A 277,188-nucleotide genomic window follows, 5' to 3' on the forward strand; every position below is an offset into this window, starting at 1 on the left:
CTATCAGCTTGAATCAGTCGGCCCATTCTCCTCTGACCTCTAGCATCAACAAGGCATTTTCGCCCACAGGACTGCCGCATACTGGATGTTTTTCCCTTTTCACACCATTCTTTGTAAACCCTAGAAATGGTTGTGTGTGAAAATCCCAGTAACTGAGCAGATTGTGAAATACTCAGACCGGCCCGTCTGGCACCAACAACCATGCCACGCTCAAAATTGCTTAAATCACCCTTCTTTCCCATTCAGACATTCAGTTTGGAGTTCAGGAGATTGTCTTGACCAGGACCACACCCCTAAATGCATTGAAGCAACTGCCATGTGATTGGTTGGTTAGATAATTGCATTAATGAGAAATTGAACAGGTGTTCCTAATAATCCTTTAGGTGAGTGTATATATATATATATATATATATATATATATATATATATATATATATCAGTGATTTGAAGATCTTATATATTAACTTAACATGGAAGGGTCTAATCCAGGCTCCTTGAACATTACAACAGTACAGTAGGCTATTTTTAATGTCAGACATCTCAGTGCTGTAGAGTTTGGTAAAAGAAGAGCAGGCCTGTATCTACACTGTGCATACTGTCACTGCAAAGACTGGCTGGGATCTTATCTCGACAGACATCGGGGAAGGAGACAGAATGAGAAATCTGATGTTGCACATCTATGTAGTCTCCAGCCCTGGATCTGGAGAGTCACAATTCAATTAGAGTTTAGGAGCCATCCTAAATCACCACTTTCTAAAGATGTGGAAACACATGTTAGTAAATATTGATCAATATCACAAGTGCTTCTTCAATCTCAATTAAGGCAGCTCTGGCCCTTGGAGGCTGAAGGGCATTCAGACACTTGGCCCCATTGATCTCAAAATTACTGAATCGAACAAAACGGTAGCTTAACTGATCAAAACCATTGGCATTCTAGTCTTCATAAATCAATGGTTTTAGTGCAGCCTGTAACAACTGCAGCAGAATAAGAGCTCTCCAATAGAAAGCATAAACAATAGATATTTTGGAAGCTAGTATACGGGAAGCTTGTAAGGCTGGGCTTAGTCAGGGCTGGGACACTTCTAATGAAATCAGATAGCTGCAGTGGTGTTAGCAGAACAATAGGTGGCACCTTTGCCTTTGAATTAGGTATTCAACAGCAAGAGCCTGGACCTGTTGTAAGGAGACACTGGCCAATATTCATCAAGGTTTTACACCAATTTGCAAACATCAAGATTTCAAAATTTAAAATAATAATAAATATAAAATTTAACCATTCAATTATCCAATAATATATATTTAATATATGTATTAAACCACACTGTCTGCAATCTGACTTATGTGCTTACTGTCATTGATATTGGTTATTCACCAACACTTTTCACTTTTCTTCCACTGCTATTTGCTTGGCTTATGCCAGGTCATCCGAATTGATAAGCGTAACACAATCCAAATGCCTCCGTTTTTTAATTTACATTTATTTATTACATTTATAACTAGAGCATACTTAGCTATGTAAGTAATGTAAAAGTTAGGCTATCAAACAGAGCAATTGTGTGGTGGTGTTCATGACACCCACCAGCTAACCTGCTAACACACAATGTTGTAGTAACGTAATAGCAACTAGTTGTTAAACAAATGTGCTTTTGGTGCTATTTCTTTTCAAATCCATAACACCCAGTATCATAAGGCTTTTGTTGAGCTCAGGCAAACGATCACACATATTGCCATGTGTTTTTGACTATTTGTACAGAAACATTTTGTTTACGCTGTGTAATTTACTGTGATGTGGCACAATGTCTTATGCAATAAAAGTCCTAAATTGAAAGTTCGACCAATGTTTAAAACCCCTTGTCAATGTATCATGCAATTATTCCGTTCAAACAATAGGAGAAGAGAATGATGACCTTCGGTCGACAGTCAGTGAGAATACCCTTTAAGTGGAGGGATTGGGACGCTAAAGTCATGCCATTCCTGAACTGCTATTCTAGGTAGGCCAACTTGGCTGTTTATTGCTTTTAATGTGGTATATGTCCTCATTGGTGCATTGCTGAGCATGTTAGTATAAATGCTATTGAAAGGGACTTGCTGTGTGTAATGGCCATGGGCGGCTTGGAAGCTTTGCAGTAAACGAAGCTTCTTACAGTCGACTATCACTTTAGCTGTGAAAATCAGTTAATTACATTTGTATTGTGGCCACTGAAAGAGGCGTTTTAATTAAATGATGGCGAGGTATTAATAATTAATCACTGCAAACCTGCAAGAAAGCAGAACTTTTGTTGTTTTTGTTGTTGCCAAGATTACATTTCAGTTCTTGGTTTACAGCGGTTAGATTGATTTCTTCCTGTAGAGCACAATAAGAAAACACTGCCCAAGAGACGTGTAACGAGGCAAAATGAAACCACCACCTGACGAGATAAATGAAAATACTGAACTTCTCAGAGCAAAATGTAGGTGATTTTTCTTCTCTTGTATGTAGTATGTAATCTTCTGGGTTGTCCAGGCCATCTGCTGGTCATCTTTAGCATTGAACGCCATAAATTAACTGGAGAATTCAATCTTGTTTCGACTCAGGAACTGGACTCAATACCCAAAGAGAAAAAGCAACATATCATTTATTTGAATGCAGTGCATGTCGCCATTATTCATGCTAAGCTGTTACATGGTCATAGGCAACATGCTTGTAACAGTAGAGCTGCAAGTTATTTCTCTGGACACCAGTGGACGGTCGTGGGTTCAATCCCAGGTTGGGGACATTGTTGGACATTTTGTACCATTGAGTGTGCATTACCTATATTGCTCCAGTATATATCTGTATAAATGGGTAAATGTATGTAAATATAATGTGCATTTTTGAAAGTTGCCCTGGATAATAATAATTGGATCGCACAACTGCTTGGATACTTTTAAAATATACCACTAATGACACTTGTTTTTATATACATCTACAAACCATTTTATTACAATTCAGTGAAATAATCCAGTCAATGATTCGTATTTTGAAAAGAACGAATGCCAGTACATTTCTAGTTACAAAATATGTGCTGTAAGCAAGTAGTAGGGTAGTTTGCGTGTCAATTAGCCATTTCGTAATGATGATTTGTATTAGTATGGGTTGCAGAGGCAGTGGTAGTCTTCATGAGGCACAGTTTGAGCAGGGGCTCCATGCATGCCCTCGGCGGGAACATGCCTTGGTGTGAAAGCGGTGAAGGGTTACACCACGCCTCGGACCTGGAGCCGGCGAGCAGCAGGGTGGGTAGAGTTGGGCAGGCTAACGGCTCTGAGGCGCTGTCTGCCCTCTTGCCCATGGTCAGGATGCCCGTGGCGTGGTTGCCCGAGCCGTGGAGAAGCCGGTACAGGCGGCTTTGGAAGCCCTGCTCTGGGTTTTTCCTCTTGCCCAGGGTCAAGATGCCCGCGGCGTGGTTGCCCGTGGCGTGTAGCAGGTCGTAAATGCGGCAGGAGCAGGTCTTCTGGCGGCAGCACTCTGGGAGGTCCTGACCATCACAGGCGTGGCAGAAGAGCAGCACCAGCAACAGGGAGATTTGGAGCTTCTGTAACAATAATACTATATATAAACGAACAACAGGGTGTGATGTTTGTAAGGCTATGTGAATTGTTCACAGTGAGGTCTTAATGTACATGGAACCAGTCTACCTGACCATTTTTCTTGGTCTAGGCAGTGATGGAGATGCCTGTATTGTCAGGCTGTGTGTGTGTAGAGCAGATATCCGCAGTTCTGTGCAGCTCTGCACTGCTCCACCAATGGCAGCAGTGGAATTCTGCAGAACTGCGGAAATCTGCGCTAAGAATGCGGCCTCAGTGTTGAGCTGAGCTGAGACTTCAAATGTTGTGTAGGGCCGTCTTAATATGCACCCCAGTCGGCAGTTAGTAATTCACTACATGTTAAATCCAATGTTAAAAAACTGTTTATATTGGTGCATTGTCTATTTCGGATGGAGAAATGATTTTCTGGTTGCAAATTTTGCATTGGAATGGTCCCGAGTGAAATCATATCTGAGTCCAAGGAGATTAGTAAATTGAGCCTTAATGAAATGTAAAGTCATTTCATTTTACAAATGTCGGGGGAATGGGGGTTTGAGTAAGAGATATAGGACAGTAAAAAATAACGAAAGAAGTGATGTATGTGTGAACGGAGGGCTTGCGACAGTGACAAATGGATGTCAATAGCCCCGTGGTTTTGCAGCGCCTGGGAAATTGCCCTTAATGCAGTGAAATAGCAGCTCAAACTGCTACAGCAGGCAGCGCCTGTACAGCCCCCTGGGTCTGACAGTGTAATGACGGTGCTTTGCTACTGAGGTTTAATGAAAACGCTTCAGCCGAGTCCTAGGGACAAACGTCATAGCTAATTAAAGTCGACCGACTGAAAAATAAGTTGGGAAAAGCTTAAGGCAAAGTGTTTTTAAACCAGAGGTATCAAAGGCCAGTCCTCATGGGCCGCAGGTCAGGCGTCTATTCTGTCTGAGCTCTCGTTACTTAAGGCAATTAATTGGGTTGTTAATTGGATCCTATGTAGGCTAGGTCTTCTGCAAACAACTATTTAAAAATGTCACGTTATTTAAAAAGAACAAACCTTGGAATACATTTTTTTTTTTAATAAAGTGAATCAGATAACAGAACTAAAAAACAAACAGAGGACACCGCGTTGCAACTCTTGCAGACTGGTCCCTTGCTGAAACCCTTACGCGGCATTTACGGAACTTGCACTGAAAAGTGACAAAATCCAACAGTACACTGTTTTTATCTCTGGCTATATTAGATTCTGTCACGAACAGTTTTAGATTGTATAGCACTGTTTCGTGCATTTCCCCCCCCCAAGTCTGCCTGTGCTACTGTATTTTGATCCCAGCTGCATAGAGGTCTGGTGTGTTGTGATAGGCTTGCTAGTTTTCTGCATATTTTTCTGCTGTCCTTACCTGTCTTTAAAGCTTTAATTAGCATTGTCCGTTTCTCAATTCTCACATTAAATAAGAGAGATCTGATAACAAATCAAACATTTATTAATACTTCCTTTCCATTAAATGGATTATCTTTTAAGTGTAATTAGACGATGCAATGCACCTGTTGGAGTAAATAGTCACTGTGATGTGGTTTAATTGCTTGCATGAAAATTAAGACGTGTGAGTAAAGCTAATTAAGTTAGATATTTTGTTTTAAAGATATCTGCATCCTTTAGCTGTTTTTCCCTTGCGGGGCTCAGCTCTCCTGTTAAATTGCACTTTATCTAGTTTTCAGTGTACAACTTTCTTTTACATTGCTAGTACTAGTTGTTTATATTGTTTACCCCTATGTCCCTTCCCCTGAGCTTTTGACTATGACTTCACATCTTGTCTGCAGTTATTAGCTCACAATCTGGGACTTGTATGAACTGTATATTTCTCATATGCACTAATGTAATTTTGAACTTGTAATTTGTAGTATGCTTTGATCTGTAATTCTAGACTGTATTGCACTTTTACAATGCTCTTATGTTTTGTAAGTCGACCTGGATAAGGGTGTCTGCTAAGAAATAAATAATAAAATATTATTATTATTAATTAATGGCTGGCATAGTAAAGGCAAGTAGTCTTGGATAAATAACTACTGGAAAGTGCCAAGCCTAGCTTTAGCGTTTATAACCCACTGGAGACACAGCACTTGCATGCATGTCACTTTTTGTTGGGGATCCATGGCCCCACAAGTCTTTCCTAGGGAAGAGTGTGTTCAAGTGAGAAAAAGCATCTTAAAGCACTGGTAGCAAAACCCAATGATAGACTTAGCACTCTGCAGAAGTTTGTAACTTAAAAGGGAGAGAATTAAAAGGATTTTTTTGAGCTTAGGTTTTAAAAGAATAAGAGTTGGGTTATTAATTCCTCTGGATAAGGAGAACCTGCTCTTGATGTTTTTTTTGTTTTGTTTTTTAAGAAAAACAAAACATGAAATGCTCTATAATTGGGACTCGCAGAATCCCCACAAAGAGATGTTAAAATACATAAAAGATTGGACTACTTGGACAATTTTTTTTTTATTTTTTTTCTGTCGAGCATTTGCTTTCTGTTGATACAAATCACTGCATTCTATCCTCCATTTATGTTGCTAATATATAATTGATTAATTGATCCCAAGTATTTAAAAAGAAAAGTACCTTCCAAAAACCTGTACTACACCACTAAGACAGACGTTCCCTGTACTGAGAAGAAAGATGTAGATTTTCAGTCTTACCTTTGCTGTAGCTGTTTCCATGTTAGGGTCTCTATTCAAAGCACTAGTGAAGCAACGTTCTTCCAACATCAAGTTCTGTCACCTTTGGGGCTCTGTCTTTCAAGTTGGTCTTTCAAGTTGATCTCTCTCTCTCTCTCTCTCTCTCTCTCTCTCTCTCTCTCTCTCTCTCTCTCTCTCCAGACTCCAGTCTGCGGTCTCTTTTTATACTCCCTGAACATCCCTCTAGTTGGTGGGCATGTTTTGTTTTTCCTTTACATCTTAGGTTCTAGTTTGTATATATATATATATATATATATATATATATATATATATATATTTCTGTTGTGTGTCAGTCTGAAAAGCAGCTTTTCACTCGGAAACGGGGACAGTCAATCGTTAAAAATAACGAGCAATGCTCATTTGCGGAATAATGGGACAGTGCTATCGGAGAGACTGTAATTATGCTTTCCTGCCCCTTTTTGGTGAAGTATCACCTGGATACTGTGCAGGACTTTGCTGTTTATGTGGGAAGGTCATTGTCTCGGCCTAAATTAGCGGTCGTTAGGAAAGATCTATTGGAGAAGGATGGAACTAATTAGAGACTAATTACCTAAGAAAACCCAAGGCCTACTTGGAGATGGGCAGAAGAGGATGAGAGAGAGCTTTCCTTTCATATTGTGTAAAATACCACTAGTGTATGTCACAGATACCCTTTACACTAAACAATGGGAGCCAGTAACTTTAATAAGGTGTCCATTATTAAGTTGCTCATTTCTTTCCGGACTCTGAGGAGTACCTTCGCCATTCAATAAACAAGGCTGAAGGCCAAACTATTCCTTTGTCTCTTTTTGAACACTGAATCCTACTTTTTTTCATAGTTGTGATTATGCATGCATTGTAGTTACACTCATGACCTGTTTGGTTTTGATACAAAAACCGAAGCACAGAGAGAGAGAGACGGTCCTCCAGGTTTAGTAGGTATTGCTACATTTTGAATAGATGGGAAATCTGAACCATTCAGCCACCCGGGATCCCTGCATAGTGTGAGGGGAGTAACAGGTTATAGCAATGGGATGGCCAAACTCCACTGTGAAATGAGACTCAAATGACACCCTTTGAAATGAAGATCATGTCTAAAAATAGGAGGTTTCACTTGACACAGATAGTTCCCTGGAACACGCTTGCAGCTGTTTCGAGTAAGCCTTGTAGTTCAAGTTGATTGTGCATTTCTCCAGGTAACCGCTGGATGGAATTCTGGGATTGATTAGCAGCTGGAAACTGAGCATGGTAGACTGAAGGGCTTTCCTTGAACAACCTGATTTGGATGTATTGCTCTTGTTCCAGGGACAAAAAAACACTCTTCATTTAAAGATGTACAAAAAACAATGTCTGCAGTTTTTAGACAAAGATGTGTTAGCCCTGCCATAGGAGCTAAATATATTTTATTTTGGTAATCTACTTATCAGCCTGTCTTTGGGATGTGGGAGAAAAGTGAAATACCCAGAGAAAACTCATTATCAAACCCAGGAGCTGTGAAGCAGCAGCGCTAACCACTCTATGCCTCCATACCCCTCCCCCCAGCAGCTATTTAAATTAATATTTACTTTGCATACCTGACATGTAATAAACAGAGAAACAATAAAAAAAGACCATTCAATTTAGTGTTCAAATTTTGGAGGATAAAGGTAAACATGTCAAATTTGTATTTTATATACATTATGAACAGGACATCAGCCACAAAATGCACACATTTAAAAGAAATGGGTAAATATAAAATGTCTCTTTTTGTATACTGACTCAGTGTTTTGTTTGCTGAAGAAATATCCAGTTACGTAGCAGTATTTGTATCTCAATAAGACCCAAAAAAACAAATCTAAAATCTAAAATCAATAATACTGGTACCAGCACCAACCTGTTCAGAACACAGAAAGTTTGCACATTTTTGTAACTGATGTGTGTATTAATTTAAGAGTTTTAACCAATCACTGTGAAGTAGAAACACCGAGAGTCAGATGGGAGTAATTTCACAGATCTTTTTTTAAATCTGCTTATGGATACTTAGTTGCTTTCAAAGTACTTTTTTATAGTTGCCAATATATTACATATGATCCTAAACACATGGTATGTAGATCCTGGAACAACATTTAGGGCCTATATTCTAAAAACGGTAATCTGTAGATGCCCTGGACAAACATGCAATATGTAGATCCTGGCACAAAAAAAATAAAAAACACAAAATATTAATCTTTAAAATAGCATTTTACCCTAGACACAAACCCACACACACCATAAATATGCATGATTTTCTAAGCTTATTTGTAACATCTGCACAGCATGCATATTAAGGGACAACAGAAATAAACCATGTTTAACAGGAATTATTAATTATTTCACAAGAAATGGATTTTAACCACAACAAAATAATGGGCTTGTATGTATTACATAACAGTTGTAGCAAATTAGGACATTATATATTGTATTCTCTGAAGAGTATATCAGGTTATGCAAACCTGGAGTGTATATTCAATATTGGACAATGTTAAAATTGCAGTATTATGGAATGATTTCTTGTTTAGTTTGTATGACTGCTTTATTGAATAAATATATCCCTGACTTGCTCCTTGGTCTTAATGGTTGAATGTTTGCTTAAAATTCACTAGCTGACAAAGGAACCTCACAGAGATGGGTGTTTTTATTCTGAAATCACGAGAACCACTATTATTGCACACAGATGGAGGCCATTCACCTAATTAGTTTAAAATGTAAAGGTTTCATAAACTTTAAATACAAAGTTTTTAAAGTTGTTTTTTTTCATTTGACAAAAATAAGATAGTTTAGCTCATTTTGTGGGGCTACACTAGGTGTTAGGATAACCTAATGTAGTGTACAGTACTTTGGATTTTTTATGTGATTAGGCTTAGGTTAATATTGATTTTAATATCAATAATACATCCTTTAACTCCAAAGCTGTAAAATATAACCTGAAATAAGCCTGTTGGCCAATACAAGACTTTATAAAATCAATTGGTACTCATCCATTAGTCATGGGAAACATGTCAATAAAGTGTCCTCAACATCACATCTCCACAGTAGCACAGCAATAAGAGGGTTACAGGGCTGTGAGATCTGAGTCACTCTTTATGTAATAAAAACACAACACAAGGGCTACAAACATGGGCTTGAAACCATATTGTGAGTTTTTAACCAGTAGCATGCATTTCCAATCTTTTATTAACTTGTCTTCATTATACACTTGGGCATAATAATGTTGTCACCTGTTTGAGGCCTTACAGGGCAAATCGGCCCACTGGTTAAATCGAGTATTCAGTGCATATCGTGTCATTGTTCATATGAAGCATGCTATTTTATGTGTTCCAGAGATTATTATTTTTGAAATGGAACTGAAATGATTCCTTAGTATATATTTCCCTGTCTTTACTTTATATAGTGATGTTGACAATGACATAGAATCTGTTTGTATATTTTAAGTAACACTTTATAATTAGGTGGTGTGATTCCTCATTAATTAATATATGAATTCCACAGAATTAAACCATCACTACCTCATGAACATCATCTGAGTTCTGATGGTGAGCACATGAACCCTAACCCTAACCCTAACCCCTTCCGACAACTTTAACCTAACTGTCTAAGCCTATCCCATGACCCAATTCTGAACCTAATCCCCCAACACCAACCACTGATTCCTTTTCCCCAATACATCCCTAACCCATCCCCTTACCCAAACCCTAACCTCAAAACCTCTTTCCACAAACCTAAACCCATGCCCCCAAACTCCCTATTTAACAATTCCAATTTGATACCCTAAACCCCAACCCCCATCCAAGATCTATTTTTTTATATCCTTTTTGTTTTCCTAAGAAAAAAGAAAATGCCAACCCTACCCCATAACCCAATCCTAACCCTATTCCACCAAATGTGACAACACTTGATATACAACAAGGAATATGCATATGCCAACATGACCTGGAAGAGCCATTGCATCTTGGGGAGTTGGATGGTCAATTTTTTTATTAATCCGACACCCCAAAATCTCTTTCCAAACCTAACCCTAACCCTACTTGTTATACATGTTATTGACATCAGAACTCATATGAAGTGCATGACATATTGATGTGTGTATCCTGTGGTATTCATATATTAATGAATGAGGAATCACATCACCTTATTATAAAGTGTGACCATTTTTTCTTAAGAACGGCCATGAAAGCTTTTGTGTTTCTCTTATCTTTGTGCAGGTCTCCCTCTTGTGGGTAGTTTTAGGAAATTGCACAATGTTTTCATGAGAGCACTAGTGCTTCATCAGAGTTTGGATCATATTTGGTGTATCAATGCAGAGCAGTGGTCTCCAACCCAGGTCCAGGAGAGCCCTAACAACACTATAGAGCAGGAGTGTCAAACTCATATTAGGTAGTGGGCCGGATTTGTTCAAATGAGACCTCAAGTGGGCCGGATAATTTTTTGCGAAAAATCTATTTGACTCTACACATGGATATTTAGGCTGCTTGCGGATTTATTATTTGAAATCATTCAAGAAGGCCTACAGATACCATTCAATGCATTGTTGGCACATGAAAAGAACACACAATGTATTAAAGCAAAAGAGAGAACTGCAACAAATACATGTTGAACCGAAAGCATTTTCCTATGCAACATTGACAAGAATACATTTCAAGTAGAAGAGAGAAGTGCAACAAATAGCCGATCATAAGTGCCATAGAAAGCATGTTTTCTATTAATGTTAACTATTAATAATTACATATTGTGTCTGAATATCTGTGTTATTCATTCATTATACATTTGAAAGAATGCAGGTTATAGTTATAAAACGCCAAATGTCTGTCCAGAACAGCTGTACCAATCAATCAGAAATTACATGTTGGCACATGAAAACACCAAAATGTAAAATTACAAAAAGTAGAAGAGAGAAGTGTAACAAAATTGCCTATTATAAATGCCACATAAAGCATTTCATACAACTATTAACAACAATAATTACATATTGTGTTTGAATATCTGAATAATTAATTAACTATACATTTGTCTAGAATAGCTGGTTCAGATACCATGGTTAATGCAGCTGCCCTGTGATCAGTAGATTTAGAATCCAGTGCGTTATAATAGGGCTGTGACATTTCCACTTGCTGGTTTGAGCTCAGATCGAGTGGATACAGTGATTAACCACAAATAAAAATGGATTGGAAACGGAGACTGAAGAGAGCTCATTTTGGAAATGCCGTGTATATGAACATGACTGATTCAGGGGCATCAGTGATACTGGGAATGACAGATCATTCGTGGGTTTGTGCCAGTGTTGTGAAAACACTGCGAGCGAAACGCCAGGTCCAAATGGCACCGAGTGCTTTTACTCTACTGATCAATACGTGATTGCTATTGCACATAGTACAGAGTGCAATAGCGCAGCACATCCACCAAAATAATGATTCACAGACATTATCAGTGGAGGAGCATTTACTGCGATGCTATATATTCGTGGAGCAAAAGTGTTCACCTGGAGAGGGCTGTCAAAATACAGTGTGAGGTATGAGTTCATGCAGGGAAAGTGGAGAAACATGTCCTGTGTGGACTGTACGAGCTGTAAGGTATGCAGGCTAAATATTATTGTTATTATTTATTATTATTTTTATTTCTTGGCAGATGCCATTATCCAGGGTGACTTACAACATAAGTGCAAAACAAAGTGCAAACATATAGTTAAGTAAAGGCATCAAACATTACAAATTCAATGTACATAAAACATAGCAATTCAAAATATAATACATTTTATAATACATTCCAGTTTACACAGGCAAGTACAGTAAGTGAGGTCATACATCCTGGACAGTAAAAGCTAAGTTCTGTCAAGATGTAGGGTCACAGTCAAGGGAGCAAGGAGGAAAAATAATCAAAAACACAAGAAGCGTAATAAAACTCTGTGAAGTGCTATCTAACGGGGATTAAAAGGACTAATATTACAAGTACTGTCTGAAAAGATGTGTTTTGAGTTAGTGCTGGAAGAAGGTCAAGGACTCTGCTGTTTGACTTCGGTGGGCAGGTCGTTCCACTTTTTAGGGGCCAGGGATGAGAAGGAGCGGCTCTGGAGGAAGGAGAGTGGAGAGGAGGTAGAGTTAGTCTTCTGGCACTGGAAGAGTGCAGTGGTCTGGAGGGGATGTATGCGCATTGGTGCAGCGTGGTCGAGACAGCGGTAGTTGTATCGGGATGCATGTATCGGGAGCCAGTGGAGGGAGCGGAGCAGTGGAGTAGCGTGTGCGAATCGGGGCAGAGAGAATGCCAGACGAGCCGCAGAGTTCTGGATGAGATGAAACGGGCGGGTAGTAGTTGCCGGCAGGCCGGCCAGGAGGGAGTTGCAGTAGTCCAGGCGGGAGAGGACCAGTGACTTGACGAGCAGCTGAGTCGAGTAGTTGGTGAGGAAGGGACGGATTCAGTGTATGTTGCTCAGGAAGAATCTACAGGTGCACGTCAGGGTGGTGATGTGCTGGGTGTTGGAGAGCGCAGGATCGAGGGTGACTCCTAGATTTTTAGTGGAAGAAGAAGGTGGTGGATTCCAAGGGGATCGATATGGAGAGATCAGCAGAAGGTGAGGAAGAGTGGGGAAAAACAGGAGATCCGATTTGGAGAGGTTGAGCTTGAGGTGGTGCGGAGATAGCAGACAAGCAGGAAGAGATATGAGAGGGAATGAGAGGGTCAGAAGAGGGAAAAGACAGGAAGATCTGGGCATCATCAGCATAGAAGTGGAAGGAGAAACCATGGGATGCGATGAGGGGGCCCAGGGAGCGAGTTTAGAGAGAGAACATGAGGGGGCCCAGGACAGAGCCTTGGGGTACGCCTGTGAGGAAGGATGAGGAACCTCGCCATGTTACTTGGTAGGACCGGTCGCTGAGGTAGGAGGAGAACCAGGTGAGAGCAGTCCCAGAGATTCCAAGCTCAGCGAGGCAGGAGAGGAGGATGGAGTGATTGACGGTGTCAAATGCTGCAGAGAGGTCAAGGAGGATGAGGACTGAGGAGAGGGAGGCCGCCCGAGCACAGCTGAGGGAGTCAGTGACTGCCAGGAGAGCCGTCTCAGTGGAGTGAGCTGTGCGGAAGCCGGATTGCAGAGGATCAAGGAGTGAGTGTTGGTACAGAAAGTCAGAGAGCTGACGGAGGACATCACGCTCGAGAGTCTTTGAGAGGAAGGGTAGTAGGGAGACAAGGCGGTAGTTGAGGTGGCGTCAGGGGTTGGTTTCTTGAGCAGTGGGATGACAGCAACTTGTTTAAATGCAGAGGGGAAACAGCCAGAGAGGAGTGAGGAGTTGAGGAGGGAGGAGATGAAGGGGAGAAGATCAGGAGCGGTCGCTTATAAATATATAGTAAATAGTTTATTGAAATACAAAGCTACATTGAATACAAGCACTGTATGTTGAAAACAAAGTTTACGTGCACGGTGTTGAAAATGTTTACTTTAGTGTACAATTATGTTTTGAGAAATAGTTTTTTTTGAAGTATAAAATATTGCTTTTGAGCATTATTCCAATATTTACATTTGCACTTTTTTCATTCCCTTATTGTATGACGGTTTTGAGCTTTTTGCTCATTGTAGGCTATATAGTTATTCATATTTTTACTGCAGTGTGTGCGTTTAGAAAAAAATGTGAATTGATGTTATTTATAGCAATAATATTAATGTTTTATGGCCATATTTCAATTTAAATACTCTATTTGTGCTTTGTAAATGTAAATGTTGGATTTGATATTCATGAATAAAACTTCTGAGTTTTTTATACGATGGTTTGCCTGTTATAGAGCTATTGGTTACAAAGCGCTTTGGCACTTGTAGGTAGTTCGAAATGTCGGCGCTTCTAGTGTTAATTAATGTATCATATAATAGAAACCTCTTACTTTGCTTATTACACTTAGTTGATAATAACTGTATGCAAACGTTTTTTTTTTTGTTTTTTTTAACCAAAACATCTTGTGCCGGATGAAACCTGCTGGTGGGCCATATCTTTGACATCCCTGAACTGAGTGATCCAAGGATCCTATCCAGTCTATTTTTAAATGTTTCCACATTTTCAGCTTCAACCATATTGCTGGGGAGTTTGTTCAGATTGTGACGACTCTCTGGGTGAAGAAGTGTCTCCTGTTTTCTGTCTTGAATGCCTTGAAGCCCAATTTCCATTTGTGTCCCCGGGTGCGTGTGTCCCTGCTGATCTGGAAAAGCTCTGGTTTGATGTGGTCGATGCTTTTCATGATTTTGAAGACTTGGATCAAGTCCCCACGTAGTCTCCTCTGTTCCAGGGTGAAAAGGTTCAGTTCCTCAGTCTCTCAGTAGGACATTCCCTTCAGACCTGGAATAAGTCTGGTTGCTCTCCTCTGAACTGCCTCATTCTGTTTGCCTTTTTTATTGCTTCCCCACATTGTTTGTATGTAGAAAGTGAGGAGTCCACATAGACTCCTAGGTCTCTCATGCGTTACTGACCCCAGCAGCACTGCCTGAAGCGGAACTGGTTCTGGGTGAAACATCCCAACACATGTTTGGAGCCTAGATTTAAATTCATGCTGTTTAGCAACATTCATCTGGTACATTTGAATACAAGGTATGTTATTAACTTAATAATAGGTGACGCACATCACGTACAGAACCATGTTCTTCGGCCCCACGCCTTCACCCTTGACCTCCACTATGAGGTGTTGAATCTTTGTAAGGAGCAGAAGCAATTTTGGAAAGAATGTGTAACTTATAAATTGAAGTTAGGTTAACATCAATTCAATTAAATAAATTCAATAAAAAGATATGTTCCTGGAAACACGACGATCCTCCTCACGGGAAGTGGATTCGAGCCTAAACATTCCCTGTGCCGGGCCGCTGTCCATTGCTCTATCCCCTTGGCCACTCCCACACACTACTGACAATACATGAGTTATTGAGAGTAATCAATCATTGGCTAAAAAGATCATGTCAACCTTTAAGAATGAAGCCAATAATAAGCAGAACTGAGTCAAATACTACGTGATGTATTGTCAATTACTTTTAAATACATATTTGAAAAGGTCTATTATTTTCCTTTTCCAATTAAAGTATTTGAAAGTAAAAAGTATTGTTGTTGAGGATGTCAGTGATTCTGAGTCCATCTTTAATTGTGACGAAGCACAGCTCAATCTGGGGGTCAACAAATCTCATACAAATCAGTGGAATTTACTGGATAGAGAGGAGGTTGGGGTGTGTTCTCTAAAACAAAAGAAAGAAATTAGAGGTTTTAATTAAGGTGTTTACACCGATTTATTCATCTACAGAATTAGAGTATTTGGATAGGCAAGAAGTTATGGAGTTACAATTCAAAAACTGTATGAGTTGTTTTTCCGAGTATGAATCCATTTGATTATACAGTCAATGTTACTGTAATCCTTAAAAAGAGATATTTTTTTGGTACATTTTATGGTATCATCAGCTAGCTTCATAGGCCTTCTGGATCACCAACAAAAAGATAACTTCAATCTTCATCCGTTCTCCAATGAAAAAGTCCTCCAGCTTTATTACGATTAATGCAGGACAATGATGTACAGTGAGGGAAAAAAGTATTTGATCCCCTGCTGATTTTGTACGTTTGCCCACTGACAAAGAAATGATCAGTCTATAATTTTAATGGTAGGTGTATTTTAACAGTGAGAGACAGAATAACAACAAAAAAATCCAGAAAAACGCATTTCAAAAAAGTTATACATTGATTTGCATGTTAATGAGGGAAATAAGTATTTGACCCCTTCGACTTAGTAATTGGTGGCAAAACCCTTGTTGGCAATCACAGAGGTCAGACGTTTCTTGTAGTTGGCCACCAGGTTTGCACACATCTCAGGAGGGATTTTCTACAGATCCTCTACAAGTCATTAAGGTTTTGAGGCTGACGTTTGGCAACTCGAACCTTCAGCTCCCTCCACAGATTTTCTATGGGATTAAGGTCTGGAGACTGGCTAGGCCACTTCAGGACCTTAATGTGCTTCTTCTTGAGCCACTCCTTTGTTGCCTTGGCTGTGTGTTTTGGGTCATTGTCATGCTGGAATACCCATCCACGACCCATTTTCAATGCCCTGGCTGAGGGAAGGAGGTTCTCAACCAAGATTTGAAGGTACATGGCCCCGTCCATCATCCCTTTGATGCGGTGCAGTTGTCCTGTCCCCTTAGCAGAAAAACACCCCCAAAGCATAATGTTTCCACCTCCATGTTTGACGGTGGGGATGGTGTTCTTGGGGTCATAGGCAGCATTCCTTGAGTTGATGCCAAAGAGCTCGATTTTAGTCTAATCTGACCACAACACTTTCATCCAGTTCTCCTCTGAATCATTCAGATGTTCATTGGCAAACTTCAGACAGGCCTGTACATGTGCTTTCTTGAGCAGGGGGACCTTGCGGGCGCTGCAGGATTTCAGTCCTTCACGGTGTAGTGTGTTACCAATTGTTTTCTTGGTGACTATGGTCCCAGCTGCCTTGAGATCATTAACAAGATCCTCCCGTGTAGTTCTGGGCTGATTCCTCACTGTTCTCATGATCATTGAAACTCCACGAGGTGAGATCTTGCATGGAGCCCCAGACCGAGGGAGACTCACAGTTATTTTGTGTTTCTTCCATTTGCGAATAATCGCACCAACTGTTGTCACCTTCTCACCAAGCTGCTTGGCGATGGTCTTGTAGCCCATTCCAGCCTTGTGTAGGTCTACAATCTTGTCCCTGACATCCTTGGACAGCTCTTTGGTCTTGGCCATGGTGGAGAGTTTGGAATCTGATTGATTGATTGCTTCTGTGGACAGGTGTCTTTTATACAGGTAACGAGCTGAGATTAGGAGCACTCCCTTTAAGAGAGTGCTCCTAATCTCAGCTCGTTATCTGTATAAAAGACACCTGGGAGCCAGAAATCTTGCTGATTGATAGGGGATCAAATACTTATTTCCCTCATTAACATGCAAATCAATTTATAACTTTTTTGAAATGCGTTTTCTGGATTTTTTTGTTGTTATTCTGTCTCTCACTGTTAAAATACACCTACCATTAAAATTATAGACTGATCATTTCTTTGTCAGTGGGCAAACGTACAAAATCAGCAGGGGATCAAATATTTTTTCCCTCACTGTATGTATAGTGACTTACCCTCATAGGTGTAAGCAGGTTGAAAAGAGCCCTCTTTAAACAGGACTTGTCCTTGCTGCAGTGTTTGCACAGAGCCTTGAAGTTTCCCTTAGTATCCTCTGGTAGGGTGTAATGATGCACAATCTTGGATTGAATGGGAGCCAGTCGGTGGGCATTCAGCAGAGGTCGTTGTCCACATATGTTTGGCCATGTAGTGCATGTCTACAGGACTGAGCACTGAGTGTTGTATAAAGGAGTAGCATTGAGGGTTATAACACAATTCTCCTACCATTCACTTCAATGGACTGTGTGACTTCATAGCTGCAGCAACTGAACCCAATGCCATGCAGACCAACATTTAATTATGGGTAAAGGCTTTTCTGCCCCACTCAAGATGTCAGAGCTAAAGTTATTCCAGAGTGAAAGCTCAGAACGAAATCTCCTCTGCCCTCAGGCTTATCCACTACTTACTCCTGAGTGTTGAAGATTAATGGTCATAATTATAAGCATATCAGTGTAAATAAAGCTACTTGTTGTAGGGAAGTGTTATGTTTAAATATCCTTAAATGTGAAAATGTGTAGTCTGCGCTCTGAGGTGTGTCTGGTATATCATCACCCTTTTTTCAAGTGGTTAAACACACCCAGCTGTGCCTGTATCATCGACACATCCTGTGGTGCCATACGAGCCGAGTGTGAGGAAAGCTGGGCAGTGACAGTTATCAGAGTTGCACAGGCTGCACGGTGCACTCTGATGGGCTTCAGAGCTGTGTGCAATGCGAACTTTCATCCCTACCAGACCCCCATGAAGTCTTTCCAGGAGTTTAATTAATTAATTAAAACTAGTATTAAAAAAACACACAGGCTAAACAAACTTTATTATTCTAGAAGAGAAAAATAAATTAACAGCACAGGGGTTGAATTCAGCCAGATTTTAATTGGCTATAATTTGATCATACAAGATTCACAATAGCCTTACAATGAAATAAAGTTAAGGTTATTTATAACTTTTGATTTTTTTAAACCCTAGTTTGTTTACACAGTAATCCACCTTGCCTGACCCCCCCACCCTCTCCCTCCCTCCCATCCCAAAACCTACTGAAGATGATGTCAGCAAGTTAAAAAAGTTATCATAAATCAACTGCAACAGCAATTCGAACTGTTGAAAATGATCCTTTATGTTGTCAGAGTCTTCAGTTTTTACACTTAAACTGAACATACCAGGAGCTTGTTGTGGTTCATTAGCTTTGTTTGTTTACTTCACACTAAAAATCACCACTCTTATTCCCAGCCAGCCTGCTTCACAGTCGACAAGAGCTTTGACTTCAATCAACTGGATTTCCCAATGAAATCGCAACTTGCCGTTTACAGTACTATGCACTCTAGAAAACAGTGTGACAGAGACAACCAGTGTAAAGCTCCCGCGAAATAAAAATGAGACCAAAAAAAGGCAACTTTTGTAAGCAAAAAAAACAAACTGTGACGGCATTACATAAATCTCAGAAATGTGGATGCATCAGCATACCTTTTGTTTTTTAACTTGACCTATGGTTAAAGTGTTGATTCTATCTGAAGCTACTGAAAGTCAAACATACAGCTGTGCTTTTACATAACTTATTTCCCTGCTCGTAACAGACAGTGAATTTTCAAAAATTATATACATATATTTATACATTATTTTAAATTCCTGGTTTATTACAGCCCAGCTCGTAGCATTAGCACCCTAACCTCCCAGGTAAAGATGGTTGGTTCCACATTGAAAATCTACAGAAGAACCCAAGGAAGATATGAATAGGACCTGCACAGAGACGGGGTTACAAAAGGCTCTGTATATATTAAAAGACCTATGCAGATGTCATAGTTAGGGGTTTGCGTTTATCTCGACCTGTTTTCAAGAACTGTAATTCGTGAATTTTCCTGCAGGTGTCCCTGTTGGCAATCCACTCTAGTGACTGTAGTCGAACGAACGGTTACAAAGATATTAACACATTAAGCTCTGACTAATTCCAAAAAGAAAAAAGAATGCCGAGTAGGTTGTGCTGATTCAATCAATTGACGTGTTTAAAAAAAGGTTGAGACTGTCCCTGCAGCTGTGGGGTCACAGAAGCAATTTAAGCAGTACTTTATTTTTGATACTGGTTATATAGCAAATAAAGCGAGCCAGACTAGGTGGCTTTAACACATTTTTACACTTTCATTGTGGCGAAAAGAACACATATTGTTTCCTTTATCTGTGACTTATTGTAAGTCTAAAATAAAGGTCACACAATAAATCATACTAATCATAATTATTAGTAATAATATTGGGGGGAAATCATCTACGCAGACCCGAGTGCTTCTTTCTAAAATCTGAAAATGTAATATGACCTGAACCGATTCAAGAAGAAATTGTTTTTGTTCAACCAGTTCACAACTTTCTAATGAGGATATTAGCCTCGTGTGCAATTGTTTTTAACAATTCTGTATATGGTTTCTTCATAAGAGCAAGCTTTCACACAGCACATTTAATCCATTTAAGAAGACCAGGTTACATGGTATTTATAAACTGTCCCGTTTAAATATTCTACTGCATAGATTTTCTGATTTCAGTATTTTTTCATCTCTTACAAAAAAAACATTCTGTTGACACATTATGTGAAGATTTTAATTTGACTCATTGTCTGTAATACTTTTGCATAAAACAGACGCATGATTTAATAAGTGTCAGTAGCGGAGCACAGTGCTCCATTTGTGCGATTGAGCATAATTGCAGTAATAAAATGACTAATTGAGATGACTGAAGTACCGCAATGGGATGATTATTAATGACTGCTCAATAAGTGGCTTTAAGAGGAGGTTAGATCGGCCTCTCGGTGCTGGAGGACTGAAATACAGGTAACAAAGCCAAGTCGAGATAAAGGCAATGGCCAAGTCATAGTGGTCTGGGGTTGGGGGGCACTATATATATTGCCAATTGACTGTGTAGGTAAGGCTTAGATCTGCATGTAACGCAGTGGTCACCACATGGTGTAGAAAAGGCTAATTGTTTCTGTGGAAAAGTGAGCATGGTGTCGTCCAAGATCCTTCCTCACGGTCCCACACACGACTGTGAAAGTCCATGCTGCACAACCACCATTTCATTTCTTCACCCCAAAGCCATAGCCGTGCTTTGTAGGTGTGCCAGTGGGTGTGTTACAGAGTGGCGTTCATGTGTCCTCCCCCCTCAATGCTAATCTGATCTGAAAGAGGGTGGAGGTGGCTGGGGGGAGGGTTTGTAGGTGGGCGGGTTGGGCGGGTGGAAGATCCACAGCCTGGGTCCATCTGTCAGAGAGCTGGCCTCCCTGAGCAAGCATGTGTCTGTGTGGGAGGACACTGTGTTACCAGCGAGCACTCTCTCCAGATCAGACATGGGAAGTTGTATCTGTGGCTGTCAGTCTCTCTCGTTCTCTCTGAGGCTGGCTGTCAACAGGAGCCCGTGTCACTGCCTGCCTCACTCTCGGGGATGGGCTCCAGGCTGGCGCGCGCTCGGGGCAGCTCTGGGGAGGCGGCACCGTTCTTGCTGAGGCCGCAGGACTGGGCAGCGTAGTGGATCTGCCGCAGGGTGTCCAGCGCCTCGCTCTTGGCGTGCTTCAGGAGGTCAGCCTGGCCCTGCAGACAAACACACGACACAAACACACGCTCTGAAACGCATGGAAACACTTGACACTCTCACAAGGTCAAATTAATGAATCAATCAGTGAAGAGATGAGTAGGACCCCACCCTGCTGGATTGACACTGTCCTGGGAAGGTTCCCGTGGATCCTAAAAAGATAAATTTGTTTTTCCATTTTTAAGGCCTAAATATGACAGTTGAAGGTGTTTTTTCTATTACAATATATATATTAATATATAAAGTATACATTTTAGTTCTGTTTGTTGTACTGCTGCTCTACCAGTTGAAAGAAGGATTGAACAATAAATCAGTTTTCTTCAGCTGTTAGCAGCACACAGAGAAACTGTACAACCACAAAAGGTTTGATTCTTATAAGATTTGTACAGCTTGAATAAATAATTGTTAGATGGTATTTGGACAAGAAACAATTTTACCATTTATGTTTGGAAGATTTCCTGTGAAAGTGGGTCTTAAAAAGGTCTTGCATTTGCTTAGCTGATAGCTGCCAGGAACCAGGCAAACAACAGCCAGTGCTCAATAAGTGAAGATAAATTAAACAAAAAAAACTAAAATGACAACCTGATCCTTAGTGTTCCACCTTGCACCTGTGATGTCACGCCTAAGGAGATTGTCAATGTTATATAACCATTTAAAATGGAAATGCAATAACATTGTTAATGTTGATCTATGTCTGGACACATGCATGTGGGAGGAATGGTGTGGGGTCTCCATATACAAAAGATCCAAAAAATAAATAAATACATTTGACCTCTTCTGCCAATTTGGCAGTAGTCACCAAAAGTATTTTTTAAATGTGCAATTCAGTATGACTAACAGCACTGATGTAATGTGAAAAATGTACATATTTATTAAATAAACAGAGCATGAGGGGACCACACAGAATGAAACGCATCTCAGCACGGTTAGGTGTTAGTGGGGGAGAAAGCACTTTAAATGTGAATAGCCAGTGTGTTCTGGGTAATATTTGCTCATTCAGTCCTATCACGATTTAACACAGTTCCAGGTGCAAGTCATAAAAAGGAATGCCAGAATAATCTGACCTTAAAAAGAGAACATTTGCTAATGTACATTATGCAGGGTTCTGAAAATACGTATTTCCCCACATGTAGCTACAGTTATGAATCTGCCACATCTGTAATCTGGTCCCACGGCAGTAGGAGCCAATCATGTCAGAGAGATCAGATAAGCCAGAGCACTTGTTTATTTAGTTTTGATCTTTATCCTGGAAGAACTCAATGGGCAAACCACAGAGAAGCACCACCCAACTCCCCCCACCCTGTAGCAAAACAATGTGTACAAACCAAAGCAGTGAACTGAAAACTCAAACACAAATTATAGAGTACAGAGTATAAATCAGATTTAATTCAATTTAAGACTAGGGAGCAAGAGAGGTTGTGACTGAAGTTTGGCAACAAGATAAAATAAACTGAAAAATTAAAACTATACCATTTGCTGTTTCCTGTATTCACTGGCAGATTTCTGCAGAAACTTGATAAGATCTCAATATACACTCACCTAAAGGATTATTAGGAACACCATACTAATACTGTGTTTGACCCCCTTTCGCCTTCAGAACTGCCTTAATTCTACGTGGCATTGATTCAACAAGGTGCTGAAAGCATTCTTTAGAAATGTTGGCCCATATTGATAGGATAGCATCTTGCAGTTGATGGAGATTTGTGGGATGCACATCCAGGGCACGAAGCTCCCGTTCCACCACATCCCAAAGATGCTCTATTGGGTTGAGATCTGGTGACTGTGGGGGCCAGTTTAGTACAGTGAACTCATTGTCATGTTCAAGAAACCAATTTGAAATGATTCGACCTTTGTGACATGGTGCATTATCCTGCTGGAAGTAGCCATCAGAGGATGGGTACATGGTGGTCATAAAGGGATGGACATGGTCAGAAACAATGCTCAGGTAGGCCGTGGCATTTAAACGATGCCCAATTGGCACTAAGGGGCCTAAAGTGTGCCAAGAAAACATCCCCCACACCATTACACCACCACCACCAGCCTGCACAGTGGTAACAAGGCATGATGGATCCATGTTCTCATTCTGTTTACGCCAAATTCTGACTCTACCATCTGAATGTCTCAACAGAAATCGAGACTCATCAGACCAGGCAACATTTTTCCAGTCTTCAACTGTCCAATTTTGGTGAGCTTGTGCAAATTGTAGCCTCTTTTTCCTATTTGTAGTGGAGATGAGTGGTACCCGGTGGGGTCTTCTGCTGTTGTAGCCCATCCGCCTCAAGGTTGTACGTGTTGTGGCTTCACAAATGCTTTGCTGCATACCTCGGTTGTAACGAGTGGTTATTTCAGTCAAAGTTGCTCTTCTATCAGCTTGAATCAGTCGGCCCATTCTCCTCTGACCTCTAGCATCAACAAGGCATTTTCGCCCACAGGACTGCCGCATACTGGATGTTTTTCCCTTTTCACACCATTCTTTGTAAACCCTAGAAATGGTTGTGCGTGAAAATCCCAGTAATTGAGCAGATTGTGAAATACTCAGACCGGCCCGTCTGGCACCAACAACCATGCCACGCTCAAAATTGCTTAAATCACCTTTCTTTCCCATTCAGACATTCAGTTTGGAGTTCAGGAGATTGTCTTGACCAGGACCACACCCCTACATGCATTGAAGCAACTGCCATGTGATTGGTTGGTTAGATAATTGCATTAATGAGAAATTGAACAGGTGTTCCTAATAATCCTTTAGGTGAGTGTAAGTCACAATAAGTGTCTAACTAGTTGGACCTGGTTCAACCACTAGGTGGCAGCATAGCACCTTGCTGACTAGAGCAGGGCCACAATGATGGGATTTATTTAAAGCAGCCAATAAATGATCCCACAAGCTGTGGCGGATAATATGCAGTGATAAAGGAAAGGCAGAAGGGAAGGAAGTGGTTATCTGTAGGTGTTTTGCTTTATAGCTCTATAAAGTCAAAATGGACTGCGTAGGGTCTGAGAGAGTATTAAGTTTGGTTTTGAAAATGCTGCCATCTGCTTTGGTTGTAGCACTACTGAGAGAGTCAAAGCTTTAAACTCTTATACTAAAGCAAATCAAATCTCACAGTGCTCATAAATATACAGACAGCCTATTACAAAATGCTGAACACCATATTTGGTTGGTTGATTGGTTGTGGAAGACTCAACAGTAGCAACAGTGACCTAGGAGATTCTGCTACTTTTACTTCAGCATTCGGTCAAAATTGTTTGTTTTTTGTCATCATTATTCCACACATTTATAATAGAATATCTAAGTCACATTTACCATATACTCTCGATACACAACTTATACACAACCTGGCGAGACCCTGGCACTAATCAACAGAGCAGAGCTGCAGCAGCCCCCTCCCCGATTCAGCAACCTGAGAGCAGACTGGATCCAGTGTGAGGGGGAGCCCAGAGGACCCCCTCCTGCCAAAGATCTTCTGGGTAAGCTACACTGTAAAAACTGTTGGGTTCTGACCTTTCCTGCACACATTATGCACACTCCATGGTCAAGTAGAAAGCTTAGAAAAACTGGTTTGCTGAAAATAGTTTTCTTACAACTTCCTCTTGCTTTGCCATCATAAGAGACTGCTCAAACGGGGTGCTTGTTGTTTCCAAATGCGATAGTTTCTTCTATGAATTGAAGAACAGATTCGACAGAAGGCAGCAAGAAACGTGATTTGAGACTCTCCTAAAGGCCGAGGCTGAGGGAGTTGTGCTCACAGGCATCACTGCTCATATCTCAGTGGATCCGCCCTGAAAGCGTTCCATATTGCAATATTAGAAAATAAGGTGGCAAGAAATGCATGCGATCCTTACATCCTGCAGACAGCACCCACTTTAGGAAACCGGCAGCAGTGTGGAGTAGCGGATGGGCACTGTCTACCCCTAGGTGGGGACACTGCCGTTGTACCCTTGAGCAAGGTATTGTACCTGGATTGCTCCTGTAACAATCCAGCTGTATACATGGGTAATTGTATGTAAAACTAATGTGATATTAAAAGAATTTTAAGTCAATATGGAAAAGGGCATCTGCTAAGAAATGTACTAATAAACCTAGCCAGCCTCTGCACTTCCATGATTCCTGCGCCCTCCTCATGCGGGCACATCACGTGGGAAACTTACTGCCAGTAAACAACTCTTCCAAAAACGTGAAGGATGCTCAGGGCGCATGGGCGTGTTCAGTTCATTGTCGTTGGGGGAACGTTTCGCTCAGGCAGCTGTAGGCAACTTCACAAAGGTCCCGACAACAGTTACTGAGTTGCACACTCCCAATCCACACAGCATCCTCCCCACCACCTGAAGCAGTGCTGGGTTTAGCTTACGTGGGGAAACACCCAAGTCTCAACAAAGCAAGAGCAAAGTAAACGGGCACCCTAACAGTTTCAGAAGTGCTTAGATTCCATGGTCTTTTGCGTTGCCTGGGTTTTATTTCAGCCGAGCTCTTAATAACATAAGCTCATCAAGTTCTATATTGATGTATTTGCTCAAACAGACTACGACTTGGACCAAATCCAATCTGACCTACCCACAATCTTTTACCCAGTGGTGGATCACTCTGCTGTCTACTTAAAAATAAAAACATGATTTTGTACAAGTTTCTGATTAGTAATTATCTGGTCTCAGCCTACCTCTATTTTTTATTTTACTATTTTCAGCAAATAAGCTGAATGAGGTTAGAAATCCACATTAGCGCTGGACTTTGGGCAGTTGACTGGGCAACCATATGTTGGACTGTAAGAAGCTGGAACCATGCAGAATTACAAATGCTCATTAAGGGAGCGTTTGATACAGTGTAACTCCCAGGTGCATCTCCATATCTCTAATTGGCAACCTGTTGGGAGCTGGTGAGGGTGTCGATATTTGATTAGTTGGGAGGAAAAGACCAAACAGATTTCAGCTGGCTAGGTTTCTTGGAAATCATAAACCGCAAGCCGAGTTTTCCTGGAACCAAGGTGAGATAAACAAGAGCTTGAAGGTAAAACAACAACTAGTTATGTTCAAATAAAGGTTTAATAGGCCTCTGTAATTTAGAGCTGGAACCAGAAACCGAAGACGGGTGCACTGTGCAGGATTGGAAAGCCCCCCACGCAGGACAAAGTGATTCAGCAGTTGGAGTTTGGCTGCTCTGTAATCTCCCCTCGCAGACACTGTGTCTGATTAGCATCAGTCTATTTGCCGCTCACAATAGGATTTTACGCTCCATCTGCAGTGTTGATCGTGGCACTGACAACATGGGCCTCTTGCTCTCAGCTGAGCCAGGGCATCTCCCTGGCCTACACATTGCTGGGCTTTGGGTGCGGGAGAGGGCAACAGAATCTCTTATCCCCCTGGACAAGTAATAAAGACAAAGCTGAGGCGGCAACAACAACAACAGAAACACAAAAAGAAAAATGTCCCATGTCTTCTCCCATTACCCCTTTCATAAATCTGAAGTACACTGTGTGTGTGGGGTGGGGGGGCGGGGAGTGGAAAGAATGCTTCAGCTGGATTACAAAATTATGTTCTGTTCAGTTTTTCTTCTTATTTTTTTATTTTTTGTATCCCAAATTCCAATCATTTTTGTTGGACCTGGTTTTACTCATTGCTCTGCCTCGTTCAGCAGATCCTAAGTGTATGAAAATAACACACCAATTACAAATGACACTCGTGGAACAGTCCACCCCACAGGAGTCTGTTACAGGGAGGAGAGCAGAGCTATTTGCACAGGGTAACAAACAGAATCCAGAACTGCGGGTCTCACTGCTCTGCCAGCATGTGAGACAGAGCTGGACTAGTATCTTTGAGCCCCCCGGCCAGATTCTCCAATTAGCAGCCCCAGGCATTCGATTATTCCAACTGCGTTCTCACTTCCATCCACTTACATTTCAAAGAGGACTTTCCACGCTACATTGCTCTGCAGATTTTCTTTCAGCGTTAACCTAATTTTCATAGCTCCCCTCGGCGCAGCCCACAGTTGGCCACATTCGTTCTGAACAAGTGCCCCCTTGTGTGGAGCACTGAGGGGGCGTTTTGAAACACAACACAGCAGAACAACCAAAACAAAGTTATATAAAAGTATTGAACCTCACTCCTCCCTCCATATTCTATTTTTATTTTTTTTATATTGCATTTTCTGTCGCATAATGAACTGTTCTGCATAACTGTTACAGGACTCCTTGTGTATTATAAGGTTGTTATGCTGATGTCATTCCCTTGGTTTCTCTAGAGTGTACAATCCCCCACAATCAGGGACTGGTCATTCAGTAGAGTGAGTTTTGCTGCTCATTTGGCTAATGAATAAATTGCTTACAAGCAACTCATCACTATAAATCAGAAATATAAAAAACTATTGTGATGTGTTTTGTTTTTGGGTTAAATGATCTGTGAAAAGCAGGTTTGGCAGTCTAGTAGCTCTGATATTACTGCAGGAAATGATTCAGATGTGTCTTTGCTCCAGGCCATGTGAGCAGTCAAGGCAAGGATCTTTAGCAGGCAGGAGGATCTAATAGCCTTTGTTTAATAAACCCAGGCTGAGCTGGAAAACTAGAAAACATTTTGACTTATATTGACTGAGGATGTTGGTTTCTTCTTCCTTGTATGTGCTCCTCATGTAGGATTTCACAAGTAAAGCTGAATCCTAATACTGTATTCCAAAAGAGGATTTAGGAATGCTAGGTGTCACCTGTTTCCTTGCCAGTGTTTCTCTCTGTCCACTCACTGCAATGCCTGAGTGGCTGCTGCACCCGAGCTGAGGCCAGTTCTTATTCATTTTGCAATTGGAATTGCACCGTATGGGGATTGCGATTACAGACGACTCCAATGAACTGAGGCGGAGTTGGGCTTGGACAAACAGAACCGACCCCCAACCCCAGGGTAGATTGGACACTATAATTTTCACTATCTATGATTCAATTTGAGTCATTGGCCAGCTGTGAATGGACTTCCTCAAGGGGCTCAACATCAAGGCCAACGTGCCACACCACACAGCTGTAATAATAACCTGTACAAAGCAAGGATTATTATTATTATATCTGAATCTAAACATCCCCCTTTTTACTTCTGAGAAATACTTCAAAAGAATTGACATGGATCATTAAACTCCAATAATCAGCTGTTGTTGCTTTTTTTAACCTTACGAAAAAACTGTGTTGGCTTATGTCTAATGAATATCACAGCTCTGTCTCCAGCCTCACCTTCAGCACAGTGATGTTCCAGGCGTAGCTCTCCATCGCCTTCTGCAGCTTCCTGCCCTTAAGCCCCTCCTTGGCCCCGATCCTGTGCAGGTCTTCATGGAAGTCCAGCCCTGGAATTGAGAGAGAGAGAGAGCACACTGCTGACATGTGTAATGCAATCCAAGCTGAGCCCTTGGTGCAGGCAGGTACTTAGACCAGTGATTCTCAACCCTGTCCCCTTGGGTGCCCATCTCTCTTTTGCTCTTTGTTGGAACTGATCTGTAAACTAGTAGATTGAACACTGAACTAAAATCCCTTGATTGGACTTTAAATGATTGTCAGCATTTAACCCTTAGGAGCCCAGCGTGATGTAGTCACGTGATGTATGACGCAAACGGAGGGCTGGCAAATTTACATAGATTTTTGACAAGCCTGTTAAATGTTTGAGAACAATGCTTCACACCCAAGTGATTCATAAGGGGTAAACAGTTGAAATCTTTCAGTTAGTGATTGATGTAAAAAACTGTGAACTGTAAGAATAACCAGAAGAATCATATAGTTTATATTTCAGATTGACCTGTTCTATTTGTATCCTAATAAAAGCAAAAAACACCATGCATAGAAACCTTGCCACTGCCATGTTGAATATTACACCCAATCAATGTGACCATAGTCTTTCCTGATTGGTTGATTCAGGCCTTAGGCATTGGCATGACAAGGTAATCCGGCATGCAACACAAGTATCAGAGGGGTCGCGAGGGTGGTGATTGCAAGCTCGACTCGGGCTCTGTTAAGGGCCCACAGTGAAGCAAAATTACGAAATCACACCTTTTGCTGGTAGTAATATTTGGAATGGAGGTGGGGGGATTTGACATTTTTGCCACCAGACCCACTGACTGTTGGTGCTGGCAACCACTGCTTTAGACAGACAGAGATGGGCTTCTGCTTTTCATTTCCATTAAAGCTCTCACGTACCTAAATGACCTAATAAACATTAACTTTAAAGCCCCCACACCTCCGTCTCCCCAAGGGACTTTTACAATCAATCATTCTTTGAGATGCTCTTGTTCTCTGGTACAACACCTAAGAATTCCCTACAAGTTTGACAGGAAACCATAAAACGCATAACACAGATTAAAAATTAAAATAAAAAGAATACTATATTTTAAATTAGCAATATTAAATATTTACCTGTAGAGTTGACCCTACTAATACATCTCTCTGCTTTACAGCCGATAATCTGTTATCACCAGCACTGTACTACTTTACACCGCCCACAACAGAAGATCTGATCACAGGCACCTTTGTGTAATTTTGTATTACCTTATCAATATTCTGTCCTATTGTAACCCACCTCATTTGTATGTACTGCATTTTACTTCACTACGTAACTTGCTGTACTATTTTTTGGTTCTTTTTCTTATAACATGACCCTCATATGTTGCCAGTTTTCCCTCCTGAAAGGTTGTGCTCCAGTGAACAGTATAGTCATCTATGTGTATACACCCACCCAGTGCCAGCCCCACTTACTGCCCATTTCAATGCCTGTCCGACAATTGGTTCTGCAAGGGAGGACTGTGCTTCTTGTATGTTATAAATGTAGCTATCTTTTTGACTGAGAGTCAACTGGATAGAGCTATAAATATTAATAAGCATAAAGTAGTAATATTATAATTTATTTGAACACTTCAAAGCGATGGTTTTCTTATTAGGAGACATGGTGATAGCGATGGATGGATTATTAATAGGGCCCCTGTGGAGGTCCATATACTCAAATAATTACAGCAATTAAATAATTCATAGCTCAAACTGAAGGAAAGCTCAGAAACACTGTAGGCCTCCAGACTCGCAGTCTGAGACCCCGGCCTCCGGCTTTGCTGTTGGAATTCACCTGGGACTGGCGGACTGGCCGGGTTACAGATAAAAGCATATGGGCACGTAGGAGATTGAACAGGGCCACAGACCTGTCTTTATCTGCTGGATCGGGTCAAAGGTTGTTAATCAGTCTATGAAGGGCCACAGTGCTCAGCTACCTGCTAGCAATTCTTGCCCTGAAGCAGTATGTGGAGGGCTAATGCAGGAAAGAAATCCAGTTCGGCAGCAGCAGCCCCCCCCACCACACACATTTTTTATACACACACGCACAATTAAACACGCAAGGACTATAGAATGTGAATGTCCAGGCTGCCTATTGTTGGCAGGCCATGCCGTGCTCAGAGTGAGGCTGCAGTCCAGCACTGCACCCTGATGTACATCTGCTCCTGCTCCCTGGGCCCACAGCCCACTCCTGCTCACCCCCTGTGTTTTTCCAACCTGTCCAGCACAGCACCATCCCCATGCGTCCCCTAAAATAGATTATGGGCTGGGCTCCAAACAAACCCCCTGCCCCCGCCCTCCTTCTGTGTCCTGTGTGCGATGGCTGGTCTGGACTGGCAAGGTCTTAACGTAAGACACACAACATTGCAATAGGATTTCAAATGTTGCAGAGTCATCAAGGCTCATGTCTCGTTTTTCAGTCTGTAATGTTGTTGGATCACAAATGTACCAAGAATTAAAAAATAGTAACACACATATACACATAAACACAGAGCCGCTGTATAATTAAAATTCATATCTTGGTCATGCATCTGTGAAAAAATACCAAGCACAAAACAGAGCAGACAAACATCAGTATGAGACGGCTTGCTCACTCAGACTTTCACAGAGATGGATGACAGTTACTCTATGGGGGTGTGACTGTACTGTTAAAAAACTGGATCCCTTTATTTTTTTGTGGTTGGGGGTGGGGGGAGCGTCCTCACTTTAACACGACTGGAGTTGTAGTCTTTGATACGGGATCCAAAACCAAATACATATTTAATTAGTAATGAACAACTTGCTGTAAGACAAGCCACTTTTACATACCCCATCAAAGGTACAAATAACGGATTCGCATGAATGGTTGTTTTGATGGTTAGGCACTGGAGTGGGGGTGAATTTTAATCTTATGCTTGTAATTCTAGCTGCTGACACAGACCAAAAGAAAAACAAACCCTGGAGAAAAGCAGTGGGCAATTCATGCTATCCCTAGGTCAGGCAGGTATATGATTCAAGACACACACACACACAAAATGTACTTAATATTTAGTAAATACAATTGTACAACTTCAATGAATCACTGCACTCCCTCCATCAAGTGGACTTATCCGACCCATATTTATATAGCCATTAGTGTGTGATATGGTCCGTCTGATATATTAGAAAAACTGTAATCTTCATAACTTGCTACGTGGCAGATTTGTACTGTAAGTACAATAGGCATCAAGACTGAAAAACAAGCAGAATGTGTAACAAAAGTGAATGTTATTGCTTGTGTTTGTTGTTTATACCCTGTGCTCTGCCAGGCCTTGTAGCAGTAAAGTCAGTGGAGAAAAGGACATCACTTAGGAGAAAATGTCTTTGATCTCCAGCATCTCCTTAGTAACAGCATTCATGTGAGAGCCCACATTAGCACTGACAAAAAAGAGTGACAACAGAGGGGGGGACCCCAGTTCACGTCACTCCCTCACCCACCTACTCCCACCAATGTGAGATTTCTATTTATACAGCTCTGCTTTCATCTCCTCCTCTTGTTCCTTGAGGGCACTGCAATTCATCACAGCCACATGAATGTGTGGTTTTAAGTGTAAAAAATGGCACGTCTGTCTCACTCGTTCACATCATTCAACACACAGACACAAATGCAACAGAATAGATTGGGCTGTATATACATTAAAAAAAAAATGCTCATAACTTCAAAAGCACAGATTTGTTTGGTTACTTCACATAATCAGAGAAAGTGGCCCCCTGCTGAATTTTCCACAGAGCTCAGACTGAATGGCATACTGAAAGACTCGACTCAAGCTAAAGGCAGCGCTGCTATAACTGTCATAGTGCCAAATATCAGCTCACATAGAAACAAAATGTGTCATGGTTTCAGAACAACTGTCATAGGTCAGGAGCCACAACTGGAATACAAAACCAAAACCAAAAACAGTTCAAACAAAGGGAAACTAAGATCAATTTCATCCAATCATCACTACCCACTTTGTTTTGATCAACTGAAAGCTAACGGGGGTAAAAGTCACTGAAATCGTTTAGCCTAATTGCGTGGAGCACCTGCATCCTCCACTCTACACCCTATAATGTTCCATCACACCAGGATGGAAAAACACAAAGTAATGGTGGTCACTTAAACGCCTCACTGCGACTGAAAAACATGCTTATTATATTATTTACCTCCTCACAGCCCTACCCGAGTCATCTTATCTTCCCTGATGCAAATGCAGACTAAAAAGCCATTAATGTAACTTGCCAGGAGAGTCAGGAGGCAAAGTGGCAAATTGCCAGTGAGGTGAAATAGTCCACTTTGATTCTATTATTATCTTTTACATTGTTGTTCCTTGCAAGAGTGTATATATGTGTGTGTGTGATTAAGCCAGTGCTGGCGCTGGGCCACACAAATCTCATCTATTCCCATGGCTCCCTCGGTCACCCCCCTCTCCTCGCCGCAGCGTTTCTCCAGTTACAATGCGTCAGCCTTTCTCTCAGGTGTGCAGACATATGCCTGAGTGAATACCAAACCGGGCCCTGCACTGCTGAAGACACAGATTGGAGAGTAAATGAGAGAAGAAAGCAACGAGATGAAATCCGACCAGCAATCGCGGAAGAAAGGATGGAGGGAATCTGGGCCTGATCGTCAATCCCACAGGAGGCTTACAGTCTCAGGCCTTGGCAGGAATTAACAGCTTGTTCTCATTGGAAGACCTTTATCAGAAAACAAAGCTACACAGGACACAATAGTTTCGCAAAATCAGCTATAACACCCAAGCCATATACTACAGCTTTTCAATAATATCACACAGCTTTCTGTGTTTCACGGGTGTGTTGAGATCAACGCTCTGCAATTGTGTCAGCGACTCTCTTTCCTGATCCCACAGCGAAAAGCGGGTCTGTCCGTTTTCACTGCTTGAACACTTGATCACTTTACTGAATGCATCATTGACTTAGATGGGCTTAATTAGCACTCTCCACAGGTCAGAGTATTACTGCAATACCCACTGAACTGGCCAAGTGCTGGGGTTGGGTGGGCCAGAGGCAGGCTTTCATCAGCTTGTAGCAAAAACAGTGACCCCCCGAAGATCACCACGTGCCTGTGAGCTGTGCAGTGTCATCAGACAGAGCTGCAGTGCCCGCCCCTACCCCCCAAATTTGCTAGAGCTCTGTTGTCTGCGCCGGGGGACTCACTGTGTGGAAAGGAGCAGATGGCTTGGCAGAGCGCCTTCTCGGAAGTGTGTGCGTGTGTCCCTCCACCGTTAGAGCAGCGAGCAGAGTGTTAACCACTGGGAATTACAGACTGGAAGGGTGTAAAAACAATATATATATTGCGGAATTATTAATAATAATAACAATAACAATGCTGCCAAGAGAAACAGGAAGGTTCTGCTGCCACCCCACACGCCACAATCTCTGCTTTGTTTAGCGTGCCACATTCTCAGCGCCCCCCCTAGCTGGACAGTAGGTCAGGATGAAGCTCCTTGGTGCAGAGCCTGCGGCAGTTCAATAAGTGAGTTCTCTTCACAGGTCTCTCCAGTTGATCCCTTAAGTGCCCTTCACACCTTAAGTGTGGCTGGAATGTGTCTAGAAAAATCTGAATAACAGGCTCAGCTGCTCCACACACCCCTCCCCCTGCCCACCCCCCCCCTCGCTGTGGACTCGTAATCCACACATTTGTCCACGCCTTCAGTGTGTGCTCTCTTCTGCACCATCCCTGTCAAACCACTTCCACTATAGCCAGGGCCCTGCGTTTCTGCGACCCGCTTTCTAACTGGCTTCATTCCTCTGTGTGCAAGGTGGACATGTAGCCTGCTTAATGAAACCACTTATTGATTAATAAATCTCATGATTCCTTAAATCTTCCTAATTAGTCTTGCTATTAAGGTGGCTTGGCACACTGATTAAGTGGCATCAGCTACAGACATTTATTTAAAGGAACATGCATCCCTTTATTAGTATCAATACTTATTATTCAATGTTAAGGGTTAGAATTTGATATTTGATATTAGATATTTGAATTTACTAGTAGCAGCACACAATTTGTCAACAAACTACTACAAAAACAGCACTGATAGAAAAAATATATATTATAATGTACATCTACTCAACATTGCCGTAGGATGTGCATATAGTATAGCTATATGTCATAAGGTCATTTCCTATGTATGTGAAAAGTATGTGGACACTGGCTCGTCAAACATCTTATTCCAAAATCATGGGCATTAAATTAGAGTTGGTCGCCCCTTTGCTGCTTTAACAGCAAAACATTGCTTCCATTCAACCACAAGAGCATTAGTGAGGTCGGGCACTGATGTTGGGCAATAAGGCCTGGCTCACAGTCAGCTCTCCAATTAATCCCAAAGGTGTTGGATGGGGTTGAGGTCAGGACTCTGTGCAGGCCAGTCAAGTTCTTCCACACTGATCTCGACAAACCATTTCTGTATGGACCTCGCTTTTTGCACGGGGGCATTGTCATGCTGCAACAGGAAAGGGCCGTCCTCAAACTGTTGCCACAAAATTGGAAGTGCAAAATCATCCAGAATGTAATTGTATGCTGTAAAGTTAAGATTTCCCTTCAGTGGAACTAAGGGGCCGAGCCTGAACCATGAAAGAACACCCCAGATCATTATTCCTCCTCCACCAAATTTTTCAGTTTTTCAGTTCACTCTGCATTTGGGCAGGTAGCGTTCTGCTGGCATCCGCCAAACCTAAATTTGTTTGTTAGACTGCCAGATGATGAAGCTTGATTCATCACTCAAGAGAACGCATTTCCACTGCGTTCAGTGAACACTGAGTTCAATGGTGGTGAGCTATACACCACTCCAGCCGACACTTGCTATTGCACATGGTGAGCTTAGGCTTGTGTGCGGATACTCGGCCAAGGTAACCCATTTCATGAAGCTCCCGATGAACAGTTTTTGTGCTGACGCTGCTTCCAGAGGCAGTTTGGAACTCAGTTACTGACATCTTCAGTACGGCCCATTCTACTGTGTTTGTCTAAGGAGATTGCATGGCTGTGTGCTTGATTTTATACACCTGTCAGCAATGGGTGTTACTGAAATAGCCGAATTTACTAACTAGAAGGGGTGTCCACATACTTTTGACCATGTCATGTATTTTGTCCTTTTGGGAAAAGCAAGACTCAAAAGGTGCATGTTTACATTTGTAAATGGTTTAAATCGATCACATCATATTCAATCATTTTGGGGTTCTGCCACGTAAACCAAGGTATTCAATATTACATTCGTAAGTGTACAGGGACCCTTGATGATGGCTGTGGGTTATCTGTTTATCAATCAATCAATCAATCAATCAATCAATCAATCAATCAATCAATTCATTAATTAATTGTGTCCAGCATTGTCACCTTCTAACCTAAGAATTGTGTCTGTACTACAGCAGTAACATCTATTCAAATGCCAAGCGTTCCCCACACACAATTGCAATAACTCACAGTGACACCGCTGCAGGGAACACCTCACAGCAGCTTCCCCAGGACACAGGGAAGGTGAGGGGAATACTTTCCATATAATTACAACGCTGAACACAAGCGATAATAGAGTAGAGATGCTCTAATTTCCAGGCACGCTCTCGCCCAGTCCAGCTCTATGATCAGAGAGTACAGAGGCATTCACCCTATTTGTTTGGGCTGTCTATTTGTTTGTATAATCTGCTTATCAGTTTTATGGTGCTACAAGCCACTATATTACAGCAGGACTGATCTTATCCATCAAACAGCAATGAGTGGCCAGACGTGGTCTGATAAAGAGGCCAACCTTCTCTCATTCCCCTAAAAAGTATGACAAATATTTCCATGGAAAATAGAAGAATCCGGGGACGGGGGGGGAATAAAACTAAAGATATGCAGGGTAGGGGGGAAGCAAAAAAATAAATAATGAACTGAGTGCAGTTTGTGCTTCCATACTAATGTGAATTGTGGATAAAGAACTGCAAATACACAGCCATCAATGGTTCTTTTTTTGTTTTTCTTCATGTGGCCCATACCATGTTTTAAGTGTGCTCTTTCACCTCTCAGAACAAATGTAAAGTTTGAAATATTAGACTGTAAACTTGTGCTAAAAGCAACAGGACTAAGAGGACCCAAGAAGAAACGGAAGCTATGTTAACGTGGGAAAAAGTCAAATAAAATAAAAATCGCAAACATATGCACTCACTGGCAATCACCCAGGGGGCAGTGCGTGTTGTCAAGTGACTTCAGACCCTTTCCAAAAGAACAGCATAGATGCCAGCAAAACTGAGCTCACGGAAATGCTGAGGTGAGCCAACAACATGAACAAAGTCCTCTTTCAAGAGATTGTAGATCTTTTGCACTAAGGGGCAGAGTTAATTTCCATGTGAACCGAGTTTGGTTTGCCAAAATCAAACTATGCGAAAAGACCATTAAAGTAGTGCAGTCTTCCTGTGATCCTCTGTCTCACAGAGCCCGGATCTGAAATACAAACACATATAATCTTCTGGCCTCTATTAGACATTTCAATTGTTTAGCTATAACCCTACTAAATTCACTCTTGATTATTTAGCAAAGGCAGGGTCTTAGCAAAAATAGGCAAAGCAACCATATTTAATTACTTTGATGCCAGGGGCTACCGCTGTCATGTCCAATACGGACACAGATCATCTACTCAAAGCTAAAAAAGGCAGTCACACAAACTGGACATGCTCTGGTTGAGAGTCCCAGACACAGCAATTCAGCCGCAGTTAACAGTGTGAGGTGGGTTAGGTGTATTGTGCTACAGATTGCTGTTTTCTTTAACACACACTTAACAATTGTTCTCCGAAGGGTCCTTGATTGATTTATTTCTGCTGCTCTGCTCCTCCTCACAATCAGATTACATAAACCACAGACAGTCCAGAACGGCACTTGCTTATGCAGTATGATTCCATTACAGATTTCACTTGATGGCTGGGTTTCTTTATTAAAATGCACACACATCAGCAATCGTTCTTTACAGCACTGCAATCCTCATGGCTGTATTACCATGACCTCATCACCTAGTTGCCAGTTAAAAAAAAAAAATCAATCAAACAAAAAAATATATATGCACACACATTTATTTATTGATTTGTTCTTCGCTTTAAAAAAATAATAAAGTCAATGTTATGACACAGATAAAAGACAATTAAGCAACAATCACATAAACTACAAGCAGAGATTTAATAATTGCCCAACCCCCCCCCCAAAAAAAACAAAACAAGTTGGGGTTGGATTTAAGGATGAGAGGACTAATAGGACTAGTGGAATTCTTTGTGGTGAAAAGTACTATAAATGAATTTAATTAGTATTATTACTACTACTGAGAGTAAATTAAGGAGAGCCTTATTACACCCAGTTTCTGTATGTATTGTACATGTTCTCCTGTTCCCAGCTGTCTGAAAAAACATTCACTCAGAAGGAGCTTATAGAATGCATGACTGCAGGCTACCATTAACAACAGTGCTATTAATGGCCAAATCTATCAATCATCAGAAATTACAACAACAAAAAAACACAACTTTAATTTGCTTTTGTTTTAAAGGAGCGCAGCAGCAGGCAGGACTGTCTGTGTGCTTGTAGCATTCGCACCACGGCTGCGGTTCAGGAAAGTCTTAGACATTCTCCATTTGTTAGTATACCGCATATGAAGGTAACTCAATAAACTGTCAACACCCTGAACAGGGCGCTATAATCAGGCCCAGCACTAGGATCCCTCTGTGTGCATGTAGAAAATAGAAACTCATGTAGAACCATTCTCAATAAATGGAGTCCAGGGCTACACTGTTTAAACTAGACTTTAAAAAATAAATTAGGCCCTTGGAACCCTGGAATGAACAGCCAGCCCTGGCTGGAGCTTGTGAGGATTTCTTCACAATTTGATATTCCAGCTAATCCCAGAGGTGTTCTACAGGACCAAGTTGAGGACTCTGAGCCAGGCAGGCTAATGTTTACAACCCTCTTGTACTTGCAACATTGTGTTACACTTCCAGCTGTACAACATGGCCTCCTGCTTTGGCCGTGTCTTTATAATCAGCATAGAATTACACCGAAGCCAGAAGGACACCATTGTTGGAAAGACTAAAACCAACACACAAAAAAATATATAAATTGTCAATCAAGTTGCTCTTCACAAATCCCGACCTCGGCACAGCGCAGGACACCAGGGACAGTGGTAGAGGCCATCTCGTCCCATTGCTATTTGTTTATGTGCTCAATCTCTTGTCAGTGGAGGGGTTGCCTCAAATATGTTAAGCAACAGTGCACAGACTGTGTTTTTCAGTACACTCTCAAATCCCAAAGCACCTCACAAAACAGCTCAGCAGCAACAGCAGCAGGACACAGTGGCCCTGGGAGTGAAAGTCACATCCACTCTGGACCTCCTACCTCCATTTTATTAATAACCAAGGTATAGGCACCGGGCTCCCCAGTGCGGTGTGCTAGTATTCGTCAGGCGTGTCGGGATTAGTCTGGCAAAACACGGCCTGCTTCTCACCTCCTTTCCTCAGCGCTGGCACACACAGCAGGAGCCCACGCTCTCTCTGCACATGGGAACAGACGGTCAGCACTTACGGGCAGCAGATTAATTTCTTCAGTGACACATTTTAATCCAATGATAATGCTGTCAAGGGGGCTGTCTGATGAGGCGGCAGCATGTAATCCCCCACCCCCCCCTCCGGTGGACGGGGTGACAATTTCCAACATGCCCGACATTGTGAGGAGTTCTTAACACAGGCGTCACCAGCCAGGGCACTATCAGGACAGATGCTCTCTCTCTCTGGCACCACAGGCATGCCCCTTCTCAGAAACAAGGCCATTCCCTGGATGTCTGGTCAGTGCACCAGCCTCACTGCTACTTACCCAAACTGACCAGTGAAAGGACAACTAGTTTAATTGTTTCTTCATTTGCAGATGGAGATTTTCAATATGTTCTATCCCATATACAGTGGCTATAGGAATTGTTCACCCCCCTTGGACATAAATATATATATATATATATATATACGCACGCATGCATGCACACACGCACACACGGACCATATACAGGCAGCAGTGTGGAGTACTGCAGAGGAAATTATCATCTTATTAAGGAACCAACTTTTTATCAGTTACACAATTTAAAGATTCAAATGTAATCAAATTACTTCAATTAAGGGGTCAATTAAGTAATTGAGAGCTCAGTTGGAACAAAAACCAGCAGGGTCAGTATTCAGCCAGGACCAGGAATGAGAACCACTGATCTAGTCCAACTGAAACTACCGGCAGTGTTTGAGAATGATGCTGTGGACCAAGAGCAGATGAGTAAATGTGTATATGCCGACACGCCTCTGTGGCATCCCAGATTGTCAGCGCTAACAGGATTGCTGTGGGATCCATGGATACACCTCTGAAGGTAAAAAGCCTGAGAAGCAAAAGACCCCCCTTGTGAACGCTTGTTTTAGTAAACCGGCACTGAACATGTTCAGTATGTTGTGACAGTAACATGCTAATTAGCAACAGGAGAGTAAAAAACAGACCAACTGACTGACTGATGGAATATCTGACAGATTGATACACCAACTGATTGATGGACTGTTTGGCTGACTGGAGCGACACACACACAGATTGAATCCCAGCAGAGCAGCTCCGGGAGCAACTCACATTGCCCTCCTGGGCAGGTGGAGTCAACTGAACTCAACACACAGACACACAGTTAGCTACAATATGGCCACAGAAAAACAGATGCACACACTCACATGGCAACCCACTAAGCCCATCTAAACTACACTGTTTGTTTTTTGTTTTTTTATCTTTATTGCTTTTATTTGTTTGCCATCTTTGGAGATACCTTGCATGCTTCTGTACAAACAGAAATATCAGGGATGAGAGAGCAGGGCAGCACACACAGTGTAATTAGAGCTCAGTACAGTGCAGTGAGAAGGAAGAGACTCGCCGAGCTCCAATTTGTCGCAGTTTCGTCCAATTTAACTTGTTATATTCAATTACCATCACAAGGCCTGGAGAGAGGAGGAGGGAAAAAATACTTTTGTCTGGCTGCCTTTTTAACACCACCGTGGTCCATTTAGATCGTCAGGCACTTCAGTAACTGACAGCTAATGAAGATCTTTTTTTTTTATCTTTTTCATTTGCAGTTAATGGAATTAATTTTTGCTTTTATTTCTTGCCATATTTTCCTTTTTTTCTTTTTTTAATCAAGACAGCTTTCATTTTTTTATCCATTGTCGGCCTGTTTTTCAGATGCCCACTAACTCAATTACCTTCACAGACGTCTCTCTGCACAGATCCAGGCCGGAGGAGACGCAAAGCTATTTTCTGCTGCCTTTCAGATTTGTGCTGTGGAGCTATAAAACAGGTCTGCCGAGCCCCCTGAATTATAGCTGGAGTCCCAGCGGTTCTGGCAGCTGGCATGGTTTATAAGCATTTAGCATCGACAATACGAGTCCTCCCAGCTGCTACGAATTGCCTTGTTTTACTGCATGGCCCCAGTGACACTGGCTGGGCCATAACTATATCCATCACTCACTCTCCCTGCACTTTTATGTATCTATGTCTTTAAACACTCATAGTTATATTGCAAAAATAAATCAATTAAATGCCTGGCCAATCCTTATTACCTTTTGAATCTATCTAATCATCTCTTTGTGAGCTGGTTTTACATTCTTCAATTCACACATGCCAACGACTAACCTATCTAAGATTGGGTCGACCAAGACTAGTGCAATTCTGTGTCTATAAAACTCGACCTATATGTGTGTATATAACATATACTACAATATGTTACCTAAGCATTATGTAACTTTTCTACAGTTCATCATTGAATGTGAAATGCCTTTGTCAAAGGCCAAAGAGCACATCTGTATTGAACCGAGTGAAGACCAGGGGGAGTAACATTTTCACTGACACTCCATATAAATCAATACAATCTTAAAAGATTTCTCTAGGCTGAATCAGTGTTCACCATCTCTGAAAATATATAATTGATAAGAATAGTTTAATGGACAATATTAATTAAAACTAAATACATTAAAGAATAACACTTTCATATATATACAGTTAGGTACAGTGAAAATGCCCCAAGAACAAGCAGGAACTAAAAACAGCTGCAGTGCAGGCCTGGCAGAGCATCACCAGGGAAGAAACCCAGCATCTGGTGATGTCTATGGGTTCCAGACTTCAGACAGTCATTGACTGCAAAGGATTTGCAACCAAGTAGTCAAACTCACAATTCATGATGATGTTAGTTTGTCCAAATACTTTTGAGCCCTTAAAATCGGAGGGACCACATATAAAAATGGGTGCAATTCCTACACTGTTCACCCAATTTGGATGTAACTACCCTCAACTTAAAGATGAAAGTCTGCACATTCTGCTTAAACTAATATCATACAAATCATTGTATTTTTCTTGTCTATATTGAATACATCATTTAAACATTCACAGTGCAGGGTGGAATAAGTATGTGAACCCCTAGGCTAATTACTTCTTCAAAAGTTAATTGGAGTCAGGAGTCAGCTAATCTGGAGTCCAAATCAATGAGATGAGATTGGAGGTGTTGGTTAGAGCTGCCCTGTCCTATAAAAAACACTCACAAGAATCCTAGTGTGTCATCTAAAGACTTACAGAAATCTCTGGAACATGCTAACATCTCTGTTGACAAGTCTACGATACGTAAAACACTAAACAAGAATGGAGTTCATGGGAGGACACTACAGAGGAAGCCACTGCTGTCCAAAAAACACATTGCTGCACATCTAAAGTTTGCAAAAGAGCACCTGGATGTTCCACAGCGCTACTGGCAAAATATTCCTTGCACAGATGAAACCAATGTTGAGTTGTTTGGAAGGAACACACAACATTATGTGTGGAGAAAAAAAGGCACAGCACACCAACGTCAAAACCTCATCCCAACTATGAAGTATGGTGGAGGGGGCATCTTGGTTTGGGGCTGCTTTGCTGCCTCAGGACCTGGACAGGTTACCATCATCAACAGAAAAATGAATTCCCGAGTTTTTTGCAGGAGAATGTAAGGCCATCTGTGTGCCAATTGAAGCTCACTAGAAGTTGGATGATGCAACAGAGTCCTGACCTCAACCCGATTGAGATGTTGTGGCATGACCTCAAGAGCGATTCACAACAGACATCCAAAGAACATTGCTGAACTGAAAGAGTTTTGTAAGGAGGAATGGTCCAAAATTCCTCCTAACCGTTGTGCAGGTCTGATCTGCAACTACAGGAAATGTTTGTTTGAGGTTATTGCTGCCAAAGGAGTGTCAACCAGTTATTAAATCCAAGGGTTCACATACTTTTTCCACCCTGCACTGTGGATGTTTACACTGTGTTCAATAAAGACATGAAAACATATAATTGTTTGTGTGTTATTAGTTTAAGCAGACTGTGTTTGTCTATTGTTGTGACTTAGATGAAGATCAGATCATATTTTATGACCAATTTATGCAGAAAGTCAGGTAATTCCAAAGGGTTCACTTACTTTTCCTGCCACTGTATATACACATATACATACACACGCACACACACACAGATCACACACTCTCTTGGAAGCCTTTATGCTGAACTGTGCACATTTCAATAAGCCCACAGACACCACGAGCAGCGGGACCACACAGGAAACTGAATAACTGCAATGGTGGGAAACAATTGCTGATGCTTAAAGCAGCACAGACGAGCTGCTCCCCAGTCCCTGGATGATGGGCAGATGTTCATTGTGTTGACTGCATATTCTGTAGCAGCCCCTATCCCAGACAACACACATGGTTGATCCACTCACAAGTTTTTGTTTTTTTTCAACAAGAACTTTCAAAATAAAAACGCAAAAAAGATTTAACAGGACATAACTGGGTTGGATCAAGACTTAATTTAAGTTTGGCTATGACAACAGCTTGTATTTGCCTTTGTAGAAAAGCCTGCCCAAAAACACCCCAGTGTGAAGTTTGGTGAATACACAGGATATTGTCTGACGGAATCTGCTTTTGCTTCTACTCTGTTCAAGGCATTCAGCACTTCAGAAACCTGTTTATATCTCCTCCAAGGTTTTTGCCAGCTTAAGCTTCCCAAGGTAATTTTGGGAGGAGATGAGCAATAGTACACCTTTGCAAAAGACTCTCTGTTTATTTAAACTATCACACATAGATAGAAGGTTAGCAAACTTATTAAAACAACAACAACAACAAAGCAGGACAATGGGTGACAGAGATTAATAGGATCCGTAGGCTGGTGATGTTGAGAATAACAAAACTGTTGAAGGTGAGATGATATTTTGGGAGTAAAACATCTTGAAGGCAATAATCTTTCCTCTGTGAGAGTTTTTTTTATGTTGTTGTTCTTGTGTGGTAATACAGTATGAAAAGTACAGCTCTGCTAGTAACTGTGTGGGCCCACTGTGGAGGTGGAGGTGGGGAGATGTTTGCCAAGGACAGAAAGAGAGAGTGAGGGAGCGAGAGAGCAATCAATGTTTACTCTCTCGGCTTGCTGTTTTGCAGAATTTACTTCCAAGGAACTGGAAAAGCACTCATTGTTCTGGACTGCTTACTGGGAGGTGTGCTCCAAATTGAACTCCTGCTGGAATTTTCCACATTGTTTTCAACATGGATCAGACACAGTATTTGGTGTTTGCCCCTACACTGGTAACAACTCAGTAATAATATTAAAAACAATAATGAGAGTGATCTATTTTATCCACAATCGGCACATTTTAAGATTACTGCACAAATACCAAAAACACATTAAAATAAAAAACCTTTTGCATGAAAGCGGACAAAGTTTCATATAGGCTTTGCTTCTTTGGTGGTTCTTAGGATTTATATTCTTGTTAGCAAATAACATACATGGAATTAACAACTGAGACATTGAATTGCATCTTTTGATTAGAATGGGCAATATTTCACTACAATGGATAGCAATAACAACCCACAGGTGATCAATATGTCGTGGGGACATATTTATTTTGGTATCTGGACACTTGGCTTCACTTGCTCATAATTACCGCCAATGTGTTTACAATTTAGCAGGGATTTCAAACACCAGGGCCATCTTAGGCTATAAGCCGGGGTGAGAGCAGCACACAGAACAGCACACAGGGGCAACAAGGCAGAAATCACAAAGGGTGGCAGAGAAATTTCCTCCCTGGGTCTTTCTTTCATACACAGACCTCTGACATTAAACTCAGCAATCCCTTTCCAAAGGCTCGTACCGGTATTTTTGTGGGCTCTCTTTAGAAATATTTACCACAATTTGTTTAAATAACACTACATAATTAATGAACGGACAAGTGTCAACCACAATTGCAGATTTAAAACAACAGTCAATGTACATGTTTTGAAAGCAGTTCTTGTTAGTATTCCCGGTAATTGTGATACTATCAACTATGGGCAAAAAAAATTAAAGTGCTTTCCTTGGTAGGTAAATGATAATTGTTCACAACAATCTACTGCACACAAAATATATAGTGTATGTTCTATAGTTTGTCTACAGTACCTCTAATAATATTTTGGCAAAATCCAAAACCAGCACCGACTCCTGGAAGTGACCAAAAACAAAAACAAAGGTGCAACAACAACCACACATACCACAACTATTTGACCTCAGCTACACCAAAATGTAAATGTTGAAACATTTCTAATTGAAATGGAGACCCAAAGCAGCCCATTTTGCTTTGCCAGAAAGAGTATCAAACATTTTAAGCCCACCCTCCAACCCAAAACAAAATGGATATACACCACATGACCACATGGTGGCAATGTGTGTCATTGAGAAACCCCATTGCACTCACCTGCGCGTTGTGCTTGTATGAGTTTGGCGTAAACAGCGTCGGCGGATTCGATCAGCGTGCGGCTCGTCTGGATCATCTATTGGAAATGCAACAAGCCCCTTGTCAGAAAGTACAATCCACACACATATAGTATCTACTTCCAGATATAGAGGGCCGTATTATTTTTAATTAAGAATGGAAATTTGATATTTTGGGATCTAATAAGCATTTGTTTTGTATGTTCAAAGCAGGTCCGGTCCATTACGAGAGATTTTTTTTCCTCTCTATATATCCCCCCTACTTTATTCTACGTTGCCTGGTTTGTCTTTTATTCACATTCACACAAGACGGCCTGTGCGGATGATTAGAGAGTGTCACAAGGAAAGTGCTTTCACCGGAAACTGTCCCCCTCACACCCCCCCAACCCCCCTGACGTCACAAGGCTGGTCTTAAATGTCCTATTTTTAATTTATTTTATTTTTTTCAGGCTTGTCAGTCTTGGATGGGATCGCAGCCTTCATCAGAGAGAACAGGAACCTGGCCTATATTTAGACAGCTGAGAGCTCTGATATTGCTAGGAGGATGAACTCATCAGTGGCAGGAACAGGAGACTGAAATAAACCCATAGCATTGCTTCCGAAGACGTGACTCAGACAGGGAGTAAGCACGGAGGGCCTTCACTATAGGCTGTAGCCTTTGTCAGTCACCCAACAGGGGCCGCCCCACCCCCAGGCTTGGGCTCCAATTTTAACACCAGGGCACCCAAAAAGGTAGGGGTGGAGGCTCCTGCGATTGAGGATCTTGTGTTGGGAACTGCTTTGACTGACTGAAAACTATACCTGGGTTCATCCAATATTTGAATCGATCAATTGATCAATCAATTAATAAATCATAATTTTTAGAAGAGAGCTTTTGATGTTGAGCATTTAAATGGTCTCCCTAGATGCTGTGGAAAACAAGTAACAACCGAATGTAAACAAATACAGATTTACTGGAAATGTTAGGATGACACAAATAATATGGTGCATGTGCAGGATATAGGAGAAACAAAATACAGCTCAGAGAAGTATGGCAAGCAAAGGCAAGAAAGAATATTAGACAAAACAATGACAAATAGTGTGTTCTCCACATATTGAGGTAAACTGTAAGTAAGCTGTCAGCCTGTGACCACAGTGCTTGTCAAGAATTTAATGATCACTTTATCAGGAGGGAACCAGGCAATATATTAACATAGAAGTTTAAAATACCCTAATACTCTCATATCAGCCAAAACAACCTGCATTTTTATAATGGGGTTAACTGATCCTGTTCCCATTAGAAACTCTGGGTGCACAATTCTATAGTTTATGAAACAAAGAGATAAATCACATTTTAATTAATGATTTGAATGAGGTCACTATAAGCTCAGGAAAAAACAAAACAACACAGCTCCAAGATCCTTAAAGAAAGGAACTGAATAGCTTTCTCTTCATCTTTTGATCTCCCTCTCAGAAAGGCACTGATGGGGGAAAAAATAAAAGAAATAAAAGAGAGTGGCAGCATGACAGAGAGAAAGGGGAGAGAAAGAGAAAGGAGGGAGAATAGGGGGGAGTGAGAGGGAGAAAGAACAAGGATATGGAGAGAGAAAAACTGACAGAAAGCGAGTCAGAAAAGTGTCTGCTCTTGTACCCTGGTGTAACTGTAGACTCCCTAATACTCTGACCGGAGAGCTCCCTCTGGCTTTGTCTGCTCTCCCTCATAATGGAGAGCAGGAGGCCAGTGGTGGCCTTAAATCTCAGTTGAACTACAGGTCAGTCCCAGGGCAGAGGGGTGAGAGGGAGAGAGGGTTACCTGGAGCACAACATGGTGCCTGACCACTTCCTAACCAAACACAGGTCATCACCACAGACCATCACCACAAATGGCGCTGTCTCATGCCACCCAGACTGACCTTTCAACCATCTGGCACATCCCATGCCACTTCTTAAACAAATAAACTGTCTGTGCTCTTTCTTACCATCTCTACTCTCCCCTGTCCTCTTCATTCTCTGTTATTGTTATTACTGGGTTACATTGTTGTGTTTAAATAGAAAGAAGTGGGTAATACACAATGGAACCATTGTTTCTCTTAAGATACAAGAAAGTGATGCTTTTTTGACCAACTTTCTACTTTCGGTCTCAGTTTGTTTTTTGTTTTTTCTGACTCTATTGTGGATGACCTTTACTAAGCGGCAAAAACCCTGCATGACTCAAACCCTTTTTAATCAAGTGTCTTTATCTGGTCAGGAAATGCATTTAATACACAGAATGTAGTGGTGTACAAATTTGATCAAGAGATTTTAAAAGGTCCTTAAAATGACTGGCTCTTGAGTGGCAAAACTGGCAAAAGAGAGTGCAGGACCGGCTCTATAGTCAGAGCTGCTTCCAGTCTAGACTGTGTCATAACGGACTCCATTTTCTGAAAATTAATAATCATTCGACTCTCAAATAACAGAAATCAATGTGGAAAAAGCCAATTTAATCAATCTTCGTCTGTACTTTCAGGCTGTGAACATAACTCAGGCAGGCTCCAGCACTGTGCCTTTATGAGAATATGCTCCATGAGGAGCTGCCCAATAGCATACGTCGCTCTTTTAATGAAAGCAGAAATACACGCGTCTGCAGTGTCTTTGGCGTAGTAAAAGCTCCCAGGCAAACGCATACGCTGACCAATTCAAAATGGGTCAGCAAAGTAGGGGAACTTTAATGATGCACAAATGCTGTGTTCTCTGCTTCGGCGGAGCCAGAAATAACCCTAGCCCCCACCCTGGCAGTGCTATGCCTCAGCGCTAGTCTACATCACCACTCAATGACACGTCTACGTTGAGATATGTACCATTATGGGACAGAGAAAATAAAATAAATACATTCAAGAGTACTGGATAAAAACATTGGGGAGATGCTTATTGCTGGTGCTCACAATCAAATAAGAAAAACAAACAAAGAAACACCTGTATGATTCAAAATTGTCTGTTCATTTTAGCAAGCAATAACAGACAGCTTTTTAATAGCACCCTGCACAGCCAGTGTTTCAAGCCCGGGGACCCGAGAGACAGAGAGACCAGAAAAGCTTAGAGTGAGCTTAGTGTTTTATTTACAAAATTTTGTTTCCACATTGCTTATTTTCTCTCATTTATATGCCTATGAAATAATTTGGCATCAACCCCGAGTGCCCCATGGACCCCGGGGTTTGTGAATTTTAAACTCTTTTAAAATCTGGGCCTGGAACTTTTTCCCAGGTTTGGAAATGCTATGCGCAGCACAAACATAATTAAACATAATTTAACAGTGGCGAACAAATCCTTTATAAATAGGAAGCTGCAGTCATTGCCATGCAGTTCCAATTAGAGATTAATGAAACTGACTAATTAAAAGAAGCAGCTCAATGAAAATGGTGCGTTTTTAAATGAGATTTGAAAGTCCCTGCAGATGCTGAATCTCCAATAACTTGAGGCAGGGAGTTTATTACAAATGTAAACAGGACTGGCCATTTGAAAGACAATTACAGGTTGTCACAAAAATAAAGATCTTAGAGTATTTTTAAACCATTTAATTTTGGGAGAGCATGACTGGAGATTCAATTCCAAGTAGGTGAATCACATTATATGCATGCAGCAGCTCAAACAACAGACAGTAGAACACCTTCTCATGCTGAAGAGCCCTGGGGCTGCTTCCTGCAACGTGTCACCCTCTCCTATTTTCAATCTTTCCCCTCACTTTTCATCTAATTTAGAATTGATAATGAGTCACCTCGGCATCTTCAAGACAGAGAAGTTCTCTGCAAAGCATGTAGTAAAAGCCACTTCCTATTGTTCACACTGTAAGCCTAGAATACCCAGTGCGCCGGCTATTATTAACCATGCTGCACATAGGCAGATACCCAAGGTTGACGTTGAATTAGGGTCCCAAGGGCTGTGAAGCAGCAGTGTGAACCACTGCAGCGCCCTGCCATCCCTCAATGGGGTCCTTCCATCTTTGTAAACACACATGTGGTTGAGTGCAGTGTGTGCGGTGGCAGCAGGGCGTACCGTGTCGTAGGCCATCAGCACTTTGCGCAGCAGCTCGGGCACCGGGCCCCGGGCCTCCATGGCAGGGTAGGGCTCACTCAGGTCCACCGTCACACGCAGTGCCCGGTCACTGTTCAGAAGCCAGGTGGACACCGTCAGGATGCACTGCTTCATGTTGGCGGCCGGTGTCAGCCCACACAGCTCCTTAAAGGACACCATGGCATTCTGGGGGAAGAAAAGAGCAGAGAGGATGAGTACACACAGTCGCCAGCTCTAGGTTCATACATTCACATGCCAGACTGTTTCAGGTGTTTCAAACATATAAAGAAACTAGACCACACCACTACTTCAAGGGCATAATTTTTGTTTTCTTTGTTTTATTAGATAAAAGAGAAATGCGTCCTGGAACAAACTAGCTAAGCATGTCGAGCAAGACGATTCACTGGTTATCATGAAAGCAATCTTGATGAGGTCTCTGGGTCCATAAAGTACTATTCCAACCAATTCATATGGGACAAATAGTGACCAGAACCAGAACAACAACTGAGGTTGCAAATTGAATCACCGATGCATAGGAAGTCACTTCATTATACAGTGATCTGGAACAAAATGTGTAGTGTAAGATATGCTGGTGTCCTGGTGATCGAGTAGCTACTAGCATCCCAACAAACAAGATGGGCTGACTGACTCCATATCAACTCTATTGTTCTTACTAGGCACCGTAGGTAACATCAGAAACCTTGCCTCCAGCCCTGTGACCGCAGCTCTGTGCTCCACTCAGTGAGTGATCGCAGTTCACTCTGAAGGGAGTCGAGTTTCTTATTTTCGAGGGAGAAAAGGCCCTTGAAGACAATGAGGACTGAGGACTGCCTGGTGTGAACATTTTGAAAATCTTTTAGGAAGAGATTCAAGTCCATGTTTTTTTGGTACTAGGGAGGTGTGCCTCTGCCCTTTGACCCTATTCAAAACAATGACAAAATTTTTTTCTTACATCCCTGAACAGGTGACACAGCAGTCATGCGAGGCAGCATTTTAGCAAGAGTGAAAAGGGTTCCAAGTTACAGAGAAGGTTGTGTCCTACAGCCTAGATGGAGATGGTCACCAGTCCTGGCTATGCTATTGCCAATTTTAGCCTTAAGTTTCCAGTTGGTCAGGTGGGTCGAAGTCAGATCACCACACATCAGTGACCCCCAGTGGCTTTTTGGGAGCCTGCAGCAGAACAGCATCAAATCCTCTGATTGGTATATGAGCTGGGTTGTGGGCATTCGAGGCTTACAGTGTGAAAAACAGCAACAGGACTAGTCTCTGAGGTTTACTTTCAAAATTGGCGACCCGAGTTCAATTATTGGCAATTCCAAATTGGGTGGAAGAGAGGAAAATAATAGGAGATTCACACATATTTAAAAAAAAAGTGACAGATATGACCCTTGTCCCGAAAAGGCGGGTATGTTCCTGAAACAGCTGTAGCCAAACATGGAGCAGTTCTAGGCCATTTTATTCCCACCACTTGCACTTTAAACAAAAATAAAAACATAAAAACAAAAACAATAAAAAAATACGGAGCCCTTGCAGACATGCACTACCAGAGCATGCAGCACTGTACCTTCAATCTGCTACTGATCCAAAGGGTTGTCAAAGCATACACAATAAACCAAAGCAAAAGCAAGTCCCTGAGAATGCCCTCTCACACAGCGTGGGAAACTGACATCTCTCAACAGGAGCTGCCTGGAGAGAAAGGCCCTATTATGTTTGACAGGATGTAGTTTTCCCAAGGTTTTGACCTATGGAGAAAAAGAGAGCCAGAGGGGCAAAAGAGTCTACATACAGAGCAGTCAGGTGGCTGTGCTGGAACACCTACCCATACTGTTACATCCTCAGATTCCTCCCCTGCCATTGTTATTGGTTTTAAATGGTAGAATCAAAATCCAATCTCGCCTTTATTTTCTAGTGCAGGGAGATTAAGATGCGAGCGGCGTGTTATTTAATCACACTCCCATCTCCATCTTTGGAAACCACGATCTGAAAAATGATTTTGTCATTTAGAAATGTCATCTGGTTGGGAGGGGGGGTAGGGGTTAAAAAAAATACCACGAGGTCAAGCTTGATATGATAGTGAGAGGACTGCATACGCAGAGTGATCAGGACCAAGGAATTAGGATGATGTTAAAAATGTAGCCCTTCAGTCAGAATGGCCTGAGCTCTTTACTACCTGCAGCCCCCTGTGAAAGGACAAAGAAATGCTTCAAACCTCATGATTTTCTGACCTTATGATGACCTTATACTCCTAACAGGACTACCATCAGGGCAAGATAGAGCATTTCATTTTGTCACCCAAACTGCTAGCGAGATCACAGTATAAAGTCAGCTGTGGATATTGTGATGCATTGGATACATGCCTTTGTGTTTTGTTTGTATTCCCCCCATGCTACACAAACCAGATCTGTTTGCCACTCGGGTTATTGTCATCACAATAATGCTGGAAAGGATGAAGACACTGCAATGATACTCAAGGTCAAAGATGATGTTTCTTCCAATGATTTTCCAGTCCTTAATGACTCCTAATGCCACTTTATGCAACCTGAGACAGCAGAATTGCAGCATTCAGGAGCAGCCAAGAGCCACTGTAACATGCAGAGTGTGGCAGAGAGAGAGAGAAAGAGAGAGAGCAAGCCACAGAGAATGCCAAGGAACCCGCGAGCCACGTATCGCAATCCCTGGAGGATCCAAACATTTTGAAGCAGCAGAAGAGAGTCCCGTTCTACCAGGACTGCCAGGAGCCCGGTCTCCCCCAGGCTTCAGCTGCAAGGGCTGGAGGGAAGAGTTGTGATTTATTTATAACTGGGGGACAGCTTGATCTGCACTTAACAAGAGAGGCCTAGAAATAAAACCGATTCACATGCAAAACAACAGCTTTCAGGCCTTCCCATTACATTTAATGTCAGTTTGCTCCTTGGGTTTCTAGCTTATGCATCTGTTAAAATCCTGTTTCTCTAACTCCCCCACCACAAGTTAACGGACTTGGGAATTAATTCCACACACATATCACTCTGTTGGAAGTGGTTCCCCCCCGGCCTCTTTACTGTATCTGCAGCTTCCCTTTTCAATCCATTCCTGCTTTTACTGTCGGATTTGAAGTGGGTTGAGGCACAATTTCAATAGAACAAAAAGAGAGACAATGACAGGGAAAAAAGCAAACCCTCTGGCGAACAATTTAATTAGGGCCTACTTAGTAACAGGGCAGTCTTCCATTCCTGGTCCTGTTAATAAAACGTGTTGTTCAGAAACGAGCCTTCTAAAAAATCTGCCTTATGCAAAGCAACACAGAACTGGTGTTGGATCTGCGATTGCAGGTTTCATTTTAAAGCTACTTACCCATAAGCGGACTAGAAGTGTTTACCTGAACTGTGCAATCTCTGACAGAAATATAAGCCACAATAATGTCTAGTGCAAAACCTTTATTACAACCCCATAATAATAATAAATAAATGAAAGAATGATTATGGGTTATTCCATTATGAAAAGCACAGAACAAAAAAAACATAAAAGATGTATTTGGATTTATTTTTGGAACGCAGAAATCAATTGATTTTGTTGATCAAGCTTTCATTGCATGTGTAATTATTTGAGCAATGTAATCTATTACAGTTACTAATGGCACTTTTGCAGGGTACGGCAATTAAATCATGAAAGCAAAAACTAAAAAATCCAATTACATTATAGCCATTAACTCATTATAATACTGTTGTACTCTGGCTACTATAAGCAGTGGTTGGTTAAGTAACCATTAATGATATGAAAGGTCAATCTACTACATTAAACTGCTGGTTAATGTATATTTCAAAATAAATATTTATGAAAAAAAATGCAATTACTCCCCTTCCCCCAGCACTAAACATTTTCAGTATGCCATATTACTAATAAGCTCAATCTCCTTATTTCAAAAGCCTGCTCAGATGCACTGCACAAATAGAGCTTTTTTGTTTATGAAGCGCTTGTTGCTATAGAGAAATGTAGAAAAAATAGAAGAACACAAAAACTACTCATGTCCATCTATCCATTACACTTGTATAAAAACCTCTGGTTATATTTGTATCAAATACATTAATGAACAATTCAGTATCATTTATTTATGTTTTTATAAAACTTATTTTATTTACACACAGTCCAGATCAGGCATCGAGTTGACAGTGTTTGCATTATGAAGGTGGGGGGGCAGAGGGACAGATACACACTAGTGCAATACTGATTGAGAGGGTAAACTTGATCAGGAAGGATGAGGTTTTAAAGAAACTGGGTTGATTAAAGGCTGTCAAGAAGCACATGGCTTGACAATGTGTGATTTAGTGCACAGACGTGTGTGTGAGTGTGAGTGTGAGTGTGTATGCATGTTAGTGTGTGGGTTTGTGTGTGTTAGCATGTGTGTGCATGCATATGTGAGTGAGCGTATGAATTGTCTGCATCACTCCAATGTTAGACTGGGAGTGGTAGTAGTGAACCGAGACAATCAACAAGTTTAACAAGATCTTAAAAGGAAAATAACGGATTATTCCTGTATCTCATGTTGTATACTTTGCTTTTTGTTTTGTCCTTCTGTTCCACTTCGTAACTGCACACCAAGCAAAACTCAATCTGCAGGACATCATGTAAAATAGAAGAATCTGTGCACTTTTGTTTGTGGGTTAATACATATGATGTAAAGCAGTATTTTGCGTGTCCAAATTAGGACTGAATGCCTGTGAGCTCCTAGGATGTAGGCTAACCCTTCAGACTCTCTGCGCTACATCATATGACATCATGCACTGAATACTGCCTAATTACACCCTTAGATTTATTTATCTCGATTTTCCTGAATGGGGTTTGAGCCAGCATACAATGTACTGGACTGAGACCATATCCTGGCAAAGACTCTGCTATTGTCCTAACTCGGTGCCCAGATTACCTCATCAATGGAGACTGCCGTCTGTGATATTGTTTTGGGGTTTGCTTGAAATTTTGCTTTTCAGAGCTGTGCATTGTTGAAACCTGGCTGCACTCTCCCAAATCACAGGGATTTCAGGGCTTCCGAATTGCTCAACCCAGTAAGAGCCTCACAGTCCAGCCAGCACTGGTTCCAATCTGGATTGTGTTGTAGCCGACTGTAAATGGGATTTCCCAGGAGTTGACACACAACTGAGTGCTGCTGGGATTGTGTAGACTTAAGTGAGACAGCGTTTCATTGGCTTGTGCACAATAGTGACCCCTATGGCATACTGGGCCCCTGTGAGCTCTGCAGCGTTCCCAGTGAGGGCCACATCAGTCCACCCAACCATGCTGGAGCTCTGCTGCTTGTGCTGTGTGGACTTGCACTATGCAAAGAAGTGGGTAGCTTGACGGTGTGCAAATTCACAGGATGCACATGTGCATGCAAGTGGACAATTGGCAATCCCAAATTGAAAGCATTTAAAAATAGAAATACATAAATCAAAGTTAATATGTTTCATTTGTGCATTTCTTTCAGCTTTAGAATGCCAAAACAGTGTTTCAGCCATGAGGTTTTCATCAAAGAATTTCCAGCAACAAGGACATAATTTAAAAAAACAACAACTACCGACCAACTTGTACTAATGGGAAGACCGCTCCTAAGCAAACAAGATATTGTATTATTTAATGGCCTTTTGAAGTAATTCCATACTACTGAGCTTTCATTTTTAGATTAGTTTGTGCAGAGTAACTTGTTGCTTGTTCTTCTAATCTAATATTTTTTACAATCAAATTTGATTATTCAAGTTAGGCTAATTAGTAAGCACTATTACAAAACTGTGTCATAGATATGGGTTTAGGTACATAAATATGCAAAAGCACAGACATTATTATGGGCCTACTATAAAAAAAAAAAAAAACATTCACAGGTAATGCATAATTTTGTGCACAAAATATCAAGGTTCGTTTAAGTCAATTGTGTTCATTTATATTGATTATTCCTGATTCATGACCACAAACAAAATTACACGGTGAGAGTGCATCCAATATTGAAGCCAGGTTGGCAAGCAGACTAATGTATATCATCCCAGTGCTGAAACAAAAAAGAGTGGAAAGTAATAATAATAAAAACATTTATTTTATGACACTAATTCAAAGTTAACATTCTCACTCTTAACTTGGGGGAAAGACATATATTAAAAATGGGAAAGAATAGTGCTCAGGCAGCTACTTCCATTGCGAAATTATGGTGCCTTGAGAGAGAAATCTATTTTTAACAGCTCCTTTCTTTTTGAATACACTTCAGCCTTCGGGAAGAAAATATTCAGAATGATTAATAATTCATTCATGGGTATCTAAGGAAAAGAAGCGTATAAAAAATAAACCTAGGGTTGGAAGGAGGAAGATAAATTCTGAAAAATAAAAAATAAACTGAATTGAAAGAAATAAGAGTTTTAATCCTCTACTTGTGTGAGGAGCTCTGTGTGACTCATCGGTACCATTAAATTAACTGCAAAATTTGAGGATTCTTTTAAGGATCTGATATGGGGTCTTTTAGGATATGACCCCTGTTTCTCAAGATACATCTCTCCATCTCTGTCTCCCCTCAACATGGAGGTTTCGTTGTGTCAAAAAACGTAAAAAGTTTTATTTTTTTTACAAGATCAGGATCAGAAGATCAGAAGCAAAACAATCAATAGTATTCCATTATCATAGCAACACAGTCACATATGTCTGCATGGGTGTATGTATTGTTTTAGATTTAGGTGTAAGCTTATGCTATTTGAGTACATGTATGTGTGGGATGTGTTTTCATATGCTGTAATTTTGGAGGGCTTACAAATGTGTTAAATTTTATATATTTTTATACCATATCATCTATATCATATTTTCAAAACTGTGATCGAGGTTTATTAATTTGGTTCATCTTGTACACATAACTGAATGTGTGTAGGTGGTACAGAGGATGGAAAATTTACCGTTTTTGTGCCATGTAATGTGTGCAGGACTGTGCTCAGCACGTTCTTTTAATGTCGTTTGAAAAAAACCTAGTTGAGAAAATGTCTGAATGCATACATGCTATGTAAAATATCAGCCCCCTCTATAAAGGTCAAATGTACTTGAAAAGGAGAGAGAAAAACAAAACCTTAAAACCAAATGTATTTTTCCATCCTTGAAAATTCAACTGTATCTAGGTGTATACACTCTTTCAGGCATTCTAGCATTAAAATGATCTTTAAATCCTTTTTTTAAAAAACAGCTGTCCTTTAATGAAGCCTTACAACAGATTGTGCCAATACAATATGAACTTTCCCACACACCCTTAATCAGGTGGCTTGAATAGACCATCCTCCTGCTCTTGGAGGGGTCTCCGGTGCCATTATTTGAACCATAGCCATTCCCATTGGAATTGCCAAGTCAGCTCCTGGAAGGAAGAGCATTGTTTTGCAGCACACAAGCCTTCTTAGTGTAGGTCCAAAGCTAGAGGGATTTAATCTAACAAGGAGCAAAGACTGAAGGAGCTACCCACACTCTCTCACGCACCTGCCTGCAGAATCACAACGTGGGTACGGGCAAGCTTTGTAATTCTGAAGACAACGTGATCCCTGTTCAAGTGCACTGTATGGTAGTCTTTCCTTGCCTTCACTGCAGTTGCTGTATCTTGTACTGCCTCGTGCTTAAAGGTGAATTCCTTATTTTTGGGACAACCCTCCACTACACTTCAATTTTGCACTATGCAACTCTGTAAGTGTAGGCTAATTGAGGTTTTGTACATGGGTCATCTTGGAAAAATGTATCAGCCCAATAGTATTAGAAGTAGTTATAATAATAGTAATACAAAAATGTATGTTTTTATTTCTGTCAGTGAAGCACTTTCTGATTATGTGTAATGTATACTACTACTACTACTACTACTACTACTACTAATTATCAATCATGTTTTAAGCTTCACACAATTACAAACCACTGCCTTCCTTTAACTGTGTACACTGCAAGGTTGGGACAACCATAAATCAGACAATAAAGTGAACATCCATTATTTTTTCCTCACTGTGCTTCTTCAATTTACAATCCAACAATCATATTTGGGAAATTTGCAATGGAGTTCGGAAAGAGTCTGGCAACACAACCGTGAAAGTATCAGGCAGACAGCGCTGACAATTATCCTTTTGATACACCTGTAATTGTCCCCCCCCCATTTCTACAGCCTGCTGCTTTTGTTACATGTAAATATAAAGCAATTAGCAATTAAGTACCATTCTTTTCAGAGGCTGCTTCAGAATCTGTAAACAGAAAATTAAAAGTTCAGAATCATGCTGAAACCACCCCCTTCCAGTTTATTTGAGTGCACACTTAAAAGCCACCCCTCACCTATACTTTCACTGCCTCATCCAGTTCTCGCTCACGTTCCGATTGTGTTTTTATTTTCCAGGAGAAGCAGTGCTTTACAATACAGCACTGTGATTTCAACAGCGTGATGTTCCAGGCCCGACTCCGTTTAGAAGTAAACCCAAGACACATTTGAAACCTGATATGATTTTAGTGTAGCAGTTTTAAACCAAAATCAAAACACCAAGGAATGGGTGATTTTTAGATATGGTGAGCAAAAAGCACGGAAACAATGTTTTGAGCAGTTATTTTAAACCATATTTGTAAAAGTATTTCTGCTGTCAAGAGCCAGATTCCTGATCATTGTATGCTGAAGATATAGGTCTTAAGGAAGGCTGACCTGATTCAGACAGTAAAGGTTATAGGTTTATGGTTGCTTGGTAACTATATGGGAGTGTTTAAATTGAAATGGGATCTTTACTCTTATTGGTGTCCTGCATGCTGGGAAACCTGAGTGTGCATTTTTGCAGTTCAATTCATTTATTTATGGGGAATTGAACTGATGGAAACTGACTGTAGTGTCATGTTAAGCCATGCTGACACCATAGAGCAGATCTGAGCTCAAATGCATGATTGTCGGCTTTTTTGCAGTATGCTTGATCTCAAAGCTAAAGCACAGAGTGGCATACCTGTACATTTTCCCTGAGATCCGTTGCCTCTCGGAGTGGCTGGGTGGCGGCCCTGAAGAGCTCGTCAACGGCCTTGATCCCTGTGGTTTTGGTGGAGGTGTACTCTCTCGCCTTCCTCCCCTTGCGCACCGACAATCCCCGCTTGTGCGCCTTGCCCCCGCCGCGCCGGTTGGTGATGGCTATGTGTACGAACAAGGTGGTGTTGGTCAGGAACTCCCCAGTCAGCGACTGCAGTGGGACGTGCCTGTACCCCGGCTGCAGGCACTCGAAGGGGATGGTGTACTGGGCGATGAACTCATCCCCAATGTAGTCGTCATCCAGCACCACAAAGCGCAGCACTGCCAGCTCGGGCAGGTTGATCTGAAACTCAAAGCTCTCATCGAAGATGGGGTTGTCTCCATTCTGAGAGACCGTCTTTGTCCTTTGCTCAGCGCAGTCTGCTGGGATGCCATGGATCTCCACGTAGATGTAGGGCTCTACCACATCCCCCTTGGCTGCAGACCCTTTGGGCTTGGGCAGGTTCTGGCCACTGATGATCTTAATGTGCAGAAGCTGCGCCGACACCCCTGGTAATGAGTCCTTGGCATTGGCGCTGAAGTATGACACCTCCTCTCTCATGATGGCAGGCCGCAACACGTAGCCACAGTTCCCGTTTTGCCGGAACCAGCCCAAGTTGAGGTCCATCATCAGGCCGGGAGTCTGATAGTTCATGGCCACTATCTGGCAGCCGCACTTCCAGAAGTCCTGAGGGTTCATGTTACTGGCATCTATCCGCATAGGACTGGGGAACACCCGGGAGAGGAACCTTTTATTGTAGCTCACGAAGTCCTCAGGGTATTCGTTGGCAAACCTGTTGGCGTCCACTTCGTTGAAGGAGCACGTCTCCCAGTACTTCTGGTATCTCCTAGACACCTCAAAGTCTCTGAATTGAACAGATTTGCACAGGGACACCAGGTCTGACAGCTCCTTGCACAGCCGGAGCCTTTTGCAGACAAGCCCGTTGAGATGCTCCTTGTCCTCCTCCCCGAGCCTTCTCGAAAGCTCCATCCCTTCATCTTCGTCCGTGACTTCCCCTTCTGAATCTGGGTAGTTTGGTGGCAGCTTCTTCCCCTTTAGAAGGATCTTGCCTTTGAGCTTCTCCGGCGAAGGCAGGTAGTGCTCCTCTGCATCAGGAGGATCTAGGTACAGCTTGTCCCCCAAGATCTTCTTAATGTGCTGGGCCATGACCTTTTGCTGGTGCACAGAGCAGTGGGTCACCAGGCAGAGGATCAAAGGGTACTCTGAGATCTCGAAGGCGTACTGGTTGATCACGTCAACAACCTTGCAGAAGGCGACGTGAGGTTCAGCCGAATTCCCAACGTAGATCAAGGGCTCGTTGTCGGGGCCATCCCAGACCACCACCTCCAGGCTCCGGCACCCCATCTTCAGTGTCCGGATGTAGCCGCTGATGTCTGAGGAGCCCCAGAAGTGATCTTCTAGGAGAGAAGCGTTGTGCGAGGAGTTGATGTAGTAGTGCGACAAAGGCTGGGTCATGTCCTGGCAGACCTTCTTGTGCTGCGGGTCGAAGATGTGGCACTCAAGGGAGAGGAGGTAGCGTGTGAAGCCATCAATGGAGAGGTAGCCCCGTTCCTTGCCTTCCGCTGATGACTCGTACTTGTGGATGATCTCCATGCACATATCTTCCGTAACCCCTTCCATGCCTTGCTCCACCTCCACGAAGAGCATCAGGTCCTTGCAGTCCAGATACTCCTTGTTGCTGGAGAACTGTACTAGAAGGAAGAAGATCTCTGGGCGGGTGCAGAGCTCGCAGTAAGCCTCAGTGAAGACGTCCAGGGTTATTCCTACCCCATACTGATCCCTGGCCTTCTGCAGCTCCTTGAACTTCAGCTCGATCCTGGATGCCTTCATGCCTGGGTTGAGGCTTTTGATGATCTGGGTGGCCATTCCGAGGTCGATCTGTCTTTCTTTTTCCACGTCGGCCACCTCAAACACAGAGCCGATCCACGATGTCCTCAACCCCGGCTGGTTGGCCTCAATGACGTCGACCGTGTGCCTCCCGTAGGACACCAGGTACCTCAGTCCCATAACCCAGGTGTTGACAATGTCCGCTGTGCTTGCCACCAAGTCCAGGGACTCATAGTTCTCCCCGTAGATAATGGAAAAGGCACACTCTTCGGGGAACTGGTCTGAGAGGCCGTTGCTGCGCAGCACAGGGGTCTTCTTCCCCAGGCGCACCTCTTTGATGCTCTTGATCTCCAGCTTGGCCTTCTCCGAGTCCTTCTTGGAAGGTTCCCAGCGCAGGTAGCGCATGTCGGAGTCCAGGATGAAGTAACGGTTGTACATGCGCGAGTTGGAGCGCACTTTCTTCATCTCGCAGCCCTCCATCATGAAGGCCATGCAGGCGGCTGTGCTGTTGATCTTACGGTCATTTGGCATGCTGCTGAAGGACACGGTCTTCTTGCGCACCTGCTTCTGCTTGGAACCATCCTGCAGGAGAGAGAGGAAGGTTGTTAATAAGTACATCGCCATGGCAGAAAGGAGGTATGCAGAGATGGTACAAAAATACAAATGTACATAGTGCATTGAAATATATGACAGATACATGACATACAAACATAGTACACACATTGAAGTTTATATTCTTTCTACACAGTAAATCATCAGACCCTTACAGTATCAACATATACATAAAATACAGACAGAAAAACTACAGACAGATCTATTAAATCCAAAAAGCATTTTAACAGACCTGTCATATTAAAACAAGCAACCTTGACATAATAGATGCAACAAATAATCGTATACTAAATGGAGAAGACAGAGACAGAAAGAGGATATTTATATTGGACAGTTCTCCTATACTGGGCAGGACTGCACATCTAACACTGGCTGGGCTTACATGCTGGTAAAAGGTCATGACAGTAGACTCGTGAATTATTTCGAGGTGGTATTTCTGGATTACGATTTCAGAGTGTATTGTTTCATACTGTATTAATTTAACAATTTATGCTGTGGACCTTTTTATGCTGATTTTGTTTTAATTTGTATTCAAATAAAAATCATAACTGCGCTTCAGGAAGAAGCAATGACAACAGTCTTCTGTTATATAGCACACACAAATACGGCACCATCATGTGGCACAATAAAGTGGCGATACATTTTTTAAATTGCCACATTTTGTTTTTCTATGCCCCAATTTTTTTAAATGAAATAAATATAAAGCAATATAAATAACATTCAATATGCTAGGTTTTGTCATTTTGCCATGGTTTTAATTATATATTTTTACAGAACAGTACATAGAGAACATAGAGAAAGCTGAATCCTGTTTTTGCTTAGACAGTGACAACAGGCCATTTTTATTTTCCTTGTGCACCTTCTGTTATCCTCTCTTCTGGAGTGCTTCCTGACAATTATTAATTCAATTCAGGTTTAATTGCATAAACACCCTGTCTTGCAGTAAGCACTTTTGTTTATTCTTCTATGTAGCACGATATCAAACAGCTGACATACAGAATGACATATTCTCTGCCAGATTTGAAGACAGCTCTTCATTAGAATCTGTGAAGGAACATAAAATATATTTTTGTATTTGGCATATAACCTTATACAATGACAAACATAATTCTGCAACAAAGGAAAAAAGTGTTATTCTGAGAAACAAGGCCAAAATAAATATATAATCCTTTGTCAATTACATTTAATTAAAATTGTTTTAATAAAATTATTTTGAAGTTTCACCTTCACCTGATGATCCTTATTGAGGCAGATTTTATGTTCTTGCTTTCCCATTAGAGAAGCACAACCATTCAGATAAGGTTATGCAATGTACCCATAATAAACTGAAACTGCAATAAACCCACGAGCTACTAGATACGGATATTACATTTACAGTGGAAAAAAGAATCATCAACTATGTATTTTATAAAATCTCCTATTAAACATTAAAAAATATTAAAAAATTGAAAGTGAAATGCCTTATAGGATATATTTCCAGGCACCCCCCCCTCCCCAATCTGTATCCTGATTGTTGCACATTGAAGAAAATGGTTTAACATGAATCCACTGGCAAGCCATGGGGATGGAGGCAGGACGGCCATTGCTTTACTTTTGAAGAGAATGGGGGAAACAGCATTTATGATTTCTGTGGCATTAAGTATTTTTTAAGACAGCAGGAGTGCAGACTTGCTCCAATCTGGTCACACCTAGAGTACGTTTTTTAAAAATATTTTTTAAATTATAAGGTTTCAAAATAAAAATGTATCAGCCTTTTGGCAAACCACATCCGTTTAGGTTGCGAATGTTCAAGTTTCCCTTCCTGTGCTGTTTTCAAAAGTACAAAAATTTGAAGTACAAAAGTCATTCAAATTCTGCTATCAAGTTGTTGTTTTTTTTCCCCCATCTTTCCTTACTTTATTTTTTGCATTCGGATTTGTCTTGGGTGATCACTCCAGCCTTATTCTCTAAGGAAAAGCTAAATCCAACTATTTATTTATTTATTTCCCCCCCCATTGCAGTTAAAGACTGTTCTGGAGAACCAGCTGGTGGCTTATCTGAAGGTGACAAAAGTGGGTCAGACATTTTGCTGCATTTCTCCAGCCTGGAATTAGCCAACAGACTTAAATGTAAACAGATCAAATACATACAATCATAAATAAATAAAATCAAAACTACCCAGTCCCATCAGTGACGGATGTGTTGATGAGCTATTTGAGCTATCCTCGTCCTCACCAGGCTGCTGGGCTGAGATAGGAGATGACAGCCTGGTGCCCGGCCCGTGGGTGAGCATTGACATGCCTATCACACCGGACTTTGGGACAGCACAGCACAGCACAGCACAGCAGGAACTCCCAAAACACAAGATCCATCCCCTGAAAAAGGAGGCCACTATCTTCCACTCCTCAATGCCTTTGAGAACAGGCCAACCCAATCTTATTAAGTCAGTACACAGATAACATTTGCACCCTACTACAGTCACAGACAGACAATCTCTCGTCTGCAGATTTCTCAGAAAAATGTGCACATCAAACAGCAGTGTTCATCACCATCAACACCAACATGATCATCATTTGTCATTGAACAGATCCAAAGAGATTCAAGCGGCTGTGAACCATACAAGCTTACATACAGGCAATGTAGTAAGAATCATTCATAAGAGTTCAGAGCTCAGTTGTACATCTCTTCTGAAGGACAGTGTTGGTATTCTGGATACGTTATGTCTTTAGGAATGATTTCAACTCATCCATAAAGCAGTTTTTGCGGCCAATTAAAATCAGCCTGCCAAAAATAGATTCATCTTATTGCGTGCATCTTGTATTTCTGGTTTCTTTACATATCCTGTAGCTGGAGCTTGAGTTTTAATGATTCCCTATGGGAATACCCGTGCCTCTACCCAGCATGCACTTGTATTGGTCAGTGATATATGCACCTAATAGCTTTTACCCTATTATGAAAATAATGTAAAAAAATATATAACAAAGCAAAGCATTAACAATCATATTTATTTATTCTGTCGAGAAACAAGCCTGTGTAAACCCTCTCTTTCAGCCAGAAGCTACCCTTCTGCAAAATGCACATAGGAAGCAGCTTGAAACAAAAACAAGAAAACAAAAAAAAGGCTGCTTTTACTGCGCCAAACAAAGCAGCAATTGGGAGACTTTATTGAAAAACGTGGGAATTATGGTGGGAAGCAGTAAAAACGATCATAGTTATGAGTCGGGTTAGTGAGTCAAAGGTACATCCTATGTAAAGTGAGAAGACAACGTCTTGCCATTTCAGGGCTCACCAGAGTCAGTACATTTTGTACCATTTAAATTGAAAGCGTCACTGGCACAAGCATTGTGAATGGCAGGATTTGGTTGTTTGTTTGATTTACATTTTTGAGACATTGTGTCACATTCCTGAAGCATGAAACTAAATAAAACCACTTTCAGGGACTACAGAGTCTTGGACTCAAATAAAGACTAATAAAAAAAGATCCAAGGTCCAAAACCAACACTGATCGAATCTGAATCCTGACAGCCTTTGAAGATTGGAAAAAAACTTTAAAAAATCTGTTTTACTGGCAATGATGGAGAAAGAGAGTTTTATATGTTATAGGTTAATATGTTGGTTTTATTTCAGTGATGCATGTAGGGTATTTTAAGCATTTCTGATCTCCAAGTTTTAATATTGTTAGTTCAGCTGCAAAAGGTCTGATAACAACCCCCCACTTCCACCAAGCTCCAACAACCACATTAAACCTGCCTCTTTCTGTATCCAAAATCTCATTAAAGCCACATGTGGTTCAGGGAGGTCAGTACCCTTTCCCCTTAACATGATCCAGTTACCTCCACTGGAGAACTGGGGACAGATCACATCACACTGTCTCCATTAAAACACAGTCCAGAGCACCTTCCCTCTCTCTCTCTCTCTCTCTCTCTCCCTCTCTCCCTTCATACAAATTAAGGCAGGCAAGGACCAATCGCTTCTTAAAAGAGTAAATAACATCATTATATACAGTGCTCACAACTGGTTCAGCTGGGAGAGTGCAGATTAAGGCCTATGATCCAGGCAGTGCTGGTTTCAGTATAGACCGGGTCATAGCCCACTGACGCAACCGGTCAAGATCGGCAGGGGTTGGATTGGCTTGTGTTGGCCAGGGGTTTCCCCAGGTTCTTTGCACAGCCGTGACTCCTTTGGTGTACTGCACTGCTGTGAGCTCTGCCATGCGAGAGCTGCATCAGTCCTCTCCACGATGTTATAGCTCTGCTGCTTGTACTCGCAATGCAAAACGTGACTGGCTGGGTAGTGTACATTACATTACATTACATTACAAAAACACTCAAAAACAACAATAACCACATTACCTAATACTATTACTACTAATAATAATAATTTAAAATGTTTAATGTTATTTGTAAAAATTCAGTGTAATGCTAAAGGTATGCAATCGAGTTGGAACAACTGGAGTTTGACTAACAAAGTAATTCAAGGTTTCAAATTTCAATGACTTTTGCACCTAAAGCAATACAATCTATACATTTTTTGAATTCTCAAATTTTCTTAAGCTTTAAAGATGAGTAAGAAGCAGAGTAACAATGGTCTTAGTTTTGCCAAGCTCCAAATTGGCAGCATCTTTGCAACCGTGATTTCAGTGCTGCAAGAAAAAGCTCAGTGCACTTTGTGGGTACAAAAGAGAGGGGGGGGTGGGGGGACACAGAAAAAGCTGGTGGTATGATGCAGCAATCAAAACTTCAAAGATCAAAGTGTATTGGCTTGTTTGTATTCAATTTCTGCTGAAGTGCAATCAGTGTTCAGTGTTTGCTGCTTCTAGTGCCAATAGATTTGTTTACTGTGTTCTGTCACATTCTCAGTGACTGCTTAAAAAATAAAAACCAAACAAAACCAATCTAGAGCAGTTATCGAGCTTTGCTTTCAGTGCCACTGTAATGCAGTGGCTTTAACAGACCAGGCATGTTGGGCTTTGACACACTGCCGATGTAGGTGCCAGTTTGTGCATGTTACTAAATCTAAACCTTGTTTTCGTCCCCCCGCACAACAACAGCTCCCCTTTTGTGCAGGAACAATGTTTAGATATATGTGTGAGATGGCAGATGGATTGGTTTCCATTGTGTGTGACATTCTTTGATTGAATGAAGCTACCACTTCAGAAAATCAAAACCAGCAGACTCAGTGTTTCAAGAAAAAAAAAAAAAATTATAAGGTGTCTAAAAATATATATGTTGCTTGATTTGTGACTCGTCTATGCTGTGACCACATTATGACCACATTATGACCACTGACAGGTGAAGTTAATAACACTGATAATCTCGTTATCATGCCACCTGTCAGTGGGTGGGATATATTAGGCAGCAAGTGAACATTTTGTCCTCAAAGTTGATGTGTTAGAAGCAGGAAAAATGGGCAAGCGTAAGGATCTGAGCGACTTTGACAAGGGCCAAATTGTGATGGCTAGACGACTGGGTCAGAGCATCTCCAAAACTGCAGCTCTTGTGGGGTGTTCCCGGTCTGCAGTGGTCAGTACCTATCAAAAGTGGTCCAAGGAAGGAAAAGCGGTGAACCGGCGACAGGGTCATGGGCGGCCAAGGCTCACTGATGCACGTGGGGAGCGAAGGCTGGCCCGTGTGTTCCGATCCAACAGACGAGCTACTGTAGCTCAAATTGCTGAAAAAGTTAATGCTGGTTCTGATAGAAAGGTGTCAGAACACACAGTGCATCGCAGTTTGTTGCGTATGGGGCTGCAAAGCCGCAGACCAGTCAGGGTGCCCATGCTGACCCCTGTCCACTGCCAAAAGCACCTACAATGGGCACGTGAGCATCAGAACTGGACCACGGAGCAATGGAAGGTGGTGGTCTGGTCTGATGAATCACGAGTTTAAGGTGATGACTTGGCCTCCAAATTCCCCAGATCTCAATCCAATCAAGCATCTGTGGGATGTGCTGGACAAACAAGTCCGATCCATGGTGGCCCCACCTTGCAACTTACAGGACTTAAAGGATCTGCTGGTGATGTCTTGGTGCCAGATACCACAGCACACCTTCAGAGGTCTAGTGGAGTCCATGCCTCGACGGGTCAGGGCTGTTTTGGTGGCAAAAGGGGGACCTACACAATATTAGGCAGGTGGTCATAATGTTATGGCTGATCGGTGTACATAGCTACATATACTGTATAGACACACACATTTAATTTTACTGTTAAGTGCTATTTTTCAATCTAACTTGGGAGTTAAAATCTGTCAACTAAAGAAAATACGTTTGCAGGAAAGAGTATAAAAATAGGAAGTGGTTTCAACACTGAGGTAAAGTTCAATTTGCATTTTTCATCAGTGAACATAGCAGGTGGTTAATAATAATGAAGACAATAATTATGGTAAGGGTGAGGTATAGAGGAAAGAAAAAATAAGCAATTATTACAACAAATTTGGGATTTTATCCTTTGCACATTAGAATAAATACAACAATTGCTTTTAGCCCTGAAAATAGGAATTGTGGGGGTCTTCAACACCTTGGCCTGTCAAGTAGTTAATGTGGACTGTGGCCCTTCAAAAAATGGCTGGCAGAGTGTGTGGATTTGAAAACCTGACAGAAACCAGCTGAGCTCAATGAGATGACTGCCCTCCTTAAGTAATTTATTATTCTCTGTCTACAGTGCTGGATGGCTCTAGTTGACCCGGCTACCTATAATAAGTCTCATTTATGTATTTGTAATGATCTTGGCTCCAGCTGCGCAAAGTGAACTTCCATTTCTTTCTTACTGCACAACATATAATATTCCACACAGGATCATAACTTGCACTGTCAGGAAACAGCACGGAAAAACACAATAATACTTTAAATAAATCTGAGCCATTAATCAAGCTCTTCGAACTGAAAATCTGACAGCTCCGGTTGAATGACTTCGGAACACTTTTCTCAAACACAGATGGTATTCAAACTGCCACCCCACTGCATATTGGTTTTAGTTTTTTTTCTTTCATTCTCTCTCTTTTTATTATCAGCACAGATATAACTAATGTAAGCCATCTATTTCGTTCCCAGACTGATGTTGAAAATGTACACGTCATCACAATGCAAATACACACATTCCCCCTTGTCTAATGATACTCCCAGAACTCAGGCATTAAGCAGTCAGTTTCCGAAACTATTTCTGGGCAAATCTTCTCTCAGCTGCTTCATTGCCGCCATACTGCTGCCACAGTGTTGGCACAGTGCGATTGTGACTGTGTCCAGTCCTCTGGTTTCCATGCTGTCTGTGTGGCCTGCATCCTGTGTGACGGCAAGAATGCAGAGAGGATGCGCTACACAGAAATAGTGGCAAAACACTTTGATCATGGACTCTGAAGGGACAGGCCACTGGTAAAAAAGCAGTGTGCTTCACAAAGACAGGGTTCAGAAAATGTGCTTTAATAAAGGTGCTCCCCTTCACTCATGTATGTGAACATTTTCCCCTTTGGATTGCCATTTATATGTTAATTATTTTTGTTGTTTTTGCAGGATGGCATTTGACAAGTAGTGGTTCTCAGATGCAGTGTTCAAACTTTATGGTTCGGAGAGGCACAGCCAGATAGAAACAGAGATACAAAGACCACAATATAAACAGAGCTAAGGGGCACTGAGTTAGAGGGACATGATGCCAAATCCATCTTCTGATCAAATTAAAGGAAGGAGCTGCCACAGAAAGGATGAGCATGCTATACTGGTCTGTGGTCACTCTGCTGACTTGAGCCACACTCTTGAACGGGGCCTAAGAGGTCAGGGGAGCCGCAATACTGTGCAGCAGGCACACAGCAAGAACCTCCACTTCCTACAAAGCTGCAGGCTTAGAGGATTTTTGCATTTCTTGTAGTGTCTGGATTGCATCCCCCCATGCCCCACATTGCCTTAACTGGCATGGCAATTAGCCCGGCTATTCCTATGGGTTAAGAGAGGGACGCCATCTGTCTTGCCGTGCCACGGGGACCGCTGAAGCAGAGGAGTTCTGGGAAGCCACCCTCCTGATGACAGTGAGCGCACCAGAGAAAGACTTTATATTAAAAAACCACACAAACAAAAACCAGAGATCGCTGTAGAACATAAGGACATCACTCAACTCTCATGGTGGCCCCAGCCTGAATTAAACTGCACTCAACTTTCATATTGGAGAGCAAAGGAGGCTGGAAAACAGAGATTATTTCCCAAGAGATTTTATGTATTTATTCACTTATTAATTGGTTTCAAAATTTATAAATCATAGAAAGCCAGGTCACGTAAAACAAACTAGAATTGGTTACTGATGCATCACTCCATGTTTTGCCCTAAGTGGAAATCCTGTTGCGAGACTGAATTCCCATCCCCCGCTTTACTCCTGCTGTAGTTATAGAAACAGTTGCCCGGCACTGGGGCTCTGGGACCCCCCGGTCTCCCGGCTCCTAACTCCACGCCAGCCATCAGAGCAAAATAGCCCAGATGTCTGGATGCCTCTTCCTGGAGCCTCTCCGACAAAAATCCAGGAAAAGAGATCAAGAGCAGAGCTTGAGACTTCCTGTGTTAGGGGTCAGGAGGGGTCAGGAGAGAGAGGAGGGCTCCAGGCACATCCAGCCAGCACTACTCTGGCCTTCTCGACTTCTGACCCACACTGCCAAGCCTGGTTCCTGAGTGAGCCAATCCTACTACCCCTTATAAATCACCCTACATAAACAATGTCTACAGCCTGGGAATGTGTTTTAGGTATTGATCAATCAAGCAAATGCAGTCAACGTTTCAGTCAAGGGGAAGACAAGGACTGGGAAACACTGCCTCAATCCAGATAGAAAGCTGCAATTAGCAAAAGTACAGCACAAGAGCAAGAGTCTTATAAATACTCCTTGAATTAACTGACAGAAAATATATTTGTAATTATTTATATTTTAAAAACCAAAGTATGTATGTCCAGATCTGCTGTAGTGGGGGCAGCAGTGGGAAGTCAGGCCTCTAGCTCCATAGTATAGTCTGTCGGGGGACCGAGAGGGCAAATTATTCTGCACATGATATCCAGTGAGCAACCTTCCCAGGCAGGACTGAGCTCCTCTGAAAGTCTGTGGACTTATGCTGCATATGCTTCAAAGACGTGCGTATGTGTGTGTGTGCCAGTGCTCTAATTATGCTGAACACAGTGCGGATGTTGGACTCTAACTCTCACATTAGTGTGCTGCAGTAATCTCTACATTTCACACCACCTCCTCAGCCAGGTCCCCCATCCCAAAAGGGAGTCTTATCTTTAAATCAATACATTCATCAGGAGCCGAAGAGATCCCAGTTCTGATAAAGGAGTGGCAGTGATAGCAAGACTTTGTGGTAGAATACTGGAACATAGCACCAGCCTTTCAAAGGTCATTATGACAGTGAACATCAGTCAATGCTTTTACTGGGTGACAAATATTTAAATGTTTTGCCAAAATCCTATATTCTGTCAGTGCAGCTAGAGAACTTCACCCATTATAAGGTCAACAATATCTTGTTTATACTGTGAAATCTGAAATATGATCAGTTCTGAAGAATATAACCTTGATATCCTGCACAGTTTACATATAAAGCCAAGAGGATTCAATTAAATGAGTCACACAGGGGGCTCCCCAGTGGCTCACACAGTAAAAGCCCCTGCTCACAGTGCAGGTTGAGCCCTGCAGTCCAGACAGTGCTGGTTCCCATCTGGACCATGTCATAGCTGACTACGTCCGGTGACTCCACACAACGAGGAAGGCAATTGGTGGAGAGCTGTCTGGGTCTGGTGAGAATGAGTCACAAAGGGTTTTCCTCGGCATGTTGGGCAGCTGTTCCTGTTGCTTACCAGTCATCTGTGATACATCAGGTGTTTAAAAGTGTGACCTGCATCACTCCTCCCATGATACAACTGCTCTGCGGACTCATCATGTGAAAAGAGGCAGATGCATTGGGGGGACCAGTTTCAGAAGATCCCTGTATGATGTCTACCTCTCTACAATGTTGGGACAAGATAAATAACACTGGACCGAGTTGATTAACAAATAATAATTTAAAAAAGCCTATGAAAATTTGAAATTAAATAGTTTTAGAGTGCACATTTCTAGCGACCCCCCATCCTTCCTGTGCCTCCTTGTCCAATGCAACTTCAGGAAAACAAAAACAAAGTAAAAGCTCTAAACACTCTTGCTTCCCTTTCTAAATTTGAATCAGAATGAGGAAAACAATTATATTTGTAAAATATTTTAATGAAATATGTAACTTTTGTGCCAACTGTAAATTGTAACAGTGTCTACTAAGAAATAATAATACACACAGACTGTTCATTAGAAAAAGCCACAAAAACAAACTCAAACCAAAATTTACACAGACACATAATGTGCTTTTCCATTCAAGGATGTACTAAATTGATTGCTTTGTGTTGTTTGCCACTTTTAAGTCAGGACACAGATAGTCCCGTTTTCCTAGTTTGATGGATGCCTAAGCACTTAATTGAGGCATATTAGTGCCTTGTAGGAAGACTTCAGCAGAACAATGAGTGGCTATATCTATATATACAAAATTGAAAAATACCAGCTGAAAGTAAAATAAGCGATTTCAGGAAAGATACAGAAGCCTTCACCACAATCAAAATCATGAGTTTACACTGATACAATCCAGTTATATGTGGTGTATAACGCTAGTAATAAATACCAAGTGGTGGAACTGGTAAAATGCCAGGTCCAGCCAGGGCAAAGTCTGTGACCGTGATCCGGAACACAATTGTCCGAGCTCTTCGTGGGGTTGGTTGGGCTTGTCTCAGCCAGGGTTTCTTTGGGTTTGTCAGGCAACAGCAACCCCTGTGCCTTATTGGGCTTCTGTGAGTGCGAAGTCAGTCCTCCATACACTGCCAGAGCTCTGCTGTTTGCGCTGTGGGCTCGCAGTGTGAAAATAAATGCCAGCACACATTTCGGAGGATTTCCACATGCTGTCTACATCTCCCCCATGTTGGTAAAGGGAGAAACAGGAGCCAAGCTGATTAACAACAAGTGATTCTAAATTAGTGAAGAACAGGAAAAATAATTGTTAATTCCCCCCAGACACTGAGGAAAGCATTTGAAACATCCAGAAACATCCCAGTTCAGCCACTGAATTAAATGAAGAAAATAAAAGAATTGATTAACATCTCTCCGCTACAGACAGAGCACAGTTCCATTCCCAAAGCGCCAGTTTCCACCGCTGAATTATTTTGGTTGTGGTTGTTATTTCACTCAGCCTGAAAAAAGCACTAACACCAGCTGCAATCTACATAGCCCACTGATTAGGTTTCTTGTTTCTTTTCACATGACTCAGCTGTTTATTTCCCCCAAGCTTTAATCACGCTAACTATTGAGAAAAATATGTTGCTAAAATGGCAATGGAAAAAACCTAAACAGAACAAAACAAAAACATGCAGGATGTTGTATCAGGTCACACAAACCGCCGCCACATCAAGGACTGTATGAATGGAGAGGCGGGCAGTGATTAAAAAGGGAGAGTGAATGACTGGGTATTGACGGTGTCAGTATTATAAAAAAGAAAAAGCTCTGAGCTCACTGTGTCCTCTGTCTATCTCTCAGCTGGCGAGGGCTCCTGTTTTGTCCCACTCCCCCGATTTGCCAGTCTGGTTGAGCTCCTTGCTCGCAGCCATGTTATTTTGGCCTGGTGGACCATTTCACAATTAGTCAGAGGTCACCTGAGGTTCCCCCTAGAAGTATTTATTTAATGCGATGGAAACCTGGCAAGCAACAGGTCCTTCTTAAATATTAAAAAGGTGCAGGGAACACAGAGTGTCTTTTTTCCTGAGAGTATTTTTGCCTTTTTGGGTGGGTTTTAAATTCTGTTATTCCCACCCTGATTGTTGCTGTACCTTCACAGTCTGGAAAGGGAAAGTGGGGAAAGTTTCAGGCTTCAGGGCACAATGCTTCAGCAATAGGGTTTTCAAACCATGTAGCAATGATTATTTGCTTTCCCGTGTCACTAGCAGGCAATCAGCAGTTGTTTTTTCCATGTACTGCACATATAACCCAAAAGGATATGCAGCTATTTAGAAAACCATTGTGAAAATGAATACATTCAAAATACACTCCTTCCAATTCATGACTAGAATATAATATTAATTTGGCATCAGGAAAAATGCAGCTGTCCAAATGTCCTGAAGCATTAACAGGTTAATTTTATTTCAATTAAATCACTTCTTTCAGAGTGTATCTTTTTCTGTTACTTTAATTGTTTTGCTTACATGGAATCCAGTAAAGAGAGACGCTGCATTTTCTGGAAAAAACTGTTTACTTATTTATTTACTTTTCCATTTAATGACTTATTTATTATTTGGTGGGAAGAATGGAAACCTTCAGGGCTCACATTCTTCTTGATTTAAGTGATCAGTGGTAATTTTTAATCCTTTGCATGATTTTTTATTTTTTTATTTTATTGCACCCCTAGCCCTATGTATGCAACAGAGAACAAACACATGAGATGCGGGCCAGAAACTGAAAAGGGCTTTATCCCTTTCAACCAAAGGAGCTGCATCACTTTGATGCACATCTTTTGATGGATCAAGTCCCACTGTCTGTCCACCCAAGGTCAAACTGTGTCAGAGATGACAGTCTAATTAACCACCAACAACTATATGAAATAAATAAATATTATTAATATCCATTTAACTATTTTTGAGCTGCTTTGCATTCTTAAACTTGAACAAATGTGTGATAATTACCAAACATTCACATCATCATCATTGAGCCTATTATTCTATTATTCCGGAGAACCAATAACATTAACCACTAACTGCTATGATCCTATTCTAACTGCCATTCAGACTTGCCTTTTGCTGGATTTAAGGTTATGTAGTCCGTTCTCGTGGGGTGTTGTTCCCAAACACAAATTAAACCGTTTGCTCATAAATGAGGTTGCAGATGCATCTATACAGCAAGTGATTAAGATTTCAAGGCAAGCAGTGATAAGCAGAACAAAGGCAGGCAATTTCTATCCCTAATAATAATAATAATAATAATAATAATAATAATTATTATTATTATTATTATTATTATTATTATAATAAATTCAATTAATCAATTTTATTCTTTAGTGGGACACATAGATTTTTTTTCCACTTCTCAATTCCCGATTTGAACCATTTTATTGCAAACTGAAGAACTAAGTTTAGCAGATGGACATATAAAAAGATCATAAAAAAACCTGCAGGACTGTGCCCCTCCCCCCTAGGACCAGAAGCTGGGCCACAACCACATTGGATAAATGAGCCCACAGTAGTAATGCACAGACATCATCTGATGGAGAGGTTCTCAGAAAATGGAAAGGTAAGGCCCATATGGCCCTAACATGTGAACAAGTCGCTACTGTGACAGCCAATCCAGCAGCAAGCTCACTACCTGCAGCTCCAGGTACATAGAGAGAGAGTTTCCTGAAAGATACGGTGCTCTGCAGTAGAATCACAGACTGGATGGATTGGAGATAGCATTTCGTCTTATTGGGTCAAATGCCACTGCCGTCCCAGCTGTATTCCCCCTTGTTAAGCAAAATCGGTTAATTCCAAAGTTAAAATGCATGGACTTAGTAACCACATCACACATCCTAGTGCTTTCTTTTATCACTGATGTGACTTCAGTTTTAGTTTTCTTTCATCCATGTTGATAGATTAAACCATCCTCACTGTACTATTGGCCAGTTTTTACTTTGCCCATAGTTATCACTTTCTTTATCCTCTATTAATAAAAGGCGAAAGGCCCAACATGACAAGAAACCATAAAATGTAATTCAAATCCCAACCCCATTATATTAAAAAGGAGATATAAGCATGTGGCTTACAGTTCATAGTGATTTCCCGGTGCTAATGTGATTATTCAATTCTACAGTTTTATTTAGCAAACTTGGAAAGCTCCCACAATTCAAGAGGACTGCAACCAAAAAAACAGAATTCCTTTGACTTTAGCCTACTTATGAATCCTGCCCTTCTTTACCATATGCTCCCTTTGAAAAGGACCATTAACCAGCTTCATTCCAATACAGACTTTCATCTTGCATTTGAAATCCTGGCATTGTTCTAGTTGTCAGCCCTAAATGCTCGCACTAATCGGTTTAAGGGCCGTTTCCCTCAATTCTTCACTTCCAGTCACTGTTTTGGTTTAGTATCAAGGTAAAGTACTGTAAAGCATTTGTAAGTACTGTATGCAGAGCTTTATAATGGTACACAGAATCCATTTAGATCCACTGATCTGGAGGGGGTTGAAAGAGTAGTACAAGGATACAAGGACTTATATAGAAATGCACTGAGCAACTATTATGAAATAGTGTTGTATGACATATTTGTCAATTAGGTGAGTCACACAGGCAGTACGCTGAAGTGCAGTCGTGGTAGGTTTCCATATGGACATGCAATCGTGTATCAAGCTAATCAGCAGCGCTCACCAACCCAGAGAAGACCTAGAGGACGTTGGTGGTGTAACTAAGGGAGGGCAGCACAACTCTTTACGTGCTGACAATGTGCCTGGTTTCGGATTTCCCCATGATTGAAACTTTAACCTTTAACTGAAAATGTTCTAGTCATTGATTGAGCTCGAGATTGTAACACCAAATCCACACAGAGTTGCAGATTATAATAAGACCGCGTGAATCAAAGATAGGGTGACTGTACAAACGGTCAGGGAAGCTTCTGGCTGTTTTGTTGTCAGTGTTGTAGGTGTTGATAGTTGGGTTTTGAACAGTTTCCAGGATGTCCCAGTGTTTATATATGCTGGTACAATGTTCTGCGATTAACAGTGCATGTAGGTCTGGGTGTAAACAACCAAACACCCTCAATCAGCATCCTTAAAGGATTTCCCTGATACAATGCAGGCTCTTTTCAGAAACACAATGGCACACAAAGTCAGTGCTTCCTCTACACACTTGGTTCAATTTGCAGAAACACAGAAGTGCAAGGCCAACTTGTTGTTTCAGGTCACTACTAGGCAAACCCAAATACATTAATGCTCAAAGGAAATAAAGTCCCTGTCTAGTAGGCAGTGTGGGGCACGTTTTGTACTGTATGTAGCCTAAATGTAAAGCAGATGGGGAAAAAAGGATCTTCACTACCCAAAGGCCTGTATATGGGGGTCTCAAGGGTCCATATCCTAGATTTGATTCATGGTAAGAGGGGTATATGATGTACATTACACATTCATGATTAATTCCTTCCTCTGCTCAAACGCCTGCCATAAATAACAGAATCGATTGTCGCCTTTATATCTCTAGGAAATTCTTAGGAAGGGTAACTGACATGCCATGGAAAAATAAACTTCCAAATTGTTAGTGGGTGACATTCAATGGTGTGATAAGGACCTCGTGTGTTGTGACGATTCAGTGCACGATCACTGACCGTTTAAGAATGAGTGGCGCCATAAAGGTTTTATCAGTACATTGCCACCAAACTTAAATATTATCCCTTCTGTAGCACTGTGACACACTCAGACACAGCAGGCCGGAGCAGAAGCAACACCAGGGAGTGACAGATCAGTGCTGACACTCCTGTGTTCACAGTTCTCAGAGAGAAAGGAGAAAGGGAGAAAGGATCAGATTTAGACCTAGAGTCATGACAGGAAAATCTTTTGATGGGATAATGGTATATCCTTGATCCTTATACATACAGATTATAACCATGCATAAATACCTACATACACATACTTGTTGAATACATACACACATATGTACATACTGGTGTGTACATTGTTAATGCATGCCTGACTCTCTCTGGTAGAAGAGAAACAAGAAATCTGGCAATGAAACAAGGAAAGTACCTTAAAACAATCCCCTTGTGACACATTGGTCATAATTAGTTACTAGTAGGAGGTCCGACGCAGATGTTAAATGCACTGCGTACATCTACAACATACTGTAGCAAGTGGAAAAGGCAGGGGTGCTAAACCATCTGTTGCTTTTGAACAGTTACAAGACTTGATTCCACAACCTGTAGCAAAATTCAGCTGCTATCTTTAACCCTGGTCTGCAGGGGAAAAGGAATCATTCCTTGGATAAGGGTGTCTGCTAAGAAATAAATCATAATTCCATGGGTTTTTCTCATGGAGGCAAAGTGCAAGGGGGAGTGACTTTGTACGAGTTCTCCAAACACAACACCCACTCCATACAGCTAAAGCACAGGGTCCATTAGCACCCATTAAATGGGAACTTCAAATTGGAAAGTCGATCAGAATGTGTCCCCAAAAATGCACACACCCAGCCGCACTATTCCACATGGTCATTAATAAAGTTTCAATTGACTTTCCTTGAGTGCTCTCATCAGCTGGGCTCCTCGCCTGCCCTCCAGTTACTCCCATAATGGGTAATCCGAGAGCACCAAAAGCCGTTAAATATCTGCGTACTTATACCACTGTCCGTGCCTTCTTTGGTGAGGCCGAATCCTCTACCAGTGAGCTGTACTGTTTTCAAGCATTGCTTTTTGGCTTTGTGTTTTCACAGAAGAATATCAGGCCTTCCAGTTCATTTTCCTACACATCCCCACAGCAGGGTGAATTTCGAAAGAACCCAGGGTGTTGGTTTCTACTATGAGACTGATCTACCACAACAATCACACTGTATAAAACAGTCTTCTAGTACTGGTATAGATTCTGCTTTCAACTTGTTGTTATTCAACACAGGAGACATATTATATATATATACACTCACCTAAAGGATTATTAGGAACACCATACTAATACTGTGTTTGACCCCCTTTCGCCTTCAGAACTGCCTTAATTCTACGTGGCATTGATTCAACAAGGTGCTGAAAGCATTCTTTAGAAATGTTGGCCCATATTGATAGGATAGCATCTTGCAGTTGATGGAGATTTGTGGGATGCACATCCAGGGCACGAAGCTCCCCTTCCACCACATCCCAAAGATGCTTTATTGGGTTGAGATCTGGTGACTGTGGGGGCCAGTTTAGTACAGTGAACTCATTGTCATGTTCAAGAAACCAATTTGAAATGATTCGACCTTTGTGACATGGTGCATTATCCTGCTGGAAGTAGCCATCAGAGGATGTGTACATGGTGGTCATAAAGGGATGGACATGGTCAGAAACAATGCTCAGGTAGGCCGTGGCATTTCAACGATGCCCAATTGGCACTAAGGGGCCTAAAGTGTGCCAAGAAAACATCCCCCACACCATTACACCACCACCACCAGCCTGCACAGTGGTAACAAGGCATGATGGATCCATGTTCTCATTCTGTTTACGCCAAATTCTGACTCTACCATCTGAATGTCTCAACAGAAATCGAGACTCATCAGACCAGGCAACATTTTTCCAGTCTTCAACTGTCCAATTTTGGTGAGCTTGTGCAAATTGTAGCCTCTTTTTCCTATTTGTAGTGGAGATGAGTGGTACCCGGTGGGGTCTTCTGCTGTTGTAGCCCATCCGCCTCAAGGTTGTACGTGTTGTGGCTTCACAAATGCTTTGCTGCATACCTCGGTTGTAACGAGTGGTTATTTCAGTGAAATACTCAGACCGGCCCGTCTGGCACCAACAACCATGCCACGCTCAAAATTGCTTAAATCACCTTTCTTTCCCATTCAGACATTCAGTTTGGAGTTCAGGAGATTGTCTTGACCAGGACCACACCCCTAAATGCATTGAAGCAACTGCCATGTGATTGGTTGGTTAGATAATTGCATTAATGAGAAATTGAAGAGGTGTTCCTAATAATCCTTTAGGTGAGTGTATATACACACACACACACAGTTAGGTCCATAAATATTTGGAAAGTTACACAATTGTAATCATTATGGCTCTGTACACCACCACAATGGATTTGAAAGGAAACATCAAGATGTTCTTTAAGTGCAGACTTTCATCTTTACTTTGAGGGAAGTTACATCTAGATTGGGTGAACGGTGTAGGAATTACACCCATTTTTATATGTGGTCCTCCCAATTGTAGGGCCTCAAAAGTATTTGGACAAACTAACATAATCATGAATTAAATTGTTTCAATACTTGGTTGCAAATCCCTTGCAGTCAATGACTGTCTGAAGTCTGGAACCCATAGACATCACCAGATGCTGGGTTTCTTCCCTGGTGATGCTCTGCCAGGCCTGCACTGCAGCTGTCTTTAGTTCCTGCTTGTTACTGGGGTGTTTTGCCTTCAGATTTGTCTTAGAAATCAAAACAAACCAATCAGAGAGACAGCAAAAACATTAGGTGTGGCCAAATCAACTATTAGGTACATTCTCAAAAAGATTGCACTGGTGAGCTCAGGAACACCAAAAGGCCCAGAAGACCACGGAAAACAACTGTGGTGGATGACAGAAGAATTCTTTCCCTGGTGAAGAAAAACCCCTTCACAACAGTTGGCCAGATCAAGAACACCCTCCAAGAGGTAGGCGTATCTGTGTCAAAGTCAACAATCAAGAGTAGACTTCACCAGAGTAAATACAGAGGGTTTATCACAAGATGTAGAACAGGAAGACCAGATTAGAGCCAAAAAACATCTAAAGAACCCTGTACAGTTCTGGAACAACATCCTATGGACAGATGAGACAAAGATCAACTTGTACCAGAATGATGGGAAGAGAAGAGTATGGAGAAGGGAAGGAACTGCTCATGATCCGAAGCATACCACCTCATCTGTCAAGCATGTTATGGCATGGGCATGCATGGCTGCATGCTGTATTTATTGATGATGTGACTGCTGACAAAAGCAGCAGGATGAATTCTGAAGTGTTTATGGCTATATTATCTGCTCAGATTCAGCTTCAAAACTCATTGGACAGCACTTCACAGTGTAGATGGACAATGACCCGAAGCATACTGCGAAAGCAACCCAAGACTTTAAGGTGAAGAAGTGGAATGTTCTGCTATGGTGAAGTCAATCACCTGACCTGAATCGAATTGAGCAGCATTTCACTTGCTGAAGGCAAAACTGAAGGCAAAACGCCCCAATAACAAGCAGGAACTAAAGACAGCTGCAGTACAGGCCTGGCAGAGCATCACCAGGGAAGAAACGATGTCTATGGGTTCCAGACTTCAGACAGTTATTGACTGCAAAGGATTTGCAACCAAGTATTGAAACTCACAATTTAATTCATGATTATGTTAGTTTGTCCAAATATTTTTGAACCACTACAATTGGGGGTCCACATATAAAAATGGGTGTGATTCCTACACCGTTCACCCAATATGGATGTAACTACCCTTAAATTAAAGATGAAAGTACTTAAAGATGATTTACCAAAGACGATTGTTTCCTTTCAAATTCAGTGTGGTGGCGTACAGAGCAAAAATGAGGACAATTGTGTCACTGTCCAAATATTTATAGACCTAACTGTATATATATTATTTATTTTTAAAGCATCTGTGTTAAGTCACATGAAAAACAGCAATCAAAACACTATCTGTAAGAGCAAAAATAAATAAATTCAACCCCATGTTGTAAAAACAGAACTTGGTTTGGGATGGGGAGTATGTAACAAAATACATGTATGCAAAATACAACATGATCAAATATCAAATCCCTGAGCAAAAAAGAAATACATGAAAATCTTCATCATTTCGAAATACTGGCGTGAGGAATCACAATCAAATGCATATGCTTTTCAGTAATCAGCCGGTGTGCTGGTGGGTGTTGCAACCCAGATCAAACACAGCAGAATTCACCTACAGCCTCTTCACAGCATCGCCTCAGATCTTTATCTACTCCTGGGAGAGAGAGACTGCAGCTTCCTGGGGTAATCTTTCCTGTACACATGACTGAGTTTCTCGGGGCTAGGGGATTAAAATACACAAATACATAACAGCATTAAAATAAATAAAACCTTTACCAACATATGGACATATGTATGCCAACACCTCTAAGTTCTCAATCTCTAAATGTCTATGATTATACCCATGTGCATATTTTAAAGACAGCACTGTTTGCGAAACAATGCCAGTGCACTGCTGCAGGTTCCCTCCCAAACTTAGAAAGGAAGACATAAAGGAAGAGAGAAAATACAGTTGGAAAGAATATGCAAGATTAATAAGATTCAGAGGTATGCGCAACCGTGATTAATGTCCCCCCCTCCCCAACCCACTAATATACATTTAAGCAAGGTTCCTACCAGCAGCTAGTATAGTTAATAATTATGTTACAACTAAATTGAAACTCAGAAATTTACACCAAACCCACTTGGTGTGATTCACAACAAAGAAAGGTGCTGAGCTGAGGGTTATCAGCTGTATCAACCAGGTCTTTAACTGTTGGCTGTTAGATGGGCAGAAGGGCAGAGGCTGCTGCTTCTCTTTGAACTTCCTGATCTCTAAATATCTGGGGAATAGACATTAAACAGGCACCTATTAGGTGACCGTTCCAATCAAAGGCTTCAAAACATTGTAAGCAGAATCCAACACAATCCCTCATTGTAACTGTCATGGGGAATCATGGAACACAAAGAAAAATAAAAACAACAAATTTATTCTTCAGACAAACTAGCTGTCACATCTCAGGGCACTATGCATTAACATGACGCAATACTACTTTGACTGTATTCAGTTGCTAATGCATACACATACTCCTTTTAATCCATTCATCCTAATAAGCATGTTTAAAATAAAAAATAAAAGGAAATCATTTTGGATGGTTATTTAAAATATGCAATAGATGGTGCCACAGAACATTAACAAAGCAGAACAAGAGAATATTGGCCTTCAGAATATAACTGGATCCATCCACAACATACACATAAAATATGCACAAATCCTACAAAAATCACTTTTCACTGTACCTTTCCGTATTGAATACAGTTTCAGTCATCCCAGTGGAATTCATGCCATGCCCAGGGACTGAACACAAGACTCTTCCTTCATGTCGAAAAGAAGAAAAGTTAACCTTTCCTAAAATGAGCTGGCGAAAGGACATGACAGGAGACTATAACCACCAACCCCCTGAATCACCACAGTTAGCTTGTCTCTGCATTTTAGCAGCCAAATGTGTTGCAGTGCAGATAAAGCTGACTGGAAAAGCAGAATTCACACCGGTTATACTAGCTAAGATGTTTATGAGTTAAAGTGGGGGTGAGAGAGGTAGAGAGGGAGGTGTGTAGAAAGAAAGAGGTAGAGAGAGAGCAAGAGAGAGGCACAGAAAAAACAGCTCAGTGGTTTCTACTCTTTCCATGCACTAATAATAGATGGAAATCCCCAGCAGAGTTTTGTGCATCTGACTAGTCCCAGCTGCAGAACAAAAGAGGGTTCTGTGTGATCTGATTACAACAGCTAAGAGCGAGTCCTGGTCAAATATATTGAGCTTTGAGAAATCCAATGGTCTGCTACATATAAGACACAAACAGATCATCAGTGATTGCATTGATTAGACCTATCAGTATGCTACCATTTTAAAAATTATTATTATTATTAGATGTGTGTTAGTAGGTAGAAACCACTCTCCAGGCAGTTTCTCTGCCTCCCTGTCTTGTATGAAGTAAATCAGTGTGTGAAAATAATGAACAAAATCAGGCTTCTCTCTCTCTCCTTTTGAACACTGCTGTCAAGAACAATATAAATATTAAATATTCCCCAAGCCCCAATTATGACATCATACACTTCAGGAAATAAATATATTTATATATTGTTGTGTTATTCTGACATTTTGCTGGTTATCTGTGCTAGTTTCTCACTGAGCTGGACAGCTTTTCGAAAGGTCTCCGACACATCTCCAGCGCATCTCCCGATTGCCGATTACCCCCTGTTCTGTGTTCACCCTGCTTATCTGTCACCCTGGCATTTCCTGGCATTTGTGGCTTTGAGCTGGACCCGGGAACGCTGTGCTCTTGTAATTGTGTGAACTGACAGAAACAATGAAGCCTGCCGCACTGCACTGTGGGAAAACCTTGCACTTTAGAGTGGAGAGGGTAAAGGGGAAGGTTGAGGGTTGATTTTAAGACTACCGACTACTAGTATTTGGATCAATACTGATTTGTGGCTAACAGGTTCACCTTGCAAATGTACAGATGCATGTACTGTGGGCCTGTGTTAGCTCAGCTGGTCTAATGTAGGTTTCCGTACCTAAAGGCGCCATGTTAAATTCGGATTGTGGATCAATAGTTTAAAACTTGTCGTCTTCGTACTTTCGAAAACAAATCATATTTTTGTTTGTTGAATGGAAGGTCACATTTCTATCACTATAGTGTGTTGTGGTCAATATAATAATGTAATAAAATAAAACTGTGAGATGCAAGGTCTCCAAAGAGCTTGTAAATATGGAAATACCACTTCTGCCATTACATTGTCCTGCAAACTCTGTATTGTCCATGCTGGATCTTGCGGTTCAGTTCCCACTGGCGGGAAGCAGAGCGTGTGCGAGTGCGCAGGGGTCAGGAGTTGGTCTTCTCTCGATGTGTGATAGATAAGCCCAGGTCATAACAGGTCAATGCTGACAGTGATGAAACCGACAGACTTAACCAAAGCCCCCCAACACCCACTCTGCTCAGCCCTCCATTCAATGCCTTCATTTCTGTAGTTCTAAACCACATCAAAAATCTGGTTTAGCTCAAGCAATCTGGGGTGTAGATCTGAATTCAACACCCACAGGGTTGTCACCAGCATGAGAACCACAACTACGCAGCTGTATAGGTTTCAACTGTCTTTTCCCAATTTCTGAACCACAAACAGAAGAAGCCTATTATTCCAAGTAAATGAATAGAAGTCTCATGTTTCACAGTGAAATACCATACCCTCCCAACACACACACACACACACACACACACACACACACACACACATTTCTTAGCTGATGACTTTAGCTTTAGAATTCATTTAAAAGCATAATGCCTCTTGTAGGTCCAATCCTTGATTTTATAAAAAAATAAATAATAATACTTCGGTGTAATCTCTGCATGACCAAAAACATAAAACGACGTGGCAATCATCCATGGGAAATTTGTGGAATTTCCATGCAAGCTTTCCCATACTTTTACTCACAAACTGACTTCGAGGGGGTGTTATGTTGCAATGTGTCATGACTCCAGGTTTAAATCGGGCAGATCCTTCACAATCTGGAGTACACCATAGCAACCCAGAGTTGGAACTTGGCTACACAGGTACAAGTGGTTAAAAATAGTGGTTCAACATTTATATATCATATTGCCTAATGACTGGCTGACCGATAACTGTATACTTCGCTTTAGTGTAAGGCTTGGAATGTTTCAGACTACACAGCAGTCAAGTTGAGAGAGCAGTGGTTTCTTGCCTGTAGTACTATTATTCTTGTGTTTTTTGTTATAATATATCACAATATTTTTTCATACAATTAGCCATTCATACAGTTGGGTTTTTACTGGCGCAATCTAGGTAAAGTACCTTACTCAAGGGTACTTTACCCACATCTGGGATTGAACCCATGACCCTCCACTCAGGAGAACAGAGCTACTTCACACTGCTGCCCTGTAGGACCCGCTTGCACAAGGATGCGCCTCTATTGCCGAGATCACGGCGAGATCTGGCTACACAACTCCAGTCCCGGAGGGCTACAATTCAGAAGGTTTTAATAGGCATCTCTGAATGGCACTTTAAGAAGGGGGAAATGCTATTAAACTGCTGCAATTAAGCCCATTAGGAGCTGAATTATGTTGTAAAGAGCCGAGATGGAATGAAAACCTGAATACACTGCAGACGTCCAGGAGTCGGGCACTAGAGCAGTTCTTGGTGCTGGTAGACATTGTTTAGTGGCTGAACAGTTGGCAAATCACAGTGAGCGGCACTGACACTTTCATTGCTGCCAGGCACAGACCCAACCCCCCTCTGCTTCCTGTTTACCATGGAAACAGGAGGGGTGGGGCCTAGGATGTGAGCAAACCACATGTGTGTGCACTATAACTGCAGATTACGCATGTTTGCAGTATTTCAGGGCTTGCTTTCTTTTTACATAACAAAGACACATCACCAGACCAGGTGACTACATCAAAGAAAATACACACTCAGCCTACTAATTCAAAAATCAGCCAGCAGCTCAGTCAACAGTGATACCCCTATAATCCTTCTCTGTGTTCTAATTTGCCACTTTTTTTAATAATAAGCATGGAAAAGTCTTTAAGATATACTGAAAAATACTGCCTGTGTAGAAATTAGACCAGGAGAAAAAAACACACTCGCTTAAACTCAGATACCATAAATGCATATTAAAATAAAACTATTAATGGATTGCTTTTACTTGCTAGTCGGAAGGCTTTGGGGACTTTCTGGATCAGGCCTTTTATCAGGCAGCAGTCACATAACCTTGACGCCAACCTGGAATGCAGTGTCAGTGTCACACTGGCATTTCAGCTTACAGATGTACTCCAAACGGTTGCATTGCACCGGGCTCTCCTCTATGGCTACATTACTCTTAATGTCCTGTTTAGTCAGAGCTGGTCCTGACCTCCCTGGGGCCTTAAGCTAAATTCTGCTATGAGGCCCTCCTACCTGACCCGTGAGCCATGTAAACCATTTGCCACTGCCACACAGTCACACCTGACACCCCAGTGCTCCCACTACAATCCTCCCTCCTTTAAAACAGTTTACTCCATCTGTCGGTCTAAGAATAAGTAGACCTATACAGAACAGAATGAAGTATAAACAAACAATATTTATTACTTATTTATTACTGGCTGATGATCCAGCATCTTCTCTACTGACAGGCTAAGCATAGCACCTGTAAATTATAGATAACAATACTATTATTAAATTTTATCAGCTGCATCAGGCCCATTCAAACTGGCTCCCCCAGATTTCCTTTTATACATTTTCAAATATAAAATACTATTTAAACTATTGCTTGGCTGAATACCTAATGGTTATTATTTACTGAGAGATGTGCATCAATATTGCCCAGTATGCCCAGCTAATCATCATTTTAAATTCAATATATAAATCAATAGTCAATGTCAATCCATTGCTTTCCAACTTACATTAGTCCAGAGTTGTAACTAAACCTTGACTGAGAGACTAGATAATCATTGTCTTGTTTTAAAATGATGTGCGCCTATGAGCAGGTTGCTGCTGAAAAGCTCGAGTTTAATTTCGTGCATGCGCATATGAACGCATGTTCACGCACAATGCAGTTATCTTTTCCGAGCTGCAGTTTATAAACCACATTGCCGGTTGATGTTTATCAAACTTAATAAATAGTTGTATTTCACTCTCAGTTTTGTCAGGCACAAAGTGACAAAACATAGCCCTAGAAGAGGTTTTCAAGCAAGCAAGACACAGACCAAGAGATGCACTGCCCAGCTAGGTTAACAAGACAGACAAACTAGAGAGAGATGCACTGCAAGCTAGCACATCAACTTAACATTACTGTGATTTGCCGACATGAAACTTGGAGAGGAGAGAATACAAGTTTACCTGATTGCTGTTACCCCAATTCACTCTCATGGTGTTTTTTTTTCTGTCTTTTCGTGACCAGAAGGATAGTTACGCTTCATCCTCTCATTGAAGTTGTAAACATTGACACCTGCCTTGACATGACGGGGAGGCGGGGCCCTTGCCTGTTAGCATTGCCTTTATTCCAAGGCCATTAGTCCAGGTAACCACAGAGCCAAGAAACACTAACTGATTATGGCAAGACTAATATGTGCAGCATCCTGTAATACCGTTGCTTAACTGATGCATATCTTACTATAGGTGTTCTGAATAATATTGCTCTTTTAACCCTCACCAATATCAAGCAAACCCAAGTGTACAATGTGTGTGTGTGGGGGGGGTGTACTGAGCCTACTGGAAGTCTGTGTGTGGTTCTTTTCCACCCTTTTCTAAGCAAATTCATTACTGTAGCTAGAACAGCTTGTGTAAAGCTATCTCCAAGCTCAGGGCAGTGCACAAGGGCAGCAAAGTAAGTGTGGCTTCAAGGCCTTTTGCCAATTGTACAACATTTGGTAACTGTACTGCATCAGTCTCTTCAGCAATTTCAAATGCCAGCACCTCACCGTCCACATTTCCATCTCCATTAGAGGACTCCCACAAGCCAAAGCTAGAGAGACGGGGTTCGGCAGTTCAAAACAAGAGGGACAACGTCAAAAAGAGATCCCAAACCCAAAGGATCTCTCAGTGCCAAGCCTTTTGCTATAGCAGGGGAGTGTGACAGGATGTGCAAGAGGACAGCATTCAAACTTAAAAGGAAACCAGATGGTATAAAACCACCCCTTTACGCTGGCACTTAGTACAGAGGATAGATTTATTTTTAAAACAACAACTATCCTTTCATTTCAGCACTGTAATCTGGGCAGTAATGCAACATAATAGGCACTTCTCACAAGTAACCCCTGTGGTGACAGTGCGTTACCAGGGGATAGGGGTGGGGCTAGAAGAGCTCAAGGTGGTTTACTTAAGGAAATGGAAAGAAAATTATACACCAGGTTGTAGATGCCAACAATATTCCTCTATCACTGGATGGTGGGCTCAGTTAATTGGACACAGTGCTTCATGGTCACCTGTGTAGGTGTGCGGGAGAGTGGATGATGTAGTGTAGGTGGTGGAGAGAGTAGGCTCAAGTTGTTGAGAGAGAGAGAGAGAGAGAGAGAGCTGGCAGTAAAAAAAAAGCTTCACGTTGCCTGTGATCAGATCAAAACAACACTGGACTGCATTTCACAAGAGCCTGAACCGCAGGTTGGCTCACACCAATACAGACATCTCACTCGGGAGGCACTGTCACTGCAGAGGAGGATCTTCCTGCTGTTTGAGCAGGAGGAAAATAGGAACATATGCATAAGCAGGCTTAACAAGATGACACCAGATGGGCAAAAACCTAAAAAGAAGAGAGCACAATAAGAGGATTACAATGTGTTCTGTGTTTTTTTTTTGGGGGGGACAGTGTTGTGTGGAGAGCTCAGGGCATGTTATTAATAAAATAAATAAATAAAAAATAGTGTTCCAAGTTTGGACACGTTACCCCTTATAAAGATTGCAGTGTTTTAGGAGATTTCATACATGAGCAGATAGGATTTGTAAGTACCAGAGCCACCGACTGAAGTTCATAGCTTTGCTGGAAGAAAGAAAATCATCCAACCAAAACCCACTGTGCTGAAACCAAGGTGATGAATTGTTCCCATCCATATGCACATTCGCCCATCACAAGTCAAACTCAGCTCCATGCATTTGTTTGCTATTCCTACTCCAGGTAGCATTGGGTGTACAGCTTATTTCAACTTCAGACTAATTTGAAGTAGTACTGATGGGATCTGGGGGTGTTCAGTGGGAAAGGGGAGATGTATATAACCACACAATTGGCACTGACGGGAAAGCAAAATGGCTTCATTGGGAAGAAAAAGTTTTGACTGTTGCCTTCAGCTAGGTGGATCAGTTACAAAATCAAAAGAAGATAGAAAAGTGCACAAGAAAACAACATTTTAGCTGCACAAATCCTGCTGAACTTCTGGACAAGACAGCTAAGTATTGAAATGTAGGCTCATGTACCTTGTTCTTGTGTTAAGCCAGACAGCGATTACCTTAACATTATTCTCCAAGCCAACAGATCCCTGCTATGTCACTAAACACATATTTTCTTGCAGTTTATTTTTTAACTGAAGGTGAATACATGAAAATATCTCCACAATGTTGAGCGATTTATTTTCACTAGCATCTACTGCGCCGCCTGATGAGAAGCCAGTGGGAAGGTTGTATAAATAGCATGTGTGAGTAACTTGGAGCCTAATGCAGATCACTGGCCACTGTGGCTGGGTTTTGAGTGACATTCCTCAAAGCGATCTATGATGGGATTGTGCATGTAAACAGCAGCAGTATCATGTCCCAAGCCATTCCCAAGAACTCGACCAACTCCGTCCTGTCACATCCAAGAAGCTCCTTTTCAGCGAGGGCTAGGGTTCGTTTCCTCACCCCCCCGCCCCCCCACTGCCTCCTTTAATGCAAGTCCCATATCTTAAAGCCTTGATTAATGCAATACTGAACATACTGCTCAATGTGCGTCATCAATTTGCTCTTTGCCTATGTAAGAAATTGGATACACATGCAATATTACACATCCACTTAAACTATGGACGGATGAAACCAGACAGGGATCTGAAACTTCTCTATAAAATATTGAATTACGTCTTGCGTTTGTGTAGTTAAATAGGAAAGGTAGTTAAGGAGCTAATATTATTTTCACTCAATTTTTTATCATTTTTCTGCCAGCTCTGACAAGTCCCCTCTCCTCTGAAAGTCAATGTGTTTCCCATCAGCATGGTGACAGAGATGCGACCCACCACAGCGGCTTTCAAAGCGCTCCAGTATTGGATTAAAGATCCATCAATAATCTCACATGAAAGCAGCAGAGAGTCTCTGTAATGCCATTGTCTATTAATTGTAATTGCAGTTGCCTGGTTCCCTGCCGGCCTCAGAGGAGCACGGACCCAGAGCAGGATTCCTGAGAGGGACACTTGAGATACAAAAGAGCCAATAAGGCACAGCAATATTCCTACCAGCCTTCACTGTACCTGCTATAGAGAATGTGTCATGGATGTATTCGATTTCTTGACTCTAGCTTTGTTTGCTTCTAGGGTCTCTATTTCTTTGGCGGGCGTCTGTAACAAAAGGGTTGGAATGAGAAAATTGAATTTGTTATAGATGCACAACAGAAAGCTGCATATTGAAGACTCCATGAGGGATGTGACTGAATTCAACCCAAGGTTTTCTAGTAAACTAACTTGAAAGGCATTTGGAGTTTTTTATGCGTCATTTCACATTTTCATCGACGGAACTCCAGTTTGTTGCATAAATAAGCTGCAATTTGGTCCGATTCAGGGAATTTACTGGAAGGGATCACTCGGAACAGACTTTCATGTTCTGTTTTCCATTACCACTCAATCTTGCCAATTCCATAATTTGCCCAGGCTGTATACTTTGTCACGTATTACTAAGCAATTCAAGAAGGCCTTATTTGTACATAAGCTTCGGGAAATTAAGAATTGATCTCTTTTTCGAGAACAAAACTGGAAGCTGTGTTCTTTGGACGAGTTACAGACAAAATGATAAAATGTTAAAAAAAAAAAAAACAACACCAAAATCCAGGAGAATTTATCTTCCCACCTCCTACCACAAGACAAAAGAAGACCACCTTTTTTGTGAAAGACATGATTGCATGATGGCATGATTGGAAAATGTAAAGGTCAAAGCAAGAGACAGCACCTTGATTTGTCAAGCAACCCGTAAGACTTAAACTGTGTTGAATGCGGCAAGCTTTCTTGAGATAGATACTTTGATGTTGGATGTTTCTGCTCAGAATAGAAGGGGGGGCTCCTGTTTTTTGGACTGTTCTACAGCATCTCGGGCTCCCGGCATAATCATTTTAACGAAAGCTATCCGACTGGCTGTAATTGCTCACACGGCTGGTTTAGTTTTGCTCTGGAGGAGACAGGCTGACAACCTGGAAGCAATAACAATCTGTGCTCCACACTTGGGAGTGGAGGACCTGTCCGTCTTGGACTAATCAAGCTGATCTGCTCAAATAAACTAAGGAGGGGGCAGTTGAGGCCCAGGGAAGGAGGGAGGGAGGTCTGTCTGTGAGGCACTGTCCCTGCTGTTGTCCTGTTCTTATCTGACAAGGTATCTGTGAAGGATTATTTGACTGGAGGGGTGTGAAAGTAGGGGGGGAAGGCACTGACAACTGAAACTGTAAAGGCACTGCTCTCTCCATAATGATGTCCAGCAGTGAAGCTGAACTCCTAAATACCTTTAGCTGACCTTCCAAAGACCACAGCCGAGGTCTGACACTCAGAACATCTTTCTCATGGTCGTTTGGGATTCATCAACATAAGTTATTGGAAAGACTTTCCAGTAAGAGTCTGTAATTCAAAATGAATAATTATAAATAAAGTTAAAATAAAATAAATCTATAATAACAACATCAACAATATACTTTTTTTTCTCATCAGTACAATGCATACAAAAGTCTTGTAAAATCTTAAATGAATCAACCTGTGTTTCTGAGGCTTCCCAAGACTCATGCAGTAGCCTTTGGTTAAGTATAATGGCAACGCAGGTCCCAATCTGGGCTGGGATAGGAGTGCACACACTGCACTCCAGCAGTAACACACAATATCCGGTCTCGCCACGACCTTCGACAATGAGGAAGTCAAGGACAGCATTCCACAGCCCCCTCTGAGCCAGAGGACATGCAGAAAGTGGGGCTTCATCCTTCAGTTTCTACTGGATCTGAACACAAAGGCCCCATTTGAGAAGCTGCGTGCAACTGGGTCCTTGTTAACTAAACTCCTGCTCACATTTAATCAGAATTTGAAGCAGAGCTCTCTTGAGATATAAAACTGAAATATTTTCTTAGCTCATCACTGGAGGCAAAGTTTGTTCTTTCTTTAGATGAGGGTATTTTTTGGTTTCGATTTATAAGAAAATGTTGAGCTGCTTGTGTAGCAGCACATTTCTTAACGTCTATATTCAAGAAATTGACAAGAATCTGAAGTTGCCTTTAACCTAGTTTAACATTTAACCTTAGATACAATACAATGTTGTATATTGTATGCTGAATATTACAAGGGTGAAATATCTACACGCACCAGTGAGTAAAATCGAGGAGAAGATTGGTGGGTTTATAGGTGAATTCTAAATAGATGCGTTTTAAGGAGGCAATGATCCAGCATCCATAACAGGAAAACACACACTGTCCACCAGTAGGAATGGGGAAAGATTCAGGACAGAAGTAATTTGTTATCAACATGTCAAAACCCCTTTGCTTCCTTCCCAACAGGCCCTAGCAACACCCAGCTACACATGGAATCCCATCTGAAACGCACACTGCGATCCAGCACCGAGTGCCAGTGGCAGGCAATGATTTTTCTGCTTTGATCAAGCTTCTCAGTTCTGGTAACCAAGGAAAAATTGATTGTAAATTTGCCAAGATGTTTAGATTATGAAAAACTTACATACTATGCTTTTTTTCTCTCCTGAAGAGTGGCACTATGAAAATACTCAAGTTGTTAGAAGAATATAGACGCCTATTACAGAACCTCTATAAAAGACCGGCTCCATTTAAACATTTTTTCTTTTTTTTTTTTAAACACACAGGTTTTTACTGTAATGAAACACTGGACCTTTGAACCAAAGCCTCTCTCAGATGTGAACCTGTTGACTGTCAAACATGTCAGCACTTGACAATTTAAAAATTTTTTCTGGCACCTGCGGCAAATGAAAGCACTGCTGCGATGGGCTGTGATTCCTGCAAATTACAAAGATGTATTTTAATCAGGAGGTCATGTTGAGTAACGGTCCCCTGCGGCCCATGTTTAACAGAAAAGACTCAAAGAAGGCATCTCTCGCCCAGGTCCACTACACAACATGTAGCTATAGGATGAGCCCCATCTATTTCAGAAGGAAACCAAGACAGAAGGTCAACTGAAAGTTATTAAATGTTTTAATCCCTTCTAAAAATACACATAGAAATGTAGCAAGCTTGTATATACAGCAGAAGAGCTCTGGTAAAATCCATGACAAAAACAATGACATAAGCTGAACAACACTACTAATTAATACCAAACTGAACCATGGTACTAACTTCAACTAGGCTTGCAGCACAGGGTCCCAAGGGCTGGCGGGTCAATCGTGTCACCCAAAGTTTCACCCTACCGATTCCCCCTGCTCGATCGCACTTTTTAGAAACCAGAAAAACCTTTTTATGAGACGACTTTGAGACGTGGCTGGCAAAGCGACAGCTAAATTGGCTCAGAAAGAGAACTGCTGTCTTCCAGCTGTCTGATTTCATTGTACAACATGGGCATCAAAGACCGGAGCATTGCAATGATTGCTCAGACTGCAAGTCAGCAGGCGTTTCGCTCAAACAAGAATCTGTGCTCGACCTCTAGGATGCTCCATCTGCATGCAAAAAACAACACAGCATCAGAAAGTGGATAATAATACTACTACTAATAATAATCAAAACAGAAAAGTAATATTAACGGTCTGCTGCACCATAAATACACATCAAGGTTAGAATCCACTGCAGAAAGAAAGCAAATGTGTCCTGTATACTTTACCACTTAATCCTACATTTTGGAAAGCAAGAAGGGGCAGAAAAAAAAACAAAAAAAAGGCAGAGGAGGCAAATAAAAATATATTTTTCAGAAATCGTTCCATGCCAGTGGCGTTTCTGTGGGTGGCAAAAAAGTGAGAGGCAGGAGGGCTCCTTCAGCAGAGCAAACGTGTCTCAGCACGGAGCCCTGAAACTCCACAAATCCTCCACACTTGCAGAACTAATCCAGAACTAATCAGAAGCTGTTGGAAAGCAATTGGGCCCTCATGATACACAGTTGCATCTTAAGTCAATCACTTAATCAGGCACCCTTTCATGGATGAGCACCATCTTTAAGGCTTTAGTGACAGTGAATTCAGATAATTAGCTGAAGCACTGCCAAGAGCCACTACTATGATACCATTTCACCCTGGTGAAATTATACCCCCCCCCCAGTTTGTGAAAGATTCCATTATTACATCCCTTTATTTTTTTCCCAAAATTTGGAGCAATTAATGATTGAATTTCAGATCACCACTAGGGCTTCGAGAGGGATGAGACGAAGCATGCGCCCTCAGAAATGTTGATCTCACTGCAATCCCATAATGTCACACAGCCCCAAGCTAGTATACCATGGATGGTGGATTCGGTCGATGTAGCTGGAACCACTATTGCACTGACCCTGCCGGCACCTGAGTAGCCACATGGAAGCAATCTAGACAAATCTGCCCACTTGACTGCAGTGACACTACAAATTGTGACAAATAAAGAAAAAGAAAATAGCGTGGGCAGCTCTAAATAAAGATGCAGAGTACGACACAACAAAGCATTATGAAAGTAATACTGAAACACATTCTGTGTGGTAGCCATAAGACTATGAATTAACTTCCCCAAAACACTCACACCACGGCTACAACCAGATACCCTGCTTTAAATATATGTATATACAGTTCACTGCTCAAAACAACTTCCATTCTGAATGTACCGAAGCTCTTCTGACAGGTCTGCAAAACATTTTAATTTGATGTAGCGTCTCCCGCTTCACAAAACACAGCACGTTTCTGAATCACACTCAGCTGCACTGCAGAGAGAAGCTGCACTAGTGGCTCGAGCTACCACTGACTCTGAATTCACTGCCTTCTGGTCAGAACAGGACAACTAGGACCAGTCCCTAAAACTTTGCTGCATCTTACTACTGGCTTTAACCAGAGGGCATGGCTGTGTAGAGACTGGATTTTGTGAAGGGCACCATAAGGATCAGTGTGTGTTGTAATAGTGCCCGGATGAACTGACCGAGATGAAAATCACATTCAGAGGCACTGTGAGAAATGCCCTCGGTTTCAGGGCCAGGCTGTACGGCCTCTGTTTTAAGGAGGTGAAAGGGCAGCTGAAGGATGCAGAAAGCTCCTCTAACACTGCCCAGGCGCTCACCACTAATCTGATCTAGGAGAAAGAAGTGGCACCTTAGCAAGCATTACGTTAACTATGAGCCCAGGAACGTGCTGCACACAAACCACCCCGCAGAAGGAGAAATGGGCAGAGGAAAAGTCACAGCTCACTGTGCAAGGCCAGGACGCAAGTGCCACCCCCCTTCGGGTTTCATCAGGACTGCTGGGTACAAGTCTGTCCCTGAATATAGACGCCAATTTCCTCCCAGATTCCATCAGATTACTTTTTCGGTTTTAACACTGAAAAATCTTTTTATTTTCTCAATTTTGGAATCACAAAATCCTAATCCACTACCCTGTACCTACACTGACTCACTTTTCCATTTTCCTAACTTAGCAGTTCAGTTTCACAACCCCAGAAATGTCCCTTTAAGACAGTACACACTTTCATTAAATGGTTTGTTTTCCCTGAATCGTTCAGAGAGGTTCCATGTCAAAGCCGACTGTCTCACTAGCCTTCGGTTGGGCCCATGCCTGAGAGGGTGTTCTTGCCACAACTTCCTCTGCATCTCACTGGGCACCTGGGCGCTTGGCAGTGCCATCAGTGAGAGCTGCACACATTCCTTCCCTGCGCCAATTGAGCTGTATTGTCTGCGCTGTGGGACTCACAGTGTGCAAAGAGGATGGCTGGTCTGGGCACGTGTGCATGTATGCATGCGTGCGAGTTCACTGCCAAGATCCTGCCCACTTTAAGCGCAGGGGATCACAGCTGAGATCAAAGCTGCTGAGCCAAACTGGGAGGGTATGAGAGAAGAGAAAAAGTCAGATTCTACAATTTTTAAGAGAAATCCACATCAAAATGTTGTGGTCGGATGCACGTCTCGCAACGGACAGTACGTTGCCGACTTCCTGCTGCCTTGTCAATCAACTTGACAGCTTCACAGCGAGGATGGGGAGGCGGCTGTTCACTTAATAGTCGTCACCTCTTTTACCATAATCTTGATGCTATGCTGAATCACTGACTATCAGAATTTTGTATGAGCACATGCCGTCCGTCGACTGACACAGAGGCGCACAAGTGGGCTTACAGAAGCAGACAGGTTCCAGGAATTTCAATGACATCAGGTGCAGGCACTTAGGGGACTAGGAGAAACAACGATTAGAGACCTCACTGCTTAGGAGCAGGTCCGGGTTGAAACTAAACTGCCAAATCCCCCAAGTCCCCTGTTGAAGCATTGAGTGCACCTCGTTTTAAATGCTGACAGTCTGTAACCAGTGCCAGTCTTCATTCCTGCACAGTGACTGTGAAAAGAACAGAGAAACTCAGAGCCAGAACATCAGGGTTCGGATATATCCAGTCTTTAACTGAGACAGATGGAGCAGTATTAGCATCTATCTATCTTCTGTTCTCTCTTTATTCACCCCTCTATGAAGATCAACAGAGCATTACCTGAATAAACATGATACAATGAAATCCACAGACTCAAATGGTTTGTTTGTTTGTGACTGATACGTCTATATTTCCAAAATCATGCGTTTTGTGTTGTTTTTTTGTTAGTTTGTTTTTCAACTGATCCAGTCATCATCATCAATATTTGTACAGGAATGTCTGGGAAGAAATATGCTATATTTGTTCAAGTTTCTATACAAGAAAAGGTTTCAAGTCAAAGTACCCATTTCAGCTTAGGGGGAGGGGGACTGAGCGATTATTGTAGCAGGCTGTATCAGACTGCTGCATTATTTTCAGTTGTCAAAGACATAACAGCAGGTTTGCTGACCTGATCAAACAAGTTAAGGGCTTTGAAGTGGCCTGGACTGGGATAAAGCAGATGTCCTGGACTTCCAGGCTGGAAAGATTCAATTACCAGGGCATAATTCCTTCATGCCCCTTTTACTAAAGTAAAAATACAGCCCTCTACCTGTCTACCATCATGTTCCTCCAAGATGTAGGAGTCTGGTTATACCCAGAAGGGAGAGATGGGAAGAAAGATATCAGAAAGCTACTCCAAGTGAGGAGAAGATGTAGGAGTCTGGTTTTACACAGAAGAGGCAGATGGACAAAGAGATATTGACAGAACGCTACTCTGAATGATGAGAAGATGTACGTGTCTGGTTTCACCCACGGATGAAACAGATAAACATGGAGAGAGAGCACAATGGTATCAATAGTCAGGCACTTGTGATCTCTACCAGTTTAGGAAGCAATGATTCAATGTTACAGTATAGAAAAGCAAATGTGGAAATGAATGCAGTTATTATAAGATAATCCTGCGTAACAACCTTGAGGTTATGTCACACTTCAGCTATCTTATGCATCAGCACATTTTGATGTCTATTAAGCTGCAGTCAGGTTGATAAACCTCATGTATTCAATCCTTCATTTTGGCCTACCAAAGTGTAAATCCTTGACTTCACATAAATTTGCAGAGAGTTACCAATTGGCAAAAACAAAACTGACCTCTTTTCCATTAAAGGGATGTTTTGATTGTGGCATCAAAACAACTCACTGTGATCCACAGAACATGAGGATAGGTTCCTGTCCACTTAAAAACAACTAGAAAAATTAAAATAGAGAACTGCTTCTGTTCTGTGATACTTCCATTTTCGATTACTGCACCACTGTACTTCAAACTCAAAGTCCACATTCCCGCAGTAAGCTTTTCATGGGCTCTCACAGACCGATAGGACAAACACAGTGCCCAAGGTAGCAGAATGTGACAAGGGAACTGAAACTGACGTTACAGTGGTCCTTCCCTTGAAAGTGTGGTGAAGGGCAATCAGCTGATTAAGAGGGGGAGAAGAAACAGTCAAGGCCCCTGTGACACGACAGCTGGGACATGGCCGTGCAGCGCTGACTGCTCCCACACCCGCGGTCAGAAACCTCAGTGACCCTCGCCAAAAAAGCTTCTGACTTGTTTAAATGGTTTAGTTGCATGTGTACTTGGGCCCCTTTGCTTTGTAGTTCTGTGGGGCAAGCGATTTATCCCATAGTCAGCTTGCAGTTGTGTAATGTGTGTGAGTAAGCTGATCTTATGGTCAGTCTGCTGTCTGCATTGTTGATTTCAGGTCCGTTTTTCACCCTATGTGTTTATACTGTGGTTGCTATGGATGACACACTAATGCAGAATTGCTTGCTCCAGTTTAACCTCCCAAACACGGGATCCCGTTTCGTTTGGAACAGCCTTCTCCTTTAAACGGCAGGGATTTAAATGTGCTGCTTCCCACACCTCTGCTGCCTCCCACTGCACATTACTGACCCGGGCCAGTGATCTCTATCTTTCCAATTCAAACCATGCCAAACCCAGGCCGCCCAGAAACCTGCTTACAATTAAAAGGTAATCAGGGGATAAAGTTAGGATTTTTTGCACACAATGTAAAATACAAAAATCTGAAAAGTATTAAAAAAACAATGTCTGGTATGCATCAAAAGCTTAGCAGGTAAAGTGTGTGTGGGGTGGGGAGGGGTGTGAGGAGGGTGCTGTCAGTAACTATATATAGGGAAAACTGCCATCAGCCTCTGCTTTGCTCACATTGCCATCGAGAGAGAGGGTGACAAGGCAGGCAGTTCAGAGATGAAGGGCTCTTTCCTTTGGCGAGTTTCAGTCTGACTGGCCCTGGTCTGCATGCCTCACCACACTGATCCTCACTCAGGGCCACTCCCAGAAACAGAGCTAAGGTGGCCACAGCTGACTAACACCTGAGAGGAAACCTCAGCCAAGGCTAGAACTCCGCTGCAGGAAGCCAGCGCACCTCTGTAGCCACCACCCCCTCCTGCCCATGCCACCACGCAGCCATCGTCACCGTTGAGGGTTTCTTTGGTTTGTTTTTCTTGTGAGTTGGAAACTGATTAATAATAATGATTATGATCATTTAAAAAAAAGTTTTTTTGCCCCAATAGATAAATAAAATATACTAAATAAAAGAAAAGGCTTGAAAATGAGGCAGATCTTTCCTTGCTTCTGCCAACCCTTTTCTGGTGAAGCACGGAGGCGGGAGGGCAAGAGGCTCAGCAAGCATCCAGGTTTGCGTGTTCATCTTTAGAGATGAACCCATCATGACCTGGGGCAGCAGCTTGAGAAAAAGAAAGAGGCTGGTGTTCGAAGCACAAGCTACACAACGGTGGTGAGTCATATCCGGTGGTTAGTGTTAGTGGGGGGGCTAGTCTCATCTTCCCGCTGGCAGATTCCATTTCTTGCAGCATCAGCAATGGTTGGAAAAGCTGGGAATGAAATCGAAAACACTTTGCCCTGCCCCTGTAGTGCACTTACAGGCAGACTCTGCGGTTTGCTGATGAGATGAGCAGTTTAGGCCGCAGGTCTCGGGCTCATCTGACACCTGCAGACGAGTACAGTGAGCCTGGCTTCACTGCTGGCAGATGACACGCTGGCACAGAAGCACACAGTTCTGCTGCAGAGCAAGACATATGGGAATGTGAACACACCACTGTGCTACTGATAGAGCGAGAAACTGTGCTCAGCAAGCCTGCAGCAATGACTTTAAAAGAACTGTCACACTCAGAAATATCTATCAGTATGCTTCCCAACATGTTGCTACTGTCATTTAGGTAACAATCCTGACACCCCACCTCCCCCATCACCACAGCAAAAGTCAACTAATGCGTGGAGTCCTCTATTCCATGTTGCCTCATGGTTTGTGGTTTTTGTGTTGCCAGTTCAGGGATGAGGGCAAAAATACTTTACCACAGCTCTTTCATCATACTACATACCTACATACTACAAAGGGTATACCAGAGGAGCTGCCCCCACTCCCATACCCCAAACAGAGAATATGACAGAACAGAACACAGAGTGAGACAGTACGAAAGCTTTGTACCAGTGGGAAAACAAATAAATAATATATACATAAACAATGCAATGCATTTTCAGGAATTCTTTGCTTGCTCTAAGAATGGACACAAACCACTGCCTCCAGTCATACCTTCACTCCATTCAAATTGGCACCCCCTCCAAAGCAGATTAACAGTTCTCTTTCAGCTACTCTGCATCTGTGGTATTTATACAAGGATCCACTGCAACAGTGGGCAACCAGCGGCTCTTCATGATGCAAAAGGACAAACTGTGTTGTCCGTTTTGTGCTTGGCATTTCGCTCCGACTACAATGTCTCTACTTCAAAGCTGCCTATTTTACCTCGGCAGGTCTCTCCACTTTTCCATTGCTAGAAACTCTGCCTCAAATTAGTTTTTCAGGCAGATACCAGAAAATGTCTTAACCGGTGTAGGTTTCACAATGTAACACCCATTCTGCATGCTTGTGATGTTCAATTCCTCCAGTATAGCCACATCTACCCAACCATGAGGTATCTGGGTGGGCAGGGAAGACTGCAGACTTTTCTAGAGCTGAATGGCTCATCTGTTAATGACCAACACCTTCCAGATTTGGACACATGAACTGAATGTGTTTTTCATTTACAGTCTGATAAAGGAGAATAATGGCATGTTACAACAATAATGATTATAATTATTACTAATTTGAGCTTATGTGTATAGTTGTTAGAAACAGATGTTGAACAGTCTGAAGGTCTTACCATGAGGGCAACAGGACATGGCTTTTTTAGTCAGCCTTGGCATCATACATCAATTAATTCCTAATGGCAAACAGCAGGGCAGACATCAATAACAATACATGGCCACTGTCCCAGGCCAGCAAGTAATTTGGCTTAGCAATGGCTCCGAGGGGGCTCTAGGGCATACAGGGCAGTCCGCAGCCCATTCCTGCAGGGCATTAGAGGGGACCAATAACAGCATTAGGGGAGAGTGCCCTGCAGATATTAGGCCTGTCTGTATCAAAGTGAATGTAGTCCAATGCATGACATAAACATTTGATAAACTGCTTTGTAATCGGATTGGGCCCCAGTGATCCCTTAATCTAATTGCACCTCTTTATCTGTTAATCTAATTGACCACAATCCAAGATTAACCCTCTCTCTGTGTTTCTCTCGTGCACTAGGGGGCTGTACCTGGCACTTGTTACTGCAGTTTTGTAATGTTTGCGACATGCTTTGATAATGCTCGGCAGGGTTGGTGTTTGCAACTAACTGCTGTTGACTCAAATGGAATTAAAGCGTTCTCTGTGGGAATTTGGCAGAAAAGTTGTTGGTAAATCTTGATTTGTTGCCACCAAGCTTTTCTTAGTTTGGTTTGTTTTTTTAAATATTCCTGAGTAAAATCTTTTGGCAACAAACATGACAAGACAATTAATGACACTGTTGAGAAGCACAGACGTTCTTGTATTACAGCTGTTCCGAATTTAAAATGTTATGACTACATATTGTGTCCCATTAATTCATGTATAAATGGATCAGATTTAGCTTGCTTTTTTGGGTTGTTTTCTGGAGTGGATCATATTATGAGAAAGAGAAAGATGTAATGTACAACTTCAGAACTGAGGAATAAAATGTGGATTTGGTACAGTACAGCACATAACCTTTAATGAATGCAATCATCAGGGCTCATTGTATACATGGTGACATCACTCCCCTGGGAACTCCGGAGTGTATAGGCTAAAGTAGGATTGATAATTTTGAGTGTTATACTGCTCCAGTAACAATTTAAAGTACTCAAAGCTAATGCCAGACAATATTACACTCCATACACTACCCAAACAAAAAGAAAAATCCTATATTTAATTGCTGGCTTTACACACAATCAAATAATATGTTAAATGTCCTGTTCAGTATTTAACTTAAGTCATTACACCTACCATAAACTCGCCACACTCACCAAGTACCAGACCACAACTGCTGCTGGACAGAGGTGGCAATGCTAGGTGAACTGCAGCACTAGGTGCTCTTGGAAAGAGCCCACCTGCTGTCAATCAGGTAACTGTAGCACTAAAAGAACACTGGTTTTGTCGCTGGTGTGGGTACGTGCAGGTGCAAATCCAAGATACCGACCACGTTACACATGGTGGTTAACACAAGAGGTTAAAGCGATGTCCATGCTTATGGCCCCTAGCACACAAGTCTGTAACTTCACCCCAGAAAGCAGCATTGCAACGGGGACAGAAAGACTGCGTCCCCTGGGTATTCAGTTAACAATGTATTTCTCTGTGCTGCAACAAAGAACAGCATTCTCTGGAAGAGAGTGATGGAAATTATTAACCTCCTCTCTCTCTCTCTCTCTCTCTCTCTCTCTCTCTCTCTCTCTCTCTCTCTCTCTCTCTCTCTCTCAATTCCAGCTAAACGTTTCATGCTGCCATTTCTGAAAAGGTTTTTCGTTCAGCTGCCATAAATCCTAAAGCATAATTACCCTTAATTAAAAAGCCCGGACACAACCCAAGATGTGAATGCTAATGGGAGGATTCACAGGCCCGGGAGAAGAACAAGTTAGTATTCCAACAGAACTTCCAGAGGCCGGCGGATACAATGAGTCTCTTTACGGCCTCCTTCTCCAGATCTGTCACAGGCCCAGGCTAACACTGCCAACACTGGCTGACAAAGCAGGGCTGTTTTAAGGAGAATGAAAGCAGCTTTGGTGGGGGGAGAAATCAAAACTAAAAACTTTCAGGCATTTACAGAAGGCGAACAAAGTCTTCACACCAACTTTCACTTGAGAACGATTTAAGCTCAAACCTCTTGTTTTTCCAGCAGATCACTTCATGTTCTATTCGGAAAAAAAGTAGAGATACAAACACCAACAGAACTAGTTGTTGCAAAAGCAAGAAGGCCTGTGCTATTTCACTTTCACTCTGCCATGCACACTGTAACAACCCGAACTAGAATGGTTAATTCACCACAGGCAACTTCAGTTGACTAAATAAGTGCTTAGTGGATCACAGGCTGCTATAAATGAAAGCAGCAAGATGGATTGAAGGATTTTTCCTCAGTCCTCAGTGCTCACCTTCCACATGTTTGGATATGGATATGGATCATGGTCTGGCTTATTCTCCCTGGTTTCTTCTGCCAAAATTAAATAATGTCAACTAATTAATTTGTGTTGCAGACAATATAAATGTAAAAACTACTTTAATTCTGTCTTCAAGAATGATGGTGCATATAATAGAATGCTTTCCCTGCCCCGCCACATATGTTTGTAGAAAAAAAATATTGCTATATTGTGATTTCAAATCTCTGAATAATTATTCCAGGCATTTGTTAGCTTTTTTAATACCCTCTGAGAGTTATGGATTTTCGCCTGGGAGAGGAATAACTCGATAACAGTGCAAGGACAATGAGTTTGTATTAATTCGTTTTGTTAAGAAACGGGACTTTGAATTGCATTTCATCTGGTTTTCCCTGCTGGCATGATAATAAAATATGGGAATTAATTGGTTTGGTAGGCTCTTACTCCCGACACAGGACTGACAAGTGTATCACACTAACCGGCTAGTACAGCCCAGCTGAACACCAAACAGAGGGGGGTATGTTGAAATGAATCCGCTTCAGAGCTTCTCCGCATTTTAAAATGACAGACTTCTTACAAAAATAAGTGATTTAAAAAAAAAAAAAAAAAAAATACACTGCCTCTGAAATGGCATCCGTGCTTTTTAACTTGATACAACAGCAACCCTTTACTTTGATGTTGGAGTTCAGATGGGATGTTTGTCTGCATTTATCTGCGGTTTGTTTGTTTGCTTGCTTGCCTCTCCGTCCTTTGTTTAAGGATTTCAAATGCCATGTTTCAGTGAAGTGCTGCCATTTGTCTTCGTGGGGACCTGAGGAGGAGGTAGGGTACTCACTTTTTTGTTTGTTTGTTTGTGTGTTTGTTTTGGGGGGAGAACAGTGTAGGAGGCCACTTCACCTGAGTGAGCGCTCTCAGACAAAGGGCCCTCAGCTGTAAATGGCAGCACGTTCCCTGCGGCTGTCACCCCTCACAGAACAATGCTTATGCAAACAGAATGGCCCCTCCAGCGCCATTCAAGCACCTTTTCACATTTTCTAGAGAAATCCCCTAACAACATATTCCTGTGCTGGAGCACAAGGTATTCAGATATGTAGAGAAAGCAAATTATGTTTTTTAAATCCTTAAAGATATGTGAATGTATACGTTAAAAAAGGGAAAAACTACAAATATGGTTTTGTTTTGAACATTCCTCTGTTACAGTAACTCTATATAGTGTTCCAATATAATGCAAGCACCTTTATTTCATTGTATGTTGTACTGTATATGTTTGTACTGCATATACCACAAAACAACAAAAGGGATTTTTCACTCATATAAATACCCTTGGTAAAATGTATAATTCAACTTCAATATCATGGTTATGATAAATTGGGTGGCATTTGCGACCTCTTAAACCTAAATATTGTCCCTCAGCCTTATTTTAAATTACTATTACTACTATAAATTAACACACAAACTCATATTGCATCAGACTGAATGGTCAGACTTTAGTTTTGTATTGCCCTCCACAAGGGCTTGCTAGCATGTGGGTTCTTCAATCAATTCAAATCTCATTAAAAGGAGCAAAGGTACAGAATAAAGCTGCAACAATTATTCAAAGTATTTGAATAATAAAATTAGTCAAGTTTTCACTAGACTTTCAAAATGGTGGAAGGTAAACAAGCAACAAGTTACTCTGCATGAAAACATAAAACATAAAAGCTCCATAGTCTGGAATTACATCAAAAAAGCCATTAAAAAACAGTGTCTTGTTTACTCTGTAAGAAAGAGCTGTTTTTTCAAAACAGTACAAGTTCAATTTGAGCACAAATGTAGGCTACTGTCTGTGAGCATGTTTTCATGCAATGAAATTAAATTGGTTTTATAAATGTATTTATTGGATATTTTGAAAGTTATCATTTATATTAAATGGTTTCTCTCTTTATACTGTTTTATGTGGATATGCTGATTTTTGCACAGCAATTTGAGATGCTCTAAACATTGGCATATTCTTGTCCAAGTGCTTTTTAATGGAAAAGAAAAACAAATCAAGACCTATTTTACTACTGTGCATTTTTCAACAAATAGCCTAGTTCCTATTCTGATCAAAAAAAGATGGGGCTACGATGAGTATAAAATTATTAAAAGCTTAAATGATGCTGTATCTTGATTATTTGAATAAGAATTAAAAACAAAAATCATATTGGATCGAAAGTTGCAGCTCTAGGAAAGAATTCCATTTCTTGTATGGATTTGTAGGTGTGCCTGAGTGTCCGCGTTGAGGCATTAATTGCTTTCTTTCCAGATATTAAAGAAAACAAATGTGATACATGGAGATGGGAGATGTACTCTGGCCCTCTATGTGGCCCTGATCATTCTGCAGTCATTTTGCATCAATGGAAGGAAAGCACGCGTGTCACTGGACGTTCAAAGGAATGGCTGACCTGTACCACTCTCAGTGCTCATATTTCGATTAACATCCTTGTTAAAACCAATAGGTTGTTGCACAGGGAGTTGTTAACAGACAAGCTTATATAAAGTCCAGAAAACATTAGCCTGCTTCACTTTGAATGGTTCCTTTAACTGCTAATTTCATTTCCCCCTTTTGAAGCCAAAATAGAAGTAACAAATGTTTCAACCTCATTGTGTTTTTTTTCTCCCCAGAAGACAGCAATTATTTGTTTCCTATAACTGTGGAACTATCGAGTTTGAGAAGTTATTTAGAACAATAGTCTGGCCATGTTGATAATTTTCACATCCATTTCTACAATAAGCATGTACAAAAATTATCCTACTATATTTAAAGGAGCAGTTTAAAAATTTAATAAAATTAAAAGTTTAATATGTTCTCTTATCTAAGATGTTCTCCCATGCTTTCAATATCAGTCTTCCACATGACTGTCTCCGACCGGACCTGTACGACAGAGCAGCCTCCTTAGTTTTGTGCCTGATGTTTAATCAGTTTTATAATCTCTATAGCAAAGCACCTAATTTTAGCAGGGCTCTATATGTGCTCAGTCACTGGTGATGTAGCAATTATAGGCCACAAATGGAGGAAGATTCAGTCTAAATTTAACCTTCATTTATCTGGACCCTCCCTTCCTCTAGAACAGTCTTGCAGTTTATTTACTCCTTGTCCTAACTAATAGCATCTTTCATCACTGGACACGATGCAATTGACCCACTCCAGTCTGGTTTCTGCCCTGGTCACTCTGTGGAAAAAGTTTCTCCTCTCTGTCACTCTCTCTCCACTTTTTGCTTACATAGTAAGCTCTTATCTGTCCCATTTCTTCTCAACCTCTCAGCCACCTACACATAACACAGTTACCCTGTCCATTTTGTTCTTTGATCCCTCAGATTTTGGAGTCTCAGGCATGGCTCTCGCCTGGTTCTCCCATCTCCCTGCAACTCTCTTCAAGCGTGCCTTCTCTCAGATTTTCACTATCTATACCCACCGTGTCGGTTCTGTGATTTCCTCTCATCGGTTCTCCTGTGAATTCAATTCTAATGAAGCCCAGATCTTCCTCTCTTATCCCTCCTTCGATTCTTCCCTTTCCTGAGTGGATTTACATCTATTCTAGAGGCAGTTTAGAGGAGAGCAACCAGACTTATTCCAGGTAGGGAATGTCCTACTGAGAGACTGAGGGAACTGAACCTTTTCACCCTGGAACAGAGGAGACTACATGGGGACTTGATTCAAGTCTTCAAAATCATGAAAGGCATCGACCACATCAAACCAGAGGAGCTTTTCCAGATCAGCAGGATCACACGCACCCAGGGACACAAATGGAAATTGGGCTTCAAGGCATTCAAGAAAGAAAACAGGAGACCCTTCTTCACACAGACAGTCGTCACAATCTGGAACAAACTCCCCAGCGATGTGGTTGAAGCTGAAAATTTGGGAACATTTAAAAACAGACTGGAAAGGATCCTTGGATCACTTAGTTATTAATGGACACCAAACGAGCACGATGGGTCGAATGGCCTCCTCTCGTTTGTAAACTTTCTTATGTTCTTATGTTCTTAAATCTGACCTCCCTGTCCCTTCTTCCGTTCCCTTGACTGAACCTTCCATCTCCGTGCCCCTGGACTCCACCAACAACCCTGGAGCTACCCTTAATCCCTCTCTTCACTACTCCCAGCATGCATCTTCCCTGGTAGTGTCCAGTGTCTAGTCACTCCCTATACCCCCCTTTCCCTCTCAGTTTCTCCTCTACAGGTTGATGAGTGAGGTGTCCACCTGCCTGGAGTCTTTCTTTCTTTCTCCTCTCTCGCCCCTCAGTGGAGGAATGAGCTGCCTGGGAGCTACACAGTCTCTCGCCACCTTCTTAAGACACATCTGTTTAGATGACACCTACAGACTGTCCTAATCTTCTCTTAATCCTATTCCTTGCCATGTGTGGATTCATTCTTATAGTGGTTCCCCATGTAATAATGCAGTTCATTACAAGTTAGTGTTTGTGAAACCACATAAGTTGCCTTAGATAAAATCATTTGCTAAATACACGTTATTCACAACAACAACAACATATAGACTCATCATGGTGAGGTAAAAAGGTATCCGGTTTAAATTACTGCCTGGAACAAGTCAACCCCTCCAACAAGGCCTGTGAAAAGCACAGCCACCTTCCACATCAAAGTGGCTGCAGTCATTTGCTCGGCGCTACTTTTCCCAGTCTCCTCGTGAAACAAATAGATAATGGAATAATGCCTTTCGCCAGTCACTGGGTGCCACAACCCTTCACTCTTGTATCGAGTAAGGGCCTTACGAAGCTCTCCTCATTAGCTCAGCACTAATCCAGTTACTGATGGGACCCATCTGCTACAGAGGACTCTGGGCCGGTGGATCAGTAGTGGGAAAGATTCAGCCAATTCATCTTTGGGCAGCGGGCAATGAGAGTGATCAGTACACTAAATATAGCCAGCTTGGTTAGTAATTATCTTATCTGCCACAAGGGGTATATATAGCATAGGACAGATGCCACACACACGCACACAAACAAATGTAGGCGGCACAGTGGCCTCTAACCCAGGAATGCAACGGGAACACTGCGTCACAACACCATCAGGCCTTGCCTTAGTCAGCTTTAGGTGAATGTCAAGGGCTCTTTAGCTTGGTTCCCATCACTGACATCAAAAAGGATAACAACACTGGACTTGCATAAACTTTTCTCTTTAAATAGCTCTTTAAAACTCTTTCACACACTTAAAAAAGGGCAATCATCCATCCAGCCAGGCCCACATCCTCCCAAGTCCATCAGTTCTGGCCTCCTCTGGGAAATGCATCCAGTTCGTATCACGTTACCCATTCATAAAGAGAGTCCCCGCTCTGATCTGAGCTAGAGAGATATCAAACTTTACACAAGTTCAATGGAAATGGGTTTGACAGAACACACATGATAAATCCTGGCTATTTATTTATTTATCTAAAGAAATATATATTATATATATATATATATATATATATATATATATATATATATATATATATAATTTAAAAGACAGGTCCATGGATAATTTAATATGGAATTCATCAGAAACCTAAAATAACAACATCAGTAAAGTCAACACTGTTTCCCTGTCATCCCCATCTCCCTATCATTAGCAATAAGTAATTAAGATCCCCATGCATAATGCATGCTAAAGGTACTTTTAGAAAATTACCAGACCAAGGTAAATGGATCCGACTCTATAGTACAATCACGCACGCATGTGTAAAAGGATACGAAACAGTGCTTAAAAGGTGACTCTGCCCTACAATCACATTAGCAAACTGCTTACAAAAAAAAGTGTCAGCTAACAAACTTAAAGCTCCCACCAAACGCATCCTTTTTGACATTGTCCTACCTACATCTTAACTCTCACCACGACCATATCATAGAACATGTGCACTTTGAAGACAATGTAAGCCTGTGCAGGTCTGTAGTACAGCTCTTCCTATGCAGCAAATACTACAGCCTCGGCTTAATGGACTAAATTAAAACCCATCTTTGTTCAGAGAGCAGCCCACACTAACAGGTGAAGTAGCCTGGGCAAAGATTCTCCGGAGTTGTGCGGACACCAGCTGCTACAGGCCTCCGTTCATTAAAAGCTGCAAGACACGTGTGCTCCAGAAGGACTAGGCAGAGGTTAATGGAGTTTTGGTAGTTTGTTGCCATTTTTAAATCAACCTTATTTCTACAAAGGTTATTCCTTGCAGAGGGGGGTGGTGTTATTCATATACGGCAAGAAGCAGCAAACACAAGGTCACCCTTTCCCAGATCTGTCATGTAACTCCTTGTCATGCAACTGTATTAGCCACAGGCTCTTACTGACTTACTGTGCATCCCTAATACTGGGTTCAGAGAGGCCGTGTGCTCTGTTGTTATTTACTGAACCTGAGGAGTGCCCTATAACAATGCATCTCAAACTTGTCTGGATCTGCCGATTTTCCTTTTGTATTACCTTCTGCAAGTTATTGGTTATTTAACTATTGAAGCCCCAAACTGACAGACAAGCTTAATGAAGAACAGGATTCATCTCATGTGAATTGCTTTTTTTGGGTCTAATATCCTTCCTCAGTTAAACTAAATCTGCCATAGTTCCTGCCAGCTGAGTCTATGGAACCATCTGTAAACTGGCTTAGAATACCAGGCTTGTATTGTAAATCCTGCCAATTCAAAACAATTTAGTTTAACCTCAGACCCTCACCAGGTCACACCTCTGATCTTAAGTCAAAGAAGAAAATTTAATTCAAAGATTCAGTCTGGTTATCATTTCCATTGCACATTTTTCTTCATAGCTTCCTGAAGTTAACCCTTAACCTACTGAACACACCCACCAAAATACTCACAGATGGGCTTATTACACTGCCTGCAACTCAAGGTTAAGGACATCTCGGGTGGCTCTGAGATGCACAAGTCTATCCTCAATTCTTTTGTATGAAGGGGAAAATCGTAAGCGTCAGGCAAGTAACCCAGACACGATCACTTTGATCACGTTCACAGAGTAACACAACTCTCCAGTAACACATTACCTGGGAAGAAGGACAATGCAAACCAACAACAAAGATTTCTTCAATAGGTGGACATATCAAAGAAATACTACACACCAAAAATCGGAGGGAAATCATTGCATTATCACTTAGCAACTGATGGAAATAGCAGCCCGGCCATCTGCTCTTCTGCAAGTCTGCATAAGTGTTCAGCTTGCCTGCATGCCTGAGGTGACTGCAGAGTGACATTGGTAAATACCCTGGTATCAGATTTGCACAGGCAGGAAGCCTGCACTCCGCAAAGTTTAAGCTGTGTTTCTTGTTGTTGTTTTTCTCTTCTATCAAGACTCATTCTTGGTTCTCCCCACAGTTACCACCCCAAGCTGTAAGAGAAGACACTCTCTCTGTCTCTACCTCTCTCTCTCTCTCTCTCACCTGTATTTCCTTCAGTCCTTCAATTTATTTGTCTTTCTCCATTTCTCACATACCCATCAACCTCCTGTTTCTTAAGGACAACCATAGGCACTTATGTCACAAATCTCATCCCCAATCCCACTTGCGCAGTCATTTCACCTGCTGCAACTCACAGCTACGAAGGTTAATCTGCTTGCATGTTAGCCCATGAGAGCAGGAATAGCAGTGTTACATGAATGCAGGAAGAAGGGCAGGCATAATTGAAGATCAATGTCATCTCCGCCCCTTGATGATCATCCCCGCCCCTTGATGATCATCCCCAGCCCTATGCAACAAGTCATTAATACCAGCATACTTCCAACTCCACACACTCCTGTCATGTTCTCCAGTAGATGCATCTGAAATAAGAGCACTTGACATGGTCTGCTTTTGCTTGTCATTTAAATTCTCAGCCATAAGATCTTTACAATTCTTGTCCTCAAATGGCATCACTGTCTGTTTGGATGGCTTTTGTTTTCACACTTACTGTGTTTTTCTACTCCACTGCTGCTTACAAATTGGCTTTTGTTTCATGTAAATGCTTTGTATTTTGGCCTTCGGCTCTGGTTTTTTGCTAGCTTCACATAGTTTTTGTTCTGGTAATTGCTTCAAACTTATTTGTACCTTGTATTTCTCCTACAACTCATCTGCTATGTCAAATAATAATGTGCTCTGCAGTGTGAGATGGTGCCCACCAGGAGAAAGCAGCCTTATAATAAAAACCATGAAAGTGCTGCAAGGTTTCTTGGGGATACTGCATTATTGCTGCTTAATTCTTTTTTTTGCATGCTAATGAAGGAATCCAGCAAGTAAAGCAGATAAAAAAAGACTTCCTGAAATACAGGGTGCTTATAAAGTCAGCTGCCCTATTTAGAAACAAAACAAAACGTGGAGAGTGAAAATGAACAATGAACCTGGGTACCCATACAAATGGACAGGGTCACATCATATTGCCTTTACATTGGCATCTTGCAACTGTGTACCGAGCCCTCCCACACATGCAAGCCAGGATGGACGCATGCTGTTGTCACACGGAGCTGGCCTCTGGAGTGTGCGGTCACTGTCCATGGGAAAAACGCTCCCCATTGACCCATTGGGATGCGGATCAAATTTCACCATCAACTTGAATGGACCAACTGACTTTTATGAGCACCCTGTAACAAAGTGAACAAATACAATCAGATGGAACACCCCACTGCACGAAGAACCACCACTGAAAGCAGGAAGTCGTACTCTGCCTTCTCACCGCTCAGCTTTCTCTCACTGCAGCCTGTTTCAGGAACCCATCCATCTGGCTACTGTCAGTTTAGACCAGAACTAGTGATCACTGCGCCCAGGGAATAACAAAACTGCAAACACAATCATAGCTGAATCTGATACATCTGACTTGGGATGGGAGTCTTGTCTGCTACCAGTCTTCAACAGGGATTTGCAGCCGATCGCAACACCAAATCTACTTATTGCAAGAGCAGAGGCTCTCTTATCACCAGCATTGTAACTGAGAGGACAGAGCTTGGTAGGGGGGGAGAATGATATGAAGCAGGATACATTTATATAGTACTTAACAGAAGAACTTCCTTTTATCCATTTATGGAAATATTATAGCATAATTGATCAAGTCCGGTTGCTTTCTGATGCTATTCAATAAGGAGTTATAGGTTATAAAAGTTTGCCAACTATAACCTCTTATCCTCTGGACAGAGCTATTTCACATGGCCCACTGCAGTAAAAAAGATATCAAGCAGTTTTTGTTTCATTCTCAGTTCTGCTACATGTTTCCTATTTCAGTCTACTGTCATCCTATCATTCTCTTTCACTGTAGTCACTGTACTGTATTCTGCTTCACGGTATAAGGAGTCCTACAGTTTTGTCCTGATTTCATCAAAACCATTCACAGCCTGTAACTTTTACAAGAAGTGACTTTGTACATTGCCTTGGAAGCTTATAGTGCAGATGTGTTTTAGAATTCAAGTCAGCTGGGTTAAAAGCATCCACCAAACAATGATAATATTTATCATCCTAATTAATGATAACAGTGATAATCATTATCATAGCAATCCTGACGATATGTGGCTTCAGAGGCACTCCAGGCCTTCACTGCAGAAGACCGGGAGGTCAACAACTGTACAGCGTCGCAGCCGTAATCTGATCAGAGCCCTGAAGTTAACTGGGGAACAGCAGCGGCCAGCTCACAGTGGGGGCCCTGGTCTGTGGCTGATGGTCTGATTCAAGATAGCACAGCTATGCCCGCGGGTGGGGGGGGGGGGCCGTGCTCACACAGGTACTTATCCACACAACACAAGGGGAGAAGTTCGGGGAACATCCGCCTGCGCACTGGAGTAGAGAAATCAAAGTTTGAGAGGAATCAAAGGACGAGCGATGGTCGCACACTGAAGAGGGGAGGTGAGGAGGAATATGTTAATTGCCACAGCTGCACAAAAGCTAATGCTGATGAGAATTAAAAAAGGGAAAAAAAAGGAAAAAACACCCAATTCGGATGAAACAGAATATCTGAGTTATCCCAAGGGGGAATCATTGTTTCAAACACAGAAGGACAAACTGAGTTTTCACCCCTTGCACACAGACATTATCCAACTAAGAGCAGCGAGACTGACAAAACATAGGGCCGGACTATCAGCCCAACAGTGGCAAAATTACAGTACATATTATTAATGTAGGTTGGTGGTTCAAAAAGGAACATTAAAAATAAAAGTTAAATGATGCTACAGTTAAATACAGAAGAGTGGTAAAATCAAATTGTAGAAAACGATCAAATTTAAAGAGTTATATAGAGGAGAAAAATGCAATAAGAGAGGCAGCAATACAGCAATATGAGATTCAGGACTATAAAATGTAATAAAAGGCAATTTTGCAGATAGAAGCATTCTGGATCTACATGCCATACAGAAAACACACATTGAAATAAATCATTTGGATGTTGAAATGGACATCTCCTCATAAAAAAATAAAAATAAAATCCATATTGAATTATTTAATGAAGACTTAAGTATTTATCTATATATGAGGACAGGAAGCTATCAAAAAAATTAAACTGGGGTGACCCTGCAATCCCAATATTGAGTGAATGGTATTGTATGTTTCCAGAGAGGTTCTTGGTCATTTTAAAAGCTCAGGTGCCTTAAACTGCATTCAAATGGGGGCACTGTTCTTTAATGAGACAGCTGTTTGTGGACAGCAAGAGAGATTTTCCAAGATGGAGCCATTTGCATTGCACAGATGGCTAAAGATGCAAATACTTTCCCTTATCTGCATTGGTCTCTGTCTCTTTTTTATTGCCCCCCCCCCCCCATCACATTTGCCTATTTCAGATTACCTGGAAATGAATACAATCATACATCTTGCAATTTAGAGGCACAGGGTTGCTTCACTCTTCAGACTCATTAGGAAAGAAGATCATTGCAGATTCCAGTCTAATCAGACTCACTGGAGTGAATTAGCACAGAGCTCATGGGCTCATTGTCTTTCTACAGAATAAGCAGTTTGCTGATTGGCCAATTAAGACATCAGGCACCAAATAAACAGACCCAACTGGCCAGTGTAACTCACAGTGTATGAGCAATGCCAATTGGCTGATCAGCCTCATTGTGCTTGGTGAGCTCAGTGTTGAAGGGCTGATTTGACTCATTAAAGTGAGGCAGAAAGTATGTGTGGATGCTGGTCAGATTCATTATGGTAGAGGAATGCACAGATGACTGACTGTTCAGATACATTACAGTGAATCACTGTGGGGATAATAAGCTCATCAGATAACAGATTGTCAAGCCCAGGAAACAAGGAACAGCTGTCCCACTGAAGCCCATCCAATGACTACAGAGTCAGGACTGCTGTGAACACACTGGGACCCATACATCTTCCATACAGGGATTGAATCTAACATGTTGGTTATTGGCAGGGATCTGCTGCCTGTAGTGTAGAAAGCAAATTTTTGACCAAGGGTGGGTGTGAGATTGTGGGTTATATCTTTTCAGAAATTAAAAGGGAGTGGGCAGGGGCACACCCAAAATTCACACATTAAAGTCTAATTTTCTTGTTTTGTCTTAAGACTACCATTTTGTTTCGAACGGCTATGTTTTTGATAAGATTCTGATAACAGCACACAGCCCATATCAATAACGCGACTGACATTCTGCTCTCTGTATATCTGAGTCCACATAAGAAAACTTGACCCAGTCCTATGCAGAATCTGTCCAGCCTGCATAACTCCACTTCATCAGTTGCGATCAATAGAATATTTCTCCCCCTCCCCCTTTTCCAGTGCTTTAGCTGACAACACAGGCAGGATTCAAAGTGTTGATCCTGTTCAGAATGCTGCTAAACAAACTCCAATGAACCACATTAGTTTCTGTTACAGTGGATTAAGGCCAGAATACTGTATAGTTTTGTGGCTTGGATAAATAAATTCTGCTATTCGAGGCTGAGTGGGTCCTTAAGAACAGTTACTTAAATGAGGTAAGGAGCAACAACAAAAAAAAGCAACAACAAAAAAACAGATTTATGGCAGTTTTCATGGTCAACTTTGTCAGCAATCTGCTTTAGCTCTGCCCCAAAAACTCTTGGCTGGAACTCTCTCTCTGATCAATCTCCACACACGCAACAGACACATAGTTTGTTGGTAGGCGAACAAGAACTCTCAAGCCTTGGCTCCCTGGCGAAGAAGTGTAAATGTTCCAGCCTAGGCTCTTGCACCAGAGATTACGTAACAAACACACACAAAAAAAAAAAAAACCTCAAGAAAACTCTGTAGCACTCCGGCCTGCATCACATCAGCATCAGGAGCGCAGAGGACACACAGCTGTCTGAGAATTGCGTTACATAACTCCAACGCAAACTCAGCTGCAGCCACAATCGTTTGGGAGATGCCACGAAAAACCTGGCAGAAACAGAGCAGCGATCGGTAACAAAACACACCTGAGCCCCACGGCCAGTCACTATCTTTTTCCAGCACACATCACTTAACCTAATGTCTGACCTTGAACTCTAAAATCTGCATTGCAGATGTAGTTATGCCATTAAGGTGGAAATCTAGATGGAGAAAGATGCCCTAGATATGCTGAGGTTTATGTAAGCCTGAAAAGAACAGCCTGCTGCATGGGAGTGGCGCGCTATACAACAGGGATTAGGCTGTGATTCAAGACAAGACCACTTGTGGTAGATGTGGTCTTGCATGCAGCATGAAAAATGTGTCACTGCTGGGTCACAAACGGTCTCTGCAATCACTTACCCACCTTGCCAAACAGTTCAATATCCACCAGTAAGAGTAACTGGACAAGGCTCTCTCTGCCAAGTAATGTACCTGCCAACAGTCATGTGTATTTTTTTTTGGTGTGTTTTGTGTTGACAACACTGATTCCACTTCAATTGAAGTCCCGAGTATCTGCTCACCAGGCCGCAAAGCTGGCAGGACAGACTGTTGCAGGGAGAATAGCATGGACAGCATATCATGACTCCTGATTGGCATTGGATTGGATTGGTGAAATAACAACAGACCACGTTCTCTCGCTGCACTTCAAACAGCATTCTTTGAACTGCACTGCAGAGGACACGAATGCCAGGGCAGAGCCTGCACCCCATTGGATACATTGAGAAACGCTGCGTTTTGGGATTTTTCTGCAGTCTCAAGATTTATTTTAGATTATGTTCACATCACTAAAAATCTTGGGATCCACCTCCAATTTTCATCCATTGTACCACAGCTGCCTAAATGCATACGTCGCCTGGCATGAAACTCAGTGGCACAATGGTGGCCTCTAGCACATTCTGACATGTTGTGATAATAAACAGAACTGAATGGTGCTTATTTGCTGGGAATGGGGTTTGCTCTAACCAATCAACTAAAAAGCGTGCATGGCTGTGGAGAAAATGGCTTTGAAAAATATGATGGAGATAAAAGGGGGGGGAGGGGGAATGAAATACAAATGGAAAAACTAATTTAATCTGGGCATCTACATTATTATATATTTTTTTCAGGGCATTAATGTGATATTTTTATTTGTCTGTTGCATCTGGACACTAGCATGTTTCCACCCCACGCTCTAATCATATCTGTCTAGGGATGCATACATGATTTCATATGCATGCTATTCATTATTACAAAGAGCATTAACCTACTGAGGCAGGAAATCCCTTGGTATTGTCAATCCCTAGGTATTTCCTGGGCGATGTTGGAGGAAATTAATGAGCATGGTCTGTGCTTTCTTGTTTAACCCTTTAACCAAACAGACGTACATAACAGAGATGGGGGTGGTGAAGAAATCCAGGAGAAAGCCTAATTACTTTCCATTATAAGCAAATAAGACTTTCATTTGAGCAGCGCTTTGATCCCGTTCAAGGCTGAGGAGGTTGCAGCTCTTGTATGGATAGCAGTAATGAAGCTAAAGAGACATATTTCATCTTCTATCTTCACAGATCTGTCAACGCCAACTGACTCAAGTTAGAGAAAAACCAACAAGAACACAGACGCCTTCAACCAAAAAGACTAGGGGTGCACTATCCATCAACTGCTGCTAATGCATGGTGCGGACAGGACTGCGGTTTCACAGCTCATTCGGGGAGGCCGGAGAATAAGAAGACTCAGACACTGCCTGAGGGCGAGGCATAGCGAGTCAAGCACCGGGAACCCTGTGGCAATACGCTCTCAACAACCACTGCACGACTCATATCACAAGCCTGGAAAGTCAAATAAATTCACCGAACACCAACTCTCTCCATGCTCCCCTTAGACAATGTGCGTCAATGCCCGGCCTGGCCCCACTCCTGCCATCCAGATAGGGGTGCCAGATTGCAACAGCACTTCCTGCCACTGCCTCTGAAGACTCCACTAGCTTACAAGACACCAGATGTCCAGGAACTCACCTCATCTAAATGCCAGTAAGGGTGAGCTTTTGCTCCCAAACTCATTAGACAAACAGACCCCCCTCTGTTCTACAGTTCAGACACTGTCCCCTAGTGCCCCGCAGCAGACACACTCTTAGCAGGAGGTGGCTCTGTCAGTGCCCGTTACCTTCACCCCCTCCAAACCCTGACAAAAGTCTCTCTAATTTTCAGGTACCAGGATTCCCTGCGATCTCTTCTTCTACAAACAGTCGGCAGACTGGATTCAATCCATCTACAGACTAGTGTCCATACAAAATAACAGCACCCCACAACTGGTGACAGGGACAGATTACTCAGCACCTGGCTCCTCTACAGTGGCTGCCCAGCAAGGCTTTGAACCACATTAAAAAGACTGGCTTCTGATGGGATTAGCCCTCCAACATCACTCATTGTGGCCGACCCTCCAGGTCCCTTAAGGAACAGCCCAGATGCTCTCTGTCTGTTCATAACTTGGATGCTTTTACAGTTCAACTGCTCAATCACCAGTATCACTGACAGCTCCGCTTTGATAGAGTGGGTCTACAAATCCCCCTAGAGGGAAATATACAATGGTTTCTTTCTGAAGGTCACATAGGGTATTTCATCTCAAATTGTCTTCCAGCACAATTCTGCCTGCATCCACTCAGAAGGGGTTGTCTCGCTGTTTGACAAGTTCGCACATTAAGTTTTTGCGAGTGTTAATTCTGCTTTGTGGATGTTGTTAAATGAGTAACAGTTAAAAAACACACACGCATTCCAGAAGTGCGGGGTTCATTGTTACAGTTGCCTTGTCAGACGTGACGAGCCATGCGGGGCGCAACGTAACGTCGGAGTTAGAGCTTCTAAATATAGCAGCGCGGTGTCTATTCTGGCGGCTGCAGCTGTGCGACGCTTCCCAGATAAACGTGACACAGATGGTGCTTATTTCTGCCCGTTTCACAAAAACACTTTCACCATATACAATCATTTGTGGATCCAGGCTGTGGCACGAAGACCACGGGCAAAGCCTGTCAAAACACAAACAGCAATGCGAACAAAACTTTAACACGATGAACGGAGTGAAAAAGAACAACACACTGGTGGTCGCACGGGCAGTTCTGCGCCGATCTGCGCGGCTCCACCAATGGGATCGCTGGGATTGTGCAGATCTGTGCAGATCTGTGCAGATCTGTGCGGCCAACACAGTTCCTCGCTCCATCCGAGCCGGGCTGAGGGGGGTGTTGTTTGGCAAATGTCATGCGTGTCGCTGTCGTTTTCTCCTTGGCGTTGAATAAAAAAAGCAAGACTCACCTTCATAATGCTGCAAGGGGGGTTCGCTCCGGGCGGGTTGCGCTCGGCCGAGCTGTCTCTGCTACTGCAGCCGGTCCTGGGACTCCCATGCTCTCTGTACCTCCCATTAGTGAAGACGACCTCGGCTCCCACCACCGGCTGTGCAGTCACCGCCGCGACGTCCAGGAACGCCCGGGTGCCGGAGCTGGCCGGGGGCTGCGCGGCGTCGCTGATGTTCAGCTCCGATAACTCCTCCACGACGGCGAGCGGAGCAATCACCGGGATTAGCAAAGGTCCCGATCCAGCGCCGGTAGCATGTACCTCCGCCATCATCCCAACATCACCAAAGCACACACATCATCATGCATTGGCTGCAGCACACGCTATTAGTCTTCCTGCGGCGCTTTAATTATGTTTTAAGAAAACATGTACACATATTTGAAATAATAAAACGTAACAATGTAATCCAGCGAAGTGTGCCTGTGAAAAAGGATGCGCGCACTGGTCCAACTCTCGCCGGTCGCAGTGGGCGCACACTGTCCTGAGGGGCTGCGGGCAGCGATGCAGTTTCAATACTGTTTCACGGCCGGGATGCAAATCCTCGTTTCGCTGTCGCCGGCGACCAGCTCATTTTTCGGTCCTCATCCCGCTGTGAGGCTGCAGGTCTGTGCGCCGCGACGCAGCCGGCTGCTGTGGGTGTCAGGGCGAGGAGCCGCACAAGTACTTCCTCAGTCCCACACGTGTTTCCCCGGGATGCGGCTATTTACAACTCCTTCCCGCCGCCCCTCTCTCTCTCTCTCTCTCTCTCTCTCTCTCTCTCTCTCTCTCTCTCTCTCTCTCTCTCTCTCTCTCTCTCTCTCTCTCTCTCTGAGGTACTGGAGAGCAGCGGATCCTTCACACGGGACAGTACAGCAACACTGCATTGTTTCACACAGTGTCGCCTGCCATTCAACACAGCGAGGAAGTGTGTAATGTCAGTGAATGAGCAAGAATAACTACGACAACAGATCTGAAAACTGACTAGGAAACATCTGCTATTTCTTCCAGTTGATTTCACACTATACACTGTTAAAACTGTACCAAATATAATGACACTGATGTATTTATTCAATGTAAATGTGCGTCTGTGTGTGTATATCATTTCTGAACGCATGCACTTCACTTCTCGGTACATAATAAATGCAGGTACAGTCTTAATAATTAAACAGGATACATGCAGAGCGAGTGCACAGCTTTACATAGCTGGGTCACTACTGACACCTGGAGTGAACTGATAATGATCATAGCATTCATAATAATAATACATTTTTTGAAGTAAAACATGCTGAAGACATCTTTATTATTGCACGGAGATGTGGGCGACTAGTCTAACATTATGTAACACCCACCTCCCACACAGTTTCGAGGAGGGATTTCCTATTATTTGATTATGAATTATTAATACTGGAAAGCAAGCTTTGCATGCATTAATGTCAGAAAAAAAAGTATGCGCAGTCTTGTGTCACGTCAAACTGCATACGAATTTAACAACAGCACGCTTTGAGGTGATAATTAAGTCCTATACAAAGTGTCAAAAATAAATAATAAAGCTGGTATCAGTTGATTGTGTAAGTTGCAATGAGCACCAAATAAAAGTATCCATTGATCACTATTCTAGGAAAGCCATCAACAGCGCCCTCTAGCGGCGAGTGTTCCCCTTGCTATAATCTACACATAGGACTTGAGTTGTCAGGCAGGGAAGGAATGTCATACCTTAGGAATGTTGTTACAAATGCTCCCCAAGGCTTTTTCTTTTTTCCTTGTCCTTTCCTTCCTTGATCTGTACACTGACATAAAAAAGCCAAGGATAAGGCTATAGTGAAGCACTGGCAGACTGTTTTAAGAATAAAATCCTGCACCAGAAAATGCCTGAAGCGTGCCGTGCCAGTCAGGCTGGACTCCAGTGGTAGAGGTTGTGAAAGGGCAAAGGGGTGATGGGAGATTTCCATGTAAACGGGTACACATGGAAGGTTGTCTTAAACAAACCGACTTCAGATCATGTATATGCACTGCTTTTTTAAAAGTTTTCTTTAAAAAAAATAAATTTAAAAATAAATACATATATGTAGACATGCACCACCCCAACACACCCAAAAAGTTATTGGACTATCCTTCGCATCAAGGTTACATTTCAAGTTGATGGTGAAAGAGAGAGAGAAAGGGAGAGAGAGAGAGAATGTATTGATTTCTAGAGTGAATTAAGTACTTCAGGTTGTAATTCAGTGTCCACACTGATGCAAAAGGACAAAATACCAAATAGGTCCACTTTGAATACATTTATTTTACAGGTACAATATGAATACACAGGATAGTGGGGTGTCACAGACCTCCACTGGTAAAGAAGTGGGTCCTTCAGTTGTCAGAATACATACAGTGATTCGTTAACATTTGAAAAGGAAATGAATAAGCAGAGATGACAACACATATCAGTTCATACTACATTTGCTGAACCATGAACCAAAACAAAATAAAGAAGTTCAGTGAGTCGTTAAAACCCTCAAACACTCCTTATCTGTGTAAAATGAAGTGGAAACACTGAAGATAACACAATGCGTACATATTGGGCATCAGTTTCCTGCAGAAATTCAAAAGAGCAATTGTGCAGGCCCAGGAAGTGAACCTCTTGATGGGTTTTGATGAGGCCCACAGAGAGCAGATTCAGGCCCAGATTAGAGTCCTGCCATTGTCCTCCAGCACTCGCAGAGAGTGGCAGAGCTGAGCCCCCTTTGTCTTGGAAAGGAAAGGAAATGCACATCACTATAAGGCCACTGTTGTTTTCATTGTGGTACTGAATCTGGCTTTAAAGAGGACTACTTTATTCTTACTTTAAACTTTTAATCCTTCGATTGGCTGCAAATTGATTTATCTTTCAACTCAACAGCATACACAAGAAAGACTGCACTCAAACATCATGCCAGTTAGAAATGTCTGGGCAGGGAGATGCTGAGAACCGTAGCCGGGCTTCAAAGTTGCAGTTATGGGTGAAGGGCAAGACATAAATCCACGACACTGGGACTACTGCATCCTCCAGCCTGATTGTGAGCAGCATCCCTGCCCTGGAATCTCCTTACACCTGCAAGGCCCTGCAGCACAATACCATTAGCCCTCCCCAAAAGCAGCTTGCCACCGTACTGATCGTACAGATCATGAAAATAAGCGGGCCTAAGTCCACTAAACAGGACATCCTTGGCAGCTGACCTCAGTTAGGTGAAGCTCCTCCGCCCCAACTCGTGTGATATGACAACACTCACGTTGAACAGGACCAATTTAGAATTAAGATACTAAATTAGGGGCACTTTTGCAAAGGCCGTATGTTGCCCATGGCTTCTAACACACTCACCTCAATTGGATCAAGCAAGAAGGGATTTGCAGCTATTAATACAGTAGCTTTATGTGCCCCCCCGCCCCTTCTCTCATCCGAGTCCACTGCTGCGCACCACTGAACACACTGCCGTCCTAAAACAGCACACAGTAGCATACATGCCCACTGGAATTTAATCTTTATCCGGGGGGGTCCAGTGCTGTCTGTGGGGCGCTTGTTGTAAACCTCCTCCTCTGGTAGTTTCAGATACAAACACTCAATAACCAGCTGTGCATTGCGAGAATACAAAGACTTGCCCCAGCATGACTTCAGGTGCAGGAATGACTTTACAGGAAGAAGTGATGTGAGTGGAAAGCGGTTCACAGTCTGAGCAGTGAAGGTCAGAGCGGTGTGCTCCAAAAACTTTTTTTTTTGGCCTCACAGCTGTAGTTCATCCTGCAAACAGACGCTGAATTAGTCACACTGACCCACACTTCCGCCAGGGTACAATGTACAGGCGCCCTCGCCAGCCACGGACGATCAATGCTGCAAAGAATGTCGGCAGCCAGAGTAAAGTCCCACACAAGGAAGAGGCTTGACGGAAGGACTGAACAGACCTTCACCAGACAGGCACCCCAGCAGCCTCGCTCCCGGCAGCCAGGGCTTGAGCTGAACTCAGTCCGTGGGAAGAGTCCAGGGAAAAGCCACACATGTGGAACAGTACACCATTGCAAAGGCACTTTGAAAAATACAATGATGTGCTTGATTCAACAAATAGAGAGATGGAGGGGGGAGGGAAAAAATCAGTCAGTGGGATCTCAGAAATGAAATTGTGTGATTTCTGTGTAGGCTCGGGGGTGGGGGGGTAGGAGCTGCATCTGGCAGAGCCTGCTGCTCTCCCCTGCACTGGGGTGTGTGGCAGCAGGCTGACCCGTGCCTGGGGCCGCCCTGTGTGAGTGTGGGCAACACCCACCAGTCTGCATACAGCTTCAATGTCATGTTAAATTTACCACATCCTTTAAATGTTTTCCTTTATGGGGGGGAAAAGATTAAAAACATACATGTAATGGTACACAATGTATAATAATAATAATTTAAAAACAACAAGTTCCATGAACGTTTGTTAATATTAATGAAGCATTTTAAACATTTCTTGTGAGGAAAAGATTTACTGATTGGCCCCCATCTGTTCCCTCTCTAAGAGCCGCACTAGGTCTCCCCGAGTAACCACTGCCAGCTTATCTCCAGCTGGTGCCGCCTACTGGGACCTAACCTCTCACACTTCCAACCTGTGCGTGTCTGTTTGCAGTAGGCTGTACTGTCCCCTCAGCTACAACATGTCCTTCAATTCCCTTTGTCCACTTTACAGAAAATCGCCTATGCGCCTCAGACCCAGAGCACCGGGACGTGGCTGTTCAGTATAGAGAGAGCTTCCCAGCAGGAATCACCTCTCGGATGCAGCATAATCCAAGTCAGAATCAACGGACACATTTAATAGTATGCTTTTTTTGTGTGGTTTGCTTCGTTTTTGTGTGCTTATCTGCAAAGCACATAATGTGCTCTGTGGACTAACTTAATTATATCTGAAGTGGCATGACCCTGGGACACAGAGGGAATGGAGAGGAAATGGACAATGAACACAGATTTCAAACTCAAACAGACAGGCTTATCGGACAAATAATCGCAGGCCGTTAATTCGCTTCCAACCACATCTAACGGATCCACGGCTAATGGAGGAATATGATAGTGGGAAGAATATGCAGTATAGAAAAGGAGTGGGCCAGATTGTTATATTATCAGCCTATTTTGTTAACGCACTTTTTGGATCTCTTTAAGCAGTCCTGCACAATGGCACAAAAATACCAGGGTTACCACGCAACACAAACTTTGCCGCGTCTCTGCTGGGCCAGGGAGGGGTGCGGGGGTGGGAGATGGGGGCGGTGTCATGGGAGTCAGCAATGAGTTTACAGCCTCAAGCAGTAGCCAGTTCTTGTGAAGGAGGAAAGGAAACCGTCCTGTGTCAGAGACGCTTCATCTGTCTGCCTTGCCATCCATTTACTCCCCACCAGGTCAGGAGATGATTTTGCCCTGGATGAATCCCACCAGCTCCCTCTGGCGCAGGACGCGGTGCATTTTCAAGGTGTTGGGGGAGACGTGGGAGGACGACAGCATGCGAGCCCGCAGGTCCCGGAAGGCCCCACCCCCCACCAGCTGCACTCTCATTGGCCCGATGCTGCCTTTCAACCTGAATGATTTATATACAGCAGAGTCCTCCTGGAGACAGTGGTCCAGCTGGAAGGAGAGACAGAGAGAGAGGGGGGAGTAACAAGAAAGGAATGGGGCGGACACTCAGACCCAAGAGATTTTATTTTTCATGCATTATGTATCCTCAGAAATAATTAATGAAAAGGCAGCTTTTAGACATCTCTGCCTGCCTGCAAGCCTGCCTCTCTCTCTGTGCATGTCTCTCTTTCTCAGTGTCTCTGTCTCTCTCCCTCCCTCACTGTCTGTCTCTATCTCTCTCTCACGGTCTGTCTTTCTCTCTCTCTCTGTCTGTCTGTGTATCTCTCATTCCCTCTGCCTCTCTTCCTCCATCCCTCCCTCACTGTCTCTCTGTTTCTGTCTCCCTCTCCCGCCTGATCACACCAGTAGTCACGCTGTCAGAACACTCCAGAAATCGCATCCTGCATAATAGCTACTCTTCATTTTATTTTATTGTTTTTCAAATAAAAATATTCAACTCCCCCCACCCCCCAAAAAACAAAAACAGAATATATTTGCTGTCTGAAAATAACAACCTATCAGATCCTGATTCACGACTCTGGACAAACATAAGAAACCTATCAGATATCATAGAGCAGTGTAAAGATTTGGGTAAAACAAACCAGGAGGCAAGGCAGCTCTCCAGGAACAGAGATGGCCACCCTTGCCATAGAGTCTGATCTGACATCTGAACGGCCTCTCAACCTCCTCCTTCAAGCGCAATGCAGGTTGGGTCCCACGGTTCAGAGGTCGCTCACTCGGTTTTTCATTAGATACGTCATTAGCGGACTGTCGCCGGGGTTCCCCACTGAGGGTCAGGAAGTGTGCCTGGTCTCACAGGGTCTCTCTCTGATCGCTGTATATCAGAGCTCAATGCGCCCCCGTGGCTGCCGAAGCACGTGCAGTGTGACCGAAGGGAGCTGTGCCGTTTGGCGGATGTCTATTTGGGCCGGGTCTGGCAGTGCGAAAGACAAAGTGATGTGCCAAGACAGGACAGTTTTTGGGTGGTTGTAGTGGCAAACCAAGTAGATTTAAGAAATGGGCGAGGGGGTTAAAGAAACTGATATTGACACTTTTTTTTTTAAGCCAATCCACTACATACAATAACCCTCTGCACTACACCTTCAGACGATGCCGCTCAGTACTTGTATCTGCTTGTATCTGCTCCTGCTGCAGATCTGACCTCTGATTGCGCCTCTCAGTTTTACTTGCCCTGTAGAGAGTAGAGGTGAGTTTGAGAGGTTGAACAGGAAAACCAATGCACTCGCTCCTCCTGAGAAAGACATCTTCAGATCGCTGCTACTTGTAGCTCGGTTTGGTTTTGTTTTTCAGTCTGTGTTACCGTCACATCCTGTGGCAGGAAGCGAACCACCACGAGACTGTTTGGTCTCGTAAATCTCGGCTTTATCCCAGGCTGGTGCCGAGCTCTAACAAGCACAGTGCCAGAAAGTCACGTGGTCGCGCTCGCCCAAAGGCACCTTTCACCATGTGTTGGCTGAGAAACACTGGAAAGGCACGATCTGGTAGAAATCAGCAGATAATGAGCAGGAATGATACTACAAAAAGGACACACCCCATCTGCAACATCAGACACCCTGAGGCCAGCCACATGCTGTCTCCTCCTCAGCAGCCAACTCTCTGCATCTCAGAGGAGAGCTCATCCGCCGGTCTCCTGATCCCCGGCACACCCAGCACATGACCATGTCTGAGAGAGAAGTGAAACTCCCCATCTAGGTCCCCCCGTCACTGTGACATCATTCATTGAGCTCTCACAATGCAGCCCCTTCACTGGAAGCCTGAGCCAAGGCCTTGCAGTGGCATGCTGCATAATACACACATCAGTGGGAGGAAGTGTGAAATCTGGCATTGAATAATGTTTTTTTCTTACTGTAAACTCAGGAGGCACACAGGACAATTGACTGTCTGAGATTAGATCCCCCCACCCTTTTTAAAGGGACTGTGGTTTGACTGGAGATTAATTTGCCCTGTCCTTTGGCAAACCCTACTGGGTTTGATTTCAGTAAAACGCTCAACATCTTCACGTCAGTCCGTGGTTTGATTACCCTTTTAAATCGTCTGGTTCAAAAGGAGAGATTGTTCAGCACTATATATACTTTCAGAAGTAACTGGAAATGTATTACAGTTGAAAAACCTGAAAGGATCAATTCAATTATGATTGACTTCAATTAACCAAGAGATCTGCTGGAGCAAAAAGTGTGTGTGTGTGTGTGTGTGTGTGTGTGTGTTTGTGTTTGTGTGTGTTGGGGGTAGGGAGGTCACCAGATTTTTAAACTAAAGTAATATTATGTCCCCAAGTTAAACTGAAATGTTTATAGGTATAAGGTATAAGGCAAGCAATAGACCACATAGAACACATCAAATCAAATAGAAAACTTCAGGGCAGTGTTTGTTTAACCTCAGTTTCTTGTATTTTTCCAGTCACGGCCTCTGTGAAGTCAGGCTCAGGATTCCCACATCCAAACAGCATCAACACAAACGATTCAAGGCCAAACACAGACGATTTGAATGGCTGGCTTCACAGGCACAGATTAGCTCCAGTCTAGATCTACTCTACCTCAAATAACACTAGATAGTGAAAGTAAGACAGCAACTTCATACCCCTGGAGTGTGACTGGAATATAACAAACCTATCTGGCTGCAGTAACTGGCTTAAGACCCACAGTGTAAAATTCCAGACTTTAGCGCTGAAATTAAGCCAATGCAAGTGATAAATTGACACAGCACTGGAACAAAAAAAAACCCTGGGCAGTACACTGTAAAATGAATTGAAATGTTCTTCAACCAGATTATTAGAACAATTATTATTAATAACTGATAACCACCATAAATATTCGGATGCCCATGAGGTATCACAGACGTTGTTTGTCTCACCTTGTAGCGCTGCTCCTCAGTCAGGTTCCTCACACCCTTCAGCTCCAGGAACACCTGATAGTGGGGATCCGAGCCTCCCGAGGACGGGCCTGCAGACACAGACACAGTCAATCTCTCACTCCGCACAACACACACACACACACTCACGCACAGAGCCACAGTCACTCTCTCACACTACACACACACACACACACATACATACACACACACACACACACACACACACACACACACACACACACACACACACACACACACACACACACAGAGCCACAGCCTCTCTTCACATCTTCTAGCACAACAGCACACCAGGTCACAAGACTGGGCCTGTAACAAGCAGAGCCCAAGGAGATTCACTCTGAAAACATGTGTTGGCCCACCCTGCTCAGAGTCCAGACCTCAATCTCATAACTAGAACTAGAACAGTGTTTCAATAAGAGACAGCGAGGCCTACAAGGACAGCAGCAGTTTCCCCTCCTGTGAAAAAAAAGCTGTTAATGTTTTCACGGCAGTTGCAGGTTGTCCCAGATGTTCTGTCAAGGCAGCGTGAATGGAAACCAGTCCTACACAGGCTGGGCGACAGCGCTTACCCAGGATGCCGCTCTCAGCGCAGCAGTAGTCGACAAGCTGGGCGCCTGGCCACAGGGCAACGGCTCTGCGCAGAGCCCCATAGAACAGCTGCTCGGTCACCTTCTCCCCCCGGACGTTGAGCATCTGTCCTCGCCTACACAAACAGCAACAACAGTGGTGAGCGCAGGGGCACGGCTCAATTCCTCTTTTCCCATTCCAATTTCCTTTTTCACACCCATTTCGCAACTCCAATTTCCAATGCTTTATGCCATTGACATAACACGATCTACCGGAATTAGAACTGAATAGAAAAAAGGAAGTAACATGAACTGGAAGTGCACATGTACAGTAGGAAAACAGGAGCGCTTCAGGAGCAATGGCAACACACAGTACAGACCCATACAGTCACAGACACAAAGCACCGGTGCCTTTCATTAAAAACAATCGTCATCCACCAGGGTGGGGGGCTCAATTACACTTTTGAAATTCCAATTCCCTTTATCAGACCCATTCCGAATTCCAATACTTTTGGCTATAGCCCTAACAGGAGCCACTAGAATTGGAAATTAATAGAAAAAGGAATTACCATCAGAATTGGAAATGATAAACTGGAATTGACCCAAGTCCTGTCATCCACTGTGACATACGGTAAATTTTGACAATTTAACCGTACATATTGATGGACAGCTGCATTATGTGCAAGTGTCAGTCGTGCATAATGTGGAGTTACAATCCCCAGTGTTACATAGTCCTGAGCATTTTTGTCCAGATGGGCTTGTCGTACTGCTCTGACTAAGGGGAAATTGAAGTCTGCAGTTCTTCAAACAAGGACAAAATCTGGACCAAAAAAATTAAAAACTACCCCCTATCTATACGAAACCTCTGTTTTAATTCAACCTGACCCACTGAAGATTGCCACCCAAAGCAAAGCCCGAAATTTGGCTTGTCTGGTACTTGGATTCTATGTAATGATATGATAACATCTAAATGACCTTCCCCACCGAAAGAATTGATAGCTGTGTTAGTTTTTTTTCATGTTTTTATGTTCCAGTTAAGTATGACACCAGGGGTTGGGGGCTGGGCGGTCTGTGGAAATGTTTGAATCGGCTGGGTGGTCCACGGGCCAAAAAGGTTGAATAAACCCTGCCCTAGAAGAACTCTGTGCAGTGTCGTGAGTTTGGAGATGGGGGAGTAATGCGGAGCTCACCTGTACTGAAACTCCACAATTGGACACTGCTTGTGGAACTCCACGACCTTCACCACATCTCCAATGCGATATCTGGGGGGGCAAAGAATAACGTGACTGCAATTTTAATAGTCTTTTTAAAAACTATACTGGTAATGTGGAGTTGAATTAGGCTGTCAGTTGACATTAAATCTTGACAAAATGTGGCCCCCCACACACACTCCCTCCGGAACAGACCTGTGAGACACTAGCTTGTCATGTTTCATTGGGAATGGTACCACAAGAAAAATAAATAAACGCAAAGAAAATGCATGCTTGCAAAGCTCTGACTCCTCATCGGCTATGAAAATCACCTCAGGGGCAGTTCTGCAAACTTCTGCCATTTCTCACTAAACACTTCCAGCAGTTTTTCTGCATTTTGCAAAGACAGCTGCCCTGAAGAGGATCTCAGTCAACATCTGCAATTTAAGGCTGTGCTGCCACCTGGTGGCCACAAGCTGAAATGACAACACACCGTAGGACAGAAAGGTGTACATTGTAGGCCAGCTCTTTTGTTCTCCAAATGTATCAATAACTACAACATTTAGATAATGTTTAAGGATTAGAATTCAACCTTGACATGAATCTGCTTTCCACCTAAAAGAGACTAGGCACTGTTATGCTAAAGACAGATTGCTGAGGGGGGGGTGTGGGTCCCAAAGAGGAGAGAGTACCAATTTTACTTGTTTATAGATTTTTCCAGGGTTATTTCCCAATAAAGGGTGGAGCTTATTTACTGCATATTTTTCTAACATTTAAATAATTAAATGCTTCAAATAGATTCACACCTGTACTTTTAATCCTATATCCGAACCATTTACCCGAACTCCAGAAGTATATCTGGAAGACAAATATGATGGTTCCAGAACATACAATCCCATCGCTTCAACTGTTGGAGCTGCCTGTGAAACATCGCCTACAAGCTCTTTGGGCACACGGAGGTTTGGACGATGAGGTGATTCTCCAGCCGCAGAATGAGCTCTCAGACTGCCTCAACACTCTCCCTGCTTGTACGCAAGCTGACATCTCTAAAGCGAGTACATTCAACCAGGGATTTCCACTCCTACCCTGGTCCCGCAGAGCCCCAAAACAGGAGGTTAGATAAAGGTTGCCACCCCTGAAGCATCAATTTATTCAGATTCAATCATTTTCGACATTTGGAACAAACATCGACCTGGACTTCTCAAGGGTCAGTGCTTTTAACTGTACAGCCTGCTGTTAACAGTCTATAGAAAATGCAAGATTGTATATGGATTTATCTGGATTGGGGCTCTGGAGGACCAGGTCTACATTAAACCAGTGTTCCTACAGTCCAGTTCCCAGAGGGCCACATTCCAGTTGCATCCATGCATCCATATCTTCACTTTCTATGGACTGGGAACATGCTAGTTACTCACAGGTAATATTATAAGACAGTGTCAATAATCAGCTGCACTCACCCCAGGAAGGGAGTTAAGCAATTGAGAGAAGAGAATAATTAGTTCAGTTAACTAAGAAACCACTCTGAGGACCAGATTAGAAGAACACCGAAATAAAAAACACAAGATGTTAACTAAGCAACCCAATAAATAAAGGACGAAACCAGCAAGAGATATCTAGGCGTTCTTACAAATGAACAGCTGATCCGAAAGTTTGTCATTGCCGGTGTGATTTCTCCTGCCAGTCCGTCGGCTGCGTACCTGTACAGCCCGGCAGCGTTGGTGACTGCGAGCTCGTAGCACTCGCCCACCTTCACCTGGTCCATCAGCAGCGTCGCCGGGTGCTCCTCCTCCAGGCTGCCCTCGGGGATGAACTCACAGAGCATGGAGCGCGGGCACAGCAGGTACTGCCGCGGCTCCCTCTCCGGCCACAGGTTCACCCCGATCAGGCCTACATACGGCAGCAAACAGGGCGTTACATACTAGACCCGATCTTCCGCAGTGGGCATCAATTACCATTGTCTCTATTGCAATCTATGCATGTCTACCCTGTTTTCCCTAAGACAAGCGTCCTCAGTCCTGATCCAGGCAGGCCATAGGGTCTTCAAGTTTTAATTCCACTCTGAGCTCTTCTAGGCTTTATTGCCTAGAATTACTATTACTAAGTTAACTGCGCTCCCCCAGTTGTGGCAGTGCCAGTCTGTGATTTTTGAAGGGAGCTGTATTATCTACGGTGAGGGAAAAAAGTATTTGATCCCCTGCTGATTTTGTACGTTTGCCCACTGACAAAGAATTGATCAGTCTATAATTTTAATGGTATGTGTATTTTAACATTGAGAGACAGAATAACAACAACAAAATCCAGAAAAACGCATTTCAAAAAAGTTATAAATTGATTTGCATGTTAATGAGGGAAATAAGTATTTGACCCCTTCGACTTAGTACTTGGTGGCAAAACCCTTGTTGGCAATCACAGAGGTCAGACGTTTCTTGTAGTTGGCCACCAGGTTTGCACACATCTCAGGAGGGATTTTGTCCCACTCCTCTTTGCAGATCCTCTACAAGTCATTAAGGTTTCGAGGCTGACGTTTGGCAACTCGAACCTTCAGCTCCCTCCACAGATTTGCTATGGGATTAAGGTCTGGAGACTGGCTAGGCCACTCCAGGACCTTAATGTGCTTCTTCTTGAGCCACTCCTTTGTTGCCTTGGCTGTGTGTTTTGGGTCATTGTCATGCTGGAATACCCATCCACGACCCATTTTCAATGCCCTGGCTGAGGGAAGAAGGTCCTCACCCAAGATTTGACGGTACATGGCCCCGTCCATCGTCCCTTTGATGCGGTGCAGTTGTCCCGTCCCCTTAGCAGAAAAACACCCCCAAAGCATAATGTTTCCACCTCCATGTTTGACGGTGGGGATGGTGTTCTTGGGGTCATTCCTCCTCCTCCAAACATGGCGAGTTGAGTTGATGCCAAAGAGCTCGATTTTGGTCTCATCTGACCACAACACTTTCACCCAGTTCTCCTCTGAATCATTCAGATGTTGGCAAACTTCAGACGGGCCTGTACATGTGCTTTCTTGAGCAGGGGGACCTTGCGGGCACTACAGGATTTCAGTCCTTCACGGCGTAGTGTGTTACCAATTGTTTTCTTGGTGACTATGGTCCCAGCTGCCTTGAGATCATTAACAAGATCCTCCCGTGTAGTTCTGGGCTGATTCCTCACCGTTCTCATGATCATTGGAACTCCACAAGGTGAGATCTTGCATGGAGCCCCAGACCGAGGGACACTCACAGTTATTTTGTGTTTCTTTCCAGCCTTGTGTAGGTCTACAATCTTGTCCCTGACATCCCTGACATCCTTGGACAGCTCTTTGGTCTTGGCCATGGTGGAGAGTTTGGAATCTGATTGATTGATTGCTTCTGTGGACAGGTGTCTTTTATACAGGTAACCAGCTGAGATTAGGAGCATTCCCTTTAAGAGAGTGCTCCTAATCTCAGCTCGTTACCTGTATAAAAGACACCTGGGAGCCATAAATCTTGCTGATTGATAGGGGATCAAATACTTATTTCCCTCATTAACATGCAAATCAATTTAAAACTTTTTTGAAATGCGTTTTTCTGGATTTTTTTGTTGTTATTCTGTCTCTCACTGTTAAAATACACCTACCATTAAAATTATAGACTGATCATTTCTTTGTCAGTGGGCAAACATACAAAATCAGCAGGGGATCAAATACTTTTTTCCCCCACTGTACCTCTCCCCAAGACCAGGACTGGGTATACCTGCCCTAGGATTTTGCTATTCTTATGGTGCTTATTAATATATTAGATTGTGCAGTACTTGATTCACATGAGCGTGCAGAAAATAACACGACTGGAATAATCACCTGGAGCGACTGAAGCAAATTTAGTGGGGAACCCTAGAACAAGTGTAACAACAGAGTGCGCATTGTACTGGCATCGGTACACTTCCATAAGGTTCCTTACAGAGAACACAGTGATCTTTCTATGGATCTTTCTATGGGTGCACAGGACAGAAAGAAAAAGATGGGAAATTAAAGGATAGGAGAAAAAGATGAGTGAAAAGAAAAAGACAAAGGGGGAGAAACAGAAGAAAGAAAAAAGGAAGGAGAGAAAGATTTTAATTGCTATGAACATTTCTATTGCGATGTGTGACAATGTGTGTGAAGGGCACTATAACAATTAAAATTTGACTAATAAGGTGAACAAAAAGAAAACCCAAAGCAGTAGGTGAGGAATGAACAGAGCCTGGCACAAACCTTCAGTGGCAGCGTAGAAAGGGGAGTAAAAGGACACGCCCTGGCAGTAGTACTCCCTCAGACGCTCTCCATACACCTGGTTGGAGCCCGAGTCCACCGCCAGCACCAGGTTAAGCCGGGGCCAGAGACGGCGCGCGATGCCCTGGAAGCCCTGCTCCAGCTGGGCCCTGAGCTGGGCTGCCCGGTGCCTGTCGGGTCGGAGCCATGCGTCCAGACTGTGCCGCACCACCTCCTCGATATCCAGGCCCGGATTCACCCTTCCCCTCTCAACATCCTCCACTAGCTCCTGCCAGCGCTCCTGCACACACACACACACACAGGGGTCTCCTATCAGTCACCATGGGTCAATTGCAACAAACTGAAAGCTGCGTACCAACTGGAGATGATCCCGTGGATAGTGCACAGCTCCATACTAAACTAATCTGCAAGTTAAATACCCATTGCAACGAATTTAGCGGCTGAAGTTCGTCCCCAGCTGCGGACTAAACAAGGTCTCCATTGCAACGAACCCCAAAATCACTGCTGCTGCCCTCTAGAGGAGACTAAGTACAGGAATAATTTAGTCCTACTCCTAACTATGGATAGTACTGTACTAACGGGAACAAATTGTGCCAATCACAATGTATTGACTACTTTTGCTACTCAACTACTCATAACTCGATTCATAACAACTAATCGTTTTGTTTTACATATCAAATAGTTACGTTTTTATTTTTGACATTGACAAAATGTAATTTATTAATAATGCTCTGGTGTACACTAGTGAAATTTACACCACAGCTAACAAAAAACGTAATTAAAATAAGAACCACTAAAAAAGTGTCAGTTGAAAGGTTTTATTAAAAACTTTGAAATAACTGAGAATACATTGAAAGCTCTACAGTAATTATTACCCAGCAGGAATTGTAATGCAATATTATATTAATAATATGGAGTTATAATACAATTGCACTGTATGTAGCCTATAGCCGACTTCGTGTATTATACGTCAATATAGTATAGTAGTATACCGTGGCCAGGCATGGCTGAGAGCTCCACTCGGGATGCAGCTCTGTACAGGAGCTGTGTTCGGCTGCAGTGTTGAAGGCGCCTGTGCATTACTCCCATTATTTTCTTTAAAATAATTCAGACCAGTCTTAAATGTTTAGTGTAGATAATGTTTTTGGGTCTCGTTTGGGGAAATAAAGTGCAATGGGAATTGCAATTTTGTTCTAGCTATATATTTTTGTGCCATAAATACATCTTGAGTTTATTAAATTATATTAAATTAAATTATATGTAACATCACAAAAATCGATTTAAAATCGAGTATTATCGATTATGCTACATTGCCAAAGCGCAGCAGCGTTAGCATGTCAGCACCGGCACCCTGCTCAGGTTTACTAGTAAAGGCGAGGCTTCTTCACTGACTTCACTGCCCGTTTGGTAGTGTAACAACACACTTAATCCTTAGTACAGCACTAAAGCTGGGGATCAGCTAGTCTGCAACTCTGCTCCGCCTCTTTTTTCGTTGCAATGGGTACTAACTTTAGTCCGCTGCCGGGGATGATCCTAAGATAGTACAGTACCAGCTAGTACACAACTTAGTAAAGAGCCCTGTACTAACTCTGCGAGTTCGTTGCAATTGACCCCATAGCGCCAGTCTTAACAGCACAAGGGGAGACACAGAGGGAAGGCTATGGCTACTAGTTCCACAACTAGACTCTGCCATGGACTTGAGAGATTAAGGTGCAGCAAAGCAGAATCAAATCTATAATTTATTATTTATCTTCATATTATCTATTACTCTTATTTATGTCTGCTAATAAATACATAAATAAATCAGTAAATAATAATAGAAACACACATGAATATGAAAATAAATGACAGGAAAAGCCAGCTGTCCTAAGCCCAGTTACAACTACCAGACAGACCTATTAATTGTGTTTAAACTGGCTGCATACATTGAGGGAAAAAAGTATTTGATCCCCTGCTGATTTTGTATGTTTGCCCACTGACAAAGAAATGATCAGTCTATAATTTTAATGGTAGGTGTATTTTAACAGTGAGAGACAGAATAACAACAAAAAAATCCAGAAAAACGCATTTCAAAAAAGTTATAAATTGATTTGCATGTTAATGAGGGAAAGAAGTATTTGATCCCCTTCGATTTAGTACTTGGTGGCAAAACCCTTGTTGGCAATCACAGAGGTCAGACGTTTCTTCTAGTTGGCCACCAGGTTTGCACACATCTCAGGAGGGATTTTGTCCCACTCCTCTTTGCAGATCCTCTACAAGTCATTAAGGTTTCGAGGCTGACATTTGGCAACTCGAACCTTCAGCTCCCTCCACAGATTTTCTATGGGATTAAGGTCTGGAGACTGGCTAGGCCACTCCAGGACCTTAATGTGCTTCTTCTTGAGCCACTCCTTTGTTGCCTTGGCTGTGTGTATTGGGTCATTGTCATGCTGGAATACCCATCCACGACCCATTTTCAATGCCCTGGCTGAGGGAAGGAGGTTCTCACCCAAGATTTGACGGTACATGGCCCCGTCCATCGTCCCTTTGATGCGGTGCAGTTGTCCTGTCCCCTTAGCAGAAAAACACCCCCAAAGCATAATGTTTCCACCTCCATGTTTGACGGTGGGGATGGTGTTCTTGGGGTCATTCCTCCTCCTCCAAACACGGCGAGTTGAGTTGATGCCAAAGAGCTCGATTTTGGTCTCATCTGACCACAACACTTTCACCCAGTTCTCCTCTGAATCATTCAGATGTTGGCAAACTTCAGACGGGCCTGTACATGTGCTTTCTTGAGCAGGGGGACCTTGCGGGCGCTACAGGATTTCAGTCCTTCACGGCGTAGTGTGTTACCAATTGTTTTCTTGGTGACTATGGTCCCAGCTGCCTTGAGATCATTAACAAGATCCTCCCGTGTAGTTCTGGGCTGATTCCTCACCGTTCTCATGATCATTGAAACTCCACGAGGTGAGATCTTGCATGGAGCCCCAGACCGAGGGACACTCACAGTTATTTTGTGTTTCGTCCATTTGCGAATAATCGCAGCAAATGTTGTCATCTTCTCACCAAGCTGCTTGGCGATGGTCTCGTAGCCCATTCCAGCCTTGTGTAGGTCTACAATCTTGTCCCTGACATCCTTGGACAGCTCTTTGGTCTTGGCCATGGTGGAGAGTTTGGAATCTGGTTGATTGATTGCTTCTGTGGACAGGTGTCTTTTATACAGTTAACGAGCTGAGATTAGGAGAGTCCCTTTAAGAGAGTGCTCCTAATATCAGCTCGTTACCTGTATAAAAGACACCTGGGAGCCAGAAATCTTGCTGATTGATAGGGGATCAAATACTTATTTCCCTCATTAACATGCAAATCAATTTATAACTTTTTTGAAATGCGTTTTTCTGGATTTTGTTGTTGTTATTCTGTCTCTCACTGTTAAAATAAACCTACCATTAAAATTATAGACTGATCATTTCTTTGTCAGTGGGCAAACGTACAAAATCAGCAGGGGATCAAATACTTTTATCCCTCACTGTAGCTTGGCTTCACATAGTTGACTGTGCTAGAAGCGCCTCACAAGCTTTAGAGCAGGTGGCCCATCAAACAGTTGTGTGAAATGACATAACTCTCGATGGCTTCCTAGCACATTGAAGTCAAATGCTATCCAACCCGATTAAAGACAAAAACTTATTTTCACCCAGCGTACAGCCTAGCGCCAGTGGAGCTGGGGGCAGTACCTGAAGTGTGCAGAAGGCATAATAGATGGTGGAAGCAAAGTTGGACTCCAGGGTGCCCACGGAGGGGTCTTTCAGGGCAAAGAGCAGGTGCAGGTAGAGTGCTTCTGGCTCAGTGGGCACCTGGAAGGCAGACTCGGGCGTGGTGTAGAGGTTGAACAGGTGGTGCAAGGTACCCGGGCTGGAGGAGTTGGGCCCAATGGGGATGCCCGCTTCAGACAGGTGCCAGGATGGTCTGTAGAAGAGCTTGAGAGTCCTCTGGAGGCTCTGGGTGGCGGGGAAGGCCCTGTGCATGGTGCCCAGACACACGGCCACTCCCTGCACAGCAACAAACACCACGAGTAGTGAGAACCACTGCTCCTCTGGGGAGGGAGTGATACTCCTGGGTTGATGACACTCTTTCAAGTTCTTTCTCTGCCTATCTGTACCTTGTTATGCTCAATCACGTTCACACAGGAAGACACATTTGAAGAATTAAATTACAGCCTGGATTATAAACGGTGAACAACTGCACACGATAGCCTTCAATTAGAGTATTTTCTAATTGGAAACCAGTTCAGAGTGAAATTAACTGTGGTCATATAAACATGGGCTGTCCACAGCTAACTGAAAGCCATTATACTGCAGTTCCCTGCTGTGACTGAGGGCTGGCCGGCCCCGTACTGACCTGGAGGAAGAACTCGGAGCTGGTATCCCTGGTGCTTAGTAACATGCTGCTGGAGCCGGAGGTGCCCGAGGTCAAGGCCAGGATTGAGGGCCTCTCCGCAGTCAGCACCCCCTCCTCCCCTGAGGCCACACGGCTCACCAGCTCCCTGTAGTCCTCATAGCTGGTCAGCGGGTGGCGCTCACGAAACGCCGCACAGTCTGAAACCACACAGCAGCAAAATCTATTAGCAGTTTACTTCCAATAGCCTTTTCAATGAAGTACTGCACTGGCACTCCCTTCAGTGTGAGAGCAGTGTGGTCTCCGGGGCTCCTATATATTAGGATATTTTCATTTAAGTGTACATGGGGTTGTAATAATATATTTACATTTATGCACGATAATACATAAATTAACCACTAATATGCTGCTTCACAACTGAGCTGAAAATATTAGACACGTTTCCCCCACCAATAAACAACTACCTGCCTAAGTTCACCTCAATGTCTGTAACATCATGTGTTTGAAACATGTGGCTTCATAATCAAAACCGTCTGGTTTACATTTTATGATTTGAAACGAAATTCCTGACAGGGATAATTCACAAGTTTTATTAAACCTGTACTCTTACGTTATTTTCTTTCTAAAGCAACCTTCGACTACACTAATACTATGACATAGGAAATCCAAACCGCATACTCAACAAGACCATATGACAATTATTTCATACTTTTCCAATTATAATTGATTTTATATTTTTCACAATAAGGGCCACAGACAAGACAACACAGCTCAAATGTGTGCTATGACAGGGGTTCCCAAACCGGTCCTGGAAGACTGCCTATCCTGCTGGTTTTTCTTCTGAGATCTTAAATGCTTAATTGACTCCTTAATTTAACTAACAATGCAGTATGAGACTCAATTATATAATTATGGAAAAAACAACAGGGCAGGGGGTCCTCCAGGACCGGTTTGGCAACCCCTGTGCTATGAGAAGTGATGTAACCCCAGAAGAGCGTTGCCATGCATGAGTTTGTGATGATTAGTACCAATGTACACTCAAGCTATACACCCATCGTCTAAGTGTAATGTCCAATGCAGGGGCGTAAACTATTCGTGTATTATCCCATGTGTCATTTCCCCGCAGTACCTTTCATTGAGCTGAAATCGTGCAGTCGACCGTAGTGGGTGTTCGCGTTCTTGCGCAGGCGCTTGAGCAGGGTCTCCTCTTGAGCTTGCTTGGCATGTTGCGCATCGGTCTCCAGGCGGAGGCATTGTCGTTTGCCCAGCCAGATCGCTGCTTTCACGGCCAGGTAGTGGCTGAGCAGGCTGCCCACCGATCTCCGCTGCCCCTTTGCCCTCCAGGCCACGTCCCTCCACAGGAGCAGCATTGCAGCTCCCAAGGCCAGGAGGCCAGCTAGACCCAGCAGTGGGATCAGCATCGGGAAGGTGGTTGTGCACACAAAGGACACCAGATGGCGCTGTCAGCGAGGTACTGACCTACAACAACACACACACATCTGGCACAGAAACGTCACTGTGGGAGATTATAGCGTCTACTTTACACGATTTCACTTGATTGATTTCCGCCCTGATCAGCTGCCTGTATCGGGAATACACAACAACACCCAGAAATGACCAGCCATTTAATCTTGGACATGTACTGCGACATTAACCGCATATAAAACTTCAATGAAAAGATTTGTATATAGAATACTTTGGCATCACTGATTTTAAGTGGGGAAATAAAGCTTTGCTCAAGATAATACAGATATCTACTTCAAAACAATACACACATTGTTCTGAAAAAAAAATCCATTATATATATATACACCATTCAGTTAGCTAAACAATTCACTTTTATTTTGTATTCGCTGGACGATGTTATTGGAAATATAAGAAGCTTTAAATCAATAACAAGCTGCCACGTCTCTTTATTAAACAGAACTTGATACAGATAAGTTTAATCGTGTCTTTAAAATATACAGAAATGTATCGTAATCCTCATCCTACAATGATATTAATCTTTACTGATCCGCTTACGTGCCCGTTCTACTGTAATAACTACGCCAAAACAAAACGGATGATAATAATGATAATATATATTAGAAAAAACAAAGAAACTGTCAGACACAATCAGCGTCTTAACATCGCGGCAGTAAGACGGAGTGCTGGCAGTGCGCCGACAGTAACCCCCTGCTCTCTTCTCCTACCTGCACTCTTCTTCCTGATGGCAGGCCGGTGACCTTTCACCTCCCTCAGCTGCGGTGATGTCACGGCAGTCGCGTTCTTGTTGCGCAGATTACCGCACTTCTGCGCGCCTGCGATGCTCCACCAATGGGCTGGTGGGAATCTGCAGATCTGTGCACAACTTTCCTATTTTCCTTTTCAAAATCAATGGATTGTCAGTTATACTTTTTTATTGTTGTGTGGGGGTGGTTGTTTGGGTGCAGAATTTCACATTGCGTGCTCAAAGACATTAATGGCTCATATTTAGCAGGCTGTTCAACGATCTTCGTTGAAATTACTAACTATTCCAGCACACTGTCATCCTGCACACATTTTTGCTACATTGAATGTGCTTTTTTTATTCCACAGTTTAATATGTACGGTGGCCCTGAAGTGCAAACCACAAATGCAAAAAGAAACACGCAATTGCAAGAACAGAAACGCAAAAACAGGACGAGTTTGTTTAGTTTCTTCCACCGCTGTTCTGGGCCGATACTCGCCCCCGCAGGGCTGCAGCTGCCATTGGTCCGGCTCTCCGCTCCGCTCTGTAAAGCAGTTGCCGGCACATGGTGTGTTGAGTTAACCGAAACAGCTGAACACAGATGTTACCGCAGAGATAACAGGACTGATTTCAAATTAATGAAGAACACCATGCTTTTATTAGCTGTCAGTAACACGTTACAGTTCACACAATACTGTGTGTGTGCGCGTACATTTAATACACATGAGCGCAGTGTTCATGTAACCCTGCAGGGAACACACACACAGCTGGGGCAATGAAAGAGTTAAGCTCTCTGTTTACACGGTGTTTATTTCTCATATTAAAAGTGATTTGGTCCCAGAGCTGGTATTTTTGCATTCTGTATTAACAAATATAGGTCTTGATCGAGATATGAAATTAGCCTACAGGACCTACATTTGTCTCTCTATACAGTGCACCTCCACTTCTAGTCATTATATGTATTTTGTGTTTTTAATAAATGAATCGTATAAAACTAATCGTAATTTCAGGTCTGCATCAACACTACAGTTCAAACGAGGACCAACGCAGCTCCAGGGCAGCAACAGCGGTGGGACGAAGAGGCGGGTTTCTGTTAGTAGGGCTCTAGATGACGAAAATCTTTTTGTTTTTGTGTTTCTCTTTCTGCGTTTGCGTTTTTCTTTTTGCATTTGTGTTTTGCACTTAAGGGCTACCGTAATTATGTCTTTAGCACTATACAATGTTTCATTTTCATCAGACATTTTATTTATTTATTTATTTATTAGCAGATGACTTATACAATACAAAGCAAAATACAAAGTGCAGTTCAAGGCATAAAACATTACAAATTTCATATTACACAATACAGTGCAATTCAAAGCATAATACATTTTACAAATTCCAATTTACACAAGTGTATGCAATATATGAGGTCTTACATCCTGGATTGTAAAAGCTGATGAGTGCAGACAAGATGTTAGATCACAGTCAAGGGCCAAGGGAAAGGGAGCATAGGGGAAATCAAAATAACAATATGAATACTAGTAACGCAAGGCAAGTAGTATGACAAAACGTAAAGTGCTATCTTACAGGAGAGTAAATGACTACATTACAAGTACTGTCTTAAAAGATGTGTCTTGAGTAAGCGCCGGAAGGAGGTCGAGGACTCTGCTGTTTTGACTTCGGTGGGCAGGTCGTTCCACCATTTAGGGGCCAGGGATGAGAAGGAGCAGCTCTGGAGGAAGGAGAGTGCAGAGGAGGCAGAGTTAGTTTCTGGCACTGGAAGAGCGCAGTGGTCTGGAGGGGATGTATGGGGAGACGAGGGTCTGAAGGTAGCTTGGTGCAGTGTGGTCGAGACAGCGGTAGGTGAGGGTCAATGTCTTGAACTGAATGCATGCTGGTATCGGGAGCCAGTGGAGGGACGGAGCAGAGGAGTAGCGTGTGCGAAGCGGGGCAGAGAGTATATCAGACGAGCCGCAGAGTTCTAGATGAGCTGGAGCGGCGGGTAGTAGATGTAGGCAGGCCGGCCAGGAGGGAGTTGCAGTAGTCCAGGCGGGAGAGGACCAGTGACTGGACGAGCAGCTGAGTCGAGCAGTTGGTTAGGAAGGGTTGGATTCGGCGTATGTTGCTCAGGAAGAATCTGCAGGTGTGTGTCAGCGTGGTGATGTGCTGGGTGTAGGAGAGCGCAGGATAGAGGGTGGCTCCTAGGGTCTTAGTGGAAGGAGAGAGTGTCGTAGATTCCAAGGGGATTGAGATGGAGAGATCAGCAGAAGGTGAGGAAGAGTGGGGAAAAAAGAAGAGATCCAATTTGGAGAGGTTGTGCTTGAGGTGGTGCGAGTGCATCCAGGCGGAGATAGCAGACAAACAGGAAGAGATGCGAGAGGTGATGAGGAGTCAGAAGAGGGAAAAGACAGGAAGATCTGGGCATCATCTGCATAGAAGTGGTAGGAGAAACCATGGGATGCGATGAGGGGGCCCAGGGAGCGCATGTAGAGAGAACAGGAGGGGGCCCATGACAGAGCCTTGGGGTACGCCTGTGAGGAGAGGATGGGGGGTGGATGAGGAACCTCGCCATGTCACTGAATAGGTCTGGTCACTGAGGTGACCAGGTGAGAGCAGTCCCAGAGATTCCAAGGTCAGCAAGGCAGGAGAGGAGGATGGAGTGATCGACAGTGTTAAATGCTGCGGAGAGATGAAGGAGGATGACGACTGAGGAAAGGGAGGCCGCCCAAGCACAGCTGAGGTAGTCAGTGACTGCCAGGAGAGCCGTCTCAGTGGAGTGAGCTGTGCGGAAGTCGGATTGCAGAGGATCAAGGAGTGAGTGATGGGAAAGAAATGCAGAGAGGTGACAGTGGACAGCATGCTCGAGGGTCTTTGAGAGGAAGAGGAGTAAGGAGACAGGGCGGTAGTTCTGAAGAGGTGGGGTCGAAGGTAGGTTTCAGAGCAATGTAGCATCGCAGGAGGTAAGAGAAGAACCAGATACCATGTGGCTCTCCGGAAAATAGATACATTAGCAACTAAATGCATACAGACTGTTTGGTTTGATTGAGACGTGGAGCCCACGTTTTGTCTCCAGGGAACACTTTCCCAACGCACTGCACTTCATTAGCATTTCATTTGCTTTGCAGGGGTCACTGCACGCCCATGACAGAGGACTCCTCCTCGCAGCGCAGGGGAAATGAAAGGAGCTGATCACATTCACAGCACAGAACTCGCCACCCTGCTCTGCGTGCAATTACTCTCATTATTTCCCCTTTTACTTCATGTAATGAGGCAATTCAAAGTAGACGTGGGAGAGATTGGTATTTTGGCGTGTTCTTAGAATAAAAAGAATGAATCGCAAGCATAAGCGGACTGCCCACCGGGCAATTCCAGACCGGGAAATGCCAGAAAGGCTGGTCCATTGTTTAGTTCAGTGGGCTGGTCGCCCCGTTAGACAACCGGACTGCACATCGTCAGCACCCATAACCACACTTTGGCAACCCCAAACACCCCCCCAGACTGCACTTTATTGGGACTAAGACTTCACCAACCGTCGCCCCCCTGGGTAGAAGTCCAGGGCCGTTTTTCTTTTCCCAGTCTGCCTCTGATCGCAAGGAGAAAAACAAAAACCTCAATGCCATGAAACAATGGCAATGCCCCGCCAAAGAATGTAATTTTGATGCCGATATTTCTGGATAACTCATGAACATTCCGAGGTTATTATCACTGTAGCATGTAATCTTGCCAGCCAACATCTCAATCTTCTCTGTTTACTGGCGGTTTAAGTGTGACCCCCCGCATCCCCCTATCCCATTTGAAATCGGGTTAAGGATTTATTTGTATATATATTTTCTAATATCCACAAAAAATGTAATCCTGTACACATTGTGATGACAACAAAAAAAAGCTGTGATTATGTCTTGTTTTGGTCTGGTGGACAGAAGCAAATTATGACTGCTATTTTTACATGACCAGAGTGTTTTGTATCTTTCATGTATTAATGTGCTTTTGCTTTATTACATGAATAAAAGGCAATACTTTCTATAACAATGTTTTGTTTTTTAATCACTGAAGTATTTGAAAACATATGCATGTATATAGGATCTTGGTTTTCCATATAAGTGTAATTACGGGTAATGGGTTAAGGGTCTTACCCTGAAATTAAGAGTAAAGCACTTCACTACTTTAATTATGTCTGCTTACTATGCATCTCTACATGCACAATCAATTGACTAATGTTTCAGTTGTGTGAAATTAGACAAACACTTCCACAGTAAAAGCCTGAGATGTGTGTGTTTTGTACTGTAAGTGTCTGTAATGGCATGTAATAATGCATTTAGGTTTGCATTTACCTTTGCATAATGCATTTAGGTATTTGTAAATACTTCCGATGAAACCCATATAGAGAATTGACAGGCAGAATGAGTCATCTATTCATTTCCAGCAAAACATCTTAACTAACAGGATGACCTGGGGAAAAGAGCACATTACTGAATTTCAGCAAGAGTAAGTTTTGTGCTTGCTTTATTTATTTATTTTGCTCAGATGGAAGCATCAAATTGGACTCGCTCCGGTCTCTCAACAAAAACAGTTATCAGTATCCAAGCAACACGTGTAAGCAGGTAACCTAGCAACAGATGGATACACCCATGCATGGGTACCAAAGGCTTTCAGAAGGCAAGGCCTGAACACTTTCTAACACAACAAAAAGATATTTCTGTCCCCACAAGTGCAGGGTTTTTGACGTCAGTTATTTTTCATTTTTCTTGGCTGCAGGGGGAGGTTGGTACTATAGCATGAAAGACAGAGTGCCCATTTTCTTGTTTCCTTTCCCATGCTTTGCTCCAAAAATACACAGGTCATGTAAAACAAGTTATATGTTGTGTGTCTGGAATGCACTGTCAAACATCTCTTTCAAACATCAAAATTGTTCCCTACAATTGTTTTCCTGGGGGGGTCCAACTGAAGGGGAAACTCAAAGAACATTGAAAAACTTCAGTCAAAATTGGGAGATGTACCAATAGGTTATGAAGCAGGTACCATGTCTATGAGTTCATCATTGCCTAGGCAAATTAAGAGTAACACATCATCAGGTCTAAAGGGCTTTAATATTTGCTTTATTTCTTGTTCAAAGGCTGCTAGTTCCTATTTCACCCAGAAGATGGTAGGAGAGAGTTATTCCAGTTTCTGCCAAACACCAGTCTGATTAATGGCTTGTTTTTCTTTTGCCCGACTTGGAACAAACCCCCAGAGGAAATGAAAACCTTCAGTTTAATTCTTGAAAGTGTTTGTTCTGGGTGCTCTCTTCCCCACCAAACTGGGCAACAACAACCTGGAGGAAAATGTCATGAGACAATACACAGGGAGGTACTGCATGGCTGTGCACTAGGGAGAGCTTGGACCTTGTATAAAGAGCCTTTCTTTCTCCTGCTGTTAGAACAAAGCTAAAGGCATTTAAGAAAGCAGTTCAAGAACGCTGTTGTCAACTGACATGAGAGCCCAGACTTGGCCAGTATTTCAGTTGTTGTGGTCTGTGATAAAGTGAAGCCTCCACACTCTAAACAGCCCATAGCGGAACAATCCATCACAACCCGAGAGCACACCCATCCCTTCTCGGGACAATTTAGAAAGACTAGGTTTCCCACACATTCTTCGAGTCTCAAGACTGGAAAATATGTTGACTTGTCCTACAGCATAGTGTGGAGAAAAACAAGAAGAAGGCATCAAATCAATTCATAATACTGTCTGTAAAAATATATCTCCTCTGTTTTGACTGGAGGGAGTTATTTTAAACTTCAAATGTCAAAACTCAGAGGACAGCTTGTTTTAAGACTGACAAACACATATACACACACACACACAGCATGTTCTTCTTAATAAGCACTGAATAATGTATATTAGTGGGCTAAGTGCTATACACTCAAAACATTGTATGATATGTAGGTTAAGCAGGTATAAAAACATTGGCATTTACGAGGCATGAACTAATAACGCAATCTGCTAGTATTCTTTGAACCTTAAATGTCTTAAAGGCCTGAAATACTGGAAGATGTGCAGAGGGTCTCAAGCCTAAAATAGTGTGTCAATAACTCCACTGATTGATTGACCGATTACCCCAGGACAGTACATACAGATGACCATTGCTTTGGGCAGCAGTTGACCACACAGCAGGTCAAAGCAGATAAGCTAGAATGACTCCGATGCTTAAATACTAACTGCTATTAGCATTACTAACTAGAACCCACTCAACAAAAATCTGTTGAAAGTGCTTTCTGTCCTATTCAGGACCAATGTATTTATTCTAGTTGGTTGTTATATTGTGTACAGACACCACAGTGAATGGTCATCTTCGCCCACTCTTATCTGCTTCAACAAAGACATCACAGACTTGTTCAACTGACTGAATGGGGTCAAAGTTCTGCCAGTTGCCCTGTCCGTTGGCACTGTGTCATCACCCAGAATGGCGGTGTGTATACAACACACTATGCACAGCCAACTGTACTTGGTCAGCAGTGGTTCACTCAGTAACTCAGTAACTGTAGCTGTGGGGGAGCAAGAAAGAAGTATCTATGTATAGCTGCCACCACTGAGTCACAATTAGTGTAGCTAGTTACTGTCACAAAAAAAAAAAGTTTTTGGTTATCTGTTCCAAATGCAGTAGATATACAATCAAGAAAGAAGACGACCAGATCTTAAATGGACTGTACCACAGGTGACGCGCTGTGTAGAGGTTGTTTTTTGTGAAGGGGGTTTTCAATGCCACAGTGGGGTGTTACTGCCATTGCTGCTGGCCCCCCATGCATCAAACACCACAGACAGAGCATCTCTGGGACTATCAGGCTGCAGTCTGACCACCTTTCAAAACAATTCCCCATTAAGGCTCAAGATCCTATGTGAACAACTGCTTTACATGATACAATGGCTCTTATCCTTATCCTCCAGACAGACGCATAGATAGATAACAGCGAACACAAGGAAGCTGGCTCAGAGTGGATCATGCTTCGGCGAGCTCTCTATGGCTTAAAATGCACACACGCAGATTACACCGTCTGGGCAGATCAGGTCAGCAGAATCAAGTGGCCTTGACTGTAACATTTACATCAGAAGCACATTTTAATTTTTTTTACTGTTCAAATTATTTATAAAACTTTATTTGGATTGACGTCTCTTGGCTTACATCCACGTACTAAAACGCAAACACAAATTATGAACAAACATGAAAGAGACGAGAGGGTCACCTAAATACTCAAGGTTAAACAATGTACTTCAGGTGAAACAATAACAACCAGAAAATTAAAAAAAAAAAAAAAAAAAAAAAAAAAAAAAACTTGATTTTTTAATTTATTATTATTATTTTTTTTTTACCAGGGAGCAAAAAAAACAAATAATAATAATAATAATAATAAAAAAAAAATGTGATGTTTTTCCAAAAGACCTTTTCTCATTTCTAGTGAATGTCAAGTGGACGTCGTGCACTCGAGCTGTAATCCATTGGCTGCAGGTAATTCTCTCTAATGGCATTCCTCTGCACTTGAATGTAAGTCTAAAAAGTTATGGTGGCATTTTACCCCCCACTCTCCATTTCTGTTAATCAGAAAAGTGTCACAATTAAAGGAATACAGAAAGAGATTTACATGGTAATAAAATATCATTATTTTAAAGAAAATATATTTATATATATATATGCATCTCTCCTTGCCATCTCTGTGCTCTGGTCATTCCTGAGACCCTTATGGCTTTCACAAAATCTGTTTTGATGGCTTCTGGGATCGGGAGCAAGTTGGGAGGTGGGGAGACGGAAATCTTTTTCCTTCTAGTTTGGTGTTGTATGCGATCAAAGGAACGGGCCTACATCAGCACAAAAACATTGGGGAACCACACAGCTGCATTAGCAGCATTTTTTTAATGGCTTTCTGGTCTCTTTAAAAAGAGACAATTGCAAATCCTCACTGACCTTCCTTGCCTATATGTCCTCGCCATGATTTTAAAATTAAACCCGCAATTTAAAAGCTTTTATTTTATGCTTATGTAATGTTATGCTTTATGTATTTTAATTGAAGCAACAGAAAGACAAAAACAGAAGAAAGAGCAGAGGGTGACCAAGACAATCACTGCTCCTTATTCTATCAGAAAAGCCAAGCTCTCTCACAAGGGGGTACAAAAATGTGTGTACACATATATATATATATATATATATATATATATATATATATATATGTGTGTATATATATATATATATATATATATATATATGTATATATATGTATATGTATATGTTTGTGTGTGTGTGTGTATATATATATATATATATATATATATATATATATATATATATATATATATATAGAATTAGTTTTGGAGCTAGCAGCCCTGTTTTGAATCAGATTGTCCTCTTTAATAAAGCACTGACGATCAAGACGTCTCTCCGACTGGTGGAAACCGCATTTAAGATCCTAAAGCCGCCAGAGCTTACATAAGGTGAGGCTGAAAACCTCCATGTCGGACTGGCATGCTCTCTTTAGTGTACTGCGTCTGGGATCTAGTCAGAACACTGTATGTTTGAAAGCCCAGCAGTTTTGCAGTCTTCACCATCCAGCTCATTTAGACAGACAGCTCCCAGCCCCCCCGCCTCCCCTTTTCATCTCACCTATTGTTAAAAGTCTGAAAAAAAAAAGTTTTATGCGGCACCATTATCACATCGCTTTTAACATAACACAACACAAAGAACGCTACTCTCAACACAGGACGCACAACAAAACACTTAAGTTCTCGCAAAAACTAATGTTAAAAATGGCAGAACCTATGTGATGTAATAATAATAATAATAATAATAATAATAATAATAATAATAATATGAATATGAATATGAATATGAATATGAATATGAATTAAAAAACAAACAAAACAAAAACTTTTTTGGTGAGAAGGCAGTGAGTCAAAAACTGGCAGACAGCTTCGGTGAACCATTACATCATAATACAAACTTTGAAACTGTTTAAAGGATTTTGTACAGTAGATTTCTTTTTCTTTTTTAAAAATGCAAAAAAAAAAGCTATTATAAAAAACAAAACAAAAAAGAACATGCAAACAGCGATCGGCCTTTATACACTTCGGTTTATAAAGCGAAAAATCCTTTGCAGCCTATTGTGCAGCGTTGTGTCGTTGTTGTCGCAGTTTTTTTTTCATCCTTTTCGGTTTTACGAATACATAAAAATGGAAAATACCTTTGCCATGCTGCAGAAAAAAAAAAAAAATCTGATTCACAACCATTATTAACATTTCACATTATGGCTCTTTAAAATAAAACAAAAACAAAAAAATGAGAAAAAAAACAGACGAACAAACAAACAAATAATGGAATTAAACCATCAGAAAACTTTATGTGATTGCTTTGGGAAGGGATGTGCAGGGTCAAGGGTCATGACTGGGTGTGTCCGATCCACTGGTTTTCCATTGGCCGACGCAAGAGCTCCTCCACGTGTCTGGCAACATCCATGGTGTCGTCCAGGTCAAACTCCCCGTCGCCATCCAGCATGGGATCACTACTGCCAGGGCACACCAGAGACAGGTCAATACAGGAGGACACGCACCGACACACACCAAGTCGCACACAGGTAACGCAAAGAAAACAATAATAATAATTTTACATTTATATAGCAGTTTTCATCACGAATGATCACAAAGCAGTTTACAAGGAGAATGGGAGTGGCTTCAACCCCCTCTGGTTTAATCTCACAGCTAAGCTGGAGAAGTGAGCAAAATTAGGCCAAGTTACAAGAGTGGAAAAACTGCAGGGTGACATAAAATTCTTGTTAGCTCACTGTACTAGGATTTTTGCTTATTTCTTGTGTACATGTAGAATGAATAACATGGTTTCGGAAGGGTAATATTTCAAATCATATACACACCGATCAGCCATAACATTATGATCACTGACAGGTGAAGTGAAGCAGGAAAAATGGGCAGCGTAAGGATCTGAGCGACTTTGACAAGAGCCAAATTGTGATGGCTAGACGACTGGGTCAGAGCATCTCCAAAACTGCAGCCCTTGTGGGGTGTTCCCGGTCTGCAGTGGTCAGTACTTATCAAAAGTGGTACAAGGAAGGAAAAGCGGTGAACCAGCGACAGGGTCACAGGCGGCCAAGGCTCATTGATGCACGTGGGGAGTGAAGGCTAACCTGTGTGGTCCGATCAAACAGACGAGCTACTGTAGCTCAAATTGCTGAAAAAGTGAATGCTGGTTCTGATAGAAAGGTGCATCGCAGTTTGTTGCTAATGGGGCTGCGTAGCCGCAGACCAGTCAGGGTGCCCATGCTGACCCCTGTCCACTGCCGAAAGCGCCTACAATGGGCACGTGAGCATCAGAACTGGACCACGGAGCAATGGAAGGTGGTGGTCTGGTCTGATGAATCACGAGTTCAAGGTGTTGACTTGGCCTCCAAATCCCCCAGATCTCAATCCAATCGAGCATGTGTGGGATGTGCTGGACAAACAAGTCCGATCCATGGAGGCCCCATCTTGCAACTTACAGGACTTAAAGGATCTGCTGCTAACATCTTGGTGCCAGATACCAAAGCACACCTTCGGAGGTCTAGTGGAGACCATGCCTCGACGGGTCAGGGCTGTTTTGGCGGCAAAAGGGGGACCTACACAATATTAGGCAGGTGGTCATAATGTTATGGCTGACCAGTGTATATATATATATAATAATATTAATGGAGTGTGTAATTCCCTTGTTTAATACAACAGCAAAAAAATCCCCTTTGGTACATATATACAGCAGTCAGGGTCAAGTGCAAGTGTGTGTCTGTAGGCTGGCAGCGGTACAGGACACTTACGCAGGAGGGTATATGCCATAGGGGTGTGGGTGACTGACGGAGGGTGAGGCAGCGTGATCCATATAGGTGGCATTTCCTCCAGTGGGGTCAGGGGGTGCAGTTGTAAACCTGGAGTAGAAGAAAATCCCAAAACAATCAATACATTTTCACATAACCAAACGCAACTGTCTGTGAACACGAATGATAAAGCTTGTCATTGGTATATTTAGGCATCTCTGTTGTGACCAGCCCTGGTCCTGGAGTACAGCAGACCAGGTGGGGCTTTAAAGAGTCCACAAATCACAGCAGGACTGAGGCCCTCCAGTTTACGATGTGGAAGTCACAGCAACAGGAATGGCGCAAATCAGACCCCTACTTCTAATGCATATGTATCAAGTATGCCCATTTTATTTTCATTTTAATTATTGTTATACTGTATATAGCTTTTGAAGTCTACAGTCCAACTCGGGCAGGATTTGAACCCAGGCTTCCTACTTACTTTGCCTCCCTTCATGATAGAATACAACACATGCCAGGCAAACACCATCTCCTCCCACTCAAGGCAAGAATATCCGACAAAGCCAAACTCAGTACAGGTGATCCCTGCCTGAACCTCGTACGCATACACACTGCTGCCACCAACACGTCAACAGCAAGGACATTAAAGGAGAAGTGTGGCCAATTACACAAAACAACGATCCCTTAATTGGCCAATCGGCATTCTAAGTGCGAGAATAATGGCAGATCTTCATTCAGCCCCGGCGAGCGGTCAAATTAACTCTGCAGCAGCAACCGGAGAGGAGCCTGGCAGAATTAATGCCCTTGTTTAGATGGGGGCCGGGGGCTGCCACACAGCCTGGAGCGAGCTACGCCAGAAGCGAAGCCAGAGGGAAGTGTGCATACTGACGAGTCCATTAGAGGCCGCGCAGAGCCGGGGGCTGTTAACGAAGCAGGGAAATTAAATAAGGACGAGGCCAAGAAAATCTGCGACCACCCCAGTTTCTACACAGGGGAAATTAGCAGATCCTTATCGTTTCATGTATTATGTTAGCGGGACCTAATTGAGGGAGAGCTACGCCGTTAACAGAGTTGGTGTGTACCCACACAATTATACAAATTTTTTCTGGGCAGACAGTAGTTCTTCAGGTTTTGTAGGTCTTTTCATATCGCCACCTGCTTCCAACCTATATGCTTAACACAGTTGAGCTGAAACACAAACCCAGAAGACACTGTGACCCTCCAGGGCCAGGGTTCCCCATCGGCCTCAATGATGCGTCTTGGTTGGTCCTGTTGGTCTACTGAGGGGAGCAGCTGCGACCCGAGGTGTTTACCATGCGCCCATGGCCCCAGCAGTGTTCTCAGTCAGAGCTGCATCAGGCCTTCCTTCAAGGCTCTATCTTGGCTGTCTGCACTGTGGAATCTGTCTACATCTCTAGAGGGATGGGGTGGCGAGCCGACTTCACAGTTTGCCAATTCCAGAAGTGGAGGACACGAGAGAACGCAAGCTGTCCAAGCTGAGGACAACCATGAAAAACAAGACTTGGGGAGACTTCCTAGTCTGAAAGCGCAAGGAGGTGTAGTCTAATAACGGTCTAACTCCCAGCATCGGCCTTCAGCTCTTCACCCCAACAGATGCATTCACGGCCTCATGATGACTACACCATTTGTGCTCTGCATTCATTCCAGCACTGGGTCCTCGTGTGTGATCTGGGCTCCCTCCACACAGGACCCTGAATGAAGCTCTGACCTTAGGGTTTTCTTGATCTTCTTCCAGATTTTTCTTTGATGATCCCTTTTTCCCATGGACTAGATGGATGCAATTCGTCTCGAGCTTCACAGTTCTCTCGCCGCACCTTCCTCTGACATTTCTGAAGTTCGTCTTCAGGCAATCCCTGTATCTCCTGAAGCGAAATCTGTGTGTGCTCATAACCCAGCATCAGTGCAGGGTAGTATGCATTCTTTTGTGGTTTACCATCAGGAATTTGCCCCGACTCAGCTCTAACATTTGGTGCCTCTCCTCTTGGCAGATGAGCTCTGAGAAAGATCTTGGAGTCTGGAATCTTGTCCCTACCAATGAATTTTCATTATTTAATACAGTTGAATTCCCCCCCCTTTCTTTTAATAGGTGACTGGAAAGTAATCCAGCTTTCAGCACATGTACTGTACAGTAAGGACACTTTACATTTTATCCTGTCTATAACTGAAAGGCTTCATTTCTCTTTCCACAACTTCTTCAGAGCCTATTGAACACACTGCTAGCTGTAAATGGGATTTGATCACTTCATCCGGCAGGAATGCTCCACATGCATCTGGGCCATAGACGGTTCGTGATGTGAAAAGGCCACATACGGGAATTTGTCACCGCGGCGCTGCAAAAACAACCAAGTAAACAAACAAAAAGATGAACTTACTCTGGTACAACTTGTCTGATCTGTGGCTTAACGTATCCATCCACTGCTTTTGCTGCAGGAATAAAGAGAAAAAAGTTAATGAGTGGAGAGAGAAGAGAGATCATGAGAGAGATGACTCACTTTCATCCAGAGAGGTGAATGGACATATATATTTAGTATTGTAGGGGATTTTGGGAAGTAAGAGCAAAATACTGGATCCACACGATACAAGTCAAGATAATTGATATATATTTGGTTGGTTGGAAAACTAGGCAACGCTACACAATCTCATCAGTTCATGTAGATTAATCACACAAGATTGAGTGGAGGGGCTGATCTACTTAAGCTTAAGTGTATTCCCGGTCTCCTTTGAGGAAGAGAAAATAATTACATCCCCTGGAAAGCAAAAAGTCTAAAAAGATAAGAACTATATTTGAGAGGCTCAACTGAAAAGGAAATCCTTCACTTGATACACAGGCTGAACCTCACAGTCCAGACAGGGCTGGTTCCAGTCTGGGCTGTGTCATTGTACAGTATATAAAGTATATGAAACAAAAAACAGAAGAAGAAAACAAGAAGGCATACTTAGTAGAGGGGTGTAGTATTTTGAGAAGACGTCTTCTTTCGGCCGGTCGGGGTACAGGAATAGCAGGTGGTTGAGGTCACTGATGCGGTCAGCCAGAGAGCGGATGGAGAAGTCTTTGGTTGTGTACGGCATCAGATTCCACACCATCCTCTCTCCTGCACAGACACACACAGCACAGGGCTAGAGAGAGTCCTGTTCGAAGCACAGACTCCAGTCACAGCACACTCTTTTAACACGAAACCTACTGACTGGACACCAAGGGTCTCCTTATGCAGGTTTACCCTGGTAAATTCAACATTGGAGTTTTGCACTTTCAATATGGTTTTACTATAACGTTACAGTGGTTTCCTATGAGTTCAACAAGCCTTCACTGTGCTTTGCTATATGGACCATAGAGAATACCAAGATTTACTATCATACACATTTCTATGGAATGTTTACTGTGGTAGACCATGGCTTATTTGTGGTAGAGTGCAGTAAAGCACAGTGAAAGCATGATAGGAAACCATTGTACAACCACAGTAAAACCATGTTAAAACTGCCAATATCTTATGGTAAATGTACTAGGGTAACCTTGCATAATGGTCTGAGCAACCACACAGCCTCCTGTTATAACTGATATAGCTGCAGGCAGGGTTTACAGAAGAGAAAAGCACTTCAGCAAGAACAAGGCCCTGTTGTTGGTATCAGAGCAGTCGTTGTTTCTGTAGTATAGCCCCTTAGCCATTTACTAAATGACTTGTATAAAAATTATAATTCAATATTATCATGAAAAGACCTATTAAAAAACAGAAAAATAAGCTTTGTTTTAACAAGGAAACATGACCTGCTTATCTCCAGTGGATACTCGTGAGGATGCACCAAAATACCACACAAGATATGTACCACTACATAAAAGAAAATACTATAGTAAGATATTGTTAGTCCATAGATAAGTGTTTTTTTTATTTTTTATATAATTTGGCACTGGGACTATGCTGGATGCTGTGGATTGATACTGTGCACTAATCACACCCTGTCCCATCCCCCGATAATGTAACATTATCACAACAGGAATCTAGCACTGGAACTGATGAACACTAAAGTAAAACTGCCAATCTGATTTTATTTCAACCGTTAATATCATAAAAATTGCAGTAAACATGGTAGTATGAACTTCTGAAAACAGAGCTGGCTTTACTGTTTATGTCACAGTTTAGTCACAACTGACTAGCTTTGTATAGAAAGGGAAAAGAGCCTGCAGTTAACATTAAAGTTTGATTAAAATAATCACAGTAATAGAGAAACACTATACACTTGAATTATTTATACCTTCAATACAGTTACATACACACATACATGAAAGCCATTCGAAACAAACAAAAGTGGATACCAGTTTGAAATCAAGAAAGAATTGTCGGCTGTATTTGTTCTTAATATATATATATACACTCACCTAAAGGAGTATTAGGAACACCATACTAATACGGTGTTTGACCCCCTTTCGCCTTCAGAACTGCCTTAATTCTACGTGGCATTGATTCAACAAGGTGCTGAAAGCATTCTTTAGAAATGTTGGCCAATATTGATAGGATAGCATCTTGCAGTTGATGGAGATTTGTGGGATGCACATCCAGGGCACGAAGCTCCCGTTCCACCACATCCCAAAGATGCTCTATTGGGTTGAGATCTGGTGACTGTGGGGGCCAGTTTAGTACAGTGAACTCATTGTCATGTTCAAGAAACCAATTTGAAATGATTCGACCTTTGTGACATGGTGCATTATCCTGCTGGAAGTAGCCATCAGAGGATGGGTACATGGTGGTCAAAAAGGGATGGACATGGTCAGAAACAATGCTCAGGTAGGCCGTGGCATTTAAACGATGCCCAATTGGCACTAAGGGGCCTAAAGTGTGCCAAGAAAACATCCCCCACACCATTACACCACCACCACCAGCCAGTCTTCAACTGTCCAATTTTGGTGAGCTTGTGCAAATTGTAGCCTCTTTTTCCTATTTGTAGTGGAGATGAGTGGTACCCGGTGGGGTCTTCTGCTGTTGTAGTCCATCCGCCTCAAGGTTGTATGTGTTGTGGCTTCACAAATGCTTTGCTGCATACCTCGGTTGTAACGAGTGCTTATTTCAGTCAAAGTTGCTCTTCTATCAGCTTGAATCAGTCGGCCCATTCTCCTCTGACCTCTAGCATCAACATGGCATTTTCGCCCACAGGACTGCCGCATACTGGATGTTTTTCCCTTTCACACCATTCTTTGTAAACCCTAGAAATGGTTGTGCGTGAAAATCCCAGTAGCTGAGCAGATTGTGAAATACTCAGACCGGCCCGTCTGGCACCAACAACCATGCCACGCTCAAACTTGCTTAAATCACCCTTCTTTCCCATTCAGACATTCAGTTTGGAGTTCAGGAGATTGTCTTGACCAGGACCACACCCCTAAATGCATTGAAGCAACTGCCATGTGATTGGTTGGTTAGATAATTGCATTAATGAGAAATTGAACAGGTGTTCCTAATAATCCTTTAGGTGAGTGTATATATATATATATATATATCTTTTTTTTTTTACTGTAGGACCTGATACCATTTCCTTCCTTATTTATATGGTAACTCATGGTAGTCTTTGTGGTGTTTATTTTGGTGTACCACTATATTTCATGGATGCATTTGTACAATGAACGTACTAATTCAACTTTCTTTCCATCTTCCTTTGTCTATACAGGTCCTCTACCCTCCGCTGGCTTACGATGCTTTACAACTACGACACATTGTCATATAATGAAACACAATTTAACAGATTTAATCACGCAGTTAACCTGAACAATTCCTGAAGTGTTCAAGAGAGGCCGAGGGGGTAACAGGGATGGATGTGGTGGCTCAAGTAAATACACAATTACCAGGTCTCTTATGTAGTTTTGCGTTTTCCTACAACATGTGCAGAAAATCACAACATGAACATGGCGTTCTCCTGTGACTACAGACACTCCTCTCGCTTCTCGACTCCAAGAGCTTCCATTTAATTTTATTTTTGATCTGCCTTTTCTATGATCTTGGAAATGTGGTGTTGAGGTTTGTAGAGACAGTGGTTAAACAGCAACCAGGGAGAGGAATGCTGTCTCTTGTAAAAGTATGTTGGGGGGAAAGTTGTAGTCATAGATGCCCCTGTTTTTCCAGATCCAACTAAATCATGTTAAAAGAAAATACACTATTAACCTATATATATTTATATTATATTTCTCTACATTTTGGATTGTCAGTGACCAGAGACGGAGAAGCACTGGCCCTGGAGGGAAAGAGCACTGCAAAGGAAGTAAAGGAAACACAAACATCAACTTCCCATGAGGGGTAGAACAACTACTAACTTTATGGAGTCAAATAGCTATGGGTAAAGTAGTCGAACTATCTGACTAGTCGGGATTGTAAATAAATAAAATACATACAAAAAGTACCAGAGTAAGTTATTTTTCACTTGGGTAACAAATCAAAACCTTTCATATTATACTGCTGGCACTGTCATGAACCACACACAAAACATCAATGCCCCAGTGTGCAGTTACGCTATGTAGCACCCGGGACCTTGGTGGGGCTTCAATGGGATGAGAATGAGGGGAGTGGCATTGTGAGAGAGAGCAGCCGGACCATTCACATGGAAATGGTTCATTTTCATGTTTTTAATCAATTAAAATACAAAGAATTTAAAAGGTTTAAATAACATAAAATCACAAATACAGATATACATAGAACCAGTGAGCAGTATAGGAGTGAGGATTTCAAACAAACATTTCTTCCATTAAAATGAAAGCTGCTTTGCACTGCATGGGGACTGGAGAAGGAGAACACAAATTAAGTGCAAATGTGTAAAATTTGCATCTAATTAAAGTAAACAAGGTGGAAGGCGTGCAGTGGGCTGAGACCGTTACACTAATATAAAGCATCCATTGTCACTGATGTCCAGAGATCATGTGTTTTATGTTCTGCAGCTGGCTTTTGACATTGTCATACTGGCGCTGGATTGTTTCCAGATGCTAACGCAGGATGGAAGTGTGGTCTCTGGTTCAAAAGAATGGATAAGATCCTGAAATCGCTGCACATTAATTACTGAACTGGACGTACATCCTTCACAACGAATGCTATTAGATTTTCTGTTATTTCCTGTTCACGTTATATCCTGTTATGTCATTTATTGGACATAGGTATGAATTGTACTTCGGGTTTGTCTTGCCGTTTTTATTTTTATGTTTTATAAATACTTCCACACTACACGAGGGTTAGCGTGCAGAACTACGTAAATCTGCGCTATAAGAACACTTTGTTTCTTGCTTTTCTTTTGATGTTGATGTAACATGCGCCATTTTAGCAAATAGTGTGAATGGTCACATAACATTTCTGGTTACTCGAAAACAATCGCTGAGGTCGACAACACCTTTAATTACCGCCAATCAATACGTACGACTGCTTCTGCAGATACATGCTAATGGAGGAAATGCACTCACCTGCTTTATTGGGGTTTTCTGCCACCCAGGCGATTGTTATGCCTCCAATCTCAGAGTCACTGAAGCGCAGCAGGAAGGTGCCATTGGGTTTGGACATCAGCATGTCTTGGGCCTGCTGCTTGTTGACAAATCCCAGTATTGCACTGCAAACACATAGACATGGCCAGTCACACACTGGAGCATCTACTATTACACACCCCCACATGAGGACACAGTGGAAACGGGCTGCAATGGACTGAGTCTAGGATTGACCTCTCGAGAAGGCTCTTGCACAGCCTAGGGTCTTCCAGTCTGCACGTCCTTGGTTTCCCAAAGCACTCCTGGAATAATTATTTGTTTGTATTTCCTGCAGGGACGTCTGAAAGGGCACAGCTGCCTATAGCCACTCTGCAACCCCCTGGCTTTGCAATTCTACATTAATCATACTGTGTTAAGGAATCCTTGTTCAATCGGGTTTTCAAATCTAAACTGATAATGCATTTATTTAAAGAGGCCTAGAGCTGTGGGGGTGAGTTTTAATTTTGAAATGCTTGGGGCAGCTTGGAAATGGCACCACTGCAGTGTCTGGCCGGAGATGGCATTGTACGGTACAGTATTTGTATTGGATTACATTGCAGGGCACTGTGTTGTATTGTACTCCCCTCAGAATGACACGTAGGCCTTCAGCCAAATCCGAGACCTTATGTGGATTCTCCTCCACCCTTAACAAAATGCAGTGCTTCATCTAGCAAGTTTAAAAGAATCTTACGGTCTGAACTCTTTTGCTCAATACCCAACGTTTCTGACATTGAGCTAAAACAAAAAGTATCTGTTAAGGCAATGCCTTAACAATACTTGTAGACTTAATGTAATAAGCCTGAAAATGACATTCATCTGAATTTACCGTTTCATGCTTCAACTAAAGGTTTACTTATTTATAAGTAATTTTGATGATTTATGAAATATGTATAAACACAGTGTGACATTCGAATGAGATGACAGCAATGACACACTGGGCAATAATGGCAGACCAATCAAACGGGCTAGGTCTGTGGCCCTTGAAGAGCAGGGCATGACTACCCTTGTGAAAATACAAGTAGTTAAGTATACCAAAAGCAACCTATTAGTATACTTATATTATACACTCAACTGTCCCCATTTTTCACAACGGTAGTCCCAACTTTCACTGCATTTAAACAGCAGTATCACTTCAAATTTCTACTTTTTACTCATCTGCTCCTCTCTGGAGGGAACAATCATCCCATGCACACCTCATTCTTTCTCAATCTTTCTCCTGGTGAGAGTAGGAAAGTAACACTGGACAGCACAGCCCTGTCTCAGATGCAGTGCTAATGTAATTGGGCTCATCCAATGTAAGAACCCCTTACAATGATGTCACTTCCCTTCTACATTAACATTTAGACTTCCTGGTCTATTACATGGACATGATATACTTACAATAATGTTTGGAGTACCTAATCATTCTCTGAATTCCCAGCTGTTTCTTGAACCCAGAGTCAGTTTCAGCTACGTGGCTAGGGTAGCTTATTCCAGACAAACACATGACTACCACAATTCTTGGTGTTAACGAATGCCTGCCATTTGACGCAGTGATTAATGGCAGTGTTTTAATGAATCTGACACCTTTATTCAAGACTTAGCTTGGAAAACACTATTACAGTCAAGCAGTGATAGTGACTGCTATTGAAGAATCCCTCTCACCCGTCATTCCAATGGGGCTTCAGGTGCTTTTTTGTGAGCTCCATGACCCCGTCGAACCACTGCCAAAATGTGAAGTTCCGTCCAGGTAGGCTTTCCTGTTGGGAGACCAGACGTTTGTGGTTTTCAAACCTCTCATGCCATAACTTTATCTGTCACATCTTCCAGCTTGCTTCCCTTCAGTTCCCATTAAATTGACAATTTTTTTTTTTTTTACGAATTCATTCAAGAAAACCAGCCTCATAAACACTACATTGTTCACTCCAGTCTTGGGCTCAGACCTCCTTTGTCTTACCCATCATCCCATGGACAATTATATTTACATGCATCTTTTACAGTATCTCTGAAGGCTTTCATTATTATCTTAAAAAGAAAAGCACAAAAAAAAAGCTCAGACACTAATAGGTATAGTTCATGACTCGATTCGTCTTGGTTGTGAGCGTACTCATTTTTGCATTGCTTTAACTGCCAAAACCAGTTTGAACAAAAGAAAGGAAAAAAATTCACTGCTCATACCAAGTGGGATATACATTTAATGTGGCTGCTCTTCCCCCTGCGTTACATTTTGACTTTGGCACATTTCCTGGAGTATAGGGTCTAATGTAAACGGACCAACTGTCAAAAATGAATTAATATGGAAAAGGTTTCAAATGCCACTCCCCTTTCCAGGTTAGATTAAATTAATATTCTAGTGTCTATGTCTAGTTTAGGGAAATCCAACTGTGTCTATGTGGGGGTAGAGGCACCAGAACATAACCCAAGCAGTTAAGACTTGTTTGTGTTGGAGCTACAGATCTTTCTGACACCTTAAAACTTAATTTATCTATATACACTCAAAGCTATTCATAGTAGGAGAATCAAAATTGAAGCAGGAAAAGGTTGTGCTAACGTGCCAGCTTTGACATCAGAAATTGTGCTAGGCATAACACCACGGCAGCTTATCCTGTCTTGGGGCAGCAGTTAGTTGCTGTGTTTTTTATAGTTTGTTACAGGCATGTCACAATACAGGCCCTGTTGAAAGTCCACCTACAGAAGTTGAAGTTTAAGTAGAAGAAAATGGGACCTACTTGTACTGACAAATATAAATAAACTTGGTAATTGGAGCCAATTGTGGTGGTTGTTTCTTTTCCAAGCTGCAGGCTATTGTATGTAAGCTAGCAGTAAGTGCTGGATTTTACATGTTTGCTATTTAATTTATCACATACTTACAGCACTATTGAGGATATGAGCTCTCCTGGTAGCATCAGTACTGGCACTTGTAAATGAATAAAACAAATCTAAGTGTTCTGGAGTTATTTCTAACCTTGCATAAAATATTAAATAAAAAGCAAACACCTGAATGGAAAACAATTTGTTTGGGGACTTACAGACCACACATCGACGATTTGAATCTGGTTGGAGTCTTACAGTGACAGATATTCACCCAAAAGGGTTGCAAAGACAGCGATTCCTCAACTCTATTGTTTGTACTGCAGCCTCACAGTGCGGAGAGCAGCTGACACATGCTAGAGTAGGTAGTCTTCATCTCTGCCTTGCCTGTCAATAGCGATAAATCCAATTGGACTGTTGTAGAATCAGGCGGAGGTATATAAAGAATAATTGCGCAAACCGTGCTCACATGCAATTGTTTTCTAGGGACAGGGGCTCCTATGACTGTCTGCCTCTGGGGTCACCCTCATTACCAAAAACAAAAAAAAACACATTGCACCCTTGCATATCTTCTGCTAAATCATCGTCTTGTTACGATTCAACAAAGGGAATGAAAATATATCCGGAGGCCACACTATCAAGATACAGACAGGCGGTATAGAGGAGAGAGGAGGTGTACCCTGTTGAACTGCGACCAGGACATGGTCATGTTGCGGTAATCCTCGGGGCTGACGCCGGAGCTGCTGAAGGCCTTCTGGGCCAGGAAGACCAGGTTTTCCTCTGATAGCCCCCGGTTGCTCTGCACCTCCGCCTTGAACTTCATGTTGAGCGCCTCACACAGTTGCGGCCACAGCACTTTGTCTGGCACGATAAAGGGCACCCTCCCCTGTGAAAGGACAGAGGAGATCTGGGGTCAAACCCCCGGTAACAAACGTCTCTGTGAAACGCTGAACAGCTTCTCAGACAGACAAGACTGCTGACAAAAAACCCAACCCCCCAATCAACTTCTGCATGGGCACCACTGGTAAAACGAGTTGCCTGTGAGCATTAGTACTGCACAGTGTCTTACCACCTTTTGGCGCTTCTTTAAACTGCACCTGTTTAATATGATACCCACAGACTATTCCAATCATCTCTTCCACCTTATAGTGTGGTTGGAGGTTTTGTAATGATCTTCCTACCCTTGTAATGTTGGGTATATGTTGAAAAGTGTGTGATAGTTATTTGCCTTGGATAAAGGCATCTTGTAAATGACTAATAATGATGATGATAATAATAAAGTTCCCTGATCCCGAACCTGTTGATATCTATTATTATGTCCCATAGATATTACTTCTTAGGTTCAGTTTAATATGACAGGGCTTTGTATTCAATATTTATTTTCCTTTTCTCTTTCTTTTTATTTATTTCCAATATTGCTCACGGTTTTGTTTAATTATAATATAAACATTTCAACTAAAGCTCTTTATTAGTCACGAAAACAGTATGGTCAGTACAGTAACATAAACAGCTGGGGGACATTTCACTTAACTCACCTAACTAAGAATTGTAGTGGTCTCTGCTGTCTCCAGACACTCTTTAAATAAAAACAATGGAACAAACCCCTTCACTAAAAGTACAAGATTGGGGTCAAAGCCTTATTAATTAGATTGTGAATGGATGTCTTAAGGTATGTGTGCGATGTTCCTGTTCCTTAACACTCCAGTGTGTTCCGTGTAACTTTGGCACGTCGAGACAAATAAAAACAACCGCCCATTACTCACCGGCTCTGCGAAGGCATTGTCCCAGAGGACTGTTGCTGTGGCGTTGTTGTCTTGGCTTCCATGGACGATCACCACAACAGGAAGTGATAATGTCTGTGCAGGGGAAGAGGCATGTTGATGACAAGGTTACTAACACTAGGAAAATGCTGTGATTACCTGTTGAGCTAACCTATCACTGAATTCAGATTTTAAGATGACAGCACTTGAATTGAAGAAAATGTGTATAATATATATATATATATATATATATATATATATATATATATATATATATATATATACACACACACACACACATATACATATACATACACACACACACACACACACACACAGACGGGTGACAAATGAAAGGAAAAACCAACATAAAGTGTCTCTGTAAGGTTTTGGGCTACCACGAGCCCCAGAACAGCTTCAGTGCTCTTGGCACAGATTCTACGAGTCTCTGGACTCTACCGGAGGGATGGAACACCATTCTTCCAAAAGATATTCCCTCATTTGGTGTTTTGATGATGGTGGTGGAGAGCGCTGTCTAACATGTCGGTCCAAAATCAATGATTTGCAATGACCCCTCCCTATAAGTGGATGCCAGGAACCATGCTAGGAAAATGCCCCCGACAGCATAACAGAGCCTCCGGACCCCCTCACTGTAGGGGTCAAGCAGTCAGGCCTGTGTCATTCTCTTGGTGTCGCCACACATGCACTCGACCGAGAATATGGTGAAGGATGACTCATTTGACCATATAACTTTTTTCCACATCTCTGTAGACCAGTGCCTATAGTTTTTGCACCACTGAACTCTCAAATGTGCATTTGTCTTTGTAATGAGGGGTTTATGCACTGCCATCGTGATCCAAAATTGAGATCAACTGGGCCTGCTCAGCATTTTTATACATGCCACAGAAAATGATAGGATGTTAACTGCTTAGTTGTATCATGCACCTGTACACCTATTTGGAGGCATCTGCAGTCGTTATGTTCCTCCACTCATTTATTCAGGTTTTTCCTTTAATTTGTCACCCGTCTGTATATATAGCATAAAACAAACATTTAAAAGTTGAATTAATTGTATTTAGCCTAAACCCTAATTTTCAGTTTGAAACAGTAAGTCTGAAATTTTTCTTTACACCGTTGCATTGCTAGTTGTTAATTAATACCACCACTCCAACCCCCATAGTAACAGGGGGAGAGATACAGACAACATTCACACATTCCTACACTGTGCGCTGTCAAGACATCTGCTTCTTTTCACACTAAACATCCACAGTGTGCGGAGTGGAACTGGGAGCAGGGAGGAGCAGTGCAGCTCTCACTGATAACACTGCAGAGCTGAGAGGCCCCAGAGAAGCTGCTGTGTGGCAAGACCAGGAAAAACTGCCACCACACGGGGAATCCTGGCCACAGTTGGATATCATATACTAGATAGTTTTGTTTTGACAGGCCCTGGTGTAAGATACAATATTCCCAGGTTGGCTATCTAGCACTTGTTTATAACATCACTCTTGTGCTGCATTGATAGCTTGACTGGTTTATTAAGAAATGTCATCCTCTACAGAGGTGTTCAGATAGCATCTTGTTAGATCAAATATGTGAAGTGAGGCTTTATTTAATTGGTTAAAATGGGACCAGAAGTCAAGTCCTTAGCCCATACCTTGACTTGAAACACCAGCTCGTTTCCCCCAACGCTGAACTGCGACTCAAACAGGATGGTAAATTTCTCCTCCGTCACCGACTCCGCCCCGCGCCGGTCTGAGCGCTTAATCCTTTTCAAAGACTGGAGGAGAGAGGAGAGCTCTAATCAGACACAGCGGAGTAATAGACTCCCAGAAAAAGGAAATGACAGGGGGAAGTATTTGAGGGATGCACCTGCTGGAAGAACATCAGAAAGGCCTTTGAAAAAATTAACTCCTTGCTCACCATATTTCTGAAGTGGGCACTAAGTGTTCCAGTGGTTTGGTGGTATTCCATTACACAGTTATTGTTGAGGATCTCTCCGCTGCTGTCGCTGAAACATTACAAAATACAAAAAAAAAGATACAGCCATGACTTGGGGCTCTGGCTGCTCTTGACAGATTAGGCACACATTGAAGTATAGGCTTAAGTCTGTATCTGATATGAATGCATCCCAAGACCACCTGCTGATAAAGAACAGTATTGCTGTGTTTGTGCTGTTGTACTTGGGGTTGTCACTTTAGAGACAGAGAAAGGGGTGGGGGGAAGTGGGGGACAGAGAGAGAGGACAGAGGATAAGGAGTGAGAGAGATAAAGATAGAGAGAGGGAGAAAGATAAAGATGAAGAGAGGAAGAGTGACAAAGATGGGAGAGAGGGAAAAAGGGAGACAGAGACAGGGTGAGAGACAGGAAGGGTTAGGGAGTTAGGGAAGTAGGGAGGTAGGGAGACAGATAGATTGGGATAATGCCACAGAGAGAGAAAGAAAGAGAGAGAGACAGGCAGACAGCAGGAGCGGGAGTGAGAGAGTGCGGAGCCTCACTTCCGGGTATTCTCGTTCTTCAGCAGGGACTTGGCTTGCTGCTCGCTGATGATGGTGGCCTTCACCTGGGGGGGGTTCATGTGCACATTAAGCTTCCCCCCCACCAGCAGCCGCACCGTGGCAGCGAACTTTGTCTGCGTCTTCAGCACCTGGGGAGGCTGCTTCTCGATGATGAAGGTGCTGAGAGAAACACAAGAGGAAAGACTGTCACAAGCAATGCAATGAGCAAGCAACGCAATGTCCCAACAGCATGCCGCGCCACAGGCTATCGCCACATTTCGGCTCACAGTTTAACTACCCCTGAATAGATTCTCTCACTATATTTTGCACCAGATTTTTGTAAATTTTTCTTCAGCTAGGACTATATAAATGTAATGCTGTTAATCTTTTAGTGCAGATACCACATGATGTGTACAGAATTGCTGTTCTGTTTCTTTAGTTCTATCACAGAATACACAATAGCTGTCACACCCCTGACACTGGGCTGAGCAAAGGCAAGGCTCTGAGCACAGCACATTATTTTGGCGTCCGTTATACCTTGAGTGTGTAATTACTTAAATGAGCTTCTTACACAATTAAAGCGGAGCACATCTTGCACAGATTCCGAGTGTGTGATACAGTAGGTGATAAAGCCCCCATTTCCCTCCCCCGGTGCGTCTTCGATAGACCCCTTCCCGTGGGTGAGCATCTGCACTCTAAATGTCCTGTGCACATTAGTGGGCCCCTAACACTGACAGCCAGCACCCAAACTGCCCCTTTAGTACTTGGTTAGGCTTTAGATGACTTCTGCACTTCCATGTCCTCCTGCCTGCTATGGATTACAGTTACATCAAATTTACCTGATGCATCCTATAATATGTTTGTATTAATATCCCTGCATCTATTGAAATTGGATTTTCATTAATGAAGGAGGACAAACCAATGCGCTACAGTACACTGACCAGCCTGTGAAATAAAGATCCGCAAGGTGTGTACTTCTGGGACTCAGTCGAGAACTTAAACAGAAGCTGAGGAAATAAGGCACCGGATTGTGGGCGTTCCGGGGTCTACAGTCCCCAGGCACTGCACTCACACTCGCCCCCGGGTTGATATAGTTTAGAGCTTCTCTCTTCTCCTCAAGCTTCATTCATGGCATATTACCTAATTGTCTTAATTGGATCAGATTAACCCCGCTTTCGCCAGGTCTGTCCCTGATTCAAAGAGGTTTATGCATTAAGACTAAGTAGAGAGAAAAACCTGAAATTCCCAGGATACTTTTTTTCAATCATGTTAACAATGCTTTTCCTAGAGGAAATTGCTCTTGTGCAGTCATTAGAAAATGTGACAGGACAAAGATAACATAACCTATTTGTTTAAAATATTTGTATTATGTTTTGTTTTTTAATACAAAAACACAGGGTGGAGTTCCCTAACAAAGTATTTTCACCCCTATATTAACTTGAGTGACTGCAATCTTTAGTACTGTCCTTGCAAGGATGAATCAGTGTTTGGTGCACTTTGAAGTTTAGATTAATAAACAATTAGTGAATAAAGTGGAACAACTGTTGCCACTGTTTAATATTGTTAGTGCAGGTTATTGTGCAAACAAACCTATGTCAAAACAATCTGGTTAAACACACAATTAACATTAAAGAGGAAATTAGCTTTTAAAGATGAGGCCAGGCTAAAAGAAAAGGCTACATTCAGAGAGGGTACATGTGACCACACACAGGGAACAGTGACTGCCTTTGAAGTCCTTTGCTTCCAGCAGGTTCTTATCGTGTGACACTGTGTTTTGAACAAAGCTGGGACTTTCCTACAAGGACAGGGTCCTGGAGTCCCAACTGTGTCTTCTGTTCTCTAAATAACTAAATTTAACACTTGATTATTCTACAATTGACGAATTGGACTTTTTCCATGATTTGCAGTGGTAAACAGCTGGGGACATTTCAGTTAAGGATGCAGCACAGTTCAGCTAGTAACAGAGAATACCCCAAAACACAGGGGGACCAGGGCTGAGAACCACTGTTGCTGAGCAGGAGAGGTCACCCCCAGCCCTGGAGAGTCACAGTCTGGTACCCTGCAAATCTGCAGTTTCTAAACATATAGAATAAATCCATAGAAGAGAACATACATGCTGAAATTTGACACCCGTCATTATTTGTTTTCAATTTTACATTTTTTTAAGTTTCTTATGTGACAGACTCGATCTGGAAGAGTGGCATGCATCTTATTATACACTATAACAACACGGTTTTAGAAATGGCGAGACTATCCCTTTAAGCTCTTGAACCACTAGGTTGTCCTGTAATAGCTGCAGTAGAAAAAAAAAAAAAAAACATGGTGTCCGTCAGTCATCTCAGGGAATCATACTGGGCAAATGGTGTTATTTGTTTATTAGTAAAGTCTGAATCACAGTAATGCCTTTTTTGGTACCTGTGAACAGTTATCCACACAAGAAAGGGAGTTTAGCCTGCAGTTATGGAAACAGCAGCAGGATGATCTAGTTTCCATTTCAGCCACATAATTGAAAACATTATTTGCTTAGTTAGAGTTTTTAAAAATATATATATTATTATGTTTTTAATAACCGTTTCCCACATTTCGCCTGTGGGAGCCACACACCAGGGGAACCTCAACCAAGTTCTCATAAGAAGGCACGGGGTCTAAGTCAGTTGTTGTTTATAATCAGGAGTGGTCAAAACAGCAGTCTCTGAAGGGTCACTGTGGTTCTGACTTTTTAATAACCTCATTACTGACTAGATTTGACCAGTCTTTTAAGTTGTTGATGCTTTAAACCTATAGATCGTGCTGGACTCTGGCCTTTAAGAAGGAGGAGGAATTTGCTTTTAACAGTTCTGTCATTTTTAATGTTTTTTAAACACTTCTGAGTATGTGCTCCTCAGAGGCCAGTATGTGAGTCAGGCTGCAGGGACGGCACTGACAGCTCTGTGTGTGCCTGGGATTGACACGGGGAAGAGAGCCCTCTGAATGTGTCACTCCATTAGGCCAAGCAGCGGGGAGGCAGCAGCAGGCCCCAGCCGCTCGCACAGAAAATACTACTCACTCGCAGCCAGCACAGTGGCCACTACTCCACACTGGAGTGCATGTAGACAGTGACTAAACCCCTGCAGATCAGGCAGATAAGAGTTGTTGGGCTCATTGAAAGTGAGGGGCAGAACACAGGTAACCAAATTGATAACACCAGAGAGAGAGAGAGAGAGAGAGAGAGATGGTTGGGGAGGGGGTAAAAAAGAAGAAAAATATCACAGTTAGCCATTCACCAAAGAAGGTAATGCTCAAGGCAACGGAATTGGGTCTGGCTATGTTTGATATTTGTGTCCCTTACACACAAGACGAGAGCGTAATAACACTGAACTTCAATAATTTGGACGATCCTAACTAAAAACACATTAGTAGTGTATATAATTACTATTATTTTTGTATTTCTTAGCAGACACCCTTATCCAGTTACAATATATCTCATTATTTTTACATACAATTACCCATTTATACAGCTGATTTTCCCCCTGGAGCAATCTAGATAAAGTGCCTTGCTCAAGGGTAGAACAGCAGTGTCCCTCACCTGGGACTGAAGCCACAACCCTGTGCTGGGCACATCCAGCACTAAACACAGCCCTGCTTTGTCTTGGTCCTTGTTGTGGCAGTGGTAATACAGAGCACAGGTACACACCTAGTGACTAGTGCAGATATGATGTCTGTGATGGTGCCGTTCAGCTCTGTCAGCAGCTCTTCAATGGGGCCGGGGATGGGCAACTGCTGGCGAAGGTGCTCTGCTCTCCTGATCTGCTGCCGGTTCTGCCAGATAGTCTCTGCTAGCTTCTCACACCTGCGCAGGTAGAAGGAAGCAAAGCACGGTTAGCAACATGCCTGTGCTGAAATAGGAAGCACATCAGAGCTCTAAAGTGGCCCGAACACTGACCGAGCCATCACAGTTTACACCCAACGCAGGAGAGGGCATGCAGGGGAATACGTCAATGTACTAGAACGGTGTGGGATTTGTGGGGCCATCCAGCACTTGGGGGGGCGGGGGGGAGGGTATGGTGCCTGATGGAGAACAGCACGAAACGGAAGCTGTGAAGGGACACACCGAGACATGTGGAGACAGATGACCCCAAGAGACAGGCAGGCGGGAACTGTGGGGGACTGTGGGGGACTCACCATGACTGCAGGACGTCCAGCCCCCCCTCGGGTGGCCCACCGTTCCCCGCCAGCTGCTGCCGTCTTTTCCACTGGATCAGCTCGTCGTCCAGGATGATGGTCTGCTGTTTCCTGAGCAGCTGCAGAGTTTTCTGGTGCTTCTCCGCCAGATCCTGATGGCACATACAGGAAGACATGGCAGGGTTATGCACAGGGCTGGAAATAAAGGTAGCCCGCTCGCCCCTGGTGAGTATTTTGAAGGCAAGGCAAGTGACAAATATGAATTACAAGCCCACCTGGCGAGCAGCATGAAAGTAAATAAAAACAACAAATACAAACTGTATTTTTCCCTGTGATTTATCTGTGAGTTTTGCTAAACTGTTACGTCTTTCGTATTTTGTTTCATGCTGATCTAACTTCATTGACGCGAGTCCACCTTCAGTTTTACACATCTGTCCTCACACCGCATCTGGCGGCAGAATCAATGGGCAAGTTCTTAAATCAAGTCTATGAGCAGATTCTGCACAGATTATGTGATCTGTATATCATCACACACCAAGGTTTATGGCGCTGAGAATTATCTGTACATCACTCGATCTGTGCATGTTCTACACAGTGCTTTGACTGAACGAGTCACCCAGTCTTCCTCAATATTGGGGATTCTCAGCTTGTGAGCTGAGCAAACTTTAGTGTTAGCTAAATCGTGAAAGAAGCATCGTTTTTTTCCACAGCTGCTCTAATACACCCATAAAGGGTGTAAATTGGAAGTTGTAAAATGTATTATATTTTGAATTGCTATGTTTAATGTAAATTTGAATTTGTAATGTTTGATGCCTTGTATTTTTGCACTTTGTATTGCACTTATGTTGTAAGTCGCCATGGATAAGGGCGTCTGCCAAGGAATACAAATAATAATAATAATAATAATAATAATAATAATAATAATAATAATAAATAAGTCTAAACATTACGTGAGTCTATTGGTGGACAGTAGTACTACTAGTACCAGTGATACCTAAATTTAGTGGTTCTTAAATTGTGTACTCCCAGGAGCACCAGTGTTCTACAAGGAGATCATCCTGCCATGATTTAATTTGCGGGCAGTTTGAGAAACTGAAGCATCATAGCTGAGTCAAACGACCAAAATGTTCCTAAATTGTAAAAAAGCACAAGAACACAGTGTTCAGTTATAGCACAGCTAGTAGGACAGAAGCACTGCACAATTAGTGTTTGGGCATGCTGACTTACTTACACACTATTTCTTGAAAAAACAAAAAGTAAAACATGTTCGATTCAGTGTTTTAATGGAATATGGTGCAAAATATTCATATGAGTAATAGTATTTCAAAATTACCAATATCTCAATTTGTTTTATTAATGTTCTTCTTAATTGTATTACTGTTCTTCTTAAGGTATTTTTTCTGGTGGTATCCTGGCAGTATCGAGTATCATGATACTAAAATTAGTATTGGTATTGTGGAGCAATAGTATACATATATTTATTTACTTTACGCAGTTTTTGTCACAATGTGGTGAAAATAATTTGGGCTAGTGATATTTGTGTCGGGCTAGTAAAAATTTTAGGCTACTAGCCAGCTGGCTAGTGCCCAATCCTTAAGTTACAGACCTGGTTAGGCACAGTTAGCTCAGGATAAGGGACACGAAATGGGGGGCGGATGTCTCCGGATGAGAGAGAGCACATTCCAGGCACACTTCCAGGAAGCAACAGATGTGTATTGCAAGTGTACCCAGTGAGAAGTCTATGTACAGTACTGCAGAGTCAGATACAGCAGGGCCAACACCGAGAATAAACAAACGGCAGGCTGTTACCTGGCAAGGACCCTTTACAGAAACCCATGCAGTGGGATCATATTTATAACAAGTGGGCAAAGACTGGAGAATTCGGTTTGTATTCGAATGCCCATGACAAGCTGTGATTCATGTCAGAATCTTCTTTGAATATTACAGTTTTTATGGAGGGTGATAGGCTCAAATAATAATAATATTATTATTATTATTATTATTATTATTATTATTATTATTAATAATAATAATGATAATGATTATGCCCTGCTATGACATCCCTGGAAACTTTTCTTTTTTAGCTTTCTTTTTACTTCATGCTTTCACTTTCCTAGTTAAGTTTTTGCAGCAGTTGAGCAGGCGCTACATACCAGTCTGTACTTCTGTAGTGTGGTGGCCTCCCGTGTGAGCCAGGACTCTACAGTGGCCCTCTTGGCCTGCAGGCTGGGCTCCCTCAGCTGGCGGTCAGGCAGGGGCAGAGTGGACAGGCTGGTCAGCTGGGCTGGGGGGGCAGAGGGGACAGGCCAGGCTCATCAGTATGGAAACAGCAATCACACTCTCCCCCATCGCCACCCCCACCCTGGAGACTAACCCACTGTAGCACAGAAGCAGGCGCCAACTGATTAAAATAGGGAGCAGGGCCTTTTCTTGGGCTTAATAACGGTGGCAACCCTTTCAGTAATGGTCTGTGATGCTGTGCCATTCATGCCCACCGTGCAGCTTTCCTGTGCTGTGAGAGAAGTCCTTTCCATTCATTGTTTCTGTGTATCCCAGAGGTGTCCTGTAGGACTTGGCAGTTAGGGCTGAGGCCTTGTGTAAAACTCCCATCTTTGTGACAATGCTGTGTTGACAGTGTTGACCAGAGGGCCAGTGCTGGCATGACATACATGTTGTGATATTGTCATGATTATTTATTTTTAATCTGCTAAGAAAAAAAATAAAAAATAATGACAATATTACAACACATATGTGGGGCAGTCGAGATGGAGTCCACAAAAGCCACCCTTTACATTGCACATAACTTGTGGTACCAATGATGGGATGGCTTTACCTGTTACTTTTAGTAATAGAGTGCCACCGCCTTCAAAGCATTAGTACCTGGGTGGTCAACACTGTTCCTACAGAGCCACAATTCTGCAGGTTTTACAGGTCTCTCTAAATCACCAATTACTAGATACCTTAGTTGGCCATGCATTAGTATATCCAGCTGGGGGGGCTCACCCTGAATACGCAGACTCTCCTGGTATTGGATGATGAAATACTCCTGATTGTGCTGCAGCTTGCGCAGGTCATTCTCGGTGTCCTGGGTCATGACCCTCAGCTCCTCGAAGGCCTGGTTGATCTGCTGGTACTTCTGGGACATGCTGTCCAACAGCCCTCCTCCCGGAGAGCTGGACTACAGGGCAAAAGGGGAAGATTAAAAATAAACCAATAAATAAATCAACACAGCAAGACTTCACACTCTTGATCAGAGAAAATAAAAAATAAAAAAACTGAGACCAGCCTAAAAACTAGTGCACTTGCAGAGGGACTGCTGACGAATGCAAAAGATGTGAATGCAGGAAGGAGGAAGGCCTTCGAGAAATATTGAAAAGGGGTAGGGCTGAGCCCGATTGAGCATCTCACTGAAATAATCTGGGGTTTTTAATTGCGCATCCTGACAATGTGGGGAAGAGACTGTGAAATAGTATAAAGTGGAGAATTGAAAGCGAGGGAAGTAAATTTCACGCTACACAATACAAAATAGGAAGGCTCCTTTTCAGAAGACTGCACTCACACTTGCTCACAACAACAGACTGCCACCCTGGGAAGAGCCAGCAGACGAGTGACTAGAGTGAGCCTCGATCTCAAAGGGACGTTGTACACCGATCACCATAAAGAAAACAATCACTATTGGGAAGGGGAATTTGTGGAGGTATTCCAACTAGCTAAGGAATGGTGCAAGGGCCCAAATTGAAATTACAGGACAGACAATAAGAGACATCTTCACAGAACATGTTGTTGGTATTGGGAATACATGTAGCTGGAGAAGACTCTGAGATTACTCCAGAAATGAAGATTCTGGGATCAAATATCTCGCACAGCTGTCCTGTATGTAGCTCTGATTCTGCTCTTGTGTTCCTCAGTAGCTTTCCTAAGTTAGTCTTTTCAAATGCACGTAGAAGAATTAATACCATGAACTTGGAAAGCCGAGGCTGCTGGGGAAACAACTGCGTCTCCCATTGAACATCAGTCTGATCCATTTAGGAGCTTACAACTGCAGGTTCCTGGACACGTTTAGAGAGGAATCAGTAAAGCAAAATACAATTATCACCCTGCCCGCCCCGTTTGTCTAAGTAAATTTGTTCACACCAAGGTATCCAGCTGGCAATATCTGACAGCTGCTTGTTGGTTTATGTGAAAGAAAATAAAGATCTAAAAAGTACAAATAAATAAACGATACAACTGCTGTAGCTTTGGAGCCTGGTGCAGTTCTGGGGTTTGGAAATGACTCAACAGAAGGAGAGATGAGTTTTGCATTCATCTCGTCCATGTAGATCGCTGGAGAGCCGCCTCGAGAGATGTGGTGTGTGATCAGGCTTCCCCACGCAAGGATAGGTGGGGGAAGTGAGATGGTGTGTGGCACTGTGCACAGATATAGCCCTCTGCTAAGCTGACCAATCATCGAATGCCTGTGTGTCAGAACACCACCACACCCATCTGCCCAGATAGTGACCTTTGAAGGCCACCTGCAAACGGGCTGCCAGAGGTCTGAGGGCACACAGTGGGCGGGCTGCGCAAATCCTACACAGAGTGGGGGAAGCCAACCACCGTGAGAGGAGGTTGCAGTGTGCAGGGTCACTGTGCGGCCAGCCATGCAGCGCCAGGGATGGAGATTTGCAAGCAGCTGTACTTTGTTGAGCTGGCTATGATGATGATAATTTTCAAAATAGCTACACACACAACACTATTCTCTCACTCTCTCTATATATATCTACATCTATCTATCTATCTATATCTATATTGGGCTGTACCTCCCACTCTCAATATCACTCCCCAGTTCTCTCTCTCTCTTGATATAAAACTCTTGTTTTGGTAGGTTCCATCCTCTTCACCCATTTAGCTTGATCATGGCATATCGATTTTATTCAGTGGTTTACAATTTCATGGCACCACTTGCATTTAGGCAGGGATCCCATTTGTGAAGGGATTGTGAAATTTGACAACACCCAAAACAAGCTTTAACCTTTCTGATGGTGTCTTTAGCATGAATAACCACACTCAGCAACACCATTCAATGTTTCTGTCCAAATGATGCATTGATTTGGAGATCAGTGGAGTGCCGTGACATACAAGAATAAGTGATGTGTGCAATCATGGGATCATCACATTTTGCTCCATTAAAATAATTAACCTCCTAAAGCTACTTATATTTTTGTGTTTCCAGTTCTCTTAAATAGGGGTGCACAACTTTAACAAGTGTTACAACTTAATGGGCAAGTTATTTGACAGATATATGAGGTTATATCCATCAAGCCACTTGCATATTGTAAAGTTCTAATCCACTGCAGTTTTCTTTCAATCAGCTTCAGTTTTCTAAGCATGTGACATGCAGTCACCTGTGTCAAATCGCCAGCCACGGAAAACGCGACACATTAAAATTACAGCAGATCAGTTAAATGTAGTGCTATTCGTGAGGGATTGCTTTCATCAAAGGATATCAAATCTGTTGGTTTGAAAATTTGAAACGGGTTGACATGTCAGCATCCTGAGTGCATACCTTGTTAATGGTCACGGCACGCCCCTGTTGTGTATGTCAAGTAGGCACACTGGTGGCAACATTGTGGAGGTGAGATCATCAGCAGAGCTCTCGGAGCAGGCTGTCCAGTAAGAATGCTATACTATCTATGAACCAGTATTGTTAAAGAGGGCTTTATAATGCAAGCCAAATCATTCACATAACAGCCACAGCTTTCTGATTAGGCACCATTTGAAAGATACTGATTTTCTGGCTATTCTGAAATGATGTAAAAAGCCAGCTTTTGTAGTTGGTTTATATTAAAAAGCTGAAATAAAAATCAGGAAAGCTCTGCAATAGGAGATTAAGTTCCTTCCACCTGTGTTGAAGTTGGTGATCTTGGCTGCCAATGAGCACATTCCACATGTCAGCATAATGTCCTACCAAGCGATGAAGCCCCAGCACTATAGGGATTACTTCCAGGCCCCTATGATACATGCAGACTGCACTCAAAGCATACACACACAGAACCATCTCCCAGAAGTGCTTACATTGTTGGCTTCCCGCACTAGCCTCTGCTCAGTGTAGAGGATATGTTTGATGCAGCGCACCAGCTCCAGCGGACAGCGATCGTAGGTGCTCTGCAAGACAAAAAGTGTCTTTTATAAAACACAGACAGACAAAACAGATCGAGATCTTGTGAGGGTGGGATAGTGCACCGGCACACTACTGCACTGACACTGACTGAGGGCAGCTCATACTATGCCAAGCTGCTCCACTGTAGACTTCATACACACAAGGCAGGTATTGCATGAATGTTACAGAAAGGAATGTTAACAAGGAAAGAATCATTACAGTTGCCTAGCTTTGTCAACAGGTGGAACTTTACTCATGTCTGTGGTAAATTAAAAAGCAGAGTAATGCTGCCTAGTATTACTGTGTTTGAGCATCCTCCGTTTTATTTTCAGTGTTGTGCTACATGCATATTTGTCATCTATGTGTCAAGGGTGTTAGTTTGAATTTGATAGCGCCCTGTATACACTGTTTATGTATATGTTCGCTCCTTTCCACAATGGTGCCTCCTTGCTTTCGTTGTTGCATTAATGGACGTCTATCCTGCCACTGCCCCCTCAGGCCCCCTCACCTTTAGTTGACTAGCGTAGTGCCCCAGCTTTATCTTCAGCAGGAAGCCATCCTCCCCGACTTGGTGTTCCGCCTTCTTCTGCAGCTCCTGGATCAAACTGTCCAGCAACCGCTTGGCCTTGAACTCCTCCTGGGGGTTTTCCAAATCGATGGAGTCCCTTCCAAGATAATGCAGCATTAGAACATGAGAGGGCTAAGCGGCAGCAAAAATGAAAACATTGATTCTTCTGTTTTTGTTTTTGTTTTATTAAGGGCAGCATGTTTCTTGTTGCAAAGTGACTATTTTGTTCACGTTCATTCATGTGGATGCTCCCTTTGGCCTGGATAAACATCCACGAAGTTTGACCTTCTGGGAAAATTACAAACTTGTACCTGATTGCAGTTTCACTTGTTGCAGAAAGCCAATTTCTACTGTGTTAAAAAAATAATAACATGAAAGGGTGCAAGCTTGAGATTTGGTGTGTTTACAAAAAGACTGAGCATTTTTTTTATTGTATTATACACTAGGGGTTATAGAATGAACTATGTTAGATCATGGCTATAATCCTGTAAATTCTACTTTCTAAACATTGAACTGCATTGTATATAGTTTGGTATGCCACTCTACAATATGTAACTCTTGTCCAGCTCCTGGTACAGTGCAGGTTGACCTGGCCAAAGGCAGATATTAATAATAACCATAATAATAATCCTGTTGCAACAATAATAGTATGACACCACTACTGTGTCCAGTATGCATGCAAGCAGACAATAGTGCAGTGCACAGTGAGTCACACGTACCACATCTGGCTCTCAATCCAATGTGACAGGTAATGCCGGACCTCGATGGGGAAGTGCTGGCCATACAGAGACTGCATCTGGTGCAGAGCCTCCCCTTGAAGCTGCTGGGCCTGGATCCATACTGCCATCTTCAGCACCCTGCAAGACAACCAGACAAACAGGTCAGAGTCTGGCCCCATAATTACTTACTTACTTACTGGAGAGGCAAAAGAGACAAAATATTTTGGTGACTGGAATAAAACACGCTACATCAATGTCAGTTTCTTGATTCTTGTTTTTCACCTGCCTGTTGACACCTTTCCGGTACCTTAAACGACAGTCACATTGCAGTGCAGCCCTTTGAGACAAATCAACAAGATGCTGTTTCTCTCATCCAAAGTTCAGCCTGGGTAATTAAAGTCAAGATGAGCTACTATAGTTGGTAGGAATGAATTATACATTGCAGATTTTGAGGCCTGCAAACCAGAGCCATGTTATAATGGGCTCCCTCAACAGTCTGCAGTGGGGCTTGGTGAATAAGATAATGCAGAAGGTTGGGTACTGGTGTGAGTGCATCCCATTTTGTGGACCTGCCAATTTGTGGCATTTCGATTGATTTCTGGATCTTTGCTGCCTGTTTTCCCAATTATAAATTCCATCTGATATGTGTATACGTGGGAGTGCTAGCCGTTCCATTGTAATTACACCATCCATCTCTCCTCTACTTCCCCACTGCCTGCATTCTTGCTTTCCTCTAGTTGTTTTCATTGTTTTCAGGAACTGCTTTCCCTTACTTCCCCCCTAGGCTGTTTCTTTCAATCTTATTCCTGTCTTTGCCGCAGGACGAGCAGGCGCTGAAGCTGCATGGGGCTCTGGGTTTGTCATCTATGCGTACATCTCTTATGGCTCTTTGGATTTGTAAGAAGGTTAAATAGCTTGTAACTAAGGAAGGATGTTAAATCTCTATTGTGAGCAACAAGTCTAGCATGACTTGGGAAATATCTCAGTCTAAGCAGGATCAAAAAGAGCAGATCTCTCACAAATTAGTATGATCATAAGTACTTTAATTGTCTGTTTTTCACTCATGATACTTCTGTACCCATGTTGTAAGTATTATTCTCTTGCAAGACTATGCAAAACAGGCCCTGCACAATGCACAAGCTATTTGTATTATTACATTTCTTAGCAGACACCTTTATCCAGTGTAACTTGATATTATAACAATTGTTATTGTCTTTGCGGAGCAATCTAGGTACAGTACCTTGCTCAAGAGTACAACAGCAGTGTACCCCACCTGGGACTGAACCGATGATCCTGCATTCAGGTGTCCAGAGCCTTAACCACACATCAGATACTGCTGTGTAGATGGCTTCCCAAATTTATGATAGGTGTCATAGCTCAGTTGTATGATTTGCATGTAAAGGCTGCACATTTGTAACCATCTTGAGGAAAGGACACAAGAGTTTCCAGTGAGGACAGGAATATATTTCCAGTGACGTCCATTTCTGAAGTCAATTTCATACATGGGTAGCGAGGGACATGAATTAGAACAGCTTTAATTTATATCAAAGGATTAATAAATTATGAAAAACCCAAAACAAGGAAAAGGGGGAACTAAGCACTTGCATTTTCACTGCAATATATATATATATATATATATATATATATACATATACACTCACCTAAAGGATTATTAGGAACACCATACTAATACTGTGTTTGACCCCCTTTCGCCTTCAGAGCTGCCTTAATTCTACGTGGCATTGATTCAACAAGGTGCTGAAAGCATTCTTTAGAAATGTTGGCCCATATTGATAGGATAGCATCTTGCAGTTGATGGAGATTTGTGGGATGCACATCCAGGGCACGAAGCTCCCGTTCCACCACATCCCAAAGATGCTCTATTGGGTTGAGATCTGGTGACTGTGGGGGCCAGTTTAGTACAGTGAACTCATTGTCATGTTCAAGAAACCAATTTGAAATGATTCGACCTTTGTGACATGGTGCATTATCCTGCTGGAAGTAGCCATCAGAGGATGGGTACATGGTGGTCAAAAAGGGATGGACATGGTCAGAAACAATGCTCAGGTAGGCCGTGGCATTTAAACGATGCCCAATTGGCACTAAGGGGCCTAAAGTGTGCCAAGAAAACATCCCCCACACCATTACACCACCACCACCAGCCTGCACAGTGGTAACAAGGCATGATGGATCCATGTTTTCATTCTGTTTACACCAAATTCTGACTCTACCATCTGAATGTCTCAACAGAAATCGAGACTCATCAGACCAGGCAACATTTTTCCAGTCTTCAACTGTCCAATTTTGGTGAGCTTGTGCAAATTGTAGCCTCTTTTTCCTATTTGTAGTGGAGATGAGTGGTACCCGGTGGGGTCTTCTGCTGTTGTAGCCCATCCGCCTCAAGGTTGTACGTGTTGTGGCTTCACAAATTCTTTGCTGCATACCTCGGTTGTAACGAGTGCTTATTTCAGTCAAAGTTGCTCTTCTATCAGCTTGAATCAGTCGGCCCATTCTCCTCTGACCTCTAGCATCAACAAGGCATTTTCGCCCACAGGACTGCCGCATACTGGATGTTTTTCCCTTTCACACCATTCTTTGTAAACCCTAGAAATGGTTGTGCGTGAAAATCCCAGTAACTGAGCAGATTGTGAAATACTCAGACCGGCCCGTCTGGCACCAACAACCATGCCACGCTCAAAATTGCTTAAATCACCCTTCTTTCCCATTCAGACATTCAGTTTGGAGTTCAGGAGATTGTCTTGACCAGGACCACACCCCTAAATGCATTGAAGCAACTGCCATGTGATTGGTTGGTTAGATAATTGCATTAATGAGAAATTGAACAGGTGTTCCTAATAATCCTTTAGGTGAGTGTATATATATATATATATATATATATATATATATATATATATATATATATATATGGAAATAATTATCAGAATTATCAATTAATAAAAATAAGTGGAAGTGAAAGAAAGATCTAAGCAAAGAGCTCAAAAGGGAGTCCATTAATTAATCAATAACAGGATGGATAACCTAGAATGAATGAATCATTAAAATAGAGCTCAAATGGGGCCGGGGCGGGGGCGGAAATCTGCGGTGATCTCTGTAGTGGAAGTACTTATCTGACCCCACCCTTCTCATAATGGTACCCTGATTGCAATGCCCTGCAGCAACAACAACACTGCAAACCTGCCTATACTTACAAAAGCCCCGACTGGACGAACTTCTGGTTCTGGCAGCTGCTTATTCAGTTAGGCAGTGGAAATTGACGGAGGCCCTGCAGTTTTGTGGAGAGTTGCATTATCACGTTGGAAAACAAATTCCAAACAAATAGATGTGCAAACACACATATGTGTAAATATAGGCTGTGTTGAAGATCAGAGTGACCGGAGGTAAATCTAAAAGAAATCTAAATAAATCAGGAGGAATATTGATTAATTCAAAAGTGCCGTCAGCTTTCATGATTGGTTTGTGGTCTCTAAATAGTCATCCTTTATAGCTAGGTTTCTTCATCAAAAGAACGATAAAATGGTTTCTCCCCTGATTTCTCATAGTCAATCCTTATCATCTCACAGAGAGTATCTATACTGAGCAAATTAAACCGCAATGCATCTCGTTATTGGTGTGTACGAGCCAACGGGTGGAGACAAAAGCGAGCGGCCAAATATTCACCAAAATGACTGTAATAATCAGTAGGTGTTCCCACAGTCTCCAAAGAAACTGCTTTATGGCTGTAGTAACACGTAGAATTTGACATGTGAGCATGAGTACTATTTTCCTTTCTCCTTGGGTCACCATGTCACCAGTGTGGCGAGTCTTCATGGTATTCTACTGCTAGGCCATGACCACGGCCTGCCAAACCACTGTGTTTGTGCCCTGCACACAGAGATGCAGAGCCCTCACTGTGAAAGACCCACGAGCTTTTACTGTGGTGTTGTGACTTCAAACAGTACTTATTTTTGGCTCAAACACCCTCCCAGTGTGAGAACAGCAGAGGTAACAATAAGGAGAGGGCAGTCTTGTTTGATCAGTGAGAAAGAAAGAAAAAGAAAGAAAAAGAAAAAGAGAGAGAGAGAGAGAAACAGTGAGATCCTACGTCCTTTGCCACTGGCTCTCTACCGTCTGGGCTTGTAATGTTTAAAACAATATTAATTAATAAATAGCTGTAAATACCATTTTCCAGCCCATGTCTCAACAGACCGATAACCGATCATCTTTTCTACAAGCAGGTATCAGTGCTCAACTTCTTTTGAAAGGTGCCGCTGATAAATAAGTATGGTTCAATAAGCAATAAAAACTCATTTAAGTATAATTATTTTTAATGCAAGCTGCCAATACTGTTGTTTGCGACTGAAGTGTATATACATTGTCTTTTTTCTCTGCTGCATATACATTAACTGCATTTTTGCTGCTGCAAGGAAAAGAAAACAAAAAACCTTTCAAATGCAATTTCTCTATTCTCTGACAGTGCTGAGTTAGCGCCTCTCTGGGGTCTGTGAGCGAGTCCATGCCTATGTGCGTTATGTAACTCCCCACCGCTGCTGGCCATCACAGATGTCAGCCTGTTCACACACAGCACAAATGAAACTGAGATAATAGCTTGGGAAAAAAATTAAAAAATAAGAAAATGGGGGGGGGGCAGCACAGTGATGGGAATATATAAATAATATAAATATATATAAATAAATAAAATTCCATTTTGGTTTCATCAGACCACAAAATTTTAAACCACATTGCTACAGAATCTCGAGTGTTTTTTTGCATACTTCAAGATTCAAGGTGGGTTCTCAAGATTCTTGAGTACCATACAGGCCAGATTTATGGAGTGCTTTGGATAGTTGTAACATGCACACTTTGACCAGTCTTGGCCATAAAAGCCAGTAGCTCTTGCAAAGTTGCCATTGGCCTCGTGGTAGTCTCTCTGATCAGTCTCTTTCTTGCAGCCATACAGTTTGGAGGGACAGCCTGATTTATGCAAGGTCTTGGTGGTGCATACACCTTCCACTTCTTAATTACTGTCTTGCCCATGTTCCAAGGCCTTTAATATTTTTTCATCCCACGACCCAGCAGAGGGAACCTACAGGAACCACTGAATTTATTCTGAAATTTGAATCACGACAATGTAACACAGATGGAGGCCACTACCTTGGTGTGTGATTTTGAAGGTGGTTGCTTTACACCTGAGCTAATTTAGGATTACTATTACAAGGTGGTTGGACAATTATCCAACAAGTTATTTCAATTTTTATTTTTCATACATTTTCTACAGATTTCAAGACAATTGTTTTTAACACGGACGTTGTAAGCTAGCAGATGTCGAAAATTAAAAAAACTAACAAAACAATGTTAAAGCATTTTAAACAATGAGGCAACAATAAGTTAAGATTTTGAAAAAGGGTGTAGACTTTCTATAAGCACTGTAAACTTCTTCTCACAGTGCTGGTTAATCAGTACCAACTTTTATACAAATTTCCGAGCAACTGTAACATCTGACAAGAATTTAAGTACTTCACAAATTAATTGTGTCAATGAAAATTCACTTCCTTCTGGGACCTTTTTATTTTTATTTTTTTTTAACTTCTGCATTTATAGTTTCTGGCTGGATTGATTTTTTCTTAGAAAAAAGTGTCAACAGCACATATAAGTGTGGGAAGAAAGAAACATGTTACACCCTTTTCTGTTCAATCCTCTGATGTCTGTGTTACAGTGATAGCAGTCCCTCCCCTCCTCCTTACCTCTAATTGTCAAAATTATGCCTGGAGAATCTTTCTAAGAGCAAGTCTGTGCTGTGCATTAGGACATACAAGAGGGAGTTGGTTGGCTTGCTTGTTTAGTCATCCACAACACACAGGTATTTGTTCCAGAAACCCACTTCTCTTTGTGTAATGCAGCCTGGTGTTCGGTCTTAAAACATGCTGCATTTGATTTCCATTATAGAGTCATCCTGATCCTAGTTTCTAACCAGACATTCTAACACTGGCTAGATCACTCCTTTTATTTGATTCAACATTGTTGGTCAGAATGGAAGCAGGTGCCCTGCTCTATGAAATGTTTGTAAAACTAAAAACCGACTAGGACAAACAATTGTGGAGAAGAGAGAAAAAAGGAATTCTACAAATTCCTGAAAGAGGGACGACTGGAGAAAGAACATACAAAAAAAGATAAGGCCTGTGACACATATTGCCGTTTACTCTTTGTTAATGATAATGTCGCTGAAGACGTAACCGAGTTGCATTAACTGTTGAAAACCACAGTTGTGTCCTTGGGCTGTAAGACTACAAGAAAGTTCTCAATTTCATTTGAAAATGTTTTTCCAATAAGCCCTCAGCATTGGTCAAAGAAACTACTAGTCTTGCATTAGGTTAAATTCCTCAAACCTTTTCCCTTTGCTGGTTTGATAGGAATCTTTACAGGGAAGTGAAAGCTTGCTTATACAATTCCTTTACAATTCCTCATGTTCAATATATTAACTGTTCTCTGTCTGAAGTGGGGACCTACTGCCATCTCCCACAAACCACCAAGAGCTCTGAAAACATTAATTTGAGACCAACAGTCTGTGTTATGCGCAGGAAAGAAAGACACTGCAGTAGCTAGCTAAAGTACTTTGGCGAAAACTCTAAACTCATGATGCAGGTACTACTTTTCAGAAGCAACATCACAGTAATACAAATGGGTATACAACACAACCACTGCTACCACCCACTGCACTCAGCCCAGTCTGGACAGGTAACTGTAGTCAGTGTAGTTGATGTAAGATATCAATAATAGTTTTGCACCACTGTAGCTTAATTGTTCAATTAATGTAGCATTATGTTTGTGCGTTACACAATATCAAAGAAGGCTAATGCTCAATGCTCTGGTACAACACTACTCTGAGTCACTGGCCAAGAGTTAGGATCACAGTGGGGGAGAAATCTGCTTCCGTTTATAGGAGGGGAAGACCATAAATAAATCAAGCAGTTATCGGTACACACTCTGGGATCAAGGAACTAAAGTATTTTACTTCCCAAAAGGCCTGTTGCTTTGTGGTTGAAATGGTCAACGTGAAGTTTGTTGCTCGGACACAGAACCATCTGCACGGACATATTGATTGATGATAAATATATACAGCGCACATACAATGCTGATCAAATTCATAGTGCCACAAGGACGATGCTACTGAAAAGAAAATAAATTGTGAATGACCCCTAAGTATACTAAGTATGATTGAGAGTGTATGTTTGGTATACTTAAGTGTCATTACAGTGTAGACTACTTAACTACACTTCTTTTTCATAAGGGATTTTTATTGATTCATATGAAAGCAGACAAGCCTTCTCAAAAGCATCAGAGAACGGTCTTTTGTAGTTATTTCACTGCACCAGAATGCCCCCGATTGGTAGCGGTCACACGCAGGTGGACTATGGCACTGCTTTAAAGCGTTTTGCAACCTTTTCTTCTGAGGCCATTCTTCTGCCCCCCAACTCCTGTCAGGCTCAACCTATAATGTTTGAACAGGATTTGGGTCAAGGGGACTGGAGGAGAGCAACACAGCTGATACCCAAAAGAGAATTCAAACTTGGTGAGCCACAAGGTATACCATGCAGCTGGTGAAACACTAATGGAATGGCATTATTAATTTCCTTAGGGCAGAAAAAAATACACTTCCACCACTCTTCTTCCTCAAATTCTGACCAAGGTCAACACATTGAAGAGCACTTAAGATAATAGCTTCTTATTAGGAGCGGGTGATGGAGAGATTCAATGACGACATGGGCTAAAGCGTGCACAGGGGGTACAGAGGGAGTACAGAGTGTGTGCTTTATACTGGGAACATGCAGAGCTCTAGTAAACCCCTAATTTTTCACTTCCTGTTTCTGCTTCTGCTGATGATATCCTTGTCTGGTCACACAAGACTGGCCCCTTGTGAGGGTTGTTAGGCTGTAAACCAGACTACATGCATTTTTAATATTTATTAAACAGCAGAGTCCCTGATTTCCTTCCGGTGATTACTCAAGATGCATCTTTTCAGACTGTACTTGTAATTTAGTCATTTATTCTCCCGTAAAATTGCACTTATACAATGTTTTTTGCTTTTGCATTACTAGTACTCGTATTGTTTATTTTGATTTCCCCTTTGCCCCCTTTCCTTAGCTCTTAACTTTGACTTAACATCTTGTCTGCACTTATCAGCTTTTAGGACACAGCAAAGGTACCGCATGCCTCTCTGCATCACAGCAGGTACAGAAGCCCAGGGTGGATAAAGCTGCATCCTGTTAAGCAAACTGGGAAGGCCTTCTTTTGGAATTTGTCAGTTATACTAATAACACTGGAAATATCGTGAATGTAGCCAAGAGGTGCAATTTTAGTTTTGAAGCCACAGCTGGTCAAGTATATGCACACTTCACTTACTCTCGTTTCAGCTCTGTACTTTTCAGCTCACACAGCAGGAGACAATTCTACCAATGTTGTATTGAGGAGTCCCTATTGAAGGCAATTAGAGATAACATACAGTGCTGCGGTAGCTTTTTGTGGTTGATTTAACAAAATAAATGTACAAAGTAGAAAGGGAACAGCTTTCTGAAAGGGTTGATGGATGGATCCCTTTTACAAGTAACAAGAAAAATAGAATAAAATTCAAATTATCAAATAAATTCAATACAACAAACCATGAAATGTTGCATAGTTGAAACAACGTGCCAATACAGTTATTATTTACTTCACCTGATGTTTACATGTATTCTACGCTGGTGGGGAGTGATCTAGATCATCCCAGTTTCTCATTCCAATGATTTGTTATTAGAAATTCTCACAAGCTTCCAAAAGGCAGAATGGGAGCAGTTCGGGCAGAACCTTATGTACAGATCTTAAGACAATGGGCACCGGAGTGTTGTGTCACACTATCCCCCACTCCACTCTGTTGCGCTTCTTGAGAGTTGTGTTCTTCAGGAAACGTCCTACTGAGCATGGCGAGTCACACGGACACACCAGAAGACACACACACACACACACACGCGACATGAAGGAAGTGAGGAAAAGAAACGAAAGCAAACTGCAGCTTTAGAAAGGGGGCCCTGCAATGCGACAGTAATGGTTACCTTACCTTGTGGGATGTCCTCACTCACAAACAACTCTTTTTAACATCAAAGGAAGAAAGCAGCAGCCTTTACTCAGTGAAAAGCACGACTGGGCAAATCATTCCTGACTACTATAGTAAGCATTTCCATTTTCTTTTTTTCAATTAAATGTATTACTACTTTCTGTCTGCTGCTGCTCTTTTAAAGCGACAGGGAGTGGATTAAGAGTTGGCAGCAGCAGTGAGCACCGTCACGCCAGTGTGCGCCATCACAGGAAGTAGGGGATGGGGGCAGCAGCAAATCTTGCAGGAAGTCAGCTGCTTCGAGCAAACCAACAGAGAAGCGGCAATTGCCAGGGTACCAGCTTCCTCCCGACCTGCCGTGCTCTGTGTCGTCTGCGGGGAAAATTAAAAAAAAAAAAAAAAAAAGCTCTGCAGTTGCGCAGAAGCGAGTGCTGGCCATGGTTTCCAGTAAATGAACAAGTGAAAGTGATAGTGACTGTAAACCAAGCTTGAGGCTTCCAAGGTCTGAGCCCACAGAAGGATGGTCCTCGCTCTCAGTGGGTCTGTGCCGTCACGAGAGACAGCTGCATTCTAAAAGGGGCGGCGGCAAACTTAGACCAGTTTATGTATATTTAGAACGGCAATATGTAACCCTGAGCGTAATGAAATAAGCATCAGCAGCAGAACTGTTCTGCTTTGCTCCAGAGTAAAGCCCCCAAACCCTTAGAAGAAAGAGATACAGGAAGCCAGGCGTAGTTCAAATTGGCACCATTTCACTCTTGGGAATTTGTCTGCACAACCTCTTACTTGTTGACGGCAGTGCTCTACATAAGACTGAGAATGGTCTCGGTATCAGTACCTACATGCATGCAATGAATTTCACTTGGGTTTGTGGGCCAGGGACTATGTGGTTTATATACAGATTGTGCTGTTCCTATCAAATTCAACAGCCTTGTGCTTAGCCACTGCTCCTCGTTGTCTTTGGTCTCGTCTCTCCCTATTTAATTCCTACTCTACAGGTTGATTAGTCAGGCCTTCCCTCAGTGACGCCCATCCTCGCTCTCTCTCCTCTCTCGCACCTGGGGGGTGGAATGAGCGGCCCTTGAGTATTAGGACCACAGTCTCTCACACCTTTCAGCACCTCCTTCAGATATGCCTGTTTAGAGGACACCTGCAGACCATCCTAGTCTTGTCTTCTACTTTACTGGTATTCACTGCCATGTGCAGAGGATTGTTTTGACAGTGGAACTGTTACCCTTGCAGTGCTGTGTATATGCAAAACATGCGTTTTTTGAGACATATAAGTCAGCTTGGATAAAAGACTCTTCAATGCCTTAATTATTCAAATACAAATTATTTTGTATGTGCAGAGGACTGTGTATTTGATGTCAGCGGAAGACAAATCTTTAGATTTTGGGATGAACAGTCAACACCTTACTAACAAGTCACAAAAACCAACACAAAACCACAATGTCTAATGCTTACATGATCTTGTGTAAGGCTGTGAAGTATGCACAAATGCAGGGAGGAAGAAAGCTGTCACCTTACCTCTGATTTCAACTCTCTGTTATCATGTAAAAGCAGGGAGATTTGGAAGAGTAACACCACAAACCTAGAACAGAGAATGAGAGAGAAAGAGAGAGAGACCCTATGAATATGTAGATATTTAAATTGCAGTATCTGGACACCAAACAGCATATAAGGCTCTCTTGCAATCTTTTCAATGACTTTTCAAGACTCTTAAGTTGTGGGTTTAACATCCTTTATGTTTTTTTAAACTCAAGTTACAATCACACCAACTCCTAAGATGTGGTAGTTTTACGGGCATGACTGCTGGACCTATAAGAAGAAACAAATAAGCTAATTAGATCCTCTGGCCAGAACAACAACGCAATTAGCGTTACACCAAGCTAACAGCTGGGAAAAGGGCAGCTTCGTTTTGCTAAGGCCTTTAAATTAAAAAAAAAAAAAAAAAAAACTAACTTTGAAAGGAAACAAGGTTAGTTTTAGCTAATGTGCTGGCAAGGGTACAGTGTCACAAGAGTCTGTGCATGCAACAAGCACCATGATTGGTTGCTTCCCCATTCCACACACACACACACACACACACACACACACACACATACAATCTGCTGATTTCCAGAGCTTTCAACAGCAACTGCGCGTTGTCCACCTCACCCACGGACTTCAATCAGATTGGACCTTATGTAACCGTGTCTGGGTAGGCTATGTAATTTCCAAAGATATTACATTTATTAAACATCATGGTATGGGGGGGTATACAAATCAGGTACAGGTTTACTACTAGGTGTCAGTGCCCAGTGCCCATTAAGAAATCCATGTAAAGTGTAGTGCTAGGAAGTCTCTGACTATTTTACTACAATGGCACAGTGAGCTCACAAAGAAAGAAAGAACTAAAACACACACTAATCCCAAAATCACATCTTCAGCAGTACAGTTAAGCTTTGCCTGTCACTGCCATAATCTCTTGATACACAAATGGGGAGGGTGTCCTTGCATAACCGTTCCAAGGCATTTGAAAATTCTCTCTGGCCGTGTAGATTCATCCCTCTGTGTTGCAAAACCTTGAAACTGTCCTCAGCAGTCCAGTTGAGCGCTATATCACCCTGCCCCACCATACCAAATCAAAACCCTTTGGGTTTATTCTTGCTTCAACAGGCTCTGTTTTCAAGCTAAAATCTAGCGTTTCCTTTTGCTGTAATGCGGAACCCTGTATTGGATTTAAATATTCTACTTCCTTCTTTGAGTTCTGTATGGAATTAAATATTTTGGTAGTACTGCTCTACAAAGCACCTTAGCCCTAGTGCACCAGTTACAGTCCTTGCATGTCATTAATTTTGAACATAAAAATAATAATCATCATCATCATCATCATCATCATAATAATGGTGCATAAAACAGTCATCTGGGCTGCTGGAGAAAAATAATCCACACATCCACTGAAAAACTGTGTAAACCAGTTTTATGTACTTGGCTACCCTCATCCTTCAACAGCCTCCATTAGATTTCTAAGGCTTCTGGACAGCAGAGCCCAGGCAAGCAGAGAAGTGAAACCAGGCCTTCCCAGGGCTAGACAGATTGGCACTTGGCCCCAGAAATTTCACGTGGGAACTTGCTCAGTGCTGCGATTAACCCAGTGACTCTGTGCCAAGTGCTAGGGCACCCTGGGTTGAGTCCACCAAAATCTGGCCGAGTACTGGCTTCCTCCCCCAGGTAACCAATTACCCATGGTGGTCGGCATAGGACTTCCTGGCTCTGCTGGGGGGCTGCATGTAGGTGGAGTATGACTGAGTATGACTGAGCCACAGCCAATACTACTGCCTTCGCCATGAATAAGAAGGTACTTCCCCCTTCCTCCGGGCACAGGGAGGCACACAATGTCCAGGCTGAAGTCCTGCTTTCTAAAAGGCTCATTGCTGTGCTCTCTCTCACTCTAGCTACACATGCCCCCCCAAAACAAACAGTAATTTATCTTCCAATCTTTTTATTGTGAAATGGTTATGTTTGAAAAAGAAAGAGAAAGTGAAAGAAAAAGAATGAAAGAAAAAAGAAACGTAACGAAAGGAAAAAGTGAGAGAAGGAAAAGAAGGAAGAAAAAGAAGGAATCTTGGCTTGTGACTTGGAAACTAGTTTATGGACACAGACACAACTCTCATCCTCTCACAGTGCAGCTACAGGGCTGACCTTTGCAGTGGACATTACTTGAATATGAGCAAGACTGCATCTGGGCTGTGTTTTGCCATTTGAAACCCATCAGGGTTGTTATTGCGCACAGGTGTATTAAAGGCTCTTGAAATCACTACCCAAGTTCTGGGTTTTAAAGGGTGGTCATGTTTGAAGTGTTTCACATCCCTATTGCCAGAGCCTGGCGAGGAGCCCCAGGGGAGCAATGGTGTGGTGCTCAGATTTGCTCAGATCACTATCTGCCCATCAGATCAGTGGTCTGCGTGTGAAAGTGAACAGAGTTGGGCTTGGGCATGTCCCTGTGCTGCAATAAGCAGATAACGAGAGACAGCTGGCTTCTTCTGAGTAAAACCACAACCAAAAATCACCACCTCAGCATCTCCCATTTTTGGGGGGTTCTTTCCCTTTCTGTAAAGCAGTCTCCAAATGGTATCCCTTATTTGTATAAGCCTTGCAAACCTAAAGAATATCCTGGTGGTGATCCACTTGTGATCCACTGGGCAGTGTGCATTTCCAATAATAATATGTCAGCGTATTGTACAGCTCACGGATGATAATGATGTGAATCAAGATATTTTACACATTTGTATCCAGGTTTACTTGCACTTGAAAAACTCACCATAGTAGCAAGTGAACATGGACGATGACAGGAAAGCAGCATTTTTGAAACTGATCTCACACCTCGAGACTTTGAAACTGACTTTGAAGACCTGGCTCCAGACCTTGCAATGTTTTGTTCGTTTGTTGGGATTTAGCAGTCTGTGTATTTTGTATACAAACAAACAAACAAAAAAACAATATAATCCAAGCCCATGTTATTTTTTATGTGAATACATTTTTTTCTTATTTATATTTTGCCTGACATTGGCATGCCACTGTTTTTAGAAAGAAACTGGCTAGTCTTTGTGTACAAATCATAAGCCCATCTTCACCAATACCAGCCTCTCCTCAGGCAAAAAGTCCCCAAGACTAGAGCTCAGATCCTCCTGATTTAAGCAAATCTACATTTGTAACATCCGGTTTAGTTCTATTTCGCTGTCTTGTGACAGAATGAGAAGAGAGAGCACTGAAAGGACAGGGTGACTCCACCAGCAAAAACCTCAGCCCAGAGTGTAGCTTGGGCCCTGTAGTTCAGACAGCATGGGTTGGAAACTGGATTTCATCTTAACCAACCACAATTAAGTGTTAATGGGCGTAAATGGGCTTGAAGACAGAACAGGATTTTCTCCGTTCTCTGTCTGAAATGGAGGCTTTCCAGGCGCCAGGGAGACTGCACTGTTATCTCCGAACAAGGCATGGCTCCACTTTTGCATTGAGGCCTTAAGGGGGTGTCACATGGTCACCGATGCACAGACCCTTCGCCTGTTAGTTCAGTGCAGATTTGGTCCCCTATACAAAGAGTCTAGGAGACAATCAAAGAAATTGTAAAAAGAACATTTAAAAGAAGCTAAATTAAGCACACACTGAATAATCTCTGACGGTAAAGTGTTGTTAAATGTGAATGAAATCTGAATGGAACATTTATAGCTCATTAAGATCATGTATTATTCAAGACTCAGTGTTACGGTTGGTCTAACTACAGCTCGTCACATGTTTCAGCAATTAATTATGATCTTAATTATGACTGCCGGTTTATACTGGATTCTGGGTGTTCATTGTTGTGGGCATTCCATTTTATTCATCCGGAGACTTCTGAATGCAGGATTTAAGTCTTGCTGTTTTATGAACATGTCAAATCAGAGCTTTGTGAAATTCTGAACAAGTCCATGACTAGCAGATGAGAAAATTCCTCAGGATGATTAACACTTAAAACTTGAGAGCTGCTGCATGACTCTGCATTGACTCATTGGAATTAGCAGGCCTCACAGCTCCTGGGACCCAAGTTCGATTCCTGCCTTTGGGGTTTGCCTGGCCTCCACTCCAGAGATTATGCTGTCTTGCGTGTCCGCTGGGTGGGGTTGTTATTGAAAATGGATGGATGTCTGTTATAATGAGATAAAGATCTATACAAATCTGAAAAAATGGGTCCATAAATTCAGTATTTTTACATATCAAACTTAGGTTGTACTAAAATCTGTAGCGTGCATGGAAAGATCTGTTTTTAGGTTTACGTTTCTATTACACAAGTCAATAACAGGGACCACAGCAAGTAAATGAAGGTGACAAACACAATGCATTGTAAAGTTATGATCCTTTAAAATCAATAAATTATTATCAATGCAAAACCAGACTAGAGATCATTCAATGGTCACTCTCCACTATTGGCTTGCGATAAATTATTTTCTTGAGATGATCTTTTCATAGGATTGAAGGAAGATGTATTATTATGTAAAAATGAGCAACAGACTTCTCCCCAGTCCATTACCCATTTGATGGGGTCAGCTTTCTGAAGAGCAGTCTCTTGTGCTTTAATCTAATCCCCTCGGTTACTTCCCCTCTGCTGGATTCCATCTTCAGAGGAAGTCCTGTCATATGTAGTGGGCAATGGGCATTAGGCAGTTTCTGTTCTGTGCTTCACTACTCTAATTGTCCATCAGCTGTGCTTTGGGAATGTAGCAACTGGTCCAGAGGGTACGGTACAGTGTGCATGCTGTCAGACTAGCTGTTCGTCATGTCACATCAGGGAAGCCAATCACCAAAGACACGCAGCCAGGTCACACTGAGCATATGACAGGGGAGGCATTGCCTCAGGTGCTTTTCTTTCTTCTCTCTTCTTCCATTTTTTTGGTTGCTTGTGTAAATAATTCAGTGTTGGTAAACTCACAAAAGGGTGTCAGACAAGTGGGCGGTGGGCTAATGTGAACCTGTATAAGACTGCGACTCCTCTGTGCCGAGTCCAGAGGTTCGCTCAGACTATGCTGTGCAGATCCACATTGCATGGCACCCAAGGCAGACGCTAAACTTGTGGATGAAAATCACTATCCCATCACTAAGCACGAAGAAGAAGGTAAAGAAAGCTGTGTCAGGAAGCACACTGTGTAACCCACAAGTACTGTGTACTGGGAAAGGACTATACCAGTTTATACCAGAGTAAAGAAAGCTGAAAGAATAAAGTTGGTAAAGAAAAGGGAGCAGGGGGTGGGTTGGGAATGGGATAGTACACACAAATGTCACTTTCCAAAAAAAGAAACAAGCAGGCAGCATGACACACTACAATACCATATGAGACCAATACCTTCTCCAAGCCACGGCTACCTGGGCAGCAGTGCAGAGTACTGGTTAGGGCTCAAGGGCCAATTCCATGAAACACCTTTGTTTGAATAAATTCAAGTGTTGAATAAGTTAGGTATGCTCTTACATTAAATACTGTATTTATGTCCATGTGTTGAGGCACTTGGCCAAAAAACACCCTTCACCTAAAAGTAATAGAAATGGCACATTGTATTGTTCTACGCAATTGGTTAACTTGCAAGGGTTGTGGGTTCAAATCCTGGCTGATACAGTGTCCTTGGTATACTTGCTGAGAATTTTACCATCCTGATAAGCTATAAACAAAATGGGCACAACTTCAACAGGTGGGTGCCAAGGAGGTGCTGGTCATTTGAACTCCCATAATTACATACAAGAAAAAAAAGATTATGCGTCAAAAAACAAAAAACAGAATGAAGAAAAAAAAAAAATTCTAATGCTGAAGTGCTGTCAAATAATTTAACAATTTCACACCCAAGGTAGGAGACTTTGTAGGGAACCCATCAAAGAAATCACAAAGCATTTTCAGAACAGATGCAGCTGTGACTGCACCTCAAACACACAAGAAAGAGGCCAGGGAGAGAATGCACAAGAGAGAGACAGAGAGAGAGACTTGACTTTTGATCCCCTTTATCAAAAACCCATCAGTCATTTAAATAATTCATTTTATAGTCATTCGAAGATAAAACCTGAATAAAAAACACACAGTAACAGTAACAAAGCTGGTCCCTAAAAACTGAAAACCTTTTGCATGTTAAAATCTTGAGAGAGAGAGAGAGGAAACGAGAGAGGAAACCCAATCAAAATGCAACTTCTACTTATGAACAAACATAGGCCTAAGCTTGCAAAACCAGAAGAATGTTTCTGGGATAAGAAACTTTTTAACACTCAAAGGGTGTTTTTGCGGGGTCCGGTTGTTTTCGTACAGAACTGTAAGCAGCTTCCTCCAGTTTGTATTCTGCTACAATGCAGCATTAATTTCACCACACAATCTGCCACACAATTAAGCCTGTAATCTGCCTGGTGACCAAATGTCTGGGTAGAGAATCAAGAGCAAAGCCAAGCACTGAAATCAGCGAGAGTCCCATTGGGCAACAGTTGTGTACTCTTCTCATTGTACATGCTACAGGCTCTGGCAGAAATCGAAAAGACGAAACAGCAACGCACCACAGTTAATATTGATTTAAGTGCGCAGTAAACATGCTATTCAGAAAAGAGCTCAAAATTGATCAAACTGCTAGGTGATGGTACTTCATCAGAGTTGCCCCATTCTACTGTATGAAGTAATGTGGATGAGTTGATTGATTGAAAAGTAAAAGTAAAAACAGGGTTCCAATTGCCTGCTCATTCAATTTTAATGTTTTGTCCCTAAGAACATACTGAACACTTTTGCCCAGATATAGGAGCTATAGGTGCCCAGGGGATGCCCAAGAAGCAGACCTGTGGTCAAGTACCACTGCCATTACACCTAAATTAATGAAGCACTGGTATTAGAATACAATTACAAATTAGAGTGATCTGTTCAGTTATAATTAAGCAGCAATAATTGTAATTAGAAAGCCAATTAGGCTATTCAAATACACTGCCGGTCAAAAGTTTTAGAACATCTCAATTTTTCCAATGGGGGTGTTCTAAAACGTTTGACCGGTATTGTACAAATTACAAATAACAACACATTCATATGTTTGTCTGAATAAGTCTGAAATATATAGTATTACTTGTGAAAAAAATCAATTAAAAAGAAAAACACTTTGACAATTTAACTGTCCAATGAATGTAAGGAACATCAGACTTGCATCTTAGAATCTAGCATGTGAGAGCGTGTGTCTTGAGCCTGCAGAGCTTCCCAGGTGTAAGATCTCCTTACTGCAGGGCTGGCATGTCATCTTGAAATGACCAAGCACAGTCCCCTGGCCCTGAGGGCTCTCACAGTGTGTGCAAATGCAAGAATGTATTTCACAAAACAGCTCAGATAAGCATGGAACTGACAATGAATCCAAATTGACAGTTCACACACGTTTGAATTGAAACATACTGGATTGAGACTGCTGATTACTAAATCAAAGTCTCGTTTTTTTATAATTTGGTAAATCCAATATTATTAGATATAGCCTATTAATTATGTGGTTATTTATCAGTGGAGGAAAAATATTAAATCTATTTATGTCACAAGTTCTGTCGAGAGGCCATGCTAAATTGGTTGATGACTACCAACAGTAATAACCACCCCTTCTGGCTGATCAGCAGCTTACAGGATGAGGCCATGTCAAGTACGGCAGTCTAGCAAGTGACATTTTGGCCTGTGTTATGTTTCTTAGGCATGTTCTTTTGGGCTGAGAGTAGGAGAGCTGTGTTGAGTGATTTACAAGATACTGGCTATTCCCAAGGGTGAAAAATGTGTGTGTGAGAAACGTACATCTACAAATTATGAAAAATTACACGTAAGGACAAGAATGAGCATGTAACCTTAAAACATGATATGTGCCAAACCAACTAAATATGTTATTTAGGCAGAGACTGGGAGCTGGGAGTATTGTGAAATTAAAAGTGATCTTGGTGAATTGTGTATTATACAGATCACAGGCACTCATTTCAGATTATATATATATATATATATATATATATATATACACATACATACACTCACCTAAAGGATTATTAGGAACACCATACTAATACTGTGTTTGACCCCCTTTCGCCTTCAGAACTGCCTTAATTCTACGTGGCATTGATTCAACAAGGTGCTGAAAGCATTCTTTAGAAATGTTGGCCCATATCGATAGGATAGCATCTTGCAGTTGATGGAGATTTGTGGGATGCACATCCAGGGCACGAAGCTCCCGTTCCACCACATCCCAAAGATGCTCTATTGGGTTGAGATCTGGTGACTGTGGGGGCCAGTTTAGTACAGTGAACTCATTGTCATGTTCAAGAAACCAATTTGAAATGATTCGACCTTTGTGACATGGTGCATTATCCTGCTGGAAGTAGCCATCAGAGGATGGGTACATGGTGGTCATAAAGGGATGGACATGGTCAGAAACAATGCTCAGGTAGGCCGTGGCATTTAAACGATGCCCAATTGGCACTAAGGGGCCTAAAGTGTGCCAAGAAACATCCCCCACACCATTACACCACCACCACCAGCCTGCACAGTGGTAACAAGGCATGATGGATCCATGTTCTCATTCTGTTTACGCCAAATTCTGACTCTACCATCTGAATGTCTCAACAGAAATCGAGACTCATCAGACCAGGCAACATTTTTCCAGTCTTCAACTGTCCAATTTTGGTGAGCTTGTGCAAATTGTAGCCTCTTTTTCCTATTTGTAGTGGAGATGAGTGGTACCCGGTGGGGTCTTCTGCTGTTGTAGCCCATCCACCTCAAGGTTGTACATGTTGTGGCTTCACAAATGCTTTGCTGCATACCTCGGTTGTAACGAGTGGTTATTTCAGTCAAAGTTGCTCTTCTATCAGCTTGAATCAGTCGGCCCATTCTCCTCTGACCTCTAGCATCAACAAGGCATTTTCGCCCACAGGACTGCCGCATACTGGATGTTTTTCCCTTTTCACACCATTCTTTGTAAACCCTAGAAATGGTTGTGCGTGAAAATCCCAGTAACTGAGCAGATTGTGAAATACTCAGACCAGCCCGTCTGGCACCAACAACCATGCCACGCTCAAAATTGCTTAAATCACCTTTCTTTCCCATTCAGACATTCAGTTTGGAGTTCAGGAGATTGTCTTGACCAGGACCACACCCCTAAATGCATTGAAGCAACTGCCATGTGATTGGTTGGTTAGATAATTGCATTAATGAGAAATTGAACAGGTGTTCCTAATAATCCTTTAGGTGAGTGTATATACTATATATATATATATATATACACACACACACATACAGACACATACTGTTTGTTTGTGTGTGTGTGTGTGTGTGTGTGTGTGTGTGTGTATATACACATGTATATATCTATAAATATGTGTGTGTGTACATACAGGCGGGTGACAAATGAAAGGAAAAACCTGAATAAATTAGTGGAGGACATAACAAATGCATATGCCACCAAACAGGTGTACTGCATGATACAATTAAGCAATTAACATCCTATCATGCTCTGTGGCATGTATAAAAATGCTGAGCAGGTCCAGTTGACCTCAATTTTGGATCAAGATGGCAAGAGGAATGGATCTAAGTGACTATGATAGAGGGGTCATTATTGGGGCATGAATGGCAGGAGCTTCAGTCACAAAGTCTGCTCAACTGGCTAGTGTTTCAATAGGAACAGTGACTAAAGCTACACCTGCATTTAGATCTATGGGAAAGACATCAGTAAATAGGCTTGGAAACTGTGGTCGAAAGCGCACATTTGATGACCGTGATGCTCGTGCATGACTGAGATATGTAAGGAAAAACAGAAGAGCAACTCTTTCCCAGGTGACTGACAATGTCAATGCAGGACGTGATCAGACTGTCAGCAAGAACAGTCCATTGAGAACTACACAGAGAGGGATATTATAGTAGGGTTGCAGTGCATAAACCCCTCACTACAAAGACAAATGCACATTTGAGACTTCAGTGCTGCAAAAACCATAAGAACTGGTCTATAGAGATATGGAAAAAAGTGATATGGCCAGATGAGTCATCGTTCACCATATTCTTGACAAGTGGGTGAGTGTATGTTTGGCGACACCAAGAGAATGGCACAGGCCTGACTGCTTGACCCCTACAGTGAGGGGATCCAGATGCTCTGTTATTCTGTGGGGGGAATTTTCCTGGCATGGTTTGGGTCCACTTGTCCCCTTAGAGGGAGGGGTCACTGCAAATCATTACAACATTTTTCTGAGTGATCACCTTTATCCTATGGTGAAACATTGGTCTCTTCCAGGATGACAATGCCCCCATCCACAGGGCACGAGGGCTCACTGAATGGTTTGAGGAGTATGAAAATGATGTGAATCATATGCTATGGGCTTTGCAGTCACCAGATCTCAACCTGATGTCCCTTCCAAGTGAGAAATAAGGGCAACTAAAGGAACCCCTCCTTTGACACAAACAATTGTTAACAGTTGTGCAAGAGGGTAAAACACTCAGAATAGGAATACGCCCATTGGCTACAAGAAGAATGAATATGACTCTGATGGCAGAGACATAAATACAAGTATACATATAAATATATATGGCCCTTTTGGTTGCATAGGAGCACTATATAAAGCCTAAACCTACCAGCTAGTATAAATGTTTTCTGACTACAGTTGCCATCTGACCACATAATTCCAAGACCCTTTCAGACAGAACAGATGTTTTGTTTTTGAATGAACTTGTTGTTTTTTCCATATTTCCAAAAAATTTGGCAAAGACAATTAAACAAGTCAGCCCGCTGCTAGACTTCCAAGCAGACATCCTCAGAAATGTCAATTACTAATCTTTGCAAGCCCCAGAATGCCACACAGCATTGCTACTGCACCAGTCACAGGAACTCATGCAGCTGTAACTGTTCATGTTCACCTGCGAAGCCAAAACACTACAGGGCTTCAATAAATTAATAATGTTGCTATAGTACCAGAAGACATCACCACACTGCTAATCCTCTTTGAAATAAAAACTGGATGTCGAAATAATAGATTTTTGTTCTTATTTAAGTTTAATTATTTCCTGGGATGGTGCAGTTGCCCACATATAAAACTTGCCGGTTGAAAAAACAAGTTAATCATGATCCATTTTTTTTTTTGTGTGGAACAATTAGGAATTGTGTTTGAAAGAATATCTTTTATTTTTTTAAATAGCATACCAGCCATTAACTAAGCCTCACTGCCAGGATTTTAATACTCAATATCTCCATGTTTCTTTAATTTAAGGGTCCACTTTAACTAGCTGCCCTGGCTCAAAATGTCCTGGAATTATACTAAGACCACCCTAGTTCTGGCATTTCACACATTGCTTGCCGATATCCTCCGAAACAACACTTTAGAATGTTTCCCAAGGTGAAGAAACAGCAGTGCAGCTGCGGCAAGCTCTGGACTCCCGCCCAGAACACATTAACCACCTTCTGTCAAATTTTCTGCTATTTGTTTATTGAATTCCGCCTCTTGAATCTGGTCCAGTGCCCACCATTTTACTTCCCGTCAAGTACTTTTTTCCCTGCTGGATAAATGCTGGTGAGCAGAGGTGCAGTATTTCTTTAAAGCCGAATGCCCTTGGGAAGTATGCAGACACTATTTGGTACCTTGGAGTGATTCTTTCTAGAAGGTGCATATGCTCTGCAGTATTCTTCTCTGGTCACCCCTTTGTGACCACCACTTTCACCAGGCAAAAAAGCGATCGATGTGCCTGAAGGGGGCATTGCTTTTTTCATTTCAATGTGCTTCTACAGCAATCACACACCCAAAGACTGCTCCATATGAGGAGAATCACCCACTTGATCTCATTCAACATCATAATGAGAAATAAAGACATAAAAGAAACTGCTTGACAGTGTTGTATTTACACATGATTAAGTGTGATTAATCAGTTCTGAATATAACTAACTAATTAGGATCGTGGAGAGACTTCCAACTATGCCACTCTCAGGAGGGGGGCGTCATCCATTCCTGCAAGAAATGCACTGATAAATGAATGAGCATTACATAGCTGGCAAATTACAATCAATAATCAGTTAATGAGATCCTAATGCCTATTGCTCTTGGTTCCTGTAACACATTTCTTCTAGCGAGTTGCAGAGTTAAACTTCAGTACCCAAGCAATGGCTAGTGGCTGTAGAAAGCTGATACTGCCACAGAGCAGTATGTCAGGATCACACTTACAGATTGCCAATGTCTATAAATAACTTATTAAAAGTACCAGCTGAGGGAAAATGTAGTCGGTTTAACCTACATCTCAGGCATCTACAGCAGATTCTCCTATACACAGTCTTGACACAGGCAGGTTCCAGACTTGGAGTTTAAGGAGTGGCAAGCAGGTAGGAGTCCAGCTGTTCCCCAAATTGCACTGCAGCAGGAATGGTACGGTGTTAGTCTGGTCATGTGTCAATAGCATTGCAGTGGCCAGTCAAAGCCCAGGCTGGGACTACACCCAATGAAACGCGTTGCGAAAAGCCGTCTTTTGATCTCTAGCAAACCGCTCTAACAGATGTCACAATTTGAAGGAAATGGTTGGGGATTGTTGATGGATTTGTTTGGTCCCTTTAAAAAAAATGTTGTAATAAACAACCTCTGGCAAATATAAAAAAAGAAGAAGAAAAAAGAAATTGCCTGCATTGCTTCATAATGACCTCACGTGTTTGGGGGGGTGGGGGGGGTGCTGACAGAACCTTAACCTTGAGCCCTGGCATTATTATCCTCCAGCGCAGCATAGATGACACTTGAATGTTGAAGGACACCCATACAGCACAGTCACATAGCCGGCATTGCAGGCATAGCGGCCCTATGGAATCACCATGACAGATGCTACACAGGCCTGCAGCTCAGCACAGCCAGGAATGTCACACACACAAGTGTGGCTGAAACACTTGCAGTCGATATACACTGCAAGAGGTTAAAGAAGCAGGTTTTTTTCTTTTTGCTTGACCTGCTGGCACTGCTTGCCGGAGGACTTTGCTAAACTGGCTTAGAAGGCACTGGAGCAGTTCAACCAATGAAAGGTTGATGCACCCGGTTGGGGAATTGGGGGCCTCGAGTTCAAGTGAGTCAGTTTGCCAGTCCCTGCCGATGAAAAACATCCCCACAGCATGATGCTGCCACCACCAGGCTTCACTATGGCGATGGTGTTCTCGGGGTAATGAGAGGGGTTTGTGGCAGACATTGCATTTTCCTTGATGGCCAAAAAGCTCAATTTTAGTCTCATCTGACCAGAGTACCGTCTTCCATATGTTTGGGGAGTCTCCTTTCTTCTGGCCACTCTTCCGTAAAGCCCAGCTCTGTGGAGTGTATGGTGGTCCTATGGACAGATACTCCAATCTCAGCTATGTAGCTTTGCAGCTCCTTCAGGGTTATCTTTGGTCTCTTTGTTGCCTCTCTGATTAATGCCCTCCTTGCCTGCTCCGTGAGTTTTGGTGGGCGGCCCTGTCTTGGCAGGTTAGTTGAGGTGCCATATTCTTTCCATTTTTTAATAATGGATTTAATAGTGCTCTGTGGGATGTTCAAAGTTTTGGATATTTATTTATAACCCAACCCTGATCTGTACTTCTCCACAACTTTGTCCCTGACCTGTTTGGAGAGCTCCTTGGTCTTCATGGTGCCGCTTGCTTGGTGGTGCCCCGTGCTCAGTGGTGTTGCAGACTCTGGGGCCTTTCAGAACAGGTGTATGTATACTGAGATCATGTGACAGATCATGTGACAATTAGATGGCACACGGGTGAACTTTATTTAAATTATCTGACTTTTGAAGGTAATTGGTTGCACCAGATCTTATTTAGGGGCTTCATAGCAAAGGGGGTGAATACATATGCACGCACCACTTTTCCGTTTTGTATTTTTTTAAACAAGTTATTTTTTTCATTTCACTTCACCAATTTGGACAATTTTGTGTATGTCCATTACATGAAATCCAAATATAAATCCATTTAAATTACAGGTTGTAATGCAACAAAATAGGATAAATGCCAAGGGGGGTGAATTCTTTTGCAAGGCACTGTATCCAAAAAATGCCTCTTCCAAGGCAGGTGCAGGTGTATACGTGCAAATTGGTGGCCTTTTGCTGCCTACAAGGAGTGCCAAATTTAATGAACTCATCAGCCTTATGGGGAAAAACCACAGACTTGGAGCTGGGGACTGTTCTGGCTGTGCTTGAGCAACTTACAGATTGCTCTTTCTCCACACCTTCCCACTGCTGTCCTGCACTGCTGCCATCCCATTGTGCTACACATGCATTGCACAGGTTACGCTTTACTTACTGCACTTTAGCACTGATAGTATAATTACTTAAAACTTCATGCGAAGATTATTTTAAAAGCAGATTTTTCTTGATCTTGCACTTTATTCTCTCTCTATCTCTTTCCATAATCTACCGTCGCCTTCTATAAAGCTATCAGTTAAAGACAGTAATAGTAAGCCAATTTAGCTTAGAACAGGGATGTATCACCATGGTCCAGCAGGTTTCCATGGGTCACCTGTAAATAAAAAGACTTGGAAACACTTTAGTCTGATCAGTGAAGCTAGAGATTTAGTCAATGCAGTGTAAATCATACAACCTTATTTTGGCAAATATATACACAAATACATTAACCTTCCTAACTGAGAAAGTTAGGATTGTGGTAAAGGACTTTGAAGTTCTGTGTTTAACAATACAGGCCTCTGCTCACCAAAGTACGACAGATAACTCATCCATGTCTCCATAGATTCTAGCACCAAATTACAATAATATTTCTTCTGTGAAGGTACTATATATATTCCATAAACCAGGGCAACAAACCAAATACAAACTACATGCTGGTAACGGAAGTGTTACCCAGCTTCTTCAGTTTGATAACAAACAATAAAAGGTGACTTAAACCTAACTTAATGACACTGAAGTAATTCTACTTCAGAACCAAACATTCTCAAGCCATGTTTGGTGTTAAAAGAAAGACCATTAGAGGTAAGGTCATGCTTTGAGGGAACTGAAAATGTAATTGATAGAACTAAAACTTGACAATATAGAGAGTTAGGTTAGATAGAGATTCTTCAAATCACACCCCCAATACACATTCTGTAGAAATCAAGGGAGAGGAATGGCAAAGACTGCTTCGATTCGAATTTCAATTTTATTACCCCAAACCTGACCAATCGGAAGTTTAGAAGGAAAGAGATTAGATTCTCTTTGTATAAAATGTATAAAAACAGAAAGTTAAAACTAGCAATTTGGAGTGGAGTGGAGGGGAGTGGAGTGGAGTGGGGTGAATCCGACATGTTTTGTGGTAACTTGCATATCAAACCAGTCTTATTTTCAGAGGACTTGACCGCAATGGGTTATACAATTAGGTCCATAAATATTTGGACAGTGACACAATTGTCATCATTTTGGCTCTGTACACCACCACAATGGATTTGAAAGGAAACAATCCAATTTTAGGGGCTCTAAAGTATTTGGACAAACTAACAATCATAAATTAAATTGTGAATTTCAATACTTGGTTGCAAATCCTTTGCAGTCAATGACTGTCTGAAGTCTGGAACCCATAGACATCAGCAGATGCTGGGTTTCTTCCCTGGTGATGCTCTGCCAGGCCTGCACTGCAGCTGTTTTCAGTTCCTGCTTGTTCTTGGGGTGTTTTGCTTTCAGTTTTGTCTTAGAAATTAAAACAAACCAAATCAGAGAGACAGCAAAAACATTAGGTGTGGCCAAATCAACTATTTGGTACATTCTCAAAAAGAAAGAACACACTGGTGAGCTCAGGAATACCAAAAGGCCCAGAAGACCACGGAAAACAACTGTGGTGGATGACAGAAGAATTCGTTCCCTGGTGATGAAAAACCCCTTCACAACAGTTGGACAGATCAAGAACACCCTCCAGGAGGTAGGCGTATCTGTATCAAAGTCAACAATCAAGAGAAGACTTCACCAGAGTAAATACAGAGGGTTTATCACAAGATGTAAACCATTGGTAAGCCCCCAAAACAGGAAGACCAGATTAGAGTTTGCCAAAAATCATCTTAAGAACCCTGTACAGTTCTGAAATGGCATCCTATGGACAGATGAGACAAAGATCAACTTGTACCAGAATGATGGGAGGAGGACTGGAGACCACTGAACGAACTTGTCACCATAAGGTCTTTACAAAATCTCAGTGTCTTCTTTATAAATTGTGGTATTCTAGAGCCACCATTAATAAAGCACACATGACCCAGGAAGACAGGGCTCCGGGGAGGCGGGTATGAGGCCGCGTGTAAAAGAAGCCTTTGTACATATTTTTTCTATGGAAATTTCTATATGTTCTGCGAATTAGAAACAGTAGCACTACAACCCTATGACCAGTTTGCCTCCATGTGAGCTATGATAGACAACAGCACACTTCACAAACTGGGTGTATATTTAGAGAAGTTTAGGGCACCAAGAAATTGTGCTTTCATGGTAATCTGAAAACAAGTAGAACATTATTTGTTCGCTTCTCCCACAAAGACCAGCAATCAGATCTGCTTATCCAATTGCCACTAAATGGTATCTATACATTCTCTTTGAATAATGCTCCATACCTAATCTTTCCATTCAGCTATTTTGAATTCAGTAACAATACTGCACTTATGCACTGGATCCCAAAAGAAAATCAAAAACAGTAAGTTTGTAGTGGATGAAAAGACACAAACACAGTCACACACCAATACACATGCACGCACACACAGAAAATCACATACATAATTACACAGCCAGCCACACAACCATAAACACATACACATACATAATCACACACCTCATCGAACAAGACTTATATAGGTTAGACATCAAACATAAAAAACATAAAAAACCTCAAACCTAATACTAACACTAACACCTAACACACAGACACACACGCACAACCATGCAAACCTTTTGGTTTTAAGATCCATCCATGACATCAAACAAAGTGGTTTAAATTTCTAATAGTGGTCCAAGAGTCACTACTGATAAAAATGGTGTCTTATGTAACCAGTCCAATCTAGGGCTAATATATGTGAAATTCCTGGAGGCCAGTTTTTAATTCATTCTAATGTGCAAATAAAATGCAGAGGGAGCATCTGCTTAGTTTAGAACATCCTTCTGTATTTCCAAACCATCTATTTTACTGGGGCACAAAATACATTTTTATTGGACTGTAAATAAATGAATGCAAAATGTTCATGTCACATGAATGGGAATGGTTTTGACATTTTCTGATAGACCAATAAAAAGACTTACTAGTCAGTCAGAGTTGCCAAGCACTTATATTAAGAAACACACACACACTGATTGCGCTTTTCCACCAACATGGTGCCGGTGCTTAGAGCCCTGCATTTCAGCCTGAGCCCGACGGGCCCCAACTTATTTATGCTCCTCGGGCCGGGCTTCGGGCCAATTTTCACATCACAGTTCACACGCGGACCGGACATCTGTTTTAGGCTCCTCCTCCTTTTTATAATTTAGACATTAATTAATTAAAATAAACTATGAGAAGTTGATGATAGTAAAACAAACATAGAACGACGTTTTATAACTTATCACACTGACACGCCTTCAGTGCAGCTGGAAGATACAGAAGAAACACGACTGGACTGAAACTGTGCTTGTTCTCCACGATGCTCTGTAAGAGACTGTTCTTCTGGCTGTAGCCATGTTAAGACTAGGAGGCTGTCTTGTTTTAAGTTTGATTGCACTTTATTTTCATTAGTCTAACTGTTGGAAACTATTGGAAATAAGAATGGCCATGTTCTGTGGTGACGCCTTGATTTTTGAGGTAAGATAACCTGTGTGTTCGTTCATTTTTCCTCACGCCATTGCAAGCAGCAGAGCAGCCTGGTCAGCTTGTCAAAAATGCCTTTTTACTATGGTGGTGATAATAAACATTTAAACTAACATTGTGTGATATGCTTGAAGTGTTTTATATCTATGGATTTTATTGTAGGCAAGTCAAGTGTTGATTTGAGAGGCTAAATTGATCAAACATGATCAACTCACTGTCGGCCGCTTGGTCGTCACTTTAAAAAACAAAAACTTAAACAAAAAATGCTCCGAACATTTTTCTAAATTAACTTAATAAAGAAACGAAAATAAATATAACTACTTTCCCATTAAAAACAAAATTGAACTATTTTAATGGCTGCAACAGTAATATAGGCTGTGTAATGGGGAAAAAAAAAGAAAAGAAAACACGGGCTCCAGTCGGACTCGGGCCGAGATTGTGATGAGCTGTCGGACAAGGGCCGGGCTGGGCCTAGATTTGAGGCCCGTGAAGGGCTTTACCGCTGCTCGGCCTGGGAAGCAGCTGATCTTAGTGAACCGGCACGCTTTTCCACCGGATTGGGACCGAACGGAGTAGAAGAGAAACACGGCAGTAATAATCAGCACCGAGGCGACTGCGACTTTAAACCCTATTTAATCACAATCAAACCCATTCAGCGTCACACACAGCAGATACACTGTGAAAACAACACAAAAAACACGAGATCACATGTAGACAAGCAGAAACGAAAATACAGCTATACAAATGTGCTAAGATAACTCAGCCTTTTATTTTTATTTATTTGTATTGATGCATTAAGCTATTTACACCGATTCGCTATTTCAGACAATTTTACTGTATTGAATAAAATACAAGATAGAGTTGACATGCATTCGTCACCGCGCACACAGTTCATTATGAATATACTTTGTATGAGTGGATACATTTTAATTCATTCTGTGGCGTATCTTTACTTTTATTCTTGTTTAAAACAATGACTGTAGGCTAGCCTATTGATTATGGATGCAGCTGTTTTGGGGGTATTTGCGGCGCAGTTGTGGGCAGATCAATAAACTGTCGGAGATCTCAGGTGATGTTAATGGTTTGATGGGAAATTGTGCTTATTGATGAAGTCTGGGATGATGGTCCCAAATCAGTGTTGCATTGTCCCTGTTGCCAGACATGCAGCAATGCTCTTATGTTTTGAAAGTCGCCCTGGATAAGGGCATCTGCTAACAAATACATAATAATAATAATAATAATAATAATAATAATAATAATAATAATAATAATAATAATCCACTGTCAGCACTGCTGGCGTGTGAGCACAAAGCCCATCACTGTAACAGATCTTACTGTGTATTTGATCTTCTCTTACTGTAGATTATGTGTGTTTTGTGTAATTCGCCCTGTGCTAAGAAAATGAATTTATTCATAAATTATCAATCATGCGCAAACCAACCCGGGACACGCGACTCGTAGGGGCGCTAGATTCAGCGTCACACCGGACCACATAATGACCATTTCATTAACAAACAACATTTCTGTCCAATCTATATCGTCGCATTAACTCTCATCATCTTCATAATATCGCTGTAACACGTCTTTCCTGTCACGGAAGCTGCGCTCAGTCGTCTCTCATTGCTGCCATTAGACAACAACTAACTAGTTATTGACCTGGTGAGACATATTGTTACTGTAGTGTCTCTCTGACAGACCGCTGTTCGCTGCCGATTTCGCTCATTTTTAATCAAACCTCTCCTGACTGCTTGTGTCTCTGCTGGCATTTTAAACATGGCGGCTGAACTCCAGCAAATACCTCGTGGTGGAGACGTCTTTACCCGCCTCGGCCCCTGACGTCACTGGGTCTTTGGTTCCAGACCAGCAGGTTTTTGGTGCCAGAAAAAGCGGCTCCGTGCGGCCGGGAGACAGCACTCACACTCACACTCTCACTCTCACGTGTAGTCTCTCTGGCCAGTGCCTTCATGGTTGTATAATGGGTTTGGGCTTTACATTTGATGTAGTTTTTATAATTTTAAAGTTCTCTTATAAACCTGACATTTTGGAAGTTATTGAAACTTGCTCTTGCTAAAAGTACTGAAAGCCTCACTGAAAGACCTTGTGAGCTCTAGCACAAATGCAACTAGGCAGTAATTAGGCAGCCCTTCCGAAGATTATACATGGACAATTATTATTATAATTATTACTTAAGACAAAGGAGTCCCAACCTAGCATCTGCAGGAAAGTTCACAAGGTCACATCCTTTGAGGCTTTCATACGATCAGGAAGAGCAAGTTTCGTTAGCCTCCAACATGACAGCAGTATGTTTACATATGTACCCTGCAGAATGCAAAATAAAAAAATATGCAGACATGTGGGGAATCCTGACTAGTAAGCAAAGGTATTTCATATCATACAGATTAATAGATCAAATATGTATATTTACCAGGGCTCTACAGTGCGAGCGTTTTACTCGCATTTGCAAGTAAAAATAATAATGTGCGAATGCGAAATACAATTTGGGCACACAGTGTGAATATAATTGCTGAACTCTATATTACTGCAATACTACATTGACATGATTATGATAATAACGATATTTTACACTAATCGTTATTACAGTAGAAAATGTGGGAAATGTAGTTCGGATGTGGATTGTCGCAATTAACCGAGTAGGCAACTAAAACTACAAGTCCCGCGAATTACATTTTATGACCCAGTGTTGCAGCGGTTCATTTGGCACGATTTCCAATCACCTACTAGCTGGCGTCAGCCGCCTCTTAAAACACACTTACAGATACAATAGTAGGGCTGCAACAGCTTAGCGATGACGTCAATTATTAAAATATACTAAAATCTCAAAATGTAATTAATCGTCGATTAGTCGATTAGGGTCTACCTTGGGCGCAGCTACTAAAACAAAAAATTGAGAAATGGCGGAGGCAGCAGCTACACCCGTGGAAAGTAATGAATTTCCACTGAAGACAAAGCTGAGCTCACATGGCGAGCACAGTGCGCAGAGCACCGCAGCGACGCTCAGCTGCTGCAGGCCGCTGCCTCCGGATCCGAAGGACAGCACATCGGATCCGTTTAAACCGCACTCAGTACTCGGCATCTCCCGTTACTTGAGCCGTTTCTTTACCTCCTCAGCTACATTATTAACATTGTGTTTATTATACCCAGGCGCTACAATCAAGCAACAGTCAAAACAGACAGTACACACAGACACAGCGAAATAAGCAAGAAAACAAGCAGCTAGGTTAGCCAATGAAGGAGAGCAAGCAATAAAAACTTGTAACTAACAGATTCTTAAAAACTTTTTTCGAAAAAGACATTTCTTTAAATGTGTAGGGAGCGCCTCAGAGCCTCTGGAAGTGCGTTGCACAGCCGTGGCGCATTATACTATATGATCAAACTAGTGCCATACACATTGAATTCAAAATATATATCATAAACGAAAAAACAAATGGAAAACGTTTGAGTTTCGTTTTGAGTTTGCAACGGCACTTCTGTGAGCATGTATTTATACAGGGGCATGCAGGGGTGCCCATTTTCTTTACCCTGCCCTATATGACGTGACTACCCCCCCAGGACCGCACTTCGCTAGAATTGCCCCTTATTTGGTTTGAGCCACTGCCCCACCAAGAGGCTCCACTGTACACATCGCGGCTTCTAGGCCCTAAGTAGGATTTGATTTGGGGTCCCCCACACAACTGAAGTTCACACTAGCAGGATGGGGCAGCTGTCCATGTTTCATTCATGTGAGGGGGTTGCTGGGGGCTCTCTATTAGCGGCCGGGGCCCCTAAATGGTTGCTTATGTCACTTGCCCTGACTGTACAGCACTGTATTTTAATGTCTTGCACATTGTTACATTTGTTTTTCAGTATATCATTACATATGAAGCATTTATGATGATTGGCACTAACTGTTTTTTTGTAGTGTGCCCCTAAATTGAAAAAAATAGTGTCATAGTGCTCCTAAGGAAAAAAGTAAATGTAGAGCCCTGTTTACAGTAAATAATAAAGAGGTAGCCAAATACACCACTACAGACCTTCATTTCCAAGCTACTCCATTATTGTTTGCCTTACTCTGTTTTTCTGCCCCCTTCTTTACTTCTGCTATGTGTTTCTTAGCCAGGACATTTACAATATCAGTTTTCTTAGTAGGTTAACAGATGGTATCTATTGACCTAGCTGAAGTATATCCCAGGACACAGAGCTATTAGTAGATTATAAAAAGTTACCACATATACACATATCGTGGAATTGAGGACCAAAGGAATTTGGAAGGCACACAAATGGGGCATAGGGGAATGCGGTCCCATGGACAAGGGCAGTAGATCTTGAAGATGTTCAGCATCCCCCATGGCCCAATTTGTTTGCGAACCAAACGTCATCCTTCTGTGGTGCACCATTGCCACTGCACCGTTGCTTATGAAATTTTAAAAGGACCTTGTACATATCGAGGCACCTGATACCCAACGGAGGCATGCCTTATTAACAGGGCCACCACACAGGGGCGGACAAAAGGCCATACAGGGATAAAGGAAGAGCGGATAACATTGGAAAATAGGCTCTGTAATTGCAACGCAGCATATAATGAATGGGGAGGGGAACCCGATTAGGACCCAAAACTCAGGTGCTCTGTCCCAGTTCTGCTTCATGAAGTGCAGCAAGAAAAATGGCATTTACCGTTTAATAACCGCATTTCACACTCTTGCCACTGAACAACGCGTGTTTTGACGTGGCTGAGAGAAAGGCCATCATTGTGCATGGAGCACTCGTGATTGCTGGGAAGGCATGGAAATCAGAGGAGGCTGAAAGAGCTCCTTTCTGCAGCTAAGAGGCATACAGGGATCTCCATGGCGGTGGCATGGGGTGTCACCGTCAAAGGACGTAAGAGCATCCCGCTATAATCAAGGCTGTGGGAATGCAGCGAGAGTCAGCAACACACTGGAAGAGCATGCACATCAGTGCAGACAGGCAGTCATGAGGAATGCATTTTGGATAAGCAATTGCAAAACCCAAACAGGCACTAAGAAGGAAAACAATTGAGAAGATCTGGACAAGTTCCCCCGGTACACAGATGCGATCTAGAAATGATCAGGCCCTCTCTAGAGATTTGAAGAACTTATGTGCTTTTTCACAGGTTGGACTGGTGTGTATGTGTAATTGCACAGGTTTGAGCTCCTTTGTTAACCATATTCAAAATCAATACATTCAGTGGTTCTCAAAGTATGGTCCTCCAGGTGGCTGATGCAAATGCAGGTTGATCCGGAAATAATGACAATTGATTTGGACATTAATTCATATTTTAGTTATATTAAATTTTTAAAAATTTGGTAAACTACTCTGATTCAATAAAAGCAACATTTTCTGTCTAATGATTTTCATGAACAATATTTAATGTCTCCAGCTGCAGTAAGCCGTCTGCTGCTGCACTCGGTTAGACCTATTGCAACGCAGCACCATTCCTCCCATTAGGCTGGCAAATGGGAGCACATATGGTAAGTGCAGTGACCGTTTTAGGGTTACATGTAATGGTGGGATAAGATCTAAACTAAGTGCACCCCCCTTTAAAAAAAACCTGGTGCATTAAAAAAAAAAAAAAAGTCTTAATGTAAGTGTTGTTAATATTAAGCATTTTGAACATTTTAAGAAATGTCGTCACACAATACAAATGTATTAACAGATAAATGGGATAAATGACACAGAGCAAGTGTTTGTGTGCAGGCACCTCTTCTCATACTACTTATGAACAGTGATAGTGATATTTTTACTCAGATGTAACTGGAATCCATAACAGGCCAGAGCAAACTGAAGTGCAGAAGTCATCTAAAGTCTAAGCAAAGAGGAAAGGGGGAGTTTGAGTGCTGGCTGTCAGCATCAGGGACGTAATCTGACTCGTTCTCCCAAGTAATCGGACACACATTTGTATATTAATAGATATTCCTAACGCAGCTTTAGAAATGGGGGGGAAAACAGCACAGAGGAACATCAAATTCTTACATCTCCTACATTAGAGATCATTTTTAAAAGCTTGTTGGGAAAAGTGTCCAAACCCATTAACCCACTTCCATCATCAATTCTCACGAAACATTTTTCTTGCACCAACCAGTGGGCACTTAACACAAACAGACAGCACCTGCCAGACCAACACTGAGAGCCAGAATGCAGTCGCTGATCATTAACTAGCTTTTCTCAGATCACTTACTTCTATTCCACTGGGCAAGTTCAACTTGCATAAAGCAGAAGAGCTGTGGAAAAGTGTGGGATACAATAGTTCCCAGTGTTAAAATCATCCCAGGTTGACTTTCAGTTCTATGTTTAGTATTAAAAGAAAGCCTTATTTGGCATATTTGCATTTGCATCCTTTAAGCAGACAAAACCTGAACAATGTAACTTGAACGCTAGTCCAACAGTGACATCATGAGCATGTGCCATAAAACGAGCCGGTCAAGTTCTGTATGTGGTGAACAATGTGGACAGATCAAAGCACATTTAGAATAAGTTAAACCCTTTCACCAGCTTCAGTTGACAGATAAATCAACAGAAGCTGTGTTCTAACAAACACCATATGGAATGGTGCCATTTTTACTAAAAAAAATGAAATTAATTAAAAATGATTTTGGTATTCCGGACAGATTCTGAGCATTTAAGAGGATGGGTGGAACAGCGTAACTAAAAGACAGTGATGTCCTAAGAGGCTACTGATTTACGCTGTGATACATTTTATGAATCAGCCTTTCAGATATATGAAAGAGTTCCCTGATTGAATTTAATTGCCAAAATTTAACGCATCCTTCTGGAGGTGAAGGGATGGAACATGAGTGTGACGTGAAAAAGCCAACAATGGTCAGCGCAAAGCAGAGATTCTTATCAGGAGAGTTTATATGGAGACGCATTTCAGCCATACATGGTATCACAAGACACATGAGGGGGGCGGGGGGGAGGTTAGGCCAGATTCTGTAAATCTCTGTGATGTTCCCCAGTCAGGCAACCAATGTGACATAGAGAGATGGGAGGTGTTTAAATGAGGCAAAGCAATTGCTATCGGTCTCATAAGCAGAAAAGACATCTCTTTAGATGGCACAGTATGGGATTCATCCCTAAATGTGCATACTTCAGTGCACTGTCCTACCAAAAGTAAGGTCCCAGCTTCCCCTCAACTGAGGTGCTATGTAGAGGCTGTTCAACATCAAGAGCATCATGATCACCAGCATGTTGTGGGATATTTAGGATAACAGTTACTGTGGCAGCAGTTTTAATATGAGAGCCTAACCATCTACCGGCATAACAACACACCATATCTCCAAGCTGGGAGTGTAACACAGAAGGTCAGGGAGATACGTACTCAAAGGCTTAGAGACCAGACCTCGGCCCCATGTAACAATTCTGGGAAGAACTGGAGCTACAAACCCAGAAGAGACCAACTTCAGCATATAGTACTGCTTGCAAGCCGTCTATCAGAAGGATTCAGGCCAGGGCTGGGTGTGCACTCGATCAGCTACACCGTGAACAGACGTCTTTTGGATTCTGTCTGCTTGCCCCTATACTTGTGCCAATGTAGTGTACATCTGTTGTGGTCATGTGAATATTTGAAGGAAAAAAAATAAAATAACAGGGTGCTGAATATGTTAACTTCTCTGATTAGGAATTCACCAACACCTGCAAGGGAAGAACAAATCAGGGGCAAAGAGCACAACATGTTATTGTACTCAAGTTCAGAAGGGTGTCAATCAATGACATTGAATCACTTAGAGAGACTTTGAATCTCCTTAATCCCAGTGAACTTCATGGCTCCAATACACATTAATTGATCCATAAAGCCCTTACAGCAGACCTGCACAGAAAACAGTCATATATTTCAGATGATGCTCATGGAAATAACAGGTTGTGCAGGTAATCATAATGGAGAACTACTGTATACTCACAAACAATCAAGTTTAAAATAAGAAAAAGGAGTAGAGCCAAATTGATCAAATCTATTTATATCTATTCTCTATATATCTATCTATATGTCTCTCTCTATATATATACACTCACCTAAAGGATTATTAGGAACACCATACTAATACTGTGTTTGACCCCCTTTCGCCTTCAGAGCTGCCTTAATTCTACGTGGCATTGATTCAACAAGATGCTGAAAGCATTCTTTAGAAATGTTGGCCCATATTGATAGGATAGCATCTTGCAGTTGATGGAGATTTGTGGGATGCACATCCAGGGCACAAAGCTCCCGTTCCACCACATCCCAAAGATGCTCTATTGGGTTGAGATCTGGTGACTGTGGGGGCCAGTTTAGTACAGTGAACTCATTGTCATGTTCAAGAAACCAATTTGAAATGATTCGACCTTTGTGACATGGTGCATTATCCTGCTGGAAGTAGCCATCAGAGGATGGGTACATGGTGGTCATAAAGGGATGGACATGGTCAGAAACAATGCTCAGGTAGACCGTGGCATTTAAACGATGCCCAATTGGCACTAAGGGGTCTAAAGTGTGCCAAGAAAACATCCCCCACACCATTACACCACCACCACCAGCCTGCACAGTGGTAACAAGGCATGATGGATCCATGTTCTCATTCTGTTTACACCAAATTCTGACTCTACCATCTGAATGTCGCAACAGAAATCGAGACTCATCAGACCAGGCAACATTTTTCCAGTCTTCAACTGTCCAATTTTGGTGAGCTTGTGCAAATTGTAGCCTCTTTTTCCTATTTGTAGTGGAGATGAGTGGTACCCGGTGGGGTCGTCTGCTGTTGTAGCCCATCCGCCTCAAGGTTGTACGTGTTGTGGCTTCACAAATGCTTTGCTGCATACCTCGGTTGTAACGAGTGCTTATTTCAGTCAAAGTTGCTCTTCTATCAGCTTGAATCAGTCGGCCCATTCTCCTCTGACCTCTAGCATCAACAAGGCATTTTCGCCCACAGGACTGCCGCATACTGGATGTTTTTCCCTTTTCACACCATTCTTTGTAAACCCTAGAAATGGTTGTGCGTGAAAATCCCAGTAGCTGAGCAGATTGTGAAATACTCAGACCGGCCCGTCTGGCACCAACAACCATGCCACGCTCAAAATTGCTTAAATCACCTTTCTTTCCCATTCAGACATTCAGTTTGGAGTTCAGGAGATTGTCTTGACCAGGACCACACCCCTAAATGCATTGAAGCAACTGCCATGTGATTGGTTGGTTAGATAATTGCATTAATGAGAAATTGAACAGGTGTTCCTAATAATCCTTTAGGTGAGTGTGTATATATATATATATATATATATATATATATATATACACACACACACACACACACACACACACACAAATGTATGATACAGCTAGCTATGCTCCATTATGCCAAAAGCTATTCTTTCGTTTTTCTTCCGTTTGTTATTTTCATCGCATTACCCAATTGGTCCGAGTCCAAGTTTGAGGTTAAGTCTGGGTTTTGTAATCCTGTAAATTAAGCAAAGAACAAAAAAAAAAGAAGAATAAGATGTTAAAATGAATTTCAAGCTAATATCAAAATCTGCAAGTGTCTCCAGTGAAACAGGTCGGGAAGTGCAGTTTACAGGACTTGTAGTACTTTGCCATTGAACAGACTGAGCTTTCTGAGACCATAGGCTTTTGTACTTGTCATTTTAAATGATCTTGGCTAGGGCTTGTGATTTTCAGTAACCCAGATCCTGTGCGTTTTCACAGGAGTAAGAGAGAGACTGCCATTTGGTTGTGCAAGGTCCCTAATTGTGTGTTTAGTGTTTATCAGGGCTTTGGGGGGAAAAAAATCAATATGTGACCATGTTAACATGTGCAAATGCATAAAGTTCGAATTACTAGGCAGTTATTGTGAAGAAGGCCACTGCAGCAAATGGTAAACGGGCTAGTTAGCCATTAGTATTTCTGCCATTAAAAATAACCTTCCATTGCTTCCTACCTGAAAATGCTGTTATGATCAATACGACATCGCCGTTCATTGTAGAAACCAGACAGCTTACAACACCTACCAATCATGCAGTCAGAAATCTCTCAGTTTTAGTCCACAAAGTGGAAACAATTGGTTGATATTGTTTACACAAAAATAAAACAGGCAGTTGACCTGTCTCACATACAGGGGTCCAGTCTGGCCTGCACTTTGATTGCACAATAAGGGTTTTCTGATTTCTGATACAGGCAAAATTATATTAAATAACTTGCCAATAGGCACGTTTAATGTAGACAGGTAACAGAAAACTTGATTATTGTCTTTTGCCATGGTTACAGAAAAGACTCCAGTGAGGACGACAGGTAATGCTACGTGCAGTACAGGGCAATGTCTGTGGTTTGGAGGTTGCCAGTTGAAAATGAAATGCTGGGACTGTAAATTCCCAATACAATACAGTACTGACAGAAACAGGAAGATAAAGCCCAGAGAATTGATATAATGTTACAAACCAAGACGACGACCAGGGCAGACATGACACAAACCAAAGGAGACCCATCAGCCCATTTTATTGCTTGGGTAACTGATCCGAGAATCTCATCCAGGCATTTCTTCAAGGACCCCAGGCAATCTTCGATGGCTGGTTAGCTAGCTTGTTTCGGACTGTGACTCTGTCAACTTTTCCTGTCATGGGGGTGGGGGCTCAGCCAGCAGAGGGTTGTGCTCATAGCACCAGCTGGGCCCTACAGGGCAGAGATAGCTGCTTACCATCTGGGTCATTTCAGGAGTAGCATGTGCCTGAGAATTGTGAATGGGTGGTACACAATTGGTCAGATGTTTGCACAAAGTCAGCCAGTGGGGGACTGTCACGCTTGCAGTGTTCACAATATTGCCCAGCACCACTGCTTCTCCTGGTTTTGATTTAACAATAGAAGTGGCTGGCCTGACAGCACGTATGCAACAAAGTCCACTAGGTGATGAACAACGGGGGATTGTGAAATTAGATTGCAGAAGGGCGTTACCAAAACCAAGAACTGTCTTACAAAACCAAAGGAATTTAAGGATACACTGCCCTGTTTTCCAGCTACTGTACATGAGGCAGATTTCTCAAAGCCATCAAGCCTTTTCATCTGGAAAGCAGAAAAGTCAAAGCGCTTTAATATAAAACCACAGAAGTGTAAGTTCAAGAAGGAGATTAATGTCATGCATTGCCTGATGGGATGCGAAATGCCGATAATGTGACATCTGTACCTCGATTGGCTTGTGATGTGTGCTGGAAAAAATGACCAGACATCCTCCATGACTCAGTTACCCATGCTACACTGTACTGCACAGTTAGCTCCCTTGCAGTGCCGGCACTCAGAAACAGACTGGATATATTTAGGAAAGACAAAGGCCATTCAAAGCAAAAACATCTTTCACAATGTATCCTTAACTGGAAATGCTGTGACCATAAAAAATATTTGTATCATCAACTCAGAGTCTCTATTCATAAACACTAACCCATTATGTGATAAATTGTAGTGTAATTGTTATTTTCACTGTAACACTTGGGCAACAGAGTACTTGTTTGTTTACATCCAAGTCTTGCCAGGTACGAGGCTAAACTTCCAGACACTGCTGTGTTAGTGTCAGCTCTGTTCTGCGCTTGGTGTTTTGCCACACTCACACACACACACACATTATCTCGGCTGTCAAGGTTGCTCATTTAAAGATGGCTGGGCTCTTGGGCATGCTGGAAAAGGCGGCAACTGTCAGGAAGAGAACCACAACACTGAAGACTTTCAAAAGGAAGAGACAGCTGTGCCACATGGGTCTGTTTTCTTGTTCCTCTCCTTTTCGTTTTTTTATTGAAGGAGTGCAGGAAAAATAAATACATTGTGAGACCCGCCTTGTCGGAACAGCTGCAACAAAACTCCAGTTGCTCTGTTACCCTCTCCCCTCCTCCCTGCAGAATTGTTTTTTTTTTTTTTTTTTTTTAATACTGTAGTTATGGGTCAGATTAGCCAAAACTGTGCAGTGGTCTCCAATCCAGTTAGCTTTAGCTATCCAAAGGGTAATGGAAATATAGGACTAAAGCCTTGGACCCCAGACATTAATTTTCTCCTACAACAGTCTGTTATCTGTAGGAGTTTTTGTTTTTCTCTCCTCTGTGCCTAATTGTTTATTTTATCTTATATTAATTACTATGTTAAACTGATCATTATTCTACGAATAACTATGGCAACCTCACAAAGGGTGCAATATGAAATTAATATAAATTGATCGAGATCCCACGAGAGCTGAAAAGTATTCAAGTCTGGCTTTCAAATGACCTGTAAATTGATTCAATAAGTATAACCAAGTATTTAACTGATTGGATTTCAGGGGTTCCAAGTTTGGGGGACAAACACATGACGTCAGGGTGACCTAGAAAAGCTGCTAGATCATGACTCTGTGGGACCAGAGTGGGAGATCCTTGCTGTAGGGATTTGAAGTGGCCATTAAAACTCTAACAGTGTTCCCTGCAGCTTTCCCTGAAGACGAGAACAATCGCTGGCTTGCAGCTCGCTTGATAAGCACCGGGATACATAAATCGCAGGGGCCACTGTCAGGAGAGCCTAATCTTTCACATTATTATTATTATTATTATTTTTGTCATTTAGCTGATGCTCTTATCCAGGGCGACTTACATTTGTACCCATTTATACAGCTGGGCATTTTACTGGAGCAATCTAAGTGAAGTACCTTGCTCAAGGGTACAACAGCACTGTCCCACCCACAACCTTCCAGTCATGAGTCCAGAGCCCTAACCACTACTCCACAGTGCTGCCTACTACTTCACATGCCCTAGGGAGGCAGGAGCAGAGCACAGCCCGATGAGAGGGGCCCAAGGTGAAAGAGCTGCAAATGGGCAGGAATCAGGATTTCACCACAAAAATATCTGAAAGTGTTGCTCTTTTATGGAAGTCCAGTCAGTCTTGGGAATCCCTGATATGGAGGCACCTCAGTGATGTGCTGAAGGCTGATCCCTTCAAGAACTGTGCTGGGGTACTTGCACAGCACGGGCTGTGGCCACCTCCACCTGGCCCCCACGCTCATCTTCAAATCGATTCTAGGAAAGGTTTTACCAACAAGACGAGAGGTGTAAGCCAGCTGCTTGTTTGTTTATTTCCCCCCTGCAGTATCAGAATTGATATAACATACCGATACTAATCTTCTCATCTTGCCGAAATTGTTTTGCCATAATATTTATCTGTCATGGTTCGCTTCAAGCTGACTTTCAAAATGTCAGACTGAATCTGAGGTATGCTTCCCTCTTGAGTCACCTTCCTTGTAGCCTAAAGGCTACTGACTGTCATTCGGCGTCACCTGCAGCTGCTGGAAAATGGCCATGGTGGTCCCGGTTTTGCTCTAAGCTGTTCTCCTCCAAAAGTCTGCTGGAGAGAGAAACTCAAGCCGCTGATGAAATGACATCACACTGACAGCAGCCCCTCAAGACAAGGCAACGGCCTCGAAAAAAGCGCGCATGGGGGGAATGGGTAATCACCACTGCAGAAAGATAACAACAGATGTAAACTGCGTGATGCAGTTATAGAACAAGAAGAGGGTGTTTAAGAGGTCTTTAAATATTCACTTTTGACAATCTTATTTGGGTAGCTTTTGTAGGGCTGTTAGATTGATTAGGCAAGCTTTGACTACCATGTCTATGTCGCCATTTGTTTTTGTCCGCCTGTATACTCCTGACTACCTTTGCACTCTTAGTTACATAAAGGTTCATTAGGTACTTTAGACTGGAATGTTCCGGTCTAGGGGAGTGACATCACTGTACCAAACAGCAATGTTGGGGGGGGGGGGGTGTTCTCGGATGGACATAGCAAGCATGTTGCTTGTTTGGAGTAGTGTGGGTCAGGCGCTCCGAGGTGTGCCTGACCTGGTGATTGGAATCAGTTAATCAGGCAGACAAATACATCTTCAGGGGAGTTTTAGTTCTCTTGCTTGTAGGTAAAAATAAATAAATAAATAAAAATCACAGCCAGTTCCCATACATCTCAAGGTAGGAGCTGAAACCAACAACAGTAACTGTAGCCAATTGGCTCATCTTACTCTTCATTGTGTTGATTTAGCAAGATACACTGTTACTAGAGAAGTAAAAGACTAATGGCACACCTCCTTTATAATTCGTCAGGAATTTGAACCCCCACTTACATCCCCGGAGTGCCATCTCCAGAACCTACTGTCCTGCCCTTTTTATTTTTATTATTCTTGGTTTTCAAGGGAAAGGCTGCCATTAGCTACTAATATCTCCTATTGAGAAAGCTGCTAGAGACTCTGCTAACTCAACTAACCACAGACAGACATGTACTTATACAGAGATATATAAACTGGCATGCTATCAAGATCTGAAACATAAAATCTAGATCCTTCCCCCATGTAAAATTATTGAATTGTTTGGACCATTTTGGCACCCTGTGGTATTAATAACTGACCCTGTTGTGGCACGCCTCTTGTGGTTAGTTCCTGCTCCAGTTTGTGCTCTGCATTTTGCCACATACATATTCCCTTTGTGTGGTGTGGTAATACATAAGATTAGGCAATGCACTACACTGAAACATTTTTAAAAATAACAATAATTAGGGAAACTATTGAAGGAGTGGGACAAAGAAAAAAGGGAACTCAGACAGATAAAGGCACAGAGCAGTTTTGGAAGCTTCCAACACAAGTTATCCTTTAACTGATGCATCCCTTGGTGAGACAGCTTGTGTTGGGAGCTGCACAGAGCAGCCACAGCATGCTCTTGCTCAATCCATCTCTTGGAAAAAAAAGAGATCTGGGAAAGGGGCCGCTAGAGTAAGAGTATGAGAGTGCGCGCCTGACAGTCAACAGAAAAAAGTTCTGCGCTGAGCACATCTGCCTTGCATTTTGCACGCAGCAAGCGCTAGAGGAAAAGCTAGGACACGACGTGCACACGACGAGGTTACGGTACAGACTGATCTGTCACAGCATGTTTCAGAGAGATCCTGTAAAGCTTCTAAGATGTACACAACAAACAACAGCACCCCCCTCAAAGTTTCACAATTATACAGTTTGCATATTAGCAAGGGGCTGAGCTCTGGTGTTTCACGTTATTTACAGGAACTGAACACTATCATTGGCTGATTCTCCCCAAAGTAAATCTGTGTGGGTGTGTCGTAGTCACACGCACTCTGACTCAGGTTGCCGATCACTGGCATGGACACGGCGGCGAGCGTTCAACTTTCTAAACTCACTTTGTGAATGGAGAAGAAAAACAACAACAGCAGCAGCTAGCATCACAGATCAAATTAGCATGAGGCTGGCAGAAACAAACTCTGTAGCTTACTGACAGCCCATGTCACACACAAAGAGGTAGCTGTGCTTTTTTTTCCAGCCTGTGTCCAGATCTAAACCACTATCTATTCCATCAGTACATAAAATGCCACAGGAAGGTGGATGTCCATTGGGTAGAAGCAAAAAGCCCCTAGCAAACAAAAGCCAGCAGAAAGTACTGGGTTTGTAGCTACTGATTGACAGATGGGTCAAAGTTTTGATTTCATCTGGACCTTAGTCTTTAAACTGACCAGTTCATATTGAGAAAATGGGAAAATAATAATAGGATGCCAGCATGATTAATGCCATCGATTCATTGGTACAGCTTTAAAAAGATAGGATCAATTTCCCCCCCACACACATTTGATTACAGACATATCAGTGGGGCTCTGTTTCTCACTGTCTTATAACATTTTTGTGAGGAAATGCATAGAAACAAGTCAGACCTTTATACATAAGTATTACTTAAAAGACTTAAGAACACAGAGTCAGTATTCACTTGGTCACATAGGGTGAATATATTGGCAGGTATAACAATTTTATTATGCTTGATCTTTAAGTTATGATGCAATAGAAGTGAAGACACTTGCTAAAGCTGGAAACAGATCAGATGGATAGCAGAAGACAGCTGCGTCTTTCATATTAAATGTGCAGGAGGTTAGACACAGACGGACAAGATGCAAGAATTCCAACAATGTAATCGGTACTGCAGGAAATTGCCCCGCCTGGCAACAGAAACAACCTTCACTCATTTCTATGTCTGTGGACAAGAAGTGTTGAAATGGAGCATTTCTCTAAATCCGAAAGTCACTTTTAGCTTAGTTTCACTGCCACAATTTGACTATTTAGGCCCAGAAAATGCTGAATCGAACTATCAGGAGTGGTTTACTGTGGCACTAATTAGAGGACCTAATGATAGCTGGAGGAAAAAGGTCTTCATCTTTTCATTTCAGCTGAGATGTTAGTTAATTAGTTGATCCCATTACTTCCCTAATGAGACACAATTATCATGTTGTTAGCCACTGATTGTATCTATAAAGCTTGAATGATTAAAGCTCCCTAGGGTTGCAGAATAATGATATGTAGTGAGAAGATCAGGGGTTTCTATTTGCAAGCTGCTTCTTGCACTCTTACCATCGATTGTTGAGTTTGGCATTTAAATGTCAGATTTTGGCGTTTCAAACTGACCCAAGCCCAAAGTGAGCATTCGGCTCACCTGTTCAATACAAGAATATCTTCATCTGACATGTATCTGCGTACTGAGCTGGTTCATGGGGTTTCTTCCTTATCAGGTCCTTTCAAGATCCTCAAACACTCAAGTCATCCTGGTTATCTCCTCCATTCAAGTCCTGTTGAAACACTGGAGGTTTAGCACTCTCGATTTGTCTCGCACTCAGTCCCTGGAGGGCCACAATGTCCTCTGCTTTTCATTCCAACCGGAGCTCTCAATTACTTAAACAGTTTTTTTTAGACAATTGGATATATCTGATACTATATATATGATAAATACAATGCAAAAGGCTAATTTTTTATGTTGAAATATGGGTTTGATTCAAGATGCACTGACTGTTACTTAATTCACAATCTGTAGAGAAGTACTAACTGGGAACAAACAGAAGACACTAAAGCCCTGTGGGAATGGAGTTTGAAACCACTGAGCTTCTCTTTTCCTCAAGCTCTCATGTTCAGTTCAACAACTGTTGGAGTTTTGTTCATTGCATTGGGGGCCACCTTCAGCAGGGCTTATGGGCTTTTTTACTGCACCTGCACCTTGGAGGAGGCTCAATCTGCTTCAATTAAGAGTATTCAAATGTAATTACATACAAAAAAGAAGCCCAAGGTAATGTAGCCCCTAAGGACTGGAGGGTGGGCTATGGAAGAATTATATAGGGCTCTGGATAAAGAGAGATTAAGTTAGACTGAAGGTCCATTCTTTCTGCTCCTCTCTGCTGTCATTTTTTCTGTAGCAGCTGATGGTTAAATGTGGGTAACAGCAAGGACATTTATTTTGAGTGTATTCAATTCATGCCATACTTGTACATACTAGGGATGAGACCGAATAGTCGAATGTTTGGGTATTCATTAACGATGGCCACTATCATCAAGTGAATCCAACATTCGAAAATATATATTTTTTTTAAATAATGGATGTACTGTGTGTGTGTGTGTGTGTGTGTGTGTGTGTGTGTGTGTGTGTGTGTGTGTGTATTGGCTGTCTGTGTAGCAGAAACGAAGATTGACTGGAGGGTGGGATTTGTTATTTCTTGTCTGCGATTGCCTAAACTAGAACGTACCTTGGCTAATGATAGCTTCCTCACAGAAAAGTGCTGCATGGAAATACTTTGACAAAGTAAATGAAAACACTGTTAAAGTGTAAAATATGGGCAATGCTCCATTCCACCTAAAAGCCAAACACCCTTCTGTGAAGCCAGCAATGACAGGAAAGGAAAGAGGAGCAACAAACATTCATATTATTAAACTAGCTACATACATAGCCAGCTATTGCCTATAGGTGATTATTTTCTTATTCACTGGAAATCAAACACCCAGGTATATTTCCGATTAGATTTAGTGTAGACCGGTAGTCTATATGTTCAGTGTGGTTTGGAAACGTGGGAAAATTTAAATCGTTTAGTTAAGTGAATGGTATAAATTAGTTAGCTAGATTGTTTAATAAATTATGTACTTTAAAGTTATGACCATAAAATGCCACAATGACGATAATGATAAGGCATTTGCGTTGCAACTCACATTTATCATTGAATAAAAACTGAAAGGTATGCTTATTGCTGCCGTTATTATGCCATATCTCATAATAGGAAGGTATTTGTTACATTGCCTAATGTTTATTCATGTTTATTTAACAAAGTTTTTTTAATTTGTTGCGTTAGCAAAGTATTTTGAAATACATTTAAATTTGCAATAGCAGTAATTGTCATCAATTTAAGCAAATTTTGAATGGGTGATGGCATGACTATTCGAATAGTCGCAGACAACACCTGTGGAATTATCGATACTGAAAATATTTATCTTGCACATCCCTAGTATATAACTGAAACTATGCGGGAACAAAATATCAGAGGACAATTTAGTTGGGGAATTAGTGTGGTATGATGTACACATTATTTCAATAATGTTGAAAAGATCCTGGTTAAAATACAACATATATGTTAATATAATAAGTAATACTGACTTCTTCTGGGCTCATCTGAAACAAGATGTGATTTATAAATGTACAAAATGTAATCTGCAAAGATTAACATTTTAATTGAGAATATCATTAATTCTGCACAAAGACAAAATCGATCACAGAACAACAGGCATTAGAAGGCAAAATATAGTGTAGTATTAATTAGTAGTGGTTGGGGCTCTGGATTCATGACTGGAAGGTTGTGGGTTCAAATCCCAGGTGGGACACAGTGCTGTTGTACCCTTGAGCAAGGTACTTCACTTAGATTGCTCCAGTAAAATACCCAGCTGTATAAATGGGTACAAATGTAAGTCACCCTGGATAAGAGTGTCAGCTAAATGACAATAATAATAATTAAACAATGTATAAAGGAAAAAAAAAAAAAAAAAACTGGTAGATGGTGCTGCTGCAACCTTTATCTGTGATTTTTAATTCTGGGTATCACTACGTTTCACTGTTAAGCTCCGTTTTGGGCTGCATCAGTGGTGTATATAGACATAAGAAAGGATCGGTTGCTTTTCCGTGCAAGTCTGTCAACAACCCAAAACTGCCTTTAAAAATAAACCTATGGGGAAATGAGTAAAGCTTTTGTTTAACTGGCTTTGTTACCATTAAAGACCATGGAATACAGTTTAATTATAGACTTTCACCTAGAGAAGATATTCTGCCTAAGGGGCTGTCAAAACAAAACATAAATAATGTCTACTACTTCACATCGACACACCTCCCAACTGCAAACCACAAGGATTTAAATATAATGAACACCTCCTATTGACTTTTTGGTTTGCCAGAACCTTCTTATTTCCTGCCTAATACTAATACCAACTGCAAACCACAAGGATTTAAATATAATGAACACCTCCTATTGACTTTTTGGTTTGCCAGAACCTTCTTATTTCCTGCCTAATACTAACATGTCATCCAGAACTGGGTTTAGCTATACTTCGTGATCATCCGGGGGGGTAGGGTTTGGATTTAATAATTTTAATTAAAAAGATTATGGTAGTCCCGTTTTAACTTTCTTTGTCAAAATGTGCTAATCCCCCTGCTATCCCCGAAGCGCCTAAGATCGGCCATGGCATGACTTAATCAAATATGAAATCTCCCAATCGATTTTGAGTAAAGGGATTGGGTGGGGGGAGGGGCTGCACAAAGCACTCATGTTCCATTACAGATTAATAAAAAGGAAGTCATTTTGCACTCTTCCCCAAGCCTGTGATTGAAATCTTATCTAACACAGGATTTAATTGTGCTCCCTCTGCAGAGGCCTCCTAATGCTTGCACGCACAGCAGGCTCATTAGTTGTATTGTATCTAATCGTTAGGGTCTGCCCCTCAGCGCAGCAGTGCCACGTGATCTCGTGGGTCTAATCCCAAACAAATGCCGAAAAAGACAATGCAGTTTAGCTGAAACAAGTTATAATCCAAGGCCCCCGCAACTGCCACTGACAGGCCTGTGGGTGACCAAGCTTTCCCAACAGCTTACACAGCAAACTGTGAATGGACGTACAAAAGACAGCATTAGTCACAGCAGTGGTAGTTGGCAAGCTAGTAAAACAGGCCAATGGGTTGGTGTGTTGGTTTCAGTCGGCGAGGAGCACCTTCTGGGGTTGGATTTGCAGATCTGTATCTACTCTTGACACATTCATGCACGAAGAAGGTGAAAAGCCATGCCAAAACACACACGCCATGAGCATTTTCAGGATTCTTTGTAATACACAAAGGGTTGAGGGTGACTGATCACTCCCAACTGGGGACATGTCCACTCAGGCCTGGGTTCTTCCCAGTGGGGGTGACAGCACCTGTTGGTTTTATGGCACTTTATGTCCAAGCTTCCTTTGCAAGGTTTTGGTGCCTTTTGCCATAGAGATACTCCTACTGCTAGTTCTGCTAATCTGGCGGCTAATCGCTGGAAGCTTCGCTGCACACTGATGTAGCCCTATACTCTGCGGTGTTTCTCAGCTTTAAAAAGTACAGGAATGATGGGTGCCATCTCAGGACTTCATTCATTTAATTAGTGGCCCTGAATTAAAGGGAAATAGTCTGTTTTCATGCAAACTCTCCACGCAGGATGAAATGCTGATTAAAGGGAAATGGACTGCATTTTTGTTAAATATGTTCTAAAATATTAAGACCACTTCACATATGAGTGCACAATTCATACAATGTCATATTTAGACCTCAGCAACTGCTTAACAATGCACTTGATTCAGATGTGACTTATTTTGTACAATCATCTAGGCAAAAGGGTTTGTGTAAATTAGAGCTACCCTGAAATCTGAAAAAAAAAAATATATTTTTTATTTATTTCAAGGAGTCTGTATCTCAACAAATATTAGAGACAGATTCAGATTATACATGTTTGAAATAAGTAGTATAGGAACATTTTGCATAATATATAAAAAAGAAACGGAAAAAGAGCTACTAGTGAAAAAACAGCCCTGCCTTTAACTTCAGTCGGCCACATTGAATAATTGCAACTTCTTCTAAAATAATGCATGCAGCAGCCACTTGCATAGATGTACACCTTGGGAGAAATTTCATAACAATCAGAAATGGGCACCCAGGGAGATTTGTGGTATCTTGGAATGATCATTCCATGGAAGCATTGCACTTTGGAACTATTCTCCAGTTACTTCACCAGAATGCAAACTTGGACAATCAAAGGCATCATCCAAATACACAATGAATAAGAGAAGGAAACAAGGTTGGGGGGTAAACATGCAGCACTGTGCAACTGCAGATCATCCTCACCCCACTGCAAAAGCAGCAACAAAACATCAAGCGAAAGTAGACAGTAAAGAGCCATAATCTGGCCATTCAGCCTTGTTCAACATGCATGGTCTGACTGATTGGTCTCAGTGAAACATAAAAAACAGCCTCTTTAAAATAAAAAATAAATAAAAGTCATTGCAATCCAATGTACAGAAATGCTACAGTCGGCAATGGCTGATCTTTGATACTAGGAGAGTGATCTCTGCCAGGGAGACAGACACAGACAGACAGAGAGAGGTGGGGGGGATTATGGAAGAAAAAAAAAAAAATGATGTCGGCTCTGTCAACAGGAGCCTGACCTGGGTCAGCTGGTGTGTATGTCAATCACGAGGCTAAATCTATGAGTCTGTGGATACGCCAGACCATCTGGCCTCACAGTGAGAATGAAAGTAGATAGAAAATGCCCACACAAGCCCCTGGACTGCTGGCCACCCTGCATACAAGTCACTATTGACAAGCATATTTTCACACAGTGTGCCCTGGATCACACACATGAATATACACATGCTCTGGCAATCGGAAAAACAAAAAACAAACAAACAAAAAAAACTATCTGTAATTATTATTGTTATTATTATTTTAATCTAATAAAGATTGCAGCAAATTATTTAGTACTGAACCACAACTGCAGTAAAAAATTGTCAAACTCTGAACAGATAGAGAGGTCCTCAATCTATGGTGACAAAGTGTGCAAAAAATACTGCAAACAAGCCAACTCTATTAGTCTGAAGGTTCACCTGTCCTACAGTGTGACCCTGCATACAGTGCACTTAGCAGCGTGTTTCTGGGAGATAGGTGACTAGAAAGACAGACAGAAATGCGTCGATAAATAGAGGAATTTACCTTGGACCTGGAGTGCTACAGTGCAGGGCTTTTCTGTCATTCATTTCAAACAAGCTCTCAATTACAAGAGGAGCCCAACTTTAGCCCAAGCAAGTCAATAAAGATGTCTGTATTCTGGAGGACTGGGGCCCCAGGGAGCAGGATTAGAGGCCCCTACTTCACACTGATCAGATATAGAGACAGATAAAGACAAGACACTATGGCCTTTTCAAAGGAGTTAAGCTTCGGCAACAATGAGAAACCGCTGTGCAAGCCTCTGCACGAGGCGTTGTTTCTCTTATTTTGTCATCGGCTCTGTAGCTCACACTTACTCTAAGCCCAAGGCTTGCTTGCCTGGCACTGTCAACAAGTCAGCAACTGCTTTTCTTCTCTGATCAATTGAAGAAGCCAGATGAGTACACAAGGCAGGGATAGTCACTCGGGGGGGAAACAGACCCGAATCTATATCAGCAGGGAAGAACTGTAACAGGGACCTGACCGCCTTTGCTGGAAGGCATAGCAAAGGCAAAAAGAGACTAGGCATAGATACAATAATGTGTTTCACAGCAGTGAGGGGGGGAATGTGCCCTTTAATACACACTTCCATTTTTGTATGAAGAAAGTGAAAGCGCAGTTATGTAAAACAGTCAGGAAAACAGTTACTAACAGTTACACACAAGAACCCTGACTAAGCAAGGTAACTGAAACCCAAGACAGTTTGCGTACCATCACTGGGTGGAGATCTGACCCCAATAATGTTTTTTTCACCTCTATTTAACACTGTTTTGGAGTGTTTTCTCCTCTCCCCCTTTTGCCCCTGAGGTGCCTCTCTGATGGCCTACACAGCCAAAATTTCAGAGATTAGAGTCTGGATCCAGATTTGAAATAAAAAAGAAATTCAGCCAAAATCCAAAAGCAACATGTTCTCCTAGTGTGTGGAGAGAAACAGAGCAGAGTGGTGAAAATACCCCACCCTCAACATCAGGAAGCCAGACTCTGCGGGCTCTGTTCCACTGTGTCCTGACATGAACCTCTCACAGAGGGAGGGAGAGAGAGAGAGAGAGAGAGAGAGAGAGAGAGCAAGAGAGGTGGAAGCAGAGACACAAACAGTGAGAAAAAGAGAAAGAAGTGGGAATAGAAAGGGCAAGAGATAGAAGGACAAAGTCAGGAAGGTCCAGTACCAAATGATGTGCAGTGTATGGCCTGGGTGTTATGAAGATCACATCTGCCACTAAGTATTGTGACATTCTGGACAATGTTACTGACACCCTTGATGGGAATTCCATGGTGAGGATCCAGTCATCAGCTGTGTCAGCACTAAAACCTCCAGAGTGGATTCTATGAGAAGCATTTTGAACATGATTCATGCTCTCTTCCTGACCGCAATCCCACAGAACACCTCTGGGAGGAAATAGAAAGGCAATCTAGAAAGAGACTGTTGGGATCAGCTTCTCTTGTTGCTCTGGAAACTGTCGGGAGTAACTGCAGCAGTCAGTGTGGTCAAAGGTGGGCCTACATCCTAATAAATATATTGTGTGCAGCTGTGTTTTCAAATCTTGTTACCCAACTCCTTTTGTAATACAGTTTATATCAATGCCTTGACAAACCCCCATAACACTATACAGCAGTTTAACTGAATGGAACATTTTTATATTTTTGTTTTTATTCAAAGGGAGTCGCTGACCATTCTGAACTGCCCTAGCCTCCAACCTACACACTACGGCAAAAACAAGAAGCTATACGTCACGATCGGTCATTTGCAATGTATTTGTTTTCTAGCACACACAGCGCTAGGAAATTGAACGGCACTCTGCCAAAACGGACAAGTTGGGAAATACAAACAGATAACTCACTGGAAGAAGGGTGAAAGAGGTGGGCAGATGTCATTTTCTGAAATAATCAGCTGTTGGGGAGGGGAAGGGAAGGGGGATTTAACCTACATCTGAAACAAGAACAAAAAGAGTCTGGCTTTGCCTATAGACCACTGCAGCTGCACGAGTTTTAAATCGAGGGGCCTTCAAAATCCTTTGATGCCCTAAACCCTAAATCTGGCCTCTCCCACCAAGGCTCTTAATAGGATATTTTCTTGTTGTTGCTGGGTGTTTTTCCTTGTTTGGGGGTGGAAAATAAAAACAGATTACTGTGGCATTATCTTGGTCTTGTTAATATATTCCATTTAGCTTAAAAGCATTCATAAATAATAAAAAATAAACATATAAAATATGAACTCTAGCCTAGCAACTTGCCTATTACCCAGAAGCTGAGCACTGCACTGTAACTAACCCTGCTGACCCTTGAATCAGCCACAATTAAATTAATCTGATCAACATTTTACATAAACCCAGCTTTGCGCAAATCTGATCCTCAGTTTATTTATTTCTTAAAAAAAAAAAAAAAAAAAAGCTTGTTGTGTTTTGCCATTCATTAAATGTCACGCAAGCTAACTGGCTTGAAATGGGAAGGAAGAGCAGCTTTTAGCTGCAGTGTTTTTATTACTAAATCAAAAAACAACAGGGTGATTAGTGACCTGCAGTGGAGACGGGGTCAAATTTAACCCTTTTACTTTCTCAGCTGCTTCTCCACATCAAATCAGCACTAAAACTTAAAAAACTTGAATGCATTCATTTATGCAGACAAAATAGCTGGAACTTAAAGTAAGAGCCCCATGAAAAATACACACTCACATGCACAGAAAGCGTATTTTGAAGTCTGCACTATACTGGGGTTCAAATGAAGGTCACCCATATTTTAAACATAAGGGGAACTTTTGTTGTTATCTTTTGTAGGGGATGGTTGCATATTGTGTTTGTGATGTTGTTGTTCAATAATGTTGTAATGCTTGGTGAGATGTGTTGCTAAGGTAATATAAGAAGTGCAGGGCCATAGGTCATGTTAGGCTCAATCCTATGTAATAGCCACATAATGCCTGGATGTCTCACTGACCACAATGAAAAGGCAATTAAAAATGTCACGTTGAAGAGTGTAAATATTTCCCATTCTGCTATGTGTTACTACAGACTGTTTTCCATACAGGACTGGGTACATAAATAGCAGATGGGTGGCAGTCCAAAAATACATATCCCACATATCCCATCTGGAGAAGTGAACAAACGTCTTGTCCTGGATTCTAAACAAGGACACACACACACACATACACATACAGACACAAACAGACATGCAAAGAATTGCAGACACACACACACACAAACATACAAGTTATGGGAGTTATCTGTCTGCTATTCTCGATGTGACATTAAAAAAAAATGGAAACTTCTCTCCTATCACCCATAATTTCCCAATCCAGTTTGTAGTGAAAATAGGTGCTTGAAGTCTTGACAGTATCTCAGCAATTTTCTGGGATTTCTTTAATAACTAAACTAATAAATAAAACCTTAGAGAAAACAAAACAAAACAAAAACAGAAATGCAAGGGGTGGTAGGTCAATCCTTCCTTGTGGGGGGAAAGGTGGGGTCTTTGAGGATGGCAGCCAAGTAAAGATATGAACGCACAGAGGCAGGTTAAAAGAGAACTGGATTATGAATAAGAGGACTTATTTTTTGTTCTATTTCATCATTATAAAATGATTCATCTAATCTGAATGCAATGATTTGTCCACAGCATTGTATTTCGATTGGGTGGGTTAGTAATGAAGGTAAAAGGCCTGTGAACAGAAATTAAAGTAGTTTGGGGCATAGGTAATGAAGTGGTTACAATAAAGGCCTTGTGCTGGTTCTGCCTCTTGTTCTGATTAACCCTGTAGGAGTTATACTACTGACCCTCCTGGAAATGGCTCCTGTACCAAAAGAGTGGCGGGGGAAGCCTCATTCTGTCTCTAAAAGACCCCATGCAACTCCAATATGATGCACACTGGGCACAGTAGAACATCACACTGTAGGCATTCATCTTTACATCCTTAGTCAGATCCAGACACATGGCCTCTGAAATGATCCTTTATCCCCTGCCTTTGACACTGTGCGTTCAAGCCAAAACAACAGGGCAGCAGAATTGTGTGCACTGCTGCAGCTCTGACTTGAAACACTGTATAGCTCATGCTCACTCCAGAAGTCACAGAAATCAGTGTTGCATAGGAAAGCAGATTAAACCCTAGACAACTTCAGGCCCACGCAACTCAAGGAGCACTTAGCCATTCTTTTCTTCAAAAACAGACCCTTATAGTGTCGCACACACAGCCAGCCAAATACAATGCTGCAGGACTGACGGCAGTATTACTCCAACAGCCTCGGACAGTGTCGACTAAGATTTTTTGCTGATCCATCTCCTGCACATTAAGTGCAGTTCCAGAGTGCGAAAAGCATATAACAGCAATTAACATCCTGCAGTGCTCAGATATACATCTTCTGAGCATGACCAAAGAAAAAAAAACAACAACAAGCATACCTCAATCCTGTCCAAATCACCATAACAATTCAATGCTCTCTGACTGCAAGCAAGCATCCCACTTACTGCACTCAAAAACAAAATTGGAAAAAAGGAGATAAACTTGACATTGTAAACGACAGACACCTCACTCTGCCACCGGAATGATGCCATTGCTTCTTTTCAACCTTTATTTCTGTCTGTCTCCTCCTGCATTTAAAACTGTAATCAGCATTGTTCTTTCCTTGTTAATTTCTCCATGAAATCACAGAGATATGATGATGTATTTAGTCTTTATCCATAATTCCCTTTAATGGATGCAGTTTCTACTACAAAGACACGATGCAGTACATGCACCTGTTCGATTAATGGGAAGTCAGGAAGCCTATATGTAAGCCAACACCAGCTGATGGACATTTCAAGATCGATATGTTTTTTGAATGAATGTTTACAAAAGACATGTTATCATACTGTGACACATATTGCTTGTTTGCTTCATTATGCTTTGCACAATAACAAAAGCAAACAAACCAAATCATATAAAATAATGGATCCAACTCCTATGCATCAAGAGTCTTCTTGGCAGAGGTTGCCAGTCAAGCAGTGAAAGGGAGAACCAGACGGTGCGCAGGGACAGAGGAAGTAGGTAAAGGGTTAATTGCACTAGCAGAGTTGACAGCTGGAACTTGAATGATCTGGCTGAACAAGAGGCACCACAAGAACAGTCTGCTGACCTTGACTAGTTGAAGGTGTACACAAACACTCACACACTTAAGATACACATTCACTTAGGTGGGGGGGGTTAAACCCATTAAACTCAACATAGGCAGTAGGAGAAAGAGGTTGGCTCACACACGCCAACCTTGACAAATGAATGTTTGGGAGTATTCAGAGAGTACCACCCACATCGGAACATTTGAAGAGCAATGATACCTAGACTGAGCTGTGGTTCATTGATATTTTAGAAATTGATGAGGTGGTTATAATTGGCAATTGACCATTTTTCACAAGTCCCTGTTCCTTAACTCCTGAGTCTGCTACACAGCATGCTCGCTGCCCAGGCCTGCTGCCTTGTAGTCCTGTATCTCTTTTCTGAAGACGCATTGTACTTTGGCTTCATTGAATAACTTTCTGCATTATTATGTAGCCTACATTTCATAGGGCTAAACTACTGTACCATACATTTCGTATCCATTATGTGGTGTCATAGAATTCTACAAAAGCTTATAACGCAATTGTGCTTTTGAATGCCCAAAATATACTTATACTTAAAATAAAATTGACAAAAAACAGAGAGCCAGAGAAAAAGACATAAGCAAAATACACTGGCAAACAAATCAGCAAACAAACTTTACACTAGTGTAGGCATGCAAAGACGCCCACAGCACAAACACTAACACACATCCATAGACATGGACGCTAGCACCTGACACACCAGACTAACAGTTTCTCCCTTTCATTCTATAAACTGTGGTGCACAGATTAGGAGGGGTCACACAAGAGGAAGAGGGTGATGAATCAATTAATCTGTGCATTTTATCAGTTGATAACTAGTGTGCATGGATGCGTTTTGTTTTTTCTTTAGCAAAAATAAATTTCAGTATAGCCCTTGCCCTGCAATCTTCAGTTCAACTGATCATGTAGAAGACATTACATTTTTCGAGTTGCTGTGACATACAATACTTTCATGGTTTTATGAATTAACTTCTCAAAACATTACAAGCTATGTCCTATGTTGGGAAAACAACATATTGGGTTCTGCCTAGCGCAATAAATCAATACAAATGAAGCTTCCTTCAATATATTTGTCTACTAGATTTGGTACAGGCCTCTGATCACTGTGAATTCATGGTCTGTTTATTACAAGAGCATGGGCCGTGGTGTAACACTGCTATACTATATTGCCGCTAGGTCGAGGCACCTGTTGCCCATTCCAGTGAAGATTAGGAAATGACAACTCCACGGATCTGTCTCCGGCAGACGTCTCCCGCTGCTTCCACTGCTGTGCAGAGCTGGATGGCCGCCTGGGCACAGCTTTCATGCTGACAGTTTCCCAGCATGCTTTGTTCCGAGTTGAAACCTTATCGAGCTGTGTGGGCCTGCACTGGCCTGCATCCTGGTGAGGGTGGGAGGGCAAAGGAGGGCCAGAGATAGTGGGAGGGGGGCACAGGGGGCTGATCCTGCTCTGAAAAAACCTTTGCATACAAAAACCATCAGCCTCCACAGAGAGGGACATGAGACAACAGCACAGTCCAGTATCTTGGCCCTTGCAGCCTGCTGGGCCTGGTGCAGCTGCTGCTGCAGGAGGCTGATTTGTGAGGGGAAATTCCTCTGTGCCCAAGATGCAAACTTCCTCAATACAATGGTCTTGTTGGGGCAAGGATTGGCAAAACACACATATGTAATTTCCCTGGAAAATGTCACCTTCAGGGGAAAAAGAGGCCTGAGAAAGAAAGAGGGAGAAAACAATGCAGAGAAAGAAAGGCTCACCTACAGCAAAGCCAAAAATATCTCAGTTTGGTTTTGGTCTCGCATCATGATTCATTTGGTCCATCCCCTAAAGTAACACAGCATGCTGATCAAAGTGTGCAAAGCGGCCTGGTCGCAGGCAATGGTGACAGTACCCAGATTAAGGAATTTCCCTCTGCAAGCTATGAGCTCCACTACCTACTACCTACACATTATTTGTGCGTTGCTGCTAATGTGGCACAAAACATGATGACGACAAAAAAAACCAACAACAAAAAAAATGACTGTCTGGTCGTTCCCCTTACCAGAAACACATTGCCTCTTCTGACAAACCAACCAAGGCCCCCACACACCCCCCACCCCAAGCTGGGCACAATGCAGTTTAGCACTAACCTTACTGGAAGGAAGACAATCCCATTCTTGTCCATTAAATGTAAACAAACAAATTAAGAAATTAAACAAAAATAAATAAAACACAAAAAACAAAAACATCCAGCCAGTCATTTCAAATGTAATATGCTATAAATTGCACTGTAGGAGCAGAAAAAAGCTCAAGTATCTAAATGGGTTTCTCAAGGCTGGGCAGGCGGACCCAAAACAGACCTATGGGGCTAGCTTAAATGTATAACTGCCTGGAATGACTCAAAGTGTTATGCAATGCAAGTCTTGTGGTCCATGCTTGCACATGCTTGAGGAATCTTTGGGGCTGGGATAAACTTTGGAAGCCTGAGGCCCCTGCATGTCATGTGGAAAGTGTCTTCAAGATATGTTGGAAAAGGGAGCCCTTTAAACAAGAATGTTTCTGAAATTAATCCAAATACAAATACACAACACAAAAATAAAATTTAAAAAAATCAAGATATTCTGGGAAACGTCAATCGTTAGTATTGATTGTCTGCCTGTGTCTCAATGCCAAGAATATAAAAGCAGGAATTTTCAAAGTCCAAATCAAAGCTTGTTCAGAGACTATGATGTTGAATACCCACTGGTATTTGAAGTAGTGAAGACTCAATTTGTGACTGTGTTGTCCAGTGTGTGCTCTTATCTGGGTGTGCACAAGCATCGGACAAATAGGGCTCTCTTCTCCTTTGTCTTTGTTGCCTTTTATGGCAGGGTGTTACTCGAAAAAGAGATCTGCATCTCAGAAATTCCCCTGCTACACTAAACTTAATAAATTAAGAATAGGAACACATTCACAAACTGGTAAATTGCAAGCAATTTGAAACATCATTTACAATTATTATTATTATTAATTTAATCCTACTCTATTTAAAAAATCTTGTTTCTTTAAGGTTGAGGAAGGATGATTGCTCATTGGCTCATCAAGATCAGGAAAAAAAAAAATAGCAGAGTGGAGTAGTGTTTAAGGCTCTGGACTCTAGAGCAGAGGGTTGTGAGTTCAACCCCAGTTAAAGGACACTGCTGTTGTAGCCTTGAGCAAGGTACTGTACCTAGTTTGCTCCAGTAAAAACCCAGCTATAAAAATGGGTAATTGTATGAAAAAATTGTGTGATATACTTTACCAATCGTAAGTCGCCCTGGATAAGGGCATCTGCTAAGCACTTCAATGATATTAATAATAATGAATATGAATTAGTTGTCAGGAGACAATCCTAAGACCCTGTTCACACTTGACATTTAGGCCAGCCCAGGGCCGGGTCAAAACTAGTTCCGCTAAACCCGACCCGGCCTAAATGTAACTGTGAACGCACCGGCCGGTGAAAAGCGTCAGCGTGCGACTAACTGCGTGTCTGAGAGACGCAGAATAAACAGAGTAAACACGGGCACCAAGACCACTCACACCACTGCAGGACACACAGTATTGTCTCTATATTGTTTGAATGTCATATCGATCTATAGCCTTAAATGTACTGTTACATTTCGCTAGCTCACATCTTTATATATATTATAAAATTCTAGGCTAAGTAATACGTTATAATGTAAACAGTTCAAACTACTCAGTCGATTAAAATAAAAGTGTGTAGCTGGTAAACTTGCTATTTATCATACTAAGTATGATTGAAGTCTGACATTTAACAGTATGCATTTTACACCTGGAAATTGCATTGTGAAATTGTGAACGAGACCATAACTTTATTAATTATCAGAATTTTGCATTAAAACAATATAAATTTAACCGAAGCAGGTTTCCATTCAAATCAGTGTATTTTAATAAGAGACCAGCTGTTCATTATCCAATCCGAAATGTGATTATTTTGAGCTGAGCAGTATTATCACAAATGCCAGCGTTAGAGGTAAAAACTGGGCCGATGCAGAAATGAAAGCGTTGTTTACAATGTGGATGAAGATGAAGTTAAAACAGAAACCGCAGGAACTGCAGCGCTGCTGTCTGATATCACTATAGATGCATCAAAGAGGCTGCTTCAATGCATATGATTGCATACTAATTCATACGATTTATTGCGATTTCATGCGGATGTCCTAATAAAGGTGCTTCGCTTTCGGGTGAATTGTATAACAGCACTTTTAAACTTGCAGAATCGAAGATAGACATTTGAAAAGGGAAATAAATGAATTAGAACCAGCACATTTTTAATTATTTTAGAAAGCTTCGCTGCAAAGGGTTAAGATTACTTTAAAATAAAATATAGAACCGAACAATAGCCAATTGATATTAATAAGTTGTGATTATAAATACATCGCATACACCTGTAAGCAGAAGTAATGTGCTGCGTCACTGGTTTGTTTGAGCAGATTTGTTTATTCCCGGCATGCATTTCGTTTAGGCCACCTTTTTCCCTCGCATATGTGATGCAGTTAGGTCTCCTAAAACCGCAAGTGTGCACAGGGTGTCTGAAAAAAGTCAGACTAAATTTGAGGCGGCCCAGGGCCGGCCTAATAAATGTGAACGGGGTCTTAGATAGGGGCATCTGAAACACACTGGGGCAGAGTCACTCATGGGTTAGAGTCACCAATCTGAACAAGCTGAAAGGAAGTCTCCTAAGGGAACTTGAGGCAAGGGACAGAGCTAGGGCATGCACCAGGAACCTCTAGGTATCAAGTGCTTTATCTTAACCTTCTATGTCTTCAATGCTCCAGGCTTGGGGGAATCTCTCCCAATGTGCTTTTGACTGCTGCTGTGCTTGTTTGAGACCAGCTGGATACCTTAGTGTAGCAAGGGGGTAATTATCTTCATGTCAGACCGCATTGGAGAAGGCTTTACGTAACACCTCCACTGCAGATTGGGGGGAAACTGAGAGGGAGAGGGCAGGCAGGGCTGTGTCAAACGTGAAGTAGTGCATGAAACCTCATCTGCTTCACCTTGCCTGCTCTTGTTTGTACGCACTGCAGGGGCTCATTAAGATTAGAAATAAACCTAAACTTTCCTTCACCTCTGCAGTGAAAAAAGCAGGCACAGAAACATCAGTTCAAAACCCAATATGTATCTGAGCTTTACTATAGAGGACAATGCGGGTGAGGCCTACAGTTTCAGGCCACAAATCTGACTCCAGGCTTTCAGCACTTTTTCACCACTCTCTGGTGCAGGGCTGCTGACAATGACTGGGTGGTGGTTGTGCCCTTACATACGGAGTCAGGAAAGGTCTACATCTTTGACTTACCATTAGGAAAGACTCTTGACAGTTTTTTTTCTTGTTTTTTTTCTGGCACACTAGGATATGGCCTCACAACCCTGATCCTTAGAAGCAATTATGCTGCGGGTATATTGTACATAGGTCTATTCCACTTCAGCTTTAACTTCTTGGAAAGGGTATCAGTTACTGTAACAAAGCACCCGCCCTGAAAAATATGGTTTTGCAGAAGCGGACTCTGAAACCCTTAAACAGGGTTATTAAGTCTGGCCGGCTCTCAGGATATTATTGATGAACTATGATAAGTCTGAAATAATTAGCTATTTACCCAGCTAATGCTTTTTGTTCTTCCAACATGTTTGTGAGGCTGAAGGCTGCATTGACAGATCTGATTAGAGAAAAACACCCTTTGGCACAGTGTCATTGTACAGTTAGTCAAGATTAGTTTCTTCTTCATTTATCTTAAAAGTTACTTTTAATTTTCTGCATTTTGTTATATAGAAATTGTTCTCTAGAATGTAGCTAAATACGTGGGAGACAACTGTTTTTAAAAGCGTTTAAGGGAACGAGGACCTGGCCAAGAGGACAAGGCCATCGCCACCCTCCCACTAAGTGGAATGAGCCAAGGAACTGGTGCAGTGGAGTGGAGGATGGATGCAAAGCAAAGCATGCTGGAAATGTGCATTTGATGTTGAATACAAAAAAAATACAACACAATACATATTGCAATACACAAATATTGTACAACCAACTTTAGTTTTATAAACAGAAATTATAAACAGGCAGCAATACATCTAGAAACACAAATAAATAGGAGGTTAATATAGTGCAGAGTGTAACTGTAAAACTGTACTGTGCATTTTTAAATGATGCTGCAAGAACAAATAATGACTATATACAGCAGAGTAGGGTGAAAGGTGAAAGCTAAAAAATGCACAAGCCACCTAACAAGTAACCATAGCCTATGTACTGTATATTACAACAAAAAATAGGTTAATTATATTCAGAGGCATGTGCATCTTGACTATAAAAAATGAAGCCAATCTTGCAACCACAATATCTGAATAGCTAAGGGTGATGTAACAAGGGGGTGGTGTATATAAATGTGTAGAATAAGCAAGTTAAGCTAACTGGTCAATGAGTACAGATCTGACAAATAAACTAAATTGCACAAGTTAAGTAAGTAATTGGTCCAATTAAGTAATTCAAAGCCTAGATGAGAATGAAAAGCCCAAAGACCATCCTATTCCAGGAGCTGATATTCCAGAAGCCAGTGCTAGGAAAATAAACCTCATAATGTGATCATTAGGGCACCCCCTCAATGAATACACATTCAGCTTTGCATTTCCGGAATCTGTGAAGAAATTGCCAGGGATTTGATTTAAGAACCTGAAACAGGAAACTGAACGGGAGGAGGTTAATTCAGTCTATTTTGCTCATGTTGCTGCTAGTTTATTGATCACAGGATCAGGCCCCGCTGCTGCTTGACACAGCCCACAGAGTCTGCATCAACACTATGGCTAGGTATCTTGTTCAGGACTCCCACAATGCGTTGTGTTTATAGTCTCTTCATCTCTTCCTGTGATTTGGGTATTCCACAGTTGATGAACCAGTATAATACCACAATTTCAAGCTTTTGCACTGAAATGCAAGCTCCTTACCTGTTAGTTAACTTACAGTACAGAGACTGAGCAAGACATACTAGATAACTTACTGTACATTCCCAGTATGCATACAAAGGAGGGATAAAGATAATTATAGTGTAATTCCCCCCTCAAATAAAATAGGTGAACGCTAGGATGTACCAAATCCCAGAGAATCCTAGAGAAGGAATATTAAGATTATCATTCTCAGTTATTATGTCAGAGAACAAAAACAAACTAAACTAAAAAAAAAAAAAAAAAAAAAAAAAGACACATACACTACATTATTTCTACTGATCTCACTTCATGAGGATGCTGCCCCAGGAACCCCAGCAATAATCAAAAAGGGTGCATTCAGATCACGAGACACAAGAGGAAATTCAAGTGTTTATTCAGTTATGTTTTAAGTTTGAATACGGAAAAAAAAAAGGAACAGCAATGATCATAAGACTTTTCTCAGACTTATCTTAAACCTTAAACAAAGATACCTCACAGAGCTGGTTCACAATTAGTTTTTTTTGTTTCTTTTTTCATCCTGCTCAAACAACCGACACAACGCTGTATTTTTTAGGAAAGGCGTGTCGAGAGAGATTCGGGAACCACAGAGTCAAATAAGGTTTTATCTCCAGAAGCCATCTCTAGGCATTTCTGTGCATAACCACTGTAGAGCAATGCTGCATCAAACAACTACATAGCAACTCTCCAGCTCGTTTCACTAGCCTGGTATAAATTTGGGGACCTGCAATTCTGCACACAGAAAAAACAAAATAAATAAATACAATTTCCCTTCTTATGCAGGAATATCACTAAATTTACAGTTCCCAAAACTTTCTGGTTGTAAGACCTCCTCTATATGATTTCCAACAGGATTGTAAAGTTACCTGGAAAAACAAAACCAAAAACAAACTGATTTCTGCTGTTGTACTCTTTTTTTGTACTTCAGTGTACAAAACCTATTGCCTTGGTGTCTTTTAATTTTGTGATCATTCCTCCCTACACTATGTAACATTGGCATTCAGAAACATTGTACAGTTCCAAAGTCACCATTATTTTTCTGACGTTGAAAGAAGGGGACCAGTGAGGGTTAATGCCATGGGTCAGATAGATAATGAATAGCCTACATCCACAAACACTCAGCATTGACAAAAGCAAATTGAAATATAGCATCAGTGTTAGTTATAAAAGATAAAAAGCTACACTACAAGGTAACAGATCCTCAAAAAACATTACTAATAAGAGAAAATGATAGATTGCAGACTGAGCCGCAATTCGATTGGCCTGTCTATGGGTGATGTGTGTAGGAATCTCTGGGTACTCACTGGACTGTATTTGAGGACTAACTAGAGCAATACACTATACGACTTCTGACACAATCCCAGAATGGGCAGTGGTGAGAGAGCGCGAGAGACAAGATTAAAACTATAGGCCTCTTCCTCCTCTAGGGACAGAAGCCTTTACTGGATCGTCCACCTGCAAACCCTTCTCCCCCATTCCCATTTAAATAGCTACTGTCTGCCCAGACTCTGGACAGTCCTCCTGGAAGAGTAGTCTACAGCAGGTTTTACTGAGGCAGCTTCCATAGCAATTAATATTTTAGCTGTATCACAAAATGGCCCAGGAAAAAGTCGAAGAAGTTAAAAAATAAAAATAAAAAATTGGTGGGACAGCACAGATATATCTGCAAACAAAACACATTGCAAAGTACCAAGAGTTAGGCTACACTGTGTGATTCCTTTATGAATACTGTTCTGTACAGTCCAAAACACAAAACTTGACACATCTTCCCCGTCACATTTCTTGTCCAGGCATCGGATCGTTCTAGCTTGGACTAGTGCAAGTCTCTCTTGGCCAGCTAAAGATAACAATGAAGAAAAGAATGGCCCCCTGAAGGCTGACTCATCCAGTCAGTGCAGTGAGGTCAAAGAGTTTGGATTAAAACATGGATGGTTATTTTATTAATATTACAGTTTTGAAACAGGACAGGCATGTGATGAGGACAGGTAACAATCACTCCATTGGCCAAGAGAAATGATGGGACCAGAGACGAGGCACAATACAGGGTAACCTAAATAAATCCAGAGGTTTTCTTAATAATCAAAGGGAAGAGTCCGAATAAAGTGTGGTGCAATCACCTCCTTTAACATCAAAAAATCTATTTCCTGCATTGGGGCGGGGGATTGGGTGATGTATGCAGAGACTACTGCCACAGCATTTACAAATCATCACATTGTATTTTATATTTTTATTTTACATCTACATGTAGACAATGACTCAATTCAATTGTTCTCATGGCTTATCCGTTTACAAATTACGACCCCCTCCTCCGTTTCCCTCGCAATGGAAGGTCTGCTCTGGAGTGCCAAAAACAAGGGGTCTCCTACGCAGTTTCCTGCTAATCGTGGCCAAGCAGAACAAGATGTGCGCCCTCTCAATCCTAACTCTGAGCAAAGAGTATTTCTGGCTAAAGCAACAACAAATTTGACCAAAGCTTTCTCATGGCTCAGTAAGCAGAAAATACAAAAGCCTTAATTTATTTTGTCTGTCCAATGATATAGAAACTTTAAACTTTTATGTGAGAATCTTTACAAAGCAGCTCCTCTTCCTCTCTCTCATGCAACATATTCACACTCAGATAGCAGAGACAAAATGCCCCCATAGCCTCTCACCCTATACTCTGTCATCCTTTCAGAGGTCACCAAGCCACAGGTCACACACACTGACACCAGATCTCTCCAGTGCATCCCACAAACATTACTGTCACAGGCTTTACAAAGAGAGGAATTACTCCCCCAAGACAGGCTGCCCCAAGACAGGCTAAACAAACCCTGATTTATTTACCAGATCATCGTATGCTTGTGGATAGATTCAGGTTCGATAAGTTTCAAACATACTTCATGAAACTTAGAACAAGACAGTTCAAATTCCCATAAAAAATTAATTTGCAGACAACACTTGCAAATGCAATGAAAATGTAGCAGAGCCCACAAACCAAACACGCCTATGAGTGAAGATGTGTAGGCCACAGGCTTATGATCAAGAGTGACATACAAACTGTTGTAACAATTGAAACTGAATTCAATAAATGTTATCTGCAGTTTTAGTGTAAGGTTCATGATCAGATTTATCAAGCACAACATGACAAAATACTGGTATTTCTTTATTTAAAAAAAAAAAAAAATTAAGTGGCATTGGAAAAATGCATAATTCAGAGTTTATGGGTAAACCAAGACAACCACTGTACTACAGAGGGTGACACACAATGAATGAGTACATGCTCTCCTTTAGCTAAAGGATGAGCTAGCTGGCCTTCCTATATCCAGATCATCCACTTTCTTAGTAAATGTCTAATTTCCCCTTCCGGTGGTAAGGAAACCAAAAGCCACCAGAAACCAGAACAACCACTAGGCCTGTATCTAATGATAGAACACTTCGCTGTAATAAATAAATACATACATACATACATACATAAATAAATCAATAAACACAGAGACAATGAGAACAGAGCAGATTCAAAGATAAAATTAATATTTAAATACATAGAGATATCGAAAACATATGCTGCATGTACTAACATATGGATGCAAAACCTGGAGACTTAAGACAGAGTCTACAGCATGGGACTTATGCGAAACGACATGTTTGCAATGATGAGAAGAGACAGGACAGGAACCAGGTGGGCTGGAGCACAGGTAAGAATGCATGACATCAAGGCAACAGTGAAGAGATTAAGAGGGAAGGTGAACATAACAGTCAGATGGTGGCAGGGGCTGGACAAAGGGTTCAACTGGATCACTAGAGGCAATAGATAAGAAAAATATAAGGATTTGGAAAATAAGGTGTAAGAGTGTGGGGATGGCATTCGTTTAGTGGTAAATTAAAAGGCTGAAAAAAATTTTACTCTTTGGCCAAGATCAAAGACAACAACGTTTTGACTGGGCGATAGAACTGTGCTTATTTGGCTTGCGATGGAGAGTAAAAATAAAGAAATTAAAGGTTTCACACTGGATCCAATATGCCACAGTACGAAGCATGCATTTTTCTTTTTAAAGCAATCGATAATCATTGGAGGGCAGGGAAAACGAGTTCATGCAACTTTCCCGACCTCTTCGCGACCCAACGCGCTCCCAAACCATTCAGCTCGACAGGCTGTTCCCTGGAGCACAGGCTAATCAGGATACTTCAATGACATTGGACGGGCTGAAAGGTTGCTATTGATGGTGACACTGCCAGACCTACATTGTTCTCAAACACAGACGTAGAACGAATGAGAGGATCTGGTGTTAACAGAGGCTTCTACAGTATACTGTCATCTGATTTCACTGATAGGATTGACCAGAAGCTCCATTTCGCAACAACAAATTGTTCCATTCTAAATACTAGCACTGACCTAGGCACTGCTGCTAAAGGCCACACATGCTGAAAAGGAAAGAAGTTACTTTTGTCTGCTTATCTGTAAAGGTTGTCTCAGAAGCCATGTCCTGGTTTAACTCTTACAGTACAATACTCTTACAACAATATGCATAAATGCTTCGTAATTACTTCAGTGGTTTAGTCCTGAAATGGGTTGTCAAAACAATTTGCGGATATAATCTTATGTATACATGGTGGGGAGGAGGTGGTGGCACTCATCACTACTCCAGGAATCTGTACAGATCTGTCAAAATCAGCCGTAGTATGTCACAGATAAATAAAATGAGAGAGAGAGAGAGAGAGAGAGAGACTGTGCCTCATACCTTGATCTGATAATGGAAACACTTTATATTTATGGTATGGCTCTATGGCTTTCTCAGTATGCCTTTATATTTTATGGTGTGCATTGTGAGCGGGCTTAATGCTCTGCAGAAGCCAAAACCAGGAGATTAATATTTCATATCTTCTATTACCTTATTTTGATATATCTGTTTAGACGATTTGCTTTTCCGCCTTCATCAGGATATCTGCCATGCCAGAGACAGAACCTGAAGTGGATCAAAGAGTTCTGCAACAGGAGTTCTTTGCATCCTTGTATCTCGGACAGATGAGGGACTCACTCACACTCACACTCACACACACACACACACACACACACACACGGAGAGAGGGGGGGGAGAGGGGGAGAGAGAATGCCTCATATCTTGATCCGATAATGGAATGGAAACTCTTTATATTTATGGTGTGGCTCTGGATTGGAGAATTTGCAGGCTGAATGCAATGGGGCTTGGCAATGCAACCTGGGAAACAGAGGGGCTATGATGCTGCCATGGGTTAACGGCAACAGTGTGTGGCAATGGGGTCTGTGCTCCTCCCTCCCTTCACCCTTTTAGTTTAGATAACCTGGTCGCTGTATGAATACAGGAAAGGACCAAAACAATACAGCGAACAAGAGGAATAAAGAGGTTCTGATGCTCCTATCCTGAATGCCAAGGGTCTCCGTCTGCAAGAACACTTGCACAACCGACCACCCAATCGTCTTCCTTCCCGGTTTCCTCTTTTTTTCCCTCAGTATGAACTCCTTTCCTCCTTTACATTTTCCTCCGCTATTATCATTGCCGTCTGGCAGTGGTCTCCATATTCAAGGTGCTTCAAGCGCTGCAGGCTACGCCTTAAACTTATAAGGGACTGTAAAAAGTTATACAGTGTGTAAAGTTACACTGGGTTACAAAACAAACATAATAAAAAGGTAGAATGCAATATAATGCAGCTCCACACTGCAGCAGACTACATTGCACAAGACAATTACAATAAAGCAGGTGAAGGATGACAAGCCCATACACTGCAACACAGTAAGCTGGAATTGCCAGCATGTTGTAGAAGGATGAAATACAGCCTAGTGAAATTCTGTTTTATTTGATGAGAACAGTTTATAGGAAACTCATACGAATTTGAGAGTAGTCCATTTCAATCAGGAGTTGCCAATGTACACCACCGCAGTGTGTCAAATGGGAACATGTCTAGAATAAAATTGCCACCATGCCAGTACAGGAGATTATACGAGTCGGACTCAAGACCAAGAACAAAACGGAGCAGACGCCAACACTTCAGTCTCTTATGAACTGTGCAGGGCCTGCTGCTCCAAATACTCTTCCAAGAGGCCCATATGTATTCCTCAGGAGGGGTGAGAACTGGACAATTCTGGCAGAAGCAGGGGCCATGTTTTAGTAAGACCAACTTTGTGTTTACATTCAACATTTTTGTTACTGAACTATTCTCAAGCATGTTGCATTAGCCCCTTGCATTTGTTTGGCCTGTGGAAGAGGTCAGCGCCAAGTTCCAGGTAAGAGAGAGAGAAAGAGAGAGAGAGTGTTGGTGTCAGACCCTCTGCTGCACTCTCATCAGGAATAATAAAACCTCCATGGTATTCAATATACAATTGTCAACCAACACGCTCTACCGCTGCACTGATCACCAACAGTCTCTTAACCAGCATCAGCTTAGTCTGCATTCACTCGGCTTTAGACCTAATGTTGTGAAAGTGCGTGAAACTGTGGTTTGATTTTCGACTCCTCTCAGGCTGTGGGTATAATGATGTCAGTCTTGTGGTCAAACGGTTTATTCCGGACTATTGTTTCAAGTCTCCGTCTTACCATTCTGAGATTTCCTGTTGAAAGACTGGCAGCCTCCGACCACGCTATGCTGGGCTACAAATTCGCAGTAAGACTGAAGGAGCTGGCTAGGCGCATATGGATACTCGGATTTCCTGAATATCCAGGAAAAGAATTAAGAAAAAAAATACATTTTAAAAATATATACTAATAAAGGAAATGGCACAAAAAGCGACCCTTAATGTAACAAGGTATAAATATTTGCTTTTCCACTTTCAATGACACCTGTTGGCGTACACTGGCATTAAACTCTGGAACTCCAAGAATCAGCATTTCTTCTGCATTTCTGCTTAAACCACTGTCCTATTCGTATATTGGAATATCTCACGTATTGATGTTTGCTTTGTATTATTCCGATATATATATATATATATATATAAATATATTTTTTGTGTTATACCTCCAAAATGTGTAACTGGCAGTTGCTGACAATTCCACTACTCACCTCTACGACGCTGTGCAAACACGGGAGAAATTTAGATAGATGCACGTAGCCTCTAAAATGTGCACTGTCAAGCCATCTGCTTCCTTCTGACACACCAAGAACAATACAATTTTGAATGCAAAGGATTATTACCTTTGTTTTGGGCATAGCCAGTGAGATGTCACAGAAAAGTCAGACTTCAAGTCAAACTACTGGGGAAATGCTTTGCAATGGTCTTGACTTCTAACCTGCTGCTCTGTGAAGACTGACTTGAGCAAAAGGATGCCTGAATATGGATGAACACTCAGTCACACGGTGTAGGCCTTGAGGCCAAAAGTCTGCTCTGGTTTACAGCTCATAATATACATTTAATTTTGGCCTTTTTGTGAAGTAAACCAAATGTGTCAGATAGCGTACAGCCGGTGCCAGTGAAAATGAATGTTTTCTCTTCTTAGACAGCCTCCAAACCACACATGAGCAAATACAAGAGAAATTAAAACAAACTAATTAAGAACAAACATGTAGCATAATTAGATCAACCGTCAGGCCTGGAAGCACCCTTGTGACATCCAAGACCCAGCAGCAATCACATGTTTTTTAATGGCATTCCAAATGGGAAGTAGTGATTTCCAAAGCGAGGCTTGATTTCTTTTTGGCAAGGACAGAGAGCATGGCGGTGTGGGTGTTCAGCAGGGGTGGAAAGTAACGAAATACAACTAGTCTCGTTCCTGTAATTGAGTAGCTTTTTCATGTACTTTTTTGAGTATTTTTCAAATTTGGTAATTTTACTTTTACTTAAGTATGTTTTGAGTTAAGTATTGTACTTTGCCACTTTTAAAAAGTCATTTGTTACAGAGTACAAATGTGGATGACAGACAAAAAGACCAATAATTCAAATGTCAAGCATTCCACCCCAACACTCAAAAGGCCAATCAATGTGTCACTCACGATGTTACGGTTGGTCAGTAAAGGCAGTCATCCAGTCCAGCAGCAGTAAGGTAAGTTAACTATCTATCTAGCCATGAGTATTAGTCAGTAGGGGTGTATATTTTTTAATCGAAATCGAAGATCGATCGAAACAAGCGATTAACTTCGACCATTGAATTTAAAGACAGGGTCATGATTTATTTATTTGGCTTCGCCAAACCAATATTAATTCAAGTATCAGAAAAAAAAACAACAACAGCAGACTCAATATGTGTGCATTTTCCCGCTTATCTGTTCTTACATGTCGCTAAATATTTGAATTAAATACTTATAAGGCATTTCAGCTGTGAACTCCCCAAATGTAGTAAGTTATAAACACTTTCTTCTCCAACCGCGGAACCTGCAGTTTATGCGGCAGGATATACTGAATAAAATATAGCCAACAATCTGGGCTTTGTAATAAAAAACAGTCATTGTGAAAGAGTTATAATAGTGTTGATTCCCGAAACGTGATTTTGTATAAGTCATATATTAATATATTATTGTCATTATTTATTTTATTAGCAGATTTGCACCTGCTATAGCTCTCGTCTGCCTGCCCTGTGATCGGCACAGCAAGTTTCTATCTTTCCTTTTGTATTCAATCTCGATCACATTGCAAACCCAGGTCTCTAGATCAATGCTTTGATCAGTCACCTGTTTGATGCCAATTATTTTATATTATAGGCACTGTAGTGTTGAAAAGTGCATTTACTGCATTGATGTACACAGCTGTAATACTAGAGATGGAGCCATGGAGCCATTTCAAAGCGAATTCACATTGCATAATACTATAGGCTATATTATTCCAGTTTCATGCTAATTTTTTAACTAGTTATTTATTTTATAATTGTATACGTCTGCTAAGATACATGCATACCGATCTATATAATTTGTTGTGTAAAGTTTGTTTAATTATTATTATTCTTGTGTATGTGCACGTTTTGATACATAATTGAAGAATGGCAGGTGATACAGCTCATCTGCCTGTTCTAACATTGCTTGGAATTCAATCAGGCAACTCCAGAAAAACTGTTCATGCAAATCTAGAACTATTTACAGTCCAATAAAGTGCATTTAATAAGCCCTTACTATTAATTCTGTTATTGTTAATTTCCTGTCTGGTAGTGTTAAAATAATTGTTCGATTTTTGTCAAAAAAGGTTATTAATTTGGAGACTAGTGTGTGAAAAAAAATTATTACAATTGAAAATTGAACCAAATCAAAAAGTTACAGAATCATTACAGAAGAACTTCATGGCAAAACGTGGTAATTAAGCCAATTCCAGACATAATTTCATAAGTTCTTGCTATGGATATACTCATGTAGTATACACAGTTTAATCTAAAATGAGTTATGTCTTCCTGCTTTTTTTCCCCCCCCAAAAACGTGACATTTGACATTCCTGATTTATATCAAAACACAAAATATCCATTTTGGCCAATCAGCATCGCGCTCATTTTCAAAATAGCACTGATCTCTGAAATGGTAAACGTTCACACGATCACAATGAATGCATCATTCAGCAATGTTGATGAAGTATCAGACAATATCACAAATTACAAACCCAATTTACAAAGCAATTTGCTTTTTGTAAATAGATGTTTCTGTAAAATACAGGGGACAGACTAAAACGAATGACAAAACAGAATGCCCATTGACTACCATGGGGACTGGAATGCCCATGGACTACAATGTGAAAAACAGAAGGACGGTCTATATCTCCAAATCCCACACAGGAATCCTAAAATCCTGAATACAGTTCTTTAAAATAACCTCATATAAAAAATAAAAGTGGAATGACAGCTGATTTCCATGGGATGACAGGCCTGGAATACTGAAAACACACTCAAAGCATAATAGGATTGTTTTCACACACGCACACATAAAAAATTATTTACAAGCAGGTCTCACAAATGAAATACTTTGGAAGTTGTATGGTTTGTTGAAAGGCAAGCTCCATGATACCACTTCCTGCATTGACAACAAAGAACCATGCCCTCTCTCATTTGATTTGTTCATTTACTTTCAAAACTAAACAAACCTTATCTACAGCAAAACGATGCACAATACTTCATATTTTATTTAATCAAATCTATTGCTTTAATATTAAAATGGAATAAAATAGAAATAACTTATTGAATGTCAATTACTGTGAAGAAATTGATTAACAATATAATTTTCTGAAGTATGCAAAGCAAATAAAAATAGTTATCATAATGCTCTCCATCTTTATTGCTGTTAATTACTTATTAATATTCTTTATTATTAATATTTATATGCAGACACTTTATTAAGGGTTATTTACAATTGTTTCAAGATATCACATTATTTTACATACAGTTGCCCATTTACACAGTTTATTTTTTCAGATAAGGCTGAACTTGCAGTGTACATAAATGTAGATGACAGAATATATATATGCATATATATATATGCAGTCAAACCTATTTGTGCTGTTTTCAGTGCGTTTTCGATTGTCAAGGCCTGTCATTCCATAGAAATCAGCTGTCATTCCATGTCATTCCACTTTTATGTTTTATATGAGGTTATTAAAAAAAGGTGTATTCAGGATTTTACGATTCCTGTGGATCTGGAGATACAGAACATCCTTCCATTTTCCCCACTGTAGTCTATGGGCATTCCACTCCCAATAATAGTCAATGGGAATTCCGTTTTGTCATTCGTTTTAGTCTGTCCCAAATACAGCTTCCTTCCCTGACCAGTGATGTTCCCCACAATAAACTAACAATAAATTGATATCAACATTTCTTTGTGTTCTAGGTAAGTTGGTATTTAGAAATAATAATAACACAAACTTTTAAATCAATAGAACCATTACTTTATTGGTATACATCTCTGCAGTCTGGCCATGACTGACATTTTTTTTTTTTTTTTTTTTTAATTATATATATATATATATATATATATGAGTAAAATTTCATCAAAGTAACAGTACTACTACTTGAGTAGGATTTGTCAGTACTCTTTCCACCTCTGGTGTGCAGGATAGTACGAAGAGCAGCTGTGTATCAGAAATCAACTTCCAAATGTATCCCAGTGTACAGCATTCCACTAGCAAATAATAAGGTAATATTATGATTTTTTTTTTTTTTTCCCCGAAAACATATCATGCAACAGTGTGGAGTACTGGTTAGGGCTCTGGGCTCCTGAGTGTACAAGTTGTGGGATCAATCCTAAATGGGGGACACTGCTGTCGTACCTTTAAAAAGATTGCTCCAGTAAAAAAACAGCTGTATAAATGGGAAATTATATATAAAAATAATGTGATATTGAAACAACAGTCTACTGGTGTTGTCTCTCTCGCTGTGCCCCCACCATGCCCCCACCCCCCTTTCCAAACTTTCTTTTTCTTTTCCTTCTACCATGTCAAAGACTCAGTTGTCAGTGAGGAAACAACGACAGACCAGTAAAACTCCTCCTCTCCCTTGTAATTTCCGCCATTCTGATTTAAGTAAATTATTGATCACAATACATCCAGTTTACAGACAAGTGCTGGATTGCTCACGTCCACCCATTGGGTGCGTATTAATGGAAAACCAGTGTTCCCAGTGAGGAGATAATTGAGATAATTTGCATATCCCTGCTGTCTCACCGCCTCTCTTACCTTCTCAAGCGTGTTTTAGCAGATTCTACAAGGCTGTTCCCGTTCCGATTGTTCTCTTACATGATACCATGGCTCATTTTAAAGCAGACTAGAGTCAAGGGCATGCCAGGACAATAATTCTGGCGCACAGGGTTCCATAACCTGCTGTCAAAGTACAAAACAGCACTTGTGCAATGCCAAAACACTCCCCCCAAACCCACCACAAGCTCTGAGAATTTTCTTCAGGTACCATGTTTCCACAGGGGCATTTAAGCAGTCTGCAAACATAATCGCAGAAATAACAATTTCCCCACGGAAACAAATGATGGACCATGCAGAAACCAAGCCATCCCAAAAAAAGGTGACAGAGGGTCCTGGGTATATGGAAATGAGCAGCCTTGACAGAGAGTTAACAAAACAAATACATAGTTATTTGAAGCCTGGCCTTATATGACTTATGTATGCCTAATGTAGACACTCATGTACAGATTTTAGACTTAGGGGTGCCCATATAAACTGGTCACTGTTTGTTGGAGTGCTGCTTTTATATGCAAAGGCTTTGCATACAATTGTCCTTCAATAATAATAATATTATTCATAATAATAATAATAATTATTATTATTATCATCTTGAATTTACACAGGGGATTCCAAATACATTTACAATTGGGAGTAAACGCAGTTCATCCTTCAATTAAGTATAGCCCAGTACCCACCTTGCACAGCAGCCATTTTGGACCAGTAACTTATTGCACTACCAGATAAGGTGGAGAAATTAGGAGTTCAATCAGTGTGCTTTGTGCTTTACAATAGATTTGTGATGTCAGTCTCGCTAATGAAAGCTGGCTGCATCTCTTTAATGGAAACAGCAGGGTTTTTATGAGGGATTAACTATTTAGCATATTCAATTTGGAGCCTCATTAAGCAGAACAAAAGTAACAGAAAAGTCCTGAGCACGGCCTACACAAACTCAGCTGATAAATATTAAGAACAAATTAATAAAATCTTCATTTTCATCTTCATTCCGACACGTAAACCATCACTGGAAATATTCCTGGGTACTAGCTGGAAATAATGACATCTGGGCTCTGTTCTGAGAGGAACCCAGAGAGCCCAGTGGCAAGTACCCACACAAGAAATTCTCGCCTCCAGTCTCACAGTAGCTGGAACCGACACCAAGGGGAAGATGTCCCTGGACTCGCAGCACTGCGGCCTGTTCACTTTCCACACCTTCCCCAGCCTGTGCTTGGCTTCAAGCATGTTATCACCTTCAACATCACATCCACAGACTTCAATTTATGTTACACTCATTCACCCGTTTGGTAAGTTAATCTGTTGTGGACTCTCCTTCAGACACTTCTTGAAAGTACTGACTTCAATTCAACCACATCCTTTTTGCTTGATACACACCCCTACGAATCCTTGTGCACAGAATTTTTATATTACTATAAAATTATAATTATAGATTATTATATGGTTTTCCATACCAGGTTAAATTAGTTTTATTCAGGGCTCTGTATATTGGAAATAATAATAATAATAATAATAATAATAATAATACATTTCACATTTTACTTCACTTTACAGGTCATCACTCTGTGACTGACTCCACACCAAAACAAAGAACAACAAGAGGGCTGAGCTGCAGGAAGGGGTTCAACAGGTGACCAGTAACTATACTAAGATTTACTAAGTGAAGACTTAAGGGAGAAAAGCGGGGGGTTGAAACTAGTAATTGATAATAACAGAATCATTTTATTAACAATGACAGAAATGGAATGTATCCATTGACCAAGGTGAAAATGGCCAGGGCGGGGTGTCTACAGAAGGGAGTTTGAAGAAGACTGGCCAGCACCTAACATGGGCTCTTACTATCGCACTGAGCAAGGGAGCACTCAGGCACAGCTCTGCCAAACCCCGGGGTTAGCGACAGTGCATTACCTGTCCAAACCTGTATGTCTGACACAGATCAGGCACAAACCAGTTCCCTCTTGGTCAGTTTACATCCCCTCTTCAGCACTCAAATGAAAGGTCAAACTATTCAGGAAGAGTAAACAGACATTAGGCAAAAACAAACATGGCATATTTTTTTCCTTTTTAAAACCAAATCAGTGTTATTTACTAGAGTAATTTTAAGATGGCAGATTTTCAGTTTAATGCCTTTTATGGTTTGTTTGCCTTTCTTGGTAAGCATTGTATTTTCCCATTAGAATATCCATGTTGGAATATAGCTGGATAGGATGAGGATTCGATTATGGAATACACAACCCCAATCCTCAAATTTCTAGTAGCTTAGAAATACTTTTCTAGTGAATTAAGAGGAGGTCTATAGTTTTAATTATTATATAGCTTATAGTTATCACGTATAAAAATGACACACAAATATTACATAGAAATCACCGTGAGCCCACAGTAAGATATGTATTAATCCTCTCAATAATGACATACAGTGCTGTGCAAAAGTCAAAAACATTCAGGAGTTACAACTTATGAGCATTACTAATTTACTCAATTGTTACTCCACTTGCATTGTCTATTACTGTATTAAGTTTGACTGTGACCAAGCAGGAAATAACATTGAGTGAAATAGCTCATATCACTCTAGAAGTAGCAGGAGCCTCTCATGTCAATGCATTGACTTTCTGTTTCTCCAAGGTGTTTTTGCATTTAACATTCACTTGTAGTTCCCTTACATACCACGACAGAAGATTGCCTAAAATGTTTGCACAGCAATGTAGCTCTGATGTTGCTGCAGTGGGACAATGACTGTGTGTGCAGTTGAGCCCCCCGCCCTCCGGCCCTCTGATTGCTTTACTAATCTGTACATTAGTGAGGTACAACTGCTCTCTCATTTCAATGTTGCAAAAATCTTTCATGGACTTCATGGACCTTGTTTGCATCAGGACCAAATCAATTTGTTTCTGCTGCAAATCAACATTGATAAAACAAGAAAGATGAAATCTACTTTTGAGCCCATGCATGTGTTTAACCAACTGCATTATTTTCCCCCATTTACCAGCCATGCTGTACCAGTAATCCATACAATGCAATATCACCCCCTGCCCCTTACCCCTCCCTGTTCTTTTATAGCCTCAAATAATCAATGTATCAGCCTCTTTCTTGAACAATATAAATCACCCCAGCTTTAGGAAACAACCCCCAACAACAAACCACATTAAAAGAGCTGAACACAACACGCACAGTAGGAATTTCCACCAGACGCAAGAGATGTAGTAAGAGTAATGGAGAAACATGCTGATGAGGTGAAGAATCAACACTGATGACTGATGTGGGGCTGAGCTATTGCGTCTGGTAATTCCTAATGTGGGCGACAGAGAGGACACCGCCGCTGCAGTGAGGTAGGCAGTTCTAAGTTGTCTCAATATTTTACATGGCAGCTGCATGCTTTCTTTCGGGTTATCTTGTGGTGACAAAGCACCCTAACTTGTCTTTGATCTTCCATTCCTAATGCTATTACAGGGGTCACCAACCCTAGTCCTGGAGAGCTCCAATCCAATTCGTTTTATAGGTCACCTTAAATGACTTTTTTCTCAGTCTCTCTCTCTCTCTAAAGTCTGATGACACACTTTAATCGTTGATCAGTTAAGCAAGCTCAATAATTGAAATCTTGCTCCCCATTGGGCTCTAGGGTATGCAGGTGTTTGTTCCAAATGACCTCTGAATTGTGGAATGTACCCATTTCATTGACCATCAACATTTTAAGTCTTTGTTAATGGACAATTTACAGATGGCCTAGAAAACCTGTTGGATTGAGTCTCTGGAGGCCTCCCCGTTCTGTGTCATACTGTGGAAAGGAATGGATGACAGATGTGTAAATAAAACACCTACACCGTACACTTTCGACAGCCATGTGCAGCTTGCTAAAAAATATGACAGTGGGATTGGTGATATCTGAAAAATGCAGCTGGGTTACCGAAAAATGCTAATTCTTTGTATTGTAATTAGTGGTCGATACAGCAAAAGCTTGGTTAATGGGCTGGCTGGCCCCGAATGTAGACGTTTCTCCGTTCCATTCCCACGGTTGGTAAGACAAAACCCCCGCCTTAACACTGAAGCAGGAAGCAGCACCGACATACACTTTTTTTTTTTTTTTAGTGGGGGGAGGCAGTGTGCTGCAAATGTGAGGATTTTTCCATTCGTTAAGAGATTGCAGGGATCGCCTTGGTTAATGCGAGCTGACAGGTCCATTTGCGGAAGTGATTGAGCGGCGCTTTGCTTCCCCTAGACTGCAGCAGGCTTTCTCCACTCTGGGGCTAGGCAGCCTTTGAAGTCCAAGGCAGTTTCACGGTGACCGATGTGACACTCAGCGACTCAAGATGACAAACGTTAAAGCAGCAGCAAGATCATTTTTCTTTTAGTCTGATGACCAGCTTCATTGCTCTTGAACTGTTGCTAGGGCTCTGTAGTGTCAATCACCACAAAACTGCCCTGCAGGGTTGTGAAGCAGTCAGCACCTAATTTACTGACAAAATACTCACACAATCTGTGCTCTACAGTACTATTCTTTGTGAAGCAACTAAAAGAGACATTATTATTTTATTTTTTTAAGAAAACATTTTTAAGAACAGAGCTTGTTGGCATGAGGGAATCGGACTGTCAAACACGGCTCTTCAGCGGGATAAGGAGCTAGCCTACAACACAAATAACAAGCACGCATCCAGGAGTATAAAAAGCCCACCTAGTGAGCATCAGTGCCTGCTTGACCACACTGATAGCCCGCCTGACCATATGCTTCGACGAGCAAGCAACACGGCCCCAAAGCAGGACATACGCTGTTCTGCATACAGCACACAGAACACTAACAGTCCAGTCATTCTACCTCTCCAAATAGCAATTGACAGTGAAGATATTCTATGCATCAGAGCTGCTGTTGGAAGCCATTGTGTATGTCTGTCCATTTCCCCTGGCAAACACAGTGCTGGGATAATAAATTACTCTTTTTCCGTTTTGAAGGTTGCCGAAGCCTTTAAGGCCAAGGTTTGAGGGTTTCTACCGAGATGAATAACGCTTTCAAAGTGTTTATTCAGCAGAGGTGGGGGAGTGAATGTGGCACAGGGTCAAGGGTGCCACATAAGCCAGAACATCTTCAAACTTGTGTAAACTTATGTGAGCACAATTCAAAAACATAGCACAGCATTTTCTATTGCACTCTTCTGAAACATGACGGCGGGAGGTGGTCTGTGAATCTGAGCAGACTGACTCAAAAGACACCCAGGATGCAATCACTGATATGTTGTCAAAACATGTGTGTTGTAAACTTTACACTTTGTTGTTGTTCCAGACAAAGAGACGACCCTGCCTCAGTGCGTGGGACAGGACACTTTCAAAGAAATCCCTTTCCACGTCTGAATGGGATTTTTAGCGGCTCATTTTCACAGTGAAGCCAATATTTGTTCAATCCCCATTGTGTACCCATTGCATTTACCCAGTGTAAAAAAATCATTTCTTTCATAAAAAGGAGAAGAAGAAAAAAGCATCAGAGGAAAAAGGGTCAGAGTCCTCTTTATTTGCATCGCCCTCAGCTCTCAGTTCGTGCCTTTGTCTGTGCATTATCAATGTGACAATGGACTGGCTATGGGTGTTTGATCACGGATTTAGACGTGATGAAATATTTCCTCACTTACAGAATGCCTTGTGTAAACAAGCCTAAAGAAGAACAAAGGTCAAACTGGAGAGCGTCAAACTGTGTTTAACCTTGAGAGCCACTGGATCAACGGTGTGGTGTGACCTGGGTTCTTTGCTGCCAGTTCAACGGCACAATAATGTCTATACTCCCTACGATCCACCTCTGGGATCACCTCATTGTTCAGCAATGTCCCTAACACACTGTGGAAAAAAAGGCAAACCAGTTATCATTTTGGGCAAAGGAAGTTAGAAGTGATCTATTCTGGGGAGTAGAAGAAGTACATGTTAGTCCTCTGAATCTTAGTTTTAGTTTTTTTAACTTTCGACCTGCATATGTAACAGACAAAGAGCTCTGGGCTAAGTGAAAGAATAAATATGAAAATGTAATGAGCATGTCACAGAGGTCTGCTATGTCTTATGTTTACACATATAGCCACTGAGTCCCAGGTCAGGCATGGTTATACAGGTCCACTGCTTAGCGTCTTTAGCGTTTCGCAGCTTTCTATTGTGATGTGTAAGGAAACTGAAACTTCATGTTAAATGAAAAAACATCTTTAAGAAACAGAAAGTATTTTACAAATAAGACAGCAGTTTGGATTAAAATGTGTATGCTGTAGTCACTATACCATCCAATTTTCAGGAACTGTCCATACCCACATGAAGATGTGCACTTTTAGACTTGAATAGATCCTCCTCTATGCTTAACTGTTGACTCCAAGCTCAGACCAACCATCTTCAATTGGCTGTGTACTATGGATGGCTGAACAGTGACACCAGAGACCCCTGGCTAGCTCTAGAATTGTGCAAGCTATTTCGCTCAATGTTTTTTTGAGTGATTTGAGTTATAATCACAGTCAGACTTATTACAGTAGTAGACCACAAATGGAGTAATGATTGAGTAAATTGATAATACTCATAATATCCATATGTTCTAACTTAAATATGTCTATTACTTTTGCACAGCTCTGTATCTCAAAAGACACTGTCAATGGATTATGAGGCTAGGGGTCCTCTTCCATTTGAAGGAAGTAATCAGATCAATAAAGTAATTGAGGGCTCCAATGGCGCTCCAGGGGCCCTCTGTGCAATGTACACTAGTTTTTACGATCAACTAATACTGACTCAGTGAAACCCAGGAATTTATACAGTCTTCAAGAACCTATCTGGTTTATTCAGCATTTAACCAGAGCAACAGGCATGGCACAAGGCCTTTAGCACCGTTAAGGAGACAATCACATGCATTATAAATTGTAGCCAGTAAAGTACACACATAAAGCAGCCAAATACACTTTTGCAAAACAGTGATGCTATTGCAGTGTTGCAGATGGTGGATTAAACTATGCATTTTATATATATGAAATTGAAAGTATTTTTCCTTCATGATTATTATTTTATTACTTTTGTATTTGTTAGATTAAACTTACGCTTAAGAGGAGGGATGACTAACTTAATGGGGAGTCACATCAAACCCAGCATCACACAGATCTCACTCGGGGCTTAAAGAATCATATTTTAAAGTCACATTAAAATAAGAAATACCCAGCCAGCCTACTCAAAATACAGACATCATGCAGACTGAAATTTGCTGTGTTTTTCAACACTAAGACATAATCATCCTCGTAAATCACCCTCTTCCAATCACAAGCATCTTTAAAAAGCATGTAAAACCTAGTGCGATAAGGGGTTGAATCTCAAAGTACAACCTTTCTACAATATTGACAAAAGTCATTAAAGATACAGTCATGGAATGGTCGACATTTGAACTGAGAATGCTACACAACCCTGAAACCTTTGTTTCTAAAAGTCAAAAGTGTGGCGCAACAGCAGACATGCTGTATCAGCAAAATCATGTAATTGTTTTTCTTTTTATTTGTCTGCCATTTCAGAATTTCCACATGTCTCTTTAGGTTTGTTTGGTCACCGGGTCTCTGGTTACCCTGACAAAGAGCTTCAACACAAACAAGTTCTACTAGTAGAATAAGGAGCTTGTCAGGAGTGGGTGTTCTGATCAGCAATGTTCACCATAGGCAGCTGCAACGGCACTGCCGTCAAGAAACCAGAAGGAGGACATGAAAGCACCTGAAAGTATAGAAATTCCTATGAACTGCAAAAGGATGCACTTCAACAGATATCAAGGATTTAACCTGCACATAACTAGGTGAATAAAGTCATCCTGAAAGTGCTGGATACATCACATGATATTGCTTAGCGGAAATGCAGTCCATTCTCTTTCTTTTTTTGTCTTTTTTTTTTGTCTTACATCCAAGAAAATCAGAATCTAGTGATAGTTCAATCTTCTGCAGTTCAGAGGTGTCCCATTGGATTATTGAGTTGTGGAGACAAATAGTGTGATGGGGGTCAGCCTTTTTTGAAAGAACACATGAAAACTGACATGGCCCTCTTCTCGTTAGTAAGCTTCTGGCTGCCCAGCCGGCAGGCTCCAATTCAGATTGTGATAAAGGTGAAGCAGACAATCGATGTATTCATTGTTATTTTGAGCTCAGTGCCTATGCAAATTTGCATGCAATAATGTATCACACTGCAAATGCTCAGCACCTGGAACTGGTCTGCACCTCATAAAATCACACATGAAACTAACTGCTATGAAAATTGAAGTCTTATCAACAACAAACAAGCCTTATAGGTTCACTGCTTCACCGAGTTCTTCCAGTGATGGAGAAAGTCTCCCGTGTGATCATCATTCACAACAGACAAGTCACAATAACACCGAAAAAGCTGCTTTCCATGCACAGGGTTATCAGATTTGAACTTAATTAAAAACAAAGGAAATGATGAACCAGGTGAACCCTGTGAACTGTCTAAATCTGCCCTGCTTATTGATTTCCCTGTGATCTGTAGTGCAGGGCCTCAAACCATGATGCAGATCAGTGGGGAGAGTAGAGACATTTGTAGATGTTCTGTCAAAGCCGTGGCCAATGTGGCGTGTGGTGCTCAGGGCAACTAAAGTGCTGTTGAAACACAACCAACCATCCAGTCACTCAGGAATCTGGCTTCCAATGAATACTATAATGTATTTGCATTCCTTAACTGTAGCAGAGCAAAGGTTGAGGGGATGCTGTCCATGCAACTTAATCCAGGGAGATGTGGGCTCTAGGTTGTTCTCTCAGTGATGACAGTGCAATCTGGAAAGCAATTCAGTACAAACCCCAACATATTTGAGCAAGAACAGCAATACTGATCTCCATGTACTCAAAGGAGTAAGGGTCACTGCTCCTAAAATACCCTTCAGCCCATTCCAATTAAAGTCATTATTTTGAAGTACGAAAGCTGTCATTATTTTTTACCCCAGGCTAAATAACACAACCACTGCCCGAAAAACCAGGAAGGATGACGATAATATACGAGCATCCTCCCAAACGAACGTTTAAGCCACCCACTTCTTTTCACACTGTAAGATTCTGAGCACCGATAGGAGGTGTACTGTGAGGAGAGCACAAGCTTGCAAGGCACCCACCCCCTCCCTGCCTCCCTGCCTCAGGTCTGTCCGAGGAAGTCAGCCCACTCAAATCCTAGTGTTTGGTCAACTGTCAAAACCTGACAGCTCCTGCAAGGGGCCCAGCCCAGACTCACACACATCCGGCACTCCAAGCAAAGTCTTTTGCTGAAAGACTCACTCAAAACTCAAAATAAAACATACAGACAAATAAATAAATCAGGGATGTCAATGTATTCTCCAAGAGTGATTAATAACTTCCTCAGAAACCAGAGAACCACCAGTTCCAGGTCTGGGTTGCTCTGTAGTAAGTGCTGTATCAGGCGAAACACAAAAGCCACTGCACTGCTGCTCACTGTGCTCAGAAAGGATCCTTGTTCAAGAGCTGAGGCGAGTCCTGGGCTGGAAGTGAACCTGTGCCACAGCTCAGGGTGACCTCACAATGGGGAGGTGCCACACGGGTTAGCGGTCCCCTCTGGTCCACATAAGTGAGGGACAGGTTGGGGGTCTCCATAACCTTGACATCCATGTGCTTTTTACAATTTCTCATTTCCAGTTCAAATATATTACTGTGAGACATCAATGTAATCAATGTGTAAAGTACAATAAATATGGTTACTGTTGTTTAATGTATATATATATTCCAAATTAAATTCTACACTCCATACTAGAACATGCAGTGTGTATGTATGTGTATATTAAACAAGGCGTAAAGCTTTTTTACGTGACAATGTATCAATGCTAAGAAGTATTGCCTTATTATGTTCATAGTTTTGATTACACTACTGCTACTTTTGTCATTACCGTTATTGTTATTTTTATTGACTATTATACAGCGTAATCCTTCAACAAACAGCTTAACGCCCATGCACTCCTCACAAAATACACAAACACGGTTTAGAAACCTTCGCGTCTAATTCCTGCTCAATAATGATATCGGCGCCGCAGCAGCAGTATCTCGAGTCGACATTCATGACAGCCAGCGGATCACAAAGTGAAAGTTTTTTTCCGAAAGCACGACAATTTTCTTCATTAGAGCGGATTCACAGAAACCACGACTATTTGAAAAGAGTAATGAACGCGGTTTTATTTCTTTTTTTGCAGTCATCACAATTCATTTGAAGATCCAAACCCCACACCCGGAGAAGGAAAATATAATATTATCTAACATAACAAGCGCTGAGCACAAGAGACCGTTGCATCCCAGCGCATTGAAATGTCACCGAGCTGGCTTCTTTACAAACATACATTTTGTAGCTGAAGCCGCCAGTGTCAAAACCTCACATTGTAAAGGTCTGTTCTGCAACACTTTCAAAAAGCTCAACTGGGAAGTTCACCACAGACAAAATGTCAACAACTCCGTCCTCCCAGCAGCGCTAGTGCAGCGAGACACAAGAGTTTGTTTACAGTGCGGTGCGACTCCTCCGCACCGTAACGCGGCACAGCGGCGCTGCTGCAGCCACACCAACAACACATTGAACCGGCCACTCACCTCGGCAGAAAGCTCAAGCACCGTCTTCTTTTCACATAAAACTATATACGAAAGCTCCACTACCGCGATCCAGTAAGATCTCCCCCTGTTTCTCTTTCCTATCAGACTCAGTTACGCAGTTCTCTCTCTCTCTCTCTCTCTCTCTCTCTCTCTCTCTCCAACCGCCCACTTCCGGCCGGGCTGCTCTGACAGGCATGTCGTGTGAGCAGATCTCATGGCCGCTGCAGTTCAGTCGCGGTGTGCTTTGCAACTTACATTTCCAAGCGTGCTGGTTTTCGCTGCATTTCGTACACTCTACGGCATCTGGATCATTGTTATATCTGTGCTCGAATAAACGGCATATTTTAAAATTATTGGGGAATATAGGGCAAGTTTATAAAGCAGTAGCACCCGGGTACATGTATATGTCAACAGCGGTATTAATACACTGATGCGGCTGAACTCAATCCTTTGGTTATTTATTATTCAAGATAGAACGATGCATGTAACAATACATGAGTGCAAGTTTGGGGACTTTATACACTGTGTAAGAGTACACCATAACATTGGAAAAGACTAGAGGAGAAACGTCCCATCTTCTGGGTCTTAACTTTGTGCCGTGGAAACCCCATGAAACGGCATTACAGGTAGGACGCGATTCTGGCCATGTAATTAACTGAAATAGGGTCACGTGGATATGCAGGAAGGTTTTGGGAAAACTTCAACTCTTATCATGAAATCTAAACTCCGCGCAAAAAAACCGAAATCTGATTTCGCGTTGCAGCCTGTAGAGAGCATTGCAGTGCACCGCCGCCACAGCACTGCTCAACGACTGTACTGCCTTCCTGCGCAAATTACAGTAGCCTTACAGCGCACACTACTGCGACCCACACCTCCCGCACAGGTTTACACTGAACATCAAAGGAAACAGTGCTGTGGCAAATTCATAATTAAGACACATTTTGCCAGGTAAAATTCAGCTCGAATTCTACATTAACCAAGAGGGGAAGACTATTTTTGTAATGTTGATTCTTGCCTGTTTTAAATCTATGAATGTTGTACATTTGTTTACATGTGATATTATATTATTGAGGTTTTCAGCTTCTTGTTGAATGTCAGCCTAATCGTAGACTGTTAGTTTAAAATGCATTAAAAATCAAAAACTAAACTTTACCAATGAATAGTCCTAATTTAAGTCACATATAATTACTGTTGAAGCTCATGGAGAGAATTGAACCAATTAAAATAATGACTATGTAAAGTGGAAAATCCAGGCTCAAAGCAGAACACTGTCTAAGAGAGAGGCCTGTCATTCGATAATTTCTGCTTTAAATTTGATCAATGTGGGTGCACAGGCCTCCTATTTTTATTTCATAGTAATGAAAAAAATCACACAAACAAAATAAATAGTATGTAAAAATAAAAGTTTTTTTTCAATGGAGCACATTCATTGCCAGGTTTTTTATGCTATTTCAAGTATGGCATGACCAAGACATAACTCAGCAATTATTAAAACTCAGAGAGCTGTGAAAGTGATTGCATAATCAGGGCAAAGAAACCAGTCAAACCAGTTTGAAAACTAATGGCGAACACTCCAAACTTTAGCATGCTCTTATGTTTTGTAAGTTGCCCTGGATAAGGGTGTCTGCTAATAAAATAATAAAAATGATAATAATAAATAGCAAGTAAATAATGGCACTGATCTGGCATTATGGTACATGTGATTTGAAGTTCAAATAATATCCATATATTCCCAACAAACAAAGATACAGACCTAGACCAAATCAAAATTTACACCTACCCTCAAATTACAAACTTGGAACCTATGGTGTTTTTTTTATAAGTAGTAGAAAGTGGCTTCTGACAATAAATTGAGATGAGATTGGATACAAGGCTGTAATTGTGTGATTGGCAGGAAGGTCAATGTTCTGATTTGGTCAAGGGCAAAGTTTAATGCAAATACTGTCTCTCAAAAAATTGGCCCAGCCACTGAAAAAAAAAAATGCATTGAGTAACTTAAAGCTCAAATGTAAGTGTAAGTTAGAGTTACATAATTAATATACCCAGAGGTACTTCTTAATATACTACATGTATTATTTTGTGTACAATCAGAACAACCCTACAGATTTAAAGAAAATTAAGAATTTACTAATTCATGACATAACATTGTTTCCCTCAGACCCGACTGTGGAAATCTTCACCTTGTACAATGAATGCCTTTCCCCAAAAGCACAGCAGATGGCAGCAGTAGGGTTCGTACGATTCGTACAACAGGGAAAAACACTAACCAGGTAAAGTCTACCATGAATACTTACATGAGAAGAAAAAATATCAGACATGAGATTTCAAGATTATTATTATTATTATTTTTTTAAGTCATTTTATGAATCTGATAATTTTCTACAGTAGCCTTGGTTACAGCTCTTAAATTATGTATCATTTGAAGAATCTGAAACGTGACATCACACAGCTGTAACATTTCTATCTCACACTAACAACTCTTGGTATTCTCATTTAGAATGTGGAGACTGGAGATTGTTTCAAAAACATGGGTCATCATTTCCTGTCTTGTTATATTATAAGCCAAACCTTGAAACATGTCGTTCAACTGCACACACTTTCTCTGGCTTTATGAAAGAGGAACAGATGGGAGCTGGAGGAGATGGACACATCAGTGCTTTCTGCTCGATTAACAAATAAAGCTCTTTGAAGAGATCCTCCATGTAATGTTAGGATATCTGTATTTCATTTTGTCATGTGTACAGCTTTGACTAGTTGTGTTAATAATGAACACATGAACATGACCGTTCAAATATAAATTCACCCATTGTATACCCCATGCACCCAATAGTTCAGTAATAACATAACTTTTGAAATGTTGGCTCTTAACAGAATGCCCTCCCTTTTTGTATTTCGGAAAGTGTATCCCGAATTGGGGTACCCCTTCTGTTTGTCTCCGTACCCTTTTACTGTTTTCAATAAAATGCAGGGCTGCAAGCCATATACACGTGTTTATTTATTTACACAATGTATGTGCTACATATAACATGATGTCATTCCTTTAGACTTTACCAGATACAGCAATGCGATGTCATTTCTAGGTAGCTTCCTTTAACTTTTGATATGATCCAAGCCAACTTATTTTATTTGCACTCTGCACATGTCTTAAACAACCCCATTAGACTTGACTCCAAAACTATAGATTTCCTTTCTGAAAGGGGCTTGTGAGGGTGATCACACCTGGTTATACATAACATTTAATTTCACTATGTAACACAATTTTTGTCCCTGGGTAGTAAGTGTTATTTCCTAATTGCTTAGCCTCAAAAGTATTGAAAATGGCTATTATTCCCCACAAACTTTGCTTTTGTGACCAGGACAGTGATATTTTGAAATGTATCTATTTCCAATGAGAAAACGGGCGAATTTGTGTCTTTTCGTTCATAAAAAGTAAAAAACAACAACATATGAATCCAAATTAACATGTATTTATACTAAATACAAAAATGACTACAAAAGATTTAGAAGTGGGTAGTTTTTCGAGATTTACAATTATACTTTAAATCACTTTCACGAATCAGCCCCCAAATGTAGTTTCCCATCAAGTTCTCGTTATACTGTCCTTGGTAGCGGCATTCAAAGTCCAGTATATCCTGGTGGAAGCGCTAACCTTGCTCCTCCGAGTACGCTCCCATGTTCTCCTTGAATTTATCAAGATGAGCATCAAGGATATGGACTTTGAGGGACATCCTACAGCCCACTGTGCCGTTGTTCTTCACCTGAGTCTCAACCAGCTCCACATAGTTTTCAGCCTTGTGATTGCCCAGGAAGCCCCGAACCACTGCGACAAACCAGTCCCAAGCCGCTTTCTCCTAACTAGTGAACTTCTTGGGGAATTCATTGCACTCCAGGATCTTCTTTATCTGTGGTCCGATGAAGACACCGGCTTTGACCTTTGCCTCAGAGAAGCTTAGGGAAGAAGTCTTGAAGGTACTTGAAGGCTGCCGACTCCTTATTTAGAGCTCTGACAAATTGTTTCATAAGGCCCAATTTGATGTGCAGTGGTGGCATCAGCACCTTCCGGGCGTCCACCAGTGGCTCCCACTTGACATTGTTCCTCCCCACAGAGAACTCAGTCCACTGTGGCCAGTCCCGCCTGTGGTAGTGCACCTTGGTGTCCCTGCTGTCCCAAAGGCAAAGATAGCAGGGAAACTTGGTAAAACTGCCTTGGAGACGCATCAGGATTGCCACCATTTTGAAGTCTCCTATGACCTCTAAGCCATACTCATCATACTTCAAGGCATCCAGCAAGGTCTTGATGCTGTTGTAATCCTCTTTGAGGTGCACAGAGTGATCCAGGGGAAGAGACGGGTACTTGTTACCATTATGGAGCAGCATGGCTTTGAGGCTCCTGGATGAGCTGTCAATGAAGAGGCGCCACTTGTTCTGGTTACAGGCAATTTCCGATTGCCTTGAACAGACTGGTCACATTGTGGCAGAAGCAGAGCCCATCTTGACGGGTGAAGAAGCTGGAAAAAGGTTGGTGATGCTCGTCTTGATAAATTCAAGGAGAACATGGGAGCGTACTCGGAGGAGCAAGGCAAGCGCTTCCACCAGGATATACTGGACTTTGAACGTCGCTACCAAGGACAGTATAACGAGATCATGATGGGAGACTACATTTGGGGGCTGATTCGTGTAATGATTTACAGTATAATTGTAAATCTCGAAAAACTACTCACTTCTAAATCTTTTGTAGTCATTTCTGTATTACTTTAGTATAAATACATGTTAATTTGGATTCATATGTTGTTTTTTTCTGACTTTATGTGAACGAAAAGACACAAATTCGCCTGTTTCCTCATTGGAAATAGGTATATTTCAAAATATCACTGTCCTGGTCACAAAAGCAAAGTTTGTGGGGAATAATAGCCATTTTCTATATTTTTGAGGCTAAGCAATTAGGAAATAACACTTACTACCCAGGAACCAAACAAAAAACAAAAAATTGTTACACAGTGTTTTCTGTTCATGGTTCTTTGTCATTGTACATAGATTTTGCAGAGCCTATCCTTACCTTTCTTGGGATGTTGAATTCAGGCACTTGATTTTATCTTAAAATATGGTTCTGTCAATTCACAATTTGTTTCCAAGGTAACCGGTTTTGCTCATCACTCCATCTATGATGGTTTGCACTGGCAAACCATCCAGACTAATGTCACTGATTACTTGATTATGTGCAGTTTTTCTAGCATAGTACACACAAGGTCCCATAGATATCAGTACATAGAGCGTTCCCCTGTATTGTGTAATATGAATATTTCTGTTTTGCCAAGGATTTGAGATCCACTTTAAGCATTAAATGAACTCTGTAACACCTTGAGGGGTTGCCAAAGTGCTGGGCTCTGAAATAGGTGGGCCTTAGGGAAACAGACACATGAAGGCAGGGATATCAGGCAAATGGAGGTGCTTCTATTACACTTACAAAGCCCCTGACCCTATTTTGATAGACATCATCTAGCGGTTTCTTAATGGAGCCCAAGGAAACAACCTCAGAAATGTGCCTGGCCAGCTTATTCCAGATAGCCAAAAGCCTTGTGTATAAGGAAGCCTCCTAGGTTTTGTCTTACATTCACAGTGTCTTCGTTTCTATTCATGTTAGTAATAATAAGATGTCTTCAATAATAAGAAAAATAAAAACTTCTGCATCAACTTTGTCAATACCTTGCAGGATTTTTAATACTTTGGATCAAGTCTCCTAATCACCTCTGTTATGGACCAAAAAGATGCAGATAATCGCTAGACCATCAACTCACTAGACTGGATTCGCAAAAGATTAAGAAGACAAGATAAAGCTGACAAGGTGAAATCTTGTTTACAGAAGCAAGCTGAACTGGGATAGAAGAAGACAGCAGCTGGTGACAGAATCACTGGTGGGCCAAAGATGACAAGGACCTGAATACATCTGCATTATAAAGATTGTGCTTCTACTCTCTGTGTTGTTATGATTCCCAAGATACACGCCAAAAATTAAAGTTCAAGGACATCCAACTCTAGTAAAGGTCGAGTTTCTGACAATTCCCCACTCCCTAGCTTTCTAGGAATTGCCCTGCTTTTAATGTTGCTCAGCGTGTCTGACCAACATGAGAAACAGTTTAGGCAGTCAGCTGCTCTGAGGCACAGTTCAGTGCTTCAGAAAGTTGTAGAACTGGATTGATGCCAACAAAATAAAAAGACACTGAAAGACACATTGCAATGGCATCTGAAACTGAAACTAGCTGTTAATGATTGTACATAGAGGATCTCACTGCAAGGTACACAGCAGGGCAAGGCCATATGGGACAAGGGAAGCTGGTGTATCAACAAGTTCTAAAAGGCACATGTGATCAATAAGAAACATTATAAACCCAAATAAGCCATTCAGCCAATCTTGCTTGTTTGCTTTTGAGCAAATCGACTCATTGTCTTATTTAACAGGTGGACAGTACCTGTGTGATTAAGCATTTAAGTTGTATATAAAATATTAGGATGTGTTCATTTTAAATGGAAAGAATTGTATACAAATTTAACACAACCTGAAGTGAGCACATATATTTGATGTTATTGCTTTTGTTTGTTAAAAGTAACAGTATTTAGTCTTAATTTTAGACTTGTATTTATGTGCGACTGGAAATGGTGCATTAAAATATACCAGTAAAATTATTTTTCCATTATATTTTTATAATCATTAAGAAATACTGGTACAATACCCAACATATCACCCGACCCAACCAGTAATTGTCTTTCCCAGCATTCCAAGAATTTCCCAGTATTATTATGATTGCCAATGTCTTCTCTGACCACACCCTGTATGGCAATAGGCAGTTTAGACACATTAATTTATACTATTATGTCTCTGAATCTCAGACACCTTTTATTCTAGTTTATTCACTTTTTTAATTATCATTGAAAGCAGTTTACAGTCAATGAAAGCCAATGCAAGTATTACCAGATGTATGAGATGTTTAACAATAGTAGATAAGTAATATCTGTAGAATGTGAATTCTTAGTATTTCAGGAGGGTTTGTGGTGAGGTTCTGCAGAATGTATGAAAGGATTAAATGTGGAGGTCTTAGGATTCCAGAAGAACTTGAGAACTGGACAAAAACCAGGGGAATCAATTCTCCCTAATTTGCTAATTTGGTTTCTAGTAGCCACATGATCCTGGAATTTCCCTCCAGCTGTTTCATGAGGGGATCCAAGTGTCAGCTTCTACTATGTGGCAGGGTAGTTTGTTCCATACTTCCACTTATCTTTGTGTAAACACAAATGTGGCTGTTGTCTTCAGTCCTAAAGACAGCACCTTCATTTCCACAGGTTCTTGATTCTCCTGTCTGAGGATTTTGAGTGGCAAAAAATATATATATAGCAACAATATAAAAACTGGTGTATAGTATTTAAAGGAAATAAATCTTACACTGGAAACATGCAACAGCTGGTGGATACAAATTGAACATGCTTTGAGCGAACATTGGGCAATACTGTCATCAGATAGTTAAATGAGTATGACACACTACAGAATATATAACTAAAGACTGTCCTTCACACTAATGAGATCTACTTAGAAGGGGACTGCCCTTTTCCTTCTGAACCACTCAGACACAGAGCTAAATGTATTTAAGTGTTTTTGTGAAGATGAGTCATAGACATGCACCACTGTTAACCTGCAACCTTACTTTCCTGGATCTTGTAGTCAAAGAAACCTCACATTTGCCCTTTAGTGCTCAATGGTTGGGTGGAGCTCAACAGGAATGATCTGCAATGTAATTCATGATGCAGCTGAAGGCAACTTTAATAAAATAACATCAAATCATATCCTTCCAAGACAAAAAGATTACTGTTCTGCGGTTTGCACAGAAGTATTTAGTCTAGCATAGCAAATAATCTCAGATGCAATAGGTTCACCAGGGGAACAATATAACCGGGCAATAAGTAATCAAGGAATGCAGTACCAATGCGGATAAAACACAGCCCTGTCTACATTAGAACCAATTAACACCACCCCCCACACACACACAGTCAGTACTAAAGCAGACATAGAGAGATAGAGTGACACAGTGTAAGGTGTAGTGCATGGAGGGTTTTACATAAGGAATACATGAATCCCCTCCCCCTCTCCTGGAGTTGTTTTGCCATAACCACGTGCCACTGGCAGGGATTTATCAGACACCTGTCAGCACAGGCATTGAAAGAGACGGTTGAAAGAGATGGTATAAAACACACGCCCGAACCCTAGCTCATTGCACTGTACCTGAGGGGACAGCAGGAGGCTTTTGATGTGTTGGAAAGCAATGAGAGAAAGAAAGAAGAGTTTTCTAGTGATTTCCAGACTACCCCTGACAACGACATTTGCCTTACAATTTGGACTGGCATGCTTAATTTGTACTGGGAGACCGTTTTGTGGCCCAAGACTAGCTAGAGTGTACCTTTAGCAGTATAGTATACACCAGGGCTAGGTTTCCCTTTCTGATTTACAGCCTTTTCAGGCTTTTTCCAGGCTAGTTTCTTTTGTCACACAACCCCTCCCTATTCACAGTGTGTGTTTGTGTGTATATATATATATATATATATATATACGGTTAAGTCCATAAATATTTGGACAGTGACAGAATTGTGTTGGACAGTACATGCTGGTGGTTATGGTGCCCTTCACAAGACCTTCTACACAGTGACGGAGCAATCCCTTACCTCCACAGAGGTGTGTCCCAGTACGTTGGATAATTCATTACATGTTGCATCCTACTGCGATCTAGGCTGAGATCTCCACGTTTCTGTTCAACTAGAGTCACCACATTTATTTTTTTTACATCACAAAAATTGTAATTCCTGGCAATTCAGATGTGACCTACAGTGACTCAAACAGGAAGAGGGTTGATCAAGATAATGTATGTGTCACAGTCTGTGTGTACAGTGTATACAGTATGTGTGTATATATATATATATATATATACACTCACCTAAAGGATTAGGTGAGACAATGACAATGAGACAATTTCTCATTAATGCAATTATCTAACCAACCAATCACATGGCTGTTGCTTCAATGCATTTAGGGGTGTGGTCCTGGTCAAGACAATCTCCTGAACTCCAAACTGAATGTCTGAATGGGAAAGAAAGGTGATTTAAGCAATTTTGAGCGTGGCATGGTTGTTGGTGCCAGACGGGCCGGTCTGAGTATTTCACAATCTGCTCAGTTACTGGGATTTTCACGCACAACCATTTCTAGGGTTTACAAAGAATGGTGTGAAAAGGGAAAAACATCCAGTATGCGGCAGTCCTGTGGGCGAAAATGCCTTGTTGATGCTAGAGGTCAGAGGAGAATGGGCCGACTGATTCAAGCTGATAGAAGAGCAACTTTGACTGAAATAACCACTCGTTACAACCGAGGTATGCAGCAAAGCATTTGTGAAGCCACAACACGTACAACCTTGAGGCGGATGGGCTACAACAGCAGACGGCCCCACCGGGTACCACTCATCTCCACTACAAATAGGAAAAAGAGGCTACAATTTGCACAAGCTCACCAAAATTGGACAGTTGAAGACTGGAAAAATGTTGCCTGGTCTGATGAGTCTTGATTTCTGTTGAGACATTCAGATGGTAGAGTCAGAATTTGGCGTAAACAGAATGAGAACATGGATCCATCATGCCTTGTTACCACTGTGCAGGCTGGTGGTGGTGGTGTAATGGTGTGGGGGATGTTTTCTTGGCACACTTTAGGCCCCTTAGTGCCAATTGGGCATCGTTTAAATGCCACGGCCTACCTGAGCATTGTTTCTGACCATGTCCATCCCTTTATGACCACCATGTACCCATCCTCTGATGGCTACTTCCAGCAGGATAATGCACCATGTCACAAAGGTCGAATCATTTCAAATTGGTTTCTTGAACATGACAATGAGTTCACTGTACTAAACTGGCCCCCACAGTCACCAGATCTCAACCCAATAGAGCATCTTTGGGATGTGGTGGAACGGGAGCTTCGTGCCCTGGATGTGCATCCCACAAATCTCCATCAACTGCAAGATGCTATCCTATCAATATGGGCCAACATTTCTAAAGAATGCTTTCAGCACCTTGTTGAATCAATGCCACGTAGAATTAAGGCAGTTCTGAAGGCGAAAGGGGGTCAAACACAGTATTAGTATGGTGTTCCTAATAATCCTTTAGGTGAGTGTATATATATACAGCTCTGGAAAAAATTAAGAGACCACTTAACATTGATATCACACAGTTAGGTCCATAAATATGTGAAGACTTTCATCTTTAATTTGAGGGTAGTTACGGTGTAGGAATTACACCCATTTCTATATGTGGTCCCCCCAATTTTAGGGGCTCAAAAGTATTTGGACAAACTACCATAATCATGAATTCAATTGTGAGTTTCAATACTTGGTTGCAAATCCTTTGCAGTCAATGACTGCCTTAAGTCTGGAACCCATAGACATCACCAGATGCTGGGTTTCTTCCCTGGTGATGCTCTGCCAGGTCTGTACTGTAGCTGTCTTTAGTTCCTGCTTGTTCTTGGGGCGTTTTGCCTTCAGTTTTACCTTCAGCAAGTGAAATGCTGCTCAATTGGATTCAGGTCAGGTGACTGACTTGGCCATTGCAGTCTCTGTCTTTGGTTGCGATGCTGCAATCTTTGCTTTCGCCTCCAGTTTCTTTGCTTTTTTTTTTTTTTTTGTGTTTACGAGTTTTGGCACTGTTTTGTCGTGAGGGCGGGGCTTAGAGGGAGGCGTAGATCATGGTTCTCCATTGGTCCACTACGTTTGAGTGAGGGTTTATTTTTTTTGTTTACAATATTTTTTATTTTGAATTCGTTACTTATGACTCTAATTTGAACCCATACAAGCCCCTGTTTCTCTAGCAACACAAGAAAATGGTAATTCCCACAGAACACATATGGGATGAACTGGAGGGTCAGGGGAGTGACAAGAGACTATGCTACAGAGAGGAATGACAGTGTTCCTTTGACTATCCATGAAAAGCAATGCAGTAGCCAGTAGGGCCAAAACTGGGACTACACCCTGTTTAACACATACTCAATAGCTGTCTGTTGGTATTTGTCTGCTGTCCCAGATCCTTTTGGATAACATAGTGTGAATGTTATGTGTGACTGGATGAGGCTATGTATAATCCACATAAGGCTGCGTTTCCAAATCGCCTGGTTCCTATTCAGTCAGAACAGTCGTACCGCTGAATCTGCAAAGGCAGTACAAATCTACAACTGTTTTCAAGGGATTAAAGGCAGTCACTCTAAACTGCTGAATTTAACACCAGAGAAACCCCTCTGACACACTCTCACAGTCGCTGCTTCCTTCTGATATCATGCAGCACTGTACTTCCTTTTATCCCCTCTCTGTATCGCACAGAACCACGTACCGAAACATAAGAACGAGAGATCATGCAGGCTCTATTTAACTACTAGGAAGCAGGGATGCTAAGAATAAACTGTTATACTTCCCCATGCATTATAGCAAGTGTTTAAGTAACACATTCAGTTGACATTGGCTTTTCTGTGACAGGATGGACAGTATAGTCACTGCTGTGGTACCAGTTTAGGGAAGTGAATGATAAAAATACCAAAACGCTTTACCAAAAAAAGAGATAGAGAAAATCTTCAGGAAGCAGAAACACTCCCACTCAGTGTGCGGGTTGAGCCCTAGAGTCCAGACAGCGCTGGCTCCAGTCTGGGCTGTGTCATCGCCCACTGTGACTGGGATTCCCCATGGGGAATCGGGTTCTGCTGTTTGGTTGTGGCCCACATTCCTTCTGCTTTAAGCACACGAGTCATTGTGATGGGGAGTTGAAATAGTAATTGGAAAATGTATTGTAAATACTGGTAGACTATCCCGATCTTTCTTTTCCTTTTCCTTCTACTGTGTCAAAGACTCGGTTGACAGTGTGGAAAATAATGCGATGTACTGTAACAAAAGTCGCAAAGAAAGTCATAAGAAATGTAATTATATATATATATATATATATATATATATATATATATATATATATATACACACACACACACACACACACACACATACACACACACAATACTGTGCAAACGTTATAGGCAGAAAAAATGCTGTAAAGTGAGAATGCTTTCAAAAATAGACGTTAATAGATTATATTTATCAATTAACTAAATGCAAAGTGAGTGAACAGAAGACAAATCTAAATCAAATCCATATTTGGTGTGACCACCCTTTGCCTTCAAAACAGCATCAATTCTTCTAGGTACACTTGCACAAAGTCAGGGATTTTGTAGGCGTATAGACAGATGTTATGATTAAACAATTATACCAAACAGGGGCTAATGATCAAACATTCAATATGTAGTCTGAAACACAATCATTAACTGAAACAGAAGCAGCTGTATACTGCATCAGCAAGGTCTGTCCCAGGCAGAAATTTCAAGGCAGACAGGGGTTTCCAGATGTGCTGTCCAAGCTCTTTTGAAGAAGCACAAAGAAACGGTCAACGTTGAGGAACGTAGACGCAGTGGTCGGCCAAGGAAACTTACTGCAGCAGATGAAAGACACATCATGTTTACTTCCCTTCGCAACTGGAAGATGTCCAGCAGTGCCATCAGCTCAGAATTGGCAGAAAACAGTGGGACCCTGGTACACCCATCTACTGTCCGGAGAAGTCTGGTCAGAAGTGGCCTTCATGGAAGACTTGCTGCCAAAAAGCCATACCGACGTAAACAAGGCCAAATGACTCAACTATGCACAAAAATACAGGAACTGGGGTGCAGAAAAATAGCAGCAGGTGCTCTGGACTGATGAGTGAAATTTTGAAATATTTGGCTGTAGCAGAAGGCAGGATTGGAGAGCGGTACACGAATGAGTGTCTGCAGGCAACAGTGAAGCATGGTGGAGGAACCTTGCAAGTTTGGGGCTGCATTTCTGCAAATGGAGTTGGGGATTTGGTCAGAATTAATGTTCTCCTCAATGCTGAGAAGTACAGACAGATACTTATCCATCATGCAATACCATCAGGGAGGCATCTGATTGGCCCCAAATTTATTCTGTAGCATGACAATGACCCCAAACATACAGCGACAGTCATTAAGAACTATCTTCAGCGTAAAGAAGAACAAGGAGTCCTGGAAGTGATGGTTTGGCCCCCACAGAGCCCTGATCTCAACATCAACGAGTCTGTCTGGGATTACATGAAGAGAGAGAAGCAACTGAGGCTGCCTAAATCCACAGAAGAACTGTGGTTAGTTCTCCAAGGTGTTTGGGCCAACCTACCTGCCGATTTCCTTCAAAAACTGTGTGCAAGTGTACCTAGAAGAATTGATGCTGTTTTGAAGGCAAAGGGTGGTCACACCAAATATGGATTTGATGTAGATCTTTCTTCTGTTCAATGACTGCATTTAGTTAATGGATAAATATAATCAATTAACATGTCTATTTTTGAAAGCATTCTTACTTTACAGCATTTTTTCACACCTGCCTAAAACTTTTGCACAGTATATATATATATATATGCATATATTTATTAGAGAACAAATATTACAAAATCACAGGTATTTGAATCTAAACAGCTGTAGCAAGACACAGGGAAATGAAGTGCTTTATGTCAGAGCCTTCCCAGTTGGACAAACATCTACCTCAGAGAAAGTCAGCAGTAAAAGTTTGTTAGTAACTTATTCTGACCAACATGCTTTTCTCTGATCAAGAATACAAGCCTCCTGCCCTACATTTGGCTCCCCGCCCCAATTGAAAAGGAACTGAGGAAATGACTGATGTTCCTGTATAAGAAAAAAAAAAAAAAAGAGAGAGGCTTTCCTCCCTGCTTTACACACTCACTGGCTTGCAAGGACTGTACATTACTTCCTACTGACCCAGTTAGCCCCCACATGAAAGATGACAGGCTGAGCAAAATAATCTGCACTTCCTTAATATTTTACCCATTAAGCATTTCATTTGACTACCTCAGCTCAACTTTTACTGTGCTGATTCTGCGCATTGACTGGTTTGGGCCAGCAGCAGGACAGAGCCTTTAGGTTCGCTGTGATTTACCATGCTTTCCTCATCCATCACAGCCACTGCTTTTAAACCACTCAAAGGGGAAGGCCTGCAATCACTGCCACCCCTTAAAGAGCAGCCAACATTTATTATGCTATTAACTTCATTAGCACTCCTGCAAAACAGGGAGTGATTTTCGAGGACCCTGTGAATGTGCATCAGTTCAAAAAATTGGAGGAAAAAAATGAACTCTTCAAATCCTGCACCAAGGAGCATGGCGACACCAGGTGGCAGGATTGTGTTATTACACTAAATACAATAAGCTGGACCACTGCAGGTGCACAAGTAGGAGGTTACACTGGTGATATCTGCAGTAAATGGGGAAACAACATCAGCCTCCTCCAGTCAGTCCAGAGTAGTCTCATGGTACTGATGATCAGAATTATGGGGACTACTACTAGTGGACAAACTTCCACATAGTGTTGCAAAATTGGGTATATGTCTTTTTCTGTTCATACATTTGTGTGTACATACTTCTTAAACTCTCCAATTAGGCCTTCAAAGGAGACCTGGACTCAAATTGCAGGTCGCCATGACAACTGCCAAATCCCTTCCCCTAAAATAGTGTGCTTCTGCGATCTTGACATTAGAGCCAAAGAGCTTATTAATAAGCCACTTACCAGCGACAGTATATTTACCTTAATGTGAAAAATGAGATCAGTTCGAAACCTTGATCTACCTCATCACCTGCATTAAATTTCATAGTTCTACTCAATGTTTTTTTTTAATTGTTCTGATTAAACTGTCAACAGTCTGGCTGTAGGGAGCAAAAGTACCCCCCCAAAAAAACTATTGGGAGAAAGAACAAGCAAGTGCTTTCTGTCACCTCTTAGTGTTTAGTTAATCATTGTTCATATCAATTTGGTAATAATTACTGGGAAAACCTCAGTTGACTAAGCTGACATGATGCTTTTATAGACTGTTAGTGATGGCTGATGGTGCGTCAACATGCCACGGCACATTGGTTGGAAAACACTTGTTTAAACTACCGTGGCAGCAAACCACAATGGTGAGCTACTCATGGAAATGGCTCAGAACACCCGTCTCTGCCTCTCACTGGCACAGAAAATGCTGTGTTTCCCCATCCTGCAAACACCGCTTTCTTTTTATCCGAGAATGAGAATTAACCACAATACAGGCCAGTCTGAGGACCTTACAGACGAGCCTTACACAAGAGGAAGAAAAGACCCAAGGAAGCACGCAGGCCAAAGAGCCTGGGTAGCTTGCTCGCTCTGTATGAGGATTCTCACAGTGCAAAACAAGTTAGCCAAGTCCCCTGGGAAAGACGGGGAAAGAAGCAGAGAGTCTGGTTGTTGTCAAGGTGATCGTCTGTTGCCTCCAGACCCAATGACCTTTGAGCAGAGAAATTCTGGAGGACTTAAAGGTATATTTCTCACCTAACGTGAGTGTGTTTGCGTGTGGGAGCAGAGAATTGACAGAAAATGCTACTTCCACTATTGAGGAAAATAAATAGTATTGCAAAGCTAGAATAACTAACTTAAAGGTCTACTGAGCAGTATCACTTAGGAAAAATCATTGTAAACAAGAACACAGGTCGTGGAGCTCTGATCTGAAGGATTACCAAGTTAGAAAGATCGCACCCTGCAGAAGTGTTGGTGAAAACACACCACTCTCAGGATCTGGACTCTCATTGCATCACACAGGGAGCAGAGCAGAGTTTAATGGCCTAACCCCCACTTCCTTTATCTCCCTCTCCTGCTCTCCAAAAACAAAGCACCAGAATGCAATGCAGCAAACACCATACCACAACCTCATACTAATAAGGCAATAGAAGTGTTTTTGTTGGTGGTGTTTTGTTTGTCGTTTAGTAATTATTGTTATACGTGATAACTTTAAAACTGAAAAACTAAAAACCGAAAAGGTGGAAAACAAAACAACAAGGTCCCAAAACACGTTTACTTTTGTAAAATATAGTAGGTTGTATTCAAACACTTGAAACAAATTATGTTATTACACTTCATCTCCGAAAGATGGCTGTCTATTTCCACAAGGTAACCAGCCGCAATTAAAAAAAGAAACAAAAAATCCTACAGGTTTTTGAACAACAGTACATTATCATCATCATATGTGATTTGCATTCATTGATCTGAACCTATAAAACCATGCTGCAATTCATTTTAAGTTTCCATGGGTATATTTATGAATGTGTGCCTTTTGTCAAATTGTATGGAACACCTTTCAAATAGAGGAACATTGTATTGCCTATTTCATATTGATATAGCAATTACTCAATGCTGAAATAACAGTCGTATAACTACTTCCCCAAATGAAAAAAAAAAAAGTCTTGTGAAATGCTCGTAGAGACCGGTAACGTCCCCCACTCATGACATATTTGATTGATTGAGGAAGAAATGCAAATGTTTCCGGTAATATCGGATTCAGGCGCAGTTACTCGTAAACCCGCGCCATCTCCACACCCGCCGCACGCCGCGTCTCCTCGCAGTGCGCATGCGTGGCGCCGGGACTGCGCCTGCGCTAGTCGTGTTATTGCGATTTCATTTCCATTTGAAACCAACGTGATTGAGCCTCTCCTTTCACTCAGAGCCACTCAGTTGCCCCAACAGTTGCTCTAGCAATACACGTGTTGGGGCAACTGAGTCGCTCTGAGTGAATTATATTACTAAAGCGTGATTTGACATCAAACATCTGTGACTTAACTGGGACATTGATATGTTACACCTAAATATAGCGATGTGTCAGTTTTAGCTTCCCTAGTAAATCCGGGAGGACTGTTTAGATTTGTCCTTGTGTTCAATGTAGCACATGCCAATGTATATATATATGTATTACCTACACTGATCAGTGAAAATATAGCAATGATAAGTATAGGATGTAAATACCTCTACAACTCTATATGTGAAATAGAATGAACACAACGAAGTAGAAAAAAGTTAAACGTAACAAACTTCATTACCCCCGTCATCCGTCGACCCGCTTCCTTTGCGCAGACATTTTGCGATGCCGAGGCCGTTGTGTTATTTCGAGAGGCCCAACCGGCTCCCACTCAGCCAAGCCGTTCATTTACACAGGGCTGTGGGAATACAGTAGTTCTCCGGGGGCTTAAACACGGCTAGCCTCTGTCTTCCGATGTTACAGGAGCAGTTACAAGCCATCATGAAGTCAGTCAGACCCATGTGCCTGTAAAGGTAGGCTTTCCTTTCCGCTCAACTCCTGGACCATTGCTCCGTTCCCCGCTCGATGACGTCAGCGGCTCGGTCAGGAGCCTTTTGAACACTTTCTCCTCACCTTTTCAGTCCCATTCATATAAGTTTTCCTATTTTCCTCACGAACAACAAAAACAAGTGTCACATTGTGCTAAATTGAGTGAGCT

At 41.9% G+C, this 277,188-nt stretch overlaps 4 protein-coding genes and 1 long non-coding RNA gene across 11 annotated transcripts; 1 reads left to right on the forward strand and 4 right to left on the reverse strand.

The window, feature by feature from the left end:
• Positions 1–2,979: 2,979 nt before the first annotated feature.
• On the reverse strand, positions 2,980–4,710 carry hcrt (hypocretin (orexin) neuropeptide precursor). Its single transcript, XM_066699974.1, has 2 exons — positions 4,704–4,710; positions 2,980–3,565 (listed from the first exon to the last, which is right to left on the reverse strand). Exons 1-2 carry the CDS (start codon positions 4,708–4,710, stop codon positions 3,075–3,077), a joined length of 498 nt encoding a protein of 165 aa, XP_066556071.1. The 3' UTR covers positions 2,980–3,074.
• Positions 4,711–18,190: 13,480 nt separating this feature from the next.
• Positions 18,191–118,054, reverse strand: LOC136740197 (inactive phospholipase C-like protein 2). Its single transcript, XM_066698420.1, has 6 exons — positions 117,223–118,054; positions 57,970–60,456; positions 49,013–49,216; positions 44,988–45,063; positions 28,156–28,265; positions 18,191–20,958 (listed from the first exon to the last, which is right to left on the reverse strand). The coding sequence occupies exons 1-6, from the start codon at positions 117,532–117,534 to the stop codon at positions 20,773–20,775; spliced, it is 3,375 nt and encodes a 1,124-aa protein (XP_066554517.1). The 5' UTR covers positions 117,535–118,054; the 3' UTR covers positions 18,191–20,772.
• Positions 118,055–119,501: 1,447 nt separating this feature from the next.
• On the reverse strand, positions 119,502–138,314 carry ghdc (GH3 domain containing). 2 transcript variants are annotated; one of them, XM_066698430.1, is made up of 10 exons: positions 138,270–138,314; positions 137,207–137,556; positions 136,081–136,277; positions 135,417–135,731; positions 131,689–131,986; positions 129,170–129,359; positions 127,473–127,544; positions 126,286–126,419; positions 125,696–125,784; positions 119,502–122,833 (listed from the first exon to the last, which is right to left on the reverse strand). In XM_066698430.1, the coding sequence occupies exons 2-10, from the start codon at positions 137,496–137,498 to the stop codon at positions 122,612–122,614; spliced, it is 1,809 nt and encodes a 602-aa protein (XP_066554527.1). In that variant the 5' UTR covers positions 137,499–137,556; positions 138,270–138,314; the 3' UTR covers positions 119,502–122,611. The 2 variants fall into 2 exon arrangements, with proteins under 2 accessions (XP_066554527.1, XP_066554528.1); XM_066698431.1 differs by lacking the exons at positions 135,417–135,731; positions 138,270–138,314 and having other exon boundaries at positions 137,207–138,263.
• Positions 138,315–147,140: 8,826 nt separating this feature from the next.
• Positions 147,141–259,937, reverse strand: LOC136740259 (signal transducer and activator of transcription 5B). Of its 5 annotated transcripts, XM_066698426.1 has the most exons (21): positions 259,786–259,937; positions 185,825–185,888; positions 178,422–178,495; positions 175,213–175,350; positions 174,434–174,590; positions 173,841–173,930; positions 170,793–170,967; positions 169,943–170,073; positions 167,790–167,941; positions 167,302–167,457; positions 163,629–163,808; positions 163,054–163,141; positions 162,788–162,910; positions 161,137–161,229; positions 160,053–160,259; positions 158,228–158,322; positions 156,527–156,669; positions 152,040–152,195; positions 151,476–151,527; positions 149,086–149,193; positions 147,141–147,792 (listed from the first exon to the last, which is right to left on the reverse strand). In XM_066698426.1, the coding sequence occupies exons 4-21, from the start codon at positions 175,338–175,340 to the stop codon at positions 147,666–147,668; spliced, it is 2,361 nt and encodes a 786-aa protein (XP_066554523.1). In that variant the 5' UTR covers positions 175,341–175,350; positions 178,422–178,495; positions 185,825–185,888; positions 259,786–259,937; the 3' UTR covers positions 147,141–147,665. The 5 variants fall into 5 exon arrangements, with proteins under 5 accessions (XP_066554523.1, XP_066554526.1, XP_066554522.1 ...); XM_066698429.1 differs by lacking the exon at positions 178,422–178,495 and having other exon boundaries at positions 147,141–147,789; XM_066698425.1 differs by lacking the exon at positions 178,422–178,495.
• A 65-nt stretch (positions 259,938–260,002) lies between these two features.
• LOC136740342 (uncharacterized) lies at positions 260,003–265,815 on the forward strand. Of its 2 annotated transcripts, none has more exons than XR_010813189.1 (3): positions 260,003–260,411; positions 261,944–262,055; positions 265,496–265,815. It is a non-coding gene; the product is annotated as an uncharacterized LOC136740342 (long non-coding RNA). The 2 variants fall into 2 exon arrangements; XR_010813183.1 differs by lacking the exon at positions 260,003–260,411 and adding an exon at positions 260,420–260,733.
• The last annotated feature ends 11,373 nt before the right edge of the window (positions 265,816–277,188 follow it).

The sequence above is a fragment of the Amia ocellicauda genome, chromosome 3 (assembly GCF_036373705.1).
Source record: "Amia ocellicauda isolate fAmiCal2 chromosome 3, fAmiCal2.hap1, whole genome shotgun sequence".
Classification (NCBI taxonomy): domain Eukaryota; kingdom Metazoa; phylum Chordata; class Actinopteri; order Amiiformes; family Amiidae; genus Amia; species Amia ocellicauda.

Excerpts from the sequence above, each read along its gene's own strand:
- LOC136740259 (XM_066698427.1), bottom strand. The coding sequence starts at position 175,340 with ATGGCAGTATGGATCCAGGCCCAGCAGCTTCAAGGGGAGGCTCTGCAC. Across the intron at positions 167,458-167,789 it reads CTGGACGTCCTGCAGTCATG|GTGTGAGAAGCTAGCAGAGA; the intron begins GTGAGTCCCCCA and ends CTACCTGCGCAG. Across the intron at positions 163,142-163,628 it reads AAGAACGAGAATACCCGGAA|CGACAGCAGCGGAGAGATCC; the intron begins GTGAGGCTCCGC and ends GTAATGTTTCAG.
- LOC136740197 (XM_066698420.1), bottom strand. The coding sequence starts at position 117,534 with ATGATGGCGGAGGTACATGCTACCGGCGCTGGATCGGGACCTTTGCTA. Across the intron at positions 49,217-57,969 it reads ATCTCAGGGAAAATGTACAG|AATGCCATGGTGTCCTTTAA; the intron begins GTATGCCACTCT and ends TTCTTCCCCCAG. Across the intron at positions 20,959-28,155 it reads GGAACATCACTGTGCTGAAG|GGCCAGGCTGACCTCCTGAA; the intron begins GTGAGGCTGGAG and ends GTTTGTCTGCAG.
- ghdc (XM_066698430.1), bottom strand. The coding sequence starts at position 137,498 with ATGCTGATCCCACTGCTGGGTCTAGCTGGCCTCCTGGCCTTGGGAGCT. Across the intron at positions 131,987-135,416 it reads ATGCCTTCTGCACACTTCAG|GAGCGCTGGCAGGAGCTAGT; the intron begins GTACTGCCCCCA and ends GTGTGTGTGCAG. Across the intron at positions 129,360-131,688 it reads TTTCTACGCTGCCACTGAAG|GCCTGATCGGGGTGAACCTG; the intron begins GTTTGTGCCAGG and ends TGCCGTATGTAG.